Genomic DNA, 267,672 nt, shown 5'->3' with positions numbered 1-267,672 from the left:
TGAGCTGCCTTTTCTCACACAGTCCAACCTCACACCCACATTCTTTCCTCCTCATTTCTTCTCAAAGGCAAAACAGTGAAATATGAAGAGATGCTTTATTTTCTTGTAAACCATTACACACAGAGAAAAGTGAAGATAACAAACATGTACCGCCTAAGCATTCATCATACACTAAGCCTTGTGATCACCACCCAGGCCACTGCCATCAACCCAGATCCCATTCCCTTTCATAAGTCTTCCCCTCTAAAGCAACAACTATAACGTAACAACTCCTTTATGGTAATTACTTCCTGATGCATCTTTATAGTTTTATCAGCTTGTTATGTCTCCCTAAACACTATGGATTAGTTTTGTTTTTGAACTTTCCATAATGGAGTAATTAGCATGAGTATTTTGTTGTGCCTCTGGCCTCTTCTTTCACTTGGTTATGGTTATGTTTATGTTTATCTGTTTTTGTTTGTCTGTTTTATGTGTTATGTTTATCTGTTTTTGTTGCATGCCGCTGTACTTGGGACTATTACAAATGATACTGTTAATAACATTCTTGTAAATATATCTGTATATTTCCCAGTGTGCAAGGGCAGACTTTTCTTTAGTGCACATACCTTGGAATGGAATTGCTGGGCCATGGGCATATTTATGTGTAACTTTATCAGATAATCCCAAATTGTTTTCCAAAGTGGCCATAATGTTTACACTCCCACCAGAGATATATGGTAGTTCCAGTTGCTCCACATCCTTGCCAAAACGTAATATTGTTAGACTTCTTAATTTTTGTCAATCTAGTGGATGTGTAATGGCAATCAAAATTGCAATCTTCATTTCATATCCCTAATTGCTAATGAGACTGTGCACTTTTACATGTTTTTATAGGCTATTTGAATTTTCTGTTTTGTGAAGTGCCTGTTCAAATCTTTACTCACTACAAGAATCCCTTAGGTTTCCCTTTTATAGCTACACCTGCTTCCCCTTGGCACCTTTCCCCATCCCTAACCCTTAGAAACCACTTGTCTATCATTTCTAAAATTGTATAATTTCAAGAATGTTACACAAATGAAGTCATACGGTATATAACCATTTGGATTTTTTCCCATTCAGCATAATTCCTTGGAGATTTGTCCAGGTTTATGTATTGGATGGTATGTTTGCACCATGGCTTGTTTAATGGTTCATTCACCCATTGAAAGACATCTGTTTTTTTCTTCTTCCAGTTTTGAGCTATTACAATAAAGCTGCTGTAAATGTTCATGTACAGGCTTATGTGTAAACATAAGTTTTCATATTGCTGAGATAAATGCCTAGCAGAGCAATCACTGGATTGTGTAGTAGTTGCATGCTTAGCTTTTTAAGAAACTGCCAACCCGTTTTGCAGAGTAGCTGTGCCATTTTTTCCACTCCACTAGCAGTGTAGGAGTGATTCCATTTCTCCACATCCTTGCCAGCATTTGGTATTGTCGCTATTTTTAAGATTTTAGCCATTTTGATAGATCTGAGGTGATACCTCATGGTGGTTTTAATTACATTCCTCTAATGCCTAATGATGTTGAGTATCTTTTCACGTACTCATTTGCCACCTGTATTTCCATCTGTGTGTTCTCTTTGGTGATATGTCTGTTTATGTCTTTTGGCCACTTTCTAATTGGACTGTTTCTTTTGTTACTGTTGAGTTTTGAGAGTTCTTTTATATATTCTAGCTCCCAGTCCTTTTGTGCACATGTGGTTTGAAAATACTTTCTCCAGTCTGTCATTTGTCCTTTCATCCTCTTTACATGGACTTTGCAGAGGAGGTTTTAAATTTCAATCAGGTCTGATTTTTCAGGTTTTCCTATTATACGTCTTGATTACTGTAGTTATGTAGTACATCTTGAAATTGGGCAGACTGATCCTGCCCACCTTATTCTTCCTATTCAGAATTGTTTTAGATCTTCTAGTTCCTTTGCCTTTCCATTTAAATTTTATAATAATCTCTATATCTACAAAGAATCTTGTTGATATTTTGATAAGAATTAGGGTGGAAGCATTCAGTCTTTGCATCATTAAGTATAAATTAGCTGTAGTTATCAACTTGACACATTTTCCTTCTGTTCCTACTTTTGTGAAAGTTTTTGTCATAAAAGGGTGTTGAATTTTGTCAAATGCTTTTATATTGGTTTATATAACAATGTGACTTTCCTTTTTTAGCCTGTTAATATAGTGAATAACATTGATTCATTTTTAAAAACTAAACCATTCCTGGAATAAAGCCCACTTGGTCAGGGTATATCATTGTCCTTACGTATTGCTAAATTCTATTTGCTAATATTTTCTTAAGCACTTTTGTGTTTATAATTGTGAGAGATATTGGTCTGTAATTTTCTTCCTTCATACCGTCTTTGTCTGATTTTGGTATCAGAGTAATACTGACTTCATAAAATGAAATGGGAATTGTTCCTGCCCATTCTGTTTTCTAGAAGAGATTATGTAGATTTGACGTTAAATCTTCTCTCAATGCTTTTAGAATTCTCTGGTGAAACTGTCTGGGCCTGGAGCTTTCTGTTTTGAAAGTTTTTAAATTACAAATTTAATTTCCTTAATAGTTATAGGGTTGTTAAAAATTGTCTACTTCAGATTAGGTGAGATGTGGTACTTTGTATTTTTCCAAACATTGACATTTCACCTAAGTTGTCAGATTTCTGTGTGTAGAGTTGTTCCTCGTGTTCCCGCGGTATCTTTTTGATGTCTGCAGCTCTGTAGTCTAGTCCCTGTTTCATTCTTGAAACACTGGTAATTTGTACGATCTTTTTTCTTTATCAGTCTTGCTAAAGATTTGTTAATTTTACTGATTCTTTCAGAGAAACAGCTCTTCATTCACTGATTTTCTTTATTGTTTTTCTGTTTTCTGTTTTATTGATTTCTCATCTTGTCTTAATTATGTCCTTCCTTCTTGCTTCAAGTTTATTTTTGCTCCTTTCCTCCTAGGTTCTTTTTCTTTTTTCCTGTTCTTTTTTTTCTGGGGTGTGGGGTGGTAATTAGTTTTGTTTATTTGTTTATTTTTAATGGACGTACTGGGAATTGAACCCAGGACCTCGTGCATGCTAAGCACGCAGCACTCTACCACTGAGCTCTACCCTCCCTCTTCCTAGATTCTTCAGGTGGAAGCTTAGATTATTAATATGAGACTTTCTTCTTTTGTAATATCTGTGTGTACTGAAAAAAATTTCTCTCTCAGCACTGTTTTAGCTGGTCCCACAAAATTTGGTATGTTGCATTTTCATTTCCATTTGATTCAATAATTTTTTTTTTACTTCCCTTAAGACTTCGTTTTTGATTGATGGGTTATTTAGAAGTGTGTTGTTTGGTTTCCAAGTGTTTGGAGATTTTCTGCTATCTTTCTGTTACTGATTTCTACTTTGATTCCATTGTGGTCAGTCTTCTCCTCTCCGCTTTTCCTGTCCTCGCTGGCACCTCTAGTGAAATTTTGAATAGCAGTTGGAAGAGCAGACGTCCTTGTCTTCTTCTTGATCCTAGGGGGAAAGCAGTCAGTCCTCTGCCATTGAGTATTTTAGCTGTGGGTTTTTCCATAGATGTCCTATATCAGTTTCAAGAAGACACCTTTTATTCCTAGTTTATTGAGTGATTTTATTTAAAGAAGGGTGTTGGATTTTATCAGATTCTTTCCACATCTGTTGATGTCATCAAGTGGTTTGGCCTTTGTTCAAACAGTATTCTTCATTCATTTTGGATGTTAAAACAATCTTGCATTCCTAGGCTAAATCTCACTTGGTCCTGGTGTATAAACCATTTTTTACGCTGCTGGATTTGGCTTGCTAATATTTTGTTGAGGAGTTTTGCATCTATATTCATAAGGGATATTTGTCTGTATCTTTTTCTTTCCTCTTGTCTGATTTTGGTATCAGGGTAATACTGGCCTCAGAATAAATTGAGACGTGTTCCTTCCTCTTCTATTGCTTTGGAGGAATTTGTGAAGGATTAGTGTTAATTCATCTTTAACAATATAATTCCTCAGTGAGGCTTCCAGGGTCTACGTGTTTCTTGTGAGCAGTTTTCTAGTTACTAATACATAACTTTATTTGTTATAGGTGTATTCAGATTTTTCTGTTTCTTCTTGAGTCAGTTTCAGTAGTTTGCATGTCTCTAGGAATTTGTCCATTTTATCTAGGCTATCTAATTCGTTGGCATACAGTTGTTCAAAGTGTTCCTTTATAATCCTTTGTATTTTCTGTAACATCAGTAGTGATTAGCTCTCTTTCATTCTTGAGTTTAGTAATTTGAGTCTTCTTTTTTTCATGATCAGTCTAGCTAAAGGTTTGTCAGTTTTATTGATCTTTTTCAATAAGCAGTTTTTGGTTTCTTTGATTCTCTATTGTTTCTCTATTTTATATCACACTTATTTCCACCCTAATCTCTATTCCTTCCTTCTTTCTTCTTGCTTTGGATTTAATTTGCTCTTTTTTTCTGGTTTCCTAAGGTAGAAGTCTAGGTAATTGATTTGTGATCTTTTTTCTTTTCCAATATACATGTTTACAGGTATAAATTTCTCCCTAAGAACTGCTTTCACTGCATTCCATAAATTTTGGTGTGTTGCGTTTTCATTTTCATTTATCTTACATTTTCTAGTTTTCCATTTGATTTCTTCCGTGACCCACTGGTTGTTTGACCATATGTTGCTCAATTGGTTCGTATTTGTGAACTTCTCAAATTTATTTGTTATTATTATCTAATTTTATACCATTCTAGTAAGAGAACATGCTTTCTATGATGTTAAATCTTTACAGTTTATGGCATAACATATGGTCTATCCTAGAGACTATTTGGTTTTTGGGGGGTTTTTTAGTTTTATTTATTTGGGGGGGTGGAGGTTATTAGGTTTATTTATTTATTTATGTTTAGAGGAAGTACTGGGAATTGAACCGAGGAACTTGTGCATGCTAAGCATGCACTCTACCACTTAAGCTATACCCTCTGCCCCATCCTAGAGACTGTTTCATGTGCACCAGGGAAGAATGCTGTTGCTGGGGGGAGTGTTCTGTAGCTGCATGTTGTAGTTAGTTGTTTAATAGTGTTGTTCAAGTCTTCTATATCCTTGTTCATCTTCAGTCTAGAAAATATTATGCTTACTGAAATAAGTCACACAGAGAATGACAAACACTGTGTGATATGACTTATACATGGCATCTAAAATATAACACAAATAAATGTATCTACAAAATAGAAACAGACTCACAGATGTAGATAACAAACTTGGGGTTATCAAAGGGGAGAAGGAGTAGGGGAGGGATAAATTAGGGGTATGGGATCAACAGATACGAACGACTATATATAAAATAGATAAGCTACAAGCATATACTGTGTAGCACAGAGAATTGCACCCATTACCTTGCACTAACCTATAATGGAATATAATCTGCAAAAATACTGAATCACTATGCCGTACACCTAAAGCTAACACAATATTGTAAGTCAACTATACTTCAAAAAATTAAAATTTAAAAAAAATCCAGGATGAAAGATCACGTGGAGAAAAACCATTAGCTTTGCCATAGGCTGTTCATTAGGAGCGAGTCACTAAATCCCGCCCACACCCTAGTACAAGTGCTCTTCCATCCTCCTTACCCTAGAGTAACTCCTTTAGGATCCCAGCCCAAAGCAGGGGGGTGGTTAGCAGCATTCATACCTTTGGTGAACCATGGCCTCCAACTTTGGACCTCTAACCAGAATAACAAATGCCCTCCAGTGTCCCAAATGTAAGATTCGTCTCTTTGGATTTCTTTCCTCGCTTGGGGCTTAAAGCTAGTAATTCATTATTAACTTGTTAGCTCTTTGATGCTTTTGAGAAGCTTTTCAACATGCTTTATCCAACCTTTTAGTTACCCTCAGCCTACCCTTCAGGAGGATGGGTCTGTCACTGTCAGAAGCAGAAGGTCTCCAGCTGCATGTGTGAAGGTGTTTTTGTTTTAGTCTGGGGGGACTTACTCTGAGTGAAAATTCTGCCTTTTTGCTAGAGATCTATAGGACTACATCAAGGAAAAAAAGTAAGTAACCATGTCCTTTGCTCTCTTAGATGCATTCTAGTAAAGTCAGTAATACTATTTTTTCTATTGACTTTCATTATAAAACAAAAGGACCCTTCAGACAGGGACCACATCACTTAACAGGAGTGAGATAAAACTTGGACCTCAACCTAGTCTCCCTGGCCGGTGGAGACATCTCTTCCTCCCTTATCTCAGGAGGCTGTTCCTCTCTTTCCAAAGCAGTCTTGGTGTTGTCAGTATAATTGGGGGTAAAACTTTTTTTACAGGTTCTTCTGATGGAAGCTTTAAAAAGGAGCATTAGTTTAACTTCTTCCATGTGACCAACTCTGCCAACCGACATTCAAGCCACATATTAAATCAAGCTAGGATTTAAAATTTTCTCTTTAAAGATGTCACGTGTTATTTAATCAGTGATTGAGACCACAGATGTCTCTGAAGAGGAGCTAGATTATAAAACCTAGTTCAGTGGTTTTCTCTTACACAGTTCTACAACCCCTTGTCCGCAATTTGAAATTCAAAAAACTCTGAAAGTCAGTTTAGAAGATCTCATCTGAGGACAAAACCTGAACTAACCTAATCTGATTTAATGGCAAACCTTAAGCAGTCGTGAGACCATTGAATGTCTTTATCTCGCTTGGTGCCAGTATTTATTCATTTTGCTGCAAAAACATTGATGCATTTGATTGCTGCTCCAGGCTCTGTTAGGGGTGTGTTATGCTAATAGACAGGAAATACACCAAATTTCCTTTCTAAATTTAGGGGGGAAATTGATTTTCATAAAACTGCTCTCCATGAGGCAAGGGCAAGAGTTTGCTGCTCTTGGGACTTAAGGAGCAAGGAGGAAGAGAGAAGACAGTGGGCACAGGCCTATGTACCCCTTTCTGCGAACTTCTTCCCCCAAATCTTCAGCAAAGTTTCTAAACTGACAATATGCATTTCTGTGAGTGAATTCGTGGATGTGAAGGAACAGGTGAAGAGGGTTGGCTTTCTGCCTGTTGCAATGCGGGTCAGGAAGGAGGCAGCATGTGTGGATACAGGAGCCCAGAGACAGAGAAATGTGAGAAAATGAGTACTGAAACCTCCCACAGCTAACGGGGGCGGGGGGGGGGCAGTCTTCTCTCAGAAGGCCTTGGAGTTGGGACTCTGGTAAGGTGCAATCAATTATCCAGCGAAAAGGGGATGTGCTATTTCTGTGAAGGTCTGAATTTTATCTTGCATTTAAATTTATTCAACTTTGCATTTTCTTCTCTCTCCTTTTCCTGGTCTTCCCAACACAAATGAAGTATCTCTTCTCCCTTGAGACAAAAGTCTTTTATGTTATAATCATTTCTCGGGAATCAGGAATTATTGAATTGCATTTCAAATAATCATATTGCAAAAACAAATAGTATGGTTAATAGTCAAATGATTAAGAGCATGAACTTTTAGCCAAACAAACTGGATTGGAATCATTTTGCAGCCAGAGTAAGCTTGGGAAAATTGCTTAATCTTTCTTAGCCTTCGTTCCTCAGCTGCAAAATGGGAGAGAAACACTCTCTGCCCCTTACGGTTGCACATATGGAGACTGCCTGGCCCAGTGCCTACACACAGTTAGTGTGCAGTCAACAATAACTTTAAAAGATATAGAGAGCTGCCAGGGTCCCTGACTCCCCTCTGTTCGTATCACTGTCAAGCATCCCTTTTCACTTTCACACTCTAGGAGCCTTACTGAGCAGGCCTTCGTCCACATCCTCTCCTCTGGCTCCTCTCACCTGCCCTTGTGGCCGGGACTGGCCAGCAGATGCATGAGACTAAGCAACCGCTTACAGCCAGGGGAGCTGCTTTCAGGATTGAATGTGGTCAGTCCCTTTTCTTGAGAGGGTGCAAATAGTACTCATTAAAACAACGGGCTGAAACATATTACAACCATAGGAAAGTACTTTCTCAAGGTTGGGTTAAAGTGTTTGGTACAGCAAACTAGGGGTACAAAAGCATGTGGCTGTTTAGGGTTACAGCACCAATGCCCACACCCTGAAAGCTCCACCTAGCACCAGAGAGCTTTAGGGCATCTATATTTCCACGCGAAGCAACGCTGACATCCAATTTCCGTTTGGTGTGGGGCACCAGAAAATATTTAAGGATGAATCAGTTCTTGACTAAAAATTCATGGAAGAGCTATAGGATAATTCAGTAAATGAGTAAGCAGCAATTTCTTATTCAGACTTGTAACCTGTGTAAGTGGTTCCTGCAATTGCCTAAATCAAAAGAGAATGATTTAAAGAAATAGAATTAGTTTGCCTTGAGCTGCTTTTAGCCACCTAAAACATAGGAAAGATATTAACTTTTTTATCTTTCTCAACACAATTATATACTTGGCAATTAATTCATATGGTTGGGAGCCTTTCCAGGCCCACGTGAACTGGGGTTATTAGCCTATTTTCAAGCGGGGATAGAGCATATGAGTGATTTACTCAAGTTATATAAAAGGTCTGAATAGACCTAGGAGCATCCTTGGTGCTATAGTCTTTCTTTGACTTCAAGGATGTGGTATTTGTCTCGTTCCTGATCTTAGAGGAAAAGCTTTCAGCTCCTGTTAAATATGATGTTAGCTGTGAGCTTGTCATATATGGCCTTTACTGTGTTGAGGTACATTCTTTCTATACCCAATTTGTTGAAAGTTTTTATCATTAAAGGATGTTGATATTGTCAAATGATTTCTACCAAGATGATCACATGGTTTACAGTCTTTCATTTTATTTAATGTGGTGTCTCACATTCATTGACTTGCATATGTTGAACTATCCTTGCATCCTGGGGATAACTCCAACGTGATCATGGTGTACGATGCTTTTAATGTGCTGTTGAATTCTGCTTACTAGTATTCTGTTGAGGATTATTGCATCTGTGTTGATCAGGGATATTGGCCTGTAATTTTCCTTTCTTGTAGTGTCCTTGTCTAGCTTTGGTATCAGGGTAATGCTGGCCTCAGGAACAAGACAAGGGTGCTCACTCTAGCCACTTTTATTCAGCATAGTACTGGAAGTCCTAACCAGAGCCATCAGAAAGTAAAAAGAGATAAAGGCATCCAGATTGGAAAGGAAGAAGTAAAATTGTCTCCATTTGCAGATGATATAACCATATATAAATATAAATATATAACCCTGGACTCCACCAAAAAACTGTTAGGACTGATAAACAAATTCAGGAAAATTGCAGGATACAAAGTCAGCATACAAAGATCAGCAGTACTTCTATACATTAACAACAGTCTATCAGAAAGAGAAATAAAGAAAACAATCCCATTTACAATATTATCAAAAATAATAAAGTACGCAGAAATAAATTTAACTAAGGAGGTGAAACATCTGTACACAGAAAACTATCAGACACTGATGAAAGAAATTGAAGAAGGCACAATGGAAAGATAGCCCATGTTTATGGATGGGAAGAATTAATATTGTTAAAATGCCCATACTACCCAAAGTGATCTACAGATTCAATGCAATACTTATAAAAATTTCAATGGCATCTTCCACAGAAATAGAACAAGCAATCCTAAATTATATATAAAACCACAAAAGACCCTGAATAGCCAAAGCTATTGAGAAAGAAGAACAAAGCTGGAGGCATAACACTCCCAGATTTCAAACCATATTACAAATCAATAGTAATCAAAACAGTATGGCACCAGCATAAAACAGACACGTAGATCAATGGAACAGAATAGAGCACCCAGAAATAAACACGTGCAGGTATGATCAACTAGTCATTGACAAGGGCTCCAAAAACACACAACAGGGAGAGAGGAAAGGATGGTCTCTCTAATAAACAGTGTTGAGAAAGCTGGATATCCACGTGCAAAAGAATGAAACTGGATCCCTGTCTTACATTGCTCACAAAAAACAAAACAAACAGTAAACTTGAAATGGATTAAAGACTTGAATGTAAGACCTGAAACTGTAAAACTCCTAAAAGAAAACACGTAGGGAAAACCTCCTTGACACTGGTCGTGGCAGCGATCTACTGGATATGTCATCAAAAGCACAAAAAACCAACAAAAGCAAAGAGAAGTAGATCTACATGAAGCTAAACGTTTCTGCACAGCAAAGGAAACAATAAATATAATGAAGAGGCAACCTAGGGAATGGCAGAATATATTTACAAACTGTGTATCTGACTAGGGGTTAATATCCAAAATACGTGAGGAACTTATACAACTCAAAAGCAAAAAAACCCACTAAATAATCTGATTAAAAGTGGGCGAAGGGCCTAACTTTTTCCAGAGAAGACATACAAATGGACAACAGGTATATTAAAAGGTGCTCAGCTTCACTAATCATCAGAAAAATGCAAATAAAGAACACAATGAGATAGCACCTCACACCTGCTAGGATGGCTTCTATCAAAAGGACAAGAGACAACAAGGGCTGGTGAGGGTGTGAAGAAAAGGTGACCCTTGTATACTATTGATGGGAATGTAAATTGGTACAGCCATGATCAAAAACAGTATTTTTTCCTTAAAAAATTAATAATGGAACACAGTGTGGTTCGGCAAGCCCACTTTTGGGTATATATCTAATCTAAAGGAAAGAAAATCAGTATCTCAAAAGTATCTGCACTCCCACATTCACTGCAACCTCAGTCATAATATCCAAGATATGGAAACGGTCTAAGTGTCCGTCAACAGACGAATAGACAAATAAGATGTGAAATAGATATGTGTGACTATTATTCAGTCATGAGAAAGAAGGAAGTCCTGCCATTATGACAGCGTGGATGGGCACTGAGGGCTTTTGCTAAGTGAAATAGGTCAGACAGCGAAAGACAAATACTCATAATATCACTTACACGTGGAATCTAAAAAAGCTGGACTCACAGAAACAGAGAGTAGAATGGTGGCAGCCAGGGGCTGGGGTGCGGGGGAAGTGGGGAAATGCTGGTCAAAGAGCACAGACTTCCAGTTACAAGACGAGTGAGTTCTGGGAATCTAACGTACGCCATGGTTACTACAGTTAATAATACTGTATTGTAGTCTTAGAATTTACTAGGAGAGTGGACCTTAAGTGTTCTTACACACACACGTAGCCATGTGAGGTGATGGATATGTTAATTAACCTGATGGATATGTATATCAAATGATCACGTTGTACACTGTGAAATATATACAATCCTATTTGCCAATTGTATCTCAGTGATGCTGGAAAAAAAGAAAAAAATCAAGGACAGCAACATCACAACAAACAGATGCAATATTTGCCCTCTAAAGACTTTGTATAGCATATCTGTAAACAGGTCAGTGGGCACAAGGGGAAAGAATGGTTTTCGCTAATTGGCGAACCGCGAGGAGGCCGTGGGAAACCCTGCGGTTTGGGCCATGCAGAGCCTGGCTGGAACGGCCTACGCCCAGAGCTTTGTTTATTCAGCCCAAGGTGGGCACCATGAGTCAATAGTTTCTTCTTATATCAGGAAGCTATCGTTAAAAATCTACCATGTGCATTTACTGACTGTCCCATAGGTCATGTCTTACAGAGCAAACTGCCGTATTTCCTCTGGGAGTTTCTCTGAGATTGCTCTCCTGCTGTTACCAGCGCTGCTTAAAGAACAGCCCTAGATCTTTGTACTTGGCTCCGTCTTGCTCTCTCAGGCTCTCACATCAGGAGTGATTTGCTCGTGGTCATCTGGACGTTTGCTGCTACTTCAGTCTCTCCTTTGCTAATTCACATCCAAACTCACACTTACGGCTTTTCCTGGCATATCATCTCAGAAATCTGTATTCCTCCTTTCTTCTGAGGCCATTCCGTCTCTACTTATCTTGGCCCTCCAGGACTAAGTGTATTTGTCCCACTGATTGTACTGGAAAAATTGTTGCTTCAACCTAGTGGAGGAAGCACAGTTAACCACTTCAAAAAAAATGAGTGTTTTGGATTTGTATCACTGAAACTAATGGCAGGCATTAATACACGACTCCTGCAAATTCAAATTTTGCCAATTCTATTTCCAAGTTAAATTTTAACAAATAAATTGAAATTCCAAATAAATACGTGGCTCAGCAAATAAATTTCTACGTAAATTTTCTTGAGCTTTCCTCAAAAAAAAAAAAGAAGCATTTATTTTAATAATTAGCCGTGGAAACAAGATAGGGATAAACACTTATAATCTATCCATTTGTTTTCCCAACTAACAATTTATAGTCCATCTATTTTTTTCCACATATTTGTTGAGTGCAAATCGGTGCTTTTTTATATTAAGGGCTCACACAAAAAAATACACAGATTCTGGTTTTAGATCCAGCATAACATGCACAGTCAGGCTCTTAATATTTTCTGCTGATGATAACAGAGGTGTTCAACCCGGGTTGGCACTGATTTCTACTTTATATCAAATGCAAAGAGAGGGGGCCTTTTCCTTCCCAGAAACTTGCTGCCAGTGCTCTGAGGCAAGAGTCCAAGTGCTCCTTTGACCCAGCAAAGCCGTATCAGAAGCCAGATGTGAAGGCTTTCTGGCTGTAACATCCATCACCCCCGTGATCACCAGGATGGTTTTGCCTACTTTGGATGAGGAGGGGGGCCTTCCTCCTCCAGCACTGTTCCATGTTCCCAGAAAGAGGAAATCCATTCCTTTTCAAAGGTATACGAGGGTTACGGAAGCTTAGCCTCGATTCTCTGCTACTGTCTTAAAGTCACTTTATGGATGCCAGCATGTGCACCCCGATAAACTCCCCTAATGGCGGTCAGTGCCTCCAAGTGAGAGGATGAATGCCCCCGTGCAATGCGAAAGGCAACCGGGCTGTCAGGATGGTGGTGAGGGCCCCCTGTAATACCCGTCCTGTCTTCCTTCTTGATTACCAGTCTCAAACTCCGTCCTCATTTCAGCCAGGACTGATGGGAGGCCAGGCCCCAAAGGTAGGAGGCTGATGCTCAAATCTCCTAATGGAGCTTGACAGCAGCCGGATTAAAAGCACAAGGGCGGCACCCAGAAAGCAGCAGAGGAGGGCACATGCATCCTCTGTGCCCGTTCTCCTGCTCTCGGCTCTTTCGTTTAGAGAACTGAACCATAAGGTAAATCTTTTCATAGAAACAGAGGTTTAAAAAAAAAAATAGTGATGAAAGGTTTTTGGAAAGTGGGAAAAGAGGACAGAAGTAAACTTTGCTGGAAGGTTTCTAGCGGCCGGGAGCTGGGCTTGTCTGTAGAACAAATTCCTTCTGGAAGCAGAGAGATCAGGGTACAAAAGACTACATGACAGTCGCAGTAATACTCATGCTAGCTGGGTTCAGCTGTAAAACCAGGCCAATGCTGAAAGCAACTACTGGCTTATTCCCTCAGGGCAAGTAAGTGCCTTCTCAGACTGGCCCAGCCTTGTGGCTTTTCCTCCCCTGACCTCCTCGGCCCAGTGCCTCCGGGGTCTACACCTCCACCCTGACACTTGTCCTGTTGTTGAACTATTTCCCCTGCGTACCTTCGCCTCCCAGTGAAACTCGAAGATCCTTGAGGGTAAAGGAATGCATTAAAATGAATTCAAAAATATTTACAGAGTGACTATACTATATACTCAACCAAAGGGAATTCAAAGTTTAAGAGGCTCACAGGTACAGTTGGAAAAATAACACAAAATAACCATATGTCCATGCAAAGCAATGACTGACGTCACAAATACATGAGGTTATGTAATGAATATCCACCCAGCTGCTTTTGAAAGGGAGTCAGTGCTAAAGAGACAAGAAGGGAGGGCTTTAAGAAGCAGCAACTTCAAGAAGAGAAGCTTCAGGATGGTCCTTTCAGGTGGCAGGAGGAGAAACAGAAGGGCCCATTTTGACTCTGAGAGCTCTAAGGTGCGAAGGAGTGTGCTCTTCCCAGAACAACAGCTGTTCAGCTGGGTATGAGGAGATGCGCTGACTGAGAATCTGGGATTAACTGATTCTTTATGCTCCACATACGCTCAGATTTTGGAACAAATATGGACCTGTTGCTTGGGACGTGAGCTGGTGCCTTGAGGATCAGGACCAGAGTGACTTGGGATGGACACCACGAGCCCTCTTTCCCTTCTGCTAGGGTTCTTTACCTTGGTTGTAGGTTATCCAAGTTGCTTTGTCTTTTTATCCCTGTGGCTAATCTTTGGCCATTTAAGTGATTATAAATATTGACACCTGGGGAAATGTGTCTGGCAGACATTTAGCAAACAAAAGACCAAAAGCAAACAAACCAGAAATGCACCATCACCATCCCCAGAAATTGTCACCAGGGAATACAGAAATGCAAGAAAACCTGTCTACAGACAACAGATTCCATGGGTGTCCTCACGTCTGTACTGTGAGTGAGCTGAAACTGGGACCCAGCGCAGAGAAAAAAAGGAGAAAGATCACTTAGTGCCTGAAATCTGGTACTTGGCAGCCCCCTTCAAAGAAGTCTTCCAGAATGAAATGAGTTGTCATCTGACCTCACCCTGCCAGCACCAAGTGCGCTCTGACAGGCCACCTAAAACACAAAGCGCGTCCTTTTATGATTCCTGGGACAGTAACTTGTCTATAGTCGCCAGAGATACAATCATTCACAACTGTGGGCGATTCTCTGAGTCACTCTGCATTCCTAGGACTCAAATAAGACAACCATAGATTGGAAACAGTTTTACAAAGAAATGACCTTTGAATAGACATAGAAAGGACTAGGGATAGCCACGTGCTCCCTCTGTGCCAGGCGCTGGGCCCGGCACTTTCTATGCACTGTTCCATTCAGCCTGTGCAACAACATTCCAGCTATGGTCCCATTTCTCTGCCCACTCACAGCAAATCTCTGATGTGAGCTGGTATCACCTCCACTCTCTCACTTCCCTTTCATCCTTCCACCCATTGTTATCAAGCTCCTATCACTACCCACCACTGTCAAGTCCCTAGCCATCTTCGTGTTGGGAAAGCCAGTAGACACATCAGTACATGTTGCTCCACACTTAACCTTCTGATGACATTTGCCAGAGCTGACCCAGCTCTCCTTGGGAGCCTCAAAGGCTGGTCCTTCTCAGGCTATATTATTTTTCTCAAAGGATTTATCAGGACCCAAAGCTATTCTGTGTCTTTCCACACTAGAAGGTAAGCTCCCTGAGGACAGGTACTCTGGTTTTTTGCTGCTCTATCCCCAGGACCTAGAACTTGGCACCATTGCCCCTGGGATAAGACCCTGGAGGACTAAGAGAAATGGATGGGAGGGAGACTTTTTTCTGTAGACCCTTTGAATCTTTTAAGTTTTGTACAACGTGTACATTATTAGCTATGAAAATAATAATTGCACAAAACTCCCCAAACACTGGATTGTACAGTATGAGAAGTTAAAGAATCTTGAAAAGTCATTCACTCCTCTTTCTTACCTCTGTAGGGCCATACCAAAGTGCCCTATGTGTTGTTGCAGAGGGAGAGGAATGGAGACAGATGGGAAGTGGGTTTTGAAGGTCACCTTGATAGTTTTGGTTTTCTTGCATCTCACTCAAACCCAGATGTATTAGGGTTGTTGTTTTAGACATTTTCAGGAGCCACTCATGAATCTGAGAAAATTTTATACTTGGAAAGCTTGGCATTTTTCATCAACCCTGTAGTCCTGGCAAAATGTGCACTGGGATTCCTTGATGTTGACTGTCCTTGGAAACTGGGAGCCAGTTCAGGTTTTATTAAACCTGGCCCTGGTTTCTGGCCACAGATGCAAACTTCTCATCTATAATTAAACAGCTGAAAACTTTGCAGGGAAGAAAGGTGATTCGTGAGCCCAAGATAGATTCAAGATGGCATATGCCCCTCTCTCTGCCAAATGTCAGACACGGCCTCTGTAGGTTGGGACCAAATGGTGGGAGTCACCACTGAGGTAGGGGGATCGTAAACCATGGAAGCAGACTGAAGCACCCCACAGGGTTCTTGTCGTGAGTCATTCTTCTTTTCCTGGGACCCACTGTGTTTGGGACAATCCTAGCGAGTTCGTGCCAAGACTGAAGTTGTCAGCCTCAGATTTACACTCATAAGGCCATTCAGCCATGAAGGGGATTTCTGATCTTCACTAGAATTCATAGTTACTTTTAGATTAACCAGTGTTAATCCTTATCTAAACCCTTTTTATTCCAAAACTACTCCAAGTATTATTATAAAAGCTACTATTCCAAACTCCAAAGCTACTATTAGGGAAAGCTATTCGTTCCTAAAGGTTTAGGGACTCAGACGTAAGTAGATATGAAGAAGGGAAAATAAATTACATTTATTGAGTACCTCTTACATGCCTGACACAGCTGAGATGCTCGCATGAATTTGGGAAAAGAAGCGTCAGTGACCAACATGCTTTGTAAATACTCTTCATTAAACATGAGTGGGCAGCAGTTGCTCTCGGAGTACGGGAGAGAAACCTCAGTGTAGAACCAAAATGGCTTAGGACGAGAGGCATGTGGGCATCCTGATTCTAATTTCTCATGTTGTCCTCTAATAACTGGGCAGTCCTCGACATCAGAATCAAGAATATATAAAATTGTAAGTTTGGTCTCATCCACACTTTAGGGACAGGACAGGGACTGGGGCAGGCAAACATGTGTGATTCCACTGCAGAACCACACTCAGACCAGGAAACTTAAAAGTGAGCCTGCTGTCCGTATACTCCAAAAGCTTCGCGGGTGAGTCTGACCCGCGCCTCTGATGAAGACATCACCGTGCAGCACTGTGTTTGGCCTGAGACTCCTTTCAGTCTGTAAAGCCAACAGCTCCTTGCTTGATCAGATATGGGCTTTTGCTCCTATCAAAAGCCTGTTTTTCATTAACTTTATTTTTTTCACTGAAACATAATTCGCATGCCACAAAATTCACCCCTTTAAAATGCACAATTCAGTGCTTTATTCATCAAGTTATGAAGCCATTGCCATTATCTGATTCCAGATTATTTTCATCACTCATATATATAAAATTCCTGCTTGGAGGGCTAATTATTAACTCTTTGTTTTCATACAAACAGACGTGGAGACAAGGCATGGGGAAGCGTTGTATTTTCCGATAAGATCTTTGAACTGTTTCCTTTTTAAGGTGGTGGTAGTCAGATCCTCTCCACGCCCTATGTCCTCCTTCGGGTCTTCACTACTTCTACACGGATTGTGGATTATTGCAATAACCCCCTAACCAGTAGCCCCATTCCCTGTCTTGCCTCCTTCACTCTATGCTTCATATTTGCTATCAAAGTGATCTTTATAAAGTGCACTTGGAATCCTTCATTGACACCTTATTGCTCTCAGAAATCTCCACTCCTTTGCGTGGTCTGCAGGATTCATTTTCGTTTGGCTTCTGTGTATTCGGACAGCCTTATTTCTCCATTACCTTATCCGCACTCAGTGATCCAGTCTTATTGATCTACTTGGAGTTCCTCAGATACACTCTGCCCTCGCCTCCCACATCCCTATGCCTCTGCACGTGTGGTCTCTGCTTGGTGTACACCCACGCGCCATCCAATTTATCCATACACTTGTCTCTCAATGCATGTGCAGTTAATTGAAGAAAAAATGAACTCCTTTAAAAATATCCCTGCAAAAATTCAAAATGTACTCAGTTCAAACTCACGTCAAGAGTTTCGGATCTTGTGATGGCCACGCTGTCGACAGCGTCCTAATCACAGTATTGCACTACTTCCAGCAGGACGTGAGGTGGTTTCCAGGCAGGGGTATGTACACTTTCTTAATTGCCACATGGTGCCACTTGGTTCTGGTGTTCTCAAATTAATCTCCGTAAATGTATATACTCTCTGAGAGAATGTTTAAATCACAAGAAAAAAAACACAAATTAACTTTTCCATAAGGCCCCTAGATGAAGCCGGGAAAAAGGATCCTTTTGAGCGCCCAGAGGTGACAGAACAATAGGTCTGTCAGACGGCTGCCCAGATGAAGGTGCCGAGTCTGGGTCATTACTGAGTATCACCGTTTTTCTTACGATGGGAAAATAGAGGGGAATGTAGCTAATGACATTTGGGTAACATCCCTAAATTTAAAACTTGTATTTAATAAACACTTTGCATATAGTATATGTTTTTATAATGAGTTATTTATTTTCATACTTAATTAGCAAAGTAAGTCTCAAAATGTTAAAAAAAAAAACAGTGAGCTTGTTTCAAAGTTTTATTAACTTTTTAATGATGAAACAAACAGGGTGTCAAAACTGTTTCTAAAGGCAACGTGAAAACTTGGGATTTTTATAGTTAATGAAGAAGAAAGAAAGGAATGGTGAAATAAATTGGTTAATGTCCCACAGGACAGTAAGTAACCCTTGGAGTTATCTTCTTTAAATTGGCAGAAGAGAAAGTCACCTTATAAATGTTACAGATTCGTAAAATGTTTGGGCCGTTGATCAGTTGTTCAAATAGTTAGGTAGGCTCATTAGCAAATGCTCTTAGCTTGACATAAAAGGTCATAAAATCATCTTTTACCTTCTTTAGAGGTTTAGGGTATTTTCCTTAAACTTATTTTTTTTAACATCACCCCGCACCTCTCCCCAGCAACTGGAATATATCTCCAATACTTCCTTCCTTTCCTTTGTGCTCTTGAAGTATCTTTTAAGTGGTTTTGAAATACCTTCTATGCACTAAAACCAGGAGACAGGTGTATGACCTCAAAACTTAGCATAAGTGACAACTTCAGAGACATCTTCCAGCTCTCCAACCCTAGGCTGGGTCAAGCCTTCTACGCCACGGAGCATCCCTAAACACGCCCCACAGAGCCTTTATCACGCCTGTTATGGCTGCTTATCTGCAAGTTCCCTCCACCCTGTCCGCCCTCCCACCAAACTGTGCAGTCCTTAAAGACAGGAATGATCTTTTGTCTTTAGCATCAAGCACAGCGCTTGGCACACAGGAGGCCCTTAGCAAGTATCTGTTGATTGAAGAAACTGAGCTGTATTTAGCCGTCCAGGAGCAACAGTCTAGACGTTTATTCACACTTGGCTTTAGTGTCCCCTCCTAGAGCCTCTTCCTCAGTTTAAAGTGGGCCCTTTGAGTTTGCAGGTGCTGGAGACTTATCTTGGAAGAAATCTTTACCAGCCATCTTTCATTTTGTATGTGACTGAATTATACATTTTTGGACAAAGTGATGAAGAAATGTAACATCTTCTCATGGTTAAAAATAACACCACCTCATGTCGCCGTACGTGCGAAATTAGAAACAAGGGAACTACTCACAGGCACTTGCCTGGAACAGGGGAGGACTGGTTAACAACTGGAAGTTGCCTCAGTTATGATGAGGGTCAACGGAATGTTTTCTTCGTGGGGTAGGTCTCCTAGTTAATTAGTTAACTCTCATATTACTTTGAGGCATTTTCTTCATTTATTCATTGCCTCTCCAAAAGGCAAGCAGTCCGGGAAGGGTCATCTAAGCTCTTACAGTCATTAGCTATTCTGTTTGACTTGGTTTTGTCATATTCCCCTGCTAGATGGCTAAGTTTCCTGGGAGGCAGATTGGGGTTTTGGATAAAGTTGTAAGTGGACCCTGTCAGATCCTAGTTTCTGGAGCAGCAGGAATTTTATTAATCTTCAAAATGAAATTCAGCCTGAATGTTCCTGATGGTTGTGGACAGTCTGCCGGGCCTGCCCTGAGTACTGTGTTCACGAGACGTGATCTACTAAACTGATTGAAAACAGTGTTCTTACCTTGGTGCTCAAGGTATAATTTTTTTCCCAGTAAAATTATTTAAAAAAATTATTTTTGCAGTTCAAATCTTATTTATTCCCAGATTCCCGTCTCATCAAGGTGACAAGAAGGATAAACGCCCAGTGCCAAAACAGGGTTAAAATACTTCCTCCCAGGACATTATTACCAAGAAACAGAAAAACATTATGTTGAGACAAAGATAAAGGACTGATGGGAAACTCTTCAAGTTGTTTAAGCAAATACACTGAGAGCATAGAGTCTCTCCTGTTTCTACATGTGTTTAAAAAAAAAAAAAAGAGGGGACATTTAGTCAGGGGAATAGATTTCACTATAAACACTAATAGTTATGTTACTAAGAGTGATGGGGAAAGTTTTAAACTGGGTAGCTAAATCCTGACTTTAAAATGCAGGACAAGGTTCAGAGCCCAAGTGTGCTGTGATGGGGGAGGGCAGGGCGGGGCCCGTGAAACAGGGCACAGCCAACAAAGGCCAGAGGGAGAAGAGCTGAAAATGAAAATCAGGATGCCGAGGATCAATGTGGCTCATCCGTATGGCTGGGCCAGTCCTGCCTGACAGGATCCACCAGGCCCAGGATGTCCCTCTGGAACCCAGGGCTGTTGTCTAAGGTGTCCTGAGTTCTCGCTAGCATCTGGTCAGTTCTTTCAAGAAGAAAGAATAGGCTCCTGTGACTGGCTTTTAGTTGCTCCCAAGCCTGCATTTTTTTTTTTTTTTTTTTTTTACCCTTTCTCTGCCTGACCAGTTGCACTGGAGAGCTGTCTCTTAGTAAAGGATGAGCTCTTTTAGTAAACTTAATACCACAGAAACAGGGAGTTTCACAGCCTGTCAAATGGGCCCAGAATAAATGTTCATTAAACTAGAAAATCACAGCCCTCTCATCTAGTGACCAGTAGGTGCTCCAGGTCCACCCGGGATGAAGCGGAAAAGGGAGAAGAGAAAATCATCCTCCCCCTAGGATACTTCTTGTTCTGTCTTCTAGGTTGTGAAGTTTAGCCATGTTACTACTACACTCCTGCAAACTGCCCTAGAATTTTCTAGTTAGCAATTGCATATTAAGATGGTGATTTCTCTTGGTGCAGCCATTCTGGAAAACAGTATGGAGATTCCTCAAAAGACTAAAAATAGACTTACCATATGATCCAGCAATCCCAATGCTGGGTATCTATCTGGAGGGAACTCTAACTCAAAAAGATACATGCACCCCAATGTTCATAGCAGCACTATTCACAATAGCCACCCAACCTAAATGTTCATCGACAGATGGCTGGATAAAGAAGATGTGGTATATTTATAAAATGGAATACTACTCAGCCATAAAAAAGAAAATGCCATTTGCAGCAACATGGATGGACCTAGAGATCATCATCCTAAGTGAAGTAAGCCAGAAAGAGAAAGAAAAATACCATATGAGATCACTTATAAGTGGAATCTAGAAAAAAAGAAAACAAAGGGAAATTATGACCCCACTTACAAAACAGAAATAGACTCACAGACATACACAGTAAACAATCTTATGGTTACTGGGGAAAGTGGTGGGAAGGGATAAGTTTGGGAGTTTGAGATTTACAAATGTTAGCCACTATATAAAAACCGATTTTTTAAAGTTTCTGCTGTATAGCACAGGGAACTGTGTTCAATATCTTGTGATAACCTTTAATGAAAAAAAATATGAAAACAAATATATGTAAGTATATGCATGACGGGGACACGGTGCTGTTCAGAGATTGACACATTGTAACTATACTTCAATTAAAAAAAAAGACGGTGATTTCTTTAATCAGTAATTCAGGTACACATTAGTGCAGAGATAAGGTGGGTTGAAAATTTATACAAAGCTATTGAGTAAACATTGTTACCCTAGTTGTAACGATTTTTTCCCCCTGGGATGCTCTGGGAGGAGATGATTTTCAGCAGCCGGCCCGCTTCTCTGTGCCCGTGGCGCGCTCAGGCGCCCGCCCTCTCCCGCTCCACCTTCCTGTTGGCGTCATTCGAGGCTGACGCCAACAGGCTTCCTGCGCTCGCTCTAATTTGTCTCTGCCGAGCACGTCGGGGTCACAGTGAGGTCAGGGCAGATGTTCTTCTCACTGCTCCTGCTAAACAGTCACTCTGTTTTTTCTCTAACGATTATCAGAGCAGGAAAAAGCCTGGGGGGAGATGACAAGTTAAGAGAGGGTGCTTGGAAACTGTGATGCTTTCTCCGGAAAGGGGGCAACGTGGTCAGTCAAGTCCAGCTCCCTTTGGTTTTACCAGACAGGCAGGCAGGAACCGCAAAGGCATTGAAAGATCCTTCTACACAGGAATTACCTTATTTACTCTGGTATCCTTGGAGTTTAGCATGGGGCCTGACACAGAGAAAATAAACAACTCTTTTGTTAAATAGAGAAAACTAATACTGAGGGTGGGGAGGGGGCTGGTAATTGCCCGGGCAGAGAGGCAGTCCTGTGCTTTGACCCAGAATGTCCCATCCCAGGACAGGAGGACCGTCATAGATGGGGTATCAGTGCACCCTCCACCCTGGCCAATGGTCTCCTCGCCACGCTGTATGCTCTCAGTTTCTTCTAATATTTGTCATAAGACAAGTTGAAACAGAGGGGACATCATGCAATGGAAAGGAGCCTAGGCTTTTGAAATCATTCAACAAACATTGATCATGTACCCGTGTGCTATTGCTTTAGTCCCTCGGAATCTAATAATGAACAAAATGGACAAAAATACCTGCTTGTGAAGTTCATATTCTGGTTGTTGGACACAGACAATACACAACAAACAGTTATATCATATATTAGAAGCTGGGGGGGAAAGCAAAGCAGGGTACAAGGGATCAGGAGTGAGGGGTCAAGTAGTAATTTTCAAAATGACCTCTTTGAGAAGATGCAGATACTGGATGGAAAACGGTCAAGGCAAAGCCAGTGGTGGGAGCTGCCTGTTTTATTCAAGGAGAGCAAGGTCAGTGCGGGAGGAATGGAGGGAGCAAGGGGGAGGTAGTGGGGTGAGGGCAGAAGGGTACTGGGGGGCACACATCGGGTAGGACCTTGTGGGTAAGGTTGGGAGAGTCAGCAAATGAAAATATGGATTCCAGTTTAATTTGAATTTCAGATAAACAACGAATATTTTTAGGTCTAACCTTATCCCAAGCGTTGCATGAGACATACACTAAAAAACTACTTGCTGTTTATCTGAAATCCAAATATAACTGGGCAGCCTGCATTGTACCTGGCAACACCAGTGAGGGCCATTGTAAGGGCTTTGAGGAAAACTGGGAGTCCTGGGAGGGTCTCAGGCAGAGGAGAGATCCCTTCCAACTTACTGGTTGAAAGGTCTTCTCTGCCTGCTTTGCGGAGAACAGAGTCAAAGAGCAACGGAGGAAGCAGGGAAGCCAAACGAGGCTGTTGAAGTAACCCGGGCCGAACACCATGATTCAGACCTGGTGTTAGGAGCGGGGGTGGGGGAGGGGTTGGATGCCGGATGCATCTTGAAGGTAGAGCCAGTAGGACCCCCTGGCCGATTGGGGTGTGAGAGAAAGGCTCGGTGATGACGCCCAGGATTGTGGCCTGCGTGGTTAGACGGAGGCAGTTGCAATCAAGTAAGTAACAGAAGACGCTGTACAAGGGTGGTTTTGGGTGCAGGTGGAACAAAGATCATGAGTTCCATTGGACCTGTTAAGTTTCAAATGTTGTCTGGATTTCTGAGTGGAGAGGTCAAGTAGGCATTTGAGTATAGCGTTCAGCAGAGAGGGCTGGGCTGGAGATACATAATATGTGGGAGCATGTAGCGGACAGTGAGAGGCGTGGGACTGGAGGACCTCACCAGAAAGGTGACAGCTGGTGCCCTCCAGCTTTAAGAGGTTGGGGGAAAGAGGAGGAGCCGGGAAAGGAGATGCCCCGCGTTCACCAACTAGTAGGCAGGAACCCTGGAGAATGTGGCGTCCTGGAAGGAGAGAAAGGGAGTCCTGTGCTACTGATGGGTCAAGCAAGATGAGGACTGAGGGCCGAACCTTAGATTCAGCAACATGGAGGGTCACTGGAGACCTAAGCAGGATGGAACTAGAGTGGATTTAAGAGGGAATAGGAGAAGTGCGATGGGAGACAATATAGGCAACTCTTTGGAGGAACCAGACATATTTAGTTCCTGCCACTTACTAGATATGACTGTGGGTAAAATACTTAATTTTTCTGAGCCTCAAGTTTCTCCTCCTGTAAAACAGGAATCATAATAGGGGTGCTATGAAAATTAAATAAAATATGTAGAGGGTATGGCATATAAGTACTTAGTAAATTAATATTAACATTATTATGACACAATATTAATTTCTGTCAGTGTGGGCAAGATACTTAACCTTTCTGTGCCTCAATTTTCTTATCTGTAAAATGGGAGTAATAAAAGTACCCATACCATAGTGTTGTTGAAGGGATTAAATGAGATAATCTGTCTAAAGCAGATCATCGGTAACAAGCAACCTGCGGCACATTATATAAACTCAATCAAGCTCTGATTATTCAGGCAATTCTCCTGTGAATGCCAGCTGACTTCTTCTGTAAATGTAGTGCTGCCCAGAAGTGAACAGGGTGCTGAATTTGGGAAGTAACTTCCTATCCTTGTGTTAATGTGATCCAAACTCATTAACTTTTGATGGCAGCTGTGTCTGCTGCTTTGCGATGTGTAAAGCCCTATGAAGTGATGGTTATGATAACTGACTCAAGATCCTGTTGTGAGCTAAACCCATTCTCTGCACCATCGAAGTTGCTTATCCTGAGTGTGAAGTCACAAGGGTTAACGGTTGTTTTCCATCTCCCTGGAGAACCTGGAGAGCACACAGTCTTTTAACACAGGCTGCAGAATTCCTGCAGGCATTCTTAATCATTCTTGAGAATCCGAGGAAGCCAAGGACCTTCCCGGGAAAACACAAACACACAAAATTTAGTGCCCTGGGATAAGAAAATCCTTTGAAAGACTCAAAATGTGCTTAAATTGTAAAAATTTTGCATTTTTTAATAATAGAAATTTATAAAAGAAGTAAAAGCATATCTGCCTGGGAAGACCAAAATAAAGAGAAAGGTGACTTTTTCCTTAGAACTTTTTCAGTGGAGCAAGAGAGAATTAGTAGTTGTAGCTTCTAAATATGATTCTGCTGGTGTTTCTCCACCACCTTCATGAAATAAAAATGGACATACAGTGTTAAAGTCTAAGTTCTGTAAAGAGAGAGCTCTGTGGCAGCTTCCTGTAGCGTCAAATTAGGAGAAACTTTAAAACTGTGCTAAAAGCATCCTATGAAGACCCTTGCTTCCCAAAGAAGTCACTTATGTCACTTTACTTGTTTTTTCAAGTAGAAAGAGAGGTTGGATGAAGTGAGCTCCAAGATCCATCCAAATCCACCACTATAACGCTACCGTGCTCTGAGACGAAGTATTTATTCCAAGGAAAGGATTTTTAGCACCAGGCTTGGCGACAGAACGCCTGTCCTAGAGCGCCACCTAGCAGTGAGGAGCGAGCAAAACCTAATCTCAGAAGAACTATGTACTTTCATTTGACTTTTAGAACAAAACAATCTTTAAACAGAAACCTAGCTTTGGTGAAATAGTCCCTTCAACAAATCTACTCTGAGATATAATTCAGTTACAGAAATCCTGGGCTTTTAATCCCGAAGTTAAAAACTCCCCCAAGCTTTCACCCATGACTTTCCCTCTTGCTGCCGTTTCAGCAGCTGCTCCTTAAAAGCTCAGCTGTGTCCAGTCTTGAAGGAAAGCCTGGGAAGTAGCACCAGTAAATCCTCAGCCAGTGCCCTTTGTGACACCAGATCACCCCAACCCTCCTACAGATTCCTTCCAAAGACAGCAGGAAATTCAATTTTGTTAAGGCTTCACATCAAGTTTCCAATTCATGTTTATCTTGTCAAGATAAAATACTTGGTAAACAGACAGTGAAAGAGTGACTGCGGGCTCCAGGGTTGGGCATGTCCTTTCAGCACTTGCCAGGTTGCCGTTGACACTTGGTCCTTGTTGAGAGAGGGGAGAAAAGCCACCACTATTCAAGCGTATGATACTGCCCGCGTTAAACCTTTAACAGTTAGTGGGAAAATGCCACCGTGGGAGATCAGTGCACCTGGGGTTTAGGTATTAGATGATCAAATTAAGATCAGTTTGGGGGAAACCGGGGAGTTGCTAATTAATGGGGTTAAAACCTCAGTAATGCAGACGAGTAAGTTCTAGGGATCTGCTGCACACAACTGTGCTTGCAGTTAACACAGTTGTGTTGCGTACTTGAAAATCTGTTTAGAGGGTAGCTCTCTTGTCACGTGTTCTTACTTATAATAAAAATTAAAATTCAGTTGCAGTAGTCAATCATACCCTATTTATTTAAAATAAAAATGACTACCTGACACAGTAGTCCTCAACTTCTCATTCCCATGCCAGTGTTTCCGAGAGAGAAAACACTCAGGTCTGCCACAGTGACTCACGTCTCTGTGAGTAGGAGGGAAAGTGGGGATCAGGGGGGTGGACGGTGGACTCTGTCAAAATGAGGCAAAGGACGAGGAAATGGGCAGGCAGGAGGGGGCAGCAGGAGTAGTCTGAAAAAGTTCTTCCCTCTCGCAGGCAGCAGGCTCCTCTAACCCCTCCCTAAAGAACCAGCGCTCCAGGAGATTATCATGTTGAGCGAAAATAAGTCAGAGAAAGACAAGTATCATAGGATATCACTTACATGTGGAATCCAAAAAATAAAAGGATGATACAAATTCTTTTTACAAACCAAAAACACTCACGGACACAGAAAACAAACTATGGTTACTGTCAGCCGAGGGAGGCTGAAGAGACTTGAAGTGAGCTGCCCAACTGGAAGAAGGCGACATAATGCGCTAGGAGCGGACATGGAGCAAAACAGCACTTTATTGCAGTACAAGCAGGTGGCGGGTGCCTCAGCTGTACGCACTTGTCCTTTGATAATGCTGATGGCGCGTGCGTAGTGTTCACAATGCTGACTCATGCTACTAGCGCATGCGTACATTTACTTTTTAACACGTGCAAGTTATTATGAACTTTGGCCTGGGTCCCACAGCCTACTCACTTAAGGCTGCCGACGGTTACCAAAGGGGAAAGGGCCAGGAGGGATAAATTAGGGGTTGGGGAGTAGCAGACACACATTACTACATATAAATGGAAATAGATGAACAACAAGGACCTACTGTATAACACAGGGAACTATATTCAATTTCTTGTAGTCACACACAATGAAAAAGAATCTGAAAAGAAAAAATACATATGTACGTACATGTATAACTGACTCACTTTGCTGCACACCTGAAACTAACACCGTAAATCAAATACACTTCAGTAAGTTTTTAAAAATTAAAAAATTAAAAATAAAAGAGAGCCATCACTCCAAACTTTAAACCTCATGGCGAGAAAGGTCAGGACATGGAACACCTGGGACCAGTAAGACAAGAACCTTTGGAGAATAAGGTCATCCCAGCTGCAGAAGCTACCGAAAGCTCCTCCAGGTGACTGAGGTGCAGGGCCAGGCTGGCAAGCTGCTGCCCTTCCTGCAGGCTCAGTCATGTTGGTAATCATCAGTCATCAGAGCTTCATTTTTCAGTGTGAATCCTTAATTTAACCTTTGCCATCTGACAAATTTAAAGCCCGTAGCAGTTTCCCTGCTCATTTCTTTGGTTGCATTAGTGACTTAAAAAAAAATACACTAGACTCAAAACCTCACAATACTAATCTTCAAAGTCAATGTAGTTAGTCTCTGTGGGGAGGGTATACAGCTCAAGTGGCAGAGCACGTGCTTAGCACGCACAAGGTCCTGGGCTCAATCCCCAGTACCTCCTCTAAAAAATAAATAAACCTAATTACTGCCCCTTCCAAAAAAAAAAAAAAAAAACCAAAGAAACTTTTTTTTAAAGTCTATAATATAGTCTCAAAAAGTGTTAATGGCAGAAAAGTCACCAAAAAATAAAAAGGAGGTTCTTGGTAAGGAGAGAAGATTCGTTGGTGTCTTTCACTTTGCTTTTGTCCCTGGAGTTCACTATGCTGCACCACACACAGCGCTGCCACAAGCCTCTCTGTCCCCCCCACCCCCTTCTCTCTCATTTCACAATTCAATTTAGCCCTAACTGAGAGGCCACCAGAAAGTCCACAAAAGCAGTTTATGTTCAAACTAATACATTAACCTTAAGAACCACTCTCAAATGAATTTTTGTTTGATTCCTGAACTGGGTCTGTGGTGCTGAAAGGATTTTCTAGAAAATAAGCTAGGAGGTCAGGGTGTACCTCCAAGAACAAAGAACCATAAACTAAAAGGCGCCAACCTGGTCAAACTTTTCTGAAAGGAGGCTGAGGCCAGTTGCTGAGAAGCTGCAAATATCAAACTGCCTTTAAAAAAGAAAAACAGCAAACATTATTTTGGCACTGTTTTTTTCACAAACCAAACCAAGAAAATAACCAAAAATGGCTCATGCAGAATGATAACCTAGAGAAAATATCAGTTCTCTTATCTGGAGGATGTGCTCTTTATGCAGTTTGAAATGCAAAGTTTAAATGTGCTGTTGGCTCCTGTTTGCTTAAACTCTTCCCAGTAGAGCCTTCGGTTTAACAGACAGAATATGGTCTTGCAGAAAAGAGATCAAGATTTCAACTGACTTAATTATATAGTCTGTTCTCTGTCCTGTTTACTCATTCATTCACCCAATAAATTTACTGAACAATAAATTTACTGAACATCTACTACATGCCAGAAAAGACATGAAGACTTGACCTAAGGAGGTGGCAGCAACTCTACAGAGAAACAGAAGGGCTAGTGGGATACTTAGGAGGTAGAACTTGACAGGCCTTTATGGTGGGTAGGATGTGGGATGAACGGCAGGGAGCAGTCAGGAATGATTCTACTCCTAGGTTTATATCTGAGGCAAGTGGATGGTGGCAGGGACATGGTGGGTGGTGGTGGGACCGGAAGTGGGGTGGGGGGGCGATTTTTCTGACCTTTTCCTGTTCAAGAATGTGTAGGGTGAGTTTCAGGAGTCATGGATTCCTAGGAAATAGGGAACAATTTTGAACAAATGTGCACTTTCTGGGGAGACAGTCCTCAGTGTTTGATGTTCATTTAAAATAAAGTGCATGGCCCCAGAAAAGGTTAGGGATCACTGATCCACAGCATATAGAACTTGGAAATTCTTAAACATTACATTCATGTCAAACAGATGGTTCTGCCAAGTTGTTCAAGCAAACGGCCTTTCAGAAGGCCGTCTCAGGAGCGCCCCATGCTCACGGCCTGGCACAAGGACAAAGCACGTCAGCGAGTGTTCATTTCTTTCAACTTAGCTGAGACTTGATACAAATTCCATAGAACCCTAGAACTGATATCACAAACTGATTTCCACAATATGTTGCATGACTTTGTAAATCTGAAAAGATTCTAAGCAAAGCCAGTAGAGAATGCAGGTTTGCATGATGTTTGCCAGAACTGATCTGGCTTTTATTGTAAATGCACCCTTTTCCTCTTAACTCAAGTTTTGAGAAAAATTTGCTGAGCCTCACGAATCTGGGTAAAGTCAACTGTAGGACCAATTCCACGTAGAAACTGAATAAAGGCCAAAAAGTTTTGGTGGAGTTATGTTTCTGAATCAAAATTGTTAGCAAAGATAAACCTCCATCAGCTCAGAAAAGGTTGTTGCAAAAAACAGCCTACTTGATTACAAACAGATGTTCTAAAATGGGAGCTGTAAGAAGGATGTTATCAATTATAGCCAAATGTTCCACCCCTCTCCTCTCAATCTGTTTAACTGTCCTACTCCAGATCGGCACAGGAATGTTGTTACTTTTAAAATTCAGAAAAGAGAGGATAAGCTTTTGGCTCTGGCCCATATCATGTACGTTTGCTTAAGTTTCACCCTTCTAAGCAGAAGGGAAAGACAGGTGTCCGCTGGGAGGAAGGTATCATGAGGAGGAAGTATGCAGTACCCTGTGGAGATGTATTTTGCCTAATAGTATTTTAAATGGTACATATCCAGTCTTATTTCATTGACAAGTACTGTGATCTGTATGTATTAGAAGAGATTTTTTTCATCAGAACATACAAGTAACAACACTGCGGTAACGGGATGCTTTTGTCAAGCAGTCATTTGTTCCAGTGAGAAATGAACTAAGCTCAGTCTTTGGTTTCTACTCTGGTGCTGTGAAATGACAGATTAAGGAAGAGTCTGTGCCAAACATCACCTAAATGGAGTTAAAGAAGCACCTGGAAATAATCTGCTCTAGGCAGAGGAACTACTGCAGCAAAAGCTCTTAATGTAGAACCAAGAAATCAAGGAAGCGACTGGAAGACTGGATCCCAGTCATAGCAAGATGGGACCAGGGCTGGGGTTCAGTGTGTGCAACGGTCTCAGAAGAGAACTTAAGAAACCAGAAGATGGTTTAGAAGGGTTTGGACACGTTGCTAAGAACAACAGAAAGAAAACAAGTCTGAAATGTGACCACCAGGTACCTAATAAGAGGCTCCAGCGCGAGTGAATTTCCACTTCTTGGAATAAAAGTACCCAACTACAATATAGCAAAGTGTTTACAAAGGCCAAAATACTTTAAGAATAAAGAAGTCGTGCCAAAAACGAAGACAAATATTTCAGTCAAGAAGATCAAATCTTTGTTTTCACAACTACACAAGGAAATTTTGTATTTTACACAATTAAGTTTTTGGGTCACATATTTAAGTGAAATTTTGATTCCAGCAGAATCATCACAACAAAAACTACAAAAAAGCCACATAAGACATTTTTGACAATACAAATTCCAACTTCATAAATACTTAAATCAAACAAAATGCTGTTACAAACTCCAAAGATTAGGCTAATCATAATTCTTTGATTCCAGTAACTTCCCATTAGGTCCACAACAAAACTTTACAGGGCAGAGTCACAGTTTGGTGTCCTCATCAAATTATTTATCTAAATCGCACCAAGAAGTAATAATCAAGTAAAAATTGTTTTCTATAACCATTTCTCCATAAATTAAAATACCTTAAAAATTTTTAACAGAAAAAAAAACCAGTTTATACCAAACAGAAAGATAAAAACATTTTCCAAAATCTTATAACCAAGACAATTTAGCTGTGAATAAATTCTCCACTGAGTTTTGGGGTCAGTCAAACACTCAATTTCATGTGAAAAGTGGCATGGAATGGTGATTCTAATATTAGGGAAGTCCTCAACTGAGAAGTTAAAACAATTTCTGTCTGCGTGGTCAAGAATAGCAGAGTTTGAAGCATTCTGGTTCCAACAGACTAATGACACCAAAAACTTACTAGGCTGACTGGTGACTGACTAAATGAGACAAATGACACCTAACTGTTAGGAAGGGCTGTGACCAAAGCATGTGGATAAATTTAGTTGATACGCACCTTGGCTGGCATCTTGGGAAAACGCCAAGCTCTGAAGGAGGTATAGGAAATGAAACCTTTTAAACATCTTAGAGATGGCTCCTGCAAAATTATGAATAATGCAGTACTGTATATGCAAATAAGATGAATTTAATTCTGAAAAGGTATCGAAGGTTTGTTAGAAAGGCCTTGCTGTCTAGTACAAATGTTAACAGGAAGCTTCAGAAAGACTGATCTAAGATTTCAGTTTCTTTTCCCTCACAAGGCTCCCCTTTTAGATTCTTCAGCTGTACAACCAGCCCACTGTTATTGAAGCAATCCACATTCAAGAATACGAGATCTGTGTAAATTAATTCCTCTCCCCACCAACATTAGGGGTTGCTCAGACAACAGAACCATCATTCTTTTGGACTTATCTACCAAACTGTGTCTTCTGGCTTCAAGTCATTTCAACAACACAAGGTGGAGCTGCAATATCTTCCTGTGGAAAGGGCACCGAGCTAGGAGTCCACAGACGGAGGAATTTAAGCTGTGTGATCATAGGCAAAGCAGTCTGTCCGGGCTCCAAACTTCCTCATCTAAGGTCCTTTCTATGTCGAAATTCTACAATCTAAGTCTTTAGGTTAGACACAGCCTGACTGCAGACAGAAGTCTCTAGTCCCCATGCCTTGAAATGGGCAACTGGCATCTCAAATGTGCGACGGCTGGAGGGAAAAGGCATGGCTCACTCTTTTGATATCCCATGCTGTAGATGGGAGAGGGGTGTTGGCTACAAGCCACTGGAGTTAAAACCAGAGAGGCTAATGGTAAAGCCACTCCCTCTTCCATCCCTAAGCAGTTTACAACCATGTGGTCTCACCCCCATCCCCTCACACACACCTCAGGCTCCCACTTTCCAGTCAACATTTCTTGAGGAAACTCCACTACTTCTAACAGATCCTTCACACCAAAAATGGGGTGAGGGGGCACTGCTCTAAGCATAGCAAATATCAACCCATCCCTTGACAATAAATACAATTAACCCTAAACCACAGAGCATCTCCCTGTATTCTGAACATTTCTTATTGCATTCCTGCCTATACACAAAAACTTATTTACTCATTTTCAAATCATCTATTAAATTTGCTTGATGCTTTGAGCTACTTCAATTAACTACCAAACGAAACCCACCTTTTGGGAGAAGGTAGGGAAACAGATGGCAGATTGGCTGCCCTAGTCAAAGTCAAGCAGTCAAAATGTACACGCCTCTCAAAGGGTCCTTCTTGACTCTACTGATTCAAATAGGATGTTAACTACTCATTACTAAACACGCTTCTCTCAAAGTGGGTCGATACTCATTCATTTGAGATGGTTTCTCTAAATGATTCTCTACCTGGCCATTTGCAAATGGACAGGACTCTGAAAGAGCCTTAGCCAAGTGATTCCATAGTCCCCATCCAACGGGCTGAGTGTAAAATGAGTCACTGTCAGGTTGCGCAGTATTGGCAAGGCTCCTCCTGGTAGTTTTCTGCTATTACGGGGAGGGTTACAGTTTGACCTACTGCATATTTAAACACTGCTTCTGCCAGACTCACCCTGCCCCAAACTCAGTGACTGTCCATCTAGAGAAGTGAAGTATACTACTCAAACTTAGCTTCTTCTTTAAAGAAATAATTCGAAGTAGCATCAGCCAAAATGAATTTTCTTCTTTAGAAACAAACTGTGGATAATTACTTAAACTTATACGAAAAACAGCTTTTCCAGTTCGTACCACAACTGAGTATCATACATGACATTTAACTGTCATGTGACATTTAACTATTCATTGACCTTCCACACAACTCTTCAACTGTCTTCTCCAATAAAGACGTCTGATATGAAATCACAACTCACATGGGAAACTCATTCCTTCTGGGTCGACTATCAGTGATGTTTCCAGATTACATTTTTTTGGGTCAATCAGTATATCATCATTCTTACAGATATACTGGAATTAAAGGTGAATCTGGATTTTTAAATTTTATTGCATTAACCATGTTTTCTCTGAGGTTTTTAAAACAAAACACCCAGTAGTTAGAGGCTTTGGGTTTAACTTGGTTTCACGATTACCCCATTCTAAGAACGTACTTTCAACCAGTAACTGTCTATATTTAAATGCACTCTGATGTTTACTTTCATCTCACTCCCTTCCTCAGTGTACATTTTGCTGATTAAATAATTGAGAAGGAAAGAGGAGACGTTCCTTATCGTAGAAAGAGAGAAAGGAACTCGGAACCAGCTCTGCCATGTAATGTCAAAACAGGAGGTCTCAGAACAGGGGCTACAAGGGAGAGAACCCAGTCACGTGCAGTGTGCCAGCAACTCATGCCTCTTTCTCTGATTTTGCCACTAAAAAATGCTTCCGTATTGGATTTTTTTTTAATTTGGGGATAATTCTAGTATTTTACCACAGAGAAATCTGTATCACCCACATGCCTTAATTTCCCTTCAATCTTTTCTTTCCTTTTGATGGTTTATACTCTGAGCTACAACAGAATGTCATACAATAAACTGGATTTCAGAGAACATCGTGTTACATACATGCTTAACCAATTACACTGCCTAACTACTGCCTCATCAGGCGCCTGGGAACTCTGCTGGCTACAGAGAGGGCTTGGCTAAGTCTCAGCAACTGGCCCCTGTAATTCCGCTGTTAGTCTTCAACAAACTCCCTACACTGAAGTACAGCTTAATGCAAAAGTGTTCATATGACAAAGCTTCAGGGTGTGGATTTTCTTACTGATCCGAGTATTTCAAAGAAATAACTGATGATACAGACTGAAGCCCCGGATTCTCTCTAAGGTTTAGAAATTTTCAAATGTGAAAAAGCAGCCGTAAAATTCAGACATCCTTTTTCTGGAGATGGGGACGTGAGAATTTTTGTCTTACTAAACATGGATCACAAAACATTAGTTTTCCAGTTTACATTTATCAGTCACAATATCCACAGGAAAAACGTTTATAGCAACACAAAAACTAAAAACCCCTTTAAACTACTATTTTAAACAAGGGTGAACAAAATGATACAGAATAAGAAACGTCATCAATAAAAATGGAAATTAACATTAAACAGCAATACTTAAACCCCAAAGTGGGCTGTGAGCACGCTAAAGCTAGCGGGGTCCCACAGAAAGACCAAGGCGTCGGCTATCAAAATACTGTTTTGTCTCAAAACCTCCTTCTTATTTTGGCCTGGGAAGTCACCACGCCCCAAGCATCTGGTTTATGCTTCCCTCCATCCCTCATGCTTCTGTCCTTTTCACACTGGGGTACCAGTGTAGGAGGCTCTGGGATGTGGCTAACCGCGCGGCAGCTCCTAAGGCAGCAGTGGCTGTACTTCGAGGAATGTAGAGCTTCTGAGAAATCTGGTGCCCAGGAGACAAAATCAAAGACAGCTGGTCCATGGCTCCTTGACTCTTACCTTTGAACACTGTAATAGCATGGCTACTAGAAAAATCTTCATTCTTTAGGCACTCTGGAGAGCTTTCCACTGAAAAATAAAGAAAAGAAGTCTTTTCAAGAGGTTCTCACATCACTGCCTTCTCTCTCCCATTCTAGGCCTTTACTAACATGAGTTACAGTCGTCTTCTGTTAGGTGGTGACAATTACCAAAGGCAAATCAGAGAGTATGAGACCCAGAAACTAGTCAACAAGTGGAAAGGAAATGAGGATGGGGGAATCGCATACTGAGATAAATTCTGGTCAGGACGACGGCGAAGAAGAGAGGGAAACCGTGTACTTATGCACAAGGTAGGGAAGATCTCTTTCTGGGACATCATAAAAATAAACCAATGTAATTCCAATTCCAGGAAAGAATCCTTAAGCTCCCCTATCTCCTTCCAGCAGTGAGCAAAATGGTGTCCCACAGGCGCTCTGTACTGCCAAAGTGGTTCCAACTCCAAGCCTGCCAGTGCAAAAACAGAACTGACTGTGTTTGCTAAGAAATTCCAAAACCTAGTTATCAGCCATTAGATGAATTCCTCAGGAATTAGTTTTAACTAAGAAGAAAGAATCTATTAAATAAACTCCTGCGAGCAGCAATATCGAGAGTTCCTAACAGCCAAGAAGGGGGATGCCAGCCGTTTCCCACGTGTGCGCTAGACCAGGGCTGCTCGAGGAGCTGGTCTATGAATTGTTCGTTACCTGCCTACAGTGAGAGAAGGCGCTTTTGCCGGCATCTAAACCAACACACTGCTTCCTTCAAGAAAGTCCTGCTCCATCACTATGAACTCATCTACAAAACAGAAACAGACTCGCAGACTTAGTAAACAGTCTTATGGTTACCATGGGAAAGGGGGTGGGAGGGGATAAATTTGGAAGTCTGAGATTTACAAATGTTAGTCACTATATATAAAAATGAATTAAAAAAACCCAAACAAGTTTCTTTTGTATAGCACGGGGAACTATGCTCAATATTTTGAAATAACCTTTAATGGAAAAAAAATGAAAATGAATATATGTATGTATATGCATGACTGGGATATAGTGCTGTACACCAGAGAAAGACACACTGTAACTGACTGTACTTCAATAAAAAATAAATGAAGATTAATTTAGGGGAGGGGAGAGAAAGTCCTGCTTTAGGAAAAAAAAAAAATCTAGGTGAGCTAAACGATGTGCTATTGAGCTTTTACCATCACCAACAACACCTCACAGACTGGCACCGGTGTGCTGACTACATTTTGAAAAGCACTGCTCTAGACCAAAAAAGACAGATTTCAAATGATTCAGACAAAGGGCAGGCATAATCCAGTGTTTTACTAATCTTTACGTCTTTAGCATCTAGCCTTGTAGCGTGTGGTATACGTGCCATGCATTCGTGATGCATTTGTTTAAGGAGGCTTTACAGGGTATTCTAAAAAGTAAAACTCTGACCACAAGACTACAGTTAATGCCCACTAGAACGGAAGAGAGATGGTGAATTCTAATGAAATAACGGGGTTTTACAGGAAGTCTTTTGTGAGCTTAGATTTTAAAAGGTATAAATATATGAAAGCAGGGACACGTGATGAAAGAATTTAAAAGAGCAGCAACACTTCTGCTTCCAGACATGACGTTAAGTCAACAGGAATTGAAAAACAATCTCCCTGGCTTTAAACAACTGGAAGGCCGGACAAAATACATGAAACAGCAGCTTTCAGACACTGAACAACAAGCTCTCAGGACAGTGACCCTTGAGAGGGAAACAAACCAAGTGAGCCGTTCAATTGCCTGAGCTCACTGTCAAGATCAAGCCCAGGCTGCAGGACATGGAGGGAGAACCCCACACTGGGCCTAGAGGGCTCACGGGGCTGAGAAGGCAGAGTCTGGGACTCTTGGAGGCCAACGTGTCTGGAATTCATAGGGGAAAAGCACAAGTGAGGCAGCAGCTGCAGAGAGAGGAGCTGGAGACCTGCACAGAAGCCCCTCCGAGTCGGAGGCTGAGTAGTGATCTGGCTCACGTGAATGAGGAAACCACCAAGGCCGGAAGGAAAACCTACCTGAAAGAAGTAGGCAGAACAATCACTGTGTTCACACTGGGGCGAAACAGTTTGTGTTCCCACCAGCAAGGGTGTAAAGACATCCTAACACATAGGACACCAAGTCCCACCAATATCCTCAGAAAGGTGCTGCCTAGCAGGGCCAGCAGACCAAAGGCTCTTCTAAATCAGCCTAACAAAACCCAAGACAAATACAGAAACAATCAAACCAATTCCAAGTAATGTAATTACATTCCCCACCCCCCTCAATAAATACCTAAATAGGCAGACAGCAGGGAGGAAGGGAAACGAAGGAAGGAAGCAAGGGGAAAAAGAGGCCCTGGCAACAAGATCTAATTCAGTGTCTGCCATCCAAAAACAACTACCAGACATGCAAAGAAGCAAAATACATGATTCGTAATCAGGAGAAAAATCAATCAGTAGAAGCCAGTTCATGAATGACAGATGACAGAATGCAGAGATGATACATATGCTTGAGTCACAAGAGTATTAAAACAGCAGTCAGAACACGCCAAGTATCCAGGAAGTGAATGATGAATATGCTGAGGAGACAAATGGAAGATACAAAAAAGCCCCAAGCCAAACCCTAGAGACGAAAGACAGAGCTTCTGAGATGAAAAATACACTAGATGGGAAAAAAATGTTAAACACTGAGCAAGAAAAGGTTATATTGCACTTACAGATCAGAAGACTCAATATTGCTAAGATGTCACTTCTCCCCAAATTGAGCTAGAGAGTTTTTAAAATCCCAATAAAAATTTAAGCAGGCTTCATGTAGAAATTAAGTTAATCCTAAAATTCATGTGGAAAATGACCTAGAATAGCTAAAAATTTTTGAAAAAGAACATATTTATGATTTCAAGACTTACTATAAAGCCACAGTAATCAAGACAGTGGTATACAGCCAGACATAAGACTAACAGAAGAAAAGGTCCAGAAGTAGACCTTCACATGTACAACCTATTGACTTTTGATAAAGACATCAAGGCAGTTTAATGGAGAAAGGATAGCCTTTCAATAAATTGTGCTGGAACAACTGAATATTTATATGTAATCAAACATTGGTCCTTACATCACACCACATACAAAAGTTAACAAACTGGATCACAGACCTAAATGTAAGACCTAAAACTATATAACTTTTATAAGTAAATATAAGAGAAAAATGTTAGTTACTTGAGTTAGGAAAGATTTCTAAATAGGACACAAAAACCTCATAAAGAAAAAAAAATCAACAAATCTGACTTCATCAAAATGAAAACTCTTGCTCTTCCAAGGATGCTGTTAAGGAAATGAAAGGCAAGCCACATACCTGAAAATATTTACAACATATGTATCTGATGGAGATTTTGTAACCACAATAAAACATTTTTATAAACCAAGAAAAAGAAGATAATCTGATAAAAATGAGCAAATACTTGAACAGGAAATTCACTAAGGAAGATATACTGATGGCATGGCACATGAAACGATGGTCAACATCACTGGCAAATAGGGAAGTGTACATTAAAACCACAATAAGGTATCACTACACATCCACTAGGATGGTAAAATTTAAAAAGATTTGTGATGTAATACATTGGCAAAGAGAGGAAGCAATCAAAGCTTACGTACACTGCTGGTGTGAATTCCAAATGAAACAGCCACTTTGGAAAACATCTTGCCAGTTCTTAAAAAGTGAAATGACCTAGCAATTCCACTCCTACGTACTTACTGACTTAGAAATAAAAAATAAATGTCTACACAAAAAGCTGTATGTGAATGAATGTTCATAATGGCCCAAATCTAGAAACAACTCAGATGACCATCCTGTGGTGAACAGATAAACAAATTGTGGTATATGCATACAACCTGGTATTACCTAGCAATCAACAGGAACTAACTTTAGACATTGGCAACGACATAAATGCATCTCTAAAATATGACACTAAATTTAAAAAGTCAGACATAAAAGGTGCATGCTAACTCCCTGCGTATGAAATTCTAGAAAAGGGAAAGTGACATGGCAGAAGACAGTAGCTGGGAGAGGGAATGACTGCAAAGGGACATGAGGAAACCTTTCAGGACTGATGGAAATGGTCTATATCGTGATTATGGTGCTGATTACAAGGCTGTACCCATTTGTCAGAACCTAAGGAACTGTACACGTAAAAATCAGGAAATTTTACTGTACATAAATGTGAACACCCCCCCCCCCAAATTGTGAAGAAAAAGAAGAGTGGCAAAGTGAAAGAGAATAACCGAGTCCAGAAATAATATGAGGACTTGAGACAAATGCTAACATCAGCAATTTTTCAAGTTATGTTTCACAAAAGATAAACGAAGGTTTTAAGCAACACGGCAAACCACTGTATCTGTCAACTGTACGTCAACCTGCCTGAATCAGAGTGCTTCTGAAGGGAGTCGCCCACTGCAGATGCTGAGCGGAGCGCGGCTGGGGACAGCTGGACTTGCTTTGGTCGAGTCTGAAGGCTGCTGGGTTCAAACTGGCCCCCTTCTGCCGACTGCTGCGACTGGAAAAGGGAGACGCAGAACTCCTCCAACTTGGGCAGCATGGAGGACTCCGGGGGACTCTTTAAGTCTGGTTGCTGTGGAACAGGGAAAATGGAGCAGGAGGATGAAAAGTAACTGTTAGTGTAACAAGAATTCAGCCTACTGTGCTTTCTTACTTACATACAAAAGACAACTACTTTTCATATCATTAATTAATAAATAAAACTCCTCACTTTTAAGAACCTAGATACTCCCTGGAAAACAACAAGTCCTTCTCTAACGTAGTGACCACTAATTCAAGGGGCATTTATTGAACACATTATGAGCAAACAAGGGACTGGGCGCTGCCATACACAGCCAAGGAAGAATGGCAGGAAATGAGAGAAATAACATGCACTGAGCACTCACTGTCATGTGTAACCTTACTGGCATGTGTTTCTTTACTGAGACATAAGAATATTGTTCCAGGTTGGTGGTTGTTATGTCTTCTTTATGATGGCTTCTTCCACTTAGCATAATGCTTTTCACAAGAGGCTGAGCAAGTTATCCAGTGCCAACTGGTAAGTGACAATACAGAGATCTGAACGCAGGCTAGTCTACGTCCTCTCTGCTCCACAACACCACCTCCCAGTAAATATGATCCCACACCCTAGGGAGCTCACTGTCCTCGGCAGCATTATTCATAATAGCAGAAGACAACTCAAATGTCCATCAGCCAATGAACAGATAAGCAAAATGCAGTCTAGCCATACAATGGATTGTTCAGCCATTAAAATGAAATAAAGCACCAACACATGCTACAGCAAGATGAACCTTGAGAACATTACGCTAAGAAGGCCAGACACAAAAGGCCACATGTTGTAGTGATTCCAATTATGTGAAGTGTCCCTAGGAATAAGCAAACTGATGGAGACAGAAAGTAGATGAGTGGTTGCCTGGGGGAGGGGTGGGAGATGACGGATGGGGGACTGGGTGGGGGCGACAGCTAAGGGATGCAGGGCTTCCTTTTGGGATAATGGAAACACTCTGAAATTATTATGGTGATGGATGCATGATATGCCAGTATGCTAGGGGAACACTAAAGTCTACTGTGCACTTTAAACGGGTGAACGGTAGGGTATGTGAATTGCATTTCAGTTACGTGAAGGGGACAGAGGATGGCGTCTGAGCCCCAGCAAGGGGAAGGGGCTTTCACCCGAGATCTCCAAAGAATCGTGCTTTAGCAGGAAGAGCCACATGTAAGGAGTCAGGACAGAAGTGAAACAACAGTCCTAACAAAGCCTAAACCAAGCCTTAGTGTGTGGGAAGGCGGCTGGCTGGCATCTGCCCATCTTGGCACAACTGAAGCCTCCATGGAGGAAAACAGCTCGTCCAGAGCCTCTGGAACTTTTTACCCATAACGTCCACCATTCTAATAAAAATTATCATGAGGTATGCTCACCTTTCTTCCCCTTCCCAGTGCCAAAGACAAGATCAAATGACAAGATCAAACAGATGAAAAAACAGTAACAACATGCCCAAAGGTGATTCAGATACTGACATTATCTGAAAAAGACTTTAAAGTAGCTAGGATTAACATGTTCATCAAGAAAGTGGAAGTGACAGACAAAACTGGTGAAAATAAGGAAACGAAAAATCTTTACATTGAAAATTATGAAACACTGATGAAAGAAATGGAAGACACAAATAAGTGGAGAGACAGTCCATGTTCATGAACTGGAAGAATACTATGAAAATGTTCATACTACACAAAGTGATCTATCATCAGTGTGGTTCCTATCAAAATCTAAATGGCATTTTTTTTTTTGCAAAAATAGAACAATCCTAAAATTCACAGGGAATCACAAAGGATCCCAAACAGCCAAAACAACCTTGAGGAAAAAAAAAAAGCTGGAGGGATCATACTTCCTGATCTCAAAATACAGCACAAAGCAATAGAGATCAAAACATTATGACACTGGTGTAAAGATTTACATATAGACCAACGGACAGAATCGAGAGCCAATAAATAAAACCACACATGTTTAGCCAACTGATACTTGGTAAGGGTGCTAAGAATACACAATGGGGGAAGGATAGTTTCTTCAGCAAATGATGCTGGGAAAACTGGATATTCACATGCAAAAGAGTAGCTGGACCCTTATCTCACACTATACACAAAAACTGACTCAAAAATGGATTAAAAGCAGAAACAAAAGACATGAAACTTATAGAAGAAAACACAGGGGGAAAGCTTTATGACACTGGTCTGGGCAATAACTTATTGGCTATGAAACCAAAATCATAAGCAACAAAGACAAAAACAAGTGGACACGACACAAAATCTTTTGCACAGCAAAGGAAATCATCAACACAATCACAAATACTGAATGACATTTATAGGAAGTGTCCAAAATAGGCAAATCTATGGAGACAGAAAGCAGATTACCTGCTGCCTAAGGTTGTGGGAGTATGAGGGATGAATGTGACTATTAAAGTGTAGTGGGTTTTTTTTTGAAGGGGTGATGAAAGTGTTCTAAAATGGATTGCATGGATGGTTGCACAAGTCTGTGTGTACTAAAAGTCATTCAAACTGTAAACTTTAAGTGAATAGTACGGTATGTGAATTTCATTTCAATAAAGCTATTATTTCTTTTAAAAAAGAACTACATGAGAAACAAAATACACAAGTTTATTTTATCTTAGACTAAATCTGTGCTTTAAGCAATTAACATTTCTGGAACAGACTGGCCTATGTAATACAGCATACTTTATCAATGCTCTCATCAAGGTAACCACATCCTGTAGAGAAGACTTCACTCAGAAAGTACATCTTCCACAAATCTGCTTTTCAACAAGTGTCCTAGACTTGAGTCCTTTGTTATCAGTGTAACACACAAAAGCACAGAGAGCTGCTGGCCAAATTTCACGGTTCATACAAATTGTCCTGCTGCTTTCAGGCTGCTCAAAATATATTTGAGAAATACAAAACAAATGGATTTTGTTCCAGGGCTGATGCTTTCTGCTAAAGCAAGATAAAAGGGAAAAAAAAAACTGGTCTAGATGAAAGGATACCTATAGAACTTAAAATTTATGGCCAAATTAAAATATTTGTTTTCTCTATCCCTAACGTAGAGGTTGAATCATTATCTTTTAATTCTAGGTTCAGAATTTTCTTCTGAAGAGATGAGTGACTACAGTAAGTTAACTAGAGTTCATTTTTAAATCAACATACATTTTATGTGTATGTATTCTACCAAGTGCTAAGAGATGGATCAGTAACCAGAATTTTTCTTTCAAACAATGAAAGCACTTCCTCGTAAGAACTTGTCACAATACATTCAATAGACATTTATCTTTTGAACCCCGGCTGTTTCAGGGTTTCTTTCCTGAGCACCCAGTCCTTCTACTCCCAGCCCATTCACAAGGCCTGAAGGCTGCCAGGACTCGTCCCAGGTACCTCTGGGTGCAGGAAAACACCAACCCTAGAGAGAAAAAACTGCAGGAATAAACTGAGATACAGGGTCACACGATCCAAACAGAGGATGGCCTGGGCGAGGTAAAGGCAAGGCGGCAAGGTGCACTGAACAAGAAAGGTACTTGTTAACTCTACGTCAGTGTGGCTTTCCCCTCTGCTTTACTGCTTGCTCCACTCCCGATATCCTGAATTCCCATGAACACAGGTCTCATAAAAACAAATACGACTCTGTTTGTAGTATTTTCTTCCGTATTGTTTTCATGGCTAGATGATTTTCATGATCTCTATTTAAACGGCCCAAATAATAAGGAGCAACATAAGTGCTGATATTTCTTCTTTTGAATAACCAGTAGGAAGTAAATTAAAATATCAAATATATAGGGACCAATATTAGTAAATACTGTCCCAGAAGAGACCCAGATATTTTATTACAAGGCTAATGCAACAAAAATAAAATTAGGGAAAACAGTTTATTTCTAGTTGCCAATGGTAAAACAAAATGCGTAGCGACCGACAGGCAGGCCCATGGCTTAGTCTCCCCTGATTTATGCTGTCCCACCCCAACACTACCACATTTGGGGGGAGAATGCAATCTTCTGAATTACTATCTGATAAATCCTTCTGAATTGCAGAATGTATAGCTTTTTTGAGGCTTGGACAATTACATTTATAATTCCTTTCTCAGCAGTGGTTTACTTCATGTTTTCCCAAGGATCTAACCTTCTGTGGCACTTCTTTACATGACGAATATGGTTTCTGTCCACCAAAGCTTGAGGTAAGTAAGTGGGAGGCAGCATCACTTCCTTTTCCCATTTCAGCCTGCAAAGGTAACCAGTTCTCATCCCAAATATCATCACCTATGGTTACTGACTCCAGGCATGGCATTCCAGTAGGGATCTCATCCTAGAAGGTATCAGGAGACAAAGAAAAACTTTATGGTGCCTGGATGAATACATTTAAAAATTTAGGTTTACCACTTTTTCCTGACACCAGGAAAAGAAGGCAGTGTGAATACACAATTGATTACTCTCTCCCTCCTGAAACATCACCAAAATAAAATAGATTTAAGGTATAAACTTAAGGTCAAAGAGAACAGAAGAGGAGAAAACACCACCTATATTCTGCATACAGGAAAGCAGACAAATGAAAGCTTATTCAGCACTCCCGAGAAAGTGGACTCCTAAGCCTGTAGCAGGAAAAACTGAGAAGTAACCCAAATTAATACCATAGATACTGCAGAAGTTCAGGAATTGCTACTACAAGGTTTTGAGAATTGAAGGTGTAAGGAAAATAAGAGCACTGGTTAAAAGTCTGTGTAAGCAGCTGGATCTCCAGACACCCTCCCCTATCTCAAAAACTCAGGAAACTACACCTCTTCCTCCTGCTGGAAGACTAGAAGGTCTTCTGGAGGGTAAAGTAGAGGATGGTACAAGCAAAGAATAAAAACACTGGAACTAAGTGAAGGTTTTTACACTGGATATAGAAATCTGTCCGCTCTCTTCTCAATACCAGGACAGGTTGAGAGTAAAAAAATGCATGAATTTAAAGATAGAATCAATCTGATTATCCAATCTGAATAACAGAGGAAAAAAACTGGGAAAACAAACAAACAAAAGTACAAAAATAGAGGCTCAGGGGCCTGTGGGACAATATCAAAAGGTTTAACATTTGTGTCATCAAAGTCTTAGAAAAAGAAGAGAAAGAACAAAATGCAATCAACAAGAGAAAGGACAAAAACCACATGATCATCTCAATCGATGCAGAAAAAGCATTTGATAAAATTCAACACCCATTTATGATAAAAACTCTCGCCAAAGTGGGTATAGAGGGAACATATCTCAACATGATAAAAGCTATATATGACAAACCTACAGCCAGCATAGTACTCAACGGTGAAAAACTCAAAAGCTTCCCACTAAAATCTGGGACAAGACAAGGATGCCCACTATCACCACTCCTACTCAACATAGTCCTGGAAGTCCTAGCCACAGCAATCAGGCAAGAGAAAGAAATAAAAGGGATCCAAACTGGAAAAGAAGAGGTAAAAGTGTCACTATATGCTGACATGTTACTATATATAGAAAACCCTAAAAGGTCCACACAAAAGCTACTAGAGCTGATTGAAGAATTCAGCAAGGTAGCAGATTACAAAATTAACGTTCAAAAATCAGTTGCATTTCTTTACACTAACGATGAATCAACAGAAAAAGAAAGTAAAGAAACAATCCCCTTTAAAATAGCACCCAAAGTAATAAAATATCTGGGAATAAATCTAACCAAGGAGGTGAAAGAATTATACACAGAAAACTATAAACCACTGATGAAGGAAATTAAAGAAGACTTTAAAAAATGGAAAGATATTCCATGCTCTTGGATTGGAAGAATCAATATTGTTAAAATGGTCACACTGCCCAAGGCAATCTACAGATTTAATGCAATCCCTATCAAATTACCCAGGACATATTTCACAGAACTAGAACAAATCATAACAAAATTTATATGGAACCATCAAAGACCTAGAATTGCCAAAGCATTACTGAAGAGAAAGAAAGAGGCTGGAGGAATAACTCTCCCAGACTTCAGACAATACTAGAGAGCTACAGTCATCAACACAGCATGGTATTGGTACCAAAACAGACATATAGACCAATGGAACAGAATAGAGAGCCCAGAAATGAACCCACAAGCTTTTGGTCAACTAATCTTCGACAAAGGAGGCAAGAATATACAATGGAATAAAGACAGTCTCTTTAGCAAATGGTGTTGGGAAAACTGGACAGCAGCATGTAAAACAATGAAGCTAGAGCACTCCCTTACACCACACACAAAAATCAACTCAAAATGCATCAAAGACTTAAACATAAGACAAGATACAATAAACCTCCTAGAGGAAAACATAGGCAAAACATTATCTGACATAGATTTCAAAAATTTTCTCCTAGAAGAAATGAAAGCAAGAATAAACAAATGGGACCTAATGAAACTTACAAGCTTCTGCACAGCAAAGGAAACCAGAAGTAAAACAAGAAGACAACTTACGGAATGGGAGAAAATTTTTGCAAATGAAACCAACAAAGGCTTGATCTCCAGAATATATAAGCAGCTCATACGACTCATTAAGAAAAAAATAAACAACCCAATCCAAAAATGGGCAGAAGACCTAAACAAGCAATTCTCCAAGGAAGACATACAAATGATCAAAAGGCACATGAAAAAATGCTCAGTATCACTAATTATCAGAGAAATGCAAATCAAAACTACAATGAGGTATCACCTCACACCAGTCAGAATGGCCATCATTCAAAAATCCACAAATGACAAATGCTGGGGAGGCTGTGGAGAAAGGGGAACTCTCCTACACTGCTGATGGGAATGCAGTTTGGTGCAGCCACTATGGAAAACAGTGTGGAGATTCCTCAAAAGACTAGGAATAGACTTACCATATGACCCAGGAATCCCACTCCTGGACTTGTATCCAGAAGGAACCCTACTTCAGGATGACACCTGCACCCCAATGTTCATAGCAGCACTATTTACAATAGCCAAAACATGGAAACAGCCTAAATGTCCATCAACAGGTGACTGGATAAAGAAAATGTGGTTTATTTATACAATGGAATACTACTCAGCCATAAAAACTGACAACATAATGCCATTTGCAGCAACATGGATGCTCCTGGAAAATGTCATTCTAAGTGAAGTAAGCCAGAAAGAGAAAGAAAAATACCATATGAGATCGCTCATATGTGGAATCTAAAAAACAAAAACAAAAACAAAAACAAACAAACAAAAACAAAGCATAAATACAAGACAGAAATAGACTCATAGACAGAGAATACAGACTTGTGGTTGCCAGGGGGGTGGAGGGTGGGAAGGGATAGACTGGGATTTCAAAATTGTAGAATAGATAAACAAGATTACACTGTATAGCACAGGGAAATATACACAAAATGTTATGATAACTCACAGAGGAAAAAAATGTGACAATGAGTGTGTATATGTCCATGAATGACTGAAAAATTGTGCTGAACACTAGAATTTGACACAACATTGTAAAATGATTATAAATCAATAAAAAATGTTTAAAAAAAGAACAAAATGAAGAAAAAGTATTTGAAAAAGTATGTCTGAAAACTTCCCAAATTTGGTGAAAGACAAACTGATAGATTAAAAAAAGTTAGCAAACCTCAAACAGAATAAACCCAAAGAAATCCATACCTGCGTAGATTATAATCAACATGTTGAAAACAAAAGACAAAGTATCTTGAATGAAGCCAAAGAAAAATGACACATTATTTTAGAGGAACAACAATTTCAACACTGCAGATCTTGCATCAGAAAGCATGAGAGCTAGAAGGAAGTGAAATGAAATTTTTAAAGGGTTTAAAGAAAGAACTGGCAACCTGTAATTCTACATCCAGCAAAAACATCACTTAACAATGAAGATGAAATAAAACATTCTCAATGAAGAAAACAAAAATAATTTGTTATCAGCAGACCTGCCCTAAAAGAATCACTAAAGGGATTTCTTTGAATAGAAAGGAGATGAGGAGGAGCCAAGATGGGAGAACAGAGAGACTGACAGATCGTCCTCTCCCACAAATACACCAAGAATTACATCTACAAACCCACTGAGTTGCACAGAACACCTACTGAACTCTGGCAGAGTGTCTCACATTTCGAAATACAGGAGGATTCTCACAAAATCCAATAAAAAACAAATTTATATTATATAGCATAGGGAACTATATTCAATATCTTATGGTAACTTATGGTGAAAGAGAATATGAAAATGAACATATGTATGCTCCTATATGACTGAAGCATTATGCTATACACCAGAAACTGACACAACACTGTAAACTGACTATACTTCAATAAAAATATATTTTTAAAAAAAGATACTCAAATTAAATCCACAAACTTTAATGATAAAAAAAAAGATGATACCAAAAGGAAACTTGGAATATCAGAAATAAAGGAAGAGCAACAGAGATGATAAATATCTGGGTAAATGTAATAGACTATTCTCCCCTTGAATTGTTTACAATATGTTTGAAGGTGGAAAGCAAGAAATATAACATTATAAATTCTCAACATACATGGCTATTATATGTAAGTATAGCGTAAAGGAGTTAGGAGGGGGTAAAAGACTTGTATGGTGGTAAGATACCTACATTTCACTTGAAGTGGTAAATAGTGATTAAGTCCAATGTGAAAAGCCAAAGATGTATACTGTAATTCCTAGAGTAACTGGTACAAAACTATACAAAAAGATACAGTAAAAGTGCAAGTAAATTAAAATAGACAACTAAAAAAGAATGCTAAATAATAAAAAGAATATTACCAAAAAACCCCAATAATACTAAAAGAAGAAAGGAAAGGAAAAGCAAAGGAATGAAAAGCTGGGGAAACGAACAGAAAAACAACAGAATGGTATCCCCCAAATCAAAACATATTAATAATCATATTAAATGTAAATTGTATAAACATACTAAAATTCAGATTGTCATGCCTGGACCCAGCCCCGCCCACCTATAGGCTAGAACCAGCCCTGAGACATCCAGGGTCATGCAGCCAGCTGTGCTGGGAACCAGCTCCACTGCTAGCAGACTGGCACCACAGAGCCAGCCGACCAAGGACCTGACCCCACCCACCAGCAGCCACTGCACAAGGCAGGGTCTCGCAACCAACCCGGCTGGAGCCAACCTCACCTGCCAGCACACCCACAGCACTGGGTCCCATCCCAACAGCAGGGCCCTTGCAGAACACATGGGGATACCCCTAGAGCACACAGCTCTGGTGACCAGAAGGGAGTGTGCTGGTGGACCCCACACAACGTCTCCTACAAAAAGCTGCTACTCCAAGAGCAGTGAATGTAACCAACCTACCTAATATTTAGAAGTAAACACAGAGAATTAGGCAAAATGATAAGAAAGAGGAATGTGTTCCAAATGAAGGAATAAGACAAAACCTAGAAAAGGAGCTAAGCGAGTGGATATAAGCAATGACCTGACACAGAGTTCAAAAAAAAAATCATAAATATGCTCAACAGACTCAAAAGAAGAATGGATGAATGCAGTGAGAAGTTTAAAAAAGAGAAATAAAACATAAAAAAGACCAAACAGAGCTGAAGAATACAATAATTGAAATAAAAAAATACACTAGAAGGATCCAGTAGGTTAGATGATATAGAGAAATGGATCAACAAGCTGGAATACAGAGCAGTGGAAATTACCTCAACCAAAAAAAATACGTATTTTTTTAAATGAGGATAATTTAAGAGACCTCTGGGACATCAAGCATACTAACATTTGCGTTATATGGGTCCTGGAAAGAGAAGAGAGAGAAAAAGGGACAGAGAACTTACTTGGAGATATAATAGCCAAAAACTTCCCTAACCTGGGAAAGAAAACAAGCATCCAGGTCCAGGAATCACAGGAGTCCCAAACAAGATGAACCCAGAAATCCAAACCAAGGAACTCCCGTAAGACTATCAGCTGACTTCAGCAGAAACTTTGCAGGCCAGAAGAGAGTGTCATGATATATGTCTACAATCAAGAACACTCTTCCCAGGTTTGAATGAGAAATAAAGGGTATTATAGATGAGCAAAAGCCAAAAGAGTTTAGCACCAGCTTTACAAGAAAGGGACTAAAGGGAAATCTGGAAAAGACAAGACCACAACTAGATATAAAAATTATGAAGGGAAAATCTCATTAGTAAAAGCAAACATACGGTAAAGGTAATAGATCAACCACCTATAAAGACAAATGAAAATGGAAACGCAAAGATCCAAAGATCTATGCAACACAGCAAAAGCAGTTCTAAGAGGGAAGTTTATAACAATACAAGCTATAAACAAGAAAAGAAGGAAACAAGAAAAATCTCAAGTAAACAATTTAACCTTACAACTAAAGGAACTAGAAAAAGAGAAACAAAAAACCCAAAGTTAGCAGAAGGAAGGAAATAATAAAAATCAAAGCAGTAATAAATGAGAGAGAGACTAAAAGAACAATAAAAAAGATCAATGAAACTAAGAGCTGGTTCTTTGAGAAGAATAAAGCTGATAAACCTTTAGCCAGACACATCAAGAAAAGAAGTGGCCCAAACAAATAGAATTAGAAATGAAAGAGAAGTTACAACCAATACCCCAGAGATACAATCCTAAGAGACTACTAAGAACAACTATACATCAACAAATTGGACAACCAAGAAGAAATGAATTCCCAGAAACATATAACCTTCCAAGACTGAATCAGGAAGAAATGGAAAATCTGAGCAGACTAATTATTAGTAATGAAATCGAATCAGTAAAAAAGTTTTTTAAAAGCTCCCAAATAAACAAAAAAAGCTCCCAACCTGTGTACCAGATGGCTTCACAGGTGAATTTTCCCAAACATTTAAAGAAGAGTTAAAGCCTATCCCTCTCAAAGTATTCCAAAAGACTGAAAAGGAACAATTCTGAACTCATTCTATGAGACCAGCATCACCCCAATACCAAAACCAGGCAAAGACACCACAAAAGGAAAAAATGAAAATTACAGGCCAATATCACAGATGAACTGAACCATACAACCCAACCATTGCATTCCTGGGCATTTATTCCAGAGAACTTATTTTTACACAACACCCTGTATACAGACATTTACAGCAGCTTCATCTGTAATAGCTAAAAACTGGAACTAGCCCAAATGTCCTTCAGTGAGTGAACGATGAAACACACTGTGACACACACATGCCATGGAATACTGCTCAGCAATACAAGGAACTACTGATTCATGTAATGACTTGAATGAATCTCCAGGGAATTATATTGAGTGAAAAAAGCCTATTTTAAAGGATCACATACTATATGATGTTATATAGCATTTTGTAAATGACAAAATTTTACAAATGGAGAACCAATTAGTGGTTGCCAGGGGTTAGGGATTGTGGGCAGAGGGGTGGTGGAAGGACGATAAAACCCTTCCAATTAGCAGACAGCATTATTGTCTATGTAGAAAATCCCAAAAGAAATCTACAAGACACCTCCTAGAACTAATAAGTGAGGTTAGCTAATTCATGCCACACAAGGTCAAAACACAAAAATCAGTTTCTACATATTAATAATGAAAATACAGAAACTAAAATAAAAAGATATCATTTATAATTCCTCCCAAAATAAACAGACAAGTATTATCTAAGTTAGATAGTCTTTGTTAGTTTTAAATACCTAAAGCTAACAAAATATGTTCTGTATATTAAAAATTGTAACACCCTGATTAAGGAATTAAAGAAAAGCTAAACAAATACATATACTGCACTCACAGATTAAAGATGTTAATTCTTCTCAAATTTATCTACAGATTTAATGCAATTCCAAAAAAATCCCAGATACAGGTAAGCTGATTGTAAAATTTACATGGAAATGAAAAGGAACTACATTAAAAACAATTTTGGAAAAGAATAAAGCAGGAGGAATCATACTACCTGACTCTAAGAGGTATGATAAATCTATAGTAATCAGGACAGCGCCGCCGATAAAGGGACAGAAAGACTGACGGAGCAGAATGAAGTCTAGGAACAGACTCACACAAATACGGACGTTTCATTTAAGTCTGCAAAGGGAATTCAGCGGAGAAAGCAGAGACTTCTCAACAATAGCCCTCGAACAGCTGGCCATCCATATGCAACAAAATGAACCCTGACCCAAACCTCACACTTTATACTAAACTTCAATCAACATGCCTTGACACTGAAAACACTGTACATCAAAGGAAAATCTGATAAACTGAACTGTCTCAAAATTAAAAACTTTTGCTGTATGAAAGATATCATTAAGAGAATGTAAGACAAGGTACACGTGGGAGAAAATATTTGAAAATCACATATCTGACAAAGGGCTATTATCCAGAACATACAAAGAATTCTCAATTTCCAACAGTGAGAAAACAAACAACTCAATCAAAAAAAAAGGGGGCAATAGACATTTCACCAAGAAGTAGGTGTGGCCGGCAAGTAAGCACATGATAAGATGGTCAACACCATAGTCATTAGGGAAATGCAGATTAAAACCACATGGTGATACTACAAGCCTATGAGAACGGCTAAAAACAAAAATCACTGACAACAGCAGGTGCTGGTAAGTTATGGAGCAACTAGAATTCATACGTTGCTGGTGGGAATGCAAAACGGTACAGCTAGTCTGCTAGACAGTTTGACATATATTTACCACAAGAACCGGCAATCCTACTCCTGATTATGTTTATACAAAAACCTAGACACGAATATTTACAGAGGCTCTATTCATAATTACCAAACCTGAAACAACCAAAACATCCTTAAATGGGATGAAATGGATATACAAACTGTGGTGTATCCATATAATAAAATACTACTCATCATGAAAAGAAATAAACTACTGATACATACAATAATGCGGATGAAGGGACGATGTGGAATCGAAGCCCCATATCGAGAAGTTACCTACCACATGATTCCACTTATGAGGCAGTCCTGAAAGATTATGGGGACAGAAAACAGATCAGCCATTGCCAGGGATTAGGGATTTGGGGAGATGTGATTATAAAGGGGTACCACCTGGGAGTTTTTTCAGGCAATGGAACCATTCTGCATCCTGACTGTGGTGGTGGTCACACAAATCTATACGTGTATTAAAACTGATAGGACAGTACCCCAAAAACAAAGTCAATTTTTTACTGTATATTGATTTTAAAAGAAAGAAGTATTAATACTAATTATAAAAAATTAATATTAACACTGGAAAAAATAAAAGTTATGCAGGAAAAGAAAACTTGCCATAACACACTACTTGGCTGTAAATAGCATTTACAGAGTTATAATCACATAAATACTGAATGGTGATCTAATGGGAAGTTTGGCATAACTGTGTTAGTAAGACGGTGATGGGGCGGGACAGAAAGGGTATGTCTGTGTGTGGTGGGAGTGAAGGTATCAAAGAGAACTAAACCCTCATCTCACAGTGGGAGAGCCATAAATACTTTTCTAAAACTGAAAAATCAGGAAATAACAACACAAGCATGCTATTTAATGAAAGAAACAGAGGTAAATTCCAAAAGAAGAAGCTGAAAGAGATGAAAATGGTTGCTCTGTGAAATGGGCAATGGAGGGGAGGGCTTTGGGGAAACTCTAAGCTGCATGTACATCAACATTTGATTAAAATAAAACTGTCCTCCAAGGGAGACACCACCGGGAAAAAAAAGTGTATATGTATATATAACACCCTCCAAAACGTTGTCAACATTTTCCCTCATGGGTCTTCCTAATATTGTTTCTCAGTTCTAGTTTATAATCACGCATAATTCTTGAAGACTGCCCAGAGCTATGGAATAGGTACTAACCTACCAAATCAGACAATGGCGTTTCTTTTTTGTGATCAAGGCTATGTTGCTGTAACTGGTCTTGGTGACTGCTGAAGAATTTCAGTGTGCCCTGACCACACTGAAAGCAGTAGGGTTTAAAGAGCTATTTTATTCCAGTCCCCTTCACTTACATATTAATTTTAGCACATTAATTACATTTAAAAAATTATCTTCCCTTCTCCTACCTCATTTTCTTCCTTCACACCCTTTAACTCCGGGACAGACCACTTTGGATCGTCTTCACAGCTCTTATCTTGAGTTTTCAAAGAACAGAATTCAGAATCCTTTAATGGCTCCTTTGAGGCGACTGATTTAAGGTGACTGAAAGCCTTCCCATCATTAATATCTTGCTAGTAGATATGAAAGAGAAATTATTTTATTTTCTATACTAATGCTGTTTCCAAAATCTACATGCCTATAAATTCTGGGGTTGGGGGGGGGATTTTTTTGCTTCGGTTCATGAAAATGCTACCTCATTTTCTAACTTTATCCATGACCCTACTACGTCTTCCCATCCTGCTAAACTAGTTCAGGCCAACAAACATCTATTGAGTCCATATTATGAAATGTGTATGGGGTAGCTCTGTGGATATAAAGATAAATGCAACAGTTCCCAGCTCTAAAGGAACTCAAAATATGGCATGAAGACACAATCAGATAATCACAGCACAAGCTTCAGTATAGAGTCAACACAGAGATTTAACCAAAATATCACTGGGGAAGGAAGGTATCTGAAAAGATGCAATAAAGGAAATAACACAAACTGTCAGGATGCCTAAAAGAAGAGTAGGGAACCAGGTGCACAGAGGTAGACGCATGTGTGGCACATCTGTGTGTGCAACATGTGGAAGCCTTGATATGTTAAAATACAGGCTGGGGTGGGACAGAGGAGCTTTAGGTCTCATCTCTTTTGCAGAAAAGATGCCTTATTTCTTAGGACTCAACTATGATTATCTGAAGACATCAACAGAGTGATAAGATATTCTGAAAACTTTTAAAGGTGAATTCAATTCATTATTTAAGAATCGGGAAATATAACTGTTCTAATCAAGTTAATAATGACTAAGAAAAATTCAGGCTTCAGAAAAGTTTCAGGGACTAAACAAGTTCAATTAATTTTAACTAATTTTAAACTAGGAAACTAAAATGTTGATATCGATTTAAACATGCAGCAGTAAACATTCATACATATTTTTCAGAGTAGGTTAATCTCCCAGTAGTCAAATGGCCTTTCTTATCTTTTCTAATAATTAGTAAATGTCTACTAAAAAAATATCATCGCTAAAATTTTAAAAATTCGTGTAACATACTTACACGAAATACTATTTTCACATTTTATTCAAAGTAAAAAGCCTTGTGTCCAAAAAGATAAATTCTTGGCTCTCAAAATGAATGCGACCTACATTATTAGCCCAGTACTTGTAACTGTGAGGAACATGTGACTCAGAGGACATGTCTGTTTATTCATTTGTTGAAAAATCATTCCACTTATTACTTACTAATGTGCTTCACTTTACTTCTATCTAAAATGGGGATGTGAAAGCACCAACCTGGTAAACTAGTTCTGAAGATTAAATTAACTAGTACACGCAAGTAAGTCGTTAGGACCGTGCCTACCATACGGTACGAGTTCAGTGTCACTATTAGTGTTTTTTTTTTATTATTATTATTGTGGGATGGAATAATACATAATAGTAATATTATTGTTATTACTGTGGGTAAGAGTTGCCAAAAGATTTATAGAGAAAGTAAGAAATGACATTTACATGTGAAGAAGAATCTGATGAGAAGAACAGCACATGGGTCGGTGTAGGCGGGGCCACAACTGCCCCAAGGCAGTAGCAGAATTCAGTGTGTGAGAAATCGTGCAGGGAGCAGCACGACTGAAGCAAAGGTTCAAACCAGCAAATAATGAGAGACAAGGTAACTCTGAAGATGACCACGTAGTTCCCAAACTTTCCTAGGTTTGAGATGCCCCAGTTTCCTCATCTATAAAATAGGGATAACTGTGGTCACTATGTCACAGGGATGTTCTGAGTATTAAATGATATATTTCAAGTGCTTTTACAGTGTTTGGCGTATAGTAAATACTCATTAAATATTAACAATAATATAAAGAATTATAATAATATTTCCAAAAATCTCTTACCAGGGTATATAATTCACTCTCTTTTGATGGTGGACTTATCTCTCGGTCTTCATTAAAATAGTGCTGCTGGGAAGGACAGCCCAGTTCTGTCAGGACAATGTCCTCGGGCCCTGCACTGGATTTAGTGTATAAAGCTAAAGGGTTGAGGTCTCTGAAACCCTGGGATTAAAAAAAAGAAGAAGGAAGAGTTTAGTTTCTCAGAGAAAAAGTGAAAAAGTTAGCACTTCATAATTTTCAAATGTTGTGGGAAATGTACTATCTTCTAAAATTTAATAGTTAGAATTTTTTCCATATTGATAGCTTTGCCTAGCCACAAAAATGATCAGCATCAACATGAATGGTGATGCAGACATTACCATGAGTAATTGCAAAATAAGAGAGTGTTGCTCCTGTCTAAGAAAACCTCAGAGAATTAAATTCTTGATAGGTAGAATCCTCAATTATTCAAGGAAAAAGAATTCACATTCTGAAGGACAATAAGCCAAATGTAGTGTTTTGTGGTCATCTGAAAATTAAGAAAGTGCTCTGAATTAAGGAGGCAGGAATCTCACAGATGTCTCCAAGATTAAAAAATAAATCCAATAACTTTCCATATTAAATTCTCTTATACCCTGAAGTATTGAGATTAAATAAAACACATTACAAAATACATCCAGAATGCACCACCTTAGAAGGGACATTTTCTCGGCATACAATGGCGTGGCCCTCTGTTCTTAGGACATGATGGAAATAGATGTCTTCATTTGAGGATGTATCACACAGAAAAATATTAAGGATTCCATCAACATATTCATCCACTACCCCCACTAATGGCTTCAAACCACACAACTTCTGGAACTGCAAAATAGCTCTGGATGTCCAGTGTTCCTGAAATATAATCGAGATACGAGATTCAGACAACAGATTCAAACAGGAATTATACAAACCATATACAAAAATGAATTCCTAATTAACTAGAAATTTTAGTGGAAAAATAAAACCATGAAAGTACTAGAATAATGCACTTGAGGATATTCATGATTTGGGGATGAGAAGAGTCAAAACAAGGGGAAAATGATATAAGGAAGAAGGAAAAAAAAGAAAAATGATGAAAATGGGATTATGGAAAAAGTTTATTTTTATGTGGTGAGAACCTTTCATGTTAAGAAATGGTTCAGTTAGATTATTGGACCAACGCTTCCACAGAAATAACTAAAAATTCTAGATAAGGTATTTTTAAAATATGTCTAAAAAGTATCAAAGAACTGACAAAAGAGTAACAAATTATCTGGCCAAAATTAAAGGGAAAGTGGGACTATTTTTGCCTTAAGGGTATCTGAAAATCCAGGCAAATTTAAACGTTGGTTTTGATGGTCTCACAGGTCAAAGAGGACAGAAATCAAAGTGTCCAGCCATGGTAGGGAGTAGAGAGGAGAACTTTCCTTTACTAAGCTGAGTTCCTAGGGGCACGCATTCAAGATAAGGGGGAAGAAGTAAATCAGCCTTCACATGGATTTGCACCTCAATTTTCCCATCACCTGGGTGGTACGCAAATCCTCAAGTTGTTCATTTAAATTAACATGGTTCCACACTGATTGTATTCCCAGGTACCTGGCAGGAGCTAAAGTGTATCTCTCTGGAGGCAGGCAATCTCAATCTGTATTCAACCATTCTTACAAAATTTTTTTTAAAGTCAATGAGCAGTATATATAGGCAAAGATAAAAAAACATATAAAGAAACAATGAATCACAAGAACAAAGAGAAACAACATAACTAAAACAAAACTTCAAAAACTTTAGATATCTGAATTTCTAGATGAATTGTAAGTTTTACACTTAAAGTAAAAACAAAGAAACAAAATTAATTTGAAAGGTTCTGCAGAGATCTGCAATCTATTACAAATTGATCTATCGGAATTAAAAAACCAAGAGAACTTTTAGAAAGTGAAAATATAACAACCAAAATTTTAAACCTAATAGGTTAATAGAATTAAAGAATAAATCAGTAAAGCGGAAGATATGAAAGGTAAGTTGAGAAGGTTTAACACACTTTTAATTTTGGTCCCAGAAAAAGAGAGGCAGAAACAGAGAGAATATAACTGTAAATATGGAGTAGAGACAATGATTGAAGAGATAATGGCTAGGAATCAGCCAAATTTAATGAAAAGTAGCAGAGCACTGATAAAAAAGAAGTCCAAAGAACCACAAAGTAGGATAAACAAGAATAAATCCACACATAAAATACTAGAACTGAAGAAAATGGTTTTAGACTTCAGAAACATGGTAGAGGAGAAGAAACTACCATTGTCTCTCCCCTTCAGTCTGCATTCAGTAAAGCGTCCACAAGTTAACAAAGGTGTCTCAACACAACAGGACACTGGAGAATTCCACACATCTGTTCATCCAACGGTGGGGGGACTGGAACACAAAGAGGGGACGAGCAAGCAGCAGAGTCAGTGCCCATGACCCCAGACCTCTGACTGAGCCAGCAGAGCCCACAGATTCAGAGCACCCAGCAGCAGCAGGAAAGGCGGTGCATACATCTCTGACCACCTGACCACATCTGGCAGCCATGGCCACAGGTAAGCAGGCAGCAGCAGCAGTGGGGCCTCTGCTCTGTGTCCTCCAGCCTCTGAGGTGCCCATGACACGGGCCTGCCCACCATCCCCCTCCTCCCCTCACAGCAGAGCCTGTCACAGGGGATCCCAGGCACAAGGAAAGAGCCCACTATCCTGGTGATGACAGCAGCCCTGGCAGAAGTAGGCAGCTGTGACCCTGGTGGCACAAAAAGCAACAATGAAGGCACAGAGCCACACCTCTTACAGAGAAGGTGGAGGCTGGGAAGTGCCACCCTCAAATATAACCAGAGGCAGCTCAGGTAAGGGAAACCAGAAACTTGCATGATGGTACCACCTGCCAGAAAACGAAATAAAGGAATCCTAACTCTTAACCTGTCATTTAATATCAAATCTACCAGCAGAGAAATAATTCATCATCAAACAACATGAAGAACCACAGTAACACCACAAAAAAGAAAATGACAATTCTCCAGAAACCAAATGAAGTCAGAGAATATTGTGATCCAACTGATAAAGAATTCAAAACAGCTGTCATGAAGAAACTCAATGAGCTAAAAGAAAAAGGCAGTTTAATGAGCTCAGAAATGAAATTAATGAACAGAAGGAATACTTTACCAAAGAGATTAAAACTCTAAAAAAGAACGAAACAGAAATTCTTGAACTAAAGAACTCAATAAATGAGATAAAGAATGCATTAGAAAGCACTGGGAATAAAGTGATCATATTGAAGAGAGAATTAGTGATCCTAAAGACAGAAATCTAGAAGTGATACAAGTAGAAGAGACAAGAGAAATAAGGTATTCAAAAAAATGAGGAAATCCTACAAGAGCCATCCAGCTCTTTTAGCACATGCAACATTAGAATAATAGTATCCCAGAAGGAGAAGAGAGGGAGAAGAGAGCAGAGAGATTACTTAGAGAAATAATACAAACCTGGGGAAAGAACTGGATATAGAAGCCTGTGAAGCTAAGAGAATACCTGGTTACCTCTACGCAAAGACATTCTCCAAGACATAATATTAAAACTGTCTACAGTCAATGGCAGTATTTTAAAGACAGCTAGGGATAAAAGGAACCTACAAAGGACTCCATTATGCTATCAAAATCCCAAGGATGTTTTTCACAAAAATAGAACAAAAAATTCTAAAATTCATATGGGATCACAAAAGATCCTGAATAGCCAAATCAATCTTGAGTAAAAAGAACAAAGCTAAAGGGAGGCATCACACTCCCTAATTTCAAACTATACTACAAATCTACAGTAATCGAAACACCTTAGTCCTCGCAGAAAAGCAGACACATAGATCAGTGGAACAGAAATGAGAGCCAGAAAGCAAGCCACACACATATGGACAACTAACTTACAACAAAGGAGCAAAGAACATACAATGGAGAAAGGATGGTCTCCTTAGTACGTAGTGTTGGGAAGACTAGGCAGACACAGGCGAAGAAATGAAACTAGACCACTATCTCACACCATACACAAAAATTAACTTGAAATGGACTAAAGACTTGAATGTGAGGCCTAAAAATCCTAGAAAAAAAAATAGGCAGTATGACCTATGACATCAGTCTTAGCAATCTCTCTCTATATGTCTCTTCAGGCAACGGGAAAAAAAATCAGAAATAAACAAATGGAACTACATCAAACTAAAAAGCTTTTGCACAGCAAAGGAAGCCATCAATAAAATGAAAAGACAATCTATCAAATGAGAGAAGATATTTGCAAATGATATATCTGATAAGGGGTTAATATCCAAAACATACAAAAACAACAAAAACAAACAATCTTGTTAAAAAATGCACAAAGGAATGAATAGACATTTTTCCAATGAAGACATACATATGGCCAACAGGAACATGAAAAGGTGTTCAACATCACTAACAGGGAAATGCACAACAAAACCATGATAAGATAGCACCTCACACCTGTCAGAATGGCTATTACCAATAAGGCAAGAAATAACAAGTATTGGTGAGGGTGTGGAGAAGATGGGACCCTCATATGCAGTGTTGGTGGGGATGTAAACTGATGCAGCCACTGTGGAAGACAGTATGGAGATTCCTCAAAAAAAAAATTAACAATAGAACTGCCAAATGATCCAGCTATCCCTCTTCTGGGCACTTATTCAAAGAATATGAAAACACTAATCTGAAAAGGAATCTGCACTCCCATGTTTTGTGGCATTATTTACAATAGCCAAGATAAGGAAACAACCCAAGTGCCCATCAACAGAGGAATGAATAAATAAGATGTGTATATACAATGCAATACTGCTCAGCTATAAGACAAAGATGATGTCTTGCCATTTGTAACAACATGGATGGACCTCAAGCATTTTCTGCTAAGTAAAGTAGGTCAGATGGAGAAAAATAAATGCCATATGATTTGACTTACGTGAAATATAAAAAACTAACAGACAAAAATAAAATAATGAACAAACCAAACCAAACAAAAACAAATACATAGGTATGGAGAACAGACTAGTGGTTACCAGAGGAGAAGGGGTGGGGAATTGGGAAAAGGGGGTTAAGTGTATGGTTACAGATGGAAAATAAATTTTAGGTAGTGAGCACATGGTAGGGTGTACAGAAGTAGAAACACAATGTTCAATATATGAAACTTATATAATGTTACAAATCAATAATAATTTTGTTTCCTAAAGAGTAAATATACAAGTTTCAATTTCATTAGCAGACCGTTTTAACATAGTCCTGAAAGAGTTAAAAGCATACTATCCTCTGAAAAAAATACCCTGGATTACTGAAGAGGTCTTTCTTCTATACAGACAGCAAACATCTATAAAATAACGATCTGTTCCACTTAAAAAAAATAAAGCTAAAGAACACAAGCGACAAATACAAAATCTTAAAAACAGCTACAGACAAAAAGGACATTGTCTTCAAAGGAACATGCATTAGAGGGACATCTGACTTAAATAAGATAACGGAAACCAGAAGCCAGTGTAATGATACCTTTTGTGTGCTGAAGACATTAACTACCAATCTAGAATTCTATACCGACTGAATATGTTTTTCAAGAGTAAGTGCAAAGTCTTTTCAGGTGAACGTAACTAAGTCTGCCATCAGGAAACATGAAATTCTGAACACACAGTTCAGGCTCCCACAGGGACCTCTCCTTTATGTGGCCCACTGTTGTCTATGGCAGCATAATCTAATAAACTCATTTTCTATTTTCAAAAAACAAAAAAAGATATAGTTCAAAGAGAAAGAAAATGTTCCCAGAGGATTTGAGCAGCAAGAATCCAGAGCTAAGAAACTGAGAAATCATTTGCAAAAATTTTCTCCCATTCCGTAAGTTGTCTTTTTGTTTTACTTATGGTTTCTTTTGCTGTGCAGAAGCTTGTAAGTTCCATTAGGTCCCATTTGTTTATTCTTGCTTTCATTTCTTCTAGGAGAAAATTTTTGAAATCTATGTCAGATAATGTTTTGCCTATGTTTTCCTCTAGGAGGTTTATTGTATCTTGTCTTATGTTTAAGTCTTTGATCCATTTTGAGCTGATTTTTATGTATGGTGTAAGGGAGTGTTCTAGCTTCATTGTTTTACATGCTGCTGTCCAGTTTTCCCAACACCATTTGCTGAAGAGACTGTCTTTATTCCATTGTATATTCTTGCCTCCTTTGTCGAAGATTAGTTGACCAAAAGTTTGTGGGGTCATTTCTGGGCTCTCTACTCTGTTCCATTGGTCTATATGTCTGTTTTGGTACCAATACCATGCTGTCTTGATGACTGTAGCCCTATAGTATTGTCTGAAGTCTGGGAGAGTTATTCCTCCAGCCTCTTTCTTTCTCTTCAGTAATGCTTTGGCAATTCTAGGTCTTTGATGGTTCCATATAAATTTTGTTATGATTTGTCCTAGTTCTGTGAAATATGTCCTGGGTAATTTGATAGGGATTGCATCAAATCAAAGGCTTGATCTCCAGAATATATAAGCAGCTCATACGACTCAATAAGAAAAAATAAACAACCCAATCCAAAAATGGGCAGATGACCGAAACAAGCAATTCTCCAAGGAAGACATACAAATGATCAAAAGGCACATGAAAAAATGCTCAATATCACTAATTATCAGAGAAATGCAAATCAAAACTGCAATAAGGTATCACCTCACACCAGTCAGAATGGCCATCATTCAAAAATCCACAAATGACAAATGCTGGGGAGGCTGTGGAGAAAGGGGAACCCTCCTACACTGCTGGTGGGAATGGAGTTTGGTGCAGCCACTGTGGAAAACAGTGTGGAGATTCTTCAAAAGACTAGGAAGACTTACCATATGACCCAGGAATCCCACTCCTGGGCTTATATCCAGAAGGAACCCTACTTCAAGATGACACCTGCACCCCAATGTTCATAGCAGCACTATTTACAATAGCCAAAACATGGAAACAGCCTAAATGTCCATCAACAGGTGACTGGATAAAGAAGATGTGGTATATTTATACAATGGAATACTACTCAGCCATAAAAACCGACAACGTAACGCCATTTGCAGCAACATGGATGCTCCTGGAGAATGTCATTCTAAGTGAAGTAAGCCAGAAAGAGAAAGAAAAATACCATATGAGATCGCTCATATGCGGAATCTAAAAAACAAAAACAAAAACAACAACAACAAGAAAAAAACAAAGCGTAAATACAAAACAGAAACAGACTCATAGACATAGAATACAAACTTGTGGTTGCCAAGGGGGTGGAAGGTGGGAAGGGATAGACTGGATTTCAAAATTGTAGAATAGATAAACAAGATTATACTGTATAGCACAGGGAAATATACACAAAATCTTATGGTAGCTCACAGAGAAAAAAATGTGACAATGAATATACATATGTTCATGTATAACTGAAAAATTGTGCTGAACTCTGGAATTTGACACAACATTGTAAAATGACTATAAATCAATAAAAAATGTTAAAAAAAAAGAAACTGAGAAATATGTAACTAAATCTAAACGGATATTATTCTTATCTAATGCAGTTATTTTCTTGAGGGGTTAAAAACAGTTACATTAATGACAAAACAAAAATAGATCAGAAGAGGACATTAAAGAAGTTGGTGTTCTAATGTCCTTGCATTGCTACATATACATGTTGCATTTCCTAATCACTGAAATAGCATAGTGGAATGATTTAAAAATTTCTTCAAAATAAGGCATGTAAGGTAAGAAAAAGAAAGAGTAAGTAAGCCAGTGATTTTCCACTAGGGCCACTAGGTTCTCTCCAGTGCTTACAAAGTTTGGTTGTCATCTAAGGATGTGAGCAGACTGCATCCGAACACTGATTTTGGAATGCACTCATTCTGTGGCTCCCTCCTTTTAAGATTACCCCCTAAGTTCTAGCTGTTCCATCAGTCCCAAACAATTTCCCCTAACTCTTCAAGTCAGCAAGCCTATAGATTGGGGAGTGACCTCAGAAAAGAAGTGGAAAAACTCCTGATCTTTTCTACTGCAGTTTGACTTCCAAGGGTAGACCTCTGTTTTTCTGCCTGCTGTGGACTTTGTATATGAGTTATTAGTCCCACCGTGCCACTCTGTTGCTACTTGGCCATTACCAAATGCATTCACTATTTCTGAAACCAGAAAAAAAAAAAAAACAGAAATAAAGCGAGATACATTCATTGGTTAAAGAAGTTTAGTGAGCACCTACAGGCACTGGAGGTACAGTGGTAAACAAGACAGACGATATTCCTAGTCTTAGGAATTTTCAATGTTGTATGTGAACAAATAATTAATACTCTTACGAAGTGTTAAGAAGATAACATAGTGTTATGAAGATAAAACAAAGTGACAATGAAGGACTGAAGAGGAAGGGCTAGTCACGGAAGTCCTTCTTGGGGAAATAACAGTTGGGCTTAAATCTGAATGACAAGAAGGAGCCAACTATGAGGAGCCCTTGAATAAGCTATTTCAGTGATCAGGACAGGCAAAAACCCTAAGGCCAGAAGTAGTTTAGGAAGGGAGTAAGAAAATAAAGACAACCAAAGACATACAAATGGCCAAAAGGCACATGAAAATGATCAATATCACTAATTATCAGAGAAATGCAAATCAAAACTACAATGAGGTATCACTACACACAAGTCAGAATGACCATCATTCAAAAGTGCACTAACGATAAATGCTGGAGAGGCTGTGGAGAAAGGGGAACCTTCCTACACTGCTGGTGGGAATGCAGTTTGGTGCAGCCACTATGGAAAACTGTATGGAGATTGCTCAAAAAACTAAAAATAGAGTTACTATATGATCTAGCAATCCCACTCCTGGGTATACATCCAGAAGGCAATCTAATTCGAAAAGATACATGCACCCCAGTGTTCATAGCAGCACTTTATACAGTAGCCAAGACATGGAAGCATCCTAAATGTCCATCAACAAAGGACTGGATAAAGAAGATGTGGTACATTTATACAATGGAATAGTGCTCAGCCATTACAAAGAATAAAATAATGCCATTTGCAGTAACATGGATGAACCCAGAGATCATCATTCTAAGTGAAGTAAGCGAGAAAGAGAAAGAAAACTACCGTATATCACTCATATGTGGAATCTAAAAAAAAAGGAAAAGAGAGGACACTAATGAATTCATCTACAAAACAGAAACAGGCTTGCAGACATAGTAAACAATCTTATGGCCACCAGGGAAAAGGGAGTGGGAAGAAATAAACCTGGGAGTTTGAGATTTGCAAATGTTAGCCACTACATATAAAAATAGATTCTAAAAAACCCAAATTTCTTCTGTATAGCACAGTGAACTATATTCACTACCTTATAATAACCTTTAATGAAAAAGAATATGAAAAGGAATATATGTATGTATATGCATGACTGGGACATTGTGCTGTACACCAGAAACTGACACATAACTGACTGTACTTTAATTTAAAAAAGAAAAGAAAAGAAAGAGAATCAAAAATGGAAGCCATTTGGCCGACATGAAAGTCATGGATATGGGCTATGGTTGGGTCACAAATTTAGCCCTGAGCTTCCAGATGGAAACCATACTTGGCATATATTATTTATAATACTCAAAAAATAAGAAGCAGACTGAACCAGTCTAGCAATAAAGGGACAGTTAAGTAGGCTATAATGCTTATTTACCTAATAGATTACTATGAAATCTATTTAAATTGAGAACTATCACATATAAATGTATTTATGCTATAATACTGAGTGGAAAATTGGAATGTAAAACAATGTGATTACTATTTTATGTAATCCTGAAAACACTACAAAACCCTTATCCCCAATATCCAATAAACTAAACTGGAAGAAACTCGGCAAATTTCTAAACTGAATGCATCTGATTGGTAGAATCACAGATTGCTTTTTCTTCTTCTTTCCTCTTTATTTTGTTGTTCAGATTTTAAAAATGTAAAGGAATAACCCATGAATATGTAAGCAACTGATGAGTTATTTAGGTTAAACAGACAAACATGATATAATAAATGTGTATGGCATGTATACTTAAGAGTTCTAAGGGAAAAAAACATAAAATTAGGTGCATCATTTTAACTACATAGACAAATGTATCTATATGGGTGAAAATGCCTCCCGCTCACCCCACTCCATCATCTCCCACAATGATGTCACTGGGTAACTCTTTACAAGACACATATCTGATTCCCATGAACACCCTTTAGATGTATCCCAGCATTTACAGGACAGCCTCCAGATTCCTGAACATGGGTAAGGGTCTCCCCTTAGTTTCCTATCTATTTCTCTGACATCATTTGCCATGCACCAATTCCAGCTCATTTTCTACTATGTAGCCAAACAGAACCACTTAAAATTCCTCAAATTTCAGATATTTCATGCTACGCTCCCTTTGACTGGAATGTCCTTCTCTTGTCCGTCCAGTTATAGTGCTAATTTTCCTTCAAAGTGTCGTGCAAACACCACCTCTGTTACGGGATCTTCTCTGATTACCTAGAACAGAGATGAGCACTCTGCCTTCCACACCTTGATCATACGCTGTAAAATTCTTTAGCAAATACAACACAGTACAATTATTTTTCTCTACAGGCCTATCTTCCATACTATCTACAATGACTTCTTTGAGGGCTCATTCCATGTTTTATTTTTCTATCCTGAGAACCTACAATTGTTCTTGGCATCCAATGTTTAAATGGAAAACAAGCAAACATACCTCCACTGGTCTCACCCAAGCCAAAGAACAAGGGATAGCCTGAGCTGGAAGCTTTGTGTAGCAGCACCTGCAACAGATAATTATATATATAAATATCTAATCATACTTTAAAACCGCATTTTATGGAATCTCTTATCCATTTCTTGATTTAAGCTTTTCACACCATTTCAGATCATTTTATTCATGCATTTAAAAATTAATGTCTTACACTTTATAGCAATCAAAGAAATGAAATTGTAAAACATAATCATCTTTGAAAACCATGCAATTAAAATATAGATAGGAACAGTCCAACCTTTATGCCTATAAATGCAACTCTTAGCATGAGCCAAAGAATTACTGTCTTAATAAGAGACTGAAATTTATCCTCACGGTCCATTCAGATTCACAGCCATGTGAAAGAAGACCAAGAGATTATAATCCAGCTATGAAACTAAATGATCATTTGCCAGACCTGCACTAAGAAGAAAGAGGGGTGGAAAGCAGGTAGGATGGAGGGAGGGAGGCAGGAGAAAAGGAAGAGAGATCCTAACACCACAGGGCTTCCGCAGTATGGTTCAAAACTTCAGCTGTCCTTATTAAATTTACTAACTCACTTGAGGAACCTCAGGGAGGACTTCTGAACAGTTCCAATATTTCCGAAGTCTGGGTAGAACACTTCAACTTCCTGCTTCCCGAGAACTCGATGGATAACAACCCGATACCACCACTTATCCTCAGAAATCCTTACACAGCAGAGATGCCCCGGATGGATAAAATGCTCGGGCATGGTGTATCGATCAGAGACCAGCTGATTCGAATAGCAGCGCCTGTGGAAATCCGTCACACAGAGAAATCCGCAGAGGGTGGAAGATCAAAGACCACTTTTACTGACATATCATCAAAAGCAGGACAGTCTTGGCACAAAGCAAGGGGGATAAAAATCCTCTCTTTTTCTGATTTGGTAATGCTTATTATGAATACCAATTAATTTTTTTATCCAAATCCCTTCCCTTTATCAACAAACTTCTTCAAATACAAACTTACTGAGAGACGATTATGTAACATTATGCCAGGTGTTCTTGGGTGGGAGATGAGTATACAATGTGGTTAACTTAGGAAAAAACATGGAATGCTTTTGGAGAGATATAAAATAGTCTTACATGTGACATCAATGTAAAAATCAGATATTGTTATTCATGAATAATCTAGAGTGACTGAAAATGTAAACATTTTATATGATGTTTACTAACAAAGGACATCAGGTTTCAGTAGAGAAAAGGTAATTTAGAGCAGCAGTTCTCCAAGGGAAGTTCACAAACCCTGGGACCCTGATACCCTTTTAAAAAGTTCATTAAGATCAAAGCTATTTTAACATTTTAGTATTAAAATGAAAATAGTGATTTTTTTCCCCTTTTCACTGTGTTAATATTTGCATTGATGGTGTAGAAGGAAGTGTGTATAAAACTCCAGGTGCCTTTGCTAAATCAAGGCAGTGGCATCAAACTGTATTAGTAATCACTTATATGTCACTGCCACACATTCACATTAAATAAAAAAAGAAAGAAAGAAAAGAGGCCAATTTCATTTAAGAATGTCCTTGATAAAGCAACAATTAAGCTTATTAAATCTCAACCACTGAGTGACTATCTTTTCAATATTCTCTGTAACAGAAATGGAAGTACAAGTTAAATATTTCTGAAGTCATCTTAAGGAAAAGCACTCGTGCATTTCAGTTGTGAACTGAACTAGCTGTGTTTCTTTGTGGAGCATTATTTTTGCTCAGAAGGTGAACGAGAGACCCTATTTTCATGGAACATCATTTTTGCTTGAAAGGTCCACTCACAAACTATGTTTATTCAGACCTGGGTATCTGACACATACTTTCTCAAAAATGAAGTGAGCCTGTCACTTCAAGGAAAACACTGACAGTACTTACTGTCAATGATAAAATTCAACAGCTTTCAAATGAAAATTAGGATTTTGGAAATGCTGAATCCAACAGCATGAGCTTGGCAGTCTCCTAACACTGAACACTCTTCTGACGAGATCAGTGATGATATTAATAAATGTGATTGTTTAATATGCATTGTGTGAGGAAACCTGTCAACATTTGGAAGATCTATATAGCTCAGTGAACCAGCATTTTCCAAAAGACTAATGTACGATGTTTTAAAACCACAGAGAGTAGTAAAATTCAGGGCCAGTTTCACATTGAGTCTATACTTAAAAGGTCCCTATGCTTACTTTAATGCTCTGTTACTGCTGTCTTGTAATTCTTAATAATTTTTAAGCAAAGAGTCTTGCATTTGAATTTTGCACTGAAGCCTGTGATTACATAGCCAGTCCTGGATCCATTCAAAGTGCAAAGGCAGAAAATGGATTTTAATATAGTAGAACTTGAAAAGTTCAGATTCCACACTGCAACTAACTTTAAGAAACTATCAGCTGTCAAGTTTTGGTATACTATCAAAGAGTATTCACGGTTTTCTGAAAAGGCTATCAAAATACTCCTTTTCCCAACCATGTATCTGTGTGAGGTCAGATGTTTTCATATACTTCCACCAAAACAATGTATCTCAAGAAATTAAAAACAGAAGCAGATACTGAAATCCTACTTTCTTCTTTATTAAGCGAGATATTAAAGAGATTTGCAAAAATGTAAAACAATGCATTCTTCCAATTTCCACAAAACAGTTATTTTTCACAAAAAATACATTATTTATATTCAGATCAATGAATTTATCATTTTTAAACAATATTTTTTAAATTCTGATGTTTTAATTTCTCTATGATAATGTTGATAAACAAAAGCTTTCTTGGGTCCTTAATTTTTAAGAGCCCTGAGGCCAAAATGTTTGAGAACTGCTGATTCAGAATGAGATACATGAAAAATGCACTGAAAACAACAGACTCCTACCGCATTTCGATCATCATGTCTTCAAGCAACTCCGATGAATCCCGGCTATAGATCCGGATGTAGAACTGACTGGGAGAGATGATGTACTCCACAAAGACCCCCACCAGGGTACTGGTGTCCAGTGGCGGCAGCCGGCATAACTTCCGGTCCCGTACAGCATCTGGTGGGAAATCAGGATCTGCCACTGCCAAGCTGAGCTGTGATTTGTTCATTTCTTCTTGCTACAAGTTAAAAAAAAAAAAAAAGATCAAAGAAACCACTATAAATCTTTGGGAGACATTTCAAACTCTACGAAAATGTTTATTAAAGTATATTTCATGAGTCACCTTTATCAGAATCACCTGGTAATTATAAAAAAAGAAAATTCTTAGGCTTTAGCCCAGACTCACTGATTGAGAATACCTGGAAGCGAGGCCTGCAATTATGCCTTTAAAAAATTCCCTGGGTGACCCTTACCTACATTAAAATATGAAAAGTACCGTGTTATGGAAAAGTCAAAAGTGTGTCACACAACTGCCTGATGCAAAATTGAAAACACGGTACTTCAAATGCAAACTGACCCAAGACAGTCTCTTCCTATCCAGCCCTACCAACAAAGGCAACTTTAAGGAATGGATTAAACTTCAGACTAGTGTTCCAACCAAAAACAAGGTTTTTCAAACACTCTTATTCTAAAATACATTATTTTCCTTTAGGCCTTTCTGTTGCCCTCTAGAATACAGCAGGGTCTCCACGCACAATGTTTTCCTTCCATGGAAAAGTCCAGGTGTAAAGGGCAGAAGAATAAGCAATTCACTCCTTAATAAATGAAGGAGGACATAAGTAATAGGAGATGAAAATACAAAACGGGAGACACGTGTATGGAGGTATAATGAGGGAGAAAAACAAAACGAAAGTGCGGCACAAGGTGCCGAGGCCAGGTGCCGGGCCAGCTGCTGCAGTGCTGGGGCATGCAGCACGACAGCGCTCCCCCAGGCTGCCCGCCAGAGCCCTCGAGGGTCTTCAAGCCTACTGAGGACCAGCAATGTCGCCGTGAGGCAGCTGCCACACCTGCAAAGCCACCTGAAAACCCTGACATGCAGCCCAGGGAGAGCTAGTCACGTAAACGGCCGGAAACCAGAAGTGCTGCCTAAGGTGACTTCAGACCAAAGCTCTGGCCTCTTCTAAGAAATCACACATCCAGAAATAAGACTTTTCTCAAACAGGATTCTGGTTTAAAGAAACATTCACTCGTTACTTTCCATAACGCTAACCCTCCGAAGTGCACCACGTCTTCAGAACCCACTCACCAGCTGCAAAGGCTTGACCACCAGGTTAGGCTTCCTGCAGATCTTCTGCTCGAGCTCTTTACGGCTTTTTGAAAGGCAGCCCCATGTAGTCTCCTTGATATCAGCAGTAGACAGTGAACTTCTAGGGGGACTGGACACACCAGCTTTGGCTTCTGTTTTCTCATCTGATTGAACTAAACATGAATTTCTGACCGATGAAATAGCTCCATCTGAAATGACAACAGAGGAGCCTTTGTGTAGCTATTAACATAATCCGTGAACTGCTACTGCACATATTCTACGTGCCAGGCACTGGGCAGGTAATGCCACACGAGAGACACGAACCTGTCTCTGCAGACCTTTCGGCACAGAGAGACAGAAGTCAAGTTCCAAATGGGAACAAACCTTACCTTATTTATGTTGGGAGGGAGAGGGTAAGTCTAATAAGGTTTTTTAAACTTTGGTGAAAGGTTTTCTTTTCCAACATCCTGATTTCAATTTATTTCTTGTTCCGCTTTAGCTGTGAACAGGCACTGTTGCTTAATGTATAATATATGTAACTTCTTAATATTCCATAATACTATGACTTAATTTTTAGAGAATTCCCAAGTAAATCACATATTTTGTTCAAATTTACATGTGTATGAGGATTAGAAGAGGCTGACACATTAAAGAAGACCCCAGATAGACACAAAACCATGGTGGTTGCTAAAGAAGTAAACTAGTAACTATTCAAAGATGTAGGAACAAGAAGATTTAGCCCTGTATTTTTTATAATGATAAAAATGGATACTCTTTACATGTCCATCAATAGGAGACTGGTTAAATGAATTATAATACATTACATAGAAGAATTATATGTAGTTTAAAAGGATGAAATAAATGTACATATGCTGATATGAAAGTATATCTCTGTGAAGTATAAAAAGCAAGGACTTATATACTATTTATACAATACTGTTTTGTGGAAGAAAATTATACATACAGTAAATAATTATAGAGAGGTGGTCCAGGAAAAAACCCTGCTAAAACTATTACTACTAGTTACCACTTCTGCATTGTTGGAATTGTTTAAACAAGCAAATACTGCTTTTAGAATCCCTTTTAAAGTGTAGCTAGGCTCACACTTACATTTTAAAAAGCCTGGAAGGCTGTATAAAAATCCTAATGGCATTTTTGGTGGGAGGAAAATGATGAGAAATATTCACTTTCAACTTTTTACCCATCTGAGCTATTTGAATTTTTTAGAATGAAAGTTATTTTAATAATCAGAAAAATCAACAAAGATACATTTACATTTTGTTCTTAAAAAAAACCTGTCCACTATAACCAAGACATTATCATTAAGAAAACTGAGGAGAGTGTGTGGGACCTCCTGGTATTCATTCTTAATAACTACAAGTGAATCTACAACAACCTCAATAAAAATTTCAAAAGGAAAAAAAAAAACTAAGTCAAACTAAACAAACAAAAATCAAGTGCCCTAAATGCAATGTGACATCCTGGAATATATCCAGAAACAGAAAAAGAACAAAACTGGTAAAATTGGAATAATATCTGGAGTTTAGTTAATAGCAACATACCAATGTTAATTTCTTAGTTTTGACAAAAATATCATGGCAACGTAGGATGTTGATATTAGAGGAAACTGGATGAAGGGCATATGGGAATTTGTACTATCTTTGCAACTTTTCTAAAAACCTAAAATTATCCCAAAATAAAACATTTATTTAAAAAATATAACCCACTGGGTCCCAATGCACACTCATTTATTCTGAACCTCCACGTATTTCTAAAAATCTCCATGTATTCCTAAACAGCCAGAGTTAAGAACCACTGAACCATGCAGTGCTTCCCCATTTAGGACATAATTTTAGAAAATCTCTCTCTTTAGAATTATCAAAAAATCCGGACAATGAAGAAAGTGAACAAAAAACTCAGATGGTCTTTATTAATAATACAGGTTAGCCTTATTGCAACACCCATCACCAGAAAGGAGGTCATTATACACATAACATTTTAAAGGCTAATGTGTGATCTGTTCAGTTGATGTAGTTAGAATAAAGACTATTACATAATCAATGCTTTCTTTTTCCCTGTCCTTACAAAGACAATTAAAAAATTAGGTTTGCATCAAAACTGGAAAAGGGCAGAAAACAGAGAACAACAACAAAAAATTAGGCTTGCATCACACTGTAATTCAACTCACCAGGTGGTAGAGGCTTCATGTCAGCATCAAACACCAGCAAGTCTTGTTCTCCTTCTCTGAACTCAACACGGAGAATGTCACTAAGAGCTCCAACAAGCTCTGTCACATTTAAGAAGCCCAGTTTTTTGGGTGAAAGTTGCTCTTTAAAAGTTACCTGTCACCAAAAGTGAAAAAAAAATGGGAATATAATATACACGGATGCCCACAGACAATGCTTTAATTTGTATTTAGCCAAACTATAATTGTCAGGGTGAATGAACTCAGGCATTACAGTAAACACTTGCTTCCAAACAAGTATAATACAAACCATGAGACTACAATCCTTCACCATAAACTTCCAGGCCAACGTCAAGTTCCTTTTAGGGGGAACAGACAAAATACAAAAATCATAATAAAACTGTTGATATTTCTCTCTTTTTCAGAGAAAGAGCATTCATTTCCACTTTCCATATGCAATAAAATAATACTGTTTTTAAATGTTTCCTTAAAATTTTACTATTTCACCCTGGAAGTTGAGATAAACAGGCAGGTGTCGGTGTATTTCCTACAGTATACTGTTTGATTTTCTTGCCTTGCCTTGGAAAAGAGCTATACCAAATACAGATACAAGAAAATATATGTAAATATAAAATAACCAACTACATGGTCTGTCTTGGTGAATGCTTCATGTGTACTTGAATAAAATGTGTATTCTGCAGTTGTTGGGTACAGTGTTCGATAAAAGTCAAACTGATCAAGGTGGTAGAGAGTGTGATTCAAATTTTCTATGACCTTATTCATTTCTTTGACTATTCTATCAATTGCCGTAAGGAGAAAATCCCTGTAATTGTGGAACTAACTCATAATTAATTGTTAATTTTTAGATCATTTATCTTAAAGCATTATTAGGTGAATACACATTTGACTATTGTGTCTTCTTGAAGAATTAACCCTTTACCCTTATGAAATGTCCCTCTATCTCTGATAAAACACTTTGCCTTAAAGTCTGCTTTACCTGACATTCTTTCAGTCAGTCACTTCAGTTCTTTTATGCTTACTGAATATACGGTACATCTTTTTTACCTTTTACTTTCAACCTGTGTCTTTAACAGCGTGTTTCTTACGGACAGCAATTAGTCGCATCTTGCTTTTCATTCCATCTCATCATTTCATCAGTTGTAATAGATACTCTATTACATTTATGAAATTGTTAATGTAATTGGACTTATAGCTACCATTTTTGCTATTTCATTTCTGCTGATTCCATCTGTATTTTTTTTCTCTCAAACTCTGTTTCTTTGTTCTCTTTCAGGCAAGACAGCTGAACAGTAAACCATGTCTTCTTTTGAGTTTATTGAATATTTTTAAACAACTCCATTTTAATTTATCTGTTGGCTTTATGACTTTAACTCTGCATTATTTATTTTCCTACACATCCTCACCTTTTCAGTCTAGCTGTACCACCTCACATGAAAGACAGTTTTATGCAATCTACAGTTCCACGTTCTGCCCCTCCACTCTCCATGCTATGGCTCCTACAGGTATTACATCTACAGGCTACAAACCCAATTATGCAGTGCTATAATTTTTGCTATAAATAATCATATATTTAACTGATAAAAGTCTTTTATAAATACCCACACATTTACCATTTCCTGTGCTCTTCAATCTTTCCTGTAGATTCAAGTGCAACCTGGCATCTTTTCCTTCTGCCTACAGAGCGTTCTTTAGAGTTCCTTACAGTGCAGGGCTGTTTACAATTAATTATCCATTTATGATAATCTCAAAATGTCTTTATTTTACCTTCATTCTTGAAAGATTCTATCACTGGAAATAAACAATTGGGCAAAGAGTGTTTTGGGGGGTTTTAAGTACTCTAAAGATGTCATTCCACTGTCTTCTAGCCTTTATTGTTTCTAATGAGAGGTCAGCCATCATTTGTAAGACGGTTCCCCTCTATGGCAATGTATCACTTTTCCTTAGTTGCTTTCAGGATTTTCTAATTATTTTTGGTTTTCTGCAGTTTGACCATGATGTGCCTGTGAAGGTTTTCTTTGTATGCATTTGTGGGGTTTTCTGGGCTTCTTAAATCTGTAAACTCTTTTACAAAGTTTCAGAAACTTTCAGCCATTATTTTTTCAAACTTTTTTTTCTGCTTTCATTATCTCACCTTACCATCTTTCTCTCCTCACGGTTACACATATGTTAGACTACTTGGAATTGTCCCACAGGTCTCTCAGATTCTGCTCCTTTAAAAAATTTTCACTACTTTCTCTCTCTGTTCCTCAGATTGGATCATTTCCACCGACCTGTCTTGGGTTCACTGATGCCTTCTCCTGCTGTTTCCAATTTGTTGTTAAGATACTGCAGTGAATTTACTTCAGATATTTACAGCTCCAGAAAATTACTTGGTTTTATAGTTTCTTCTTCTCCATTGAGGTTCCTTATCTGTTCATTCAATAAGAACATATATTGCTTTATATCCTTTTTAATGTGATTTTAAGAATTCCTTTAAAACCCGTTTTGCTAACTTCAACATTTGCATCATCTTAGGATCAGTTTCCATTGATTACTTTTTTTCTTCACCAAGGGCCACATTTTCTTGTTTCTTAGTCTATCCAGTAATTCTGGTTTGTATCCTGGACATCCTAATAGGTAAGTTGTAGGGATTCTGGAAACGTGTATGCTCCTTCTAAGATTACTGCTTTTTGCTTAGTTTTAGAAGAGAGTTAACCTGACTAACCTTAAACTCAAACTCTGACTTCCTGTGGTGGGCAACAGCTGAAATGGCTTCAGTTCTTTTAAAGCCTCACTAAGCTGCTGTTAGCAGTTCAACAGTCAGATCTGGGCAGAACTTATGTGCTCTCTCTCTATACCTCTCTCCACTCTAAGATTTCTCCCCTCATTTTTCAGCGGCTTGCGTAGCTCCAAATTCTATCCTCTGGTTCCTTAAGCCAGTAAAACTTCTAATTTCTATCCAAATCTCCAGTTCCAAACATTGTACAGGGCTTGCCCCTGGGCCAAAATCCAGGCAAATAAAAAAGGTGCCATTCACTCCTCCAGGTGCTGGCTCCTTTCCAGCTTTTGCTTGCTTTTGGACAATTCTAATACCTTCACAGAGTGATTTTATATATTTTGTCCAGAATTTACAATAGTTATCTGTAAGACTGTTCCCATATAGGCTACTCAGATATAATATTATCTTAATTTATTTGCATTCCTGAGTTTCTAACTAGATTTCAAATACCTTAGCAACAAGAGCCTTTCATGCCTGGATCACCAGTGCCTCCTTTCTCTCCTGATTTTCAAAATATTCCTCATTTTTATCTACTGATTTTCTCAGGACATTAGTGGCTGTATTTTTGGCTCTTGTAATCTTTGTAGTTTTGTCTTTGCTTCTGAAATGATTTTTTTTTAATTTATAATTCTTCCCTGAGTACTGTTTACTTTATGTCCAAATTCATGTAATTGAGGTTTATGTTGTTATTTCATGTTTTGTATCACTTTCTTAATATGTGTTTTTGAAAAAGCAGGTTTCAGTTTTGATCTGTTTAGGGACATGTATTTCTGACATGCTTTCATTGCCTGATTCTGCTCCTTATTACTTTTTTCTTTTTCTTAAAACAATGAAGAGATTTGACCCTGATCCTCCTCTAATGCACATTTTACATGAAACTCGTTTTCCTGGCTTGCAGGATGTCATCCTGGGCTGCTTTCTGCTTCACAGAGCCCCTCCTGTTGTTTTCACAGATAGCTTAAAAATATAATAGCTTGATTTTGACATTTCCTGGCTCTTTTCCCTTAATCCCCGTAATCCCGCTTACACCTGGACCCCTCTTTTTCTATTGTCTGTATCCCGCTCAATGTCTCTTCAGTGTCTGGTCCTGTCGAGGAGGGAGCTCTGGCTGGTCTGTTTCAAGGGTTCACAAGGGCTGTGGTGGTCCACCCCTCTCAAGCCTTACCATCGGACATACTCTGCTGTTCGACAGGTCAAAATATCATCCAGTTTCAGCTGCTGTTTTCAAAATGGCTTGCCGTACATTGTAGTGACTACGTGGAAGCTATGTTGTAGCTCTTCTGTCCCCAGGTCCATGAGACATTAGTTTCCTTGCTTCCCTCTGTTTTCTCCTGGCACAGACACTGATATCATGAGGCTGACTGCCCTCCAACAATAATTCATGGGAGACGCATTACCCAATTTTGTTGTAAATATGGTCTGGGGATTTTTGGTCTTGTTATCAAGTTTCTCTGACTGTTGTTGTAAAACTTCAGGAGATCCAAAAACTATGCTGCTGCTGCACGATCTCCCCTTCAGTTAGCAACTTAGTAAGGGATCTTGAAAGAATGGCAGACTGTTGACCACGTTTCAAGGGGACAGATCATACAGGTAGTTTTCATATCATGTTGGATAAAGGGTTAGTGTGTTTCTACAAGTTAGAATAGACATTAAACTAAATCTATACTAATTACATATTTTTAATAATAATGCTGAAATTCTGCCTAAAGTCTGTTTACTACAAAGGGCAAAGAGCTTCCCTGTAACATTAAAAGTTTTGTTTTAATTTCTTCAAGACTGACTTGTAACTTTAAAATCATGAATTTTTATTATAGGAAGCTACTTTTGCTAAAATGTTTCGGGTAAAAAACTATTCACTTTGAGTTGTGGATCTGGCATAGGACGTTTATTTTTACCCATGAATTTTGTGATGATTAAGTCATATTCTATACCTTTATTACTCTATTTTAGATTTTTTCCTATAACTTCATTATTAAGTAAGTGACTTGACCCATCAATCCAAAAACCATCAAGACCTTTTGTTTTAGCTTTGTCTCATGGGCCTACTTGAAATAAACTCTGTGGCTCTAAAAGAGTCATTTCTTTAAAACAATGTGAATTATGTATCTTAACCATTATGCTGTATTAGCATCTCACATTATCTGCATCTGTATGTGTGAATATATGATAATGTTCATGGCACAGCAGTTATGAGTTAGGATACTGAAGCCAGACTGCCAGGGTTTCAAATCCTGGCTCCACCCACTACTGACTACCTGACCCTTAAGCACATTACTTCTCTGTGCCTCAGGCTGTTGTGAAAACAAGTGAACTACTATATGAAAGGTATTCAGAACAGAGCCTGGCACACAGGTAACATATGTACAGGACTTACTTACCTTTTCTAAAAACTGTATATGTGGCAGTATCTGAATTACCATTCTGCAATGTGACTTTTCTCACTGAGCATGATGGTTCCAAAAACAATCCATGTTGCATGGATGAACTAAATCCAGTGCGTTTATTTTATCTAACACACATTATTCCATTGTATAAATGTCAATCTCACTTTACTTATCCATTCTCCTACTGATAGCCAATTTAATTTGTTCCCACTTTTCTACCATGCTTCAGTGTGCACAAGTCTTAAGTATGTCTTCATGAGCACATGTGTTAGGAGTTTCTCTAAAGGGCATGTGCAGAAGCAGGACTCCTGAATCGTGAGAGGTGTAGATTTTTCAAGAAAACAAATACTGCCAAAATGCTCTCCAAAGAGGTTTTGTCCCACAAGCAATGTATGAGGTATTCTGTTTCTCCACATCCCCACTGACACTTGGTATTATCAGACATTAAAAATAAATTAACTTTTATTTTTTTCCAACTTTTATTGCAACAATATAACAATATCCTTCTTACGCCTAATCAAGCATTTATTAAGAACCATATTCTTAACTATTTTAGTAAAGAAGAGGACACCAAAATGCAAAACAAGAGACTTAAGTTCAAGAGCATGGACTTGGAGGATCCAAGGAACAGCAGAAAAGTTTCTATCAATCATGAGAAGCATAAGTAAGCCATAAAAAAATGATGAAAGAGAAAACACTCACCTCAAACTCTCCAAGCAGTTTAGAAATAAGCAAACCTTCCGGAAACTTGGATACAACCTAATAAATAGAAAATGAAACACAATATAAAGACACCACTGGAATGCTGGGTGACAAAATACCAAAATAAGACAGTATAAACTTAAACAGTAACAAAGACAAAAGTAAAGTTACTGAATGAATGAATTAAAGTCACAGTTTTTTTTTTAAGTTTCCAGTTTTAAAAAAGGCAGTGACTGTCAACATTTCCAGAGTTAAGAAATTGTTCTTGCATAATACTGCAATGCCACAACTCCCTAGAAATCCCTATAGTTCTTTAGCTCAGCTAACATATTTAGCTTTAGGTCACATGAAATAATCTACAGCATAATTTCGAGCATTTTAAATGGAAGAAAATAAATGCAATGGATACTATAGAAAATGTTGCAAAATATAGTTAAGCAAAGAGAAAATATCCATAGATAGTAGCCAATGCTGTCTGTATGCATATAAAAATACCTTTTTTTAACATAAAAATAATGTCATGATTTCTCCAACCAGTTTTTTAATAACATATCATAGATCTCCTTCTGTATCAGTAAACATGGATCAACATGTTTACTAGATACATAGAGTTTTCAAATATTCAATATAATTAAATTTATTTAGTTGATATCTATGGCTGTTTCCTATTTTTCATTATCACAAATAATCCAACGATTATCCTCATACTTGCACCTTGCACACTTGCACAAATATTTTTAGGATAAATTTCTAGAAGTGGACTTACTCTATCCCAGTAAGGTATAAAAAGCTTGGCGTTTTTCTAGATATTATATATTTTATTAAAAATACTAATTCAAGCTTCAGGAAAATACGAAGTTAAAATTATTCCAAAATCCTGTGACTCAGAGACAGTGGCTGCTGCATCTCAGAAAACATCCTTTCAGAAACCTCTTTACGTACACACTCACATTATTCACAATTTTACATGAAAGAACAAAACTAAACATGCTATTCTATAAAACCTGTTTTTAAAAGTCCAACATGTCAAGGAGATACTTCCACAGAAGTTAACTGAGATACACATAAATTTCCTTACAAGCCACATGATATTCCCCAGTTTGGGTGGATAATTTAACCAATCCTTTATCAATGAATGCTTAGTCTTTCTCTAATATTTTGTTACCATAAAAATGTCATATTGAACATCCTTAAGTAAACAATTGTTGGACAATTAGTCAAACATCTAAACAAACAAACAAAAAACAGGACCTGAATGCACCAAGGTTTTTGCATTTCTCTCAGTAAAACCACAAGAGCTAAAATGGAATACTATAAGGCAGTAAGAGTTGTAAGGACACTGATCATTCAAATCAGTATTAACAGCTCCCACCAGAATTTTAAGTGTACACACCCTGTGGCCCAACACAAAATAGCTGAAGAGCTTTCACAAATTAATAAGGAGAAATAACAAATTAGGCCAAAGACATCAACAGGCAATTGACATAAGAAACATAAATGGCTACTAAGCATATGAAAAGATGCTAAATGTAAAAGTCAAGATGTACAAGTTAAAACATGACTAAGGGTGACATTTCACTGTCAGTGGGAGTGTAAACCTGTTCAAACGTTTTAGAGGGCAATTCAGTAATATTTATCAAAACGTAAAATATTCAATACCTTTGGCAACTCTACTACTAGATAAATGTTCAAGGGCATTAACTAGCATTTTTTAACAGCCAAGGGTAGAAATAACCCAAACATTAATCAATAACAGATCTCATATGTGAAATCTGGTGTATCCACACAATGGATACCATGCACTGTTCAGAGTAATACGTGACATACATATATATAATGCTGGTGTTGGAAAGACCTTGAACTGTTAACAATGATTTTTGGGGGTGAGGGGAAGGAAAAAAGAAAAGACAGAATTTATGGAGGAACTTATATTTTCTAAATAATTTAGAGGACATTAAAAATGTTTCAGAGTATACAATTTTTCTTCTGATCTTAAAAGATTAGCCAGTGCATTTGCAGTATATTTGAAAAGGTCAGGTATAAATATGAAACTTAAATACTTGTAGGCAAGTTAAACTTAACCACCAATGATATCTAAATGTGTAATCAATTAATCGTATCTATTTCCCAGAAACAGAAAATACTTACAAATTTTATCTTATGTTTTAGTTCTGGATCAATAGTCCCTCCAGGTCCAATTTGTGCAATAACTGATTTGAAGGTGTTTTCCAACTACGAAAAAGAGTAGGGGGAAGTTCAAATTACAGTAAAAAAAAAAAAGTCAAGAATAACCCTAAAAAGTATTTAAAGGAAACATCTATCAAAGGAAGTGGAATTCAACCAAATGGACAGAATACTGTTCTGAAGAGGGACTGCTGCAGCAACATGGACAGACTTGGAGTGCATTCTGCTAAGTGAAGTAAGTCAAAGACAAATACTGTATGACATCACTTATATGTGGAATCTAAAACAAACTACGAACTAGTAAATATAACAGGAAATGAAACAGACTCACAGATAAAGCAAACAAACTAGCGGCTACCAGTCGGGAGAGAAAAGGAGGGGAGGAGTAATGCAGGGGTAGCGGATTAGAGGTACAAACTATTAGGTATAAAATAAGCCACAAGGATATACTGCACAATATGGGGAATACAGCCAATATTTTAACAATAACTGCAAATGGAGTATCACCTTTAAAAACTGTGACTCACTGTACTGTATACCTCCAACTTACATACTATTGTACATCAACTATACTTCAACAGGCACTGTAACATTTTATACCATATAAAATACATTCAGAGTAGATGGAATCTTTATAAAACTAAACACTGAAATCTTCCAGGATAATTAACATTCTCTGTAACAATTAGAATTTTAGAATCTTCAATTATTGAATCCCATACTCTTACCCAGAAAAGATTTTTGTTACTGATTTTCTTCTGTTTATAAAATTATTCAGTTCTTATTGAACACTCAGTGAAAGCCCAGTGCAGTGAGGAGATGGGGTGGTGGAAGGTCCCTGGGAGGCAGGGTGAGCGCGAGCCAGGGTGCTGATGGGGCATCTGGCCCTCAGGGCGGGAAGGAGGGCTCTCCCGTTGTAAAGGAAATGAAGCAGCAAAGACCTGGTAGGGATACAGAAAGGCTCTGTGAATGTGGAGTCAGCAGGTGGAGGGAGTGACCATCTGACAGCTTCGGTATTCTCTGTGCATTCAGAAGCAAGGCTTACTCCTGAGAAGAGCAGGAAGAGGAAGGGAGTTCAGACTTTCTCAGCTTAGAAAGTGGAAAAACTAAGGTTGAGGAAATAATGGATGATTATCTAAACTTAACAGGTAGGGAGTAAAGACAGGAGAGGCCTAAGTTAAGATAGCAGGGGTCTGAGGATTTTCGTAGAGAGAAGCCAATGGCATAGAGAGGTCCAATAAGGTAAAAAGACGATGCATGGGAATGATTGGGGGGAAAAAAGCTGGAAGCACAGCAGGTTATGAGTAGAGGGCATGGAGCACATCCAGACACCAAGGTCCAGTGAAGAGCCACGGAGTGGAGACCCAAAGGAGAATGAAGCCTTGAGGTAATTCCCAGAAGCTCTCCCAGTGAACAAGAAGAGAATCTGAAGACAACTGATTTTTCACCTCCCAACAGGCTCCCACCATTTGAAGAATCAATACAACAACTTATTATCACTGTGCTACGTGTTTCAAAACACAAAAAAAGGGTCACCTTTGACAGTGTCATTCCTCTCTAGCCACTTACAATTAAGTAGGGAAATGAGATAAATGCACAGACAGCTATAACCTAAGGTAGACTCTTAGCACCGTTAAAGAGGCACAGAAGTGCAGAAGGATGCGTCACGTGAAGTTATACAGCAGGCTTCCTTTCACGAGGGCCTTGAAGGATGGGGAGACTACTGCAGAGAAAAGGCAGTGAAGTTAGGAGGAGCATGATGAACAAAGAAAAAAGGAAAAAACAGTTTACCTGAAGGCGTTAGAGAAGTAGTGGAAGAGAAAACCAAAGAAGGTCGACTGAAGTCGTAACACAGGAATTTCTTAAATGCCAAACTAAGGAGTTGTTCTTGGTTAGAGAGACAAAAACTGATATTAGAGATTTGAGGGCAAGGGAAGATTACATTTTCAGAATTTAACCTGGCAGCAGAAATTAGTTTGGAGGGGCAGATGACCAGTTAGGAGATCACCGCAACTCTCAGGGCAAGAGTTTTAACCAGGGTGCCAGGAAAGTAAGAACAGAAAGGGAGGTGATGGGGAGGAGGTTACAGCTCTTAAGTGCTTAGCATGCATGAGGTCCCAGGTTCAATCCCCAGTGCCTCCTCTAAAATTAAATAAACCTAATAACCCCTCCACCACTAAACTAAAATAATTAAATAATACAATAATAAATAAATAAAATACTTGACAATTTTTTAATAGAACGAGGAGATAATACAAAGGTGGAATTGACAAAAATTAGGGAAGAATGTAACAGAGTGGAAGGAACTGATGATCCTACAGGGATGAGTAATGAGACCAAGGAAACTGCCTCACAGACCTCAAATTTTATGCAGAAAGCTAAAGGATCTTGGAATAGTGAAGCAGATTTTTGTTCAGTTGTTCGTTTTTAATCAATTCCAAGAGTCTGGGAGGTAAGTGGCAGGAGTGGCGGTTACAAACGTGAGTTGTCTCTATGGAGCATGGCTTGTAACATGGTCAGCAAACTGTGCCCTGTGGGTCCAATCTGGCCCACCATCTGTCTTTGCACAGGCCACGAGCTAACAATGGCTTCAACATTTTTAAATGGTTGAGGAAAAAAATAAGAACAAATTTTTAATGACACATGAAAATCATATGAAATCCAAATGTCAGTATCCATAAATAAATTTTATTGCAACATGACCACACTCACTCATTAACATGTTGTACAAGGTTGCTTTAGCACTATGAGGGCTGAGCTGGGTAGTCACAACACAGACCATTTGGCCCTCAAAGCCTCAAATGCTTACTATGTGGCCCTTTAGAGAAAATATTTACCAAGCCTGGGTTAAGACGTCATAGTGATGGGCTCTTAGCTAGGAACAGAATGCTTCTCAAGAAGATAAGGAAAAAAAAAAACATTTTTTTGCCTCAAGCTAGATGACTAAATTAAGCTGACTTTAAACTGAACAGGGTGAGGGAGATTTTTTAAAGTCCAAGTAATCTTGAGAATATCTGTAAGCAGAGGGTACAAGTTATAATGTGGGGGGGGGATTAAGAGTGGGAGGCAGTGATTGACATGAGCAAAGTAATCAAGAGGGGACCTTGATTTCAACAATGCTTCAGTCGCAGGTGCCTACATAGCAAACACAAAGAATGGGTAATAAATCAAGGGAACAAAAGATTATAATATAGAGGCATAAATAAAGATGGAAAGTAACAACAGCAACAAAAATAAATATTTACGCTATAGTCACACAGGAGCCTACAGGACCAGAGAAGAGATCTGAATCAAAAAGATTCATGATTCTTCGAATCAAAAAGAAAAATGGAGAAAGACATGAATAGGCAATTGATAAAAATTAACACTAACTAGCCAATAAAAGCATAAAGTTCAACCTCTAATAAACAAACATTAATACTCAGATATAGTTATTTGCCTGTCAAATTAGAAAATTATTTTTACAATAATGCCCACTTATTCATTCAACAAATATGTACTGAACACATTCTATGTGTATCACACTGTATTCAGCATTGAATACACAGGGGTAAATCAACTGGATGTGATCACTGTCCTCGTGAAACTTGCAGTCTAGTGCTGGGAAACCAACATGAAATAATCATACAGGATTACAACTATGAAATACCTTATGAAAAACCTACGGAGTGTCATAAAAGGATAACACGCCTGAAGGTGTCAGGAAAGCAATGCTGAGATCTAACAGACAGCTGTTTGGAGAGGGAGAGGTCAGGGGAGGGTTCTCTGAAGAAATGTCCATTTACACTGAGTATTAGCAAAGGTACAAGGAAAGAAGCACATTCACACACATCTTATGTGTTAACTGAAACAGTGTTTATGGAGGACAACCTAACTACACATATGATAATCTATAAATGTACACATTCCTTTAGATGCAGTGACCGCTCCTCTAGAATTTTACCCTGTGGAGTAATGGAGGTATGTGCAAATTTGAGCAAGATTTTCATCAGTAAGGTTATTTCTAACAGCAAAAACTAGAAACAGCCTAAATCCCCAACCTGGGTTACAAATTTTTAAAAAATTATTGCATATCTATAATGCTGCATTAAAATTATATTCCATTACAATATTTAACAATGTGGGATGTTCATAATTCATAATTATGACTAAAAAAGCAAGTCACAGACCTGGACCAGAATGATTCTCATTTTATTTAAAAAAAAAAGAAAAGAGAAAAAGTCAACTTTTCTGGGTGATTAAAGTATAGGAGAATTTTCTTCTGTGCTTTTCTGTACTTCAAATCTTTTGCAATCAATCTCTATTACTTTTGTAATAAAAAAAAGTTTTTAAAAACAGACACCTGGGTGATATTTAGAAACATGAGGGTGGAAGCATTTTGGAAAGAAGATGCAATGAGGCTAAAAGCAGAAAGGAACAGCAGTTACATCTTAAGACCTTTGGGCCATATGGTGCAATGTTAATACATTTCTGATAAAGATCACAAAACTGGCACAGACACACATACAGAAGTGATGCTTTCAACTGCTTAAATATTTCCTAGGTAACTCATCTGACTAAAAACTAGGCAGTATGTAATTTGACTTACCATACTAAAAATTTCATCTGAACTCATGGAAAAACAGGTAGGGAACAGAAGAGCTACTCTCAGTTGGCCAGAGAATACCACTTTCAAAGATGTGCACTAATGAACCACTGAAGGGCTCCTTTTGACAGGTTGTTGAGAATATTCTTCAAAGACAGTTGGGCCAACTCATCAAGGGAAATTTTAAAAGCTCCTTTCATGCAGTACCAACCACAGCACCTAATTCATGTAAAAACTACCAGCTGTTTGAGTGTAAGTTAAAAGTTAATTGCAAACTAAGATGAAGCCCTGATTTTTAATTCATTTAAGATCAGAAATTCTTTTATAATTCCAGGTTTAGCTACTTTAAAACTCATGCTGAATGTTACAATAAAATTCTCTAAAAGCAGGGTAGGATGGGGTACTGATGAAGTAAAATTACTTTAAGGCAGGACAAGAAATATTAAACACCAAGTCTCTTTCTGTCAGTGTGAGCCACTGCTCCCTTCCCCTCCTCAGTGCCCATTGCGCATCTGCATTATACAGTAACCAGATCCCTTTAGAAGACACAGGAATGCCTACTTGTCAGGAAAAAAAAAAGCAATTTCCCCCTCTTGCCAGCAAAGTTGTCCTTAGGAGACAACACTCCTTTCTCAATCCTGTAGGGGGTCACAATGACCCACTACTCGCCCTGCTGGACTATGGAAACTGTCAGTATGTTACTTTGATGTATAATCCTTTGTCTCAAAAACTTATATAACTGTAACTTGACCTCTAACAGGTCAAGGTGGTCGAGGTGAAACAGTCTTAAGAGCTTTCTGAAAGACTCCCTCCCAGGTTATAATCCTCAGGTTGGCTCGAATAAAACTTTCCCATTCTTTCTTTCTTAGATTGACTATTAGTTTTTTTCCTTGACAGTCCTCTTAGTTGTAGGGCTAGAGAACAAGGAATGGCCAGATCCCTGTTACTCTACCAAATGCTCTTACAGGCAATAACCTATCAATGGGCAGCAAAGCACTGTGGTCCAGGTCTGTACACTAAGGCAGAGAATTCTGAAGCACTGGGCTGGACAGAGGGTCGGAGGCTTCATCTATTAGAACGGTAACAGCTAAGCCATACTTGCTCACTCACATTTTCACTCCTCATCCAAACTTCTTCCGAAGAGGTCAAAATAAAGGAAATCAAATACAATCCAGTAAAAAGATTATTCATGCTCTGCAAAAGCAGGGTTCAAATTATTCAAACCATCTGCTTTTGTGAAATAAACCATGGCAATGGGAAAAGGTAGGATACAAATGAACAAGCCTGTCTGTTCCTCTTGCAGGTGAAAAATGAAGAAACTCCAGTCCTCATTTTACAAAGGAGAAACTGACTTGTTTTCTTTTTGATAACATGTTTTTCTTATGACAAAATAATGTATGTTCACTGTGAAAAAACATAAAATGCAGATGATCAAAAAAAGCTGTCTAAATTCACAATTTAAATTTAATATTGTTATATATTTATCTATTATTTTTCTATGTATATGAAAAGATACACGTATTTGTAGAGTTCTGAGGGAACACCTAGCAACTGATAGATCTATAATTTTAAGAAATTGAAAGTTGTACTTTTTATAAATAGAATTATGTGGTATCTGATAATTATGTAGAATCTGTCCCACTAGGAAATTTAAAAATATAATTTAGGAATTAAAGCCCACTCCTTAACACAAGATTTAAATAGTTCTGGTGGCAAAAACTTCAACTGGAAGTGAAATGTGATTAGTGGGTTGCATCTAGGAGGAATTCTTGGGGCCGCAAAATACAGGATGAAACTCAAAGGAAAATAAATATAGAAAAAGTGTCTCACTCCTCTCCTAGCCATGCCAGGAGCAAAGGCCCTGAACTCTGCGTTTGTTATTGCCTGGTTCTGACAGTTAAAGGCCAAATCTCCCCACTCAATTCTATAAAGTTTCCGAAAAAGAAATATGCACTATCATTCTTTAATATTTTTTCTGGAATTTTTATTCACCATAATCCATTTAGAAAATGGAAATAAAAACTTTGAACATCGGGAAAAAAAACAAGGCAAACTTATTATTTAAAATAATAACAGCCCCTCACGATGGGACTAGTGCACCCATATAAGAGGAGAAACCAGAGCGCCTGCTCCCCTCCTCCATGAGCACACACCACGGAAAGGCCAGCAAAGCACACGCAAGAAGGCAGCCATCTGCAAGTCAGGGAGAGGATCCTCACCAGAACTCAACTGTGCTGGAGCCCTGGTCTTGGGCTTCAGCCTCCAGAACTGCAAGAAAACACATTTCTGCTGTTTAGAGCTACCTCATCTACATTTTTCTGCCGTAGCAGACTAAGACTGCTAGTCCTCAAAAACCTTCCATCCAGGGCTAGTTTGGCTCCACCACTGAGGAGCCAAACCACCTTTCTGATGAGTTAAGAGGTTCTCCCACTCTGCCTAGAAGAACACTAACTTTTCTCAGCTCTGTTTGAGCTCTGGATATTGTTTGGCCTGTTGCTTCTTACTGTTTGTTTCCCCAGCCTCAAAGAACCCCCTCTTCCCCTGCGTTATTCATAGATCAGTACTCATCCAGAAATCTGAGGGGTCCTTCTGCTCTGAGAAACTTCTGAAGAGGAAAGGGAGGACCCAGGATACACAGGAGTTTTTGCCGGGAAAAAAACCAAACCAAACCCATGTGGTCAAACATAAAAGATTACTGCTAATCACAAAGAATAGACATCTCAAGTTTAATGATTTTAGTGCTTTTCTACATATGGGAGGAGGCAAGAGTCTGGCTGGGCTTATTGAAATTATTCCTTAGATATGCATCTTAACTGTCTTGGGCCAGTGTCCAGTTTTTCTCCATCCTGAATCCCCCTCAGGGTGCACCACTGGGGAGGGGTGGTCCTTGATGGCAGGCAACATTCATTGTTTACTGAAATGGCAGGCAACATTCTGTGTTACTTGGGGCAGGCAACATATTTTGTCCGCAACTGTTCTAATTTTGGTACTTTTAAATTCACCATAGTATATGTTAACGCAAGTCCCCCTTAATTGGTCTCTTTTCAGACTTTTTTCTATCCTATTTTTTTCCTGGAAGTTTATAATTACTCTTGCAAGTTCTAAAATTTCAATGAGATTTCTCTCAGAATTAAGTTTTTAAAAATGTGAAATTTCACACATTAACTGTATTCATTCAATAATATGTTGCAGTATTTATTCAGTATTGTCTTCTGCTCTTCAATGCAGATATATAGTTTTCTTCATTAGAGTTAAGCACAGTTCTTGTGTTTTCTTTAGGTATTGTATAGTGTGACACTTTTATTGCCATTGAGAATGAGATTCAACTGCTTATGGCACATGAGGAAAGAAATTGATTTTTTAAAATATTATTTGTAACTGGCCACCTTACTGAACTTGTTTTAATAACATTCTCATAGGTTTTCCAAATAGATCATGATGTTTATGAATAATAAGTTAATGTTTATAAGGCAAAGGTAGACATAAATGACAGGGAATAACGGTTTAAAATAGGTTTCTCTTTGTTTTATGGCTAAAAAGAAAACTTAGTTTTAATTTACTGGATTATAATTTGGGGGTGTGTAACTTTGTGTTTCTGTGTCAGTTCTACACTGTGTCAACTGAAAAAAAAAAAAAAAAAGCACAACCTAAAGGTTGTGAGTTATGTTTTATTCAGGGTGCTTACTGAGGACTATAGCCTGGGAGACAGCCTCTCAGATAGCTCTGAGATAGCTCAACAGTGAAAAATTCATGATGTCTAGCACCTAATCAAAGTTACCTATCCAGGCAAAGAGGTTTGGAGAATATGACCACATCAAGGAAGAAAATAAAAAATTTAAAACCCGTAAATGATCGAGACGATAAAATTAGCAGATAAGACCATTAAAAGTTATTATAAATCTTACAAATATGCTTACGTACATATGGAAAGTATGGACATAATAAAGAGATAGATGAAGGATATAAAAAAGATCCAAGTGAAATAAGTAAAAATTAAAAATATGTCTAAAATGAAAAATAATCTGGATGGGATTAAATGCTCCAGAAGAAAAGATAAGTGAACTTGAAGACAGCAAGAAAAAGCACCCAAAATGAAGCATACAACTGGGAGGAAAGGGAAGAGACTTGCGAAAAAGAAAAAGAACAGAGACCCAACAGCCTGCAAGAAAATAACAAGCAATCTAGTGTAGGTATAACCATAATTCCAGATGAAAAAGAAAGGGGGAAAAAATTAAAGACAAAAATTCTCCAAATTTTCTAGAAGGGTAGATTTTAAGTGTTCTTATCACAAAAATAAAAAAATAAAGAGCACAGCTGATAAATATATTTATGGTATTAGCTGTGGTGATGGCTTCACAGGTACATAATTATCTCCAAATTCATCAAGTTGTACATATTAAATACATACAGCTTTCTGTATGTCAGTCATACCTTAATGAAGTTTAATTAAAAATAAATTTCCAGGTTTCATTAACATTGTAAGTCCATATACAAAAAGCTCAACAAATCTCAATCAGAACAAACAAAACTATAAGGGACACTAGAATCAAATTGCAGAAAACCAATGATAAAGAGAAAAGCTTGAAAGCATCAAAGGAGAAAAAAATTATGTACAGAAGAACAAAGATAAGAAGGACATAGACTTATTGCCTGAAACTATGCACACCAGATAGCATTGGAATTGTCTTCAAACTTCTAAAAAGGGAAGAAGAACCATCACCCTAGAATGCTATACCCAGAAGAAAATGTCACTCAAAAATGAAGGCAAAGAATTTTTCAGAGAAGCAAAAGCTAGAATATTCACTGCCAACAGATTTATGTCACAGAATATGTTAAAATTTTCCAGGCAGAATGAAAATTATACTGAAGAGAAATCTGGGTGCAAAGAATTGGAGAGCACCAGAAATAAATGTGGGCAAATATAGAAGTTTTCTTTTCATTTTTAATCTTTAAAAGAAAGTTGACTTATTTTTAAAATAAATAGATAATAATTTGTTTAAATATTTTAATATTAAATAAATACTGCTTATTCAAAATAAATATTTTAAAGCAAAAATAAAAATGTTTTAAAGAGCATATGACCTATGTAGAATTAAAATGTGTCACAATGATAGCACAAAACATGGGAGGAGAGAAATGTAAACCTAATGTTCTAAGGTTCTTACAACCAACATGAAATGATATGATGTTATATGAGAATCAACTGTGATAAATTAAAAACATGTTGAAAGGCCAAAGGCTTCCACTAAAAGTATTTTTAAAGAGTTATACCTAATAAACAAATAATAGAAATAAAATAGAATTATAAAAAATACTTAATCAGGAACAAGGCAAGGATGCCCCCTTACCACTGCTTTTCAACACTGTCCTAGGAGTCCTAGCTAACTCCATAAGGATAGAAAAGGAAACAGTAAGTACAGCTGACCCTTGAACAACACTTGAACTGTACAGGTCCATATACACACAGGTTTGTCTCAACAAATATATTAAAAAGTGTTTGGAGATTTGTGACAATTTGAATAAACTTGTAGCCTAGAACTGTGAGCTGGGTAGTCTACACAGCCTGGAACTGTGCAGCCTGGAAAATTTAAGAAAAAGACATGTCATGAATGCATAAAATACATGTAGATACTGGTCTATCCTTACATGGGCATAAGATGAGTGATATTTAATATACAATTTATAATATGTACATTTTCTTACTGTTTTTTAACTTTGCTTTCAAAGAATTACATTACTGTACAGTATGCCTCTCCTTGTAATTGGAGAAACTGCGTATCAGTCTATCATCCCTGGTAAGTGTTTTTTTTTAATGTAATAATGTTTCTAATACTGTATCATAAATATGACTCTAATATACTGTATGCCACAAAAATTTTGACATGTCATTCATTAGTGTATAGCTAGGCTACCTTGAAGCAATCATACTGATTACCTAGCCTACCACAAAGCAATCATACTGCTCCTACAATATCAATGTATGAATCATTGCACCTGTAAATAATCTTCATTTCTTTTCACATTATCTTTTCATTTTTGATGTCTACTGTTACTAATACTGTAACATACACAGTGTTTTGAAAAGACAATATTGATATAAGTACTGACAGATGATTCATCTTGTAAACAGACAACATAAACTTACAGTATCAATAAATACAGCACAGTACTGTACATGTATTTTCCATATGATTCTCTTAGCTTACTTTATAATCAGAATACAGTATATTATACGTATAATATACAAAACATGTTAATTGATTATTTATGTTATCAATAAGTCTTCTGGTCAACAGTAAGCTATTAGTTGTTTGGGGGGAGTTAAAAGTTATATGTGGATTTTTGGCTGTGCAGGGGGTGGGTGCCCTAATCCCCTCAGGATTTAAGAATCAACTGTATGGCAATTCAGAAGAAGGAATACAACTGTCTTTGTTTGCAGATGACGTTTATCTATGTAGAAAACAACCAAAGAATCAACAAAAAAACTGGAATTGATATGCAATTACAGCAAGGTTGCAGAATACAAGGTTAATAATAAAAAAGTCAATCAGTTTTCATTATATCAACAAGGAACCAGTGGAATTTTGAAGTAAAAACACATAACCATTTATATTAGTGCCCCCAAAATGATTTAGGTATAAATCTAACAGATTTGTTAAAAAAAATCTGTATGAGGAACAATGCAAAACTGATGAAAGACATCAAAGAACTACTAAATAAATGGAGAGACAGTGCATGTTCGTGGATAGGAAGATTCAGTATTTTGTCAAGATGTCAGTACTTCCCAACTTGATCTATAGATTCAATGCAATCTCAATCAAAATCCCAGTGTTTTTTGGGAGATATCAACAAACTCACTCTAAAATTCATATGGAGAGACAAAAGAGTCAGAATAGCTAACTCAATATTGAAGGAGAAGGAAAATTTGGAGGACTCATACCACCCAACTTCAAGATGTACTATAAAGCTACAGTAATCAGGACAGTGTGGTATTGGCAAAAGAAGAAACAGACCAGTGGAACAGAGCAAAGGCCCTGGAAAAGATCCATGAAAATCGAGCCAACTGACCTCTGACAAAAGAGAAAAGGCAACACAATGGAGCAAAGATAATCTTCGACAGTGGTGCTGGAACAACTGGACATCCACATGCAAAAAATTGAATCCAGACACAGACCTTACACCCTGTACAAAAATGAACTCAACCTGGATCACAGACTTAATATAAAATAAAGACTAATAAAACTCCCAGACAATAACCTAGGAGAATCCCTAGATGACCTTGGGTATGGCCATGACTTTTTTAGATACAACACCAAAGACACAATCCACAAGAGAAATAATTTATTTAACTGGACTCAATTAAAATTAAAAATTTCTGCTCTATGAAAGACGATGTCAAGAAAATGAAAACTAAGCCACAAAATGCAAAAAAAAAAGCAAAAGACATATCTGATAAAGAATTATCATATAAAATATACAAAGAACCCTTAAAACTCAACAATAAGAAAACAAATAACCTAATTAAAAAATGGGCAAAAGACCTGAATAGACATCTCACCAAAGAAGATATGCAGACAGCAAGTAAACATATCAAAAGATGTTCAATACTATTTATCATTAGGGAATTGTAAATTAAAACAATGAGATACCACTATACACCTAATAAAAGGACCAAAACCTAAAACACTGACAACACCAAATGCTGGTGGGGATGTGGAGCAACAGGAACTCTCATTCACTGCTGGTGGGAATGCAAAATGTACGTACAGCCAGTCTGTAAGAGAGCCTGGCAGTTTCTTGCAAAACTAAACTCTTATCATATGTAAATGCAGGAAAGGGTGTGAAGAAAAGGGAACCCTCCTACACTGCTGGTGGGAATGCAGTTTGGTGCAGCCATTATGGAAAATAGTATGGAGATTCCTCAAAAGACTAAAAATAGACTTACCATATGATCTAGCAATACCACTCCTGGGCTTATATCCAGAGGAAACTTTAATTTGAAAAGATATATGCACCCCAGTGTTCACAGCAGCACTATTTACAATAGCCAAGGCATGGAAACAACCTAAATGTCCATTGACTAGATAAAGAAGCTGTGGTACATCTATACAATGGAATACTACTCAGTCATAAAAAATAATAAAATAATGCCATTTGCAGCCACATGGATGGACCTGGAGACTGTCATGCTAAGTGAAGTAAGCCAGAAAGAGAAAGAAAAATACCTTATGATATCATTTATATGCAGACCGTAAAAAAAGTCAAATAAACTTATTTATAAGACAGAAATAGACTCACAGACATAGAAAACACACTTATGGTTACCAGCAGGGGAAGGGGGTAGGAAGGAATAAACTGGAAGTCCAAGATAAAAAAAAATTAAAAATGTATACATAAATAAACAGTGCTGGAATAACTGGCTATCCATATGCAGAAAACTTTGACCCATACCTTGAATATTTTTCAAAAATTAACTTGAAGTGGATAATAGACCTATGAATTAAAATCATAAAACTTCTAGAGGAAAACATTTCTGTGACTTGGGATTAAACAAAAATCTATTAGGGAGGCAAGAACCAAAAATATAGATAAATTAGATTGCATCAAAATTAAAGACTTCCCCACAAAAGACAGGATTCAGGAAATGAAGAGGCAAGCATAAATAAGAAATAAGAAAATATTTGCATAACACGTCTCCAATAAAGAACTTGTATCCCAAACATACAAATAATTCTTCCAACTCAATACAAGGACAACTCAATTTTTAAGAATGAGCAAAAGATATGAACAGACACTTCAAAGAAGATACACAAATGGCAAATATACTTATGAAAGGATACTCAATGTTATTCACCATTAGAGAAACTTCAGTTAAAATCAGGAGATACTACTAAACACCCCACTCAAATGGCTAATACTTTTTAAATTGACAATACCAAAAGTTAACAAAGATGCGACTGGAACTCATATTCGTGGCTCATGAGAAAGTAAAATTGTACAGCCAGTTTGGAAATAGTGGAAAAAGTTAAATGCACATTTACTGTATGACCCAGCAATCCTAATCCTGGGTATTGACCCAAAAGAAATGAGGTCTATGTTCATACAAAGTATAAGCAAATGTTCACAGCGGCTTTATTCATAACACCCTAAATGGGAAACAACCCAAATATTAGCTAATGGTGAATGGATAACAAATTGAGGTATATCAATACAATGGAATGACACCCAACAAGAGAAAGGGACAAACTACTGATACATACTGCATGAATCTCAGAAGCATCCTGTTAAGGTAAAGAAGCTAGACACAAAAGGCTAGACATTATTTAATTCCATAAACTTGGAAAGTCAAAATTATAGTTATAAAAAGCTGCGGTCGTCTGTAGCTGTAGTTGGGGAAAGAGATCAAACTACAAAGTGGCATGAAGGAATTCTGCAGGATGACAGAAATGTTGTTTCCTGATTTTGATGGTGACTACACAACTAGATACATATATTAAAACTCAAACTGTACATTTTCAGTGGGCAAATTTTATTATATGTAAATTATGTTACTAAAGCCAATTTTTAAAAGTTACAGAAATAAAGCACTTTTGTGTTTTAAATTTAATTTCTATGTGCTTATTTTGAGCTCTATTTACGTTGTCTTGCTAACTTAACCAGGATTTTGTTGGCTCTAGTCTAGTAGTTTTTTAACTCAAAATCCGTCAGCATTATAGTCACAGAAAAATACCAGGATTACAGTGCTCAGGGCCAGCCATTCTGGTGAAGATATTCATCAGGTAAGTTGCAAATATGCTTCTATGACTTTGGTGAGAAGCTGGAACTAGAGATACAGGTTTGGGAGTCATCTGCAGAAAGTAGTAGAAACCACGGAGTTGGTAAAATTGTACTCTTCTCACTGCCACCTCTCACTTGTTACTAATCCACAGAACCATAGAAAGTGCTTAAGTTAAATCTGAAATAAATGAATTCATTCATTGACTTGAATTTGAAAAGGTCAGCTTTTCCATGAGATCTAAGTAATAACCACTGAATTTAACACATTTTTGGTGTATTTCTATCTCCAAATTCATATATCTCACCTGGTTTAATTTTTCAGAGTGATTCAGCCTTGAAGTCTCTGCTACATTTGACTTAGACATCTTTTCCACATTGAATATTTGCTTTGGTAGTTTCATGTTTGAAGTGGGTTGTGAAAAGCGTGCCTTTGCTACTGGGAAGCCTGTGGGATATGACCCCTGTTTCATTCTAAAAGGCTGGATAAAATTTTTACCTTTTGTGAACAAAAGGAGAGAAAAATTGTCAATAACAATTTCTAGTTTATTTCTGGCGGTTGTACATATGGTCAAGGGGGTAGAGAGACACTATACAAAGGATCGTATCAGTCTTCTGAGCCTTTAAGAGAAACACTGATTGGGGTAGGAAAAGCACTGGATAAGCGGAAGAGTTCAACATCCAACCTTAACTGTACCCTTTTCTAGCCATGAAATTTTCAAAAAGTCACTTAACTTTCTTGAGCTTTGGCTTCTTTATTTGTACAACAGAGTTACTCACCCAACCAGTCTATGGAATGAGAATCCAAGGTAAAATGCTATGCAAATAAGGTGGTTATCACTATGCTACATAAATTACGACAGTGCTTGCTAGGATCAAAGATCAGTGATAGCAAAGACCAGATGGTAAATGCTACCAACTAGTATTATTTTTGAAATTTTTCATTTTCCATGTCATATCTTCTTTATATAAACACACATAACTAATGCTCATTTACAGCCCTCTAGAGAGAGCTGGTCCTGTGTTTTCATAATAATAGCCACCACTTTATTATGAGCTTACTAAATGCGAGGCACTTTACTGACCTCATCTCATTTAATCCTCAGCATGACCCCAAGAAGCAAGTATTATTATTCCTAGACATTTTAAGTAACTTGCCTGAGATCATTCAGCTACCAAGTGGTAGAGCCAGGATTCAAATTCAACAAACGCTTGGAGCTTGGCCATCATATACCTCTATGTGTACCACGACTGTTCCAAAATTTGCTGATCCGTAATACAGTTACCAGTGCTCACATGCTTACCTGCCGGCCATCCTCTCTGCCTTCCCTCTGATACGCTCTTCTTCAGGGTCAGCAAAGAACCTGCCCTGGTCTGTTCTACAGAAATAACATCTGATGCGGCATTCAGCACCTCAAACATAGAGAGGAATCCATACTGCATGTACTGGAATGATCGTCCAAATCGCCTGACAAATGCCTTTTCAAAATCAGAAAGGAGAACAGGAGATAATGCCAAGAGGTCTTTCAACTCACTCTTCACAACAGCTGGAAGAATAGGGGGTACCCTTCCTCGGTAAGGTACTCCCCGTCGAGAGCTGGGCCCACAGCAAACACTGGCCCTTCCCTTCTGCATGGAGTTTCGAAACTTATGGCTGCTCCTCTGTTTTGCAACTAAACTTGCTATTCCTTTGGTGGATTCATCTGGAATGGCTACAAAGATGTGAAAAAAAGAAATCGTATTTAGGTGAAAACTTATTTCCCTCTTTATTCTTTGCATTTGTAGTTACAAAATTTTTAACTCTCCAAGGAGCTGTGTATCTAGGTAGCATGATAAACATGAATCCTTGGTTCCTCCATTTCTTGCATTATTTAGAGAACAGCTTGTTAGCTTCTCTACCAGAGAATGAAGAGAGAAAGGTAACACCTAATTTATTATCATTGCTGCTAAGATCTCAAACACTGTAGATAAACATTAAACTTCCCTACAATTATTTTTCTGTGCTTCATGAAATTTAAAATATGAGTTTATAATTAAAAAGGTCCATTGTTAAGTTTCTCCTGACTTAAGGTGCAATCATCTTAAATCATATGCAAAATGTAGTTTTTGTGAATGCACAGTGTTCTAGAGAAAGGTTTCCTCATTTTGTTAAAGCTCTAATTCTGCCCACAACCTCAAAGGTGCCTATGTCTCCCCTTCTCCCTCAAAAAATTAAGATCCCCTGCCTAGGATGCAGGATAATTGCAGAACTAGAACAATTTTTTACTAAGTGATTATTATTACAAAGTTCATAGACTTTCAAATCTTAAACCTACCTTTCAGTATTACAGTACCATCCCCACAGGGGCAGACACAGACAACATCAGGCATGTCCAGCACCAGCTCCATGGTGGACCGATACCCAAGGATTCGGAGTGGTAAGTGGTTGCCAACCATCAAAAGGTACTCCTTTTCCAACTGCTGTGGGGTCAAACCATCTTTGGTGGAAATGAGAAGTGACCTTATTTCCTTCCTCAGGCATTCCTGTATACGCTCTTGTTCAGACATTGCGCCCTACAGGATTTAAGATAGAAATATTGCTCATGAGGAAAAGCAGGCAAAGATGAAGAAAATAGTCTATAATGGCCAATAGTGGGATATAAACTGAGATGCGAATTTTAAAGGTAATGAGACAGAAGCAACACTGTGAGAGTTCACTGAAATTTCATTTGGTAAAGGACCCCCAAATTCAAATTCTAAATCCCAACCTGTGTTGACTAACCTACGTGTGTCTCAACAAATACCTGCCACTTTGTATGTTTAGAAGTCCAAGTTCCTGGCTTGCTTTTCATGAAGTATTAACTCGGGATGTTCGGGGGTCTTATTCTACACCGCAAACCTAGTACCAGAGTCTTTCGTCGACTCTTTAGGAACCAGGACTGGGAAGAAGGCAAACGCAATACCTCCTTCCCCAAAGCAAGGACAGGGCTCCGGGTAAAGACGCTCGCACCAGAGTCACTTCCTCCAACCCAGACCCACCGGGAGGCTTTCCGAGTCAACGACCTCATCGTCGCCCGCCCCCTCCCCACTGCGCCAGGGCGAGGGGCCCCCTGCCCCACCCCCACCGTCTCTCACGGCCCCGGAGGAGTGGGGGGCGGCCCTGCCGCCTGCCCACGACCCCGGGAGAAAGGGGCAGGCGGGAGGGAGGCAGGCGGAGCGGCCGTCTGCGGTCCGGCCCCGCCCGGCCGCCACTCACCCTGACACCGGCGCTGGCGCTGCCGTTGCGGGCCTGACGAAGTCAAAGGCGCTCCCCTAACTAGCGGCCGAGGCCGAGCGCTGCGCGGCGGCCCGTGCGCCTGCGCACCCGCGCCCGAGGGGGCGCGCCGGGGGCGCCGCGTTCCAGCCCCGAGGGCGCGCGGCCAGTGGGACCGTTGGACAGACCTGGCCACGCCGGGTCCAGCCTGGCTTCCAACCTAGTCGCCGGGCTCCGAGGCAGCCTCGGCAGCTTTCTGGCATGGCCGGCACCTACCTCCTTCGACGTGGATGGAAGACATGAGATGAGGCCACGGCAGGAGAACCTCTCCAACCACATCCTCGGCAGGGCCAGGGGGCCGTCCCACCCTACCGACCGGCAGGCAGTTGGAGGAGAGGAAGCCTGCGAGCTTCTTAACCTGCCTGTGCCTCTGAATCACCTGTGGACCTTATTTAAGGGGGAACAAAATGCCCACGTATGATCAGCAGAAATTCTGATTCAGCAGGTCTACGTCTATTCGGGGGAAATTTCAGGCAATTCCAGTGCTTGCCTGGAGAATCAGTGCTAAGTTAGATAGATGCAACTTAGGCTCCCAGAAGAGAGGAGGGTGGGGTGAGGAGGGCTTCCTGAATGAGTGGAGAACATTCCAGGTGCCACTGGAGATAAAAGAGCTAGGAAACTAAAGAAGAGGGTGTATTTGTAGTTTAAGAGGTAAATAGAGAGGCATAGTATAAAGGCTTTTACCTTAAAATGTACACTCCAATTAAAGGAACAAGACAAACGAAAAGATAACCAAAGAATTAGAATCAAGAAGGAAACCAGAGCACATACATCTACCTTATCTTCCATATAAAATCCTATGACATAATACCAAAAACAAACAAAAAAACAAAAAACCAACTCTAGGCAACAAAAACGTTCCATCGATGAACTAAGAATACTGAGGAATCTCTGAATGACAGAAAATTGAGATGAGCTGGTTTCTAGGAGAATGGGCAGGGCTAAATAGCAAATTAGAAAAAAAGGAAAATGAAGAGACATGAAGAATGGATCCAGACACTCCAGCATCTGAATGACCAATGTTACAGAAATAACAGAACGGTGTTGAGGGTTGGAGGTTAAAAAAGGAAAAAAATGACCCAAATTTGAAGAAAAACACACATCTTCAGATTAGATGGACTCACTGAATCCTTAGGATAACTAATGAAAAAAAGATCCCATCCTAGACAGAAACTAGGAGAAAGAGAATCAAGAGATTTTTTATACAAATAGGTTACCTAGAAAACAATGGAAATTAGGTTGCCATTGGATTTCTCAATGGAGCAATAACTTCAAAGCTGAAACTGGAATCCTTTACCCAGCCAAATCAGCACGCAGGTGGAAGAAAGACATTTCAGACACGCAAGGATTCTGAAAGTTTACGCGCTCACTACATAACTTGAGAACGGCTCCAGTAAAATGAACAATGAATTGAAAAAACGTATTATCCCAGATTCTCATCCTCATTTATCTGAGATAACACATAGTGAGTACTTATGACATGCTCTTTTACATGGATTATCTCATTTTCTTCCCAGTTACTCTGAGAAAGGTACAATTATGGTCCCCAAGTGAAAAAACTGATAGAAATGAACAAGGATATAACAGAGTAATAGGCAACAAAAACATAAAACTTTTGACTGAATCTAGAAAGTTATTGGTGCATAGTGTGAAAAGAGAGATTTTCACAAAGACACTCGAGCTAAATCCCAGATCAACAACTGCAAACTGTCAGGGGCTGAGTTGCTTCAATCAGGAGACCCCATTTGGAAGGGTAGCTACTGTTGGGATCATCACTTGTTTGGCTTTGAAATAATGTACTGTCACCCTCTGAGACCTGTCAGACGTACGTGATGGCTAACCTGTGAAGTGAGTGGGAATGAGGTGGAACCATCACACCAGCCCCTTTCGCACCTTTGATGGTGACACCTCTGCAATTCTCCAGGTATGTGGTAATGCTTTTGATGTACTTCACTTGGCATTTTCTACCAGAATAAACCTGACTCAATGAATGCACCCATGTACGAATCCTATCAGTTGCTAAGATTACCTATTCCAGCTATTTACTTGGCAACTAGGGTACTAACCATAGGATGAATTCACAGGCCTACTAGCCCTGCCCAAAGGTGAACTTGGACAAGAACTCAATTCATTTATCTCCTAACCCCTATAATCTCAGAATGTTGATTGCAGCGATGACACTTTGGGTCCCAGAAGTTAATGTTTGAAAGTAGTGATAATCACTGAAAAGTTTGAGTTCCTCTTTTTTTCCAGAACAGTTATCCATAAGGGAAAGCAAGGCCTTTGTGGAAAGGCTGGGATGAAGGTTTGCAGTACTTAGGTACAACATTCCAATAGCATTCTTCTTTAAGAACATTTAGGCTACACTGAAGAGACTCTGGGTCTGGGATCTGATTTAGTTCTGGGAATAGAGACAAGTCATGTCTCTCACTCATGAGAGGTCTCTATTCCCCAAATCTAGAATTGCGTTTTGTTTACTTTTGTAGTTACACAAATCAAAAAGACTTAGTGGGTTGTGTGTTGAGTTCATTCCCTGGAATCCTGCAATAATAAAAAATACCACAACCAGAGAGCTCTGTGAGTCAGACCAACGTGTTTTCCATCCTGCAGCCTATTATGATGACCAGAGTCCACTTTTCTCCTCTTAATAACTGCCTCCACCTGGTCTCCTCCCACCCTGCTTGCATCTGGGAGTGTATTTCCATTGCAGCTGCTCCTACCAGCATTCCTGCCTTAGAAAACAGCCAGTAATGAGTTTCTCTGTGTGTGTGTGTCTTAAGCTTCTGATGCTTTAATATATGCCTCTTGACAAGTATGAGAGAATCTTTTGAAAACACAGTGAGGGAGTAAGTGTTAGAAGTTCATGATAGAACAAAGACAGCACTCCTACCTCCCCAAGTGTTGTTTTTTTTTTTAACATCATGCCCAGTTTGGGGCCATTTGATGTCACTATTCAATTCTATTTCTGACAGCAATCACTGCACGGCTTTGCCATCCCTGTTAAACTTCTGACACACTCCTGCCTCACCACTAGAAAGTGACTTTGCTCCGACTCCCAGAGAAAATGGAGGCTCTCATATATGAAACCCCTCAACTTCAGCCCCAGCCTCTAAATCAGCCCCGCCCCCATATCTTTCTTCCTGGTCTCAGAGGCTGAGTGGCCATCCCTCCTACTCTTGGGTCTATCCCCCCAACTCCTCTAGGACCATGACCTTTGGTTATTATTATACAGTCATATATTCAGTATCTCTTTACAGATTCCTTTCCTTTAATGTAAAAAGGATTAGAGCATAATTTTGTCTTACACACACAACAGAGACACGGAGATAGAGAGAAACTCAACCTACACCCTCTAGCCATTTCTTTCATGGTCAAATCCTTGAATAAACAGTCCACACTCATTTTTTCCCCACTTTTTCATCCACCATTTACTACTCAGTCCAAAGCCATCAGCCTGCTACTCTGGACATCTTAAGTTAGTTTTACCTAAATCATCAATGACAAATCTTCTAACTGACAAATCTTAAGGATTTTTCAATCTTTTCTCTCAGATGATCTCTGCTGTTTACCCTTGGTGTCCCCTCCCTTTCTGAAAATCTCTCCTCTGTGGGTGTCTATGCTGCTGCTGCTGGACTGGGCTTGGCGCCTAGCCTTCTGCTCTTATTTCTTATTTGTTATTCCATCGTTCGTGCCTGCCAGGGTCTCCCCTTGGCCCTTCTTTTTACTCTTCCCCCTCTTTCTGAGTGACGATTTTCACTCTCATGGCTTCAGCTTTGGCTGATACCTTCCAAAATGCATGTTCATTCAAGGAACAAATATCTTTTAGCGCCTACTATGTGCCAGACCACTGTTCTAATAGATTGAACAACAACAACAAAACAAAGTCCCTGTTCTCCTGGATCTTACCAAAGACAGACAAAAAGCATATATATATATATATATAAATACCAGGGCAAGGGGGAGTGAGAAGGGGCTGCTTTAAAAGTATTTAGAAAACCCTTTGTTTAACCTCTATGAGAGTGATTCTCAACTTCTGGTTCCTGAGCAGAATAACCTAGAAATTTGTTATAAATACCATTTCTCAGACCCCACCCCAGACCTGCTCAACCAGAACCTGGGGGAGGTGGAGGTAGGGGAAGGGGGGGGCGGGGAGGAGTCCAGCAATGGTTTAATAAGCCCTCCAGGTGATTCTGATGCCCGCTAAAGTGAGAACCACAGCTCCTCCCGCCTCACGTGCCATGAATAGATTACAGGTGTGCAGTCTGATACCGATTTTCTCTGCCCATAAGGGTAGCTTGAGGGTTGGAGTAAAAGGAGGCGCTGGGGATCCTCCAGTCAAAAGTAACCTCCGCCCAGTCTTTCCACAAGGCAACCAAGCGGGGTCAGCTGGCATGCCCACAGGCCTCCAGGTTGCAGGGTAAGAGCCATTCAACACTCACTGAGTCTACCGCAAGAAGCTGCGCGCTGCCAAGGACCTATTTCTCCCGCCAGCGCCGCCCCTGCGCATCCGTGGATGAAGTTCCGTCCGGGAGCGCAGAGAGTCTGCGCAGCGTAAAGCGAGGGGTGGGAGCGCAGGGGCGGGGGCTGGGGAGCGCGCGGGGCCAGGGGGCGAGGCGGGGAGCGCGGGGGGGCGGGGAGCGCGCGGGAGGGAGCAGGGTTCCTGAAAGCGTCCCGCGCGTCTGCCGCTTCCGGCCGCCTCCGCTCTAGCTGCGCGGCCCTTGCCCTTAACTAGTAATGCGCGTGCTGGGCCCTCAAGTTTCAGCATTGTTTTGAAATACTCGTTAGGGAAAAGCTCAATGGATTGAAATCCACTTGTATCATCACAGGAAATATCAAAATTACATTTGTTGATGAAAGAAAATGTTCAGTTCTTTGTTCAACCGTTGTAAATTGAGTGTTAAAAAATGGTTTTTAAAACTTTTTAGCCATTTCACAATATATACGTACACCTTAAATATGTACAATTTTTATTTGTCAATTATACTGCAGTAACGCTGGAAAATGAATAAATACATAAATTAAAACGTAAAATTGTGTGAACACGTTTCTCATTCATGGTGACAAAAAATATTTAAAGCTTATCAAAAAGCTTTGGGAATTTCAGGTAGCCATTTAGTATGGTTGGAAGGACCAGTTCTTGAAGCTCATCTGAGGATCACCCACCCATCTCTTAATGTGGCTCAAACTGGGTCTCCTCTGACTCCAGCCAGGTAGAATTACTCCTCCTCTGTGTCCTCATGCTGCCATATAGATCTGTGCTTCTTAACCAGGGGCACTTGGCAATGTCTAGAGATGTTATTGGTTGCTACAACTGGTAGGAGGGTTAGGGATGTGTGCTACTGGCATCTAGTCGTGGGTAGAGGCCCTGGATGCTGCTGAAGATCTTACAGTACACAGGACAGTCCTGTACAACAAAGAATTATCTGGTCCAAAATGTCAACAGTGCTGAGGTGGAGAAACCCTGCTGAAGATCTTTCTATCATAACATATACACTTTATCACACCTATCTGTTTACATACCTCTTTCTCCCTGTTAGACTATAGATTCCTCAAGGGCATGTCTTACTTTTACAATCTCAGAGGTGATCAGTACTAAACACATAGTAGGTGCTTACTATGCATCTGTGAAGTGAATTGAGAGAAAAGTCAAGTTAGTTTTATCTGCACCTGACAAGTGGATAACTGCATCTCCAGGCAAAGGAAGGCTGGAACATAAAATGCTTGAGAGCAGTACAATTAGGGAAATTGGGTCTGACAGAGACACCGGCAGTTATGACCAACTGCTCAGCCTGTAAACGTTGAAATCTCCGTCTTTCTCAAGTCTTTTATCCCTCACCATCCCCCTCTTCATAACCCCACGAAGTCACCAAATTCTGTCGATTCTCTACCTCAGAAATATTTCCTAATCCAATCCGTCCCCACTGCCAAAGCCAGCATCCAACTCGCATCAGCATCACTTTCCTAGACCACTGCTGTGCTCTCCTGGTTGGCCTCACTGCCATCTAAAAATTGAGAAAGTCAAATTCCTGTAGTTTCTTCCAGCCCTAAAATGTTACAACTTGCAATTTTGTCTAGTGATAATGAATTTCAGCTTTTCCATTAAATAAGTCATATAAATCAATATTCACTCTTCATTTATCCATGCGGATATGAAATTCCAAGACACTAAATGGGACTAAGTATATTAATTTAGAAAGCCATGAGATCTTTCACGACCTTTGTCTTGGAAACAAACTCAAAGCCAGTAACTTTTTTCCCCCAATTTTTAATTTTATTGTTATTAAATATCAAACCTTGGAGTTTATGCTTTTATAACTCTAGATGAAAAAATAGAAAACATACATAAAGCACTCTGTTACATGCTGAAACATGTGTGCAATTGTTTGTGTCATAAACTCAACTAACCACTTTTTCCACGAACACCATTTGCAAAGCCAGCAACTTTAATTGGTCCTCCCCCTCTTCTAGTAACTCCATTCCCACAGAGGTCAACCTCCTAACAAACCCAAACAAGGACTAAAGTATTAAGAGTTTAAAGATGTGTACATATAATATTGTCAGCAAAGGGATGACCAACATGTTCAATTAAAAAGGAATCTAAAAGAAAACAGCAATATCATGACAAGAGTAGATGAGGCCAGCCAGCTAAAGACTCACACTGCTACCTCAGCGCTCCTCAACTCCTCCGCCTGTGAGATGCTGTGTTGACTTTTTAAACGTGGAATGTTACGCAGTTTCTCAGATGTTGTCATGACCCTTCATAATCCCAACAGACCTGTGTTATAAGCAGGTGCTTCTGTTACTGTTATATATGGATATAAAAAATGAAGTAGCAATTATGTAACTTGTCAGTGGCCCTATAGCAAAGCAGACAGAACAAATGCCCAACATGGGCCCCACCACCAAGTAGGGCCTTTTCTCATCAATTTTTCTCCTGGAAGAAACCCATTTATCGTATTGGGAGGCAGTGTACAGCTTTGAGAATATCATTTGGCCAGATACCCTACCGATTCTTGGATCAAAAATTGAGGTGCAACTTTAGTTTAAGTCTACAGTTAGGGCTCTAGATCAAATTAATTTGTAACAGGAAAAAAAATCAATAAATGCTACAGTTCTATGCTTTTCCAAATAGGGAAATTTTTACAGGATGACAAAGAAACTATGTTTAATAGCAACTATTAATTTTGAGTGAATACTAAATAATCATGATACTTTTCCCCCTATGGGCCAAATGCAGCTTCAGAATTTTTCTCAATGTGGTGCTCTGGGCAGGAACTATTAATTGAGTCAGGCACTTGAGAGGAAGTCCTCCCTTATGTGGCCCACACAGTAATCAGTTTTAGAGGGTAAAAAAACAAATCTACTTAAATTACTTTATTACTAATCTTTTAATTACTTTATCCCCAGTGGCCTAACTTGGAATAAATGGAAGAAAGTAGTGGAATACTTTTTCCAGACCCGGTCTGAGTTACTTCAGGTCCTCATTCTTTAGTAACATTTTTTGAGAGGGGGGAATAAAACTATCACTATGTGAACTCAAGAACTATTGAAAAATTTAAAAATTAGTGAACATTATTTCTTCCATAATGTGATCTGAGCTAGAGTTATAAATCTCTAGTTTGAATGGTTATGTAGACCAACCTCCCATTCAGCAAGAAACAAATTATTACTAGAGAGTGAAAAAGAAATAGATCTATTCAATGTTTCAGGTTCCTCAGATGCAGGTGGGGCAGCGCCCCCAGTCTGCTGCTGGATTCAGCATGGCCAGTGAACCTTAAAAAAGCAAAATTCTTGAGTGGCAATTACCTCCTCCCCGCCCCACCAACTGCTTAACACCACAGGGGGTCTCTGGCCCAATGAGAGGAGTTTGATAGTAATGCTTGCTAAAAGTATGATTTAATGTATGAGAGCTTTTAGGAGAGGTGAAAAAAATTTTTAAATGACCCGCATTTTCTGCTTTTCTGCATTATGTCTTACTCTACTTGGATCTCTCAGGCACTACTTGGCCTTTCTGTTTTCAGACCAGCTTGATGGCTCCTGCCATGACATCCTAAAAAGGGACCTCGCTCAGTGGTTCTGATGTGGTGGCTGCTCCAGGAGGCTCTGCATATGCACTGCAGCATCTCCCGTGAACACCCATGGGAGGTCATGCCTGGTCTCTATCCTGCAGAAATCCTGAAGAGATTGAAAAGGAAGGTCAGGCCGCAGCTGAAAAGGCTGTGACCAAGGAGGAATTTCAGGGTGAATGGACAGCTCCACCTCCTGAGTTCATTGCTACTCAACCTGAGGTGGCAGACTGGTCTGAAGGCGTGCAGGTGTCCTCTGTGCCTTTTCAGCAATTCCCTACTGAAGACTGGTGTGCTCAGCCTGTCACTGAAGACTGGTCTGCAGCTCCCACTGCTCAGGCCATTGAGTGGGTCATAACAATCACTGAGTGGTCTTAAGCTGTTCTTCCCACAAACTCTTAAAATGGAAATAGGTTGGTGGAAAATAAACAGTTTCAAAAAAAAAAAAAAAAGCAAAACTCCTGCCTTCACCAAAGAAGCATGGGAACAAGGGGCCCCCCACCAAGGACAAAAGCGTCCACTTCCTAAAAATGGAAATTAAATCAGATCTCTTCTCTTCTGATTCTTCAAGAAGCATTACATCATCAACAGGGTTAAGCATTAATAAAAATAATAATAAATTAGTAAAAAAAATAATAAAGATATATAAGTGAGAGAGAGGTCTGAAAGAACGTTCCTTCCTCCACTTTTAAAATGTAAATCAAATAAAGGACAGAAATAGACTCACAGACAGAGAATACAGACTTGTGGTTACCAGGGGGGTGGAGGGTGGGAAGGGATAGACTGGGATTTCAAAATTGTAGAATAGACTACACTGTATAGCACAGGGAAATATACACAAAATGTTATGATAACTCACAGAGAAAAAAATGTGACAATGAGTGTGTATATGTCCATGAATAACTGAAAAATTGTGCTGAACACTGGAATTTGACACAACATTGCAAAATGATTATAAATCAATAAAAAAATGTTAAAAAAAATAAAATAAAATGTAAATCTTCCCGGGAGTATTCTGCCAACACCACCTCGAATGAAAGCCTCAGCAGGAAGAGTAGGGCCAGGGCATAAAATAAATTAAGGGAGAGGGGAAAGGCACCCTTGCGGAGACCTTAAGGGGAAAGGGGTGCTTAGGAAGAAGTTTCTAATTTCACCTTAAAGTTACCCTAATTTGACGACTTTTTCTGTTCCCTTAAGCTCTCTAGCCTTACGCCAGGACCGCACACCGCGTTCTATTATGATATTTACAAACCACCAAGCAAAGCGCCATCACACCTTCAGCGATTTGAGGGCCTCTGTGGTATTTCGGCTCCAAGTTTCATCTGTAGAAACACATTTTTAAATGCCTTAAACTGGCACAAGGGCTTTCACACAAACTCATTGTTGGAGGTGGGCACCCAGTCCCGGGGAGGGGAGGGGCGGGCTCCGTCCACAGCGCCTGTGAGGAACAGCTGTGCCGTTTCACCGAGAGCGGAGTCCCGCCCGCGCATCGCCCGGGTCTCGCCCCCGCCCGTGGGCGTTATAGTCCCCCCGGGACGCGCCCCGCATCCCCGCCAGCGACTCTGCAGGGACTGCGCTCGCGGCGCCGGCCGCTCTGAGGATGGAGAAGAGGGCTCGGAGCTCCTCCAGAGAGGCCCACGGAAGAGGCGGCGGGTCCCCCAACAAGGAGAAGAAGAGGTCGAAGGCCGAGAGGGGCGGCGGAGACCGCGGGCGCCGGGATGCCGGCCCCGAGCGGCCGGCCCTCGGGCGTGCAGGGAGCCGGGAGGAGCCCCGGGCGCCGGCAGCCACCGTGGTGGACGTGGATGAGGTCCGGGGCTCCGGCGAGGAGGGCACCGAGGTGGTGGCGCTACTGGAGAGCGAGCGGCCCGAGGACGGTACGTACAGCGGCAGGTCGAGGCCCTGGGAGAGGGTACAGCCTTTCCAAGTGGTACTCAGGGGACGTCAGATTAGGTACAATGGATCACAGCACCGAAACCATCGAGGCCAGAGCAGCCTCCTGGGCCTGCTCAGATTCCCAGGAAATGAAATGCATGAGTTAGGACCCACCAGTCCCTCAGTGGTGGAGACCAAAATGCATCAGAAGGAATAAAAACACCAATTAAATACCTTTGTTTTCAAGGGCCAGCCGTGGATGAGAGGTGGGAGGGAGTGTGGTCCAGGTTGGGAACCAATAAACGTGCCAGAGGAACCATGCAGCTGGTTTTGTGGCCATGGGAGGGTATATGGGCACCTAATTTAAGGAAGGACATGCATGAGCTGGTTCTGGGCAACTATGTAGTTTATTCTTCTCTCCTCATCCCCACCCCGCAGACTTACCTAAAAGCATTTTGCACTTTCTTTGGGGTGATCAAAGAAGGGGAGCCAGCAGAGCCAAGTAAAGCCAGATCTCAGTTTAAATCTCAGCTAGCCACAAGAGGGCTTTAACCCTCACCAAAGCCTGGAGAAAAACAAAAAACCTCAGAGCAGAATCTGTACAACCTTTAAAAGAGGTAAATTAGACCAAAAAAGGGAATCACCAGGAAAGGTGTCTCTTTGGCTTCTGCAGGTGAAGCTCCTGTTAAGAATAAATTTATTTTATTCCCATCCTTTTTATGATGAATAGAGGGAAAAAAACTCATTACGCCTTAATTATAGGATGAGGGAGGTTTAAAGGAAGGTAAATAAGGAATAGTGTGTTATATTACTTGCTGCTATGAAATTTTATTTCCTGGCTACCAGCATTGAAAGCTATGACCTGAGAAAGCTCCCAGCAGTTGAAGTGTAGTCTATGTGGACCATGTTAGAACTGTTTTGCCTAATTCTGCCCTTTCAGTGGTTAGAAATTTCTAGTCATTAAAGCGTTATGGATTCAATGCTACAGTAATGCTGAGATTAGAGGTCTGTAAGGATTGTGCTTCAGACCACATCAGCTGGGCAGGGAAAGGGAACCCCATTTTGGAGCCCCTACTATGTGCCAGACACACAGTAGGTATTTTACTGAGTACTATCATTCCCATGTCACAAATGAGAAAAAAAAATGCTGAGAAATTAAGTAACTTGCCCAAGATCTACAGCTGGAAAGTGGAGAAGCCAGGTTTCAGAGTAAGCAGTCTTACTGAAAAGCCCATCCTTGCAGGGTGCTGTTCCTAACTTCTGGCCATGGTACCAGCTCTGCCATCAACTAGCTATGGCCTTGGGCTAGTAGCTTCAGCTTGTGGGCCTCACTCAGTCTAGCCATAAAGGACAAGAGTCCAAGACCCCCAAGCAATGGCTGAGTCCCATGAAAGATGAGGCCGCCTTTCGGAGCCCTTGTCTGGGAGGTTTCTGTGGCTCCCAGAGGAAAGGGGAGCAGAAACAAGAATGTCCCTTCCTCCTCCTCAGTTAGTAGCAGAACTTGTGCCCAGATTCTGTGCTGGTTCCAGTGTACCCACTGCTGTCTTTCCAGGAGCCTGTGTCATACAGACAGCACCCCAGAGTGACCTGACCACTCTCATGTCCAGCTCACTCGAGTTCCGGCAAAGTCTGCAAACTGCTCTGACCCTAATTCCAAGGGCTGGACTAACAAGCGCTAGTCAGGGAATCTGGTGAAGTTCATATAATTATTCTTATGCTCTTTTTTTTTTTTTTAAGGTACCAAGTCTTCCAGTTTAGGGGCCTGTGAGTGGCTTCTTGTCCTCACATCCCTGCTCTTCATTATCGTGACCTTCCCTTTTTCCATCTGGTTCTGCGTAAAGGTGAGATCCATGTGTACCCAGTAAGTAATTTCCTGGTGCCTGTCACTGACCAGACGATGTCCGCTCTCATTTCTGTGTTTTGGTACCTGTGCATGGAATGCCCTCACCCCACTCACCTTTTAAGAGAGCTCCTACTCCTTTGTACCTGCTCCCGTGTAACTGTGAAGCCTTCCTTGACTCCCCCAGACTGTCATTCCCTTCCTTGTGCTCTCAGGTCACCCTCCTTTCACATCCTTTCTAGCACTTACCACAAATGTCATATTTGTGGATACCTGATCTCTGCCATTAGACTGAGAGCCCCTTCAGGACAGGGGATACACCCAGTTCATCTACACCCTGTAACACAAAGACCAGCCCAGAGCAGGTCATGATGCCCACTCCTGACACTTCCAGGAAGCTTCTCAGGCAGCTACTATAGACCACAAATGGCAATTACCTTGGGCCCACAGGAGGTTACACATGGCTGTCCCTGAAGTGAATGAAAACCTGTGTCATTTCAGGAAGAACATGCCAAGATGGAATTAGAAGTGCAAGGGATTTATGGGGAGGCATTGCCTGTGAGGGATTAAGGGGAGGGAGGATAAGAGTAGGCAGGGAAAGCCTTCAGATAATAATGCAGATCTGACACTTGTGATATGAGACGGGGAAGGAAGGATTGGACAGAGAGAGCCTCAGACTGTGGTACACCTCCAAGAAAGCCTTGGCCAGGCTGAAAGAGAACTCCAGTGCAGAGTTTGCCTCTTAGATGAGTCCCACAGTGGGCAGAAACAGCCAGACCCTTGTAGCCCTGCCATTCTTAGTCACTGGCCAGAGCTGTCAGGGAAGAGCGTGTCCTTGGCGGGACACTACAGATGCTGTGGGGGCTGTGGTCAGAGTCACCCCTCCTGCAAGCGCTCCTTCCTCTTTCTTTCTCTTCTTCTCCTTCATCTTCATGAAAGGCTGTCGGATTTTGTCAAATGCCTTTTCTCCACCCATTACACATGAGTACATGGTATTTGCCCTATGTTCTACTAATACAGTATATTACAACCATTGAATTTTGGATGTTAACCAACTGTGTATTCCTAGGATGAGCCCCACTTGGTTCTGGAGTATAATCCTTTTTATGTGTTACTGGAGTCAGGTTGCTGGTAGTTTGTTGAGGATTTTTGCATCTATGTTCATAAGAGATATTGGTTCATAGTTTTCTTGTGATGTCTCTCTCTTTTCCAGTATCAACGTAGCATTGATCTCAGAGAATAAGCTGGGAATATTTCCCTCCTTTTCTATTTTTTGGGAGAATTTGTGAAGAACTGGTATTAATTCCTCTTTAGATGTTTAGCAGGATTCACCAGTAAAGCCTTCTGGTCTGGGACTTTTCTTTGTGCGAAATTTTTAAACTATTAATTTGCTCTTTTATTTCCAGATCTTTTTAGTCTTTTTTTTTTTCTTGAGTCGTTTTGGTAGTTTATAACTTTAGGAATTTTTCCATTTCATCTGAGTTATCTAATTTGTTGGCATATAATCAATCATTCATAGTATTTTCTCTTAATAATCTGTTTTATTTCTGTAAGGACAGTAGTGATGTCTCTGTCATTCCTCTTTGATTCCTGATTTCAGTAATTTGAATCCTCTCTCTTTTTCCTTGGTCAGTCTAGCTAAATATTTGTCAGTTTTGTTTATCTTTTCAAAGACCCAACTTTTGGTTCAGTTGATTTGCTCTATTACTTTTCTATTTTCTGTCGCATTTATTTCCACTCTAATCTTTATTATTTTCTTCTTTTTGCTTACTTTAGGTTTAGTTTGCTAGTCTATTTCCAGTGTCTTAAGGTAGAAAATTAGAGTTTATTTTGAGATATTTCTTCTTTTGTATTGTAGATATTTACAGCTATAAAATTTCCTCTAAACACTGCTTTGGTTGCATCCCATATGTTTTGGTATCTTGTGTTTTTATTTTCATTCATCTCAAAGAGTTGTTTAATTTCCTTTGTGATATCTTCTTTGACACATTGGTTATTCTAGAGTATGTAGTTTAATTTACATAAATCTGTAAATTCCCCAAATTTCCTTCTGTTATTGATTTCTAATTTCATTCCATTGTAATTAGAGGATATACTTTGTGTGGTTTCAGTCCTTTTAAATTTATTGAAGTTTTTTTTTTTTATCGCCTACCATATGACCTACTCTAGGGATGATTCGTGTGTGCTTGAGAGGAGTGTGTATTCCACTGTTGTTGGGTGGAGTTATGCTTATATATCTGTCAGGTTTGGTTTGTTTGTAGTGTTGTTCAAGTCTTTTCTTTCCCTATTGATCATCTGTCTAGTTGTTCTATCCATGATTGAAAGTGGGATAGTAAAGTCTCTAACTATTACTGTTGAATTGTCTATTTCTACCTTCAGTTCTTTTGGCTTTTGCTTCATACATGTTGGAACTCTGTTTTTAGGTACATATATGTTTATCATTGTCATACTTTCCTAATGTGATGAGCCTTTATCATTACACAGTGTCCCTCTTTATCACTAGTAATAACATTTTTGTGTGTTGTTTTAAACTCCATTTTGTCTGATATTGGTATAGTCACTCCTGCTCTCTTTTGGTTAATTTTTGTGTGGTATATCTTTTTCCATCCTTTTACTTTCAACCTATTTGTATCTTTGAATAGGAAATTCATCTCCTACAGGAAACATAGTTGGCTGCAGGCTCTTCTTGAACAATCATCTGAGCACCTGCGTGGTTGCCATCAGGTCCATAAGGTCTGTTAAATAGTTAATGAGTGATACGTGTAAAAGCTAGTAATGCATCAGCTACAGCAAAACACAAGATTAAATAAATATGCTGTGATTTCTTTGATTTGGTGGAAGCAATTATTTTTTAGATAACTATGACTCTTTAAACAAAATTCTATCCATGGGCTCAAAAACCAACGTGACCAATATTCTTTTCATTGGTGTCTAAAATTCTACATTTATTAAGTGTATAATTTGGAAATGTAAGTATTAACAGAAATTCTTTCCTCGTTCTCAAAACAAGAAATTTCTTATACCTCAGATCACTCTCATGCCAAAGTCTTTTGAAGACTTCATTTTTCTTTCTTGGAGTATTAAATTTAATTAAAAATATTAAATTTCCCTTTAGGTTGTACAGGAGTATGAGAGAGTAATTATATTCCGACTGGGACATTTGCTTCCTGGAAGAGCCAAAGGCCCTGGTGAGAACCATCTTTGTTACCCCCCAGAAAGCTTGCCAATTTCTTCCATCCATGCATATTTGTAATATGGCCCTCAGATTGCATGAAGTAACTTGATTCATGATATCTTCATTTTCTAATCTGTTACTTGTAACACAGGTTATTGAGAAGCTCTTCAGAGGGCATTACTACTAGTTTATCATGTCCAAGGGAGTGGATTCGGAGAGCCAAATGCCAGAGCCAGGCTGGCTGAAATAGCAAGTAGGCTTTGGACCCCTGGCCAGGTACTGGTTTAAGTAGAGTGTGTATGTGGTCTGAGTCCTGTGGATTCTTAGAGCAAAGCTGAACTGATTCAGAATCCAAGGAATCAGACTAAACCATGTGAGACAGGCAAAGTTCAGCATCCATGTAACAAATTTACCCTCAGTTGGTGGAGTTTAAGAAATACAGATTCAACACTTCCTGTGTTGTAGACATTGTCTAACTACGAGGGGTACAAGATGGATGAATGGGACACGGTCTTTTATCTCCAGAACCTCAAAATCTTGCAGAGTTGGTGTCCAGAGGTCCAAGCTGATTATGGGGCACAGATAGAAGTATGGTTAGTCTGAATATTCTAATAGTTGGAGTTTGGAGATCCAAGCCAGCCAGGAAGACATGAGAAGGAGCAAAGTCCCACTGTGTGTATATTGGAAAGGGTACAAGCTCCAAGTCAGGTCTATAGACACAGGCAGAGAATAGAGACCAGACTAGGAGACACAAATCAGAGTTTGAAGTTTCATAACCAGCAGATAGGTCCACACAAAAATAGAGCTAGGCCCTCTAGTTCCAGGACAAGGATCACCTTGTTCTGGTTCTAGTTTTTGGCACCCTTCTTAATTGGGGCTGAGAAGGGCTAGTAGCTGGGTGGCTCTTCAGAGGGGTCCTGGGCTCAGTGAGGTGCTGCTGGTTCCAGCAAAGCTTTGGCTCTTGCGGAAGCCAACAGTGTCCAATGGGCTTTCAGAAAATCTCAATAAATCAATCTAAAAATATTGACTGCACATTGATCCTATACATTACATTGGGTGGGTGAGGATTAATTAGCCAATCAGAAGGCTAGTATCTTGATGTGGTTATTCTGATTACCTCTGGGGCTCACATTTTAAGAAATGTCACATAGAGGTTGATGACTGTAAAGTCTGTACACACATGGATTCAATGATAATTTTACAAAGCACCTAAAAGGCACTGAGTTAGGCACCAAGGCTAACAATAATGCATAAGACATTCTTGTTAGAGAATTTAAGTCTGGTGAAGGAGACAGACATGTAACCCAAGAGCTGAATGGGTCAGCACCATGACCAAGGTGACCACATAGCCCATTTTTCTAGGGGTAATTCCTGTTTATGCCTGTTGTCCTGGTGTAAGTTGTAATCGTGCTCTCTTTTCACCCTCAAAAGTTTTCCAGGTTGAACAACAAATTATACGGTAACCTTACCAACAACACACTATAGGGGTGGAGAAAGGATGGCATAATGGTTTATGTGTGGTTGGAGACTAAGAAAAGCAATGCAATGTGCAACTTGATGCCAAAAAAGTGAACCTCAAATGGCCTCCATGTTGGCTGTTCACCTGTCACTCTCCCTGCCTCTCTTCTAGGCCTTTTCTTCTTTTTGCCCTGCCTGGATACCTATCACAAAGTTGACCTTCGTCTCCAAACCTTGGAGATACCTTTTCATGAGGTAAGCCAAGTGATAGATTTTGCTTTCTCTCTACATTTTCCCTGGTCAAGCTATCAATTCTGGCCCAGAGGAAAATGACTATTTATGCTCAAAAGTAGAAAAGAAAAAGAGAAATATGGACTACATCAAAAACTTAAAACTCCTATATCTCAAAGGAGGCAATCAAAGAATAAAAAGGCAACATATAGAATGGGAAAAAATATTTGCAAATATTACATCTGATAAGGGGTTAATATCCAGAATGTACAAAGAAATCATACAGCTTAACAGGAACGCAAACAGCCCAATTAAAAATGGGAAAAGGCCTTTATAACGGTTAATTTTATGTGTCAACCTGGCTAAGCCACAGTTCCCAGATATTCGGTCAAATACATTTGGATGTTCCTGTTAAGGTATTTTTAGATAAGATTAATATTTAAATCAGTTGACTTTGAATAAAGCAGATTTCCCTCCATATATGGTATATAGTATATATTCTTGACTTGAATAGGCATTTCAATACAAACTTGAATAGACATTTCTCCAAAGCAGATATACAAATGGCTAACAAGCACATGAAAAGATACTCTACATCGCTAATCAATTTTTGATGCAAATCAAAAACACAATGAGATACCACTTAACATCTATTAGGATAGCTACTATTAAGAAAAAAACAGAAAATGTAAGTGTTGGCAAAGATGTAGAGAAATTGGAACCCTTGTATACTGTTGGTGGGAATGTAAAATGGTACAGCTACTGTAGAAAAACAGTATGACAGTTCCTCAAAAAATTAAAAATAGAATTATCACATAATCCACCAATTCCACTTTTGCATATATACCCCCAAAGAACTGGGAGCAAGGAATTAAGGAGATATTTGTATATGTATGTTCATAGCATCATTTTTTTACAGTAGTCAAAAGGTGGAAGCAACCCAAGTGCCCACTGATGGCTGAATGGATAAACAAATTGTGGTTTACACCTACAATGGAATAATAATCGGCCTTAAAAAGGAATGAAATTGTGACACATACTGCAACATGGATAAATCTTGAGAAAATTATGCCAAGTGAAATAAGTCAGTCACCAAAAGACAAATACTGAATGATTCCATTTATATGAGGAACCTAGAGTAGTCAAATTCAGACAGACAGAAAGTGAACAGTGGTTGCAGCGGCTGCTGGGAGGAGAGAATGGGGAGTTGTTCAGTGGGTTTCAGTTTTGCAAGATGAAAGGGTTCTGGAGATTGTTTGCACAATATGAATGTACTTAACACTACGGAACTGTACGCTTAAAAAATGGTTAAGATGGTAAATTTGATGTTGTGTGTATTTTACCACAATTAAAAGTTAAAAGAAAAATAGAAATGACATCTAGACTTTCCTGTTACTGATTCAAATTTATAAGCCGTTCCTACATTGTCTCCCACCTTCAGTCTGAGGCTCTTATTCTTTCTTTTGGTAAATAGAAATGTAAATTAAAATGATATAGTTTTAAAAGGCTTATTTTAGATAATAAAATATAAAAAATAAAACTTACACCTAATCCTATTACCCACAGAGTTGATATTTTGGAATGTATTTTTTCAGACTTTTCTACACATGTGGTTATATTTACAGGCAGGTATTTATAGATCATACTATCTGTACCATTTTATAAAACATGGCTTTTTTCACTCAGCAATCTATTGTTACCATCTTTGCACATATTAGCTATGTTTCTCCGTCTTTATTTGAAGACACATAGCATTTCATTGTATGGATTTTACTCAACTATTTTACTCAATTAATTGAATAGAGTAACTGTGGAATTTACTCGACTAATTCTCTATTATTGATATTCAGTTATTTCTAATTTTTTATTACAATAAGCAATGCTGTGAATATCATCCTTGCAGCTAAATCCTTAAAATATATCCTTGTGATCAATGTCTAAAAATGGAAATGTTGTGCACATACACCTTTTAGGGCTTTTGATGTGACTCACCAATCTGCCCTCTAAGTATACACTCAATATATTAGAGTGTTTCTTTCCCAGAACGTGTTCTCTTTTAGCAGATTTTTTTTGGCGTTGATTTAAAAAGACCTGATACACAATCAACTGAATGTTTTCATATGAGAAAATTATTCCCAATTTTTTTTTACAAAAGGATTTACAACGGGATTTCTTTAAATTGTGCTTTCTTCAGTATATTTAATAAAAACTCCATAATTTTCCAAAAAATGTCTACTTTGATTAAAGGGTGGGCCAACTGCTCTTTCTTTTTTCTTGACATCATCTTACTCTGAGAAAATATCCTTTGGACACATCTAGCTCCTCTGTCCCCGTGTGGGAAAGGAGCCCAAGAACCAGGCCTGTCACCCAAACTTCTTTTTCTGCCCAGGTTGTAACCAAAGACATGTTTGTAATGGAGGTAGATGCCGTCTGCTACTACCGGCTGGAGAATGCCTCTCTTCTCCTATGCAGTCTTGCTCACGTGTCCAAAGCTGTGCAGTTCCTTGTGCAGACCACCATGAAGCGTCTCCTAGCACATCGGTCCCTCACTGAAATTCTTCTAGAGAGGAAGAGCATTGCTCAAGATGTAAAGGTACTTAGATAAATTTAACACTGAGCATGTCAAAATACCCTTTTATCTTCTATGCCTTTCTTCTTGGCAATTTATTGAATCTTTCGTGTGTCATGCATTCACTGTTAAACATACTATCCCACTGACAGCTGAGTAAGAGGGTGCCAGATTGACCCCGAGCCTCATGGTCACCGATTTGTGCCGATCAGGCCTGATTGTCATGGTTTTTGCTCTCAACCTCCCCTAGTGGCTTTAGACTCCCTGTAAAGTGCCCACACAGCACACGGTGGTGAATGGAGCTGGCAGGGATGGTGGGGCTAAACAGGAGTTGGTGGGACACACAGATGATAAGGAATGGTTCCTGGGAGTCTACATGTAGTTAGAAAAACAAGCAACGTGAAATAATGATAAGTTCAAATAAGACTTTCAGATAAAAAGAGGTAAGATGTCACAGACCCTTACGTGACTAATTACTCAATCAAATCATCTAGATTTAGTTGATTTGGACTGAGAGGAGGGGGAGGAGAGCAGGTGCAGCCTCCCAGGCAGCAGGCTGAGCAACCTGGCCCACAGCCCAGCAGGCGTCTTGGATTCTCACCTAGACAAGCTGGCAAAGGCATCCAGAAGGGAGGTGAGAGCAGAGCGGGACTCCGGGCAGCGGGCCAGTCAAGTGGCGGTTACCACCAGTGACCCAGCCTGTCACTGAGGCCGGGGGCACCTCGGCTCGGAACTGAGTGAGGAGGCTACGGGTCGTGTCCAGCTGGAGGAGGACCTCCCCTAGAAGGAGCTGAGGATGGAGGGCGCTGATCATGACTGTGCTTGACGGGACCGAGCAGATGCTCGGCTGAGAAAACGACTTGTCCAGATATTTGTGACTCATCCAACTTGTTACCGATGTAACTGGGATTAGCATCCTAGTGGAAAAGCGGAGAATTCAGAACTAAGAGAAGCTGAAAAGAGAGTAAGAACGAGAGGAATAAGAGACGCAGGGGAGCTGCTGCTCTGGAACTGTAAGACCACTCACAGGTGCTCCCCTCTGTCCTCCTTCAGCCTCTCGTCCGGCTCACCCCTCCCCTCCAGCGGATACAGGGGAAGGTCCAGACGCTGGACATTCAAGCTCACCCTTGATATGTTGAATTATAATGTATATTTTCACACATCTGTCTTCCCAGACCATGAACTCCATAACGTCAGAGGTCATATTTCATTCATCTTTTTGTCCTCAGTACCTGGCACAGGGCTGTCACACAGCAGCCAGATACTGTTTTTTTCTAGGGAGGGGGGAAATGAGTGGATAAATGACCCAGCTCTTGCAGCCTCCCGTCTTGCCGTCCTTCCCCAATTGTATCTAATACACCAGCCCACTTAGTGTTTCCCCAGCCTTCAGCACTTCTGTGCTTCCATGCCTCCTCTTAGGCTGTTGCTCTGCACAGAATCTTCCCTCTTCCCCACAGGCAAAATCGTATTGTTCTTTAAGACACCACCTCCTCTGTGAAGCCTTTTTCAACATTCCTTCCTCTCATCCACCCCCTAAATTAGCCTTCTCAGGGTTCCCTATGCACTAAGCTAACTATTTATCTAGCCACTAAGAAATAATCAGAAATAAGTTAAAAGGGAAAAAGAGTATGGCTCACATGTTGCTCCATGTCCTACCCCTCCTCTTCAGAACCTGCACTCCGTTTCTTCCCAATCCTGGGATGGGGAGGTGGGGGAGACGGGTGCCACAAGCCAGAAGGAAGGAAAAGCACCTGCAAGGGAATATTATGTGGAAGAGAGTCTCATATGAGAGAGAGACTAAAGACTCTGGTTCTCTAAAAAATGCATTTTAGAACAGATTTCACAAATACACTATCTGTATTATTTCCTATCGCTTATGTAACAGATTACTGCAGACTTGATGGCTCAAACCATCACCAATTTAACATCTGATAATTTTGAAGGCTAGAAGTCCAAATGAGTTTCACTGGGCCAAAGCAGGGCTGGTTCCCTCTGGAGGCTTTGAGAGGAGAATCCATTTCCTTGCCTTTTTCAGCTTCCGGCGGCCGCCTGCATTCTTTAGTTTGTGGCCCCTTCCTCCATCTTCAGAGCATAACACTGCAACCTCATCACATCACCTTCTCCTCTTCTGTGGTTGGATCTCCCTCCACCTCCCTCCTCTAAGGACACTTGTGATTGCATTTAGGGCTCACCAGGAAGACCCAGGATAAGCGCCCCATTTTAAGATCCTTAAACTTAATCACATCTGCAGTCTCCTTTGGGCTGACATTCCCAGGTTCAAGGGACTAGGGCATGGATGTCTTTAGGAGCCATTAGTCAGCTTACTACACCATCTTCAATGCCACAAATATTTATTGTGTGGCACTGTGCATGTGAAGCAACTTTCTGCAAGGCACTGCAACGCTAAAATGAAACAGGGAAGGAAGTACGCAAAGTCTTTCAGAAGAAATGTGCTTTCTCAGTACAGAACAATGGCCATGAGTGCACAGGGGGACTCTCCTCCCATCCAGAGGTTCTCACTGACATCTCAACTCTTCCCTCCACAGGTTGCCTTGGATTCAGTGACCTGTATTTGGGGAATCAAAGTGGAGAGAACAGAAATGTGGGTAGGAGATTAACCAGGAAGAACAATATGATAAAGGGAAATATTTGGGTTTTATTTAAAATTTTCTATTTGAAAAATTATTTTCGTTGAATGAGTGCTGTAGCCATATTAGCATAAATTTGGAAGAAAGAGAAGAAATTTAACCTATTATGTCATAGCCATATCACAACACCTATAATATCTGGACAAATTACTTTCATATTTTCTCTCCAATGATTTTAACCTCTTTTAAAGATAAAATTCATATAAAACTCATCATTTTTAACCATTTTAAATTACAACCCAGTGGTTTTTAGTATATTCACAGTGGTGCAACCACTATTACCATCTAATTCCCAGAATACTTTCATCCCCCAAAGAAAGTCTGCATCCATTAAGCAGAAAGTCCTCATTGCCCTCTCACCCCCCAGCCCCCTGACAACCACTAATCTACTCTCACTGTCTGGATTCGGCTATTCTAGACATCTAATATAAATGTAACCACATAATATGTGGCCTTTTGTGTCTGACTTCTTCCACTTACCATAGAGCTTTCAGGGGTCATCCATGGTGTAGCATGAGTCAGTACTTCATTCGTTTTTACAGTCGAATACTGTTCCATTGTGTGGTCATACCACATTTTGTTTATCTGCTCACCAGTTGGTGGATATTTGGGTTGTTTCCACTTTGGGGCTGTTATGAATCATGCTGCAATGAACATTCGCGTGCAAACTTTTGTGTGAAAAGACATGGTCTTAATTATCTGAGATATACACCTAGGAGTGGAATTACTGGATCCTATGGTAACTCCGTATTTAACTGTCTGATGAACTGCCAGATTGTTTTCTGTCTCTGTACTTTTTATAGTTACCATCAGGGGGCAAATACAATTCTGTATCTTTTATGTGCTACATAAAGTATTATTCTTATTTGGTCAGATCTACCCTTTTCAAAATCAGTTCTCATTTATAAACTTCGATGGTTTCCCTTATTATTAATAGCATGGCTCTTTGGGGCTGTTTTTCATTATTCAAATTTAATAGCTGGGATTTAGATTAAACTTTAAGTGGGAAAATCATCGAATCATCATACTACATCAACACAAAATTTGTTTTACTTGGAAAGAGAAAAACATAGCTCTACTATAGCATCAGTGATATAAAAAACCTGCAGTTGAGGCACTAACCCTTGAGATGCTCTTCTCTGCCCACCGTCTGCGCTGAGGTCTGGGCGGTACCTCTGTGAAATCAGAACTTGCTGTGCAGCACGAAGGGATGGCGGCAGAGGCGGCAGGGCTGTACGAAAGCCCCGGCGGCTAAGGGCAGTGCTGCACACCTGCCGACCCCCACGCGCTTTGTCTTTCAGTAAGGATGTGAGGCTGCCGGCCGGGCTGCAGCACTCGCTGGCGGTGGAAGCTGAGGCGCAGAGACAGGCCAAAGTGCGGGTGAGCCAGCCCTGAGCAGGCTGTCCCGACCCCTGCACAGCTGCTCTCCTAGGAGCCCGGAGAATCCAAAAGAAGGCCTGCTCATGGAGAACATTTCCCCTTCGCTCCTCACCTGTTCATCCAGGCGCTGGGGGGAGTCTGGCTTATGCCCCCACCGCTCTATTAAAATTGCTCTCTTAATGTGTGCTAATAGCTTGACGAATGCAACGTCTCTCTTCCTGTTTCCCTCTCTCTCTGAAGCTGCTGGTGACAGTGACCTCCTCCTCCTTGACTCTTGTTGTCACTCTCTCCCTAAAGGCATCTCCCCACACTCCATCCCTCATCTCTTGCACTGGCATCTTTCCCTGGCACCTGTCACCTCCAGATTAACAACACCCACACCTGATCCCCAGCTCTGCACAAGCTCTGGAGGGACAACCATGATCAGGGCCCGATTCCCTCAACGCCAGAGCTGGGACAAGGCTGTGCCACTCACAGCCTCCACTCAGCTGTGCCAGTGAGCAGCACAGACGTGGCTGCCAGCAAAGGACAGAGGTGCTGAGTGGGAAGGGTGTTGGGAAGAGGGAAATGAGGACTGGAAAGGAGGAGGAATTCTCTTAAAGAACAGAATGTAGGTGAAGAAAAACCCCTAACTACCTAAGAGGGAGGATAACTTTGGAGCGTTGGTGGAGGAGGGAGGGGAGGAAGGTGATCCTCTGGGCAGAGTTACCTCTAGATCTCTGAGTCCAGTCCTCTCTGCCCACTTTAAGGTGACATTTGGGTGATGATCGTGGTGCTTTTTCTCCTGAAATGCTGACCTGAGTTGGGAGTCATTCTTTCAGGGTTCCATGTCTTTGCCTGGAATGCTGGCCAACCTTTTCTCTCTATGGCGAAACCTACTCATCTCTCAAGGCCTGCCAGACATAACTCCCCTAACACTTCATCTATACTTGTCATGGTCCCTAGCAAATTCTGCCCCTAATTACAATTCATAGTATAATCTCTCTCCCTAGATCAAGATCCTTGAGGAGAAAAGACAGTCTGCTCTGCTGTGCTTTGCGGCCCCTGTCACATGCTAGTGCTTGCTTGTTGAGTCACATTGAATAGTGATTAAAACCTTCATGGAGCAAAGAAGAAAGATCACTTTGCTTTGTTCACACCTGTTGTCTAGATGATCGCTGCAGAAGGGGAGAAGGCGGCCTCTGAGTCCCTGAGGATGGCGGCCGAGATCCTATCAGGCACTCCAGCTGCTGCTCAGCTTCGGTACCTCCACACCCTCCAATCTCTGTCCACAGAGAAACCTCCCACAGTGGTTCTACCTTTACCATTTGACTTGCTAAATTTCCTATCTTCTCCAAGCAACAGAACTCAAGGAGGCATCCCCCTCCCAAATCCTTCCAAACCTGTTGAGCCATTGAATCCTAAGAAGAAAGACTCTCCCATGTTATAGGAGGAGACAAGGCTAGTGTGCCTGCAAAGAGGGCTGCCATATAACAGCCACATCCCTGAGCGAGGCACTCTGTCTTCACTTCCTGCCCTTTCTTCGACTGCCATATGGAATGCCCTTGGAGTGCATGAAGTCACAGTGCAGCAACACACATGAGGAGGCAGTGAAATCATGCAGTGACAGGGAAGCCGTATAACATGTTCAGGCAGATCATCTAATCAGAGTAATTATGGGAAAGAGCTTTAGATAGTATTCTACTTTGGAAAGAATTTTGAGTCTATATATATATATGGCTAAATTTTGACTTCTGAAGATGTAGTCCAAGTGTCCTTTTTGCTCTATGCCCTCTGACCCTTTGGGGAAGGTCTTTGTTGCTCCCACAGCCCTTTCTACATGCACCTGTCGTTATGCTGATCACACTCTGTTGTAATCTTGTACTTAAGATGCCAGCTTCTCTCCAACTATCCTACGAATTCCTTGAAGGCACATCTTAATCATTTACTGCCCTCACCACACCCAATCTTGTATGGTCCACCCCATGTGTTTGCACATAACAAAGATGACTGAGTTGCATCACAGTAACACTTAAATGTTTCTGCATGAATGAAAGAAAAAGAGATGTGCTTGGGCTGGATATAAAATTGATACCCAATTAAAGAATTTTAAAGGAATTATTTTATGGAGACTCCTTTTTTAGATAGAGAAATAAAAGGACAAAAACATTTATCTGATACATGTTGCTTAAAATCTGAGGAAGCATCACTATAAATATGGGGCTAATGTATTTTCGTATGGAATTTACCAGTTACTTATTTTTTAAACAGTATGTGATCTATACATGTCCTGAAGTATTCTTTTCAAATACAGAAATTCCTTAATATAAATGTATTCCTATAAGTATAATTTGTCTTACTTTCCATTAACTTGCCCAATACAATTAGAAATATTTACCTACAGAAAAAAATAGCCAAATAAATAAGAAAGCACAATAACTCTATAAACTTAAAAAATCAGTAACAATATAAAACATTACTAAAATTGCAAAAATATGACTAAACTCATGATGTCAGTAAAATGCTATGTGTAATGGCAGCTTCCGTGCTGCTTGTAGAGGAAGATGGTGATAACTCTCCCCCGGGTACGTCACCAGTTGGTGATTGCTGTGTCCTTAAAACTGCCTCTTGATTCTTCACGTTATTTGATGTTACTGGTTTATACTGGGTAAAGGGGATGAACTGTGTGGGGATGGATGGAAACTGAACTTCTGGTGGTGAGCACACTGTAGTGTATACAGAAGTCAATATATAATGTTGTACACATGAAACTTATATAATGTTATAAGCCAATGTTACCTCAAGTTAAAAAACCCTCCCTAACAGTGTATTATAATAAAGCAGGATATAATGATGCCAACCTTAGGGGCACCTCTGTCGTACGTCTCTAGGCCGCCTCCTCATTCCATTCACAGCTGGGAAAACTACACCTTCTAATCCAGTCTTGCTGGCTTAGGACTTCAGCCAAGCAGTGCATCTTCCCATGATTATGCAGGACTAGATGATTTCAAAACCTACATATTCATACAACCATGCCAAATTCATTTATGGATGTAACAATCTGATAGAAAAGGTTGCTAAATATTGAGGTGGTAACTTTCAATATTGTTTCAAAAGGCTGTTTTATCTAATTCTGAAAAATATTTCCACATCTTATTAAAAGTCTCCCCAGTCCTCACTCCCAAAGACCGTACTTGTTTGTGGGGGGAGCAGCAGTGCTGAAAGCCTGGATTGGGTAGTCTCTGCTGGAGGCAGTAGAAGATTCTGAAGCCAAAGGAGCAGGCAGAGCTCTAATCCATGCAGAAGTGTCAAAACACAAAGTGTGGAATCCAAAAGGCCATCAAATCCAAGTAAGCCAAAGGCAGGTAACAAAATTTGTCAGAGTCAGGAGTTCAGTGCCAGAGAGGAAAGCAAGCACTGATGAGGCAGGGATAGGTTGGGAGTTTGGGGGAACTCCTGGGTGTTTTCCTAAACGTCTAATCTATCAGGGTTTGCAGTTTGCTTTTGTGGAGCAGCTAGGGCATAGTCATAGGCGGTCCAGCCCACTTAAGGGGCAAACAGCAATTAGAGTATCACTGAAGTGGGAAGTATTTCTCATCACCAGTGTGCTGGCCCACACTCATCCCAGTGTACTGGTTATTGGAGTTAAGATGGCATCAAGGGTTGTTGGTCACTTTTCATCTCATATAGGTGGTTCCTGGTTTCAGGCTGGCAAATGTTGGCATGAGCAATGGAGGAGGAGGTAGGGTTATGTTGGTTCAGAGGCAGGAACAGAACAATTAGAAGTGAATGCAATAATGGCCTTTATGATCCTTAATAATTCCTTATAGCATGGTTCTTTTTGTCAGGGGCAGATTTGCCCATATATCTGGGGAGTGCCTATGGTATCAGCCACTGGCTGGTCTCCTCTGATGTCTAGCTCTAGTCAGCACTTAAATTGTTCATTACCTTGCAGAGGGCGCCTTCCAGGTCTGCTTGAGTGACGTGTGGTATCTTCAGGTATTAACCAGCTGTTAGGGTAGGAGGGCTTGATGGGAAGGGGATAATGGAGATAAGTTGCTTTGAAACGATGTTCTGGGTTAAAGGGTACAGGAAATAGTCAAAGGCAATACCTACCTCCTAATACCTCACAGTGAAGGTTAGAATTTCAACGTATGGATTTAGGGGGACACAAACATTCAGTGTATTGCAGGCTGTAAGCTGATAAAAGGAGATCACATGTTCTAATTTGTATCTGAGTCCACCAAGATCAAACCACATGGTTGTGAGTGGGACAAGTCTATGGCAAATTTTATAACAATGGTACTCCAGGGCATGCGGGAATTGAGTGACTCTGGTCTGTCTAGACCTGCATTTATTGTACAGGCATATGACTTAAGGGTTGGCATACTGCAGGCTCTCAGACCCAAAATCACCAGAGAGAGGTTGTCCTTTTTTCACAGAACTAGAACAAATAATCCTAAAATTTATGTGGAACCAGTTTTTCTCTTTTTCTGCATTATTTATTTCTTAAGTTAGAGTATACAGCAAGTCTGGCCAGAAAATAATGGGCATGCAGCTTTGCCTATCATTATGAAAACAGCTTTTCATATTGCCAAAGCCACCCTGGGAAAAAACAATAAAGCTGGTGGTATAACCCTTCCAGACTTCAGACTATACTACAAACCTACAGTAATCAAAACAATGTGGTACCGGCACAAAGACAGACACATGCATCAGTGGAACAGAACAGAGAGGCCAGAAATAAATCCACACACCTAAGGTCAACTAATCTACAACAAAGGAGGCAAGAATATACAATGGAGTTAAGACAGTCTCTTCAACAAGTGGTGTTGGAAAAGCTGGACAGCTGCATGTAAATCAGTGAAGTCAGAACACCCCCTCACACCACACACAAAAATAAACTCAGAATGGTTTAAGGACCTAAATGTAAGACATGCCACCATAAAATTCCTAGAAGAGAACACAGGCAAAACATTCTTGGATATAAATCATAGCATATCTTCTGAGATCAGTCTCCCAATGAAAAAGAAATAAAAGCAAAAATAAACAAATGGGACTCATCAAACTTAAAAGCTTTTGCACAGCAAAGCAAACCATCAACAAAACGAAAAGACAAAAGTCAGAATGTGAGAAAATATTTGCAAATGATGTGACCAACAAAGGGTTAATACCCAAAATACACAAACAACTCACACAACTCATAACAAAAAAATAAACAACTCAATCAAAGACTGGGCAGAAGAACTAAATTGATATTTCTTCAAAAGCAGACACACAGATGGCCAACAGGCACATGAAAAGATGCTCAACATTGCTAACTATTAGTAAAACACATATCAAAACCACAGTGAGGTATCACTTCATACCAGTCAGAATGGCCATCATCAAAACGTCTACAAATAATAAATGCTAGAGAGGGTGTGGAGAAAAGGGAACCCTCCTACACTGTTGGTGGGAATGTAGTTTGGTGCAGCCACTATGGAAAACAGTATGGAGATTCCTCAAAAAACTAAAAACAGACTTACCCTATGATCCAGCAATCCCATTCCTGGGCATATCTCCAGAAAAGATGAAAACTCTAATTCAAAAAGATACATGTACTGCCAATGTTCATAGCAGCACCATTTTCAATAGCCAAGACATAAACAACTCAAGTGCTCATCAGCAGATGATTGGCATAAGATATGTGTGTGTGTGTGTGTGTGTGTGTGTGTGTGTGTGTGTGAGATGGAATATTACTCAGCCATAAAAAGAATGAAATAATGCCATTTGCAGCAACATGGATGGACCTAGAGAGTATCATACTTAGTGAAGTACGTCAGACAAAGACAAATGTTATATATCACTTATATATGGAATCTTAAAAAATGATACAAATGAATCTAAGTACAAAAACAGAAAGAGATTCACAGACATAGGAAACAAACTTATGGTTACCGAAGGGGTGGGGAGGATAAATTAGAATGGGATTAACAGACACAAATTACTATTTACTACTGTAAACTAGATCAGCAACATGAATTTAATTATAGCATAGGGAACTATATTCAGTATCTTGTAATAACCTATAATGGAAAGTAATCTGAAAAAATATGTTACTGAATCACTTTGCTGTACACCTGAAACTAACATAATATGCAAACCAACTATATTTAAATTTAAAAAAAAAAGGGAATTTCCAGGGGTCTTTGAAAGTGAATTGCAAAACGTAGGTTAACAAGGCAATATCCGAGTCATTGACTCTCCAGCTAGGAAAGGCCAAGAACAAGAGGAAAGCCCAGTATACCAGAATGTACCTGACAAATGACCTGACCACGGTCAAGTTGGTAGGACCATAATGTGGGACCGGATCTCTTGGGAGAGAATCACACTGTGCCCACATGCATGGAGTAGGTCTGGTGTGTGGTGAAGAGCAAGGCCTGATGGATTGGGGCTTGTTCACCAAACTTCCTAAGGTCCCTGAGACACTACCACCACAGTTCCCCAGGGACATGGAACACATCAGCACTGAGACTGGGGGCTGGGACACAGAGGAGCATGATGAGGCCTATCCAGTTCCCCTCCTGGGGGGCTAGGCCAGCTTTCTGGAGGTGAGGTCCGCGCAGCTCTGCCTGGACATCTGGGCACAGGCACCACAGCCTCCCCCAGCAGCCCGAGCACTAGAGAAGGGCAGCAAGAGCTCCTCCCTCCATTCTGCTTGGGAGACCACCTCGGGGTCACCCTGAGAGCATGCGGCAGTGTCTCAAGGACTGTCTAAAACTTCCCACAGACCAGTCTTTTGAGAAAGTGAAGCTGCCTATGATAACTTTCAGGGACCAGCAGTGCAGATGCCTTCCCTATAGCACACTTTTTAAAAAACTACCTAATATTCATTATGTCTTCCTACCACCACCCTAATTTTCTTCTGGGGATTTCCTTTCCCTGTACTGTGTTCCATTTTGGTGGAACAGTAGAGCAAAGTGTCCTTCCTTCCCCTTAAGGAAGCTAGAGAGATCCCTGAGGTCTTCTCGCCACACCCTGGTACATTCACAGGGTGGTTTGTGACTACAAAGAAGCCCACCTCCATCCTGGCACTTTAAGATTGATATAAGGATGGCAGAAATGATTGGAGTTCATTTGGTGGTAGCCAACTGGGTGAGATGGTGAAGCAATTCTTACTCCTGAAATTTAAAACTACCTGATCCTATCTGTTTCTAGTCCGGGTTTTTAAGACTTCCCTTCAGTCCTCTGAGCTCCCCAACATGCTTTCAACAAATTATCCTTTCCTTTGTGGTTTGCAAGAATGGGCTTCTATAGCCCACAACCAAACCAACCTCAACTAGGTCGATGGTACCAAATACTAATAACTAATTGTGACGATGTCAGACATAACTCTGACCTTTAGAGACAGCCTTCCACCTGATGGAGCTGACATATTCTGAGGGGAAGGGCTCTGTGTTCAGGGATGGGGGCTGCTGATTTGTATGGAAATGACCATTCATTCTGGCAAAGTAGGAAATTAACAAGAAAAAAACATGTTCTGAAATCCTACTAAAAAGCCCCCAGATGTGCTAGACTTTTCCAAGAATCTCTTTGGAAAAGCTAAAGGGTAGGCTGGCTCTCCCCACCAAGTGGCAACTGGACACAAGAGCCAATAGTGTGAACTGTGGCTTTCAGTTGGGCCATGAACAGTCAACTGTCAGGCGAATTTCCTGTTTTCTTCCCCTAGAATTAGAGTCATCCAGTAGGCTTCGGTTGACCCCAAGAATTTTTTTAAACCCATCCCACACACTTTGACAATGTGTGGGCAGAGGCAGGCCTGACCAGGGGCTGGGCTTAAATAGGGCTGAGGGCTCTGGAGTCAGAGGGTTTCTGAGGTTTGAGAAGGCAAAGGCCCAAAATTCCAGGAGATGAATCCAAAGGAGCACCAAATGTGTGGACCAAAGCACGTGCAGTAATCTCATAGGTGTTTGGAGCCAAAGAGATAAAGCAAATGCAAGTGAGCCAGGAGGAGTGAGCTAGGAGGGACCCCTTGCTGAGTGACTGCCCAGAATGTTGCTCGGCATTTGTCATTTGCAACATGTTTTTGCAGCCTAGTCCATCTCAAGAGCCTAGATGGATCTAGGGTCACAAACAGAGCAGACAAATGAGGCAATCAAAGCAAAAAATGGAGATTTCTGGGTGAATCTTCAGCAACCCGGGTCCCTCACCTGAGCAATGGCCTGCTGTCCCCATCACCATTGTCAAACAATCCAGAAACACAGGTCCAGCAACCTGGGGAATCTGACGCCCGTCAACTCTGTAACCTTGGGGAGTCTTATGCCATTTTGGGCCTCAATTTCATCTTCTGAGAAATGGGGATAACAGTATCTCCTCCACTTGCTTTGCTGGGTTACTGTAAAGACCAGATAAATCTTAAGAATGTCTGAAATACAAAATGTGAAAATGCTGTAGAAACCTAAGAGCATTATCAGGATCCTCTCCTGTAAATTGAAAACCTGATGCTCTTTATTTGCCACTCTTCTTTGCAGAGTTCAAGTCTTCAAAAAGCATTGTTTACTCAACAGAAACTGACACTTTTCATAGACGTCTGTTGGGAAATCAATTAAGAGACTAGAAAACCTTTGCACAAGCTATTTTTAATCTTGGAAATAAGCTAATGCACTGATTCCCTGCAATCATCCCTGTGACTCTTAAAGGAAAAATATTCCTGAGTTGTATGTCATGACTCTTCTAGTTGTTGCAAAGGGAGTCCCTCCAATCGACCCACACTGTGAGCTCAAACGTGCAGAGGTATCTAGGGTTAGTGCAGTGAGGGGAGCCGTGGTGAACCCCACTATCCTATGGTTGCTACTTGGGTTTGCTCCTGTAAATGGCTTTAATCCGGGTTTTGGATTTAGAGCTCTCCTTGCGCTGTACCTCTGAAAAGACAAAAACAATTAGAGTATTGCAGTAATAATATCTTACATTTAGTAAGAACTTTTAACTTTACAAAGCATTTAAAAAATTCTGTTCTGCCTGAGTAAGCCCCAAGCTACAAACTAGGTGCCCAAAATTTGACTCTACATTGGTTACTGGGATTGAGAATGCATTTCCTCAAAGTTTAAGTGTAGTCAGCTAACTGCCTGAGTTCTAGGTTCTGGACAAAGGTATTATGTGGTGAAAGAGAGAAGGAAAAGAGGAAGAATGTTCCCTCCTTTCCTTCTTATACAAACCCCAAGCTTGGTGGGAAAAAAACTCAAGTAGAGCTAGTATCTAGAACCCTCCCATATCCATTCCTGTACCCTTGTTCTGTCTCCTGGTCCCTCTCTCCAGTCTCCTGCGCACAGACCCTCCACAAGCCCCGCCCTCGGGATGGGTGCAGGAGGCATTCCCCCTCAAGCCTGCTCTCCCTGGCTGCTCCGTGATGCCAAGCTTCTCAGCTGGAATCCGTCTGACTGGCTGCTGCCACCTTCATCCCACATTTGGTCACCTTGTTCACACTTTGTCTAGTCCCCACGGCTAATCATAGGCCTCACTGAGATGAGAGACTAAGTCGTAAAGTCCCTACATTCCCATCAGCAGTGTAAAAGGGTTCCCTCTTCTCCACACCCTCTACAGCGTTTACTACTTGTGTTCTCTTTGATGATAGCCATTCTGATCAGTGTGAGATGACGTTGTGGTTTTGACTTGCATTTCTCTGATAATTAGTGATAGTGAGCATTTTTTCATGTGCCTATTGGCTATTTGTATGCTTTCGTTGGAGAAGTATCAATTTAGGTATTCTGCCCATTTGGGGAATGGGTTGTTTGTTTTTTTGTTATTGTGTTGCATGAGCTGTTTGTATATTCTGATAATTAAGCCCTTGACAGTAGCATTGTTTGCAAATATTTTCTCCCATTCCATAGGCTGTCTTTTCATTTTATCGTTTCCTTTGCTGTGCAAAAGCTTTCAACTTTAATTAGATCCCCTTTGTTTATTTTTGTTTTTATTTCTATTGCCTTGGTAGACTATGAGAACATTGCTAAGGTTTATGTCAGAGAATGTGTTGCCTATGTTTTCTTCTAGGAGGCTTACAGTGTTTTGTCTTGTGTTTATGTCTTTAAGCCATTTTGAGTTTATTTTAGTGTATGGAGTGAGGGAGTGTTCTAACTATTGATTTAGATGTGGCTGTTCAGTTTTCCCAACATCACTTGCTGAAGAGCCTGTCTTGCCTCTACTGTATATTCTTCACTCCTTTGTCAAAGATTAATTGACTAAGTCTGTGGGCTTATTTCTGGGCTCTCTATTCTGTTCCATTGAGCCGTATATCTGTTTTTGTTCCAGTACCATGCTGTTTTGGTTACTGTAGCTCTGTAGTATTGCCTGAAGTCTGGGAGGGTTATTCCTAAAGCTTCATTTTCTTCAGTATTACTTTGGCAGTTCTGGGTCTTTTTTGTGATTCCATATAAATTTTAGGATATTATGTTCTAGTTCTGTGAAAAATGTCCTGGGTAATTTTATAGGGATCTCATTAAACCTGTAGATTGCTTTGGGTAGTATGGCCATTTTAATAATATTAATTCTTCCAATCCAAGAGAACAGGGTATCTTCCCATTTCTTCAAATCATCTTTAATTTCCTTTATCAGTATTTTATTGTTCGCTGAATATAAGTCTTTCACCTCCTTGGTAGGGCTTATTCCTTTTTTTGTTTTTTGTTTTTGGATGCAATTTGAAAAGGGATTGTTTCTTTACTTTTCTTTTCTGATATTTCATTGTTAGTGTAAAGAAATACAACAGATTTCTGTATGTTAATCTTGTATCCTGCTACTTTGCTGAATTCATTTATCAGCTCTAGTAGTTCCTGTGTGGAATCTTTAGGGTTTTCTATACATAATATCATGTCATCCACATATAGTGACAATTTTACCTCCTCCCTTCCAATTCAGATCACTTTTATTTTTTTTCTCTTGTCTGATTGCTATGGCTATATAAATTCCCCTCTTGATTACTTTCTTCATTCACAGCTCAGAACACAATGATTCACTAATTGTTAAAAATAGTGACATAACACAAAAATAAATGTCTCCTTACTCTATCCAAATCTTATTTTTATTCAGCATTCACAAGACTCCTTCTTTTACCACATATGATTTTCCATCCTTTCACTGCACAACTATCAGGAGAAAAGTGATCTCCCCACACTAACTCATACGAATATGTCCCTGTATATGCCATAAGTGTCAGGTTGCTCCAGAGGTGTCTGGATTTTTTAAAGGAGCTGCCTGATAACCCTGAGGAATATCTAACTTGTGGATTTTCTGGAGAAATGTCCAGGTTACCTGTATGGCGTAGAGATTGCCTTGCTTAGCAGCCAGTTTCCTTAAGCTTTGCAAGGCTTCTCATCCTCTACTTTGAGCCTCTGGCAATGACTCTGATGGGGGTGTAGAAAGGAGGGGAAAGAGTAGCTATAAGTTTATGTAGGTTATTGTTTGAAGATTGGGGCCTAACTGTGTAGTTATCCTTTACCTAACATTATTAAAACTTTTTTTCTGGATTTAAACTAATTCCCAAGAGTTTTATGGAAATTGATAAAACTAAAGTCACTCATTTGATATTGCGGTAACTTCTCCAATTTAACACATAGGCCTTTTGTATGATTTGCATATTTATTTTTCTGTAATCTGGAAAAGTCTAGTTTCCAAATCAATAGGATAAAATTACACCACAATATGAAAAGATAACTTTTTTTTAATTAATTAATTAATTAATTTTTGGTGGGGAGGTAATTAGGTTTGCTTATTTATTTATTTTTAGAGGAGGTACTGGGGACTGAACCAAGGACACTCCAATAACATTTTTTTTAACTCATGAAAACTATCTCACATATATTCAAACCTAAAGCTAAAGGATCTTCACACCTGAAAAGATTAACATTTTACCAGTTCAGCGTTAAAGGAAGGAGGGAAAATGGGCTCACACTCTTCCACCACTGTGATACACCATACCCGAGGCCATAGACTGTGAGGGACTGGCTCATTTACTGCTTTTGCTGGGGGCATGGGTGTAGATAGGTGTGACAAAGGAAAACAGAGAGTAGATACCTTCTCAGAACTAGCCCTTGCACCAAGAGTTGTCCTGGGAATAGACCTCAGGTTGAAGATGAAAGTAAACATCAAAAATAGCCTCCAATACTGGGGATATTAAGAACTGTTAGAGGACAGATTACAGATTAATTTGAGGTAAGAAAATGAAGAATTAAATTCCTTTTCCTGTAGAACATAGGAGATTGTTTTCATCACAGAAAATCCACTAAGTACCAAAAAATAAAGATAAAATTCCCCATAAACCTCCATCAACTAGAGATAATATGTGTCAATGTTTGGATATATTTTGTTCTGGTCTTTTTTCTAGCTTTAAAAAATTGTGTCATATTCCTATTTTTTTGCATTTGATATTTTAACATAAGAATTTCTCATGTCATTACAAACTCCTTGTAAATACCATTTTAATGGTTACATAACATTCAGCTATGTTAATATAGCATAATCTATTTAATCTTTCTTCCATGATTGGAGAAGTAGGTTGTTTCTATTTTTTACCTATTATATACAATGACACACAACAACTTTGTTCCCATATTTAGGATTATTTCCTCAGACTAAATTCTCAAGAGTGAAATTAAGTCAAAATAATATGCATATTTTAAGGCATTCTCATAAACACTCTCAAATTATTTTCTGAAAGAGTTATATCTGTCTGTCTACCCATAAGCATTTTTTTTTTATAAAACTAACTACTTTGCTCCTTCTGGCCAGCATTGTATTCTTTGTTTTTAAAAACCTTTGCCAGTTTTATAGGTAAAACTGTTTCTCATGTTAGTTTATTAGTCTACCATTGTAAATCATTTGGTTTACCTTTTTGTGAGTTGCCTGAACAAGATAATTGTATATGGGACATTGTGGTATGCACCAGAGGTTGACACATTGTGACTGACTGTATTTCAATTGAAAAAAAAAAGATAATTGTATAATATATGTGTGCACACTCCTAGGAGAAATACGAACTAGTTTAAGTCCCCACCAAAGATATTGATACTCTCCTAAAATATTTATGATCCAATCAAGTTTTCACTCAAAAAACAGCCTAAATAAAGCAAAATGACAAAGCAATCCTCACCGTTCTTTGAAGACTTTGAGGCTCTTTCTACTGGCCTCATTCCTTCTTCTTCTTCTTCTTCTTCTTCTTCTTCTTCTTCTTCTTCTTCTTTTTGTTCTTCTTCTCCTCTTTCTCCTTTATCTTCTTCCTCTCCTCCTTCAGAGTCCTTCTCTTTATACTTCATCAATATTTCCTCTAGCTCTTTCTCCAGTTCCCTATTTCTCATAAGGGTATAATGTAGTTTCTCACTTACATCGTCAAACTTCTCCTCTGCTCGTCTGGCTCTGCTTTCAACCTCCCTGATGTGGACAAAGTCCAGAGAAACAAAACAAAGTAGAAAGGTCCAGAAAAGTATCTTTCATATATAGAAACTTACTATCTAAAAAAACAGCAGTGGCATTAGAAGACTATATTTGAAGGGTTCAAATAAGGAAGGCAACAGCATTAATTAGTCAAACATTGGAGGCCTGGGGGCTACTCTGGATGGTAATGTCAGAGTTGCAGTCATGGTGTGATATGAGAATATAACACATTTATCATTTCTTAGTGAAATATGACTTTTAGGTATCTAGTATTCTCCATCAATAGCCAAGGAATCCCTCTTCAGTACTTAATCTTGGCTTCTCTTTATTGATGTAATCCAACAAATTAAATCCAACAGGTCCCTTCTTTTCCAGCACCTTTAAAACCAGATCTTACAATCAAGAAAACCAGTTTGAAGTGCACTTCTTAATTACTAGAGCACATGTTATATGGCTCTGTGGCTGTGCTCTTCTCTTGGTGTTCTTAGACATCTTAGCTATACTTCCCTTCCTGCTGGCTGAGTTAAGTAACCTTCTTTCCTGTGCACAGTAGTTCTCTAGTTCATCTCTTAGAAACATACTGAATTAGATCACTCCCAACACCTCCTCCCCCAACACACACACACACACACACACATTTGACTTCCTCCATCACCACTGTAGATGAGGACAGATGTCCCTATTGGAGCAGTATAGTCATTGCCTCTAGCAGAAGATCTGAAAATACCCATCCCACTAGTAAGGAAATGGGAAGCAGGGGAACCAAAGGTAAGCCAAGAAGTGTGCATGTCTCAGCCAAACCTCCTGGCCAGCAATCTTTGTCTTCTTAACATTGTGGTGTCTTATACTTACATTAACTTCTCCTGCATGCGTTCAATTATAGCCATTGCTTCAAGATACTTTGGGGCCAATGTACCTTGATCAGCTGCTTCTCTCTGACAAAGGAAGTATGTACTATGAAAGAAATGAGAATCCCAATGGGAAATACCCTAGTTCATCAGGATGTTCTGGACCAACCCTTCCAGAATATGTTTTTCTACTCTTCATATTTATATAGTAAATAATTAAGCACACTCTTAATACCAAAGAAGAACAGGGATTGCCTGTGGCCAAACAGCACACCAGCTTGCAAATTATTCCTACTCATATAGACATTAATTAGAGTTGTAAAGAAGCAAGGAAAATAACATCAACAAAAAGAAACAGGAAAAGAAGAAAAAGTTTAAAAAATAGAGAGAAGGGTAAACATGTTTCTCTAATAAATCAAGTTAAAGATCAAGGAAATTAACTATATTTATCTTACTAATAATTCACTTAAATAAGCCTACAACATTGCAAAATCCAATTATATCTTTCAATTCCTTAGGGAAACTTATAAATATCAAGGCAGGGCAAATATGAAGAAAATAACCTCTTTTATTTAATCTGACTCAAAATATATTCCAGGGAATAAAGTAAGAGGATGGTAAAAGAGAAAATTTAGAAGACAAAAACTAGATATATAAGCATATTTTAAATGAGTAATATGATATTTTCCCAGAACTGTGTACTTTAAAAAAAAATCTCATTTATTCATGTTTCTCAGAGGCAAGGAAACGGCACACCCCACATCACAGATGGAAAGGGAGATCGGTGATGACAGGCGGCCATAACCACAGTCATCTGGAGGGTTAAAGCCAAGCCTCATCTGGGCCTCAGTCCCAATCACACATTCCATTGCTCTAGGCTGGCTTTTCCCAAAAGCCAACCAGAGAAGAAAAACTGTACCAAACATGCTCACTTTTGCTGCAGCTCTTTTACGCTCTTATTTTCCCAGTCCCATATTTTCCCCTCTCTGTTTGCCTCCCCTCTGGGGCTGGTTTGTTGGGAAAGTAAGAGCTGTCGTCGCTCAGCCTGGACCAGCAGTGTGCAGCGTGGCTGTGCAGCGTGGCTGTGCCGCTTCAGCACATGCTACTGAGTGTTTGTTCTTTGAATCCGAAAGAAAGGATTTCAGAGCAGAGGCTTCCAGAACTGGAATTCCACACATGGTTTATAGGTGTATGAAACAATTTTAACTACAGATGGAAACCAAAGTAAACCAGGACTGTACTCTGGTAACTGTGTACATTGGAGCCTTCTGACTCTCTCCTCATTCATTCAACAGATATATTTTTAGTTACAATGTGCGAGGAAAACGTCCCTCTGTTTTGACACTGGCAAGTATGGATTAATGTTTTATAGCCCATTTCAAACTCTTCAATAGGAAATTTCCATGGTTCAAAATGCTGGATGCTGGCTTCTAGAATCATGGCATTCTGTACGCATGTCAGAAGGGAACCTTCCCTGCTTCACTGATCTAGTGATCACAGACAGAGCTTTGGGCCTCTTCTCATATTCCTACGCTTCCTCTGGCTTCCATGCTTTTCTCACCCATAATGATAACAGAGACAAACGGGCCACATGGCTCTTGGAAGCAACTGCCTTGGACCTTCTTTGTGCCAAACTACTGTACCTTCAAGCCAGTCTCTCTATCTGACTCCAATTGTACCTTTGACCTTTTTGCCTTGGTCTTCCTGAGGTCAGACTCTACAACAGGGCTTTAGATAGGACTAACATCTATGGCTTGGGACTATCTCAGGGAAGGTGTGGCTCCAGACCCAGCTCCTTGGAATCCAACTCTCAGCACTGAACTCCTAGCTGGCCATAGTGCCCCTGTCAGCTTTACACATATCTTCTTTAACCACTAATTCCAGGGCCGTTCCCTGTCGCTGTTATAAAATGGGTAAGTTAGTCACTGCTCTTGATCCCAATGCTTGGGGTACGTGGTATTGTGGGAGGAAAACACAGGCTTCTAAGGGCCTCTTTCAGCTCTGTGAAAAAGTACTGCTGATCCTCCAAGTCCGGCTCCTATTCTCCCTTCCAAAGGGGTTCATAGGTGGTCCGGCAAAATCTCCCACCTTCCTCATACTGAATGACTATTTATAGACAGCCAGGACCTATGGTTTGAAGACAGGCCTGAAAGAGGGTGTTTCTAACGTCTTGCTTGTTAGGGTAGCTGAGCCATAGGCAACACTACTGATGCAGGCAGGCGGCAGTGCTGGGGGCCGCTGCAGCTCCGAGCACTTTGTGCAGCCTCAGGGAGAGCCTGCTGAATGTAATCATCCCGTATCTCTGCCAGTCAACTGAAAGGTTACAGAATTCAGGCTGATTCTCCGGCAAGGTCAGCGTTGGAATGATTCTGATTCCGAGAGGACCACAACGGAAGCCCTGCGACAAGTTCTCAGACCCGATTCAATTGGGCTGCACCTGAAGGCAGAGTGGCCGTCCCTCAGGAAAGGTAGAAGCGAGTGAATGAAGCTTACTGGGGTCACCTGAGTCACCAGTGACTCAGGCACAGTGCCAAACTGGGGAGTTGTGCCTGCTTCAGGCAGAGCAGGCCATGTTTTGCACATGGTGCCTGCTTTGAGTACAGTCCTCAGGTATTCCCACAAAGTCCTGATTTCCAGCTAATTGAGGGGAGTTTTGAATAATGGATAGTCCACCCCCCACTCATGGTGGACACTAGGGCATCAGGTAACAATATGAATGAGGCCCTGGTTCAGCAGAACAAGCAATTAGCCTGTCCAAGCTGGTGGTGACTTACCTCCACCACTCCTATTGCGAAATCACTCACATTTCAACCTCCAGATGAGCACCACGCCCCTCATTTTGCCCCAGGCTATAGGCTCTGGTTTTCTTGTCTGCTTCCTGACTGCTCTGGGCCTAACCCTGATGCCTTGCCTGGACAGCACAACAGGGTTCTTGGGTGAGACTAGTAGGAGTAGCAGATAATTGGTGCTACCCTTTATCTGCCTTTTTTATATGTCTCATGACACTGTGTTTGCATTGCTTACTCTTACATCTTTGCCTCACAGTGCTAACAAATGACATATTAAGACATTATTTTTAAAACGTGTTGAAAAGGCATTACTTTGGGAGAATGTGACTACAACCCCCCCATGCACCACTCACTCCAATTTTGCCACCTCCTGCCTGCCTCTCCATGTGGTAGATCCCAGTTATTCCTACCAGAATTGGAGCCTCCCTGGACACACATACTTGGACACCCCCCACCACCGCAATCTGCCTCTACTTTGGGCCATGCTGCCACTTCAGTGATCTAGTTGCCATCCACCAGCACTCTTATCACAGCTCCCCACCCTGACACACACCACTGCCTACGCAGATGGAGCAGATTTCTAACAATGAAATGGTTCTAAAATTTGGGGTTGAGAAATTTGATGACATTTATGGATTTCCAGCACATACCACTCTTCCCCAAGAAAATGCACAGTATGAACACACACACAAAATGTTGCATACCACCTCAGGGGATGAATGGGGTGATGCCCACCCAAATATTCCTAAAGTCATGGCATCCTGTACAGAGAGATACCAATCCAGAGCTGACTTGAGTCTACCACGGTCCTAGGACTTTCCATGATAGAATTTTAAATCTGCTTTCCTGGTGAGTTTCCACAGCTGCTATCTAAAAGTTTCTAATGTCCCAGTAACTCTTGTGATTGAGGCATGTGCTTATCACAGTTATCAACAGAGTCTGCTGAATGAATATATTTCAAATTGGTCAAATACTAATTATTGTTAAATTAAGGAAAGGGGGAAAATGCTGATTTTAAAATGAGGTTTAAGGAAGAGAATGAGAAGTTTTTGTAAAGCTAAGGTGAAACGATGAGAGTTTTCCAGGGATGATGCTGGGGGAAAAAAAGTCTGGAAAATATACTACTTAGGAGCCCCGGGTTCTCTTAGAGAAGCTAAAAGCTGTGTTAGACCCACAGCATTTTTACATAATGTTAAATTTCCTAGCTCTTTCACTCTGGTTTTGAAGTTCCTAGTTGGGATTCAGATACATACCCAGGAAGACAATACATCTGTTCCAAATAGAGGTTTGGAATGAACATTTTCGTCTTCTCCAATGAATCGAATGAGTTTTTCCTTCTCTGTCGGCGTTGAAGGTTTCTAGGGCACAGAAATGCCAAGGGCCTATTAGTGAGCTGGTGCGTGACAGAGGCTTGGCAAGATGCCTGCCGCCGCGTTTGAAGCTTGAGCTTTCCATTTGCTTTAATCATTCATCAAGCATTTTTGAAGACCTACAGGAAACACTGTGGGAGTAACTAGTGGGGATGGGGAAGTGGGGACAAGGGGAAATAACTGTGAGAAAAACAAAGAGGATTTCTTCCAGATCTCAGGACTCACAGAAAAGCAGGACAGATAAGCAGTAAAGTAATTATGGTATATATGACTACTGTTAGCACAGAGGTGTGATCCAAGAGCTACGTGCACCCAGAAAAGGGCCCTGCATTCTGCCTAGACACTCAGGGATTTTTTTTTACAGAGAAAATTATATTTGAAAGCTGAACAGTTTATAAAATGGAGAGGAAAGGGCCTGAACTAAGGCCACAGAAGAAGGAATGGAGGGCATTTTAAAGTAGGACAGATTTAGTAGCCAAATAATAATGCTTTCCATTTATTTTGCCTTCTATATGCCAAGCACTGTACCAGAAGTAAAACAGAAAACGCTGGTCAAGAGAGGCTTTGGTGTTATACGATGTTTTGTTACTGCATGTAGGTGAGTAGAGGAGCTAAGACACAGCCTGGGGTCATGCCAACATTTAAATTATTCACAGAGAGGACACAAGAGGGAAGTTAAGACAGAATAGAGAGTGTCAGGTGATCTTGAGTTCTGAAAGCCAGACAGCAGGAGTCTACCTAGGAATTAGCAAGGGCTCTTGTGCCAGACTAATCTGGGTTTGAATGCTGGTTCTGCCACTTACTAGCTATATGATTTGGGGTAAGTCAGCCAATCTTTCTGAGCTTCACCTTTCTCATCTGTAAAATGGGAGCAATAATACTTACCTTGATGAGAATATAATTTGGTGCAGCCTCAATGGAAAACAATACAGAGATTCCTTAAAAAAACTAAAAATAGACATACCATATGATCTAGCAATCCCACTCCTGGGCATATATCCAGAGAAAACTAATTTGAAAAGATACATGCACACCAATGTTCACAGCAGCCCTATTTACAATAGCCAAATGGAAGCAATCTAAACGTCCATCAACAGATGATTGGATAAAGAAGATGTGTGTATATATATAATGGAATACTACTCAGCCATAAAAAAGAATGAAATAATCCCATTTGCAACAACATGGATTGACCTAGAGATTGTCATACTAAGTGAAGTAAATCAGAAAGAGAAAGAGAAATATCATATGATATCACTTATATGTGGAATATTTAAAAAATGATACAAATGAACTCACAAAACAGAAACAGACTTACAGGCACAGAAAACAAACTTAAGGTTACCAAAGGGGAAAGTGGGAGAAGGGAGAAATTAGGAGTTAAGGATTAGCAGATACAAACTACTATATATAAAAGGTCCTAAGGTATAGCACAGGGAACTGCATTCAATATCTTATAATAACCAAAATGAAAAAGAATATAAATATACACACACACACACGTGTGTGTGTGTGTGTGTGTGTGTGTGTATAACTGAATCACTATGCTATACACCAGAAATTAACACAACATTGTAAACCAACTAAACATCAATAGAATTATATATACTATTTAACATGATATTGTAAGTCCTAGGCATAGCAATCAGACAAGAAAAAGAAAAAAGTGATCCAAATTAGAAAGGAAAAGTTGTCACTATATGTGGATGACATGATATTATATATAGAAAACCCTAAAGATTCCACACAAAAACCACTAGAGTTGATAAATGAATTCAGCAAGGTAACAGGATACAAGGTATACATACAGAAACCTGTTGCATTTCTTTACACTAACAATGAAATATCAGAAAAGGAAAATAGAGAAACAATCCCTTTTAAAACTGCATCAAAAAATAAATAAAATACTTAGGAATAAGCCTGACAAAGGAGATGAGACTTATACATAGAGAACTATAAAACATTGATTAAGGAAATTAAAGATGATTTAAAGAAATGGAAAGATATGCCATGCCCTTGGTTTGGAAGAATTAATATTGTTAAAATGGCCATACTACACAGAGCAATGTACAGATTTAATGCGATCCCTATAAAATTACCCAGGACATTTTTCACAGAACTAGAACAAATAATCTTAAAATTTATATGGAATCAAAAAAAAGACCCAGAATTGCCAAAGTTATACTGAAGAAAAAGAATGAAGCTTTAGGAATAACCTTCCCAGACTTTAGACAATACTACAGAGCTACAGTAATCAAAACAGCATAGTATTGGCACAAAAACAGAGATATGGATCAGTGGAACAGAATAGAGAGCCCAGAAATATATCCACACACCTATGCTCAATTAATCTTTAACAAAAGGGAGGCAAGAATATAATATGATGGAGACAAGACAGCCTCTTCAGCAAGTGGTTTGGGAAAGCTGGACAGCCACATGTAAATCAAAGTTAGAACACTCCCTCACACCATACACAAAAGTAAGATCAAAATGGCTTAAAGACTTAAGCATAAGATAAAACACTATAAACCTCCCAGACCATACACTAGGGAAAACATTCTCTCACATAAATCTTAGCAATGTTTTCCTAGGTCAGTCTACCAAGGCAACAGAAATAAAAGCAAAAATAAACAAAGGGGACCTATTTAAACTTAAAAGCTTTTGCACGGCAAATGAAACCATAAACAAAATGAAAAGACAACCTACAGACCGTGAGGCTGTGGTGTATGGTAAGAGATAACATGTGCAAAGCATACAGGCCATGGTAGGCACTCAGTTATCGGTAGTTATCATCGTATTTTCACTATTATCATTATTACAGGAGCCCCAAGAAAGGTTGTTATTGCTACTAATGCCACAACAGTGGTGGAGACAAGGTAAGAAGAGAAGCATGGATGGGCCTGGGAGGAATGAGAAAAGGCAGCTCAGTTTAGGGAGCTGAAAAAGTGCAGACAGAGTTTAAGCTACTTATTGAAAAAATGTAGCAATGAAGGGATCAAGAAACAGCATCAGGGTAAGAGATGAACTGTGTAGTTAACAGTACTATAGGTGTGAATGAATGAGGCTAATGAGAAATGGCTGAATTTAGAAAGGAAAAGGGATACCTTGGAAAATAAAGAGGTAAGTGTGTCTGCAGGTGTGGTTTATATGAGGAAAGGAGGGAAGTTGAAGCGTTTCCTCCAGATGACCTATTTTTAATATTGTGTGTATGTGTATGTATGTATTCACTAGACATTCACTCTTCAAAAATATAAAGGGAAAGGAAAAAAAATACTAAATAATCTTACCTCTTCTGCTTTCTCTTCTTCCTTTTCCTCCTCAAATTTCTTATCCTCAATACCTTCTTCATCCTCTTTAAGAGACTTGTCTGTTTCAGGCTCACTTAATCCTTTTACAGTGCCCTGTGATATGAAACAATATTATATTATAGCTTAAGATATAAATATTTTGGCATGATACTAGTGATTATTCCACTCAGAAAAATTTAATGAGCACTAACCCTGCAAATGTGCGCTATGCTAGTTAAAAGAATACAAAGGTTAATAAGAATGGTCCTTGCCTTTAGGCAGCTTACGATTTAGTGGGCAAGAAAATGCTATGGATGCGTATAGTCACAGAGTAGGAGCACCTAATCCAGATCTGGCAGTAGATGAGGGTGAAAGAGAGGCTTGGTCAAGAAGGTTCCCTAGAAGACATAATGTCTGAGTTTCTTCTTGAAGGATGAATAAGGGAAAAAAGATGGCACAGGGAATTCAAGGCAGAAGATGCTGTATGTGCATGACCGGCTTTGAGAACAAAAGTAGTTCAGTAAGACAGAAACTTAGAGGCAGATCGCCAGAGGCACAATCACATAGGAAGGGCTAGAATGTTATGCCAGGGAGATTGGATTTTATCCTGAAGGCAATGCAGTAACAATAACTTGATTTAAAACAATCACTCTAGCACTGGAGAATAAATTTTAAAAGGAGGAAGGAAGGGAAGGTGTAAGGGAAGGAAAAAGGGAGGTGGGGGAGCACAAGAGGAAGAGCTAGGAGAAGAAAAAGGCAACTGTAGGGAATGAACAACACAGGGTTGCACAAATGAAGAGGATGAGAATTCAAGAGATACTTGGGAGGTAAATCTTAGTGATTGATTGATTGGATGGATATGGGATGGTTAGGGAAAGGAAGCATCTTGAATGACACCCAGCATATGATTTAGGGCACTATATAGATGATAATGCCATTCACAGAGATAATGAACAAAGTTGGATAATCAGATTTGGGAACAGATGAGTTCAGATTAGGCTGTGTGAGTCTGAGTCACCACTAAGATATCCAAGTGGAAATAGCCAGTAAGTAGCTGAATTTGTGGATCTGGAGATTAGATGAAGGGATTTGGGCTAAAGGTAAAGATTTAACATTATCTGCATTAGTTAAAGCCAAGAAAGTAAATTATATCACCAAAGGAGAACTTGTGAAAATGACTAGAGGACAAGGCCTGAGGACAGGACCTAATCACACAACGGGCCAGGAAATAAAGAGGAGCCTGCAAAGGAGGCTAAAAGTTGCCTCAGCAGTGTGAGAGGACCACCAGAAAAGGCAAAGGAGAAAATAGAAAACAGTGTTGATACCTCAATGGAGTCTGCACAAATACTGACTGAAGACTGTCCTTCAGATGTTTGTTGCAGCAATGCTTACAAAACAAAAGCTAGAAATAAGCTCCATGGCCACAATAGGAAAATGCAGTAAAATTAGGATATAAACCATACAACAAGAAATTTTATAAAAATTCTAAATTATGCTGTAGAAATATGTACATGGTATAGAAAAATATTCACAGTATATTAGGATATTTTTCCAAAATGAAAATACCTTTTTTCCAGATAAAATATTATTGCTGTAAAATATTTGAATGTTACAGAGAAATTAATCATATCAATTCTCAGGAGTAATAACGTCTACCATTTTGCTGAATATTTTTCTAGTCAGCTTTATACATATGTAAACATTTTAATACAAATGAGATAATAATATATGTGTCACAATCTGCTTTTCTCAATAATATATCATGGATGATTTTTATTCCACTACATAATCATCTACTTTATCTGTACAGAATTGCATTATTTGAACATACCATAATTTATGAAACCAGTCCCCTACTGATCAATACTTATACTGTTTCTGGTGTTTTACTATTATAAATAACATTGTATTTAACATCCCTATACAGATACATCATATGTTAGAATTGTTAGATAGACAACATAGTCATATTTAACCCTTTAAAGAAATAAGAGATTGAAATGATGAGTAAAGAGAGAAAGATCACAATAATGATCAGACTTGAAAAAGAACCAAATAGAACTTCAACAATTAAATTTAAAACTCAACAGAAAGGTTTAACAGCAGATTAAACTCAGCTGAAGAGCAAATTAGAGAACTAGAAGATAAGCCAGAAGAAACTGTCCAGGATGCAATGCAGAGAGGCAAAGAGACAGAAAATATGAAAGAAGGTTATACGACATAGGGGACAGATTCTAATACATATCTTTCCAGAGTTCCAGAGTTCCAGAGGGAAAGGAGAGAGCAAATACAGTAGAGACAATAATGAAGAAATGATGACCAAGAATTTTCCAGATCTAATGAAAGATACACAGCCACAGATTCAGAAAACCAATAGAATCCCAAGCAAAATTAAAAAAAGAAGAGAAAACCCTCACCCACACGTATCAGAGTGAAACTGCAAAATGCCAAAGACAAAAAGAAAATCTTAAAGTAGCCAGAGAGAAGAGATGGATTTACTTCAAAAGAACGGACAGCTGAATTTTCAATTGTCAGTTTAATAACAATAAAATCCAGAAAACAGTGGAAACAGTATCATCTATGTGCTGAGAGAAAATAATATTATCCTAGAATTGTATACCCAGCCAAAAAAAAAAAATTAAGAATGAGGGTGAAATAAACAAAAATTGAGTTTGCCTCCAGTAGATCCTCACTAAAGAAAATTCTAAAAGTTAAAGCAGAAGGAAAGAGAAGAATTATTCAATGCAATTAGACAAGAAAAAGCAATTAAAAGCACAATAATTGAAAGAGAAAGGAAAAAACTACATCTATGTGCAGGTGATTCGATTAAATATCTGGAGAAACCAAAAGCATCTACTTAAAAACTATCAATAAGATAATTTACTAGAGTCACCACATATAAAATTAAAATATAAAAATGAAAAATATATATACAAACAGTTATCACATAGAAGATAAAATGAAAAAGAAGATCCTATTTAAAATATCAAAAACCAAAATAAAATACTCAGGAGTAACTTACAAGAAATGTGCAAAATAAATGAACTATAAAACATTATTGAAAGGCATAAAAGCAGACATCATATATCCCATACTCTTCATAGGACAACTCAACATCATAAAGATGGCTGTTCTAACTTAACATATAAATTTAATATCGTCCTAGTTTTTAAAAACCATACATTTTCCAGAAGTAGATTATAGTGTTATACAGAAGAATAAGCAAGCAAGAATAGCCATAGAACACCTAAAAAAAAAGATCAGTGAGGAGGGCTTAGCCCTACCAGATATAAAAATGTATCATAAAACCTCAATAATTAAAAGATTGTGGTGATGACTTGTGAATAGACAGATTAATATAAAATAATAGAAAACTCAGAAATAGCCTTAGGTTGAATGTGGCTATTTTCAAATATTAGAAATACTGTCACATGGAATAGCTGGAAATACTATCATGTGGAAGGCAAATCAGTCTTTTCATATCATCCCAGAAGACTGAACTAGGACCAGTAGGTAGAAAAAAGCTACAAGGAAGCGTATGTCATTTAGTTCAATAAAAGAATAATGGTCTAATAGTCACAGCTCACCAAAAACCAGTGGGCTAACTCTGAAGGTAGTTCTCCATCACTTTAGATTCTCAAACATAGGCCTAATGATCAAGTGCAGGTATTATACTAAGATTCATGCATCAGATGGTTGGTTGAATTCCATCTCCTTTAAAATTCTTTTTGTTCTCAAGTCTCTGTGATTCTGTATAGTTCTTGAATTTTTTTCCCAAATCTGATGTGCAGCTAGGATCATGTCTATGGCTCTTCATTAAGTTTCTAAAACTACTAAAATTTAAAATGTAAAGTGTTGATGAAATTATTCAGTAGTTAATTCAAAACAATTTTGGCCAAGATCTAGGCAACAAAGAAGAATGAGAATTTGTTAAAGGTGTATAATTTAGAAGGTGGTATTTCTTCAGTGTTTAAATGTAAAATAGAAGTCCTGCAAGTGTATAGATAGAACCTTTCTTCTCAGACTCAAGAGCAATGACATATTGGCCACCAGATCATACCCGTATAGTCTGTGGCTCTGATAGCAATGGGGCTTCTTCAGACTTTGCTGGAGGTTAACTCCCTCAAAGAGACTGAAGTAAAAATAAACATTTGTGCCTGCCATTAAGTACATGATACTCATTGACTTGGGATCCTCAGTGAACAGGTGGTGGTTAAAACTACAGGATTAACATAGAAATGTGTAGGGTGTAGAATGAGAAGGGAAAAAGGCCAAGGACAGAATGTCAACACTTAAGAGGCAGGCAGAGGCGGAAGACTAAAAGATGGAGTGTGAAAAGAAATAAAGAAGTAGGAGAAAAATGGGGAATTTTTTGTCTTGTGAGGAGGGATTACCAAAAAAGTGAACAGTTAACAGGATCAAATGCTGCAGAGAAGTCAGGTTAAATACGAGATTGTAGATACTTGGATCTGGCAATAAGGAATCATTGGTGACCTTACAGTAGTTTTAGTGTTTCAGGAAAAGTGACTGTGGTAGGAGGGAGAGAAAGTAGTAGTAGAGAAGGAGATAAAATCAGAGGATATATCTTTTAAGATCGGAGAAAGACCATGTTCACAGAATGTTTATACATTGATTAAATGGGACCACTAGGGAGGAAGACATTAAAGATACAAAAGAGAGAGGACAATGCACATGGGATTAAGTACTCAAAGGAAGAAATAACCTTGGATGGAAAGACTGAGACTGAGGGGAGAAGCAGATATGACAGAGGATATGCCTCAGGAAGTGGCAGGCAGCTCCCCTCTGAAAACCATCCTTTCCTTTATAAAGTAGGAGATAAAATCATCCTCCAAGAAAGTGAGTAGAGATGTTTGAGTGGATGATCCTCTTCCTTAGAAGGGAGAAGAGCTGCCCATGCTCTTGGTCACAGCCAAAATTCTCTCCTGACAGAGTAAATGAATGAGGATTCAGAGCATGGATTGGAAAAAGTTGCTGTACCCTTATCTACTGAAATACAGGAAGAGCGTGAATAATGGCCAGTACTAACTAACACATGGCAAATACCTCTTCTCCAAGTAGGTGCTGTTTTTCTTCACGCGTCAGTAACTTAATTTTTCTGCCTTTGAGGCCAGAAAGGAGGTGAGAGCATGTGGTGATCCACTCATAACATTCTCTCTGAAAAGAGACAAAAGATAATCACCAAGCAGAAAAAAATCACATTATACGAACTCATTTATTCACTCACTCCTATTGAGGACCTGCTAAGAACAATTCCTCTAAATATAACTCCATTCAGTTAACTTTGAATCAATCAGTTCAATTTAAAGATTTGTGCAGAAGTGATTTTCTATTAATACAGACCTAAATCATATCATCTCTTGTCAATAGGGTTTGGGATCTGGATTGTAATGGGAAAAAGGAGTAGTTAAGTGTCATAAAACCAGATGCAGAAAAGATTGTTGGATTTACTAAGGTCTAATGGTCTGTCCCAATAAATGTTATGCAACTAACTAGGGTCAACTGTAATCGTACAACAGTAACAGTAACAGTAGCAAGCACTTACGCAGCACTTAATTATATATCAGACTCTGTTCTAAGTATTGTGCACTGTTAACTCATTTGACCCTCATTATGAGACTATTACTATCCTTATTTTTTTAGATGAGGAAACTGAGAATTAGAGCAGTTGAATATCTTGTTCAAGGTCATGTATACAGTCACAGATAGGCTTAGATGCTAATCCAGGTGACCTGGGCTCTTAAAAGTTACAAAAATATCACTTCTCCTGCCTCTGATAAAGTGAATGAATAAAGATTTGAAGTACTTTTCTGGAAAACTTGCTCACCCTTTATTGAGACACAGGATAGGTCGACAGCAGGTTACATTCTGCTAAAGTGAATAGCAAAACTACATTTACTTTACCAAGATTTCCTAACAGCTAAGAACTGGTTTCAATGTTTAAAAGATGCATTATTCCTTACCAGCAAGTAAAAGCAGAGAGAATTAGGAAACATTATTTCTCTGCAGAAGGTGATCTGGTCACTTACACCATCAAAAATCTGTACCGCATGGTGAATCATCCACTTTAGGTACTTGATACTATAAACTTTAGGTACTATGGTACTATAAACCATAAAAAGCAGTCATATGTCTCACATTTTCCTAATTATTAGGCTTATTTTTAATTGTGGAATTATTGTGAAATGTCACAGCCAAAAAAACTTTAGAAATTAAATCCAAACCTTTGTGTTATGTGTAAGGATAGAAGCCTATAGAGGTAAAGTAAGTTTACCACAGCTTTGTTAACGTCACTGAGAAGTCTAAATTCTGCAATCAGAGCATTAGGGTATGTCTTATTGCATATCAGAAAAGAGGAATCAAGTAAGGGAGAAGAAAATATTGGGTTCTAGTCCTAAGTTCACCTAATTGGTTGTGACTTCTTAACTCTTAATAGTCTTCATCTATTAAAAGCAAATGAGGTTGTTAGTTTACTCTAGATGACCCCTGTGCAGTGGGGAGCTGATAAAAACCTTCTCTGGTGGGGTGGGAAACCCCAAATTGGTAGCATTTGTTGATTTCCATGGTATATACTCCCACCATGGCAATTTCAGTGGTATTCATCAATTTAATATGTTATCACTGAATGTGAAATTGGGAAGAAGTCTGCACAGTCATCTCTTGTGAGCCAGCATAAGGCTCCATCACACCACCGCCCCTAAAGAGCCTTCTAGTTACAAGATTTGATGCATATATTATTTCACTTTCTTTATTATACCTAGAACAAAGGTATTTGTCAATTTTGAAAATACTAATTAAATTTTTGAAATTTTAGTTCTTCAGAGTTAATTTACCATCCATGAGAAATAATTCAACTATTCTCTAGCTGAATTTGCATTTTATGAAGGTAGTCATTCTCTTGTAATTTCTGAGATACTGAAAATACTATCACAGAACTTCTGATGGGGAAATATCAGTGGGAGTCTTTTGATGAAACTTTCAGAATAATCTAGAGTCAAGCAAGTTTTCCACAGAGTTAAGCAAGTTTTCCTTCAAAATCTTCAACATCACCTTTGACCAGCTATAGATAGCTTGGTTCTAATCAATACATGTGGATCTCCTTTCATCAATACTCTTATTTCTGAAAATGTCTAATTCAGGACTGTATTAATAAATGCTTCTGGTGTAAAGTAAAAGGTATAACATTCATGTCTGGGGTGAAGGAAGATTTAGGAAGGGATGGTCCAAATGTTAAACCTATTGTAGTGGATCAAAAACAGGAGAACAGATGCCTACAGGAGATAACCTTTTACAAGGTACCAGTGGTAAGACTATGGTAGTAATGTAGTTATTAAGAATCCATCATCTCCAGGTCACCCCAAAAGGGTGGGAAAGCTGGGACTTCCCTGAGTTACCTGCTAGAACGTTGCAAGAGGCAGGTCCACAGCACTACCCTTCAAAGTCATACTTCTGGAGGGCCAAATCATGAAGCTGGCAGTAGCATCTTGGGCAACATAAGGAGGTGACTGCAGCCTGTCCCATCACAGGGCAGAGATAGGAAAGAATGGTATGGAGGGAGCCAATTGCGGCCAGAAGTCAGTTTGAAGGGCCCTAGCTGTAAGTCTTCATTTCCATCATGTTAGGTAATTTCTTTGGTATTGAGAAGAGATACTTCCCTCCCACATGTTCTCACCATTATCAGGTGCTGGTCAATGTGTGTCTTGTATCAATCTTGGCCTGCTGAAGGTTATCTCAGAAATCCTTCCAGGCAGTCTGCCATTAGCCCAGATTATGACTAAACTCCAGGGTATCAATGACTACATCTAGATGCCTGGCACATTATAGATGATCAATATAAAGCACTTGAAAAGACATCAATCTAGCTTATTGGTGGCTAAGTTTCTTCCAGGTTTTCAGCAGCTGGTTTGACTCCAGCAGTACCAATATACTCTCATTGGATGCCAGGACTCTTTGACACAGTGCTTCTAAGCCTCAAATGAAGACTTCATGACAAGTAATTCTCATTCCCAAGTGAAGTAGTTGATATGCACTGAGACCAACTTCTTTCAGAAGCAGGCACAGGGGTTAAGGATCCCGAGAACTCAGACCTCTTGGAACATGGCCACAAGCATTTACCTGCAGCACAGCTGTGTAGGGTCAGACTGACTGTGCCAGAATTAGGTGGGAGGTAACTAGGGTCATTAGTTACTAGACTGCCTTAATGTTCTTGGGGAGGTAGGTAATCCCCAAGCCATCATGAAGAAGCACTTTATCTAGGTGGTTATGGTGGAAGAGTGAAGTGAGAACCATCAGTAAGAGTGATCAAACTCCAAAGAATGCTTACATAAGAAGCCTCCCACTCCAGAATCCAGTCCAGCATCATACAACTTTCATTTATTGGAAAGGAACCCAAGGAAATTTTTTTGATTGTTGGAAACTATCACTAATGTCATCCAAATATCAGTCCAGCAGGTTGGCAAGGTGTTCTTCTTCAACTGCTAGAATGTAACTGGGGTGTGCCACAAATCCCACAGCACCATAGTATACCCCCATTGGACAAAGCTTCTCTGGAGAACCATCTTCCACTCTTCACCCTGTGGGGTTTGGATGAGGCCATACAAGTCCCAAAGTCTGATGTCATAAAGATTCAGGTATCACAGAGGTTGTCCAGGAGATCAGGGAAGACAGAAGAAGTCAGGATGGGGATGAATTTGAAATGAAGATAACCTTGATGAAAATTAATGAACTAATTATTAATTTTTTTTAATATAGAGTATTGAGGCACTCTCATGGCAAGTGCAGGGACTGTTGAGCCATAAACTAGTTTGATGTACCCTTAGCAGACCCCAGCCTCAGGCTTAAAGAGGGGTCATATGCATTTGGTAGGAAAAAAGGCCTGAGCATGGGATCAGTTAAAGTCTTATTTCTGGTGGGAAAGTAGATTCTTAGCCTCCTTTGATAACACTTCCCCAGTTCACCAATCTGAAATTGCTTGCAAAGTGTTAGTAAGTAGAACAGAGTTTAACAGAAGACCTAATTAGCCTGGTGGAAAGTGTAGGTTCTCCAAGAGATGGTCAGGTCATGGACCTTCAGTCAGGGCCTGGAGTAGGGCAGGCAACAAATGGCCCATTGCACAAAGCTCTCATTAGATCTCCTAATACAGATGGCTTTATATAGGTCCCCAAGGTCCCCTGAGGAAGGGTCCCTCACAATAATGTCCTCCCCACATTGCTATAGCCTTAAATTTAATGAGGAGATACACCTCAAAGCATCCTGAAATCCTCATTCTAAAATTGTCGTTATCTGAAAACATGGTCTCACCTCACAGAGCTCTACCCCCGTTTAAGTAAATGAGGACAAAGGTATATTATGGAACAGGCCAGTGGGTCCCCAGAACCAGACTACCAAAACCAGAACATGCACCACATCTGGGGGTGGGTAGCAGGAGGCTTGAGATGTGAGCACATTTTCAGATGCTCAGTGAGGGACACAAGCTCCAAGAGACTGTTCAGTTCAGAGTCGTATCAGACTGTTGTAAAGAATACCTCTGAGGCCTTTCTAGAACTGAAAGTAAAACTGAGATATTTCATCTCCTAACTAAGAAGTGAAATATACCTATAACAACACATTTTCAAATAGTAAAATATTTTTACTCCTCTGACAGGTACCCTAATTATTTGTAGTGTTTTATTACTTTAATATTCTACTGAATGGAATTTGCTATTTTAAAATTTGGAATTAGCATCTATATTTATGAAGTTCATTTCTCCTGTATTTAAAAAAAAACTTTGAAAGCTATAGAAAATAAACTGGGAAAACTTTCAGTCATTACCTATGCTCTCAAATTGTTTATATAGCATGGGGATTATCTGCTCCTTTAAAGTATGAAATCACCTATCTGTGGAGTCCAGACAAAATTTTTAGGTTGTTTGTTTGTTTTTTTATAAATGCATCAATTTTTTCTCTGAAAATTGGCAAATTTTATCCTTCTAAAGTTAATGTTACTTTATTTTTCCTAGAAAAGAATTCATCTACTGAAGATTTTAAAATTTATTAGTAAGATGTTGCATATAAAAAATTTTACAATCTACTTTAAAAAAACTGTGAGATCTATCACACATACAGGAGAGCATAAAATACACATGTAGAATTTAATAAGAACAGTCATTTAAACAACACACAGATATAGAATAGAAAAGACCAGGAAATTGCATGTATTCTATATACCAGTCTTTATACACCAAAATATACTTATCCATTCCACTGTTTATGTGCCAGTCTCAAAGTCATGAGCTCAGCTATACCATATGAAACTAGAAAAGGAAGAGCAAATTAAACCCAAACTAAGAAGAAAAAAGGAAATAATAAAGGGCAGAGTAGAAATTAAGAAAACAGAAAACAGAAAACAGTAGTCAGTAAAACCAAAAGCTGGGTTTTTGAGGTTAAGAAAATTGATAAATCTTTTTGCAGACTGATGAAAATAAAAAGTGAAAAAAACTCACAAATTTTCAATAGCAAGAACAAAAGACTGGATATCCTATAATTGTTAAAAAGGGTAATGGGGGAATATTGTGAATAACTCTCTATCAATAAATTAGACAACTAGATGAAATTACAAATTCCTTACAAGACCAAAGCAAATGAGCTCATGCAAGAAGAGATAACAGCCCTACATCTAGTAAAGGAATTTCCTTAAGTCCATTAGAGAAAGTGGATAGCCTTATATCTGAATAGCTCTATCTTGTAATTGAAAACTTTCCCACAAACCTAAATGGCTTCACTGGTGAACTCTACCAAACATTTAAGGAAGAAGTAATATATAATTCTGCACAAATTGCTCTATAAAACAGAAGAGTATGAAACACTTCCCAACTCATTCTAAGGGGCCAACATTACCCCAATATGAAAACCAAACATATTAGAAAACAGAACAAAACTACGTAATTGACATCCCTCATGAACATTAATGCAAAAATTCTAAACAAAATTTCAACCAACTGAATTTAGTGATTGATATATAAAAAGGCAGTTCATCATGATCATGTGGGGTTTATCCCAGGACTGCAAGGCTGGTTTAATATTCAATTCAAAAATCAATCAGTGTAAGTTGTCATACTGAAAGACTTAAAAGATAACTCATTGACAGTCAGTATATGCAGAAAAAGGATTTGATAAAATCCAACAATTATTCCTTATTTTAAAAGATTTTTTCAGCAAACATGGAATAAAAATAACACTTTCTCAATATGATAAAGGGCATCTATGAAAAGTCTACACCTCCCATTATACTTAAAAATGACAGAGTAAATAATTTCCCCCTAAGATGTACCAAGGCAAGGATGTCTGCTCCTACCACTTTTACCCAACCTGGTACCGGAGAGTCTAGCTAGTGCAATAAGGCAAGAAAAAGTAATTAAAGACATATAGATTACAAAGGAATAAATAAAACTGTCCCTATTTGCAGATGACATAATTATGTGGATAGAAAATTCTAAGGAATCTGGGGAAAAAAAAACTTCTTAGCAGGAATAAGTGAGGTCAGCAAGGTTATAGGATATGAGATCAACATATTTTAAAAAATTCAATAAGTAAAACAAGAAGACAACCTACGGAATGGGAGAAAATTTTTGCAAATGAAACTGACAAAGGCTTGATCTCCAGAATATATAAGCAGCTCATACAACTTAGTAAGAAAAGAACAAACAACCCAATCCAAAAATGGGCAGAAGACCTAAACAAGCAATTCTCCAAGGAAGACATACAAATGATCAATAGGCACATGAAAAAATGCTCAATATCACTCATCATCAGAGAAATGCAAATCAAAACTACAATGAGGTGTCACCTCACACCAGTCAGAATGGTTGTCATTCAAAAATCCACAAATGACAAATGCTGGAGAGGCTGTGGAGAAAGGGGAACCCTCCTACACTGCTGATGGGAATGCAGTTTGGTGCAGCCACTATGGAAAACTGTGGAGACTCCTCAAAAGACTAGGAATAGACTTACCGTATAACCCAGGAATCCCACTCCTGGGCTTATATCCAGAAGGAACCCTACTTCAAGATGACACCTGCACCCCAATGTTCATAGCAGCACTATTTACAATAGCCAAAACATGGAAACAGCCTAAATGTCCATCAATAGGTGACTGGATAAAGAAGATGTGGTATATTTATACAATGGAATACTACTCAGCCATAAAAACCGACAACATAACACCATTTGCAGCAACATGGATGCTCCTGGAAAATGTCATTCTAAGTGAAGTAAGCCAGAAAGAGAAAGAAAAATACCATATGAGATCGCTTATATGTGGAATCTAAAAAACAAACAAACAAACAAACAAACAAAAACAAAGCATAAATACAGGACAGAAATAGACTCATAGACAGAGAATAGACTTGTGGTTGCCAGGGGGGCGGAGGGTGGGAAGGGATAGACTGGGATTTCAAAATTGTAGAATAGATAAACAAGATTATACTGTACAGCACAGGGAAATATACACGAAATGTTACGGTAGCTCACAGAGAAAAAAATGTGACAATGAGTGTGTATATGTCCATGTATGACTGAAAAATTGTGCTTAACACTGGAATTTGACACAACATTTTAAAATGATTATAAATCAATAAAAAATGTTAAAAAATATTTTAAAAAATCCAATGGCAATTTTGTTAGCAAAGAATAATCAGAAATTGAAATTACAGGAGAATACAATTTGTGACAGTACCAAAATATGAAATGCTTAGGGATAAATCTTAAAAAACATATGTAAGACCTATACATTGAAAACTATAAAACTTTGTTGAAAGGATTTAAGTAAATGAAGAGATATACCATCTGCGCAGACTCAAAGACACAATACTGTTAAGATGTCAATCCTCCACAAATTTATCAATAGATAAAATATAATCATAACCAAAATCCGAACAGGCTTTTTTTGAGAAGTTGATAAGCTAATTCTAAAATTTTCACATATGGAAAGCAAAGGACCTAGAATAGTTTGATCAATCTTGAAAAGGAACAAATTTGGAGGATTTACATTATCTAATCTCAGAATTTATCACAAAACTAAAGAAATCAAGGCAGTTTGATAATGGCAACAACGTTGACACATAGATCAACAAAACACAATAGAATGTCCGAATAACATGCGCATATATACAGTCAATAGATTTTCAACAAAAATTAAAAGGCATCTCAATAGAGAAAGGATAATCTTTTCAACAAATGGTGCTAAAATGACTGAGTATCCAAATGCTAAAAACTGAACTTCAACATATACCTGGCACCATATAAGAAAAATGGGTCACAGATCTGAATATATAAAGCCTAAAACTTTAATACTTGTATGAGAAAATCTTCATGATGTTATTGCACAAAATTTCTCTTAGATACAACACCAAAAGCAAGACCCATAAAAGGGAAAAAAATGAGAGCTTGAACTTCATCAAAATTAGGAACTTCCCCTCTTTGAAAGATATTGTTAAGAAAAGGAAAGGCAAGTCATAGAGAAAATACTTGTAAATCATGTATCTGAAAAAGGACTTGTATCCAGAATATATAAAGAACTCTCAAACTCAATAAGAAGAAAATAAACAAACCAATAATAAATGGGCCAAAATTTTGAATGGACATTTCATCTTTTTTTCATAAATAGTATATTAATTTTATTTCACTTGTAACTGTTTAAATATCTCATTTATCCACTAACCAAATTACAAAACAATTGAATTTCTTTTTTTTTGCATTTTTCCAGCTTTATTTAGATATAATTGATGTGTAACATCGCATAAATTTAAGGTGTACAACATAATGATTTGATACACATATATATTGCAAAATGATTGCCACGATAAATTCAGTTAACACCTATCACTTTGCATAGTTGTCACTGTTTTCTTATAATGAGAACTTTTAAGATCTATTCTCTCAGCAACTTTCAAATATACCTTCTACCAAAGGAGCTATAAAGATGACAAATAAGCATATGACAAGATGTTCAATATCAGTGATCATGAAGGAAATGTAAATTAAAACCACAGTGGCATACCACTAACCACTTATTGGAATGTCTAAAATTGAAATCACTGACCATATCAAGTGTCGGTGAGGATGTGAAGCAACTGGAACTCTCATACACTGTTGGCAGGAATCTAAAATGGTTTAACCACTTTGGAGGATAGTTTGACAGTTTCTTAAAAAGTTAAACACACACAGGTTATATGACTTGGCAATACCACTCCTAGACATTTATTTAAAAGAAATGAAAACAATGCATATGGACATGAATATGCATTGAAGCTTTGCTTGTAATAATAAAAAAACAGAAACAATTCAACTGTTCATCAGCAGAGAATGGTTGATAAATTGTGTATATCCATCCAATGAAATATTGCTCAGCACTAAAAAGCATGAACTTTTGATAAAAGCAACATTACGTGTGAATCTCAGAAGAATTATGCTTAGTCAAAGAGGTCAGACAAAAAGTGTACATTCTGTCTGATTCTATTTTTATAAAAATTCTAAAAAATGAAAACTAAGCTTTGATGTTAGAAAGTGGATCAGACATTGCCTGGGGACAGGAAGAGGCTGCAAAGAGAGATTACAAAGGGGAGTAAGGAAATTTTGAGTTTATTGGATATGTTCCTTATTTTTTATCAGTGATTATTTTACAGGCATGTATATTTTAGAAATTATTAAATTTCTATTACAGGTATGCATGTTTTAGAAATTATCAAATTGCTTACTTTAAATATGTACAGTTTGTTGTAAATCAATTAAACCTAAAAAGTCTGCTTAAAACAAACAAACAAAAGTAAAGGGAATACAGAGTTATTACCTTCATCTTATTCAGTTCATGAAGTTCCTTAGCAGGATTTTTTTCTAAGTGATCTTCTTTACTCAGAGCCATAGCTGTTACCAGATCTTTGCAACAACTGAGGAAAACAAAGAAAAAGAAAAACATATACACAGCATGATCTTTTTATTGTTGGTTCCTCTTCTAAGTGTTTAAGTCCAGATCCAGTGGAAGTTTACCATGATAATTAAGCTACTGACTCACCAAAAAAATAATTTGTCTCTTGCTTAGTTTCTCACCCTTGTCCTCTTCCTCCCCTCCATTCCCATCACTCTTGACCATTGGTAACATTGAAAGGAAACAAAGAGGAAATTGGCTAGATTTTAAAAGCTACTTCCTGAATTTGAAGTAATCCTAGCAACACTATGCTTTCTAGTTAATAAATTAGTTTTATAGACATCTTCTTTATTTTATTTGATGGGAATCTTCTAACTTTTCAGATGTAAGTTTTTTTTGTTCTGTTTTGTTTTAAGAGATATTTTGGTTGGTGTTTAGGGAAACATATAAAAGTATATATGCACTGAATTACACAGGAAACTACAAGCTACTTCATAAAATGCCCCCAGTACATGCAAAAACACAAGATATAGTTTATTTATGCAAATAAGGAGGTGTTTTGTTTTGTTTTGTTTTAACTAATTCTCACTCCTACATACGTACACACTTCCAATCCTGCCTACGCTAACACTGTTTTCAAAAGAATTCTAAATCCATTGGGAAAACACCAAAATTTCATATTCCAACAGGACAGTGTTGAAGCTAGTTCAAAAAGTGAATGAGCATTTATTTCAAGTTTTTAAAATGTTTCTAAAACAATCCCTTATTGCTGCTACTTAACCGCCCTTCTCTCCTCTGCTTTATGTTACATTTAATCTTCAAAAGGGCAATAATAAGATAAACCGATAGTTTCACCTGCTCAGATAGATGGAGTATTGGGACAACTTTTTTGCCAGGGCAACTGCATCTAACTCTAACTTTGCAATTTCTACTTCATGTTCTTCATCACTTTTCTCCTCCAACTTTATGAGAGTGTTTGGGTCAGGAAAGTCAGGTGCCATTAAAATCAGCAAATTTGCCATCCACTGGATCATGGGTATATGCAATTCATCCACCTGTTTAAAAAAAAACAATTACAAATGATCCATTTAAAATAAGTCAAACAGTAAAAACCATATAAATTTAAAAATAGAACTGATCATACCTGTGTCCAATTTTCAACAACACTATCATTCTTATTGAAAACCAATCATCACTACTTAGCTAGTGTAACCTTATCTTCTTTTGTTCACTATACCACACTAAACTACCCTCTTCCTCTTCTTCAGGTTGGTCAAGAGTATTAACCAGTCAGGGCTGCAGTTTCCACAACTGTGCACCAAGGCATCACAGGGCTTCTCAGTGAACTCTCAAGGATGCCATGGGATTTTACATTCTTCAGGTAGAAAATAGTGATATGCAACACCTGTCAAGCATAGCATAAATCTGACATGGTTCACAGTTTCAACTTTAGATGCACTACAGCACTTCTGATGATACCATATTGTTAAAGCTGGTTTTACTGATGGTTGTGTGGTAAAAAGTTACTGTGTGAAAATCAAGGTAGGACAAGAAATGAGGATGGCAATGACCAATCTGATTTCAAGGTTATAGAGGTTGTACAGTGCCCAAGTACATACATTCATTCCATTAGTAAGTAATTTTGATTAAATGAGAATAAAACAAAAGATGAGTTTATTTTGGGGGGTTGTGGGAAGGTGAGTGAAATAGAGAAAGATTAAGAGATAAAAACTTCCAGTTATAAAATAAATAAGTCATGGGGATAAAATGTATAGCACAGAGAATACAGTCAATAATATTGCAATACCTTGTATGGTGACAAATGATAACTGAATTTATCCTGGTGATCATTTCGTAATGTATAAAAAAATTGAATCACTATGTTGTACACCTGAAACTAATATAATACTATAAGTCAATGTACTTCCATTTTAAAATAATTAATTAAAGGATTTTTTCTTTCAATGAAGTTAAACTGGGACATTAAATTTTACAAAGTTTCTTTGAGTAAACAACAATTCTTAAGAGAAATTTTAGGATGAATTGTTCTTCTTTTAGAAAGAGACGTGTTCCAAATTTACTAATCTTTTCAGGGATAACAAGTGGCAACTTAGTCATCTCCTAGCTGAGTTTTCTTTTTAATCACAATTAATTTGTCTCTTCAAAATATAATTGATATTTAACAATAAGTAAAAGAAATTTACATTATGGAGAGGTCATTTTGAAAATGGACAGTTGCAGAGATTTCCATCTTGGTATGATTTTGTTCCTGAAAATGATACATAGCTCACTTTTAAAAATTTTCGAATTTATATACCTGAGTATCTGGAAATAAGTTTCTAATTGTTTCAAAATCTTACAAATGTGTTTCAATTGGTTGGGAATCTTTCATTAGAATAAAGAAATGCTGCATTGTCGAATATTTATAAGAACAATTGACTGACACTATGGCAGATGGAAAATTTCATCAATCAGTTAAAAAATCTTTACATAACTGATGGAATTGAAAAAATGAGTATTATTATTTAATAAACACAGATAATAATGAACTTCTTCAATTTGGATTCATGTCTCTTTGTGAGCTATTCTTTCAGCATGATAGTCCTTAAAAACAAGTACTGAAGCAAACTGAACTTAGCAGACCTTCAAATGGCTTTATCACTAAGTATTAACCCGTGATTATAAAAAAATCATAAAGCCTGTTCAATCACATCAGTTTTTTAACCATTATTAAAAATTATTTTAAAATATTGTTCATTTCATCCCTTTTGACTATTTGTGTATATTTTATAATGTACAAAACAGGCCAATAGAGTAATTCTTGTATGTAAATTAGAAATAGTAAGTTAGAAATGACCTGCTCAAAGATTTTTTGCTAACAGAGGTACATGAAAAAAAAATTTGAAGATCACTGTTTTAGACTGTCAAGCAGCACAGATTAGATGGAGTAAATGCATGAAGGAAAAAACAAAACAAAAGCTGGAAGTAAGAAAATAGATCAGAAAGGAAAATTAATGGTGTGTGAAAAGAAGACAAACTTCTCCATTTTTAAATACTTAGGCCAGTTAATATGGATATATACTATATATATACTATATATACACACATATATATATACTCCTTGAGGAATTTATAATCTTTCAAGTTTTCTATACAGTTTAATTATATTATAAACCTACCATATTAAAATAGAGAAGTATATAAAATATAAAAATAAGAAGTATATAAAGGCACTTTCTAAATAATACATTATAAAAACTGAATTCCATAATATAAAAAATTGAAAATATGATTCCCCAGAGATAATCTCCAATGGTAAACTGAATATTTTACCAAAGAAGGGGTTAATGTAGCAACACGATAAAACACTAACAATGCTGAAATGTTCTTCATTATTTCATTCAACAAATATTTACTGAGTCCCACTATGTGATAGGCACACTGCTACCCTTTGTCTTCTTAATTCTGGTTGTCTTCTAAGTCAAAGAAATTTCTCCCAAGCCTGGGAATCTTCTGGATCCATAATTCCAGTCTTACCATATTTGCTTCTCAACTCTTGGTATCTCTATCTTTATAACATGCTCACAGATTGTGATATAATGTTTCATAAGTAGTATTCCCAAATAACGTGATGATATCTGCCTTTCAAATGCCTAATTTAAGTAATATTAAAATTAATTAAATTCATTTTTATCAATTTTGTAAGATCAAATATTTGCATATTAAGTTCTACTTACAATAAGAGATTCCTGTGTAAATTTAGATTATAATTAAGGCCAGGAGGTGGCAATAAATGTAATAAACTAAGACATCCTTTGGAAATTATGATTTCATGTTGTGCTGGTTAAGAAGTCCACAGGTTCAGTTCTTCAGAATTGCTGAACAATTCCCTATTTGTTCTAATAACTATTGACCAATAGTATTGTGGCATCTTGTCTTTCTTCCTAGAAACATGTTTCTGTCACCCCTTCAGCCAGTGAGGGGCACCAACATAAATTTTTTAAATGATTAATGCTATTAAGGGAAAAAAATTTCAGTACACTGAGTAAAGAGTAAAGATAATAATTAGAACTCAAAAACTTGTGATCATCTCTGAAACTTCATTCCTGAGGCAGGAACATACTGCATTTACAAATCCACTGAAAATCATCTGAGTAATTATATAGGTTCCTATTTTGTCCTCCCAACCTTCTGCTTCAATTAGATAGGCTTGACATGATTTTTCCTTGAAGAAAACTCCTAACCAAGGTGAAAAATAACCTCAAAAATTCCTACAAGTACATACTTGGCACTGAAGTTCCATGTTACCATCGTTAATCTCATTGCCTATCTTCAAAAGCCATTGTTGAATCATGTTAAATATGTGTGCTTGGAGTACCCTGAAGGAAAAAGCAAGTAAAATAAAGATAAGTAACTCACTTAAGAGTATAGACATAATTATCAGATAAAAGAAAGGGTCTTATTTGGCTGGGTCTAGTAAACTTCGGTGTTGACAATGTTTGAGAACTCAGAGAAAAGTGAATCAAAGCCTTGCATTACCTGGTGCAATGGCTTACTCACTGACAGCCTTCCTAACCCCTGGTAGGTACCCCAGAGGTGTAATGCACTTTGGACAAAGTAGATCTTACTTTCAGTGTTAGTTCTCTACTGTAAAGACTCACACTCACATCCTTTACATTCAGTTCTAGACCAGTGAGGCCACAAACTGAGAATGAATTTTAGAATTCTCTCAAGAGAACAACATGACAGTGTCAGGGTAAGAGTTGACCCATTTCCCACTGGAGCTAGGGAAAAACTACTAAAGAAAAAAAAAATGAAAGCCTCTGGAAATGGTTCTAAGGACAAACAGCAACTGAAGACACATCTACTCAAGACAATTTATGAAGATTCACTAAGAAAGGCAAGAGTCTATGGTATCTGAATCAAAACTACTCCCACTCTGGACTGCTGTGGTTAAGAACACAGGACTCCCTCACCCTCCAGCTCCCAGTCAGATGGCTTTCTTCCTGGGAAAAACAAGATGTCAAGATTTCTCATCTGACCCCAAATATACATTGCTGAGGCTAGGGACTCAGAAAATGCAGCTGAGAAGCTGGGATTCCCTTCTTCTACCCAGCACAGGGCTATGGGAACTTACGAGCCGGAATCCATATCTATGTTCTGTGGAACAGTACCAATAATGCTTAACAATGCATCCAACTGAGATTTCATTTCATTCATTTTTTCATTAAGTCCCTCCCATTCTTCAAGAAGCATTTCAGGAAACTCCAGGAGGCTTTCCAACTTGAAAGAGCAGAATTCAAGAGAAGTAATCAAACTTAGAAGAATTTTAGAGATACCTAGAAAAGTGAGAAAAGCATTAACTTTCAGAAGAATTTGTAAGTCTATAATTTATTTCAACAATAAATTATGAAATACTAATGGGCAGAAGCGTATCTTTTTTTCATTTTCTTATTATCCTACAGCTTGCCTAGCAGAGAATCTTGCAAAGAGTATTTCCTAAACAAACACTAGGTAATCAGTGCTTTTCTGACTAATAGACAATTTCTCTGATGAGTTTTTACTCTAAGGGTCTTCTCTTCTCAGCTGAGACTGAAATGTACTAAACCCAGAAACTATGAACTCCAGTTTTCAGTAAAAGACATTAACTCACAGGGTCAGCCTGTTAAGAAGACAGTGATGAAAAAACCAGCTTCTTCATGACCACAGGATAGTTAATAACAGAAACAAAAATATAGTTCTTGAGTCATTTTTTAGGTCATTGTTCAGGTTTACATGAAGTTTATAGTTTTGGTCTGAACAAGGATCAAGTCTGGATCTAATCTTTGACTGATTCACTGTGAGATCATGGCAAAATACCCTCTCTACACCTTTGTCTCATCTCATTTGCAAATGACATGAAAATGCTCCCATCTCAGAGATATATAAAGAGAAATAATTTAAAAGCAAATGTTTTGTTGTCCTTGATGAAAATATTTTCATTGTCTTTATTAGAAAACTTTGATCTTCTAGGAGTATTCAAAATGATTTATTAATTTCACTCTCATTCATGATTTTGACTTCATTTATTTTAAACCATTTACAACCTGGTTGCACATGTCTGTGAATATACTAAAAATTATCAAATTGTATACTAACTAGGTGCATTGTATCATACATGAATTATATCTCAATAAAGTGATGCTCAATGCTTTATTTTGCTTGATTTTTAAAACTATATGTATTACTTTGATTTTAAATATTAATTGTACTGAAAATAACAATTACTATTAAAATACTTTATAATGTCAAGCAATCTAATTATCATTATCATGGTTTTTTTCTTACCATTATCCCCATTTATTCTTATTTCAAATTCTTTGTAGAGTCTTCCTATGCTTTTCACAATTTCTTCCATGTGCTTCTGCTCTGGTGGTATCTTTCCCTCCACACTTTTATGGCGACTAAATATCGCTAGCCCAATATCTGCCCAGTTTTCCTGTAAACATTTAATAATCTTGAGAGAATCGTATTTTGACACTAAAAGATCCCCAGAAAACTTGTCTTTGTCTTCATTCAACATCTAGAGGGTGAAAGGAGGGATGAGGAGATTAGCACATTAGTCACTAATGGTTTCATCAAAGTCAACCTAAGTGACTTCCAATTATTTTGGAATTACATATCCTATTATTATTTGTCATACCATTTCTTCATATGACATACATTTATTTTCAAAATTAAAGTAAATTTAAAGTAATTTTGATACACTAGAAGATAACCCATAGTTTACCAGGATGAAAATAATTATATTAAATCCTATATAGGTAAAAAAATTAGTGGCAGGCAATTAGGTCTCAGAAAGCTGAGCACGTTTAATTACTATTTGCTTTGGTGAGGATATAATATTTCTGTTTACATAATCTCCACTAAACTGGGAGAGTTCCTAGAATGTACAGGTTTTTGTCTGTTTAACCCCAGGTCCAAGTGCCATACATGACATATCAATAAATATTTGTGGAAAAAATAAAGCGCAATTTAAATACAGCTTGCCATTATTTGTGACTCAGATAATGCAAACAAATCACCCATACTGATCAGTAATCAGTGTGGAGAAGCAATGCAGCAGAGCAATTAAAAGTAAGAATTTTAGAGTTAGAGAGACATGGTCTCAAATTCTGAGTCAGCTACTTACCATTTACAGATAACTAAGGCAAGTTACTTAACATTTCTAACCTTCAATTTCTGCATCTGTGGGACGGGAATTATAAAACCCGCATCATGTGGATGCCATGAAGAGTAAGCAAGATAATGTGTGGAAAGCACCTTCAGCCTGACAGAGTAAGTGCTTAATCAATGAGAATTATTATAATTCCTACCAAAAAAAAAGAAGCATGATTTTTTTCAATTTTATCTATGCAATATCAAAATTTCCAGATAAACAGTAAAAAAAAAAAAGTCACTAGGACAACAAAGATCTTCAATTCTGAGAATATTCTGCTTAAGTCATTTCAAAAGAAAAGAAAATGGTTTCCTTGGGTCTGGATGAGATTTCATTAGGTTATGAGTTTGATGTTGGAAGATTTCAATATATTACATTTTCCCCTTTGTCAAACTACTATAACGTGATAGCAATGTGATTAATGAAACCTATTTTCAAAGCTTGAACCCTTTAAAAAAGATATTATTAATAAACAAAATGGAATATATACATACAATGGAATATTATTTGGCCTTAAAAAGGAAGGAAATTCTGACATAATGCTGCAATAAGGATGAAACTTATAGACATTATGTTGATGGGAATGTCAGTCACAAAGGATTAATTCTATATGATTCCATTTATATGAGGTGCCCAGAATACTCAAATTTATAAAGACAGAAAGTAGAATGGTGGTGGCCAGGTGCTCGGGGAGTGGAGGGAGGAGGAAATGGAGAGTTACTGTTTAATGCATAGACTCTCAGTTCTCGAAGATGAAAAAGCTCTGGACATGGTTGGTGGTGATGGTTGCACAACAGTATGAATGTACTTAGTGCCACTGAACTGTATACTTAAAATGATTCAAGTGGTAAATTTTATGTGATGTATATTTTACCACAATTTGCAAAAAATATGTTATTAATCTTTAAAGCCCAATTTGTCCTTCAGACAAAAGCCAGGCACATGGGAGGCACAGATATTACTTATGTCTGACAATTAGATGAGAGAACCAGACCTATCCTGACTGCCACCCAAGTATCTTTTCCTAATTTTTCTCTGGCAGCCTAACCTTATTTGACCCAAAAAATCTAAACTAGAACTAAAAACAGAATAGTTAGGTGTATTTTTTAAAGCCACTGTAGCCTTGATGTTTTCCTTGTCTTTCATAAAGGCATTTTTAAAGGATGAAATGTGACTCTGTTGTAGGTGAGGAGTGGCAAGTTTACAAACAGCATTTTGATTACCAAGCTGTTTATTAGGAGGTCTTACCTTCTGCCACTCCTTGAAGTCTGGAACAACTGATTTGAATATATTTTCTTTGTCAGGAGATAAAATATCTTTTCCACTGAAAGAAGGAAAAAGAGCAAGAGCAGGGTCTCAGAACAAGATCATGAATCCACACATATATAACAATTAATAGTCTGTTTCTCCTGAATGATTTTCAAGAATGCCCTCCAGGTTCAGCCTCTCCCTCATAGGCATTCATCCCTAAATTTACAAATTAAAAATAAATTCAGACCCTAATCAAAGTAAGCAAGTCAGAGGGTCAGAGGTCACAGCAGTATTAAAAGGGTGGTCTCTGGGTCCTCGGCATCCAAAATTAGATCATAAGGATAATTTCTGCTCAACACAGCTGCCAAAACAATGTATAAATAGAAAGGAAGCTTAATGAACACTCAAGGCGCAACACCTGGGTCAGCAGCCCCAACTCCTAGTAAGAAAGTTTCCTTTAATGTCTCTTGAAGCACCACAAGGAGAAAGCTCTTGATAAAGACGTTCCTGAGGAGAAAGGGAGAAGAGAACCACTGCCACGCATCTTTCCCTCCCCACGAAGAGTCAACACACAGTACAAGTGGGCGATGGCGGCGGCAACTGCTTGGATGTGTACCAGCTTCAGCTTCCAGAACTTCCAAATCTCCTAACTGGTAAACCTCTTAGAGGATATGAAAAACTGAAACCATTGTTCTCAATTTGAAATGTAAATGGTACCTAAATGTGTTTCCTCAACAGATAGAGCATCTTAAAAAAAAGAAAAACAAACAAACAAAAAAACTTTAGAAATTATTAAGTCCAGCCTGCATTCAAAGTACAGATTCCCAGTAACCTTGGCTGTGATTTAGTCCACTTTACTTTACAGGCAGCTTCTTCCATTGTCAGATTCCTCTAATTGTTACAAAGTACGATATCCAGTCAAAATCAACCTCCTTAAAACTGCCGGCCATTGATTCCATTTCTCTGCACAGGCACTATGCTACAGAATTTGCAGATGGATTTATATATTCAAGTTGACCAATATTAATGATGTAAGTTGACTTGATTTTAAAGAGACAAAAGAAAAGAAAAAGTGTTGGACTTAAATGGAGGCAGCAGCAGTTCAGTAGAGATATCAAGATGAAGAAACAAAAGCAAAAATAAAGAAATGGAACCTAATTAAACCTAAAAGCTTTTGCACAGCAAATGAAACCATCAACGAGATGAAGAAACAACCTTCTGAATGGGAGAAAATAAATGTGACTGATGATAGGTTAATATCCAAAATATATTAACAGTTCATACAACTCAACAACAAAAAAACAAGCAACCCAATTAAAAATGGGCAGAAGAACTGAACAGACTTTTATCCAGAGAGGAAGTGCAGATGGCCAACAGGTACATGAAAAGGTGCTCAACATTGTTAATCATTAGGGAAATGTAAATCAAAACCACGATAAGATGTCACCTCACACTGATCAGAATGGCTATCATCAAAACAAACACAAATAATAAATGCCAGAAAGAGTGTGGAAAAAAGGGAACCCTCTTAGACTGTTGGTGGGAATGTAAATTGTTGCAGCCACTGTGGAAGAGTATGGTGGTTTTTCAAAAGACTAAAAATAGAACTACTATATGATTCAGCAATTCCACTCCTGGGTATACATATCCAAAAGACCCCAAAAAACACTAATTCAAAAAGACATATGCATCCCAATGTTCATACTAGCATTATTTACAATTGCCAAGATATGGAAGCAAACCAAGTGTCCACCAACAGATTAATGAATAAAGAAGATGTAGCATGGAATACTATTCAGCCATAAAAAAGAAAGAAATTTTGCCATTTGCAGCAACATGGATGGACCTGGAGGGCATTATGCTAAGTGAAATAAGACAGAGAAAGACAAATACTGTATGGTATCACTTATATGTGGAATCTAAAAAATACAACAAACTAGTGAATAAAACAAAAAAGAAGCAGATTCACAGATACAGAGAACAAATTAGTGGTTACCAGAGGGGAGAGAGGTAATACAGGGGTGGGGAAAAAAGGGGTTATTATGGGATTATATAAAATCATGTGTGTGAAACTTCTGAAAATTGTAAAGCACTATGGAATTTAAAGAATCTTTCATTCAATTAAAAAAAGAAAAAAAGGTGATCAGAGATGATTAGCATTAGAAAACACAAGATGATTTAAGCTCTTAGCAGGACTGTGCTCTTGTTAGGGCAGCTGGTTACCACACCAAGATCACTATTAGAGTAATTATAAGGTAAAAGAAAGAGAAAAAGAGAGAGGAAGAATTGGACGGGGTTATCAAAATCACATAGTATAATCAGAAAAACAAGATTCCTGGAGACCTACCTATTATTTCTGAAGAACTGCTGCCATTTGACAAGGCCCTTCTTAACATTTTGTAATTTCTCCCTTGTGGACTCTTCACTTTGTTCCACTTCCTGTTTAAGTTTATTCACTAAGTTTCTCCATTTCTGCGTCAACTTCTGTAACAGTGCAAGATCTTCAGTGTCCTAGATAAAATGCATGGAATTAAGCCACTTACTCATTTAGTCATGTAACAAATACTTATTAGCATATACTACGCCATTATTAATATTGTAATACTAGAGACATCCATAAAAAATGAATTCAAAAATTGAAAAGATACTCCTATTTTAAAATATCAATGACACAATTACATAGTCCCTTTGGTGGTGAATTTTCCATTGTACAAAAAGTATTAGGAACAAGATTTTTTTCCTGTACAACATGAGCCCAATTTCCCCCTAGGACATGCATGGCAGGCAATGCAGTACACTGGAAAGAACAGAAATTTCAAAGCCAAACAGAACCAAATGTAAATTTTAGCCATTGACTGGCTATGTGTAACTTTGAGGGATGTTACTTGAGATTAATGTTTCTTATCTATAAAATAAAGATGCTAATATATATCTCATAGGATTGTTATAAGAATTAAATTAAATGACCTGTGTAAATGGTTTGGCTCTAGAAACACATTAAATGATACTTCCCTCCTTTTCAACCTAGTGTGCTCACTAAATTTTCCCATAAAATTGCACAGAACGCATCGATAATGCAACTATTTCAATGAACACACTTACATTTTTTTTAGTTGAAGCACTAGAAGTCTATAAATAACATTTGCTGCATTAGATAAATTGCTTAAATTACTTTAATTAGGATAGAAGACAAATATAAAGAGGTAAGAGTCTTTATTCACCTTTCCTTAGATTTTTCATTCTGCCCATAATAAAGCATAAATATAAAACTGTATTTAAAATTTAATCTATAAATTTACAAAGGCTTCTTAGAGTCTCAAGCCTCAACAGCTGGAGTCTCTCCTCCCACGACTTAAATGAACTGAGCTTTACCTTAGTTGACAGCAGTATGATGAAATGCTTAGTATATTTATTCCAGCCTTTTTCACTGAGGTAAAGTCTTTTAGCCAATAAGATTTTATTTCTTTCAATTACCTATTTTTAAAAAGTATTAAAATTAGGAACCTAAAATATTAACAAATATTTTTGTACACTGTAATTAATTAAACTCAAACCAATTTCACATAACAATTTTACATTGAATCATTACTTCAATCACAATTTCTTATTTAAATCATGAACTAATTTGAATCACAAATTCAATTTTCTAAAACTACTAAACTGGAACCAAACTGAATATAGCATACAGCAGAGGTTCTCAAACAATTTGATCTCAAAAGCCCTTTAGACGCTTCAAAATTATTGAGGACTCCAAAGAGCTTTTGTTTATGTGGATTATATCTATTGTTATTTATTGCACTGGAAATTAAAACTGAAATTATTTAAAATATATACATTTGTTAATTCACTTAAACATTAATAAACTCTATATGTTAACATAGTTCTTACAAAAAAGCTATTTTCTAAAACTAAAAAAACAGTGAAAAGAGCACATTGTTTCACATTTTTACAAATCTCTTTAGTGTTTGCTTTAACAGAATGAGCTAGATTCTCTTATTTGCTTCTGAATTCAATCTGTTGCCATATCCCATACCATGTAGCTTCAAGAAAAATCCACTGTACACTCATACAAGAATGGAGTGAAAAAGGCAGATAACAGCTTAGTATTACAATGAAACTAGTTTTGACCTCATAAAGGGTCTTATGGACCTCCAAGGGGGTCCAGGGACCATAGTTTGAGAATCACTGATACACTGAAACAATTATATAGTCATTCAATGAATGACAGTTCAAGACACTGTACATATAGCTATAAACAAAAGAGACAAAGTCCTTGTTTTCAGGGGGCTGACATCCTAGCTGTCATTTCCTGTTAGGGATGATCTAACACAAAGCCCCATCAATTCAAGCTACTCTTCTACAGAAATCTCTTACAGTGGTCAGTTAGTTCTCTACTGTTTACTTCTAGAGTGAGAGAACTCATTTGCTTCTTTTTTCCTTCTACTGAACATGTTAGCTCCCAGATTTTTCTTTTTTTTTTTTTTAAACTGAGGTATAGTTGATACATAATACTATATAAGTTTTAGGTGTATGACACAGTAATTCGTAATTTTTAAAGGTTATGTTACATTTATAGTTATTATAAAATATTGGCTATATTCTCTGTGCTGTACAATATATCTTTGTAGCTTATTTGTTTTATACACAATAGTTTGTAGTTTTTAATCCCCTACCTCTACCTTGCCCCCTCAGCCCCTTTCCCACTCCCGTGATTAACCACTCATTTGTCCTCTGCAACTGTGAGTCTGTTTTCCAGGTTTGTTTCTTATATTACATTTATTGTCATGATTGTTTTTTCTGGACATGTCAATGTCCCTTTTAAAATTGTGCATCAGGATAGAACATTTGTGTCCAAGATGAGGTCTGACCATGGCAGAGGAAAATGGGACAAAAACTTGAATCTGTTGAGGATGCATAATTTACTATATTAAGTCTCAAACATGAAATTAGCCAAACAACCAGCAAACAGTTTAGAAAAATAGAATATTGTAGGATTTTGCTACTTTCTTAAAGCATCATTATAATGCTCCACAGGCTGCCATATTTCAATTCAGGTGTCATCTTGGGTATCAAGCTAATAGAACCAAAGTGAGTTATCCAGTGATCTTAATTCAGTTATATTATGTAAAAAATAAGAATAACTCTTCCTAGTTTATTAGTAGTATAATTAAAGTTGAAAGTTTTAACATGTTCACAAACAACAGAAAAAGAAGTCTTGCTCATACTTCATAGGTTCCGGTGAAAAAAAGAGCCTTTAATTGGGCAACAGCCAAGTACCCAATAGAGAAGAAACAAAAGAAAAAAATGTAACTTTTCCTTTTCAAGGCCCATAATAGAATAGCTACACGATTCATCAATTAAATATATCTCTTCATTTTTAAAGTTTTGCCTAGATCATTCAAAATTGTTAAATGAATCTTTACTTAGCCAAAAAAGAAGTTATGATTTCAGATGAACCAACCTTTAGGGACAATTCGTATGTGGCTGAACTCCAGATAGCTCTCTCTGTCATTAACTGTTTAATATCACTCTCCATCCTCCCTCTTTGTAATGTATATAAGTCGTGATATTCTTCTACAATTCTGAAAGAAAAATTAAGAAGCAGCTATATAACTATATTTTAAAAAATAACTTTGTTCTAAAACAAGCAATTCGTTCCTTTAAAACTCATCATAAGGGAATTATGGTATAATTGCTGGATATAGTAATAACACTAATATACAGTGAAATAGAAGAAAAAAATCCCCATTTCATTTATAAATCTTACAAAGGTCTTAAAGTAAAAAGTTTGATATATGGTTCCTTGCTCCCTCACTTTTCATCATATTCTTCTTTATTCACTGGAATTTTCTCACCATGGTATTCTAATGGTATAACCACACTATATCTAATGAAATTTCAGAATACAAGTAGCAGTAATATAGCTGTTTTTAGCTTTTTTTCTCATAGAATTTAGGATTCTTTATTAAGAAGGTACCAAGGCACAAAGCACAATAACTGTTAAGCACTATATTTTAAACTATATATAATTAGTATAAGACTTAAAGAAACTCTTTATCAATCAACCAAAAGCTTAAATATAATTATCTTTTTCTTAACTCTTATTTCTTCACATTTACCAGAACATATCTTTTCCTTCTAACTTACACTAAAGCTTCTCTTAGAATTAAAAGCCCTTCTGAGATTAAATACAAACACAGAAGTTGTAAAGTGACTAGTAGCCTTTCACAAACCTTCTGAAGCACTTCCTCCTAAGGAATATTAACTTTGCTGAAAGAATTAAAGGCCAGTGACATAAAATTCCCCGAATTTTGGTGAAAGCCATAAACCACCAGCATCAGTTCCTTAAGCCTCCCTCTATTTGGAGGCTTCCATTTGTTCAAACTAACGGAGAAAAAACTAATCACCTTAGGTGTCACAACAGATCAATATATATATATATTCAATAAGCTATAACTTTAAGAATTGTACACTTTACTACCTGAAAGTTAGACCTCAATTTTAAAAAAGGGAATTAATGATCCTTATTTATAACAGCAAAAGAGAAAAATGCAGAAACAATCTTAATATCCAACAACAAGGGACTGGCCAAATATACACTATAGCTCTATGATGAAAATACTCTGCAACTAATGTTCTTAATACTCTGGAAATTAGGAAAATGTTTTGTGTACAATATAAAATAGTAACACCCAAATTATGATAGTGTATATTTAGTCTGATATCATTTTTATAAAAAGTACATAGAAAAAAGAAAAATATGTTAAAATATTAAGAGCAGTTAACCCTAAGAGAAATAATTATGGATGCTCTTTATTTTCTTATTTATGTGTTTTCATACTTTCTAAATTTTCAACAAAATAATGTTATTATCAGAAAAAAAGTGTCACCTACAATTTCTAATCACAAAAAAACCATCCCACTTCAGAACCACCAATGTTTAAAGATAACGAGATTTTTTTTCTCTTTTTTCTTCCCCTTCTATCTGGTTTTAGAAGATGTTTTGTTCTTACAATGGACATTAGCACAAAAAAAGTTCTAGTTCTTTTTTTTTTTAAATTCATTCAACAAATATCTGTTTAGTGCCTACTTTATGGCCGGGAGTGTTCAAAACTAAACAAAACAAAAAACCTTTGCCCTTAAGAAGTTTATCCAGAAGACCTACATAAAACATAATATATTAAGTACTGATAGTGCTATGGATAAAGATAAGTCAGAGAAAGAGGACTGAGTGTGAAGTGTATTACAATTGTAAATAAGGGGATCAAGAAAAACTTTACTGAGAAGACTTTTGAGCAAAGGTCTGAAGGAAGGAGAGAGGAAGCTATCCTCCTCCAGGTCCTGAACTTGGAGTCTTCCTGGTGTGTTCAAGGAACAGCACAAAGGCAAGCAGATCTAGAATAAACTAGGAGAAGTCAGAGAAATTCTGGTAGGACGAGTCTCGCAAACCATTTTTTAAAATGGCCTTCTACTAAATAAATAAACCTAATTCCCTCCCTCTCCAAAATAAAAGAATTTTTAAAATGACCTTTTACTGTAAGATGGGGAGGTACTGAAGAATTCTGAACAGAGAAATGATATTATTTAAGTGCTATGAGATCACACTGGCTGGTGCGTGGAGAACAGACCAGTGTAGTGTAAAGGTAGAAGAAAAAAGGCCACTCAGAGGTTATTGTAATATGCCAAGCAAGACATGAAGATGGAAGAAGTTAAAGGAGTGAAGATTCTGCATATATAATGAAAGGAGAGCTGATAGAATTTGCTGATGGAGAGATGGGAAATGTGAGAGAAGGAAGGAGATCAAGGATAATGCCAAGATTTTTGGCTGGAAAACTGGAAGGATGGAGTTGCCATTAACTGAAATGGGAAAAGCATGCGGGGAGAGTAATTTGGGGGCAAGAACAGAAATTCAGTTTCGGAATGTTAGGCATCTAAGCAAAAATGTTAAGGCTGTTGAATATGTGTCTGGGATTCAGGGAGAAGATTGAAGCTGGCGATACAAATCTGTGAGTTGAGAGTACATAGATGATGGCATTAACAGCCAGGAAACTGAATGTATTCACTTAGGAAGTGAGTATAGAAAGAGGAAAGATCCAAGGAATGAGTGAGCCAACATTTAGAAAAAATGAGATGTAAGGAACCCGTAAGGGATATCAGTAAGAAGGAGCCGATGGGAAAGTAGACGGAAAACTAGGAGAGTATAATATACTGAAAGATACTGTTTTAAGTAAAAACAACTGGTCAATTATAGCAAACACTGCTAGGGAGTCAAGTTAAATGAGAACTGGATTTAGCAGTATGAAAGTCACCGGTGACTTTGACAAGTGACGTTCAGGGGAGTCGGAGGGGTGAAAGCCTGACTGGAGTGGGTTCAAGTGGAAACGGGAGGACAGGAAGTAAGATAATCAGTGTGACAACTTTTTGAAGAAGTCTGTTGTGAGGGGAGCAGAGAAATAGGGCCACAGCTAGAAGGGGATATGCCATCCTAAGGGACTTGGGAGTTTTATGTTTGGTTTTTGGGTTTGGGGTTTTCTTCTGTTTTGTTTTTTGGGGGTTTTTTTTCTGGTTGTTTTTAAGGTAGGAGTAATTACAGCATATTTGTATACTGATGGGACTAATCAGGGAGAAAGGGAAAAATCAATGAAACCGGAGGAAGAGGGAACATTTGCTGAAAATACCTTGAGCCGGTAAGAGCAGATGCAGTAATACACGAATGGAGACACTGGCCTTAGAAAGGAGACAGTTCATCCACAGTTAGAATGCATGAGCACAGGTGCAGGTGGGTGAGAGATGTAGGGGTGAGAGCTTGAGTTCTCTTCAGTTTGTTTCTACTTTTTAGAAGGCAAGGTCATCAGCTCAGAAAGAGGACGGAGAGATGGTATCAGAGGTAAGAGGATAGAAGACAAAGTATAGAATAGTTATTTACTAAGACAGGAAGGGTGAATCAGTTAGAGTAAACAGCACATTCAGGGGGCAAAAAGCGATCAGGGTATCACTCTCATTCTAGCAAGGAATAAAACAGAATAAAAGAATATATGTTTGAATTTATATTTGTATACATTTGTATTTTTCTTGACATTTAGAAAATACAGTTACTCTTTAACACATCTTAAAAAAAGCGAAAGACAATGCCTGATTAAAAGGGACATAAAGTAATGCAATGTATAGTCCTAGACTGGGTACTGGTTTGGAAAACCCAATGTAAAATTTATTTTGGGAATAACTGGAAAAATTCAAATATGATCTAGGTAATTTATGAAGCAAAAATTTGCTGAAGTAGGTAGAGATTGTTGACTAAAAAAAAACCACGCTGTATATACAATTTTGGTTTTAAAAAATGCCATGTGCATAGAAGAAAGTTCCACAAGAATATTCACTAAGGTTTTTACAGTAGTAATCTACAAGTGGTAAGACTGTGATTTTTTAAAATTTATTTTTGCTTGTCTGTATTTTCTAATTTTCTTATAAGGCATATGTACTGCTTCTATGATAATATAATAATATTATTTCTCAAATAAATAAAAAAATTAAAATGCAATCAGATATATCTTTTGACATATAACCCAAGAGCTTCCTAGTAATCAGAACTCTAACAGAAAATGAAATAGAATAGAGGTCAGCAAACCACAGCCTAGGGGTCAAACCTGGCCCATCACTTGTTTTTGTATAGTACGTGAGCTAAGTATTTTAACCTTTTTTATTTTTTACATATTTAGTTTACTTTTTATATTTTTAATGGTTAAAAAACAATAGAAGAATAATATTCTGTGACACATGGAAATGTTATAAGTTCAAATGACAGTGTCGATTAATAAAGTTCTATTGGACACAGTCATGTTCTGGTACTGTCCTTGGCTGCTTTTGCACTACAACGGCACATGTCACAAAGGCAGTTGCATCAGAAACTGTATCTCACCATCTGGCCCTTTATGGAAAAAGTGTGTTAACCTCTGAAATAGAATAAAAATATTAGGACCACAGTAGGTTCACTAAAATCTAAAAAAGAACTAGACTCACACCATTAACCAGGAAAACGCAAACAAAAACCAGATAAATTCCCATATTTATCAGATTGATAAAAGAAATGGGTAAAAGGGAAATCTCACACAATGCTGAGAGAACATACTGGTACAACTACATTGTGGAATATTTGGTAACATCTAGCAAGACAAGGCTATGCACATCCTATGACCCAGTAATTCCACTTCTAGGCATATACCCCCAGAAAACTCTCACACAAAGACACTTAATAAGATGTGTATTTCAACAGCACCTGGAAGAGTTAATATATGCAATGAACTTTACATATATTAACTCCTTCAGGGACTTTTGTAACAAAAAAAAAACTTCAAATGTTTCTATAAAATTTTGTTTCTTGAAATAAGGTGTGAAGCAAGTATGACATAATGCCTAACATTTGGTGACTCACTTGGCATTCTTCTCAGCATCTAGAAGAGCTTGTGCCAGATCCCTGTGGGCCCTCTCTGCTTCCTTTGTTAATTTCACATCATGTGCCCGAACCAGACACAGCTCCCTGAAATAAAGCAAGCAAACTTTGTATTCACAGTTGAGGACATTGAAAACGTTTCTACCCAGGAAATCAGATTTATACTCAGGAATCTTACCAGCTATCATGTGTACATCTTGTGCTAGTTTTTTCACCTTATAAATCAAATCAAGAAATCTAGTGTAAATCTAGATGAACTCTTACCGGGTTTGGCAATGAAATCAGACTGACTAGAAAAGGCAGAAAGAAGATGGGAACATCCTCTAGAATGGAGTGAAGACTACAGGCAAGGCCTTAAGGCTGCTCTATCCTACCCTCTGACATGCCTGTCCTATCTTGCCACTAATCATTTTTGCCACTAATCATATTGCCACAAGATAAGATGATCACTAAGTGTGACTGCCATATTATGCTTATTCTCTCTGGGATTTGAACCTTAACATCCATAATCATGGCACTGCTCTGTAAACCTGATTACGATAAACATTTCTATTTTGGAGGGAAGAACAAGAGTCTTTTCCCTATCAAATATACACAGAAACCTAGCTTTGTGTTAACCTGTGTAACACGAGTCTCTGTATATACATCTACATCTATATCCAGGTCGTTCTGTTCTCTTGCTAACCACGAAAAGAGAGTAAGAGAGTCCTTATCTTTAATCATTTTCCTTTCCCTGAATATTTTTAACTCTCTTTAGAGACATGGCTTTGATAATCACAGTTTCTACCTGGTCAGCTCCTCAATAACATTCTTAAAATTGTACAATTCTTCTAAAATGCGCTGGTCTATCACTCGCTGAGTTACCATGTCTTTGTAGAAGTCAATCATCTGCCGGGCAAGTTGGTCAAGCAGTTGTACATACCGCTCTCTGCATGAAAAAGGAACACAAGCCATCATGAAGAAGAAAAGGAAAAAGGAGCCAGAAAATAAGTGAGAGAGAAAGTAATGTTAGGGAAAGAATTAGTAAAGAGACACACACAAACAATAGGTGGGAAGAACAAGATAGGAAAAAAAAAAAAAAAAAGGATCTAGCCTGTAAATTTCTGTCATGCTCACCCAGTGAATGAATTGCGGAGAATGTTAACCAGAGTCAAAATTATTTGTAATATAATGTCTGAGATGTAAAACAAAATAAAGGTTTATTTTATTTCTTCTTCTAAATTATAAACTCCATGAGGATAGAAACTATGTCTTACATATTTACACACTTACAACATCTGACAGAGTGTTTTGAATACAGTGAAATTTTTATAAATAGTTAAATTCATGAATAAAATCACCTTTTGCAAATTGATCAAAATGTAAAAAAACACCAAATGCTTAAAAAGAAACAAAGACAAAGAAGTCGTTAGGTACAAAGAAGTAATTTCTCTTCCTTCTGAATAAAACCAAACAAAATATTTGGAGATGATCACAGATGATAAACCATAAATACCATAACTGAGCAGTCTTCCTGTATATTAAATGTGATCCAGGTGTTATATTCTAAGCCTGAGATCACAGAATTATAGTATCTTTGAGTTGGAATGGTCATTTAGCTTGATTTCTCACTCCCTGAAAGAATTATCCCACCCTTGCTTAAACACGTAAAGTGACAAGGAGTTTATCCGCTCAACATGCAGTTCATACACTGGGAAGTATTAATTTTAAATCACTTCCTTTAGGGATTTCCCTCCTGTCAATTCAGAGACAAAAGACTCTGAAGGGCCTTCCTATTACAATACAATTATATCCATCATAAAGCATACTTTTTGAGGCATTACCAGGCTCAAAGAAAGAAATAGAAGTCTCTAGGGTTAAGAAAACATAACAACAAACCAAATACAGTAAGATAAGAATGCCGTGGAAGGTGATAAGCAGTATTCACTAGGCAAACCCAAGGTCAGAGCTGCCCCAGTGAAAAATACCAACATTGGGTTCTAGGGACTAAGCCCTGGGCCTGCTTCAAAGTGGCAGATCTGAGTCTAGGACTATTGCATAATGCCAGGATTCCAGAAGGGAGAAAATACAAATCTTCTCTTCAGGAAGCAACCATGATTTATATCTTGATGAGTTCATGATTAAGATTAGCCAAGTATTAGTTACACAAACAAAGATTTCAAAATACTCATGTAAATAAACCATCATTAATGAGACTCAGAAGAAACAACACATAGTAGACTTAGATACCAATGGTCTTCATGTATCAGAACTATCAGATTTAGAATATAAAACTATGCATGAAATGTTTGAGAAATAAAAGATGGAATCTAAAAATGAATAAGCAACAAAAAACATATCAAATATGATGAAACAGGAGGGAGGATATAGCTCAAGTGGTAAAGCGCATGCTTAGCATGCACAAGGCCCTGGGTTCAATCCCCAGTACCTACTCAGAAGATAAATAAATAAATCTAATCACCTCCCCCACCACAAATACGATGAAACAGACAGGGACATAAACTAATACAACTCTGAGGGGAAAAAAGTAATTACCAAACTGTAATAAAACTCAACAGACGGCGTACAGCAGAATAGAGGTAGCTAAAGAGAGGATTAACGTCCTGGAAGAAATACCCAGAATGCAGCACAGAGACAAAGAGATGAAAATAATGAAAAAGAGATAAAGATATAAAGAGCACAGAATGAGAATGTCCAATATAAATCTAATCAGAGCTCCAGAAGGAGGAAACAGAGAATAGAGAATAATCATTCATCAAAGAGATCATCACTGATAACTTTCCATAATTTGTGAAGAACATTCATCCACACATAGAACTGTGGTATAGATATAGGTACAGGAAATACAAAAAGAAATTCAGAGGAACGAAAGTCACTCTCCTGCTGAAATAATGACAACAACAAAAGACAAAGTATGTGAAACAGCAACTTAAGATCCTGGTTTTCAGGCAGTAAAAGCAAGTGACCCTTGAGAGACAAGAAATAAATAAGGTAAGCTCTATGACTGCTTCGACTTGCTGGCTTGAGAGAGTTTTCAAGTCATGCCACAAGGAGAGGGAACCCATGAGGACGCCAGAGGACTCCCTGATTTAATGAGACAGAGCTAAGAGTGCAGAAAGATGAAAGTGGCTAGACTGCAGAGGACAGGATACCAGAGAGAAAAGAGCTGCATGGAGAGACCTCTGGAGGTCTGCAAAAGGTCCCCGTCAAATACTCAGCTAAGTAATGATCAGGGCGTAAATGTGAAGAAATCACCTGAGACCGTGGGAAGAACCATCCAAAAGGATCAGGGATGGGAAGGGAAGAGGTTTAAACAGGTGAAGCACAGGGGATTTTTAGGGCCATGAAACTCTTTGGCATGACACCAAATTTTGAAATCAACACTGACAAATTAGCATACTTTCTACGTGTAGTATATATTTCACTAAGAAAATCTGCAAGAACTGGCAATGTTTAGCCTGAATAAGACAGGAAAGACAAAATGGCTGTTTTCAAATATTTAAAGAGTAAAAGAAAGAATGGACTTATTCTGAGGATTTCCAGAGTACAAAATTAGGATTAGCAGGTAGAAGCTACAGGAAGGTAGATTACACTTACATGAAGAAGGTGTTTAAATTTTTTATTATGTAAAGTTTGATACCCAAAGCAGTATGTGCAGTGTAAATGTGGAATCACAGTGATGAAGTGACTATATGCAAACACTTTATAATTTCTACTGAGATATAATTTACATGCCATAAAATTCACCCTTTTAAGGTGTGTACTACTGTTCAGTGTATCCACAAAGTTGTACAACACTCAGCACTACCTACTTCTGGACTATTTTCAATATCCCAAAATATCCCTCAGTGGTCCCCATTAGCAGTCATTCTCCATTCCTCTTTCTCCCAGTTCCTGGCAACTACTAATCTACTTTCTGTGGATTTGCCTCTTCTGGACATTTCATGTAAAGGAATCATACAATTTATTATTTTTTGTGACTAGCTTCTTTCATTTAGCATCATGTTTTCAAGGTTCACTCACATTGTATCATGTATCAGTACTTCATTCCTTTTTATGGTTGAAAAACATGAATTTGTCAAAACCCACAGAACTGTACAACACAAAGAATAAACCTTAATGTAAACTATGAATGTTCGTTAATAATCATATCAGTACTGGTCCATTAATTATAACAAATGTATCACATTAATACAAGGTGTTAATAATGAGGGAACCTGTCTATGGAGAAGGGAGGAGCATATGGAAACTCTGTATTATTTGTTCAATTTTTCTGTAAATCTAAAAGTAATCTAAAAGAAACTTTCATTTTTTTTAAAAGAAAGTCAGGTAAGTATATTTTTTAAAAAATGAACAGGGAGAAAATATTAAGTACAGTTGACCCTTGAACATTGCAGGGGGTGGGGGGCCCACCCATGCAGCGTAGAAAATCCATGAACAGCCATCCCCTGGTATCTGTGAGGAACTGGTTCCAGGACCCACTGTGGATACCAGTATCCATGGATACTCAACTCCCACAGTCCCAGACTTACAAGTTTGACCAACCACAAATCATGTAGTACTGTTATTTACTGAAAAAAATCCATGCATGAGTGGGCCTATGCAGTTCAAACTCATGTTGTTCAAGAGTCAACTGTATGTATATTTTAAGTATATTAAAATATATGAAAACATAAAATAAAATCACATATATGACAAAAGAATAGTTTCTGGAATAAAGAAACTAAAACCCAATAACAAAAAGACAAACCATTCAATTTACAAACAGGCAAAATATTTGAACGGACATTTCACAAAAAGAATATACAGTCAATAAGCTCAGGAAAAAGTGCTCAACATCAATAGATGGCAAGGAAATGCAAGTTAAAACTATAATGACATCCTATTTATTACACACCCATGGCCAAAATTAAGAAGACTTATAAAACCAAAGGCTGGCAAAACATTGTTAGTGGGAGTATATAATGGTACAAACACTTTGGGGGAAAAGTATGATAATTTCTTATAAAAATAAACTTAAACCAACTTTATGAACCATCAATCCCACTTCTACGTATTTACCCAAGAGATGAAAACACGTTTTCACACAAAGATTTCTATAAGGATGCTTGTGGTAGCTTTATTCATAACAGCCCCAACTGCTAACAACTCAGTTTCCATCAATAGGAGATCAGATTAACTGCTTTTTGATCCATACATACAATGGAATACTACTTAGCAACAAAAAGAAACAAACTACCCATATATGCAACAACGTGGATGAATCTCAAAAACATGCAGGGGGGGAGGGTATAGCTCAGTGGTAGGGTGCACGCTTAGCAATCCCCAGCACCTCCAATAAAAATAAATAAATGAACAAATCTACCCCCTCCTCAAAAAAACTTAAAAAACAAAGCAAAACATGCTACATGAAAGAAGCCTTACATGAAAGAGCATAAACTATATGATATGTATGAAGTTTGTATGAAGTTCCTAAATAGGTGAAACGAATCTAAGGTGGAAAGAAGTCAGAACTTCTGGAGAAGTGGGGGTGGGCATTTACAGGGAAAGAGCATTAGGGAACTTTGTGGGTTTGGATTATTCAAGTGAAAGTATTTGTCAAAAGTCAACAAATGTAGGCAAGATTTGTTCATTTTAGTATATGTAAATTTTACTTTAAAAAGGAGAATAAGGCAAATAAATAATGAACTCTGATTACTGATATACATGCTGAAGTATTTAAGAGAAATACACTGATGTCTGGGTTTTACTTTGAAGTGCATGAAATTGGTGGGTGAATAGAAGGATGGCTAGACGGACAGACTAGTGACAAAGCAAGCAGAGTAAAACGTAAATGGCAGAATCTAGATATACGTGTGCTCACAGTAAAATTCTTTTAATTTTTATGGGTATTTGGAAATTCCCATAATAAAATATTGGAAAAAATAAAAATAACAACAATGAGGAAAAAAAGTTAGGTGCCTGTATCCAAAGATATTTGTAGTGTCAACCAAAAAGAATTACTGCAGCAGCCCTATTTCGGTGTAATCTGAGAGTCCTATTCAGCTCAGACCCAATCTGGCAGTTATTCTTCCCCCTGTAAACAATGATTCTAATGAAAGTGTTTCACATGAAATGCCCCTTCTACAGCAACAGGCCTCAGAGGCAGCTGCATGTAAAGCAGACACACACAAGCTGATCAGAAAGCACTCCATGAGACATTGAGCAGAAAACTACAGTGACGAGCAAAAGGCTAGGGGCTGAGATCATGCATGGTGTCACTGTTTACTGGGGACCTCACAGCAATCTTGTGAAGCAGGGAGGGCTGTGTAAGATACCAGGCTCAGGACAACAGAAGTCTTCCTCATCGACGGAGGGCCCTAGACCTTCAGAAGAGCTCCCACCACAACAAAACGCTGGGTACCAGATTATTCTGGACCTACTGAGCGCTTCACCATTCCACAAACACATCATGAATGTTTGCAGCAGTCACCCTGAAACCTCATTGCTTATCCTCACCTGCTTTGTATTCTCAACTCCAACTTCACCCCATTCTAAATCCTTAGCTTTGAAGCCCTATTCTGATCCTATCTCTAGCACTTTGGAGTTAAGATTTTTGTCTCCCTAGTATCTGGCTCAATTTTTCTTAAAGGATTTTGGCTGACCTGCCTGCCCATCTCTTTCAGCCTAGACTTCCAGGAATAGGACCCCATGCAATTTTGGCCCCTAGAGGCTAACTCCTGAAAGCAGCCGTTCGAGTCACACTCAGACCTACTCCTCATAAAAGGAAGATGGGGATACACGGTCAGTCATCTAGTTCCTCTGCAATGATTCTTCATCTATCTTCCCCGGCTTTGTTCTTAGAAGGACAACTCAGACTTTAGCTGTCCCTATCCTCGTTCTTATTTGGCATTCTCCAGCTTTTGGTGGTGTTCCAACGACTTCCTCCTTAGTAGCTAATCTTGACCAGTCTCTTAAGAATGGCTTTGCTCCTAGTTCCTCAGCACTGTCAGACACGGATACTCAAGTTTCCATAAATCAGAGAGTGGACAAATAAGGCAAACATATCATCAATTCCCATTCCGGAGAAATAGATATTCAGAGAGATCTAATAACTTGCCTATGGCTCCATGGCAAGTCAGTTGCAGAGATGTAATCTGAAGACCCAGTATTCTAATTCAACTATTCCCTGCAGCTTTTTGCAAAGTGCCGTAGTCATAAGAAGAGTTATAGTAACAACAGTATTTCTCATCATAATCTATAATAATCATATGTACTGAGCACCTACTTCTGGGCTCTATTTAAACTTCACCACAATTCTATGAAGCATCTTAATGCCTGACACAGAGTAGACACTCAATAAATATCATTGATTGATGAATGAACATACTGAAACAACAAATGAAAACAAACGAGCGTATGAAAATTTCACAGTAGCTACTAGCTTCATTTACAGATAAGAAAACTAAGGTGTAGACTTTTACCAATGCCACACACCTAGGTGATGACTTAAAACCAGATTGGTCTGTCTCCACAATCTATACTTTTTCCACTATTTCATGTAGCACTTCATTCCTAGTCATAAAAGAACATGGTGTCAAACATCCTAACAGATATTACCTTTAGGCAAATGGGACCTAATTAAACTTACAAGCTTCTGCACAGCAAAGGAAACCATAAGTAAAACAAAACAACAACCTACGGAATGGGAGAAAATTTTTGCAAACAATGAAACCGACAAAGGCTTCATCTCCAGAATATATAAGCAGCTCGTAAGACTTAATAAGAAAAAAACAAACAACCCAATCCAAAAATGGGCAGAAGACCTAAACAAGCAATTCTCCAAGGAAGAAATACAAATGATCAATAGGCACATGAAAAAATGCTCAATATCACTAACTATCAGAGAAATGCAAATCAAAACTACAATGAGGTATCATCTCACACCAGTCAGAATGGCCATTATTCAAAAGTCCACAAATAACAAATGCTGGAGAGGCTGTGGAGAAAAGGGAACCCTCCTACACTGCTGGTGGGAATGCAGTTTGCTGCAGGCACTGTGGAAAACAGTATGGAGATTCCTCAAAAGACTAGGAATAGACTTACCATACGACCCAGTAATCTTGCTCCTGGGCATATATCCAGAAGGAACCCTATTTTGAAATGACACCTGCACCCCAATGTTCATAGCAGCACTATTTGCAATAGCCAAGACATGGAAACAGCCTAAATGTCCATCAACAGATGACTGGATAAAGAAGAGGTGGTATATTTATACAATGGAATACTATTCAGCCATAAAAACCGACAACATGCTGCCATTTGCAGCAACACGGATGTCCCTGAAGAATGTCATTCTAAGTGAATTAAGCCAGAAAGAGAAAGAAAAATACCATATGAGATCGCTAATATGTGGAATTAAAAAAAAAAAAAGAACAGAAATACAAATAGAAACAGACTCATTGGCATAGAATACAAGCTTGTGGTTGCCAAGGGGGAAGGGGGTGGGAAGGGATAGACTGGGAGTTCAAAATTTGAAGATACTGACAGGCATATGTAGAATAGATAAACAAGATTATACTGTATAGCACAGGGAGATATATACAAGATCTTGTGGTAGCTCACAGCAAAAAAAATGTGACAATGAATATATGTATGTTCATGTACAACTGAAAAATTGTGTTCTACACTGGAATTTGACACAACATTGTAAAATGACTATAACTCAATAAAATAATGTTTAAAAAAAAAGAAATTACCTTTAGGAATTTCTCGACTGATATATTTTTACCATAGAAAATATAACAGAAATGCACTTAGGGCCCTTATTATCAATAGAATAGAGAACTGTACTTTTATGATTTTTCTTAAAAGCAGATATAAACATAATTCTAACATAAAATTCAGAAGGAAGCTGGGACACTCCATTCAGTAACAGCTCTAACCTGATTTTGGACAGTAGTTCTCCTCTATCTGCACAGTCCACACTGACTTGTCGAATAAGTTCATGAAATACTGTATTGTAAATGGTCTGTTCCTTCTTCAATATATGAAGTAGTTTGTGCATCTGGCAAAAAAATAAGATAATCAGTATTTACTGATAACACAGTATTTATTGATGGTAATCAGTAAAAGCTATCTTAGAGATTAAGCACTTTAAGTGTGAATAAATTTTAGAAACACCTTGACTAATTTGTTCACTTACATTTTCCTTTATAAATATATATTAAAATGGTACATTATTTTTAAAAATCTGTGTCTAACATGCACCTCTATATGAGGCACTGAGAAGGTCACACCTGCCAAAAACACAAAACCTGAATTGAATCATAAGAACACATCAGACAAACCAAAATTGAGAAACATTCTACAGATTATCAAGGTCAAGAAAAACAAAGAACAGTTTCAGATTACAGTTGTCTAAAGGAACATGACAACTAAATGTACTGTGACCCTGGGATCTCAAAATAGAGAGGGAACTAGCTCTAAAAGCCATTAGAGGGACAACTGATAAAATATGAAATGTGAATATGAATATACTACCATATCAATCTTAAATTTCCTGATTTTGATAATTGTATTATGGACTAATAAGAGAATGTCCTTATTCATAGGAAATACATCGTGAAGTTTTTGGTGGTAAAGAGGCATGAGGTTGCCATCTTAACTCTAAAAAGGTTCAGAAAAAAATCATACACACAGAGATACATAGAGAGGGAGAGAGAATGAGGAAGCAAAATAGGGCAAATGTAAACAAGTAGAGGGTCTGGGAAAAAGTCACACAGGAGCACCTTATATTAAACTTGTCTGTAAGTTTTAAATTCTATAAAAATAAAAATTTACAGTACAAAAGAGAAATAGCCCCATAAAAGAAAAACTCAGTATCAGTGAAAGAGCTCTTTTATTAGGTACAAAATAAAAATTATAAGTGGTAAAAAAGCACGGTTTAATTGGCAGTGGTTTTTAGTGGTACAATAATAATAAGGGTCTTATAATCAACGGTGCCTTTTATTCAGTTAAATGCAGTAATAATAAAACTAACGATTAAATATACAGTGTTTACCACATGCCAAGCACTGTTCCAGGCACTTTATGTTCAGTATGTCATTTAATCTGCACAACAATCCTATAAGGTAAATAATTATTATCCGTAATTTACAGATGAGGAAATCAAGGCACAAATACGTTAAATGACCTGCCTAAGGTCACCAGCTAATAAACGGCAGCAGGGCCAGGATTCCAATCCTCCAGAGCACATGCTCGTAACCACTAGTTAACACTGATCTTCGCAATTACCTTGGTTGGCCCTGTATATTCCTGATTTTCCACACCAGCCCTCTCCAGCATAGTATCCATCACATCATTCAGCTGGACCACTTCTACTCTTTTATTAGGTTTCCTAAAAGATTAAGATGGCAGATTTATGTAACGAGTGTTAGGCGAAAGGAGTATAATATAGATAAAGAAAATGTACATACTACGGAATATTAATGGTATTTTAAAGCATTAGACCTGTATGTACTAATCTAGTGGGATATCAGTAATACAGTCAAACAAAATACAAAAAGAAATGTAGATAGTATGATTCTCTTTTTCATAAAAGAGAATAATGTACCCCCCCTAAAAAATTCTATACACCGATTGTGTAGGTTTGCAAGAACACAGCAGAATGTGGAGCAATAAACACCGAGCTGTTGATGTTGGCTACTTCACAATATAAAAGTCAAAGGACAAAGGAAAGATAAGAAAAAAAAGACTATAGCAAAATGGGGAAATACTAATGGTTAAATGCAGAACATAAAAGTATTTTATATAAGATCCAGCAATCCCACTTCTGAGTATTTATCCAAAAGACTTGAAATCAGGATCATGAAGAGATATTAGCACTCCCACGTTCACTGAAGCACTCTTCACAATGGCCAAGATGTGGAAACAACCTAAATGTCCAACGATGAATGAATGGATAAAGAAAATGTGGTATATACATACACTGGAATATTATTCAGCCTTAAAAAAAAAGAAGGAAATTCTGCAATATGCAACATGTACCCAGAGGACAATATGCTAAGTGAAATAAGCCAGTCACAGAAGAACAAATACTGCTTGATTCCACTTACACGAGGGATCTAAAACAGTTAAAACTCATACACTCAGAGAGTGGGATGTTGGTTCCCAGGGACTGTGGCTGCAGGGAGAAGGAAATGGGAATTTGCTAATCAACAGCCGTAGTATTTCAGTTATGCAAGGTTCTACAGTTCTGCTGTACAACATTGTGCCTATAATTAACAACACTGTACTGCATACTTAAAAATTTTTAAGAGGGTAGATCTCATGTTAAGTATTCTTACCATAATAAAATAAAATAAAATTTTAAAAAACATTTAAAATGGTTTAAAAAGTGTTTTACAGCATTTCAATATTATAAATATGTTAAAAAATCAACATGCAACTGGACAAGTGAAAACAGTGATTAGATGACAGAATTGCGGGCAATTATTTTCTTGGATTTCTGCTGTAAGTTTAATATTTTTGTGTAATAAAGTACCAATAAAAAGGAGTATATGTGCATATAGCTATTCTTTACTTTCAAAAACAAACTGTACTCACATGGATGGGAAGAGCAACAGTCTATTTTCACTGTCTGTAAGGAGAGTAGTATATTTGCTGCAATAAAGAAAGCAGGTAAGTGTTATTGTAAGAAAACTGCCTAGCCTGTTTATCATATAACACAACATGAAAAACTTAAGACCCCACAGAATTGAGAAGCTTGGAGACAATCAGAGAGGCCCATCGTTTTACACACAAGATCATACCTAAACAGCCCTAGACGTCTACAGACACAGATACAATACTACTTAATATTTAAAACATCTTTTAGTAAAAAAGGTTTAATCACATTCCTCAGTATATCACAATATGAAAATTTCTTTGATTCTTTAAAAAAATGACCTTTCAAAGGTGGAAGAATGTTCCAAGAACACTGAAGTCAACAGTGACGTGACTAAACAGGTTACAGAATTTGTAAGAAGCAAAGACAAAACTAGAACCCAGTTTTCCTGATGCCCAGCTTACATATCTGTCCTCTGGAAGTACCTGTTTATACCAAAATGGGTATCACAATAAGAACCTCATGGTAATCCTTCAAATTTATTATTTATACATTTTTTTCTTCCCCTAATTGAAAAACATTCCTTTGGTTCTACCCCCTACTGGAACACAATTGGTTAACAGGAATTTAGATTAGTGAAAAATCTTCAGGGAATATAAGGACTCAAAGTAAAGTTTCAAAAATGAGTGTGTGAGAGGGACTAGATGCAATGATACCCCAGGAGCAATGAGCACACCTGGCACCAAGATCTTGGTTTCTGAGAACACTTCACTAAGAGGAAATGGTACTCCTTTGAGAAGTGATTCATAGCTCCTTCCAGAGCTGGAGTCAGTAAAGACTAGATGAACCTGAATATCTTACTGAGCCAGAAAATACGAGAACATTCAAAGAATGACATGGCCATGCCTAAAGAGTGCAAGAGCCAGCTCAAAGGGGCTGTCATTGGCAAAATCAGGAAAAGCTGAACATCAATGATGGCAAAGAATTATAACCCACTGAAAAAAAAGAAATCTATTAGCCTATATTGTAAAATGGCAATTACAAGAACGATAGAGCTAAAAAAGATCAAAAAGATCTATAACTAGTGGGTTGCTAGGAAATACACACCAAAGCACTTAGTGGGAAAGGGTCATGATGTTTCCAACTTACTCTTCAACAGTGTATGTGTGTATGTGTGTATGTGTGCGTATTAATGCAAATGAGGCAAAATGTAAACCCCCAGTGAGTCAGGATAGATGTGGGACGTCCCTGTTCTATTTTTGTAATGATTTTATAATTTTGAAATATAAAAATTAAAAGTTACCCAAAAAATGAGTTCCATTTAGTTCCCTCTGGCAAAATATTGTTCTGAAACTCGTCATCAGGAAATGCCAAATAACATACATACTGGACAAGGTAAAAAGAATGACAGCTTCTGGATATTTTACTGTAAAACCTAGTCCAAACTTCTAGTTTTTTAAACTATGAAATATTCAAGTGCTGTCTCAGAAAATAAAAGCAAGATCTCATTTTCAATCCCATAAGCAGGAATCAAAGAAAACTGGAAATGACTAGCTTGAAGTCTAGAGCTAAGCCCTAGAGTGTGCATTATGAGATTCCAGCTTAGAGAGCTACTTTCCTTCGTCATTGCTCAAAACCACTCCTGAAGAGGCACAGCAAGCATTCAGAACAAAGATCTACTTTTTAAAAATCAAAATTAAATAATAGGAAAAGACAGAGAACAATTCAGTTGCTAAAATCTCAAACTCTTTTTTAAATTGAAATATAGTTGATTACAATATTGTGTTAGTTTTAGGTGTACAGCAAAGTGATTCTGTTATATACATAGTTTTCAGATTATTTTTCACTATAGACTATTACAAGATATTGAATATAGTTTCCTGTGCTATACAGTAAATTCTTGTTCCTTCAAACTCGTTTAGGACTCTTTTCCATTAGTTTTTGATACATTTCTTAAATTGGACTAGAATGGTAAGCCAAATGTTTACTCATTTCAGTGCAGATACTGCCTGGGAACACGAGGGCTCAGGTTGTCAAGGTCTGTGAAGCAGGACACAGTTCAACTTGTCGGATATTCAGTGTATATCAAGTACTCACTCATCGTAGCACTCCAGACCTGAAACTCCTGTATTTGACACAATATGGAATTCTTCAGGAATCAAAGTATCTGTTAGTTTCTTTGTCTTAAAAAGAAAGAACAACGAGAATAAAAACGTTAGTAGGTGAGTTGCCCATATTCTAATTCCTATCCCAAAGGGATACTATTTATTAAGAGATTCTGATTAGACAAATAGCAATATTAGTAACATGGGTCACGGCTAGTAGTAATTAACTTTTAGCAGAGCACAAATTTAAAAATTAACCATGAATTAAAGAACAACCTCGGTTTTAGTATGAGTTACACAAAAATTTATTTAAAAATTTTAAGATCTGTTAAAATTCAACAGAATTTAAAATTCACCTTAGCAACATGCCAAAAAATAAGAATTCTACAATGTTAAACTGTAGACTCCTTTGTTAAAAAACCAAGTCTCCTATACTGTATTTTCTAGATTAATGTAATTAACTGTAGTTCGGAAAATAGCTTAAAACAAGATATCTTTGATCTCCCACTAAATGCCCTTTTCTAAAAATAATTAGAAGGTGCTATGAAAACATAAACCATGCAGGCTGTTACAGTATGACATAGCTTTATTTTGGGGGGAAATTTTTTTTAAAGTAGGGGGGGCTGGAAATTATTTATCAAACATTTTACCTTATGAGGAACAATGGCACCATCATGTGACTGTAACGGACGGTTGGTCTGTGGGGGACAGACTGTGCTCTCCTTGGTCTCTCCTTTAACATACTTAACATCGTACAGAAAAGAAATATCCCTAAAAGTAAGAAATACATATTACAAAATAAGTTTCTGTTTGGCTACTGGATAAAAGAGGGTGAGGTCCACACACAGCCTTCTATGGGCAAAAAGGGACACAAAACTGGTCTCCTTAGTTAATACTTTACACTAAGAAGGTTGAGGCGTCAGACATGAGCTTCCCCCCACATTCTCCATCTTCTCTACCTCAAATTACTCATTCTCCTTTCCTTTAATCTCAGTTTTAAGATGTATTCTCTTCCCCAGGATTACTTCCTCCACTTATGCCCTTGATTTCATCTTTGCCCACATCCTCAGGCATCTCATTCCATCAATCATAATTTCTATGTATCTCCCCCTCTCTTGGTCTCTAACTTAAGTCTTTCCCCCTTCTAAAAAAATCTTCCCTTGACCACGCATTGTTGTCAAGTTACCTTGATCATCTATCTATCTCTCACTTTCTGCTAAACATCAGACTTCTTAAAATTTCCCTGCAATCGGATTTCATCCCCATCTCTCTTCTGAAATCATTCTCCAGAAAGCTGAGGATGACTTCTCACAGCTAAGTCATCAGTTCGCATCTTCCGTTATTCTCCTGGAATATTTTCCAGGGTGGACCACCTCTTGTTTTAAAAACACTCTCCTCTCCTCTATGCTGTGTGACTGGACTCTCCCTGTTCTTCCGTCCTAACTGCTCCTTCTTGGACTTCTCTGGGACCTCCTGCCTACCAAATGGAAAAGCTCACACCATTCTGCCCTCATCCCTCTGTTCTTATTTCCCTACACTTTCTCCCTTGGAAATGCTATCAGATCTCACCTCATCAGACTTGTTACCTTCAGATACAACTAAATAATTCTCCCACATTCTAACTTTTCACCCTCCTCTATTCACTAATTCTGTCAGCACCACCACTCTACTCATTAAAATCTCAGCATCTATCATTGATTCCTTCCCATTCTTTGTCCTCAACATCCATCTATCACTAATATTTAGTAATTTTACAGTCACCCTGTCATTCTAGTGGTCAGGCCTCTTGTCTCTTCCCAATGCCAGATCACTAGTCCAAGCTGTCATTACTTTTTTGTGACTTTTCATGTCTCTCTAGTATATTCTACATACGTCTGCCAGATTCATCTCCCTACAGCACATTTATAATCATGCCACTTACTGCACATAATTTTCAAATGCCTCTGCCCCTCCCTTCAATTTTAATTGACCATTATGTAAAATAATATGGAGGTTCCTAAAAAAAAAATAGAACTACCATATGACCCAGCCACCCCACTTCTGGATATATATCCAAAGGAAATGAAATCTATATCAATGAACTTGGGAGTACAAGTTCATTGCAGTATTATTCACAAAAGCTAAGACATGGAAACAACCTCAATGTCCATTGACAAATGAATGTATGAAGAAAATGTGACATACATATACAATGGAATGACAGTCAACCTTTAAAAGGAAGAAAATTCTGCCATTTGTGACAACGTGGATGAAACTGGAGAACACATGCTAAGTGAAACAAGTCAGACAGAGAAAGACAAATACTACCTCGTCAGAGGAGGGAGTGGGGGAGGAGGTATACAATAAGGAGATGTTGATCAAAAGGTATAAAGTTTCAATTATGCAAGATGAATAAGCTCTGGAAATCTAATGTACAGCATAGTGATCATAGTTAACAATACTGTATTGTATACCTGAAATTTACTAAGAGGATAGATCTTAAATTCAGTCTTCTTACCACACACACACATACACAAATGGTAACTATACAGAGGTGATGGACATGTTATTTAGCCTGATTGTGGTGATCTTTTCACAATGTATACACATTTATCAAAACATCAAGTTGTACACTTTAAATATATACAATTTTAATGTGTCAAAGATAACACAAAGTTTTTCTTAAGCAGTCCTCATGATCATGGGGTATCAATTTTTTTTAGACTTTTTTCATTTACAATGTATTAAGTTTCTGGTGTACAGCATAGTGAGATAGATATATATAGAAAGAGAATATATATATATTCTTTTCTATTACATGTTACTACAAACCATTGAATATAGTTCCCTGTGCTATACAGTAGGACCTTGTTGTTTACCTATTCTGTACATAGCTTGTATCAGCCAATTCCAGACTCCCAATTTACCCCTCCCTCCTCCATTTCCCCTCTGGTAACCATAAATTTGTGTTCTATGTCTATGAGTCTCTTTCTGTTTTGTAAATAAGTTTGTGTCATTTTTTAATTCCACATATAAGTGATAGCATATGATGTTTGTCTTTCTCTAGGTCCATCCATATTGCTACAAATAACATTATTTCATTTCTTTTCACAGCTGAGTAATATATATATATGCCACATTTTCTTTATCCATTCATCTGTCAGTGGACACTTAGGCTGCTTCCATGTCTTAGCTATTGTAAAAAGCACTGCTATGAACATTGGGGTGTATGTGTGTGTCTTTTCAGATTAGTTTTCTCTGGCTATATGCCCAGGAGTGGGATTGCTGGATCATACAGTAACTCTGTTTTTAGTTTTTTAAAGAGCCTCCATACTGTTCTCCATAGTGGCTGCACCAGTTTACATTCCCACCAACAGTGTAGGAGAGTTCCTTTTTCTCCACACCCTCTCCAGCATTTATTATCTGTGGATTTTTTTATGATGGCCATTCTGACTGGTGTGAGGTGATACCTCATTGTAGTTTTGATTTGCATTTCTCTAATAATTAGTAATGTTGGCCATCTGTATCTTCTTTGGAGAAATGTCTATTTCAGTCTTCTGCCCATTTTTGATTGGGTTGTTTGTCTTTTTGATATTGAGCTGTGTGAGCTGCTTGTGTATTTTGGAAATTAAGCCCTTGTCGGTTACATCATTTGCAAATATTTTCTCCCATTTCGTATGTTGTCTTTTTGTTTTGTTTATGGTTTCCTTTGCTGTTGCAAAAGCTTTTAAGTTTAATTCGGTCCCATTTCTTTATTTTTGTTTTTATTTCCATTACTCTAGGATACAGATCCAAAAAATATTGCTGCGGTTTATGTCAAAGACTGTTCTGCCTATGTTTTCCTCTAGAAGTTTTATAGGGACATCAACTTCTATGACACCAATAACCGCTAGAGAATTGGCCAATATAGCTCTGTTTTGTTAGCTAGAAACAATGAATGTTTCATGTATATGTATATATACAGAAGCAACACTTCTTTATAAAGGAAATATTGGCTTGGTGACTGTCATTCAAAGTTTCCAAAGAGTAATTTTACTGTTTGGAGCCTTTGTAGTTTTATTCTTGAAATCTTATCTTTATTTTTAAAGGAAACATGTTTTATTTGTTAGAATATAAGTTTTCATTAAAAAAGAGACATGTTCTATTTTTCATAAAACCCTGTGGTAAATCACCTGCTTCCACTCTTCCAGAAAATCTATTTTTGTTAAAAAAAAAATACAAAAACAAAAAAGCCTGATTCTTAGCCATACATAAAAAACTGGATTTTACTGGACTTTAAGAAATACTTCATCCCTTTTTCCGCCCCTAGATTATCAAACTGAGTTCATACTTCAAATTCTCCAAGTCATCACTGGTTGACTTACATACATCAGTAAGCATGGGTTTTATCTGAAGTTATCAGGGAATAAGTTATTTCAGAGATACTGATTTTCCAAATAAGTGAGGTATGCTTTTTAAGCAACACTAAGTCTTTCTGAAATGTATTTAAAACTTTGCAGCTTTCTTAAACAGAATACATGACAATATAACCTTTTTGATAATTCAGTTAATGACTTATGAAGCTAGAACTTCCCTGAAGACTGTCTGGTTGTTTCTGAAACTTGAAGCAGTACTGGAATACAGCAGGCCCTGGTGTGTGTTGGATACCCTCTGCGGACTGGAGAGGATGGAAAATGCTTTCCCAGATACCCTTGCAGCTGGGGTTCTGGGTATGAACCAAGTTCCAAAAGTAGGTGCACTTTTGCAAGATTTTGGAGGTAGAAGTGAGGCAGAAACCAACTTCCCGTCATGTTTTAAGCAGATTCTGCCTGCAACAGCATGCAAAAGTGGTCTTCCTGAAGCAACATTCCAGAATCCATCCTCCAGCTGCCCGGGTCCACAGAGGCAGTCCAGTAACAGTAGCAGCAGTGACAGCTTCTTGGTTTCAGTTTCCTGATTCCTGGCTCACAGCTAAGGGGGTATTTTTTATTGCAATATAATTCACATATCGTAAAATTCACCTTTTTAAAGAGTACAATCTACAAAACTATAGTACATTCACAATTTACAACTTTTTTGTAAGTTCATAAAGTTGTACAACCATCACCAGTATCTTAATTTCAGAATATTTCATTACCCCAAAAAGAAACCCCTTACCTATTAGCAGTAATTCCCCACTCTGTTCTCCCTACCCCACGCCCGGGCCCCTGGCAACCAGTAGTACACTTTTTGTTTCTATGGATTTGCCTATTCTGAATATTTCATATCAAAAGACCTTTTGGGAATGGCTTCTTTCATTTAGCATAACGTTTTCTAAGTTTGTCAGTCTTGTACCATGTATCAGTACTTCATTCTTTTTTATGGCTGAATAACATTCCATTGTATATACTAAGTTATATTTATCCTTTCATCAACTGCTAGACAGTTGGGCGGTTTCCACTTCTCGGCTGTATAAACAATGCTTCCATGAATATTCATGTAAAAGTTTTTGTGCATACATATAGTTGCAATTCTCTTGAGTATATACCTAGGAGTGGATTACTGGGCCATATGGAACTTTACGTTTAACTTTTTGAAGAGCCAAGCTATTTTCCAAAGAAACGATACCATTTTACAGTCCCACCAGTAACATGTGATACTTCCAATTTCTCCACATCTCACCAACATCTGTGATTGCCTGCTTTTTGATTATGGCCATCCTAGTGTGTGCAAAACAGTATTTCACCGTGGTTTGACTTGCATTTCCTTATGGCTAATGAGGCTGATGTGCTTATTGGCCACTTTTATCTTCCTTGTACAAATGTCTAATTAAGAGGGCATACTCTCGAACTTATGTGACAGCTTCCATGAAGGGTTAATTCCATCCTGCTCTGGGAGTGACTCCCAAAGTCATTACTTCACACAGTAGCAGCAGTGACAGCTTCTTGGTTTAGCTTCTTTAGCCCTTCCAACATTTTGTAAATGCTTGTTTTCCTGCTTAAAATATGTAGAGCATTTTATTTTCTGCACTGAATTCTGACTGATAGAGCCGATAGAGCCATTGAAAAGTATTACTCAGAGGCTATTGTCTTATTTTGTATTTTCCTGCTGCGCTCCAAATATTTCAGGTTGCTAGACAAGTTACCTCTTGCTATAAATGCTATTAACTGTGGACACATGTGCTCATTTTCTACTGGTGCCACAACAAATTATCACACATTTAGCAGCTTAACCAACAGTTTTATTATTTTCCAGTTTGGCAGGTGAGAAGTCCAACATAGGTCTCACTAGGCTAAAGTCAGTCTGTTGATAGGGCTGTGTTCCTTCCCAAATGCTCCAGGAAAGATCCATTTCTGTGCCCATTTGTAAACAGAACTCAATTCCTTTTGGCTCCAAGATTGAGACCCCTGTTTCCTGGCTGTCAGCTGAGAGCCATTCCCAGCTTCTAGTAGCCAATGCAGTTCTTAGCTTGTGCCCTCCCTTCCTCTATCTTCAAAGCCAGCAGCGGCACGCTGACTCCCTCTCACATTTCTAATCTGTCTTCCTCCCCCTTCTGCCTCATCCCTCTGACCCGTCCAATTTCCTTCCTTTTCTACTTAAATGACTCAGGCCATCAGGTTGGGCCCATCCTGATAATCCGGGATAATCTTTCCATCCTCAGTCCTTAACCTTAACCACATCTGCAAAGTCCCTTTTGCCATGTAAGGTATGTGTTCACAGGTTCCGAGGATTGAAGTAAGGACATTTCAGGGAGGCCATTATTCTGTATACTACAGTACAGGTCTTCACATTTTAAAAATTTCAAGTCAGAAGTCATTTGACATTAAAACGTTAATGTCAGTTTATTGCTGCATTCAGATATAGCTGATTATTTTTTCAAAGTACTTCAAACATCTCATAACTACTGGTGATTATATTAATAATTATAGCCATGACCTGAAGGCATAAAATACAGATACTTTATGGCACCAAAGCCCCAGGACACAAAAGTCAATAGCCTAAATTTCTGCCCTTTTTCTAGCACTGAGACATAGCTGAGTAATAACTGCTTAAACTTAATCATGATTTCACGAAGGCTCTTGCATTCGTTATCTCATTGTATGCTTTCCACATCCCTGGGAGGGGCACAAAATGGAGCAAGTCTATTATTCCCTTTCTACAAATGAGAAAATGGAACTAAGAAAGACTAAAGAATGTCCAAGTATTAGTAACTGTGTACACTTACTAATAAGTGATACTTCAGTAAGGAGCACGGAGGGAGTAAATTGATAAGCGAACCATACACAGAAAATGAGCAGGTCACAATCTTCACAGGGAAAATGCTGACATTTTGAATATTTTTAGGAATGATATAAAAACAACAAATAGAATTTGCTGATTTGATCTGGAACAGTATAAAAGATAAGGGTTCACTTTGAAGGAAACCAGGGATTAAGCGCTTGTTTTTCAAGATTTTCGAGGTTATAGTGTTATGTTACCTAGTTCTTCTCAGATGTATAAATAAAAGAGGTCCTAAAGGCATTTTGCCTGTCTGATCTTGTCCTTTCTACTAGGGTACAACAAAGGAGCAGGAGAGTAAGGGGACAAAACACAAAGGCATGCAAAAGCTAATTTAAACAAATGAAACGTAGGTAAAGCCAGCACCTACTGCCATCCTACTGATAATAATCATACACAAAAAGGTGCTCCTATGCCCTCTTCAGATTGTATTCTGGTTCATCAAAGATACTGCAAGCTTCAGAATCTGAGTCTATGATTTTTCCAATTCAGCTCCCCGCAAGGAAATCGTTAAGAAATGAGAAAATGACACTCTTCATCTACATCTACCCTACTATCTTCCTTCTTTACCTTCCAGCTCCCGTTAGGGAAACGGGATGGTCAATCAGGTATTTGAACTTATTCCTCCGAATAGGGTTCTGCCAGACGTGGTCAACAAGCCGCGGAAGAGTAACCTGCGAAAAAGGAAAACATGAACATACAGCAGAGGGCGCTCTATTCCAATGAAATCTACTCTTAATTGGTTTATACTAAGGGCATCTAGGCAGTCTATGGAAAAAAGAGCAGAATTCTTACTCAATACTATGGAGAAAGACTAAAACTAGACCAACTCAATACTCAAAAATATCAAAACGAAGATTACCAATGATCATTTAGGTAAATCACATAAAAACAGGTTAACGGAAATACTCAAGCATTTCCTTGGAAATATTTGTGCAAAAGATTTGTTTTCAACCTAGAAAATTAATTTTAAAATATTTTTGAAGCAATCTGGAATATATAACATATGCTCAATAAGTACTTAATGAACTGGATACCAAAAGATATAAATGTTCCCAAACTTCATGTATGTATATACACACCTTTGGGGTCTTACTTTTCTTAGGAGGCAGTAAGTTTTCAGGACAAGGACCAGCATTGGCTGCATAGGTCAGAGAAAGCAGAACTTCCTCAGGAATGAACTCATTCTGAAGGGGAGGAGGCAGGGGTTTTGACCGATCCACCAGACTTCTTTTCTCCCTTAGTTCAGGAAGTCCTAAGACAGTAATGGGAAAGAAAAGCTTACTGTGGTTTTTTTTTTTTTTTGAGAGTTAGATTCCAGGGCTGCCTCATCATCTATATGTTTCTGTTTGTAACAGAGAATAGCAACAATAGTCAAAAATCTGAAAAAACACCTATAGTCAAGGGGAAAAAGAAACCTCATATTGCCTGCCCTGCTCACTTACATCAGACATGAGCCCATGAACTCAGGTACAAAGACCAACCTTCATTATTCCAAATTCAAAGTTGGAAATTAAACTCACTTCACTTGCTCAATTAACTGGGGCCGCCTGGAGATAATGGGAATGTCTACCTCCCTTTTTTTTTTTAACTTTTTTTTATTGAGTTATAGTCATTTTACAATGTTGTGTCAAATTGCAGTGTAGAGCACAATTTTTCAGTTGTACATGAACATACATATATTCATTGTCACATTTTTTTTGCTGTGAGCTACCACAAGATCTTGTATATATCTCCCTGTGCTATACAGTATAATCTTGTTTATCTATTCTACATATGCCTGTCCGTATCTACAAATTTTGAAATCCCAGTCTGTCCCTTCTCACCCCCACCCCACCCACCGGCAACCACAAGTTTCTATTCTATGTCTATGAGTCTGTTTCTGTTTTGTATTTACGTTCTTTTTTTTTCAGATTCCACATATGAGTGATCTCATACGGTATTTTTCTTTCTCTTTCTAGCTTACTTCACTTAGAATGACATTCTCCAGGGACATCCATGTTGCTGCAAATGGCATTATGTTGTCAGTTTTTATGGCTGAGTAAGTATTCCATTGTATAAATATACCACATCTTCTTTATCCAGTCATCCGTTGATGGACATTTAGGCTGTTTCCATGTCTTGGCTATTGTAAATAGTGCTGCTATGAACACTAGGGTGCAGGGTGTCATTTTGAAGTAGGGTTGCTGCTGGATATATGCCCAGGAGGAGAACGTCTATTTCCCTTTGATGTGGAAATGACAAAAAAAATCTCTCCTCAAAACTGTCAAATTATTTAGTAATTTTTTCTATGTAAGTTCAAAGGTAAAAAGTTAAATTGAGAGGATATTTATAGAGAGGAAGGGGTTTAAAAATAAAACTGGGATTGTTGGAAATGAAGAGTGGAATAATTTGAGCACATTAGTAGAGTAAGGCTCAGCAGCGTGCTCTCAGCTTGACGAAGGCAAAGTAGTTATAAAGGGAGGGAGTAGGGCTAACATGGTAAAAGATGTCCTACTCAGTCAGTCAAGGAGGGCTGGGTTTTCACTCTTTTGAAAGAACTCTCCACTAATCCATGCCCCTCATACACTATGGTTTATGTTAATTTCTGTGAGGAGGTACCATGCTTTGATCACCATCAAAACCTTTAAAGTTCATATTATCAAATTTCTATCTCTTGAAAGTCTGGGATGGAGTCAGAATATCAGAGGAAATAGGAAAAACAAAAGTTGGGGGTGGGGGCTTTAGCAGAATCTCAGCTAAAAACAAGATGAAAGTGAACTGGAGGAAGCTTTAACGTGGGGAGGGTAGGAATGAGTCTACATGATTCTTGTTCAGTACAAATCTGCATTTATCTGTGTATGAATGACAATCTTCCGTAATTATTTCAGAGTAATTGCTAAAACTTGATACAAACTGGTTCTCTACCAAGTACAAAAAAAGTAGTTTCATACGAGTATTGGTATTTAAAATAGAGTGAATTTTAAAAATAAGATAAAAATAAAAATAAAATAAAATAGGGTAAATTTAAAACAATATAAAACTCACCCGCATTTGAAAAAAACAATTACACAGTTGTTAGATGGAGCAGTGAACAGAACTCTCACTCAAAAATACTATAGAAGGAATGGCTTTTGATTGTATCGAAACAAACGTATTGAAAAAAAAAAAAAAGCTAATTAAGATACCCTGAAAGCTCAGATTTAAGGAAATGGTGAGCATATTGTGGCTTCTGTCTAAGGCCATGATTATCTTTGTGTGTGGGATCCTTGAAGAACTTTACCTGTCTCTTCCTTGGATGCAGAGACTTTCAAACTTTTGCCCTCAGTTCTAGACGTGGAGGGCGTTTTCGGGAGCGACATAATAAGCAATGTCTTCTACCACTCCCTTTAGCAATTTGAAATATCCCTCCAGAAACCTAGAAACAAATCAGCCGCATATTGGGATTTGGGCAGGGCTGTCACACTGACCTGCAGGCAAAAATAAAAGAACCGTTAAGTGTTTATATTAAGTTTGGAGTCTACAATCCACCTAGCATGGGCTTTCCTTCTTTGGGGAGACTTCTAGGCTCTCCCAGGTCCTCTGACGCGACCAAGACGCCTGTGAGCGGAGGTGAGCCTGGGCCCAGGCTGCGAAGGGCGCGCTCGGCCCACCCCTCCGACCCCCCCGACGGCGGCGGCCGCTCTCGGCCGGTCTGCTCGGCCCCCGCCGCCCCCACAGCCGGCGCCTCGTGCACGCCGCTCCCCGGACGCGCGGCCGGGCAGAGTTCGCACCGTTTCTGCGTCAGGAGTGATGGGAAACGGACACTTGCAACCCGTACCCGTAAGTCGTGTTTCCCGCCAGACAGCGCGTCGCCTCGCCTCGCCCCAGAGCGCCTGCGTGTCGTCATAGAAACGCAGGACCCCGTGCCTTCCACCCCTCAGTGGGGGCTGCCTTCGGCGGTGCCGGCGGAGGAGCAAGGCAGCTAAGAAACACTCCCGATCTCTCGAGGACTCGATGTGTCTTCAATCACAGCACAGGTTCAGTAGCAATGGGAATAAAAACGTTTGATGGAGCCGTTCTCCCAGAGTCAGAAAGTGTCTGCACCCCCGGGCTTCTGCCGCAGGCCGGCGCCAGTGCGCAGGCGCTAGCTGTTGCAGGGTCTTGACCCAAGGCGCAGAGGGTTTGATCAAGCATCTCAACGTATTTTTGCATCACTCGATCCTGCTTTTTTGTTGTTTTGCCTGTTCTTTTAAAAGCCAAATTCAGGAGAAAATTGGGTAATCAAAAACTCTGGGTTCCTATCAGTTGAGGCATTATTGCAGACGCTACCCCTTGGCATCTCCATCCATTCGTCTTTGGGTATTTCAGCACCACCCTCCTCCCCGTCCCCTCTCCCCTCATGCAGGTGGAAGGCATTCCTAGGTACGGACACCTTTTTGGCTGGAGGGAGGTCAGAAGATTGCACTTCAGGTGGAGACAACCCAAGTAAAATCGTTGGGTTTTACTGCTTAAAAACCTCTTCTCAGAAAATGATGTGATAAACAGATTCCAACAGAGGAGCTGAGAACCCACGCTTACCACCACCAGGATTGTTGCCCAACTGGGAGCAGGGCCAACCTACTAACACCTGCTTGTGATGAAGGGAAAGTACAGTGTATATTGCAAGATGCCCAGCAAGAAGAAAAAGCAGCTCCTGCTCAAAAGTCCTGAACTCCCCAGTGGCTTCCAGAGAAGGACTTCTAAAGGCAAGGTGAGGGAGAGGGTCACAAGGTGCTTGATCAGCTGGTGGACATTTTTCTGATTGATTTCTGGTTAGTGATGAAGTAACCAGGTGGTACTTTACAAGTACTTTACAATATCATCAACCTTATGGTTCCAAAAGGTCTGGAGTTTCTGTGCTTTCATCAGTATACAGTCAGTTCCTTCATCTGGTTGGGGGTGGGGATTACTATCTGTAAAACAACTCAAGGATATGGCTCCAAATATTTTCTGTAGTCCTTGAGTAGAAGCTAAAGGTCCTTGACTTTTGCTTTATAGCTGAACGATTTTTATCTTATTTGACTGTTTTCCTCTGTTTCTGCATTTTTCTCACTTCTCTGATTGAATTTGCTCTTTGGAACACAGGAAAGGCCTCAGAGGTTAAAGCTTTTCTACAAATAAGAAACAGGGCACATGGTCGAGGGGAGGGGTCTGTCCCTCGGAAGATCTCAAAGGGTCCTTAATATTGGGGTGGAATGATAATACCTGGTAATCTTGGTGGAGTCCCAGCATCGAAATCCCTCTAGTCTAAAAAATAAATTTCAGGAGGGAAGAAAACTTCTCTTGTTCAGTTGTCAAATTCCTTAGTACCAAGCACAGTGCCTGCACAAACACTTTCAATACGTAATGTTTGAAGGTCAACTGGACAGTTCTATTTCTATTGCTTTTCTGTTTATGGGCTTAAATCTCAGGTTTTCTGGGTAACAGCTCTTAGAAATATGAGCAAAGTGTTGAAAACAAAAACAATGCAATCTCTATGGCCCCTTTTAATTCTCCTAGTTAAACACGTTGGATGGTTAAACGTTTTAGCCTTTAGCTCTCTCTCATCACCCAATTTTTTTCTCTAGATTTTCCCAGAATTAAAATACACATAGCACACATACAGTTCACCTTAAGGACTAGCAACCATTAAAACAGATAAGGGGCAGAAGCAATGAACAAGCAGGTGGAAGGTCATTTTCCTCCAAAGTTTATCCTCCTCCCTCCTCACTAGTGTAGTGATTCTACACTAGTTTAGAACCACAACCAGAATACTCAACTTCAGAGGTCCCCAAATTTCCAGCATTAGCTTATACATGGTTTATCAAGACTTTTGTTATTGGAAGAACAAAGTAACATATCTTTTTTTTTTCTGGGAAGTCCCTGAAATGTTTAATGTCATTTAAATTTCACAGTCACTTCAAGAAAGATCCTACTAAGTGCACTCTATAGTCAAGAAAAATCGTGGCTCAGAAAGGTTCATGATTAGCCAGAAGAAACCCAGTGGAGAGGCCCAGAGGGAAATCTCACTTCCCTCTTCACAAACCAAATGGCAAGCCTGTTTCATAGCACTGGGGACTAGAGGTCACCATACACTTCCAACAGCAATTGAAGAGAAGCCCCAAAGACACAATGGTTAACCAGTTTTCCTGGGAAAACTTGTTAATTCTGGGATCCACAGAATGGATATGAGCCTGCGGTTGACTAACCGACTGGCCAGGAAAACCCTCTCATCTTTCATATTCTTAAGTTTAAAAAAAAAAAAATCTAAAGCAGGGCATTGGTAACGTGGGGATACATGAACAGATTCAAGAGATGCATAGAAAGTAAAATCTATAGGATTTGGGAAGTGATTGGATCTGTAGTGTGAAGAACAAGACACTAAGGTTTCTTCTTCTTTTCTATCCTGGGCAGTGCTGTGGTGATTATACATACCAGTTCCTGAGCAAAGGTCTGGTTTGAAGTTGTAGAAGTATGATTAGTAAGCACAAGAAAAGATAGTAACGTAAGAATATTCCAGTTAAGACCTGAACTATTGAAAAATACAATTTGCTTCTCTTGAGAAACAACTCTTACAATTTTGAATTATGCCAAAGGAACGTTAAGCTGGTGTAAGATAAAGTATTACTGAGGTCTTTGATGGAAAATACCATAGCAAGATGCAGGCAGTAATTTTCTTAAATAGAAACTATAAAGACACAGGAAAAGTGACAGCAATTATTAACAGGACTAACTGTGACTCCTACTGTGTGTGGGCTGACTTCTGTGGCAGTCTAACACACACTCAGCAGTAGGGTTTTCCACGGCTTCAAATGGACAAAACATTATCTCAGAAGACAGCCAGTCAGTGTCATCACCACAGATGCCCTGAACTGGGAAAAAATACTGGGTGTGCTTATGTACCAATCTTTTTAACAACTGATTTTCTAAGTGTGGACAGGGGTTATACACATATCCCTGGGCAATTAAACACAGCACGCAAAGCTCTCTGAAAGAATCTGGGGGGGAAAGTAGGCCAGTATTTGCATTTAATACAGCTTAAAAATGAAGGTATCAACCACAAATATTTAAAACTGACAAAGAAACCTAGATCCTACTCAGCCAAACACCTCCCAGGGGAAGACTAGCTCCTAGTATTGCTTCCATAAAACAATGGCATCTCTACAACTGAAATGACGCCTCAGATTGCTTTAGTCTTATGTTACGCAATGCGCCCTAGTACCCTCCTTTCAGATTCCACGTGGGTGTGCCTAGAGGAAGAAATAGGCTTTTTGTTTGGTTCACAAGCATACCTTCAGTGCATAGCACATAGTGGTGATGCCGCCTAGGCAAAAACAAACAAAAAAACTCATCTTTCTCACTGTACAGTAAGCTGGGCTTCTACAGACAGCAAATTCAGTGACCATGCCAACCTGAGTATGCCACCCTCTGCGCAATTTCTCATGGTATGTTTACAAGCTGGTGTTCCAGTTTTATAAGTCAGACTCATGAATGCAGTTAATCTGGATCCAGACACAAGCTGAGCCTAAAAGGACAGACCTTAAACTTTAGTATAAATTCATCAGGGAAAACTGTCACGCTGTGGCTTTGCTCTTAGTGGCAAAGAATGGTCACTTGGTCCAAGAATCAGAGGTACATCTAATTTCTGAAGGGACTTCCCCCTTCCCACTGCTCTGGCACTACAAAGGCAGGTGGGTAGAGCCCAGATCATGGAGGCTAACTAGAGAGTACTTCTTGACTGCTACTATGGTACATGCTTCTATGCAAGGAATATTGTGATGTCAAATCCTAATCATAATAGTTTCCTATTATGGGATTCTTTAGAGGGAACAGAAGCAACCTATTTTGCTTCAAAATCAGTTTCCCCAAGTTTTGTCTGAAAAGGCACACTTCCTACTCAACAGATTTTCACTTTTCTTTAGAAACCTAGATTCATTCCTTCCCACTGGAGGAGAGGGGTTGGGCAGTGCATTTTTAGAAATACCTATTCACAAGTTTTAAGTCTGTGGTATGAATGTGAAAAGTATTTATAAATGTGAAATACACTGTGAATATAGAATTAATATCAAATAAACTTGAAGTTACTTTTAAAACAACAGACTAAGGTTTTTTCAAATATATTTGTTCACCATTGTTCACATATTCAGTATTTTGCATTTTTCTGTGTATGTATGCTTCTTAAAGCTTAAAAGATGTGAAGTTAATGCTGATACAATGTATGCTAAACAAAGTGATGATACCAGTGATTAGACAAAGATTTGGGGAGTGGGGGTGGGGGAAAGGAATTCAGGAAAAGAACAAACAAAAGTGAATTAGAAAAAAAATCTTTAATTATAGAATAACCTTTATAACAATGTCAGATTCCCGTGACTTTTCTGCAGCTCTCAGAACACCATGGGTTTCACGCACAGGCTGGAAAGGGACTGACACAGAAAGGAAGCTGCCGCACTGGCCCCAAATAGCTGGGGCCTGAGCGCTCCTTCCACCCAAGCAGTGGCAGGTTTGCACCTGGGAATTCAAAACAGCTGAGTGCATGAACTGCCTCATGTTTCAAAGTTATTTAAAACAGAAAGTACGCCTACCATTTCATTAAGACAAAGAAAAGAACACAATAAAGCATGGTGAAGGATCTGCTAGCTCAAAGGCAAGCACTCTGTTGGAAAGGGGCATACTGACAGCAGAAACGTGAGTGTAATTGTGTAGAAATAAGGAAGAAAGCATTTTTGGGGGGAAAAAAAGGGAGTACAGAGGCAGTTTTAGATTTTTAAAAAACTATCAGCTCTGAAATTGTCTTCCTTTTTCTCAAATCCAAATTACCTATTTAAAAATCTTTGTACTTTTCAGTTTAAAAAAAAGGAAACTTTATTAAGGATTTAGTAGATTACTTAGATTGTACAGCTTTCCTACTAACCTAAAGCTTATCAACTTTATTGTTACCTACTGATTTTCAAACTGGGCATTAAATTCAGGCTGGGGAAGAGCACAGGTGGACCAAGCAAGGACTCCTCCCTCCATTTCAACCAGCGTAGCTGAATTCTACCTCCTTTATAAACTGAGTTCCAGCACTCTGTGACCTGATAGAAAATTCAATGATGTTAGAAACTAATCAGATACTTACATAAGCTTCACTAATACCCATTTTATTCCTCAAAACATTTACGTCCCAGTTCCTTCCATTTCTGAGCCATAAACATAAAGCCTAAGATATGAGAAGCAATGTTCAAGACAGATCTTTATACACACGTACATATACATATATACATAAAACTATTATAAACTGTATGTTACATGAAATTTTGCACTGGTAAGCAAGTCACTTAAACTTCATTAACTATTATATACTGTTAAGTATGAACTATCTTCCCTTAAGGAATGTATTCTGCCTTTTAAGACTACAAGCATTCTTTACACTGGCAGACGTAAGGCCTTATTAGTTTCTCCCTCTCCTTAACTTCTAAAGCTTAAGTACATGAAGTATACACACTAGTTCTAAACACTTGACTTAGATAATTAGGTAAAAGCAGAAATGCATTTCTTTTTAGAAGCTTGCCACCCTACCCTAATGCTAAACAGATAAATCTGAAAGTAATTTTGGAGAGCTGGAAACAGGAATGCCTTTAACAATCGTGTTAAATTCTTATCAAATTAATTCCATGACGGGGGAGCCTGTTAAATCAATCAAGGTATAATGCCAAGTCACACCACCCCGAGAGTCTGTTTAAAAGAGAATATATTCTTGGGAGTGTGTAGCATTTGAAACACATCCCCCCCAAACCCTGCAACATTTTTTAGGGCGGGGGGGATTTCAATGAGATTAAAAATAAGGATTTAAGTTTGGAATTTATGGAGAGTAAGGAAAATAATGAGGCCCTATGTCCGCCAGGGCTAGTGGTTTGCAACAATCCTATGAGGTAGTTATTGTCCCCATTTTACAGATGAGGAAAACTGTGGCTCTGGTAAATTAAGCGACTTTGCCCAAGGTCCCATTGCTAGTAGGTATGGGTTTATCTTAATCAAAAGTCTGTGCATGGGCTCTTTTCACTGCAGCAGTGGTTTTCAAACTTGGTATCCGGGGTAGGAGGAAATGGGTATACCAAAAAGAAGGGCTCCAGACCGGCATCTCTGTCTCAGCCAGAAGCAGCTGTATATTTTATCGGTTTTACATGCAGGGCTTAAGTCTGTTTTTTTTTTTTTAAGTTTCTTTAAATAAAACATTTAAACTACTACACTGCATCAGGCCACCTGCTTACCAGAGTTGTACTAGTTTTATCTTCATTATTTTTCCCCACAGAGAACACTAAACTTTACTCAGTATTACTTATGACCACATAAAACAAAGATATTTTGCATAAAAGACTTCAACATTTTATAACATATCTTTCCAGGCTATGGAGCCCATATGACCAACTTTTAAAACAAAATGTTCTGTTAAGTTCTCTATAAAGATTTCAGGCTTCAATTCTTCAGGCAAGTATAATTTTTACATTATGATAAAAATTGCCTGTAATACATGAATTACTTCTACAACATAATCTGTGCATGCAAATATAGAATATTTACACACCATACTTTCTTAGCCTGCAAATATCACCCTTTCACCCTGCATCTATTGAAAAAGGAAAAAACATTTCCCCTACTCCTCTTGCTTCCAAATGTTGTAGTTAACAGACAGGTTAGAAGCAGCCTCAGTTTTAATTAAACTCTAACGTGAGAAAGCAACTTTATCCAGGCGACTGCATATTAATCCACCAAAAACAAACAGACCAAAAAAACCCTCCATTTTTCCTTCACTATCCAGGATTGAGAATAAAAGCATCTAACAAATTTTCGACAAAGTCAGAGATCTTAGTTGTTCTCTTAGATAACACACCCAAACTAATGGTTATAAAAACTTTTGGTAATGGTCATGAATACTTTTTATTGGAAAGAAAATTTAAACTCATTAATCTTCAAAAGGAAAAAAGTGTATCATCCAGTAAATAAAAATAATTTCCACCCCTATTAGCAAAAGAGAAAAAAAATCAATAAATCTTTCTGGAACATATCAATAGGAAGTTTTAGTTTTAATTGACTTGTTTAAAGAGTGTAGGTAGTTACTTAAAAGAACGACTCTCGTTAAGCAGCGAGCAGTAAGACCAAGGCGATCAAACTAGCATCTTCCACAGAAAGGGGCTATTCCTTTAAGTGTTTCAGAAAATTTTTTAGGACGGTTTTATCATTCTAAAGAGTTGACAGTTACATACACATTATTTGTTGTCACTTAAAACTCCTGGGCAGAAAAAAAAAATCACTAATAAGCAAAAGAGAAGACAAAGAGGTTTTCTTGATCAGTCCAATAAATACAGTACTCAGAATCAGTACAGAGCAACGAAATCCTCCCAGTGAGACCGCACATTTACAGTACTTAACAGAAAATGTAGTAAACTTCAGAATTCCATTTGCTTACTCATAGCCCAATCTGTTTAGACCAGTCTGTTTTTCTCAGCTCACTCAATTTAAAATGTAGTTAAAAATTCAAGTGACTGATTCATTTTAATTTTTAATCAAAATGCCAGAAGTTACAAGCTATATTAAAGCAGGCTTATTTAGAGGTTATTCCATTGCAAGCACAATACCGCTGTACAAATAATTACTGTTTGGGGACACGGGGAAGTAGCTTTTTAAAAATAACCTTCTTCGAGGTACACTTTGGTCTGTTGAGTCTGGATCTGCCTACACTCAACTGGATGAAAAGTATGGAAAACAAAAAAGGTGACTAAGCTGGGTACTTGTGGTGCAAACTAAGTTGTGACTATGCAGGAACTCTACTTACCTTCTTGTGAGATTCAAACTGACTAAAACAATTTGCAAAAATTTCCCAAAACCTTCTGGATAGCAGGAGGGCTGCTAGAACACCAAGACAGCTTCTCAAGGTGACTGCTCCAAATAACAAAAATATTTTGGGTAATTCTTAAATCTCACTTCTATGTGTGGAAAGTTGAATATGGTGTCCAATATCCCTTCCAAAGCTCAATCTTGACAAATATAATCATACCTATACAAGCAACCAAAACCAGCCCTACACACCACACTGTATTAGCTATAGACATCTTATAACATGGGAACATCACACTTTATAAAGTACATTTTCTTGCAAATGATCACATATTAATTTGTTGCACCTAAAGTATACTACCATGAAAAGTATAATAATTGATCAAATGCAGAAGCCAGTTGCTGGATCTTTAATATTCAGTTTAATATTAATGGTGATTAATACTTAATGTTACAGACTTACTAGTCTGCAAAATAATTCAAATCAGTATTTATTAGACAATAAAATAACTATACCAAAGGTTACTTCTAAGTAACTTCAAAGAAGTTATTATCTTACAGTTTAATAAACAATAAAAAAGTTATCTTCCACACAAGTACCACAATAAAATAATTTAAACAAATGATTGATTCTGCAAGTTCTTTTAAAAAATTACTTCAAAAGGTATTAAGAGAAAATATTTTCCTTTGTCCTGTGCCACTTTTTTCTTTTTCCCCTCCTACTTCTGTTCCCCTCAATACATAATATTATGGATGCAAACTCAAGAATTCAAGGTCAAAGGGATAATTTTGCTTCACAAATACCATGACCTACACTGTACAACAAAAACAAGATAAAAGTTAAATAGAAGTGAACTAAATCCCACAAATTAGGATGTGTAACAAGATTATCTTTGGAAAAACAGGTATTTTTCTCTCTTTCTACTAGAAATAGCAAAACATTCCACATTATTTTCTTGCCCAACTGAATGGTTATTTAGCATACATTCCAACAGTGTACATGTCAAAATTTCTGAGTCAGAGGCATTTAAATGATTTCTTCATCAGTGTTTTGGCTAATTCAGTGGCCAAGAAAACATAATATTTAGTCTCTGATTAGATGGAGTTAAGAAACAAAACAGAATGTCTGAGATTTAAAGCCATTATGACCCAGCAAAAATCTGTTATTAAATCAACTGTAAGTCTCCCTTCTCCCAAAAAGGAAAAAATTAAGAATTGCTCAAGTGTACGAGCATCCAGTAAACTTCCAACAGCTCAGCTTCAGGTGACCTATGAATGGAGGGAGCTCTGTAAGCCTGCAGTGGTCCAAATGACATACGTGACTTCAGGAATGACTGGAAACAGATGCTGGCCCCAAATCAGGTAGAACATACTCAGTCTTCAGTGTCAAGGAAGGAAACAAAGTCCCAGCTTCTAAGACGTGTAGCGACAAGTCCAGGAATGGGGCTGGATATAATTCAGAAATGTGGGCTTCAAAGGGAAAAAAAAGAGTGGAAGGGTAGTTTACTTGTGTGCACTGTATGCATGAAATACGGGGTAGACAGGGGATGCTAATGTCACATACTGTACATCTCTAAAATGCCTCCTGGCACTTGAGTGACCTTTAAGCCAAAAGCAGCTCACTAATTCAAAAGATGCTCATCATTTTTATCTACAGCACAGATTTGATTTAGAAGCTTTACATGAAGCTCTGGAAGTCCAGTAAACTCTACAGAACTACACTGGACTCCTGATCAAATTTCAAATAGGCACTACTTTTTTCCTGTATCTTGCATTTTATTTTAGCACAGCCCTGCTTTTAGTAGCCCCAAATCTAAATGTGGTAGGTTATGGATGATAATATACATAAATCACTATACCACAAGGTTTTAAATTACTGAATTATCTAAATGCAGAGATGAAATACTACGAAAGTTCAGAAATAAAAAAGAGACTGGAGCAAGAATTTGAAAAAGCTTCATGGATGATGTTGCATCCAAACTGGATTCTGATAAAACAAAATCTGACAGGTGAAACCTGAGTGCAAAAGAGCAGGGTGACCAGAGACAGAGACAGAGTCCAGAGCAGTTGGTTCAAACGCACAAAGGGGATTCATAGGAAATAGGAGAGGGCGTCAGGGCAGCACAGCAAAATCAGGGTAGACCGTCGGGGAAGCTTTGGTTTGGGAGGGAAGCGGATTCATTTGATTGTGAGTATCTTCAGTTATAGGCACCTGTGAGAAATACCCAGGCAGATATATCAAGAAGGCATCCCCTCTTAAATATCTGGGGGCTATCCATAAGCAGCTGAAAGCTAAAGTGCTAAGAATGAGACTCTTATATGATTACAAAAAAAAAGAAACCACCACCAAAGAATCAAGAGAAATGGGATCCTAGGCATACAAGTCTAGCTGGACATTTTGACAGAGTTTGTTACTCTGGGAAGGAAGAGATAAAAGGTACTTGTTTGTGCGGGAGGGAATACCTCAAGTGGTAGGGTGCATGCTTAGCATGCATGAGACCTTGGGTCCAATCCCCTGTACCTCCATTAAAAGAAAATAGTTAATATTAATCCCCCACCCTCCCAAAAAAAAAAAGAAAAGAAAAAGCACTTAACATGGGTGCCAAACATTGAGAGCTTAATAAATATTGGCTATTAGCATCATATACTTCCATAAGCACAAAAAATATGTGAATAAGAATGTGTATCACATAACTGATTATTGATAAAGAAAAATTTTTAAAAAGATACATGTTTGGGGGTTTGGGGTGGATACACATGCCACTGGGAAAACCCTGGAGAAGACCAACACTATCGGGATACAGGAAAAATATTAGAAGGAGCTAACGAAAAATTAGTAAAAGAAAAAAAGAAAAGAAGAGAACTAAGAACTAGGAGAGTTCAATGGGAAGAAAACCAAAGAAAAGGGAAAGTTCAAGGACAGTGCAATAAGATCAGATAATAAGTTAATGCTTTTACCCCACATTTCCCTCCCCTTAACATTAATTCATCATAATCTCCACTACTCCCCTTCCCCCTAACGCTGCCCACTAACCCTCACAATCAGGGGACAAAAAGGTTACTTTTCTCCTCCAGCCCGACTGATGACTCACATTTTTCAGAGGACAGCGTTGACGTGCATACCACTCTTGAGAATAAAAGCACAGGATGACTCCGTGGCCCGTGAAAAGGGAAGCCCACATCAAAACGTTCCAAATTGGCCTTTTCCGACTATCGTTGACAAGGAAGTTGAAAGCCACTAAAGTCAGGAAGACAACAAAAAACATGTATCTTCATCAAAACAGAATCAGGCCTCAGGTATCTGTTCTAATCATTTAATTATCACAAACAGCACCAAGTGTGTACATACAAATTTTATTCTCGTCATTGCTCCTATAAATAAAAGTGAAGCTTCAGTGTTGAAATTTATTAATCAGTGATGATTTAGAAATTAGACAGTATTCAGAACAGGTGAAAATATACTTCATGGAATTCTTCATATTCTAATTTGTCCCTCTCCACTCCACCTGAAAATGGGTTAGTTTTTTCCAGGGGATGAACAGTGACAGAGCTTAAGAGTGGCAAAGTTATTTTTAGCTTTTATGAACTATCAGACCAGTGTTACCAATAGTCTTCAAGAGGTTATTTAGCTCATTTCAAAGTGTCAGCATCTTGCATCAGAGTTGCACATAACTATTCAAAAATTAGTGTTTTTACCACCTGATAAACAAACACTGCCTTGAAATGGTATTACTACTTACTGCCTAGTTTTCTACATTGATTTTAAAATTTTATTTTCTAAATTTATCTTTTAGCATAATATTCAGTACTCACGGCATGTCAAGATACTTACTTCCAAAGAACATGAAGAGCACGAAGAGCACAGGGTAGAAAAAGTTCAAGCAGAGAGCCAAGGCATACTCGTGCACGACGGCAGACACGGCAAAGACGGCCAGCATGGCGGCCGACCTGAACTTCTTAGTGAAAAACTAGAGTGAAAGGAAAATATTAAAAAGCAATTTTTAAAAAGTAAGTAACTAAGCATGAACGACATAAGACTTATAATCAACACAAACTAAAGACACCTGTTTAATTATATTCGTATTTGATTTTCTAAGTCTACTCCTTGGATTAATCTAAATGTGCTAAAATAACCACAAAACAGACAGCTTAAAAATCCTTTTTTTTTTTTTACTAAAATGAGGCATTTTCAAAACCATTAATGTTGGAAGATCGGGCATATTTTCAAAAACATTAACTTTTATCTGTAACTCACTATGGCTGACAAAACACAGTTTTCCTGTATCAATGGACACATCAAATTTCAACCTTTAGAGTAACAAACACCGCATGGTAGTTTGGGCGGGTACCATTTTACAGGCAACAAAACTAAGATTTAGTAACAACGGATTTGCCTCATCCATTAAGTAAAACTACACTTATAAATGAAAGAACATTCAAAGAGTAATCTGCAACACGCATTGTCCTGTAGCCAAATAGTGCCCTTAACAATTAAAACCCACAATCCAGAGTTAATCACCCATGAGACTCAACATTCCATTTCATCAGTTCAGAAACATTCTGCCCTAAAGAATGTCTCAAAGATATGTATCAATAATCTATACTATTATGCTGTACACCAGGAATTGACACATTGTAACTGACTATACATCAATAAAAAAATTAAGTAAATAAAAATAATCTATATTGGAGAGTTGTAAATCCATCAATAGGTGTCTTCTCCACTTCTAATAAAGGAACAAAAACAAAAAAAAAATGAAAAGATTCCAAAGGCATTCTTACTTTGTAATTATGTAAAATAAAACCCAGGGCAAAAGCATGGTATTAGTCTAAGTAACTATACAAACTGGTCTCAAAGCAGTTCCTTAGACATAAATGGCTCACAAGAGAACTGAAGACAACCAAGTATAACTTCTTGCAGCTGCATAATGTTAATACTTTCTGGAAAAGAATCTCTACTTCTAGAACAACATTAACTAAATCTTGCTACTTACCCAGAGAAAGTCTTTGTAAGCATAGTAATATAGCCAGTCATGGACGACCACATTCCAGGTCCTGTAATAGTTAGAGTAGGATGTGGAGTTCCACCAATCCTGAGGAAAAAGGCAAAGGTATAAAACCACATTTGCGGGAGGGTACAGCTCAGTGGTAGAGCACATGCTCAGCATGCACCAGGTCCTGGATTCAATCCCCAGGACCTCCACTAAAAAAATAAATAAACCTAATTATCTCCCACCCAAAATAAATAAAGTAAATTTAAATAAATAAAAGCATACATACACAGAACCAAAGCAAAAATCCCTGAATCTTCCCAAAGAACATACACATGTGACACTCAGAATGTGTCATGATAAATTGTTAGTCCATACACTGATGTAAGAAAAATCTTAAAAGGCATTTTGATCATTAGTGTTCAATGTGACATTAATTCTGTTGTATTAATCAAATAAGTTATGATGAAAGATACACAACATACAGAATTGTTAAGCCTAATGTTCATCAAAGTAACAACCAGTAAATCCCCCTTACCTTGCTAAAACAGAATGAGAGAATTCTAAGGTCACACAGACTTAGCCTGATAACCCTTAAGAGCTGTTTGCTGGTATCATGAACAGCAAAATTTTAAGTTGTACAAGGAGTGATATGATGGCTGACTCCAATATATGTATATCCTGTTTCCTACTTTAAGATCAGACCAATGGAATAAGACATCTAAAATCTGCAACCCACACTACTTCTCTGAGAAAGGAGGGGTAGGCTTGGAGTGTTACCAAAACATCAACAAACAAACAAAATTCTAGAGGGCTTGAGGTAGGATTACAGAACACTTATGAACCACTCTCTGGTCCAGAACTTAATTCCAACTTTGGAAGTGTAAGAATACTATTTTAAGAAGAATTAATACCTTTCAAAATAAAGGAGGGAAAAGTTATTTCCTTCATGAACTGTTCAACAATCTTAAATAGCGTAATTTGCTGAGATCACTCCTACAGCACCACGCAGCCAATTTTAAATGAGTAAAAAGTCAGCAACGTCTCAGAATGCTCTCTAGACACATGCCTTCCTACATAATCACCAACACAGGATCCAGCAGGAACCAAACGTGGTACTAAGGGAGCAGATACTAAAGGCAGAAAAAAAGACAAGACTATGCCAACTACATCAGTAACAGAATTTCAGAATTAATATTGATAAAACCTATAGAAAAAAATTATTCCACATTTATTTTAAAAAAGCTAGTAGCCAGTAACACTCAGATGCTTAACAATTAGGACACAAACAAAATGAAAAGAAAGCTGAGTCCAAGTACACATTACCTTATAAAACATCCTGTCACCAAAGCGTAACATCTCAGCAAAGGCATTGAGCCAGCAGTGCAAAAAGGCAAAAAAAATAAGGAGCTGTATCAGCACACCTAAACATAAGATGAATAATATTAAGTCTTTCCAAACAGCTTACGTACCAATCGGTTAATTATGTCATCATTTACTTAGCTAGAATTATTTTGTAAAATTAAGAGTTATTATTCTAGCTTACCCATCTCAGAAATGATATGGTGGTTTTTGAAAGTTAATTCTCTTAATAAAGGAATAATTTCCTCCCAAATGGGTTTTATAGATGACCAGTGACCCAGACTGTTTTTAACAGAAATGCGTAGATGTATGGCTTAATTTGTAAAAGTCCCTTAAAATCTGGCCCCCACGCATTCCTCTACACCAGCCGTTTAAAACGGGGAGATTTTGTCCCCAGGAGACAGCTGGCAATTCTGGACACATTTTTGGTTGTCATCATTCAAGGGGTGGGCCATGTGTTATGGTATGTAGTTGTCAGAAGCCAGGATGGAGCTAATATCCTACAATGCACAAGACAGCCTCCCAAGACAAAAAATTATCCAGCCCAAAATGTCGATAGTGACAAGGTTAACATCTCTGCCTCTACCCCCAGGGTTGTAAACATCTCCACAACTGGACTTCTGTCCTTCTGAAATACTCCAGGCCTTTGAATCCATCCCACTATCTGGAAGAAACCTTCCACCACCACTCTGCCAGGCAAACCTATCTATTTCTCAATACCCCCTGTTAAATGTCAAGCCAATATGAGACAAAGTTCATCAGCATTTTAATATATATTACATTACACTGTATAGTATCCATTTACATGCCCATCCCTTTCATTCACTTGTTTATTCAAAAAATATTTATAGAGTCTACGATGTAGAGAGACTGTGACTGGCTGACTGGCTAGAAGACACAGTCCTTAATCTTACGATATTTGTAGACTACTGAGGAAGACATACGTATGTAACACATACCCTATCACAGGGACAGAGAAAAGAATTTACTGGAGTAAATCTTGGGGAAGCAAACCAAAGAGGATCACTAGAAGAAATCTGTGAGAGAAGGAAAGGAAGAGAGAACCTGATGATAGAAACAATACCAACATTTAATAGACAGACACAAGAGAACAAGTAAACTATAAATACAACTAAACTGCAAGCTTCCAGAGAATAAAGAGTACGTATGTCTGGTTCAATGCCGTGTCCCCAGCACCTGGCATGTAACAGATAACCATATATCTCTAGAAAAAAACAGTGGAATGAATGAAGACAGGAGACTGGGTATGGCCAGAAAGACAGAATAGGAGAGTGACTAGAGAGATTTCAAACTGGTCGACAGCACCCAACGTTTCATGGAGATTAAATAAAATAAGGGCTAAACCAACTGCTGGAGATTAGGGATTTTAATAAAGGTCATTTCAGTGACTTGGTAGAATCAGAAGCAAGATTATAGTGACTGTATAGTGAATGGGAAGATAAGCAAAAATATGGACTATCCACAGTCAGAGAAAGCAAAATATGAGTGAAAGTCAGAAGACAAATGGAAAGACTGGCCAGAGACTGGAAGTACGCTTCCTTTGTGAGACAAATGGAAAGAGGTCACAGGCGGTATAGATGTGTAGATGAGTTTACAGTGAAAAGCAGGTAAATCAAAGGTGCTCACACACAACAGCTTTCTGTTTTCCGTGCAACTTTACGAATGGCCAAATGAACCAGTACCCACGTTACCTGGCAAGATGGAGTTAAATACACATAAGACCAGAACACGGGCGCTGAAGGGCTCCTCTTTGATATTCCGAAACAAGGGGCCACAGAGCCTTTTGAAGATGTAGTACACGTAAAAAAGGCATCCCAAAAACTGAAACATGATAAAGACAATTATAATAATGATGGCTTGACAAGGAAAGATGGAGAGTGATTTCTTTCCTTCAAAAGAAGATACATATGTGACCCCAAAACTAATGTTTACACATATATATTCCATTTAACATTAGTCTGTAAGGTTGCCAAACTGGACTCTTTCAAAGATAGTACTCAAGCCTCATTTCTACCACACCTGTTCCCGACCCTTTACCAAATAGCATTTTTGAAAAATCAGACTCTGGAACCTACTTTTCCAGCCACATGAAACCCTTAACAAAAGAACCTATTTCATAAATAGGTATTTGATTAACACAAGATTTTTCAGTAGGAACTTCTGTGGTATATGATCCCATTAAGGGGTTGGGGAACTGTCAGACCATACCCCCACAGACATACATCCAAAAATGGAATAAAAAACAGAAAGGGAGGAGGAAATTAACCTAGATGCATAATGAAGTAACCAAATGGAATGACTTTAATTAAAACAAATTCTTTTGTTGTAGAAAATTACTTTTGATGTTGGCAAAACAAATACCAGTTACTGTACTGAGAATAGTTTACTGAAGAAGACTTCAGTAAGAGTTTTAGAGCTCCCACTAGACATGAATTTACCAACACTTTAAATATATTAAATTATTCTTTTTTTAAACATTTTTTATTGATTTATAGTCATTTTTTTTTACAATGTTGCATCATAAATTATTCTTACTATATTCAGATCCCCATTTCCCACCAACAAACCTCAGGCAGTTAAAAAAAAAAAAATTTACCTGTGCAAACTGCATAGCCACATAACCCCATCTTACACTGGGAGTCCTAAAAAGGAAGAAACAAAGTAACTTTTCTAAATAAAGTAAATAAATGAACTTAAAAAAAATCCTCACAATATTTTCCCACACAGAACATCTTTTTTGACATAGGAAATATCTGTATAATTCTGCCTCAAATTGCTGTAATCAAATCGTATTGCTGGAATCACCATTTGGGGTTTCCCGTGCCAGCAAGAAAGTTAAAACCCATTCGATGTGCTCTGCAGCCCTACAGAAAACAGCCCCCATCTACCCACCCCGCCTCGCGCCCACCGCTTTCCTGGTGCTCCCCCATTTCTACTGGCCAGTGCCGTTACCTGGGATAGTTGTCACGGTAGATGAGTGTAGGAGCAAACAAGAAATATAAGTACTGGTTGACTGTAGGTATTGGAACAGTGCCTGGAAAAGGAAAACTACACTTAGACTGGAGGCTCTTCAGTCCCTTTCAGCAAAACTGAAAGGGGAAAATAAGCACAGAATAGGGACGACAAAAAACTAGCTCTCTTAGCTCGTGTTGCTTCTTCCTGATCTCCCCAAATGATGGCTTCTTATTCTTATATTAACCAAATGTTACCAATCCCTCTAAACTAACTTATTCCTGTGACTTAGAGATAACTTCTGGAGTTTGAAGCAACAATTCTAGAAGCTGTAAGCACATGGGGTGTGATGAGTCTATTAACATTCTATAAACATTATGCAAAGTTGCAAGTCTAATGAGCAATGTTTTTAAACTGTGGGTACAAAGGTAAAACAGGAATAATCAGGAAATAGAGTCTTCTAAAATCAATACAAATCCTATATATAAATATATATAAATATTTTTCCCCTTCCAACAGGTTGATTGGTTTTTTTTTCAAGTTCTATATATTTAAAATCAAACATAATGTTTACAGAAGGTAATATGCCATCCTAGTAAAAACACCAAAGGTTAAGATACCCTAATGAACAATCCTTTGACTTAATGGAATCACATACTTGATTTCTCCTTGGCTGAATTTAGTACCCGAGGCACATTCTCTCTGACAAACGAATAGGTCTTCATTATCAAACGAATCTACAAAGAAGGAAGGGGAAAGTGAATTTTCTATCACTGTCTTGTCTCCTACAAGCAACTGCAAAACAGCACTAGATTATAATTACATAAAGAACTTCCTAATTTTGTATACACCAACTCAAACCCACTTTTATGGAATAAAGCAAATGAAAAACAAATTCTATAAAGAACATGTTATTATGCAAATTATTTTGCATCTAACAGCACCATCTATTACAGGTATATTACAAATTAAGAAATTAAAAGCCTGTTCAAAGAAAGTCATTCTTTCCATCAGTCCAACAGAGCATTACAGACAGCCAATGTAAGTCAGAAAATTCTGAAGGACATATAAACAAATCTTTTAGATGGTTCTATGATGGTTATATGACAAAACAATGAATCTGACACTTCAAAAGTGGAGTTTTTAATTACAAATATACTTAGAATATAGACGGCTTCTTCAAAAAGTATTCAAGAACAAAACCTGAATTCATCAAGAAAGGCTCAATATTACTTATTTCAATTATCAAGAACCAGAAAACACTGAAGCTAGAACAAATCTTTAAGCGATGAGATGATCTAGTCTAACACTTTAATTTTACAGATAATAGCACAAAGAACCAAATATGAAAACTTATCCAATATAACAAAAAATAACATCTTCTACTACCACCACCACCACCTCCTAGCTAACTAAGCATGGCACTGCACTGCGCAACACTCAAAATCTTACCTGTTCAAGTATAATAATGCACCGGGAAGCTGGTGGCAGTGTATATGCTAGCACAACATAAGGTGGTCCAAAACCTAACACTACAGTCTGGAAGACCACAAAAAGGAAGCAATATAAGAGAGAATAGACCACTGGATGAGAACTCCTGTGATACCCTCTGGCCCAGCGTTGAAACAGGAAATAGGGAACTGAAAGTGTACATAAGAACATGGTGCACCATGTCCATATAACAACGGGAAATTTGCCAAAAGCGTAAGACATGAGATTGAAATCAAGCACCAGCCTGGGGAGAAAAAGCACACAGAAAAAACACAGAAATAAATTTTTAATATGCATTGATTGATCAAATTAAAAACTTTAAGACCCAAACCCCTCAACTTTAGGAAACCCCACAACACTAATACACTATGCTCCTAAGCCTCTGCTCTATAACTTACCTATTTTCTAAGAGCCCTAAGATAATATGGTCCCTGAACACAAGACATCTAAAATAACCTAAAATAATAAGGGTTTGAACTTCTTAAAGATTAGATTCTCACATTAATACATTTTAAGCTCTAAACATTCTATGGCAAAGTTAATATTTAAAATATTCAAATAGCGATCACCGTTACATAGAAAAGATGATTTTTCAGAAGAAAGTAGTACAATTCAAGAATCCAATAAATTATTATATCATTAGCTCAAATTTTAGTTCACTAATAAAGCACATAATTAAATGTATGATTATCTGTCATTTTATTTGATTTTTATATTAAAAAAATCCCATTTTTCAATGTTAAATTCCAATAAGCTAATTTTTCCAAGAAACAACCTAAAATGCATACCATGGTAGAAACTGGTAAGTCCTATACGCAAAATTCTCTCACTAAGGAAGCTAGAAACCATTAATATGGTGTATTAAAACAGACCATTTTAAAAATAAAACTAATAAACTTTTAACATTTTTCTTAGTTGTACTTTTCAGAAGAGAGAAATCTCACCCTCAAGTCAGCTGCTCTGGGATTTTCTGAAGCAACTGTAACCAAATCATCTTTTACCAGAATTTAAATACAGTGAAAACTCTGAATACTCCACGCATCAACTAAGCAAACATCCTTTTTCTTGTCTTACCTTCCTTCATCAATGTAATCTACCACAAGTGTGCTGAGGATGAAGAGAATGAAGAGGGCAATGAACATGTGATATATTGTTCTGATATGGTCCACCTCAAACAGCTCACTGTAAATGTAGTTCAAATAAAAATTACTCAATATTTAATTTTTAAAACACCACATATTAAAGACTTTAAAGCAGTACAGAAGATCCTTAATCCACCCTCCAAAAACATCTCAAACAGTAATCACAGAATATTACTAATGAATGTCAGTATTCTAATAAATGAATGAGTAAATAAATAAATGATCTACTCAGAGAGCATTTCCAAAGAAATATTCATTACCTACTCAAAATGCGCCTTTTATTTTCACTTCACAAATGAGCTTGCCACAATTAATTTATATTGCTTATTTTCCCCCCATAAAATCCACACAATCAAGTCCTAAAATAAGCAAATCTGAGAAAACGATCACGTCTCTAAGCCGGCTAGCCAAAGAAGAGATGAAAAAATTTTATCAAGAAGGCAGCAACACCAGAATTCTCTCAAAGTAGTTTACCTCATTAGAAAACTTTTGTTCTAGCTCTTTGGGTAACCAGTTCTCTGCAGCACAACTTCAAGGAATTTATCAGAAGACCAATAATCATTCTTATCTCTAACTCCTTTGAAATTAGATACAGAACCAGAAGACCAGAAAGAAGGAGCAAGAGATGGCAAATGCACAAAGAGAAATATCAAAACTAAGAATTATATGAATACAGAACAAGGTCATTTAACATTCATAGATTATGCAATGATTCTAACCGTCAGAACAGCTTGAGGGGGGAGGGCATAGCTCAGTGGCAGAGTGAATACCTAGCATGTACAAGGTCCTAGGTCCAATCCCCAGTACAGACATTAAAAAAATAAATAAGCCTAACTACCTACCCCACACAAAAATTTTTTTTAATTAAAAATAAGTAAAATTTTTAAGAATAGTTTGATTTTTTAAATTCAAACTAATAGTTAACGAAAGCAACCAAAAATACTCACTCTAAGAGAGATCGCCTGATAACAAAAATCTTTCCATGTTCTGGACGCGCTCTCTGATCTCTGAGAAGAATCAAGATGTGAAAACAAAATATAAGTCAAGCATTACAAGAAATTTAAATCTATGGATAAGACAAGGAATATTACCAACTACAGCTTGTAATATAATTAACTGCCTTCTCACTATGCTCCAGGTCCTGTGTTAAGGGTTTTAAGCATGTTATCTCATCTACTCCTTCTGAACAATGCTGAGGTAGGATGAGCAGCATTCAAAGAGCCCCCATACATCAGTCCCCATGGAAATGCATTCCTGACATCACAGGCATCATGACAACCACTCTTTCTTCTCCTAAACATTCCTAAGGTCATAAACAAGCCTCCAACCATTCCTTTACTCCAGTTCACATAGTGTTACTGATCTAGCCTCCAAACTGCACTGACGTTTACGACGCCCTCCCCTGAGGGCTTCCAACAATCCCCAAGAGCCTCCTATCTAAAGACTGACTCCAGTTACTAAAATCTCACATTTTAACATCTAACATTATCAATTTCTTTATGGCTTTCTGCAGTACCACTAGCCCTTCTGCTGACTATTCTGGTCAAAACTGTCCTCCAGAATAGGAGAGATGCTCTGGATGACTGGCCAGTTTAAAAAAAACATAATTCTAATTGTACTGTATTTTCTTGCAAGTATTGTATAGGGTACAACAGAGAGGCGGTTTAATGATACAGTGAAAAAGCACACGCTCTGGAGCCAGACTGTGGGTTCAAATCCCCACAGTGTCATCTTGGGCAACATATAACTGCTCTGTGCTTCAGTTTCCTGATCTATAATATGTAGACAGCTATACGGTCCGCCTCCCTGGGACATTGTTTAAATGTAAAGCACTTAACAAGTGTTGGCTGTTGTAAGTCAGCAAGGTCATAAATGTGGTGTGCATTTGTTATAATCCACTTATTAAGATGAAAAATCCAATCTTCAAGTGTTTAAAATAGTATGCCCAAGGCAACACACAGCTAATAAAATGTGAAGCTCAAGTGTGAATGCAGGCATTTTTAGTGCAGTCCACTTTCTGACCACAGATGTGTGTATTAAAAGGAACTAACACTCATACTTACTTAGCTCTGTGGTGGTTCTCTCCAAGAACAGAAAAGGATGTCAGAGAACAACCTCCATTGTCTAATGACGTAGATTTTTCAATGAGATTGGTCACAAAATCATCAAAGTGATTGCCAACTTCCTTCATAAAAAATGGCTTCAATTCCTAGAATTTTAAAACAAATAAAGGAAAACATGAGGCGCTATAACTAGCTTATGAAGTATTAACATTTTTCTAAAGGGGTCTCTTCAACAGAGTTGGACCAAAACGAATCCATGTTAAGTGAGTTCACAGGAATAAAAACAGAAGTGATTTCTGTAACTGACCTGTAGTTTCAGAAATGGCTACTGAAAAAGCAACATGATGAGTTATGTCTTTTAAAAAATTTAAACTCTTTTAAGCATAAATCAAAGTCATCACCTACAAAACGAACTCCTACAAATGATATACAAAAATAAAATAACAAAAATACTAAAAATGACAACTCTATTTTTACCTCCTCAAATTTTTATCTGGAAAACGACAAAAAGTAAAAATCAATAATAGGTCAGCATTATATAACTTTAAGTATCCTTTCTTCTCAAGCAACAGCTTTAGCCCCAAGTACCCGATGTTTGTATTTTAAATCATGCCATTTCTGTACAATACCAACATTTATACAATAATGTTTATTCCTACTTTCATAACTATATATTTACCTAGCCATAACATACATACTTTTATAACATAAAACTGTTATACATTTTGGTCCCAGGCTATTTTTAACATCTTAAGACTTACATAATTTTTGAAAAGTATGAAGCAAAAAAGCACTTCTTCAAATGATAGTAGGCCACCTACTGTGGGTGCTCAAATTGTAAATGGTATTTCTACATTGGCAAGATTCACCTTTGCAAAGGAAAACAAAGTGTTACTTGCTACTTATTAGTTACTTAATAATTCTTCAAGAAAAAAAAATGCTCTTTCTTCTAACGAAATTATTTAGGTTGAACCTAAAATATCTTAAGTAGCATTCTTCTGGATTCTGTTTTAACAAGAGTTCGACCAAGTCCTTTAAAAGCAAAGCCTAAAAATACCAGTGTATCTAATGGAACTATCTGAAGGCTTTTCAAACTGCTATCTCCCATAGTTCCCAAATGCCTTTTGGGTCTTGAGCAGTGAGAATACACTAGCCCTCAGAAGACAGATCATGGAAATGGAAAATATAAGATAAACACATATAAACAACACACAGTAGACTATCTAGGTGTCACCTGAGCAATACAACCATCAATGAGAAGACTCAAAGAACACAGAAAAGTTCAGCAAACAAAGAAAGCAAGGATGAGACGATTAGAAAGGTCTTCTTGAGCTGAGAGTTGAGCTGAAACCTCGAAGGACCACCAAGTAGGACTTTGAGTAAAAAGTGGCATGAGGAGACAATATGATAAAAAGCAGAGACAGGAAGCAATCAGCCAAAACAGAAAACGCATATGATGTAGGTCAGTTTAAGGGCAAAATATAAAGGTCCTGTGGTCCCTAAAAGAATAAAGAGTTTTTATAATATGATTTGTTCATATTAAAGCCATCTAACAGTTTGTCATTTTAGTTCCTTTCGCTTGTTTCAATTATATGTTGAGCTTCCTTTTGCAATTTCTCAACAGGCATGATGCTTGCGCAAACAAAAGCAAAACAACTTCCTCTCCTCCAGAAAAGGGTTCTTCCCTCATTGAGTTCTAGGGTTGGACTGCTTAACAAATAAAGGCTTCTTTCCAGCTACAAAAAATGTCCCATGTAGAAATGTCACCCAAAATACTGGGTTCACCTCTTGGTGGGTGTTGAGCATTCACACCAAAGAGCGGGAGAAAGAAGGATTTATGACTCGCAGCAAGTAAGGAGAACACAGGGGGCCTTTCCCGAAGCCCTGTCTCCCAGAACAGCAAAACCGGGGAGGTTTAACCTAAGGGTACGTGCATATTCATGAAGGGGCTTGAGCAGAGGAGAATTCAGCATAGAATTGGGGCCAAAGTCCATAGAGTCCAAGCTTTCCTTGACTGAAGTTATGAGAGTCAGCATCGTCCTTCCATCCTCCACTTGGGTGGAGGCCTGGGTGGCCTTAGTTCCTACAGAACTCAAAGATGGGTATCGGATTGTTAAGTATATCCATTGAGGACTCTGTTTTATCCCTTAACTATTGCTTCTTGACTGCTTTTCCTTTGTTTCTGCATTCCCTCACTTCCCTTAAGATCTTTAATTACTGAGACTTGTTCAAGGGTAAGCCTTTTGGCCAGGCTTAGATCCCAAAATGGCTAAGGCCAAAAATGGCTTCTTAGAGAAGAAAGCCATGCCTGGTTCTCTTTCTCCCAGGACCCGGAACAGAGCAGGACTCTGCGGGGCCCTCCCTGGTACAAATCCTTTCTGTGTGCCCCATTACTTGTTTGTAGGAAATAGGCTTCATTTAGCCTCCCTGACTTTCCTTGACTTCCAGAGGGCAGATTCAAACACTTGCTTATCAGCAAAGGGAGAGAATGCAGAAACAAGGGAGGAACAGTCAAGAAATAATCCTGCAGCCTCAAGGCAGGGTCCTGGTTCCTCCTCAAGGGATATATCTTTGAGTTCTTTTGCATGAACTAAGGCCCCACCCAGGTGAAGGATGGTGATTTCAGGCTGAGCCCAAGATTCCTGGAACAACCACCCTGTTACCTCACCACCAACTAATCCAAAGGAAATCACACACCCTGCAGCCTTCATCCCAGATGTTGCCTATTAAAAACTTCTCCCCGAAAACCATCAGAGGTGGGGCTTTGTAAGCATGAGCCACCTGCTCTCGTTGCTTGTCCCTGCAATAGATCTATCTGTCTCTGCTCAAACTCCAACATTTCTGATTGTCTGGCCTCCCTGTGCATCAAGCACATGAACTTCTGTGCAGTGACAGACCCCCTACAGAAATATACTAAAAAGAAGAGAAGGGAAAGCATTCATTCCACTAAGTGCCAGGTACAGTTCTGGGCACTGCTGTAGGTGCTGGAGACAAAACAAACAAAACCTAGCCCCGTCCCCATAGAACTTAAAATTTCAGTGGGGATGAACAGGATACAGGGGGGCAGTGTCATGGAAAGAAATAAAGCAAAGGGACCAGCAGGAAGTGGGGGTATTTTCATAGAGAGGTCATGGAAAGCCTCAAAGATAAAATGACATTTGCAAAGGTCTGAAGTTAGTCACTATCCCTGGAAAAAGTACCAGGAAGAAAGAAGCATAAGTGTAAAAGCCCTGCGGCAGGAACACCTGTGGCGTATGTGAGAAACAGCACGGAATAGGGCATTCCAGCTGAAGCAGAAGAGGGCTAAGAGGTGAGGTCAGAAAAGAAGGGAGGGGAGGCAGGAAGGGGGCTAAACCATGCAATAAGGTCTTAACATTTTGCCCCCTATTCATATTGTTACGCAGAAAGGGGGACTAAAAGTTACCTTGGTTCTTAGTCACCTAAAAAAAATGAACTTTTAACAAGAGACAGAAAGCATGATATAAACAAGATTGTATTAGTAAAGAGGTAGTAAAATATAATACACTCCTGAGAATTGGGGAGTGGGTCAATCCAAGAGAGGAAAATTGGGGCCACTCCTTTGTTTCTCCTGTCTTATACCCTGGCTTAGGGGCGTTTTTTTGTGATTGATTGATTGGTTGATGGCTCAGTTCCTTGTGCTCAGGCTTGACCATCCCTTTTGGGCAGGTTCTTACCCATGATGGGCACAGAGAAACCTATGGGAGGAGGCTCAAATTGCAACGTTAATTACATTACAATGAGCATGGGGTCAAGTTAAGCCAGGTCCTTCTATTGTGCAGCTGCAGCGTTGGATCCTAGCTGGCTTCTTTGCTGGCTCTCATTTAGAGAAAATAAAAGTTTTTAGAGCCCCTTATCCTGAGCACAGGTGTACTGTTATTTTCTGGGTTGCTCCTTTCCCCTTCCTTTTTTCCCCATACTCCAACAACAGCATCAGGGCATTTATTTTATTGTCCCGAAAGCAAGTTCACTTGCCAAAGGACAGCGAGACCCAAAAAAACCAAAACATCGGAGTTTGGAGCTGAGACAGGTTTACTGCAAGGCCAAGCAAAGAGAACGGGTGGCTTGTGCTCAAAAACCTGAACTCTCCAATGGTTTTTGGAGAGAAGCTTTTAATAGGCAACATTTGGGGTGAGGGCTGCAGGGTGTGTGACTTTCCTCCGACTGGCTGGTCATGAGGTAACAGGGCGGTGTTCCAGGAATCTGGTGCTCAGCCTGAAGCCACATCGTCCTTCACCTGGGTGGGGCCCTTAGTTCCTGAAAAAGAACTCTCTTCCCTAAATTAGCTACTGTTTGAATCTGCCTCTTGGAACTCAGCGAAGGTGAAGGAGGCTGAATGAAGCCCATTTTCAACAAACAAAAAACAGGGGACACGGAAAGGCTTTTGCGCCCACGAGGGCCCCACAGGGTCCTGCTCTGTTTCCTTATGGCAAGACGAGAAAAATGTAAACATAAAACTTTTCTTTGCCCATTTGAGCCTCCTCCCTCTTCTATAGTGTGTATTGTGCATCTGTCTGCATTAACCAGACCTTCTCAATCTCATCAAGGGTCACAATTCCTTAGAAGATAATCTTCCTTCTTAATCTTGTAAGGAGCCCCAGTGACCTTTGCCCCACTACTTGCTTTGCAGATGTAGACCTGCAAACTGTCAATCGTGTGTCGTTTATTGTACGGCTATCTGTCCCAAAAACTTACAGAACTGTGTTTTGACCTCTAACGGCTGGAACAGTTCCTGGAGCTTTCTGAGTCTGTTCCTGGGTTATAATCCTCAATTTGGCTCAAATAAAAATTTTCCATGTCTTTTTCAGATGGACTGATTATTTTTTTTTTCATCGACAATGCCCTTCTCCTCTTTCTCTGAGGAATTAAAGTTGATGGAAGCTGCTGCCACTGGGACACAAGGAAGAACTCTACTGCGAACACTATTAAGTTTCCTCAGCCGCCTCCTCTCACGTATCCAAGTACTGATGAAAATAAATAATGAAAATGACTGCTTATTCCTGAGATCCCCTTTGTAAGAGGGCATACATCAAACTATAGCACAAGCGCTCCACTCCTGCCTTCTTCTTAGTTGTTCTATAATGTGAAAGTGGCATTAATTAGAACTTCAAAATGTGATCACAGTAAACCTCAAAAACGTCTAATACCAGTAACCTGAAAAGAAGGTTGGAGGTTATAGGCTTTCTAATTCGCTTACCTTCTCAGTCTCATCTCTATGAATATTAATTCCACCCACGGACGACTGTCTCAGCACAACAACAGACAGACAGAGAGATGACAGAAGGAAGGAGGCAGGCAGTTAACTAGAAACTAGAAAAGCATGGTGCTTAGATAAATCTGTGAAACAGAATCACTCTATTTTAGGGCTCAAAGAACCCCAATTTTAAATAGGCAGCTCAACAGGACAACTTGTAAGATTCTAAGAATGGGGAACAAGAACTCTGAAGCGAAAATGCTGTGGTAGGAACACAGTGAAGTCGCATACGCACGAGGGATCAAAGGGGCTAGATCCCGACAGGTCTTTAAGCCATTTCAGGAATTTTTCATTTTATTCTAAGGGCAATGGGAAACCAATAACCTTATAAGCACAAGGTTTATAAACATATTCAGATTTTCACTTTAGAAAGATCATGATTCTAAAAAGGCTTCCAAACAAGAGGTTAATTTGGACTGAGTCCTATAATGAGAAAAGAGCCAGGTCATTTGCAACCCCTTCAAAGGCATATAGGCACAAAAAAATTAAAAAGCAGGCTGAGAAAAAGAAACACAAAGCAAAAAATGTATACTCTGAGTACAGAGTATAAAAAATTATACTCTGACTCTACCAAGATAATATTGCTAGTCCATGGATCACTTGTTGATTCACTGCCTGGCTTTGCACAGAGAAACTTTCAAACTCACAGTGACATGGAACCAGAAATCTGACCTTATTGGGCAAAGCAGGTAACACAATAGAACAGGTAATACAGTGTTGAAACTAAATTGACCCCTCAAGAGAAGTCTCTCAGAAGAATTCACCCTTTAGTTACTGCATCTTACTCAAGTGGAAGGAAAGGGGGCAGGGCACAACCACCGAAGGAGTGACACAGCCACTGAGGACAGGACCAACTGGTCAGAACCAAGATGGTGGAAGACGCAACTTTCTGTAGACCTTGAGCCTCATGGCGCACCCACAGGCACCATGACAGTTCCCAGGCTGATCATCAAAGATCAAAAAGTGGGGTGGGGGTGTTTCCTGGAAATCTTCACCCCTTCCCCAAAGTAGCTAGAATAATCTTCCTACTCAATACCATATGAAATTGCCAAACCCATAAAACCTAACAAGTCTGCACCTCGTGGTCGCTCTCACTCTGTCGTGCTCACCTTCTGAGATGGCCCGCACTCTGTCTATCGAGTGTGTATCTACTTTTACTTTATAAACTAAACACCCTACACCTCTCAGCTTCTCTCCCCCTCACCTTTCTGAGATGGCCCACATTCTGCCCGTGGAGTGTGTATGTCTCCAAATAAACTTGCCTTCTCTTTACCATGCCTTGCTCTTGAATTCTTTCCTGCACGAGGCAAGAACTTGTTCTCCCCCAACGTAATCTTTTCCTTCATTGAGCTTAATACAATTTAAAATTTTGTATTTCTATTTTTTGGTGTCTTAATGTCTGCCTCCCCCACCTGACTTTAAAACCGTGCCTTTTTGCTAACCACTGTACATCAAGCTTTCAGCAAAGCAAGTGCCAAGACTATAGGTACGAAATATACTTCCAAACAGCTTTTGAAACCAACTCCTGGCACCAGGACTCCCACTCATATCACTCTTTATTCAATGTCTATTATAAAGAAAAAGGAGTTATCTAAAAAACTACCTAGCCCTCATTTCTTTCTGGAAGCTATGAAGGGAAAGGGACTAAAAATCACTATTGTTGTTAGGTTTGTAATGGCTATTATTTATTGAATGACTTTTATGCTAGAAACTCTGTCAGGTGCTTTTATCCATTACTTCTAGTCTTAAACAATCTTTGGTGTAGGCAATACAACTCTTATTTTATAAATGAGAGATCTAAGCTTGAACAAGTCCAGTGATGTGACTTACCCAAGGTCACAACTTGTAAGATGTAGATCCAGGATCAGAACTCCAATCTGACTTCAGAGTTCTCGTTACACTACACTGCTTTCCACTGTACTTTATCTGAAATATTTCTATGTGATTAGCATCATAAGCCAAAAAAGTAAAACCTAAAAAAAAGTCAATGATGTAACATACATGTAGCCTGAAAATGGAAGGTCATCTAGTAAAAAGTAAGGTGTTGTTTAGCTTAGTTCTGTTACAAAAGTTGCATTTGAAGGCATCAATGCAGAAGAGGTTTACAGTCCTAAATAGTGTACTGTAATAAACTCCTCCTCCAGAGTCAAAAGTAAGTCTTGAGCATAACCATTACATAATCCTTAATACAGGAAGCCAAAGGTTCAAGTTAAACTCACAGCTAATGAAATTAGAGCTCTGAATTACAATCCCTTTTTACTTAAAATTCCTCCTAGACTATCTCCCAATTTAAATTAAACTACATTATCCTTGATATCACATTGGGGGTTTTTTCAGGATTTTTAAAAAATTTTGTATTTTTTTTCTTTCTTCCCCCTTAATGGAGGCACTAGGGACTGAACCCAGGACCCCCCGCACACCAAGCACACATTCTATCATTGAGCTAGACCTTCTACCTCCTCTCCTTGAGATTATATTGTTATCAGCCTAAACTGAGCTGAAACACATTTATTTAATCTACTTGCTCCCTCATCTTAACTATCCAAATGGTGGATTTTACTGCTTCTCATCATCACTGCCTACCTTCTTCACTTCTTTACTAGCCACTGTTGAATGCTGGAAAACCAGAAAGGAGTAAAAATACACTCCTAGTAGTTAACAAATGATGTATCCATACAAATGACTATCATGAAATCATTTTTAAAATCACATTTTCAAATAGTATTTTTTTTAAAACCCCACAAGATATTCAGAAAAATATACAAACTGAATATATCAACTGATGCTGACTTCCCTGATGTATCCATGACACACATACCTGCATGCGTCTACATGGGTCTGTGTGTGTGATGGAGGAAGGAAAACAAATTACTGGGAGGAAATAAACCAAAATGTTATCTCCAAGTGGTATGCATATGGGTGGTGACTGTTTCCTTTTTACATTTTTTTATCTCTTATAAATTTTCTGCAATAAGCCTACACTACTTATATAATCAAAAAAACTTTACATAAGAAAATACATTCCTCTTCTTAAAGCAAACTCATATGGTAGCACAACATTAAAACAAAATCTTAAACCTTGTGCATATTTTTTTAAGTATGTATTTTATCTAAGATGCCAATGAGTTTTGCTTGGTGCTAAGAAAAAGGCTGCCAAGTGAATTATACTACACAGCACAGTGTTTTCTTGTCTCCAGAGATATTAAAATATTAGAAAAGAAATTACTTCTCAATCAGTGATACGTAGAATATTACCACTGACTAGTTTTGATGTTTTGGATTCTCATTAACTGCAAAATAGAGAGTACCCATCACTGTCAAGTCTTCAACAGAGCACTAAAATCCTGTAATTTCTTATCACAAATATGAACTTGCAACTGACATCACCTTACAGCTTTCAAAGAGCATTTTTAAGGTATCTAGTTCAGTTGCTGTTCCTCTTGCTTATCCATTTTATACACAGTGTTCATGAGGACAGAGAGCACTTCTTCAAAATTCCAGCACCTAGCACAGTGCCTGACAAAGGAAGCAATCAGTAGGTGTTCATGGAACTAAATGACTGAAATTCCTAAGGGGCAATATTATATGGCAGGTACATTTCTTCACTTTGTAAATTAGGGATGCAATCATAAAGAACCATGAACTAACTTTGCCAAGGTTCATCAAAGCAGACTAGAGACTGATACATCTATGTATTTAGTAAAACGAGAAAAGGCAGAAAGGCAAATAGGAGAATGCAGTCACACTTACGCAGACACAAGAAGGTGAGATTTGACCCAGACCAGCAGCAGCAAAGTACAATGGACAGTTGCTGCAGTGGCTGTTAACTGTCACCCTATTATTCCCTAACCTCTTTATTTGTACTAGAATCCCTGATTTTTACCTGGGCACATAACTGCCCAGAATAAATAAATTTCCCAGTCTCCCTTTGCACGTAAGTGTGGTCAGGTAACTGAGTTCTTGCCAATGAGATAGAGGCAGAATTGGTTTGACAAAACCTCCAGAAAACTTCCCTAAAAGATAGCCGGGTATCTGGTCCTTGCCCCCTTTCATTCCCTCCATCAATTCTGCTCCTTGAAACTCAGATGAAATGGCTGGAGCCACGTGGACAATGAGAAGGGTCACAGCCTATGAATAATGCAGCAAGAAAGTAGAAGAAACCAGGGTCCCAGAAGACCAGAGTCACCCTATCAGCTGTGGAGTTCTCACCTCTGGATCATTTACATGAGAAGAAAATACACTTCTATTTTTGAAAGACATAATTATTTGTGTTTACCTTGTATTACTATTACAGCACAACCTAATCTCAACTTATACACAATAATCAAAGAATTTCTGGGCAGAAAACACCTAGACTTGTCTTCCCAGAAGTCTGCCAATAAAACTGATGTCCACTATCCAAAAACTTTAGTCTACTCCAACAAGTGATAAACTGTGAAGAGACATCGTCGTTTGCAGACATGTGATTTGAGTCTTACTCATTACACAGGTTGCACTTTTAATGACTGCATAACTGCATTAGGTATTGATGTGAAAAAGAACACTAGAATTTCACTAGATGAGAAGCAAGCAAAATATAAATATGTATTTTTAAGAAGTAGGTAGTAATTTTTCTATTTTCACATTAGACCCAACACTCCCTCTATAAAAATGTGTACATTAATAAATTAAGAGTTCTACAAATATCGACAGTAAAGATACCCTCTTTTCTCTTCTCAACATACTCACTTTTCTCTGGAAACTGTCCTCCAAGGTGAGGACAAGCACCCAGTGCCCAGGCCAGGGCCGCACTGTGTATGGCCTTGCCGTCCTGGACAAAATTCAATTCTCTCTCTCACACAGATCTCAAACTCTGAGCTTAAAATGACTGGAAAGCTTATTAATTGAAAAGTTCAGAAGCAGCTGAACTCTTGCTATTAAAATCCTTTCTGAAGCCTGAATGTTCAACTTCTGCTATGATTCTATAAGATACATTACTGTTTCGAATACACTTCCTTTTATGCTTAAATAAGGCAAAGTAGGTTTCTGTTATTTGCAACCAAAAAACAATATAACAAACACAATGTTAAACAAAGCTAATTTATCGATTAATGTGAGCTGGCTGGGGCCCAGTCATCTGAATCTCCCTGGGGCTGTTTCAAGGTCTTGAAAGTCTTGTGACAACACAACTCTAAGGATTTCAAAAGGTCATGACTCAGAGTTACACAATGTTGTATGACCCCACTAGCACCAGATTCTTTTTTTAATTAAGTACTTAAAACTCTTTTATGGCAGCATTTAGAGGTAGACACAACCTTAGGAGATACAGTCAGTTCAACCCACTAATCAGTTCTCATTTCTCCTCCCTGCGGATTAAAGAGCTGCTCAGTACTCAGTAACCTTCTTCACAACTTTCCTTACTATGAGCTCCTCTGCCTGTATACATACATTTTCACCAAGTTCTTTGTGAACTGCCAGATTTAGCAAATAAAAATATAGGGCACCCCCCCACACCAAAATACGTATTTAGGACATCCAGTTACATGTGAATTTGATAAATAACTTTTTTAGTCTAAGTGTGTCTCGAATACTACATGATGACTGAAACTACTTGCTGTTTATCTGAAATTCACATTTAACTAGGCATACTGTATTCTATCTGACAACTCGAGTTCTGTGGGGCTGAAAGAGTTGCCCACTAAGACCTACAGACTACTTACTCCCTTTACAACAGGAAGCGGCGAACTAGGAGCAAATGTTTAACTCAGCTACACAATGACGACACAGACTGTTAGGGCTGCCGGGGACTTGGAGACAACAGTCCAGTGTTCTCACTTTCAACATTAGGGGAACAGCATCCAACTGGGTTGGAACATAACACCAAATTACAAGTGACTAGAAATATTTCTGATGTTCATTTGTTTTTAAAATTATTGCTAAAAACCCACAAGAGAAGAGAACAAGTAAATTTCATGACTCTTCACAATATTCACAGACCTGTTGCCTCAATGGTCATTTTGTAATAGTATATGTAACCAATAAAACAAAACAACAAAATGTGACCAGTTAGATATCACTGCTGTAAAGGGGATAATGTACGTAAATAAGAGTATGTATATAAAGCACCTTGTATAAGGCCTAGCTCATAACAGGACTTCTAAATGTAGTTCCCTTCTCCCCAGTGACTCTGCTTACTCAGTCTAGAATACTAAAATATTACAGTAGCTTCCCATCTGGTCTCATAGTCTCCAAACTCAACTTTGATATCAGAATAGCATTCCTAATCTCTCTCTCTCAGAAACATTCCAATTAATTAACGTTAGCAAGACGTTCAATTTCATTAGATATAAATTGCCAATTAAAACACTCCTAAGTCAAATCACCTGTAAGTTCACCAAAAGAATTTTGATGATTCATTCATAACAGAGCAACATATAGCAAACACAGAGTACATACTAAGGGTATAAAACAAGAATTTAGAAGCATAAAGTAGAGAGGACATCATTTCAAGCAGGGGTATTTAGAAACTTCAGAAGCAGCAACATTTGACCAAGAATTTGAAAGACAGACAGCATTGCAATTGGCAAAGGTAGGAAGTTAAAGGAAACTTCAAGTAGAAAAAGCGCCATGAACAAGGGCACGAAGGCAGAGAAAAAGTGCTTCACAATCTAGCCCCAATTTTCCAACTGTATTCTTCTTTCTATCATGCCCTGCCGAGGCACAGATGCCAATCAAGTGTCATTTCCAAGATACAGTTTAAGTTTCCTACCTCCATACCTCTGTTTAAGCTATGCCTTCCCTCAGTAACGGGTAACAAGTTCTACACAACACAGAGTGATACATGATACTAGCTACCAATACCAGATAATAATAATACCACATTTCCCTCAGCTTCTGTTCCCTTACTTCATTTCTTTCTCTCTCCTTCAAATCCTCCTGCCTGACCCAAGAATGTAATCCTTTTATTCACTGATTAATATACAAAGCAGACTAGAATGTTCCCTTTAAAAACAAAGTTTCCACTTAAATCCTTGAAACCTTCCCTCCACTCCCACTCCCTATCTTTACTTCTCACTCCACATTCTCTTTCCTCTTTGGGTTCGTGATGCTGTATTTAAAAAAAAAAAAAATCCCCTCCCATCTCAGATTTTTAAACAGAGATGGACTGCCTGTTCACCGATTTGAAGCCTTCCCTCACAATGAGAACACAGTAAGGGCTTTGTGTTCTTGCTGGGAAGGGGAGAAGGAGCAAGAGAGGAACAGAAGGGGAATCAGAAGATGAACAGAAAGTGTCTGGCTCATCCAGAGAAATGGGGTCAGGAATACTCTAGGGAGCCATAAAACAAAATTTCTTTACTGCAGTCACTAAGTTTGCAAGAATGAATCCTTAAAAACAGCACATGTGCTTATATACATATAATAGTCTTTTGTTAGCCAAAATTATAAATTAATCCCTCAGAGTTGGCAAGTTACCAAATAATCAAGTCTTCAATATCTCTCTTTTTTATAAACTGAAGTACAGTCAGTTACAATGTGTCAATCTCTGGTGTACAGCATAATGTCCCAGTCATACATATACATACATATATTCATTTTTATATTCCTTTTCATTAAAGGTTATTACAAGACATTGAATATAGCTCCCTGTGCTATATATCAGAGATTTGTTTTTTATTAAACAATCTCTTATAATGCAACAACAAGTTACTAACTGGAAAAGACATTCATTCACCAGAAATGACCTTGATCGCTGTAGTTTTATTTAAAGGCTTACACAGGTAACCCCATGGAATCTGGAAGAATAAACAAACAAAATGTAACGCACTACTAACTAGGAGTTCGGACTCATATTATCACGCAAAGTAAATACACCTTTTGAATACCACTATATAAAGCAATGTAGAGAGGTTACTCTGTAGAAATCAGATCTATACCTACAGGATGAAAGGGGGAGGGATGTAGATATCTCAGTGTTAAGCAAACAGGTACTTGCACTAAAATTTTTAGTAACAGCATCCTTGCTGACTCAGAAAGTGCTGGATCTCCAACAAACGAGACCAAAGTGAAAACATTATGCCCCAGGATTGAGAATAACTGAAGAACTAGCTCTCATAATTACAAAGACACCAATCCTGCATATACTGTCTTATGAAATAGGATTATAAAAATATCTAAAAATTTAAGATATTCTAATATAAATGCAGATATACATGCACGCACGCACACGTAACTAAATCAATAAATAAAAACAGGGCTATTTCATCTACGTCATTGGATGCTTATATATTCAAGTCAGCCAATCAATTTTGGAAGTAATCTTACTGAGAAAAAAGGCAGCTGCCTTGGATTTGAAGTCAACTTACATTCAGGCACACACAGTATTAGATTATAATAATAATTTAAAAATTATTCACTGTCCTCCAGAATTTCCTGAGGGCACTACTGAATTCTAACTTGTCAAACTGTTTGCCTTACTTCAAATGATTTCATGCTGTTTCCGAGTTGGTATTTCTTCTACATCCTAAGAGGGAATCCACTTCTGGATTCAGATTCAATGTTTATTGGAAGCCCATTATTTACATGAACCATGATACTTTCATAATGCACCTACAGGGGCATCCATACACACATTCAACTGTATCATGTCACTAAAATATGAGTTTTGCTGGTAAAAGCCAGAAAACGACACTGATGGATGGGACAGGAGAGAAAAGGCAATCTGCTTCTAACGTAGACTGACAAGGTGGCAGATTTTATTTTCCTGTTCCACAGTAGAATAATCATGTCACCTGATAAGAAAGGTTAAGTAATTCTTTACACAATTTAGCATTAAAATTTTTACTGAACAAAACTCTTTACCTCAAAACTCTACATTTTTATTTTTGGAAGAGGGAGTTACTGACCTCTGCCTCTGCTGTCAGTTGTATCTTCTTGGCTATCAACTGTTTTAAGTCATTCCGACCTAAGGAAAGAAAAAGAAAAAAAAAGGTAACTTTTAAGTTGATGGCGAAAGCTACCTGTCAGCATTATTTAAATCATGAGTTGAAAAACAAGCAAAAAAAGACAACGGTGTAAACTATGTACAACTGCAAAACACGACACAGCTCTCAAAAATGAGGCACGGGCAACATAAACAGAAGGAAATGTATACATAAAAATGCTAAGTTAAAAAAAACAAAACTACTATTTGTACACACAGTAATTACAACTATGTTAATCACTGATGCTGTAAGATTCAATTCTGACAGTACAGGAAATGAGATTCTCGGAATGGATCCTGCAACTATGACTAGTGAAATGTACAAGCAACAACAGAAAAATTAGATACATTGGACTTCCTCAAAGTTTTAAAAACAAACTTCTTTGCTGCAAAGGACACCATCCAGAAAGTAAAAAGACCACCCATAAAATAGGAAAAAACATTTGCAAATCTGATCAGGAACTTGCATCCAGAATATGTAAAGAACTCTTACAACTCAATAATAAAGACAAATAAGCCAATTTAAGTATCTGAACAGACAGGTCTCCAAAGAAGATATACAAATGGTCAATATCATATGAAAAGATGCCCAACATCACTAGCCATCAAGGAAATGCAAATTAAAACCACAATGAAATCATTTCACACCCACTAGGAAGGCTATAATCACAAACAAGTAAGTGTTGGCCACTGCACACCTTAAGCTTATACAATGTTACGGGTCAATTATCTCAATAAAGTTGGGAAAAAGTGCTGTACAAGCAAGAAACTTTGAAAAGATTGCTATTTCAGGAACTGGATGTGACAGCTCTTCTGTAATACAATTAGAGAAATGTTTGTAAACACTTGCAACAATGACATTTATAAGAGTGGTACCCGCTTGGTACAAATAAAACAGTTTTTTAAGTAGGCGGGGAAAAGTGTTGACCAGAACACAGAGAAATTAAAACCCTCCTCATTGCCAGTGGGAACATAAAATGATAGAATGCTTTGAAAAAGTCTGGAAGCTCCTCAAAAGGTAAATACAGAACTACTGTGTGATCCAGAAATTCCACCTGTAGGTAAATACAAGAGAAATGAAAACAATCTCCTCCCAAAAAAACTGCACGTGAATTCTTACAGCAGCATGATTCATAATAACAGAAAGTGAAGTAAATTCAAATGTCCATCAACTGATAAATAGAAAAATAGAGCAGTCTATCCATGTAACGGATTATCCAGCAATGGCAGAAGAGAAACACAGATACAGGCTACATAACACTGATGAAACTTGGAAACATTATGCTAAGTGAAAGAAGTCAGTCACAGAAGACTGCATATTGCATGATTCCATTTAACTAAAATGTCCAGAATAGATAATGCTATAGAAATAGACAGGCTAGTGGTTGCTTGGGAATGACTGACTGCTAATGGGTGCAGGGTTGGTTGGTTGTTTTTATTTTGGGGGGGGGGGGTGAAAACATTTTAAAATTCATTTCATTCTAAATTCTTTGTTCTGATTCTTTTCTGTAATATTAAGCCACAGTAATTTAGCTTCCAAATGTTTAATTTGACTAATCAAGGTTATTAACTAATTATTAATTAATCTGACTTGAGAATCTTTTTTCATGATTTTAAAGAAAAAGTAGATTTTAAAGATATTAAAGTATTTGCTTTTTATGAAAATCTGCTGATCTGTATAAACATTATATACGGTACTAGTCAGCCATAAAATAAGAATGAAATAATGCCATTTGCAGCAACATGGAGGGACCTAGAGATTATCATACTAAGTGAAGTACATCTGACAGAGAAAGACAAAAATCATATATCACGTACATGTGGAATCTAAAATATGACACAAATGAACTTATTTACAAGACAGAAACAGACTCACCAACATAGAAAACAAACTTATGGTTACCAAAGGGGAAAGGAAACGGGGAGAGAGAAATAAGGAGCTTGGGATTTGCAGATAAAAACTACTATATATAAAATAGATAAAACAAGGTCCTACTGTATAGCACAGAGAACCATACCTAATATCCTGTAATAAACCATAATGGAAAAGAGTATGTACATATATGTGCAACTGAATCACTTTACTGTATACCAGAAACTAACACAATATTGTCAATCAACTATACCTCAATTAAAATTACTTCGATCTCTAAAAAAAAAAATTGTATATGGTGATTTATTACTGTCACAGATTTGCAGTTTATTTTTGTGCTAAATCATGGTACTATTACAATTTAAGTAAGAAGCTGCATTAATGTCTGCCCTTTTAACAAATTATGGGTAGAGTTCATTTTGAATGCAATTTGCCTTTACCCATAAATGAATTTATCTTCATATATTATCTTGCAAAATAACCTAGCTAGATTTTAGCTTTTGATGTATTTCTTTTAAAATGTCAGAAGTTTTCCTTTGGCAAAACATTCACAGCTTAAAGCAGCATTTTTAATATAACTGAAAAATAAGGCGAACACAAAAGCTAGTATCTACCCTCTGTGGTACCCATTAACAGTTGCTTACACTGCTCACTTTGCTAGCTGGCACAGTCTCCGACTGGAACTTCCTGTTAAGCTTAGATTTGAGTTAGGGTTTTACTGGAATTCACTTAAGTTTAACACAGACTCAGGGATCTTGAAGTGACAGTTCTTTAGTTTTTGCATTTTTTTTTCAAAGCGTATCTTCAAATACCATAGTATCTTCTTCCAGAAAAGAAATTTTCTAATCTGATAGTACAAGCCCTTATTTTACCTTTTCAGCTGAAATGTCAAGTTACTTATTATGCCATGAGAACCAGTAAATATCAGATACCACCATGTGTACATTACCTTCTGCACAGATAAATGAGCAGAAAAGAACAGAATTGAGGGCTGAAACACGTGAAGCAGGAGAATACAACTTCTAGTTTGCTGTCCCTGTCTTTGCAAAACAACCATGATAATGTAACTTTCTATCATTTTGTCATCTATTTTCCTTCGTAACAATTTTAAGTATTTTTATTTCATTATCAACAACTGCTGTTGCTGTATTATGTCTAAAAGGGAGAGTGAAGGGTACTCAAATTTCTAAGACCTAAATAATTTCCCAGAAATACTCATTTTGCCAGAATAAACTCTGGGGACATATCTGGGCTAATTTAATTTAATAACCCATTCTCCTTATTCCAAAAGTTATCTTCATTATAGAAAATTAAAACCCCATACCACTCCCCCCAAAAGAGGTCTGACAAAATTATCCATTATCCCATGCTGTTCAAGTAACTAATATTAATATTATGGCATATATCATTTGCCCTTTTACTTTGGCAAATATACGTTTTATAAACATACATATTATAAAAATGGACTCGTGCATACTGTTCTGTAACCTGTTGTAATATTGCAAGCATCTCTGCATGTCATTACATATTCTTCTACATCAGTTTTATTGGTCTAGTTCTCTGTTTTTATGGCTGAAATATAATTTAATCCTCTATTGAACATTTAGACTATTTCTGGTTTTTTTTTTTAACAGTATTCCACTTGGGAAAAAGGCATGGAAAATGAGAAGATCCAAAAATGCATCTAACAAGAGCTCTATGATGAGAGATAAATTTTGAAGTAAAAATGGCTGAGAACATTCCCAAATTGTTAAAAGACGCCAATCCTCAAATAAAGCAGGATCAAAGAATCCCAAGAAGGGTAAATAGAAATGCACACTTAGATATATCACAGTGAGGCTGTGCAATACAGAGGTTTATTTTAAAACAAAACGCAAAACAAAAAACGTCTTAAAAGCAGCCAGAAAGAAAATACCACCTTCAAGAGAGCTGAGTCTGACTCACCAACACCTAGAACAAAGGTCAACAGACAGTGGAATAATGTCAACTGGTGACGGAGGTGGAGTTCGTGCCTGGGAAGGAGGCTGGAGGTCCTGTCACGAAGAGCCTGCATGTATCATAACAAGGGCTTTGAGGAAACTGAGAATTTTAAACAGAAAAGTAACTGATCTGATGTTGGAAGATCTTACTCTCTGGTGGGAGAGGAAAAAAAACCACGTAAGAGAGAAATGTAACAAATCCAGATAAGGAATGACGTTGTCATAAGCCGAAACAATGGCGATGAGAATGGAGAGGACAAATTTTGAAGATATTCACAAACTGGTAACAAATTAAGTAAGAAATATGAGGGTAAGACACGTATCATTTGATTTTTCTATCAACTGTAAAAATACATTTTTATTTAGTTTTCTCTCCTATCAGATCAGATCATGGTTTCATAAATAAGCTATTCACTTCATAAATAAATGAATACAGAAACTTCTTCAACTAACTATCGCAGGGGGATGGGGAAGAAGACACTGTAAAAGATTATTTCTACCTGTGCATCATTTCCAAAAGGAATCTGTCTATCCATAAATGACATAACCACCAATACAAACTGGCTTTGCCAAGTCAGGGACTGGAAAATAGGGAAAGTTTTTTCCTCACACTAAGACTAGTCTCTGAAGGCCCCATTTCAAATGACACTAAAGTTATGTAAGTCAAAGAAAAATATATTAAAAAGTCAGTTCAATTCATTTTCCTTCACCTTAAAATTAACTTCATACAACATTCAAAAGAAAATTGCTTTCTTGCTATCCTAAAATTTTTAAATTAAATGTCATAAAAATCAAAAGAATGATGCCCTAAAAGCTAACATCCAACACTTCAAAGAACTATGCACAGACACCCAACCATGTGAGTCAACTCAAGGCTTTTAAATTACTAGAACATTGACCTTGAAATAGTGGTAAGCCAGGACTGATGGTCACGCAATTTCTGCAGTATCTGCCTAGATCTACTATCACTACCTGATAACTGAGCATTAACTGGTAATATCTAATTCATAGTCCCAAAGATAAATCTTTAAAGAAAGCTACTCTAGATTTTTTTCCCCTAACCTTCTGATCTTCAAGAAATCAGTCTGGCAACATTACCTTTATGAAACCTACCTCACATCTGTCAAGTCTCCAACATTGAATTGGATATTTAAAATTTACTCCTTGATGTATCAAAAATCTAATTTGAACCAGTTTTTTTTTGTATATATATTTTTATTGAAGTATAGTCAGTTTACAATGTTGTGTCAATTTCTGGTGTACAGCATAATGCTTCAGTCATACATGAGCATACATATATTTGTTTTCATATTCTTTTTCACCATAAGTTACTGTAAGATATTGAATATAGTTCCCTGTGCTGTATAGTATGAACTTGTTGTTTATCTATTTTAAATATATTAGTTAGTATCTGTAAATCTCAAATTCCCAATTTATCGCTTCCCATCCCTTTCTCCCCCTGGTAACCATAAGTTTGTTTTCTATGTCTGTGAGCATGTTTCTGCTTTGTAAATAAGTTTGTCTTTTTTTTTTTTTTTTTTTTTAAGATTCCACATGTAAGTGATATCATGTGGTATTCTGCTTTCTCTTTCTGGCTTACTTCACTTAGAATGACAATCTCCAGGTCCATCCATGTTGCTGCAAATGGCATTATTTTTATTTTTTATGGTTGAATAGTATTCTATTGTATAAATATACCACAACTTCTTACCTAGTCATCTATTGATGGACATTAACGTTGTTTCCGTGTCTTGGCTATTGTAAACAGTGCTGCTACGAACACTGGGGTGCATGTATCTTTTTGAATTAAGGTTCCCCCTGGATATATGCCCAGGAGTGGGATTGCTGGATCATATGGTAAGTCTACTTTTAGTCTTTTGAAGAATCTCCATACTGTTTTCCATAACAGCTGCACCAAACTGCATTCCCACCAGCAGTGTAGGAGGACTCCCTTTTCTCCACAGCCTCTCCAGCATTTATCACTCATGGACTTTTTAATGATGGCCATTCTGACTGGTGTGTAATTTGAATCGGCTTTGAAGACCTTTCTGAAATTATTATATGTTTTACCACCTTAAAAAAAAAAAAGGCTGTGCCATACATAATCTTTATGTCAAATAAAAGTGATCATTTACTGAACTGTCCTGTTATAGTGATACCTTTAGTAAAACTGAAATGAGAGCAATGGAGCCCACACTAAACAGCTCCAGGCAGTTGTACCTTCCTACTTGAGTGGCTTCTTCATGGCTTTTCACCAAATCTCCTTCCTGTAACAATCCTATACTTACACCATTATGCCAAATTTACTGCCAATGCTACCCAGAAAGAAAAGACAAATAACCAAGCTTATTAAATTGGTAGCTCATTCATTCATTCTATTATGTACACACTCACTAAATAAAAACCCTCTGAGAAGTCAATATATTCAGGGTACTAGGTATGTATTCTAAATCCTTCCTTTGGGATCTCAGGAGAAATACTACAACACAGAGAAGGGCTGTGGGATCGTCAGGGTGGAGGGAGCTTTTGCAGAGAGGTCAGTAATTGAACTGAGTCTCAAATGGTAAAGAAAAACCACAGTAAACAGGTGCTAGAAAGATTATTTCCAGCAATGGAAACAGCATGAAGACTTGTAAGGACTTGGGTTTTCTGGGAACTCACTCTAGGTGCCAAGCTCTCTTTGCTTTACAATACTGTATTTAATATAGGCTTTTGCCTAAGGGCAGCTTTTAGCTACTTACTGTCTAGATTACCAGTTACTTTCTAGATCAGTGCTGTCCAATAGAAATATAATATGAAACACTTACATAATTAAAAATTTCCTGGGAGCCACATTAAAGAGTTAAAAAAAACAGGTGAAGTGAATCTTTGAAATGTGACTCGTATTATACAACTACGGTGTTACCTCAATTCAGACTAGCCACGGGTCAAGTGCTCAACCGGACCATACCGAACAGTGCAGTTCTAAACCAGGGGTCAGCAAATTTTTTTCGGTCTTCGGCCAGAGAATAAGTGTTTCAGGTTTTGTGGGCCACATGGCCCAAAAGCACTACAGGCATAAATGAATCAAAGTGGCTGTGTTTGTGACTCCTGTCCTAGATGGCTGAATTTACTCTAAGTCTGGTTGACAAATAAAACTGACATGTGCGCACAATTATCTCTTATGACCTAACGTGACTATGGTGAACACCGCCAGCTGCTTCCCCCACAAGGGCACATGTTTCATTCCCCTTGCCAGAGACTGATTTAAGAATGGGCATGAGCAACAGTCAGAGTAAGGGCTGCATAATGACGGCCCACTCAAACAAGTTTACTGAGAAGAGTTTAAAGAGGACTTTTTAAGTAAACGTGTGGGCAAGTTTAAGTAGAGCAATGAAGAATGGTGTAGAATTCTGGGGCTAGTAACAAACATCAAGAGAGCTGTTACCGGGGGGCGGGGGGTGGGAAGGGATAGACTGGGATTTCAAAATTGTAGAATAGATAAACAAGATTATACTGTATAACACAGGGAAATATACACAAAACGTTATGGTAGCTCACAGGGAAAAAAATGTGACAATGAGTGTGTATATGTCCATGTATGACTGAAAAATTGTGCTGAACACTGGAATTTGACACAACATTGTAAAATGATTATAAATCAATAAAAAATGTTTAAAAAAAAAGAGAGCTGTTACCATTCTTAGGCCAGAAAGGGCAAAGAAGGAAAACCATTAAGGAACCACAAAGAGAACTCCTTGGAGAGAACCATTAGACAGGAGTGATGCTACCCCAGCAAGAAGGAACCTAAGTTATTTATTAATACACACACCTTACTCTCTGCTCCTGGATCTCCTGTCAGCACCCCACACCGCCCCCTGCCCCACTATGACCAAACTCTACCAGCACCAGAGGGCATGGGAGCCTACTGATAAGAGTCCATAGCCTCAGCCTTCCATTGCACAAAGTAGTGCAGAAAAGAGTACAGAGGCAAAAGGCAGGCAGTTAGCATGACTTGTAATCTAGTTCTGGCCAATGAGACCTGAGATGTCTATTGGGGAATTTCTAGGAAAGGTTTCCTTGCTCTAAAGAGAAACATGGGGAAACAGATTTTCTTCTGATAGAAATTATTCATTCGCTTTCCCAGTTCTCTTACCCAGACGAGTTACTAACCCCCGTCATTATTTCTATCCTTCCCTCATCATCATCACCAATTTCCTGGACCCACCAGGCCCCATCCCAACCCCAGATATTGCTTGTTATTTGCCTTCTCTGATTTCAAATTGCCACACGCTGTGGAAATAATTAAGAAAATGGGTCCACTATAAATGGATGCTGTCAAGTCTTAACCAGGCCTGCAATAAAGAATGAAATCTTCATCTTTGCCCCTTAATGAATTTCCATTACATTTCTCACAAGCACAGTTCTAAATATTTTCCACCATTTTTAAATCCTGGACTTACCAAGCAACCTTCAGCTGATCATGTTGGGTACCAACTCCCGTCATGTCTTCTATCTTAATTTTCACAATTTTTAATCCTCTTCTCCAATGCTCCTGTGTCAGAGGAAGGGGTAGCCTATCTCTTTTTCAAGACTAACCCTTTAAATTATTGCCTCGATCCTTTCAATATCCTTTGAGAAGCTGTTCGAATCACTCAACACACTGAGCCATTTATACTGCCCACATTACATTCAGAGCCAACCTAGTCTTTAAAAATGTCTCTTGAATTGTGATCTGGATGTCAATCAGCGGTACTCAAATCCGTTGATTGATCTGTCAGGTATTACATATTTACTTAACGTTTTAGAAACAAATATGTAACACATGAAACATCAAACCTATGACTTTACAGAATTTATTGCTTAGGATGAGTTTTTTTTTTCTCAGTGAGATTTTCTTTTGCAAATAATGCTTTAAAGTAGCAAAAGCCCTTTCTAATGAACCTCTAATTGTTCATGACCCAACCATGCCTTTATTCTTTATTCATTTCTCTTTGAAAATAAAATGTCCTAGAAAAGCAGTTTATACTTCTTACTTTCACTTTCTCACTAGCTATTCATCCCCAACCTGTGTCTGCAACTCTTTTCTTTCTGGGGTGTTTATGGCCTCCAAATTTCTAAATCCTCATTCTGATTAAACTTGCCGCAAAACTTCAAGATTTAGGAAGTATTCATCAGACCTCATCTCATTTATTCTTTATAACAGCCCAGAGAGATAAGCAAGATAGTTTATTAAAAACAGAAATGATAGCAACTAAGAGTCAAAGAAATTAAGCATCATGCCCACAGTCCCACAGCCAGTAAGTAAATAAGCCTGAACTAAAACCTATCTTCTAACCTCTAGTCATGCAACATAAAAAAGAAAAAAGATTAAAATTAAAACAAAATCAAGGCCAACTTACAAATCCCTAAATTCCTCAAGATGAGTACTAGGCAATGGCTAATTACCATTTTTTTAAGTTTCAGTTCTTTTAACAAGCATTTTCTTTGTCTCCTTGTGGCAAGTACAGAATTAGCTAATGCGTAGGCACTGACTAGCAGGTTCTTACTGCCTAGAGAAGTTCAAACTTATTTTTAAATTCTGATTATTTTCTAAAAAAACTGATTGGCCATGCCTTAGGAGATCTTTGTCCCAGTTTCACCTTGCTCTCCAGAGATATACGTAATCTTAAAGTCGTGAAAACCATCTTCATGTCCATAGGAGGCATGGGTTTAGGAGTATTCCTTGAAAGAGTCAATCATTTATCAATCTTAGAAGAAAAAGGGGAGATAAAAAGTATAACCCATCTACATCCTCTATTTCTCCAATGACCTCAAACACCTTGCAAAATTCTCAACAAATCACGTGTCTACACTACCGCAGAGAAATGGAATCTGAACTATAAATGAGGGTCAGTATATAAATACCATACAGAAAAGAAGATTTAATAGATAATGTTGAAACAACTGGCTAGCCATTTTAAAAAACTATAAAATTAGATCTCTAACTCATTTATTACTCAAAATAAATTTCAGATGAACCAAATATTTGAATCTAAAAAAAAAAACCATAAAAGTTAAGTTTTAGAAAAATCATGTTTTTCCTTTTTCATAATCTTGGATGATTTCTAAGCATGACAAGAAATCCAAAAGCAGTAAAAAAAAATTATTTGATTACATAAAAACTACACATGTCAAGGCACACTATAAGCAAAGTCAAGAGACAAACAGCTAGTTAAAAAAATATTCACAGTACATGATAGTCAAAGAATTAATCTTCTTAATACAGAAAAAGCTCATCACAAAAATAAAAGACAAACAGCCATCAGATAAGAAACAAAAATGGGCAAAGGATATGGGCAAGGCTTTTGAAGAAAAAACACACGTAGTCAGTAAATATATGGAAAAAGATCTCCGCCTCGCTTGTAATTTACGAGAACAAACTTATGCTATGTATTATACAATTTCTCACTCTTCAAATTAGCAAGTTTAAAAAAAGATTGGTAAGACATGCTGACAAGAGTACAGGGAAACAACTTAGATGAGAGTGTAAATTGGTGTAATATTTTGAAAAGGAAATTTAGTAATATTTAAACTCCAAATACAAAAACTGCTTGATCCAGCAATTTCACTTTAAGAATGTATCTTACAAGTGTACTGGAACAAGTCAGCAACAGCACTCTTCCAAGAGTGTTCTCTGCAGCACTGTTTAAAATTCTGACACCCTGGGAAGCAACCCAAATGCCCACCAACAATGGACAAGTTAAATTACCAAGCATTTGTGCAAGAGAAGTACTACAGATGCCTTTAAAAGAATTACTTACATACTAAACAAAAAGATGTCTAAGATTTACCGAGTTTAGAAAAAGCAAACTGCAGAAGCTATCCCCAAAATGATCCCACATGTAGGAAAAAACAAAACATGGTTACTTAAGGGAAGAATTATTACTTTATGACTTTCTATAGTATTTGAATTTCTTTCAAAGAGTATTTATTACTTCAAATTTTAAAATTTATAAGCATATTTCAGCAATTTGAAACCAAACTACCTTGTATTTCTTAAACAAGGACAACTGAAGAGGAAATAGCCCCAATCAACTTATCATGATGATGCAGATTGAGAACTTAAAGGTATATTACGAGTAACCTACAAAAGCAATAAACGGATATACCAATCACAAAAATCGCTCTATAATTTTTAATCTGTAAATAGATTTCTATTCTATAATCAAAATAACCCAGGAACTATCTTACTCAACCAGAGGTAACTTTGGCTTATTTTTCTTTTATCATCACACCTGTATCAACTGTGTGGCTTGCCCACACATGCAGGAAGAGAATTAGCCTTATTACCATTAAACTGTGGTCTTATTTTAAAATCAACAGAGAAAAAATTTTATAGAGATGTGAGAAGGTTTAATGCAGATTATAGTTCTCAGCTGATGGATTGCAGAGCAGGAAACTATAAAACCACTTTTGGGTCTGGGACAGAAGGGCTGCCAGCACTATCAGTGAGAAGATAAGCTAATCCTAGTGAACCTAGTGCTCCATACTCATCAAGAATGCTTTCACATTTGCTCTCCTTGGTTTTGCGTAAGAAAAAAGTCTAAGCATGTGTGACAGGCTGTAAGTATCCACACAGGCAGGCAGGCAATGACTACATACACACTAAGACTCCAAGCCCTGTCTTTGGACTTCCACCCACCTTTCCAACTTTGTCTTCCTATCCTTGGAAAAAACCTACAAATCTATCTCTGTGCTACCTGTCCTCCAGCACCCCCACCACCACCACAGTCCTCTCTAAAAGCAAACAAAGCACCATACACCTAACACTGTACTGTCTTAAACGCCATACCTTTGAAAACTCATACTTTGTTTCTGGCTTTCTTGAAAGCCCCTTCCCGGCCTCTTCCTCAATAGCCAAACTCAAATTCTACTTCCTCTGTGAGATACTTTCCTCCCTCCTAAAGCAATGTTCCCCCTACCCCTACCCACGTTGGTCTCCTATACCATTTAGTTACTATATTTATTTAATCTTATTTATTTATAACATAAGAATTTTCCATTTTAGCATCTTAATCAACTGAACCCACCTACTAGCAAACCTGGTGCACTGTCTTACATACACATCAAAAGTAACTAGGTAATTTACACTAGATTAACCTGTTGGCTGGAAGGTTTAATTGACATTAGAATAACCTATTGGCTGAAAGGCAGTAAACCAGATTTTAATCTCAGAAGCAAGTGCTGTAACTAAGGGCATAATTTAAAAACTGCTAAAAGCAATTCTTATCCTAAGAGCCTAGAATGCCAAGATTTAACTTTTGATAGTTATTAAAAGTATTTAGATTCCAGAATGTTCTAGATAGGACAAAGAAAAGATTAAAAAATAAAAGCTCTTCCTTCAAGCTCTGCATCCCTACATGTTCCTAGTAACTACACCCTGAAAATTGTCATAAAGCTGACTATGTAATATTTTCCCCATTAGAATACTGTTACAATTTGTGGTTGTATATCTGCTCCAAGTCTTGGTGACATGCAGAGGTAAGATCAGGACTATTAGAAGCAAAAAACTGTTATAGGCCCCCTTTTCTTTCAAAATAGTCAAATTATCCTTCATGCCCTATTTTTAAGAAATTAATGTATCCATTATGCCTGGGCAAAGCTGTACTCAAATGATTTAGCAATGTCTCTAAAACAGAAAGTTGCCTCAAATATATTACACGCCAGACAATAATGATCATTGACTGTATTTTGTTTGCCCTTTTTGAATCTGAAACCTTTTTAGGATTATTGTTTTAGCACACTTCTTTTTTTTTTTAAGTTAAAAAGCTGTCAAAGAAAATATCACCTAGTAACTTCCATTTCTTTTAACTAATCTTCCTATAACGAACTAAGATATTCAAACTCATTCTTTTGAACTTAGAAGCTATAAAAAGTACTAATTAATATTCAGTAACTTTATTGCTGGCAGTAATTATGTTATGTCTCATTGCACAAAATCTTTTTCAAGTAAAGTGGAATCTGTCATTTTTCAAAATGCCATAGGGTTTATTCAAAAGGTCACATGATCCATGACTGAAGAAAGGCTGAAGAAACAGGCACTCTCATTCTGCTACTGGAGGGCAGTATTTCCAGAGGGCAATTTGACAACATTCCCCTTGGCAAATCTTATAAGCATGAATTCTCTCTAACCTAGAAACAATTTCTAGGAATGTATCCAAGGAAAAATCAAACACTTGAACTTTTGCTTATCTGCACTTTGTAAAATAAACATGTTTTGCTTCTATCCTACGCAGGCAAAAGATGTATTCTCAACCTACTCAGTTGATCAAAGCTCTAAGTAGACTGGCCAGTTTTAGAATTCAACGTACATACTGAATGAAGGGGCTATCAAATGAACAACGCAGCTAAGTAAAAGGCAGTCAAAAATACGTACCACCTGTAAACAGAAAGGTAGATAATTTCCTCAACCTCATCAGGGCATATACAATAAACTGACAGCTAATATAATTAACAGAAGGACTCAAAGCTTTCTTCCTAAGATCAGAAACAAGACAAGAATGTCCACTCTTGCCAATTCTATTCAACATTGTACTGGGAATTCTAGCAAGTACAATTAGACAAGAAAATGAAAGGCATGTAGGTTGAAAATGAAATAATAGAACTCATATTTGCAGATGGCATGATCTTGTATATAGAAAACACTACAAAATACACACACACACACCTCTCTTAGAACTCAAAAGTTCAGCAAGGTTGCAGGCTTTGATATCAATATACAAAAGCCAGCTGCATTTCTACACATTAGCAACAAATACTTGAAAAATGAAATTAAGAAAACAATTCCATTTACAATAGCATCAAAAGGAACAAAATACTTAAACCTTATATTCTGAAAACTTTAAACCATTGTTGCAAGAAATTAAAGAAGACCTAAATACAGGCATACCTTATTTTCTCATGATTCAGATATTGCGGGGTGGGGGGAGTTGGTTGGTTGTTGTCTTGTTTGTTTTACAAATTGATAGTTTGTGGCAATCATGTGTTCAACAAAGCTATCAATGCCATCATCCCAACAGCTTTTGCTCACTTGATGTCTGTGTCACACTCTGGTAATTCCTGCAGTATTTCAAACCTTTCCTTATTATATTTGTCATGGTGATCTATGATCAGCGATCTTTGATGCTACTATTGCAAAAAGATTACAACTCGAGGAATGATGGCTAGCGTTTTTTATCAATAATGCATTTTTTAATTAAGTTATGTACACTGTCTTTTTAAAACATAATCCTATTATTGCAACCTTAATAGACTACAGTATAATGTAAACATAACTGTTACATGCTCTGGGAAACCAAAAAATTCATGTGGACTCTCTTTATTGTGATACTCAATTTATTGTGGTGGTCTGGAACCAAACCTGCAATATCTCCAAGGTATGCCTATACATAGAAAGATATCCTATGTTCATGGACTGAGAGACTTGATACTGTTAAGATGGTGTATTTGTTTCCTAAGGCTGAAATAACAAATTACCACAAACTTGGTGGCTTAAAACAAAAAATTTCTCTATCAGTTCTGGAGGATGAGCTGAAACCAAGGTGTCACAGCAGGGCCGCACTCCCTCTGGAGGCTCTAGGCAGAATCCAGCCCTGGTTTTTCAGCTTCTTGTAGCTACCAGCATTCCTTGACTTGTGACCACAGCATGTCAATCTTCAAAGCCAGTATCTACAAATCTCTCTCTGGTCCATCTTCAAAACATCTTCTCCTCTGTGTGTCATCAAATCTCCCTCTGCCTCCCACTCATGAGATTGCACTCAGGGCCCAGGTGGATAGTCAAATAATCTCATCTCAAGATCCCTACCTTAATTATATCTGCAAAGACCTCTCTGCCCATTTTTCTTGCCAAATCAAGTAGCATTCAAAGGTTCCAGGTTTTAGGACCTTTGTGGGGAGAGGGCATTTTAGAGCCAACCACAGACGGTAATACTCCTGAAACTGATGTCACCCTAACCACATGCACAAGAATGAAGTTGAACCCTTATCTTACATCATACATAAAAATTAACTCTAAATGGATTACTGAATCTAAATGTAAGACCCCAAAATGTAAAACTCCTGAAAGAAAACACAGGAGACAAGCTTCATGACATTAGGCTTGGCAGTGATTTCCTAGATATGACACCAGTAACACAGGCAACAAACACAAAAACAGACAAATGGAATCGTATCAAACTAAAACTTCCGGGCATCATGGACACAGTCAGCAAAGTGAAATGGTAACTTATGAAATGGGAGAGAATATCTGTAAATCATAAATCTGATAAGGTGTTAATATCCAGAGTATTATAAAGAACTCCTATAACTCAACAATAAAGCAAATAACCCAACAAAAAAAAAATGGCCAAAGGATATGGATAGATATTTCTCTAAAGAAGATATACAAATGGCCAAGACATACATGAAAAAGTGTTCAACACCACTAACCATGAGAGAAATGCAAATCAAAACCACAATGAGGTATCACCCTACATCCACTGGGATGGCTACTACTAAAAAACAAACAAACAGAAAGTAAGTGTTGGTGAGGATGTGGTTAAACTGGAATCCCTGTGTGCCACTGGTAGAACTGTAAAATGGTGCAGCCAAATGGAAAACAGTATGCCAGTTCCTCAAAAAAATTAAAAATAGAACCACCACACAGTCGAGCGATCCCACTGCTGTGGATAGACCCAAAGAATGGAAAGCAGAGTCTTGAAGAGATGTTTGAATACCTATGTTCATAGCAGCAGCAGCATTATTCACAACGGCCAAGAGATGGAAGCAACTCAAAACTCCCTGGGCCTCCAGCATGTAGACTATAAATTGTGGGACTTCTCAGCCTCCATGAGCCAATCCTTCATAATAAATCATATACACACACACACACACACACACACACGTATGAATATATATATTCATAATAAATCATATATACATACACACACACACACACACATACATACACACACGTATGTATCTCCTATTGGTTCTGCTTCTCTGGAGAACTCCAATACACACACCCACTCTAAGAACTGTGTCTCAAACTTTAAGCTTATAAATCACCTAGGAATCTTATTAAAATGAAATTTTTATTCAGTAAGTATGAGGTGGGCCATTTTTAACAAGCTCCCAGGGAATGCAGATGCCCCTGGTCCTGGCTGGTGAGTCACAATGACTGGCATGGTGTGGTGTCCTTTAAGCATTCGCTATTCAAAGGTCACATTTTAACCATCTGCTTACTCCCCAAAGTGAACAAATGTTAAAGGAAGTGAAGAAACACTGCCTGTTTTCAGATCAGCATTACTTATATTAAACCAAGGAGGAGGTCATACTTCCTGTTTTAAGCTAAGCAATCCAATTTTTATCATACGCATTAAAACCCAGAATGATTGAAACTTAATGAACTAAGACAATAAGGACTACTGACAACATGTAGAAGTTAGAGTAGTTTAAAAGCTTTTTTTAAAAATGAGACCTGAAGAGAAAACTGTATCTGGTGACAGAAAGTTTCAATAAAAGGACAACATGGATTATCACCCAGACTTTAAATCACGGAAGAGAAAGGTTTCTAACCAATGTTGGCTCACCCTTTTGCACAAATTCACACTTTATATTACACTAAAACTAGTCCGTGTGCAATATAACTGTTTCATAAATAGTGAATTAAAAGTCTAACAATCAATGAACTTCATTATGCAAACCTACGCAGCAACACTTATATCCCTGGATCCAGCTGCTGTATTTACAATTATATTTAAGTAGGAAAAGCAAAAGCTTTTCTTTATGAAAGAAGCCTCAGGATGCCAAAGACAACTTGTCTCAGAAAGTTCCACACCTATCTGTTAACCACACAAGCCTCCAGTTTCAAATCCTTGTTGAATTCAAACCTGTACAAATGTCACTGCAAAGATACATGGCCTGATGCAACAGATGACATCAGCTGGAGTGCTTACAGGTCCATCAATCTTCTGCATAAACCTTGACCTTAACAACAAACACGGTGTCACAGTCTTCTTTGTATTCATACATTAAGCAAACCTGGACATGAGAACTAATAAAACTTCCTAAGTCTCTCCCTCCCTCAAGATTTATAACTTAGTACTGAACTGACTAGGTTAGATGCCCTGCTAATTACCACCATTATGCTCACTACACCTATTGAAAGAGTAATTAGTAGCACTCATTTGTAGCAATCTAATTATTTTAAAGGGGGGAGTTCTCACTCACTTAACTTGGCCCTCCGTGAGGGCAAACTCATCTGTCTTCATCACCTGCTGCAGCCCAGCACCTGGCAGGGCACCAATAATCACTGATAGGTTAGGTGGTAGAAGGAATGAAGAAATGAATGAATGATGTCTAAAACATAGTAGATATCCCCACAAAATGTTCACTGAATTAAAAAGAAAGGCTTGTTTTCTTATTTCTTTGTTTGTTACCAGATATATAAACTGTATGTGATAAAAATCCTAAACTCAAGCATACACTGCAAACTCAGCTTTTAATAAAGCTCACCTCTAGGAGAGATGAGGCAATTTTCACAGCAGTGTCACCAGCAGCAGTATCTAAGGCAGCTGTGACGGGCACTTAACCCAGTGTGTTCCTTTCTACTCTCCTTATTAATTTACTTTCCTCTTCTGCACCATCACAGTCCCTACCAGCACATCCACTGATGATAAAGAGTGCTAAAGAGATGGTAGTTCTTGTTCTAGAACACAGGGTTTCTTCTCTAGAAGCCTCACCATTACTCAGTATCTCCAGGGGCTCCTCCGAACGGTCTCCCTGTCTTTCCTCCTTTTCCTCAGCATCTTCACTGGACTTTGACAGCCGTTTTCTCAGCGACATCTTCTCTTCACCCACCATTGTGTCGCCTACGAAAGAAGACACACAGCTTTTAACTAAGTATCTGGCTTAGGCAAATTTCACCACAGCACCATATTCAGGGCAAGGGGAAACGATATACTCTCTTCCTTTTGTTTTACTTTAGTCATGTTTAAGCATTTTCTGAGTACAAGATACTATAACAAGTATGAAGAAATAGTCCCTATAAAGTAATTAGCTGGTTTCAAAACATAGCCCCACTCTTAAAGGGTAAGTCAGTCAATGAAAAACAAAGTACATGAAAAATGAAGAATTAAATAAAAGGTAGATACAAAGGTGTCACAAGCTAGAGCACAATCAACATGTCAGGTCAATGGTAAAGACAATACATACCTCAAGTTCAGAGACAGCAGAGATCACTGAGAGATGTAAAGGTTTCACAGAAAAGATATGTGAACTGAGTCTTGCAGGAGGGGAACAGAGCCCCCCGTGGGCGAGAACGGGTGAAAATAAGGTCCTCGTAAGCCTGTTCCGGGGACCGTGACTGATCAGACTACTTCACTAGAGGACAAGAAACAAGTCTTTCGCTGAGTATCTACTAACGGCCAAGACTCTAGTGGTGCTTTAAGCTTTCTCATCTGATCTTCATAATTCTGCAAACAAGATGTTATTACTCCCAGTTCACATATGAGAAAAAGTAAGGCTCCAGGAAGTTGCTGTCAATGCCCCACACACACACACCAGGAGCACACCACTGGTTGAACAAGTCGAGTTAACCAGGAACGCACATCATGGGAAACTGGAGGGCATCCCAGTAAAAGATATTAGAAATGACTTATTCAGGGTTTGGGATTTGGCTAAGTTATCTTAGGGGGAAAGTCCAAAAGTCCAAAAGCAGCAAGGGTTCACTCTGCATCGGGTGCTGTCAGCGAGGGAGGACAGTTTGATGACGGGGTACGCCAACAGTCCTCTATGGGGAGGCAGACAGAGGGAGGCTGATGCTGTAATTGGTAAAGCAGCAACGATCCTTCCCAGTAGCCTGGAGGGGGGGATGTTGGATATTTTGTGACTTGGACGATGTTCATGTTTTATCTGTCTTCAGATGTGATTATGTCATGCTCTTACTCTTGTCTTGATCCATCATGGTCACAAGATGTCCTTGTCTGATGCTGATGTTCTGTGAAACCATCTGCGTTCCACAGAAGAACACTCAAAGACCTAGCTGCGCCAGGCCAGCTCACAGCAACCCAAGGCCCGGCTGATGGTGCAAGCGCGGCCCAAGGATGTCAAGGGCTGCTTCTCCCCATGCAGTAACTTGCCCGAGACCACACAGGGCCAGAGTTGAACCTCAGTCAGATCCAAACTGCAAACACCACCCCCCACTGGGATTTTTTTCTTAAGTTGATAACAGAGAAACATGATGAGGGAAAAAGATTAAAAAAAAAAAAAGAGCTGGAGTCAAACTATAAAGGCCTCACAAATTAGGACTTTTTCCAGGTAGGCAGTGGTGAGCACTGAAAACTATGCTCAAAATCAAATTTCAGGCAGATCAACACCAAGACAGTACAAAGTTTACTCCAAAGCAGTGTTTTTACTATGTATGAAGTTGTCATCAGTCTGAAACAAAAAGAAAAATAATGAAGTACTCACTAGACTATTTTTAAATTCAAGATTATGGTCTTTCTAACCATTTATGTTAAGACTTCCTTTTCTGTATGAAACAGAAGTCATGGTGAGTTTAATTGTTTTCTGAAATATCACTGCTTGGCAAAGTAAATATCTGACAGATCTAGATCAGTTTCCTTCTCTTTTCTTCTTTCTTCTTTTTTTTTTTTTTGCATTTTCATATTCTTTTTCATTATAGTTAGAAGTACCTTTGAAGTATAGTCAGTTTACAATGTTGTGTCAATTTCTGGTGTACAGCACAATACTTCAGTCATATAGGTACATACATATATTCATTTTCATATCCTTTTAACCATAAGTTACTGCAAGATATTGAATATAGCTCCCTGTGTATAAACTTGTTTATCTATTTTATATACAGTAGTTAGTATCTGCAAATCTCGAACTCCTAATTTATCCATTCCCACCTTCCTACTTTTTTCTGAAATGAAACAAATGAAACAGAATTAAGAAACAGCGGGCAAATATATCAAGTAGACATTTTTAGGAGACCGGTAAGACCCAATCAAGAAGAAGGACCTAGGAAGGAGGTCAGAGCAACTGATAAATCTGAAAGTCATTTGTGCAACACGACAGAGGAAGCCAGAACAACACCTAATTCTCCAACAGAAAAGACAGGAGAAGTGAAAACTGACAACTAAACTCTGGGGGATGCCCTCAAGAAAGACATGGAGCAGTAGAAAAGAAATCAGGGAAGAAACAGAGAAAGATACAAAAAGAACCAAGATGTTTCAAAACGGGGGACACAACACAGGAGACAACAATGTGGAATTAGAAGCAGGGACTCTGCTTCTGACTGCTTATGTGCTTTACGTTATCGTGTATTTTAATCTCAATATAATCTTTAACGTAGGTACTACTATTTCATTCCCCCAATATTGTCTTTGGTCACCATGTCTTCCTTATGCTCCTTCCCGTCTCCAGAAGGCCGTTTCTCCCCCGTTCTTTCTTTGTCTGGCTAATCTGACTCACGCTTCAAAGAAGAGTCAATGCAGCAGCAGTAATAATGACAACAGTTTTGACTTAATGGGTGGCTGTTATGTACCTACTACACATGGCGCTGCTAAGTCCTTTACATTTTCTTATTCAATCTTTACAACCTTGGAAGATAGGTACTAAGCCATTTTGCAAGTGAGAAAAATTTAGCTGGGGGGGGGGGGGGGCGATTTAATTTGCCCCAGATCGTATAATTCTCCAACTGCAGAACTGGGTGGGATTCAAAACCGTAACTGCTGGATTCCACAGCCTCACCTGTGATCACCAGATCGCCTCGACCTGCCTCCTCTGCTAAGGTTTCTTTGACCACCGTCTCTCATCTCACCTGCCTCTGTGGCCCACTGCCCCTGCACCAAGCCACACTACCACACTCAGTGAGTCGTACTGTCTGCCTCTTACACTAAGCAGAAGCTTCTTGAAGACAGGGACTACACAGTATTTTCTCTTTGAACTCCCCCAATCTAGTGGGGAGTATCTGGAGCATCACAGGCATGTATCAGTACAGAAAGCAAATGGATCCGTTAGCACCACAACCAGTTACGCTGAGTAATACGATACAGTTCTCTAACCTTAGAGAATCAAGAGGAAAATATGTGCTAGAAGGATGCCAATGAGCTTCATACCTTGTACTCAACAATATAACTACAACAATTGCTCTAAGTGGGGATGGGGGTCCCCTAGACTCCTGAGGGTACTCAAAAACAACTTCAACTATTTCAATAAATGAAATAAAAAATTGTATGTTTATCATATAAGCAAGCAATACAGGCTCACTAAAACAATGTTATTTTGTTTTTGGCTGAGACTTATCAACTCAGTGAGAAATCAGTTATCTTACACTGATTAAAAGGTAAAAAAATAATAATTAAAAAAAAAAAACCTCAATAAACCAAGCCCGACAGACAAATAAATGCTGTTAAACAGGCCAAAAGTGAAGGGGGAAAAAAAAAAAAAAGCAAGCCTGGGTACCCTGTAGAAGAATAAAAAAACTTACAGGAGTCCTTGGTGATGAGATTAGAAACCACTAACCCAGCCTAGAGAGTAAAGCCTGACTTCAACAGCTGAAGCACAGGTACTGAGTTTGCACAATTACACGGCCATAGATTCATCGACATGTCAGAGGTGAGCCAAAGAAAACGCTATCCTTTCATTAAAAAAAAAGAAGTCTTTATCTTTCAGTCCATACTAATATCTTTGGCCTCAATTTCCTCCACTTAGCAGGAAGAGAGAACCATAACACAGCGGGGAAGTACAAGATTTGGAATCAGAACACCAAGAGATAAGTTTATCTCTGCTCCATCATATTGCATCCCTGGGTAAATCCTCCAACCCCTGAATCTCTTTCTTCATACAGAAAATTAAAGATACTATGGCACAGAGTTACCACAAAAAAAGAAAAGAAAAGAAAGATAATACACACTAGGGTGCAAAACATTTTATTATTAACAGCCAGGTTTAAAAAATTAACTAAGTGACCTGGCCCCTACACATCTACCTCCTGTATGCTAAACAACCCTGTCAAACAGAAAGTCGTGTCATCCCTCAAATGCTACCTGCGTTTGCTCTTCCGACGTGCCAGCTGAGGGTAAATAAAGTGCCACGGTTATGTACTTCCGCAAGTGCAGCTCAAACACCACGTGGCTTCCAGGAAAATATTAACAAATGTTTACTGTTGTCATACACACAGATGTTAGAAAGGATAACTGTTACTTAAAATACTTCACCTCAACCTTGACCAAACCCTCAGATCGTGTAAACCATCAGATTGGGAGATGATGCCTGGATGGAGCTTCTCCTGCCATGCGTGTCAGCTAACAGCACACGGCTGTCATGGCAGAAAATGGAGGGAAATTATAGTAACGCTCAGTTCAACCGCTCCTTCTCTGCAGAGGGATCACTTTGGCCTCTGTGTGAAGAGCAGACCTTAACGAAGTCAAGAGCGTAAGCAAGGGGCTGCACTCCTGCGATCATCCCTGTGAGATGAAGGAGAGCTGAACTTTCTGACCACTCATCTAACCCAGGACTGTCAATCCACCCCCTTACCAATCTAGACACTAGCAAGGCGAGTTACTTTAGCTGCTCAAAGTCAAAAATTCAAGCTGTAATTAATGCTAAATGGCTTCTAGGTGCTGACGTGGATCATTGCCCTTATACGTGAGGTGTGCCATGGTGTTTTCTTGCCCTCCCATTAAGACAGGAGAGGGGAGTTATTATCCTCATTTCCTATTACTTCTGGGTCCTGTTCCTCCGTCCCTTCCTTAAACACCTCCGCCAGGTTATTACCCCTGCTACTTCTCCTTGTTGTAAGTACGCACTGTCTTCCTGCCACTCCCCGCGTTCACTAAGGATGTGAACCCCACTCACTCCCCCTCTTCCCCCACCACTAATTCTTCCATACTTCTTTCACTTCCATCTTTTACATCCAGGTACACAGACCCATCGAAAACTCTGGCCTCCAAGCTCCTTGACTTTTTCCTGACTCCAACAAGCTGTCCTTATGTCCCAGTCACATCTTCCCCTAGAACTTAATGTCACAAATAACTGCACCACGTCCATAATTCTGATTTCCCACAGCTAACCCCCTGATTACCACCAGTTCACTTACTGTGGTATCTCCACACCAATTACTATGACATCTCCACACCAGTTCTTTAATATCCTTCTCTCCTTACCAGGCCCAGACTTACCTGGGCTCCGGACTCCTAACCAAAGGCCTACCTGATACCTTTATGTAGGTAGATGTCTTACAGGCATCTCAAACTTCACATGACCAAAACTCAACTACTGATGTTTCCTCCAACTCCATTCTTCTGTCTTTCCCAACTCAGTTAATGGGACTAGCAGTCAGACTGCCCAGATTAAAAGACCAAAAAACCTAGAAGTTATCTTTGATTCTTTACTTTCCCTTAACCAATCCAACAGCAAGTTCATTTTACTCTGCCTTCAAAATACATATCCAATTCTAACGTCTTCTTAACACATGTACCACCTTCACTGCAGTCTCAGCTACCGTCACCTCTCACTGTTGCAGCTTGACTATTCTTTCTTCATTTCTCCATCCTGGTCTACTTTTTCAGAGCCCAGGTTAATCCTTTTGAAGGTCTTTGCTCTTTCCTGTATCTGGACCCAGATACCCTCAAGGACTTCCCCTTCACCTCATGCAGGTTCTCTGCTCAAACATCCCCTTCCCAGGGACTCCTGAGTCTACCACAAGTGACATAAACACTCTCACACCCTGTTACTCTCTCATCCCTCACCCTGCTCTGTCTTTCTTCAGAGCACTAATTACCCAATACACTGTGCTATTGACTGCTCTCTACCCCCACAAGACTGTAACCCCCATGAAACATAGAATTTTGTCTCATTCACCATTTTACCCAAGAATCTAGAACTGTGCCTGGAACAGTCTGTGCTTAATACACATTTGCTGAATGAATGAATAGCTATCAAGCATTTTCACTCACATTAAGGAAATAAAACAACTGCCCTCCATGTGTTCACGAAACAATCAAGAGGGTATTATGAGAGCTGGAACTGATGTTTACTTTTATTTCTAGCTTTACCTGTTAACACTAAAAGATAAACACAGAACCTAGTTTGGGGTTTAAGTTGTATGGCTGTACATAGAAATGATCTGTTCTAGAGTTTTAAGACTTTTTCATCCACATCCGTCATTCCAGACCCAATGGGCTAAGAGGCTTTGAAAGACAACTTGCTAACAATTTCATGCCCTTTACTACACTAGAAAATCTCTCAAACTTGAGAGACTGTTTTCCTGAAACAATTCAAATAATTAAAATAAACATTATTAGAATGGTCAGTAAGTTCCCTTTAATTAATAAGTACTTACCATTTGCTATACTTTCTGATAAGACCTCTGTGTACGTTACCTTCTTTACATCAAACAGCAGCCCTGTTAGGTAAATAATTCTGTCCCCATTTTCAAACAGAAAAACGCAGTGACAGCCAGAAGCACAATTATAGATGGCAGTAAAGAAAACTTTAAAAGTAGGAATCAACTTTAAAAAAGAGAGAGAGCAAAACCAGGTCTTTCCATGTAGAGCCAAAGGGCTTACGTTTCTTATGACTCCCCAGTGTATCATTGTATTAAAGCAGACCTTAACCTTGGCTGAAGTTCATGCTTTAATGACCCTGGCACATCTTTTAAAAGGCTACAGTAGCGGGGAGGGTATAGCTCAAGTGGTAAAGCGCATGCTTAGCATGCATGAGGTCTGGGTTCAATCCCCAGTACCTCCTCCAAAAACAAATAAATAAACCTAATTACCTCCCCCTCCCCTAAAACAAAGGCCACAGTAGTTTAAACACAGAAGGCATGGAAGAAAAATTTTAATTTGCATTGAAAAAAACTTTTCAGTTCTGACACTTAGAAAGTATGTGCCAATTATCTGAAAATTCACATTTACTGAGCATCTCTTTCTATAATGATGTTAGATATAAATAATACAGAGGTCTACCCCATTACATTGTTCACACACAATGTTTCTAGAGAAGGCATAACTCATAAAAAAGAATAAAATAATGCCATTTGCAGCAATATGGGTGGACCTGAAGAAGTGGGCCAGAAAGAGAAAGAAAAATACATATAACATCATTTATATGAAGACTCTAAAAAAAAAAAAAAAGGACACAAATGGACTAATTATTATTTTGATTTGAATATGTGAATATGTGTGAGTACATCCGAATGTCCTTTATGATTGGATTATCGCATTCTGTTGATTCTTACTTTGTAGTTGGCTTATTCCTTTGATAACTATGTAAGTTTAAAAAGCTAAAGATATAATCTGTTCTTAGAAACAATAATTAGTACATATACAAAAACTAAAAAAAAGTGCAGTATACTGTATATATGTATTTACATGCAATATAATGTATATGTGCAGTTGAACTATAATAATTCTATATAATAAAATTGGAAAAAAAATTGAGAGAAGGCATACTAACCATTTAGAACAAGTCCTCATGAGGTGACATTAGAGCCAGACTTCAAAGAAGGACAAGTTTGCTAGGTATCGAAACAGAATCAGGGGAAGAGCACTCTAAAACACATGCACAAGTACAGACCTTGGTGACAGATCCACTGTTTCAAACATTCCATTGAGGTCTACTACCCGCCAGGCCCTGGGTTACAAAGATGACAAAACAATCTGTGCCCCGGGGGAGTGAACATCTCGTGGGCAAAACATATAAAAACATGATTGTAACATATAAAAACATGATTATAGCATATATAAACAAAATTATAACACCAAGAAGTATTACAGAACAGTAACTGAGATACGTAAGAGTATGAAGGGACTACAGGCCTGGTGCCCAACAGAGTTAAGGCGCAATTAGGAAAGGTTTCCTCAAGTAGGTAAAAATCTAGGTTAAACCTTGAAGGAAGGGAAGGAACAAGGCTGGAGCACAGGGCACATCGAAGGGCAGGGACAAAAGGCCAAGGGCCCTCAAGGGCAATTCGAAGGAGTCTGGAACTTAACACACAAACGAGGACTTGATAGAGGTTTTTAAACAAGAGGGTGACTTGATATTTGTCTGACTTGGCATCTTCCTTTTAGTAAGAGAACTCAGGCAACAATGTGGAGGATGTGCTAGATAAAGGATGTGGCAGTGATGGGGCCCTGGGCAGGCCATCCCAAAATATGCCTCAATGGTATACTGATTATTTTGAAGCAGGATATAAACCTCCCACATAAAAGGTGCCCTCCCTGTACCGGGAGGGAGAAAGACATCCTTATCACCAGAGGTGGGAATTCAGGGCCCAGAAGCCTATCTAAGGAAACCCTTGCCACCTCTTTACTAACTCGACACCCAAGCCCAAACGTTGCTAAAGTTGTCTTCTAATTAAGCACACAAACCTAAGTTTCTTTGTCCTGTCAGTTCCTCTCGAACTTATTGATGGTCTAAAATGTGTAAAAGCTGCTGACTTTAGCCACTTACTAGCTCCATTTCTATGAGACCTCCATGCACACAAAATAAATAAAATGTTTTCTTTTTCTCCTGTTACTCTGCCTTTCGTCAATTTTATTATTAGTCCAGCCACAAGAACTCAAGAAGGGCAGAGAAGGAAATTTCACCCCCCACCCCGGACCACAGGGAGAACAATGAGCTCACACAAAAATTGACAAAGGCCTAAAGAAAAGCTCCAATGACATGTGTCTATTAAATGAACAAATGATTTCATGAAGAGACTGGGGAGATCAGATATATTTACAAACATTAAGTGGAAGCATCTATGAGATATCCAGGTGGCTACATCCGGAAGGCAGTTGGAAATACAGATCCCATGTGAGTTTCCTAACTAAGTCTGTCAGTGTGCCATTAAGGTAAGAAGAGAAAGGAGTAAAGTTCAATATGACGTGCCTGTGGGTCACCCAGGTGATGAGGGCCCACAGACAGACAACTACTATACAAGTCTGGACTGAAGAGAGAGATCTGGGACTCATCAGAGTACAGGCAGCAGCTAAGGCCAAGAGCAGGAAAAAATACCTCAGGGAGACTGTAAATCAAGAAAAGAGATTACCTAGGAAATAATCAAGCTAACATTTACCTAGTACTTACTTGGGCTCATTTAATCTTCACAACAACCTATGCAGCAGACACTATTATCTCATTTTATAGGTGTTTTAGTGACTTTTCCCAACATTACAAGGCAATTACAAAATGTTTTGTTTTTTTTTTTAATGCATGGCCTAAGAGAGATCAGAGGAGAACCAGGAGCAAGTAATGTTCCAAATCAAGTTAGAGGATTCAAGAGGTAACCCATGGTCAGTATCACAGAAAATTCAGACAGGACCAAAATTAGAGGAGGAGGAAAAAGAGGGTGAGACATGGAATATTTCACAATATGGAGACATTAATATCTTCAATTTACTTGCACAGCTAAATTTCAGGAAGAAAGACAAAGAAATATATTGGACTGGGTTGCAAAATGAGTTAAGGAAGTGAAAAATCATGATCATAAGACCAGTCTCCCAAGAGGTCCAGCAAAAAAGGACCCAAGCACTAACATTTACCAAATGAGTAACATTTACAGTGCCGGGATCCAGGGTCGGTGCATCACATACCTCATTTATCATTTCCATTTTAACAGATCCAAGAGATTGGGAAATACTATGAAACGTGTTCAAGGTCACAGCCAGTAAGTAGCAGTGCAAACATTTACACCCAAGGTGACATAAAGCTGACTAGCTAGTTATTTTAAAAAACACAGAACGTTGAACAGTTACTTCTTAAGAATCCAATCCAAACCACTGGTTTTGAAATGTTCAGTGTAGTAGTACTGCCTTAAGAAATTTGCCTTAAGAAAGCAAAAGAAAAAAAAAAAAATTGGATCGAGAAACAAATGAACCATGTTGGAAAGAAGTGTCCACTTTAGCCTGCCTGCAGTGTTCCTATTAATAAAGCTTTCAAAAGAACCTATTAATCTGTAAAACAAGGAGACACTGAACCTCTACTCTAGGTGAAGAACTTTGCTATAACACTCCCAGGTTCAGCTGTTTGTGGGGGAGTGGAGAGAACAATTGTAGATACATTTAACAGTCCAAAACATAAACTTTCTCCCTCTTCCTTTCAAAGGTTTGTCATAGTGAAACCCTGCTATCAAATAACTAGGTCATTAAGACAATTAGCAAAACTAAAAGAATACAAATTCTCATTTCCATCTGTATGGTCAGTATAATCATTTATCCCATGTAATAAATTCCGAAAATAAATTTCATTAACGGTCCTGTGTTAAAACCTTTTTCTACTTCCTTCCCAAAGGAAACAGGTAATCTTCCTTATAACAGTTTCCATTCAAAAGTTCCCTCCTCTATCGAACTCACTCACTCATTCTTTCGTTGTGCCAGGTGCTGGACCAGAATCTGAGAATTAAGATCTAAATAAGATGGACTAGACCAGCCTTCATGAAATGTCCATGCTAATAGAGCAAACAAAGCATCTAAGTAACGAATGCAGCTAATCAAACTGATGATTAACTGGAGTTGAGGGGAAAAAAGAGCGAATTAGAGGTGGAGGAAACCTCTAAAGACCAGGAGATAAGACAGTAAAGAGAACAAAAATAAAATCAGTGTGGCTTGAGCCCAGGGAGCCAAGAGAACAGTGGCCCAAACTGAACTGGAGATAAGAATGGCAGCAGTGTTCTGATCTTTATGTGAAATCTTTGAAAGTTCTCAGCACAGTGGTGCAATGAGACACATGCATTTTTAAATGATTACTCCTGAATGTATCAGAGCTCTCCTCAAAATCCTCTCATGCCTAAACAACACACAAACTTCCCTAACAAGCCATTCATCGATATCGCCCAACTTAAAGCGAAGAAAAAAAGAATGTTTCAAGTTGAATCCTACTCAAGGGAAAGGCAAGTACTCTGGAAAAAAAACAAACAAAAAAAGTAGTTTAAACAGACAGCAGACACAAATGTTAAATGACCAATAAACTTTATAAATATGGAGAATAGAGTTTATAGTTGTTCCTCACTTAAAAATAACGTCTAAATATATATATATATATATATATATATATATATAATGTAAACTGCACGTCTATTAACATTTAAGAACTACAGAAACTTAATTACATCCTAATATTTCAAAATAAGAGTTTGATTAAAGGCTTTGGTACTAAGATGTCGATGTCTTGAAGTACCACCTATCACTTCATAATTTTTTTCCTAAAATCAATTAGAAGCTGACTTCCTGGGTGCATTTTCGGTTTCGCTTTTTAGGAATAAAATATCTTCTAATTCTTAAGTTTCTTTACTACTAGCTTGAGAGATGCCACAGGATTTAGGAGACACGAAACAAACCTCCAAGGTTTAAAAGGTTGCCGGCCACCGGGTACCGGAACGTAACTTTCCCGCCTGCCCCATCCCCCAAACTGCCCTAGACTCGCGCAGCCTCCCCCTCCCCCGGCTCCAGGCCGCCTCTTCGGCCCCTACGCCCGGGACCAGGCCAGGCCCGCCGGGCCGGATTTGCAGCCGCCACTTCTCTCCCCTTCCTCCGCGGCAGAGGCGGATGGACGCAGGCGGGAAAGGAGGAGAGGACAGGGGAGCATGGACATTACCTGGGGCCCGAGCCCGGCAGCTGGGGCCTCAGCAAGGAGGGCAACGCCGACAAGCCGTCACAGCGCGGCTGGCGGGAAGGTTAGCTCCCGGCCGCTCTCCGGACTCCCCACGCCAGCAACGCAGCCAGCCCCACTGCAGACGAAGATAAAGCGCCCGACTTCCCGGCCCCTCCGACCCCGCCCCGCAGCCCGCTACGCAGCGTCATGCGAGCGGCCAGCGCCGGCTCAGGATTTCATTGGTGGTCCCGGAGGCCGCCAGGCTCCGCCCACCGCCCCCTGCCGCCCCGCCCCTTCCCGGAGCGCGGGTCCCAGGGTTAGAACCATCAGATCGCGTGGCCCCCTGCGAGGGAAGCTTCGCGTTAGCACTTCTTGACACCTCCGGCAGCTTGCGTTCCATTTCTGCCCCAGCGATCCAATATGCGGCAGAAATGGGACCGACACAACTTGCCGCTGGTCCGAAAAAAGGCACCCTGCATTGTCGCACAGTACTGGCGAGTCTGGTGCCTCTTCTGGAGACTTGCGGAATCCACCTTTGGACCGTGGATCATTGCAGTTTGAACCAATCCTCTAGGAAAACTAGAAGCACTAGCCAGAAGCATTTGTCATGGGATGCTTTAATGCTTTGTAAACTCCTGTGTCCTTCGGCGAATTAGATAAGGAGACCATAAGATAAGTGAAATAACAGGGCAATTAACTAAAAGAAAACTTCACAAGCAAGGAAAAAATAATGACGCAGAGACTTAGGACA

General features: G+C 38.4%; 4 protein-coding genes across 6 annotated transcripts; 1 reads left to right on the top strand and 3 right to left on the bottom strand.

The window, feature by feature from the left end:
- Positions 1-34,137: 34,137 nt before the first annotated feature.
- On the bottom strand, positions 34,138-97,058 carry TDRD5 (tudor domain containing 5). 2 transcript variants are annotated; one of them, XM_010992906.3, is made up of 17 exons: positions 96,827-97,058; positions 95,816-96,223; positions 94,820-95,010; positions 80,117-80,200; positions 77,969-78,025; positions 72,107-72,260; positions 69,919-70,091; positions 68,630-68,850; positions 66,327-66,539; positions 65,731-65,797; positions 55,676-55,876; positions 55,010-55,168; positions 53,046-53,210; positions 43,198-43,380; positions 42,350-42,484; positions 38,905-39,115; positions 34,138-34,537 (listed from the first exon to the last, which is right to left on the bottom strand). In XM_010992906.3, exons 1-17 carry the CDS (start codon positions 97,056-97,058, stop codon positions 34,290-34,292), a joined length of 3,102 nt encoding a protein of 1,033 aa, XP_010991208.3. In that variant the 3' UTR covers positions 34,138-34,289. The 2 variants fall into 2 exon arrangements, with proteins under 2 accessions (XP_010991208.3, XP_031291546.2); XM_031435686.2 differs by lacking the exon at positions 53,046-53,210.
- Positions 97,059-107,400: 10,342 nt separating this feature from the next.
- On the top strand, positions 107,401-123,881 carry NPHS2 (NPHS2 stomatin family member, podocin). 2 transcript variants are annotated; one of them, XM_010992923.3, is made up of 8 exons: positions 107,401-107,743; positions 109,479-109,582; positions 112,697-112,769; positions 114,387-114,469; positions 116,835-117,038; positions 119,561-119,616; positions 120,964-121,042; positions 122,193-123,881. In XM_010992923.3, the coding sequence occupies exons 1-8, from the start codon at positions 107,470-107,472 to the stop codon at positions 122,469-122,471; spliced, it is 1,152 nt and encodes a 383-aa protein (XP_010991225.3). In that variant the 5' UTR covers positions 107,401-107,469; the 3' UTR covers positions 122,472-123,881. The 2 variants fall into 2 exon arrangements, with proteins under 2 accessions (XP_010991225.3, XP_064334117.1); XM_064478047.1 differs by lacking the exon at positions 120,964-121,042 and having other exon boundaries at positions 119,561-119,620.
- Positions 123,882-129,608: 5,727 nt separating this feature from the next.
- On the bottom strand, positions 129,609-201,269 carry AXDND1 (axonemal dynein light chain domain containing 1). The gene is made up of 26 exons (XM_064478046.1): positions 201,236-201,269; positions 200,699-200,885; positions 198,519-198,691; positions 198,007-198,110; positions 190,872-190,992; positions 190,214-190,299; positions 188,116-188,172; positions 186,805-186,907; positions 185,454-185,575; positions 177,317-177,457; positions 176,512-176,616; positions 171,544-171,664; positions 169,455-169,556; positions 168,430-168,593; positions 166,080-166,155; positions 163,961-164,195; positions 162,771-162,972; positions 161,919-162,012; positions 158,489-158,688; positions 157,559-157,655; positions 147,779-147,891; positions 142,717-142,825; positions 139,313-139,417; positions 135,275-135,357; positions 134,142-134,419; positions 129,609-129,924 (listed from the first exon to the last, which is right to left on the bottom strand). The coding sequence occupies exons 2-26, from the start codon at positions 200,775-200,777 to the stop codon at positions 129,854-129,856; spliced, it is 3,141 nt and encodes a 1,046-aa protein (XP_064334116.1). The 5' UTR covers positions 200,778-200,885; positions 201,236-201,269; the 3' UTR covers positions 129,609-129,853.
- A 7,449-nt stretch (positions 201,270-208,718) lies between these two features.
- SOAT1 (sterol O-acyltransferase 1) lies at positions 208,719-267,088 on the bottom strand. Its single transcript, XM_010992904.3, has 16 exons — positions 266,925-267,088; positions 255,077-255,205; positions 237,406-237,464; positions 223,252-223,397; positions 222,136-222,195; positions 221,121-221,228; positions 220,008-220,290; positions 219,214-219,292; positions 218,556-218,637; positions 218,200-218,245; positions 217,295-217,424; positions 215,547-215,644; positions 214,224-214,322; positions 213,062-213,197; positions 212,322-212,467; positions 208,719-210,699 (listed from the first exon to the last, which is right to left on the bottom strand). Exons 2-16 carry the CDS (start codon positions 255,195-255,197, stop codon positions 210,643-210,645), a joined length of 1,650 nt encoding a protein of 549 aa, XP_010991206.1. The 5' UTR covers positions 255,198-255,205; positions 266,925-267,088; the 3' UTR covers positions 208,719-210,642.
- Positions 267,089-267,672: the final 584 nt, after the last annotated feature.

The sequence above is a fragment of the Camelus dromedarius genome, chromosome 23 (assembly GCF_036321535.1).
Source record: "Camelus dromedarius isolate mCamDro1 chromosome 23, mCamDro1.pat, whole genome shotgun sequence".
In the NCBI taxonomy this organism is placed as follows: domain Eukaryota; kingdom Metazoa; phylum Chordata; class Mammalia; order Artiodactyla; family Camelidae; genus Camelus; species Camelus dromedarius.
Note: the sequence above shows the minus strand (reverse complement) of the source record. Positions and strands in the feature narration are given on the sequence as shown.

Excerpts from the sequence above, each read along its gene's own strand:
- TDRD5 (XM_010992906.3), bottom strand. The coding sequence starts at position 97,058 with ATGTCTGAACAAGAGCGTATACAGGAATGCCTGAGGAAGGAAATAAGG. Across the intron at positions 66,540-68,629 it reads GACATGATGATCGAAATGCG|GCGCTGCTATTCGAATCAGC; the intron begins GTAGGAGTCTGT and ends GGATTTCCACAG. Across the intron at positions 43,381-53,045 it reads GTGTGAAGGAAGAAAATGAG|GATGAGATCCCTACTGGAAT; the intron begins GTAGGAGAAGGG and ends GATACCTTCTAG.
- NPHS2 (XM_010992923.3), top strand. The coding sequence starts at position 107,470 with ATGGAGAAGAGGGCTCGGAGCTCCTCCAGAGAGGCCCACGGAAGAGGC. Across the intron at positions 112,770-114,386 it reads TGGAAGAGCCAAAGGCCCTG|GCCTTTTCTTCTTTTTGCCC; the intron begins GTGAGAACCATC and ends CCTCTCTTCTAG. Across the intron at positions 117,039-119,560 it reads GCATTGCTCAAGATGTAAAG|GTTGCCTTGGATTCAGTGAC; the intron begins GTACTTAGATAA and ends TTCCCTCCACAG.
- AXDND1 (XM_064478046.1), bottom strand. The coding sequence starts at position 200,777 with ATGTCGCTCCCGAAAACGCCCTCCACGTCTAGAACTGAGGGCAAAAGT. Across the intron at positions 186,908-188,115 it reads CTGTTGCTCTTCCCATCCAT|GAAACCTAATAAAAGAGTAG; the intron begins GTGAGTACAGTT and ends TTAATCTTTTAG. Across the intron at positions 147,892-157,558 it reads ATGAACTGAATAAGATGAAG|AGAGAATGTTATGAGTGGAT; the intron begins GTAATAACTCTG and ends GTCTCTTTTCAG.
- SOAT1 (XM_010992904.3), bottom strand. The coding sequence starts at position 255,197 with ATGGTGGGTGAAGAGAAGATGTCGCTGAGAAAACGGCTGTCAAAGTCC. Across the intron at positions 218,638-219,213 it reads TTCAGCCAAGGAGAAATCAA|GCACTGTTCCAATACCTACA; the intron begins GTATGTGATTCC and ends TTCCTTTTCCAG. Across the intron at positions 210,700-212,321 it reads AACGCTGTCCTCTGAAAAAT|CCCACATTTCTGAATTATAT; the intron begins GTGAGTCATCAG and ends TTCCCTTTGAAG.